The 288,358-nt window shown below is 45.0% G+C and overlaps 1 protein-coding gene across 1 annotated transcript; it reads right to left on the bottom strand.

The window, feature by feature from the left end:
* Positions 1–97,407: 97,407 nt before the first annotated feature.
* PLPP6 (phospholipid phosphatase 6) lies at positions 97,408–234,352 on the bottom strand. Its single transcript, XM_069641080.1, has 3 exons — positions 234,259–234,352; positions 169,154–169,621; positions 97,408–101,512 (listed from the first exon to the last, which is right to left on the bottom strand). Exons 2-3 carry the CDS (start codon positions 169,599–169,601, stop codon positions 101,142–101,144), a joined length of 819 nt encoding a protein of 272 aa, XP_069497181.1. The 5' UTR covers positions 169,602–169,621; positions 234,259–234,352; the 3' UTR covers positions 97,408–101,141.
* Between the last annotated feature and the right edge of the window lie 54,006 nt (positions 234,353–288,358).

Genomic DNA, 288,358 nt, shown 5'->3' with positions numbered 1-288,358 from the left:
ACTTCACATCCTCAACATCCATCTGTTCATCATTGCATTAAACCAACTCACACCATAGGAAACTCATTTATCCTCGTCTTTGCAGCATCAACATTATTTTAATGTAATGCAAAGCAATGTGGTCCTGTACAGCGCTCTTCTGCCATTTTGTGGTGGCCTCCCTGTGCATACTCCGATAAGAAAAAAGGGAGTGGGGATGTTTCTGGGACAGATGGAGAGGCAGATGTGAAACCTGTGGTGTCGATAGGTGAAAGGAAGAAGTACCCAGTTCCTGACTGTGGTCTGGTACTACGTGTTTTGTGGTGACCCTTGGGGATATGTTTATGCGGAGGGGCAAGCCCAAGATATTGATAAATATAACCAAACAGGTGAACTCACTGGCCTCATCCACGGCCTATACATGCAAATTAATACGAGCGGGGAAACAATTCCTATCAGAGGACAGCTGTCTTATCCTAGCTAGAGCCCTCATTTTATCAAAATTAGACTATTGTAACGCCCTTTACAAAGGGACAACCAAACAAATCATCAATAGAATCCAAGTGCTCCAAAATAATGCACTTAGAGCGGCCCTAAGTATCCCTAGAAGAGTACATATCTCAGAAATAAGACGTAAACACAAATGGCTTTCCACCCAAGAAAAAATCAACCTCAAATCTGCCTCCCTTATCCACAAATGCCTAAACAACAAAGCCCCCTGCTACCTTTCAGAACGCTTCAACAGAAAAAATCCCACTAGACTTACAAGGACAGTCAGCCCTAACTGCCTCCTAGTGCCCAGATTTAAACTAGCCACCATTGGAGGATCCAGCTTCCCAGTCAAGGCAGCGCAATTATGGAACGCCCTACCTCATGCACTTAGATCTGACCAAACGTTCAACAACTTCAGAAAGAATACCATAAAATGGCTCACTGAGAATGAGATTTAAATGACTCTCTACCCTCGCACTTCCACTTGTACCTCACCTGACACGCAACAACCTGCTATATTGCTCGTTCGCCACCAACCTGCTATATTGTTTGTTTGCCATAGATTTGCGCTTTGTCTGCACCTGCACTTGTCTTACCTTGCAAAGTCAAGTAATGTCCACTCTGCCTTCTCTGTAACCTGTAACTTGTAACGTATGTAACCAAGCTGTAAACTTCCTTGTTCTCTTGTGCTCTGCTACCTCAGGGTCCGGTGCGCACAATAAATAAATAAACAAACAAACAGCATTCTCTGTCTGGTTTAGGTGCTGATGTGGGGCGGGTTGAGAGTTTAACCTAAAGAGGCAAACTTTGTAATTGCCCAAATGAATGCTGATGAAGTAACTAATAGGCCGGGGGGAGCTATAGGTGTGGGATTTGTGTGCACAGTGTATGGTGCTCTAAGATTTTAGAAGGGAGTAGGTTAGTTGGCAGAAGAGAGGTAAACAAACGATGGGTGCATGAAGTTGAGGGGAACACAGGGCGCCATTTGTGAGCGGGGTAATTGGCACCATCTGAGAAATTGAATGGGGCAATCTGTTGGCTGTTCTGGTAGTCCATTTTCCAAATAGTCTTTGTCAGAGAGTTGTGTGGGTGTTCCTGCTAATTTGCGACATTGTGGCTATAGTTAGAATTACTGTTCCTGGTTCCCATCTGGTTGACACATGTAGATGGCGATTGGCTCCTGAAGCGATCATTCATTGCCACCTTATGATAGCAGTTATTGTTCGCTTACCTCAATAATTTTCCAATTTCCATGTTAAGTGCCAAGAGGTGGGATACAAACAGGCAATGTTGCACAGTCAGCACACCAACCTGATAAAGAATTGGTAGATTGACATCAACAGCCCTCATACTCTGACGGTCATCCCCAGAACCCTGCACCAGGGACATCTCAACAGTCACAGTGCCTGAAAGTTTTTTCATGGAATATAGCGGGTTTATGACACAAGTTGGATGATCTTGACTGCCAGCTTTTCCTAGAGAGAAATACATGTTATCTGGTTTCAGAAGATTTGGGCTATGGAGAGATGTTAAAATCCTGGTTTTGGGAGGTTTGCTATTCCAATGTGTAAAGGAGTCAGACGGTGAACCTATACAGGTTTGACAACATTGATCAACACAGATCTCTATGCTAGTATTTCTTCAATTAATACTGTTTCCCCAGACATTCAAATCTTAAAGATGTTATTGCCTTCTGGAGTTCATATTTCATTGTTGAACATATACTTGAGACCCGCCTCTTGTGCCTCTTTCCTCATGTCACTTGAAAATTCGATCTTGCAGGTGGATGAAGCATATAATGAGGGTGGTCAATATATCAACAAATCTGAACCACAAATACATCTATAGGGGTTTCTGTAGGGAAGGGTGTTGCCTGAGGGATACCAGGGCTTAATTCTCCAATCCCTTGTCCTCAACACCCCAATCCATTTCTTTGACTTTATTTTTCATTAAATCGGGTGTTTAGGCCACACAGTGGTTGTTTACCCAGTGACTCTCCCGCGCAGCCAACTTTTGGAATTGGGAATTCAGCTAGTTATTTGGATTTTATTGATTGAAACTGGTGGAAATGTGGACATGCTTTTTTTGGTCTCCCCCGCGGTGAGAGGGACCATGATCTAATAGTTATTTTGATGGCTCCAAGGACATCTCACGGACATCCTTTTAATAACCAGCATTATGATATATGATATGATAGGTTATTTATAACGCGCTTAATACCCAGAGGTTTTTACGCACGGACCCGGGGATCAACCCTGTGTTGCTCTGTGTCATCTTGCTTCCAAGGCAAGCACATTGCCCCTGAGCTATCCTGCCATTATACAGTGTAACAAACCACAGAAACTGCTCTGGGGGCTCTTGCTACACATACTGCCACCTCTCTACAGCGAATTACGTCCCTCCCCTCGCATATGGGATTGCTTGTGATCTTGTACTGAAGGGATCTGACCAAGCAGTTTGGGCAGTACTGCCCCTTTTGTTGTGGGACCAGGTAGGATTTTCATATGGCATTTCCCCTTTCTGTGATGGGTGGGCAGGCTGAAGAACGATGGCATGCAGGGTTGCACAGAGCAATGCCAGAGGTTAATATCAATTCTAAACCTTCCAACCATCACCGCTTTGGTTTTTCCATTTCTTCCCCTACTCACTAATATTCTTAGTAATGAAAGCCTCTCTTGCAACTCTGCTAGCGCTAGTTCTATCTATGGTTCAGGTAATCAATGCATATGTTACTTGCTCTTTCACCTTTTTGAAGACAAACCTGTCAAAAGACATAGATGGCTCGATAGCCAATGCAGAAGGCTCAAGCAAACCCTTCCGAATGCTTTGGAAATCAATCAAGACAAAAGATTAATGATCAATTCTGGTGAATAGGCTGCTTATGTTTTTGGTGAGATGTAAGAAGGGAGAAGAGGAGATCAGCAATTGGGAAAGTCCCCTTTCTTTACCTATGGATAATTAAACTGACTTCTGGAAAAATGTGCCACAGGGCTCGGATTACAAACAATCACATTCTGAATCAACCTTTCCGGAGTCCGCCTGGTATGAGCATATCTAGTAACATGACTTTATTGCTCTTGTCGAGACACTTCTCCATGCTGTATCCTTATTGTATGGGGTAATTCAAAGGCTAACGCATTTGATTTTACAGAGGCTTCCCAAAAATCGGGGAAAGAGCCTGGTCCAGACTGTTTGCTAACTGACCTATGTAAATCAGAACCTGTAGTTTGGGTTTCTGGTCGAACCAAATGTTTAACTCATTCAATGTTGATTACCAGTTATCTTCCACTTCGCCCGCTGCTGAAAAAGCGCCTGTTTTTAAAAGGGCTCATGTAGAAACCATGCAAATTATGAGCCTAGTTCCTTGTTGGACAGTCTAGGGCAAGTCGGCGCTATGTGCTTTTGGACACTTATGATAAAAAAAGACTTCATTTTTCAGAAGGGTGCACTCTATTTGCCTTTTCGTCGATCTTAAATCAGCCTTTGTGTCCAGCGACCTTTACTATGGGAAACTATAAAGGCTTTCATTATTGAACCCCAACTTTTGAGAGCTATTGGTTGTTAGAATTCTCATACCCAGGCATCAGTTAGATGGGGCCAAAGGGGACCTTTTCCTGTGGATATTACAGTACACCAGGGATGTGTCTTGGCACCTTTGCGGTTTCCTCTTTTTGTTAATGATATTGACCTTTCCTTTTTTGCAATGCCAGAACAGGCTCCCCTTCCTCAATACGGAGGGATCAAGGTTTCTCTTCTTGGCCAACAAGGCTATGGTAATATCTAAATTGCCTATGGAACTGTGAGCATTGGTGAATACGTTTTCTCGCCTGTGTACAATTAATGGTCTTCAGATAAATTCTGCAAAATCCTTAATGCTATTTCATGCAAGGAAATCCACCAAATGGTGTCTTGAAGTTAATGGAGATTTAATTTCCAATGTGGATAGCTTTCATTACCTGGGTGTCTGTTCTAGCTCCAAGGATCGCCAAAACAGTCTAGAGTGAGGCTATTTTGCACAAGAGAATGGGTGTGGCAATGAAAAGCATACGCTGGAAAGGCTTCTTTCGCTACCCTCTTAGTATTTAGAGCACAGGTTAAATCATCTATCGTTTACGGGGTGGTATTGTGGGGGGAATCTGGTGTAAATTGTCTCTTGGTATGTGAAAACAGATTTTTATCCCAGACACTAGATGACCCTACCACAGGCAAACAGAGAGCCACTAAACTCCGCTAGCAAAGCATCAAAAAGGAAGAGGAAATCTAACAAAGCTCTCTGATTCCATGAGAATCCGAGGACACCTAGACTCATGAACAGAGGCCGACAACAGCAAGCAAAGAGAATCAAGTACACCAATCTAAAATAAACCATCAACACTTCAACCAACATAGGAGAGGCTACCAGTCAGAGATAAAAGATCAAAAGCATGCGTCTGCTCTGATAAAATAGTAAAAACCACGAACTCACAATGGGTTTTTCAAAATCATCTCTGAAATCAAATTCCTCTCCCACACCCAGCATTTATTTATCACATTGCCAATGCAATTCTCTCGCTACACGCCTCGATCCGAAACAACTTGCTCTGGATACACTGCCAGGATCTCCTGCCAATCCATCCCCAGCCCTTCAAGAAACTGTTGCACCTCCCGCCAGTAGCGGAACCAGTAAGAATCACCATTAATACCTCTTTCTCCTCCGGGCATTACTGTGAGAATTTAAAAAGCCCATTGCAAACCTCTACTAAATGTATTGGGTCTAGTTACTAATAACCTGAATAATTACGCAGCAAATTCCAAGAACAAATTCCTGGCCAAGCAGATAGATAAAGTCGATTATCGTCAACTCGTGCACTTCACAGAATAAACGTACTACTCCCACCATGCACAATCAGGCTTTAGCCCAAAGCACAGAACAGAATGCGCATTGCTTTCCATTTGGGAGGACCTCAAACTAAATGGGGATCAAGGTAGCATGTCCATTCCAACCCTTTAGGACCATTTGTTCTCTTTTGACTTAGTGGACTACAATATACTTAGATAATGCTTATCTGATATACGTATACATGAATTCATATACCTGGGCACTGGGAGCACTAGAATACTTCAATACTAAAAATCTTTCAATCATAAACTGATTGAATAGCAATACCTATTTAACATTCAATTCTCGTTACAGTCAACATGTTTCCTGTCCTCTAGGCTCTTTTTTGAGGCTTTCTTGACTGTTCAAATGTAAAACCTCCTTGCTGCAATAGCCTAGTCAACGTTTTCAGGAACATAATAAACAAAAAACGTTTTTGTGGTCTGCAAGGGTCCCCTCTTTCCCCTTTACTGTTCAACCTTTATCTTTCCCCTTCCCCATTTCCTGTGACCCATCAACTTATTCTGCCACAATTGAGAAGACGACATGCAACTAATCTTACAATTGCCAAATACTAGCATTACAGAATGTATTTTACGAACAGAGCACAGGTTGGCATCTAATTATCTTCTTCTAAACCAAAAGAACGACCAAAATCTTTATTATTGGCAACCTTAGCCTCCACACTATTCTCCTTGCTGTCCTTTACCGTACTCTCTCCCTCCGTACTTCCTCCCACGTTAAAAATCTAGGTACCATTATGGGTTTACATCTATCTTTTGAGACACAGATCAGATCTGCAGCCAGACAGGCTTTTGTGCATCTCAGAATGCTTAGAAGGATCTTCCCATTCTTTGCATTTCTGCAAAAATAAAGAGCCATAATAGTCAGCATCCTATAGAGACTTGGCTATGCCAGCGGCCTCTACCTGGGTGCCCCTGCTTATCTAAAGGGATCGAGAACTTGGTCACATTAATGGTACAGCAAACTCACAGGAAACCATCAAATGGAAGCAATAGTTAAAAAGTGCTTATGTCATCTCCGCTCTATCTGATGGATTATGCCCCACCTCTCCTTTGGACACAGAGTGCTGGGTATCATCTCCCAGAGTCTATAAAGAATGGACTACGCAAACAGCATTTATCTAGGAAAGCAGACTACATCACAAAAAAACTTCAACAGACCCAAAACACAATAGCTAGAGTACAACTCAGACTCAACAGGAGGGACCACATAACACCAGCACTCCACTGGCTACTAATCAAAAAAGACCCTTTGCATTGCCCACAGAGCACTTGAATATCAAGCAGCAGAATTCCTACGAAACCAAATGACACTCTGCCAGCCAAACAGTGAGGAACATCATCACACTCTTAGAGACCAGAAGGGGAGGCACAGGGATTACACCTTTTTCAATACGGTGGCCAAATACTGGAACATGCTACCAAGGGTAATCTGCACCATAAAGGACCACCTGAAATTCAGGGAAAATCTAAAAACCTGGTTGTTCAATGCTTGACAGAAAGTTTAACCTACACCCATCATCTACAAAAAGCACACCTCAATAGTTCAATTTTCACATGCAAATACAACTATTTCGGCTCCCGCCCGTCCTCCTAGAACTCAGTACACGGCACTCAGAAAACTACAACGACTAGAAGACATCATCAATGCACCTCCAAAACCCAAGGGAACACCTTCCCTTTCTTGCAGAATATCTACGCCTCAAGGAGGACATCTTTATCAATCAACCACCCAGGCCAAATGCCTCTCATCATAACACACCAGATTTCAAGACCAGAAAAATGAAAATACAATGGAAAACCCAAGAATAATCTCCACTTTTGTCTAACATTCCATTTATCTCCACCTTGCTCACCACACAAATGCAATCTAGACCCTCGTACATGGCTTGCATAAAAAGACCATCGCCCCAGACCCCGAAACCACAAACCTACACCTCTAACTCCAACTGGCATAATCATTCCAAGGCAAATGGGATTTTTACTGCGACCCACCAACATGTCGACTTTTTTATTTTTTGACCCCCTTTTCACCCCATATATATGCGGGGTGAGACCCCCGCAGATCCTCCTATATTAATTATATACAACACCCATCCCCCCACATATATTTGGGGCGAAAAGGGGGTCAAAATAAAAAATAAGGTTGACATTTTAGAGGGGGTGGGGGTTGCCATAAAAACAGCACAGCAATTGTACAATACCGGCAAACGGATGCCTACACCATAAGCACAAGGCTGCACTCTGGACACCAAGTCCTCTATGCCTCTTTCACTTCACAGCTAGAAAGCTTATAAACACACACAGAGCTCAAGGTATTTCCGCTCTGCAACCTCCACACAAAGCGCTGCAATCTTGCCTTTCCCTCCCCTTGCAACTAACAAAACCCACCCACTCGCTGCCAGATCTGCCAAAGCACCTGGAGACCATGTAGACGGCAGTGGTGCTTGGTACAAGCCCTAATAACATAAAAGGAAGGTTGCATAAAGTGCAAAATGCGCCAGCACAACTGTTATCGGGTCTGTGCCCATCTCACCAGCACTGGAGTCCTTACGCTGGCTCCCGGTGGGAAGAACGGCGTTCAGTGTGCAATGCATCCCATTCAAGGGTTTGGGCCCAGAATGCCTCATCCTAGAAATAAGACGGCACATTCCCAGATGGAAACTAAGATCATAATCCTCTCATTTGGCCCTGGAAGTGCCTGCTTTTTCTAAAACAAAGTATAGGGCACTCCTCCCTTTTCATGCTAGAACTTCAAGTCTGTAATGCCCTACCGAGCTCTACAAGAAGGATAACAGAAGTGTCTTCCTTCAAAAAAGCCAATAACACCTGGCTTCTTTCCACAGTTAGATCCCCTCCTTGATGGCATGAAGGTCAGAATCCCGCTTCTTAGGGCACTGCGGTATTGATCAAAGCAATTGCACTATGCTTTTATCTTTCAACTAACACATGCATGCGCTTGACATTAAGGACATCCAGCGCAAGAGGCTGCCACTGCGGCCTGTTTATTTCTTATGGTTGCTACTGTGTAATTCTGCTGTGGTGTAGAAGCGAGAAATTAACCACAGTGTGCACTTGACAGAAAGCACCTACTGGGTCTGGCACTCGGAAATTCTCTCTCGGCAACTTCTCATCTCAAGATATCTCATGACCGTAAGGGGGCCAGGCTGGCAACCTACACTGGGAGTCAGCAACTCGCCCATAGCAGCTGCGTGCTCCATCATAGAGTCTACCCTGGAGTGGGCGACACTGGGCCCTAGGTTTCGCACTCCCTGGATTTCTGTTCTGTAGATGGCTCATGGGAAATACCTAAAGGCAATGCTGGGTCACAGATTTACAATGATTTAACTGGGAGGCTCGCACCCTTCTAGAGCCCATCAAGCTGCCAAACACTGATGGTGTCGAGTTTCCCTCTGAAACAACCTCTCCTAAGCAACATTTTTTTTGCAAACAAGTTAGATTTCACCTCCGTTCTGAAATCCTGACCCATGGTCTACAGCAGGGTTGTCCAACTCCAGGCCTAGAGGGCCGAATCCATGCTGGGTTTTCAGGATACCCCTCATTAATATTCATGAGATAAATTAGCATACAATGAGTTTAAATGTATGCACACTTTTCCTCATTAATATTAATGAGGGATATACCGAAAACCCATCAGGGTTCAGGCCCTCAAGGCCCGGAGTTGGACAACCCTGGTCTACAGTAATGGGTCAACGCACCCAAGCTATCAAAAACATTACTTTGCGCTCTACATTCTCCTCCCTATACTGGTGGCATTTACACCCTCTGTCCCACCACCTTATTTTCTACCTGCTCTGTTTCCAGCACCAACTAAAGTCTGGTTACTCCCGGGCAGGGGCACAATATGCCAACTTCCAGACCACTATGGTGGTGATTTGGTGCAGTATACAATAGCATGTGAGGCGTCCGAGGCTATCGGGACATTGGTATCAAGAGGAGAGACGACCAGCAACAGTCTGTCCATAATAGGCAAAGTAGAGGGAGGCGTAGGAAGACATCTGAGGCCCAGGCATTGTTATAAGCAAACGCTGCGCTCTGCTGGGGCAGCTGCTCCTTAATGGGTGATGGGGAAACGAGGTTTCTATTAGCATAGAGTACCCCAGTCACACATGCCCAGTGAACCATGCAAGGTTTGGGACGTTTCGCTTCCCCAGTCTTGCATAGCTCTTTGGACATGCAAGCTGGAGAACTGCAGGCCCAAAAGAGTGTGGTGGATGCTCCCCACATGTTGAGAAGGCCCGGGGCAGCAAATTGGTGGCACTCCAGTTCCACTAGGCACGTCAGGAAGAGAAAGGTTTTTGATTGACACCTCCGCCTGTGTCATGCCTTTGGGGTGCTTGGAAGCCAGTGGGCCATTTCTTAATGGTGACGGAAGATCTGAGTTCGAGCAGGTAAGGTAAATAAACACTTTGCATGTGAACGCATGCATGCATGCGAGAGGTTGTGGCTGTGTGAAAGTGTGCACATGTGAATGGGAGTGCAGTGGGCATGTTGTAGCATATGGGTGCACATGTGAATGGGAGTGCAGTGTGTATGTTATAGCATATAGGTGCATGTGTGAATGACAGAATGTGAATGCAGAGTGTCCGTTGTAGAGTATGGGGGCGTGTGTGAATAAGAGAGCAAAAGTGCCATTTCAATGAATGGGAGGAGAGTTGCTGATTAGGAGGGGGGTTGTGGTGGCCAGTAGGCCCCAAATATCCAAAGCCATCATGATGAGTCTTCTTAAGGGGCATACAGACTTACATTGATGTAGTCAGCATGGATATTCTTTCTCACAGAGACATGCCATTTTTACTGGCATTATGGGCACAGCCAACATGGCTGTTCTTATGCAGGATACTGGCTAACACTGGTGCTGCCAGCATGAACATGTTTGGACACAACCAGCATGAAACCTATGGTGTGGTCTCCACAGTTAATCACACATACAGGAAGATGCAGCCCATCTCTTACTGCGTCCAGCCCCAGACGTCAGGCGCTTTTTGTGGTTACAAATAAACAAATTGCCACTGATGTCCGTTCATGGTTCCCAGTTGAGTTTGGATGCAAAGGAACGATTTTGTCAGATCTGTAAGCACCCTCATATACTGGAAAGTCCAAAACACGTTCTTTCTTACAGAGTGTGTTAAACTTGGTCCAATCTACATGTGTATCTTGGGCGGTTTGATATACCCATATGAGTCTATTTAGACTGAAAGCTTTTGGGACTACTGTCTGAACACTAAGGGCCTCATTACGACAAAGGCGGTAAGGGGTTAATGGGGCCGGTAGAGCTGCTGGCCCCGTTAACCCCCTACCGCCTCATTACGAGGTCCGCTCGCGGGACCCGCTAAGGACGCCTGGTTTTACCAGACGTCCTTAGCGGGTCCCGCGAGCGGTTCAGCATGCTAACAATGGCCCCGTCATTAACTGTCCCATTGTTAGCATGCTCCCCATTCCCATTGAGCCGTATGCGGGCTCAAATGAGGATGGACCGGGTCCTTGAATGGGTAAATACCGGGCCCTCCAAGGTCGGAATGGCCCGGTATTTCCCCATTCAGGGAACCGCGACCCGGTACCCGGAATGGGGGTAGCCAGGCTGCAAAAAGCAGCATGGTTACCTCCTTCCTCGTAATGAGGCTCTAAATCTATTTCTGTCTAGCTGGCGCTGTATCGAGTATGGAAGCATGTTAAAGACCTGCTGGGGGGAGAGTCCTAGACTAAGCTCCATTAAGTTAGAATTAGGTTGTCAGTCTAGAAAAGTAGACACCCCTCGAACAGAAGGCAATGCAGGATAATTGGTTGGCCGAAGACCAACCGCCTGATTTAAAGTATAAAGAATATATGGCCATTACTTATTACGTAGCTATTAGTTCAACTAGAGTGCGGCCATTTTAAGGTAACCAGAATCGCCATTTTGTTTTCTCTATGTTTCTCTTTAACATCGCCACTTTTGCCTCATGTAAAACTGCTTTGCTGTAGATATTATTCCGCTTCAATGGTCCAAGGTTATTAAAGACATGTTGAAACATTGCGCGAGGAGCCAGACAGAAAAGCCCATTTTCCTCCTTCACATATCCCTGGAAGCGGGGAGCAAGGCATTCTTATCAGTACACGGATGCCAGTGAGTCTCCTTAAAAGAATAGCAATGCACAAAACTAATATTAAAGGGTTTGAATTATGTTCTTCTTTACGGCCCCCCTTCTGAGCGCTGTGAGCCCCCAGAGAGCAAGCTGACCTCTAGAGCGTGAATCGAAACCAGGAGATAGTAAGGCCTGGAATGTGCCAGTCCCCCTACGCGCAGCTTGTCCATGAAAACAGAAGCGCTGTGTTCTCACAAATAAAGAATAGTGTCTGTAAATTCGAGATTGCAAACTGTTACTAAATATGGTGATCTAAAGTGTCATATTCGTCACCATGGTCAATCATCACCTCCACTTCAAAGGGAATGAATTAGGGGCGGCATTGAATGTGTCAAATGTGTCATTACTGATTGTGTATATATTTAACTGATGTACGATGCTCTCTTGCGTCCCCCGAGGTCTGTTAAACACACATCGCGGGGCATGGGACCATTTGGCCAACTGAGACTATTTGTTTTTGCAATAAACCCTGGGTTTTGGGAATACAACCTCGTGTCTGGCGTATCAGTTTGTGTGTGGTGATTGTGTGGTGATTGTGCCTTGTTACCACATCCGAGGGTCCCTCAGGGGCCCCTTCAAGATGGCGCCCGAATAGGGACCCTCCCCCACATGTTCCATCGTGTACGTTGCAAATTGACGAAGGTGGCAAGAACGGCGAGGACGGGAGCGATCGAGCCGGGATCAAGAGGTGTCCGGGGCGCCCTGAGAAAGTGATGAGACTCCTTTGCAGATCTGCACACAGCTGATCCCTGATCAACGTGCCTGGCCAGTGAACAAGGGGGCGAGGAGGGTCCCGAAACGAGCCAGTGCCGAGATACGCAGAAACAACGTCATTGGTTGCGGCAGTATATGGACGAATTGTGTCTTGAAAAGACAAATTGACTAATCAGGTGAGTCGTGCCCCGATTCGTAAGTAATCCTGATATTGGTCGAGAGTTGATTTTGCAAAATCAAACACCCAGAGTAAGTTTGATTAGCCAAGGGTAAGGTTAAAATATGCCTGTGGTATTGTCCACCTTAGCAGGTTTTTTACGCTGCGGCGAACAATCTTTAGAAACTGGCCAGGTTGCGTCTCCGGGGGGAACGTCGGCTTATGATATGTATGTGAAGTATTGTGTGGGAGCGATAATGTTTTGTGAAATTTGGCATAAGTAAACCAGAAAGCAGGAAGACCTTCAATGGCCGAGGAATGGTAGTTTTGAGATGGATCGGATAGATAACCTGGAAAAGGTTTTGATAAGTAAGAAAGCGCGTCCTGCGGCACTTGATATCCTTAGGGATTGGAGGAGGGAAGCAATGCTCCGATTTAGAAGTAGAGAGAAACATGCGCGCAGGCATAAGCCAAAAGCAGAGAGAGCGGAGGAAAAAGAGGAGGAGGAGTGGAGAAATAGTTTGAGAAAGGCAAATAGACGTGACCAGTTGAATATTGAAAAAATATATCCACAGAGAGAGTTACATTCATCAGATGAATTAATAAACAAAATACTAACCGAGACAAAACAAGGCCCGAGAAGTGAAACTAAGAAGACCACGTCAGTAGCCGCCATCCAACCCCCTCCTATTGCTCAGCCTGTCCCAACTCCAATACAGTCAAAGGCAGCGTTAGTAATTGTACCGCCCTCCAGTCAGCCAGCCCCGAGTGTTTCGCATCAAGAAACTTCAGATCCTCCAAAATAATGCGCTGAGAGCAGCTCTAAATATTCCCAAGAGGGAGCACATTTCCCACACAAGAATATCTTGCAAATGGTTATCCATTCAGCAGAAAATTGACCTAAAACCCTTTGCCTCACCTACAAAGCCTTAAACCACCTAGCCCCCCAATACTTGACTAACAAACTCACACTTAGACCCAACACAAGAGTCACCAGATCATCTAATACCCTCAGCATCATCGTGCCCAGATTCACCGCCAAAAGAGCAGGAGGCTCGAGCTTCACTGTCCTCGCCCCTCAACTTTGGAACACCTTGCCACTGAATATTAAACTGGTCAAATCCTTCCAATTGTTCAGAAAACTAGTCATTAGCTGGCTACGGGAGAAGAAAACCCTTAGATAGAATAAGCTCAATTCTTGTTGTATATACTGTACTTAATCTGAAATGCTCCTTACTACCTGCCTGTACATACCATATATGGCATATTTCCGTCACAATTGTATAACTGCTTGTATACTGTAACTTTGCAACTTGTCCTCAAGCGCCCATTTACCCTTGGGTCTGGAGCACTATACTAAATAAAATAAACAAACAAACAAACAAACCATCACAGCGCCAGCAGATCTCTCCCGTGCCCACTGCCCCTTCCACACCTTCCGCTCAAGAGGGTATTTCTGTTCCAACTGAGCCCCCCATAAGCAAATTAGAACAAAGCGAGTGTGTGAGAGTGACCCGCAGCGCGATTAGCAAGGAGAGAAAGCGTAAGCTGCAAGAGCAGGCGGTAATGTATATAGACGAGAACGATGGGACGGCCACGTTAGCGTCAATACATGACTTCAGGAAGAGCAACGAAAAACAGGTATTGTTGGAATGCATGGGGGAATATTTGTCAGCGCAATGGAAAAAGTTAGTTGGGAAGTTACCACCTCAGCGATTGTTGGATTTGAATGCATTGGCCCGTTGTAGAGGGAGAGATGAGGAAATAGAAGAGCATGTGAAGCGACTGTTTGAATTAAAGAATTAACTTGATGAAGAATATTCTGAAATACTTGCCACACCGGGGTACAGGAGGAAAGACATTGAGAGGGGTAGACAGCAGCGATTCTTTTCACCATCAGCGCAAATTAGCGCAGAACTAAAAGTATGTATACGAGAGGCACCAAAATGGATTTCAGATCCTAGTACTCCCACAATGGAAATACATGGAATATTTGATGAATACACTCTATCAATGAAAAGGAGAGCGTTACAGACAATGGTTGAATATTTCATAAACAAAGGTATAGCGAGAGAAAGGTCAGCCCTCCTGAGCTGTTGGCGGTATATAAGAGGGCACTGGAATGGGGAACAGGAGAGACAGCTTTATCCCTCGATTTGGGAATATTGTTGCATATGAGAGAGGGGAAGGAACAGTGAGTATGGCATTCCCCATGAGAGAAGTGTCCTCTACCTTTGTACCGAAAGTAGAGACTCCCGGGGTAGGCAATGCGCCACCTCAGGTAATTCCAGCACATTACACAGCTCAATATGTGCATGTTCCCTTCTCTAGACAGGAAGTGAATAATATAAAACAAACGATCCCCGACATACGGAAAAATCCATCGGTTTTTATAAAGAAGTAGAGTCTTTATTGCAATCCTCAGTGTTCACTATGAGTGATATACATCTAATATTCCCCGTGAATCTGCCAGCGGATATATAGAAACGAATAAGGAAGGTAGATGATGAGAAGGCCTATGGCACCACTTGGGCAAATTTAATACTGGAGGATAGAAATAAAGAGGTGGGTGCACAGCCAGGGGCGAATATGTTAGCATTACCGGCACGAATAGTACAAAAGTTAAAAGAATTTGTCCCAGAGAAAAGAATTCAGTGGGATAAAATGACTGCGTGCGTTCAAGGTAAAGACGAGCTGGCCACAGATTATTTTAACAGATTCGAAGAAGTATTTACAGATGGGCAGGATGTGAGCACGGAAGCAGGAAAAAGGTTATTTGTTGATAAATATGTGAGTGGATTAATACTCCTGATTCAAAATTTGATAATGACATCAGAAAGTGCATGGCAAGCAAAAACGTTAGGAGAAGTATTACACATGGCCCAATATTATGAGAACCGGGTAAATACTGAGAAAGAAAGAGAAGCGAAGGATAGAACGAACTTGAAAACAAGAGTGTTAATTCAGCAGGTAGCAGGACATAACAGGGGAAGGGGAAATGTGCAGAGCAGGGGCAATTTGAATATGCATGGAGGGCCTCTGGTGTTAAACCAATGTGCATATTGTAGAGAGGAAGGACACTGGCGGGTACAATGTCCACACTTGCAAAATAGAGGCAGATATGGTCAGAGGAGACAGCACAGAGGGAATCCAGGAACAAATGGCCATAATAGAAACCATATACAGCAGCACCAGAATAGTCAAGGGAATGGTGCACAAAATCAGGCCCAGGCGCCGAATCAAAATGCTTTTACTCAGAGTCAAAATCATCAGGCCAATCAAAGTGGAAACAGAGGAAGAGGCGGAAATATTTTTGATACTCAGACAGGTGCATACTATAGTGGTAGTAGTGATTACACCTCGGATGATGTGTTGTTACCCCAATAGGACCCTACGTAGAAATGAAAGTTGGGAATGAAGAGCATAGATTCCTCGTAGACACAGGGGCACAGAGGTGTTCGATAGATCATCACTTGGTTCCAGATATACCTCTGTCAGGGTGACAAAATATCTCAGTAGGGTTTGCAGGCACCCCAGTAATAAATCCCGAGTCCAAATCAGTAGCAGTGACAATAGGGCTTTTTATTGAACATTGTCCATTTCTTTTGACAGTGAATTGTGGGGAAAACCTCCTAGGATTGAATCTATTGAAAAAGCTAAGCGGGGTTATCCACTGCACACCAGATGGGGTATTTTTGACTATTTCTCCTCAGAGTGGGCTGACTTCTGAATTTGTGACAAAATATTTAACAGGGGAATTGAGTGACGTGCCAACTTGTATTTGGGCCATGAATGACAATGATGTGGGATGCTTGAAAATAGAGCCAGTGAAAATTGTTTTGAAAGAAGGAGTGACGTTACCACGTATTCCGCAGTATAGAATTTCAGCAGAAGGGGAGAAAGGATTGAAAAGTATTGTTTCTGATTTGATGAAATTGGGAGTGATTGAAGAAATTACAGGCAGTGTATGCAACAGCCCCATTCTTCCAGTGTATAAGAAAGGGGGTAATGAGGTACCGTAACGTTTCATAATTGGTCTCCGTGCACTAAACAAAGTAGTAGATCCCCAATTTCCATTAGTGCCAGATGTCACTCCGATATTGACAATGATCCCTGCATCGGCAGAATACTTTAGTGTTATCGATTTGAAGAACCCTTTCTTTAGCATTCCAGTACACAGAGAAAGCAGGTATTTATTTGCTTTCACTTTAGGAGGACGATCATTCACATTCACACGCATTCCACAAGGCTATACTGAAAGTCCAAGCATATACAGTAGAGCATTGAAAGAACAGCTAGACATGTTAGAATTACCGGCAGACTGTGTGTTGTTGCAATACATTGACGATTTGTTAATCGCTGCTGACACAGAAGAAATTTGTAAAAAGGTACTGTCTCATTATTGACCCATCTAGCTGTGCATGGCCATAAAGCAAGCTTAAAGAAATTCCAGTGCTGTCAGAAAGAAGTGGCTTATTTGGGTTACTTACTTTCAAAGGAAGGGAGAAGATTAACGCCAGAGAGGATAGAGAGCATTTCTGGTATGCCTATTCCAAAGACGCAGAAGGAAGTCAGAGCTATAATTGGCATGGCTTCATATTGCCGTCAATGGATTGTGAACTTTGCATTCATTGTAAAACCAATGGTGGAATTGACAAAAAAGGATGCTCTGATGCCTTTGCAGTGGAATGAAGAATGTCAGAAAGCATTTGACTCGCTAAAAACCATTTTGAGTTCTGCTCCAGTTTTGGGCACACCGAATTATGAAAAGAGGTTTTTAGGCTGTTTGTGCATGAGAGCGAAGGATGTGCGTTGTCCGTCCTAACACAGGAACAAGGTGGAAGAAATAGGGCGTGCAGTTATTTTTCTTCCGCGCTGGACCCTGTAGCGCGCGCACTACCTCGATGTTTGCGAGCTGTTGCAGCGGCTGCTGCGTCAGTGAAACAAACAGAAGGGATGGTATTGGGGCACACTTTAATTCTAATGGTGCCACATGCCGTAGATGTTCTACTCAACAGAACGCAGACGCAACACCTCACCTCTGCTAGATTGACTAGATATGAAAATGTATTGTTCGCCCCCACATCCAAATCATGAGGTGTAGCGCTTTGAATCCAGCAGAATTAATGGCAATGCCCGGGGAAGACATTGATGAGACTGAATCACCTCCCCATGATTGCTTAATGGTTACTGAGGAAGAAACAAAAGGGAGAATTGATCTACATGATACGCCACTAAAAGAACCAGATGGAGAACTGTTTTGTGATGGTTCTTGCTTTAAATTACCTGATGGCACTTCAACCGCCGCATACGCTATCACAACGTTAAAAAGCTTTTTGGAGAGTAAAATAATCCCATACAACTCTGCCCAAGCAGCAGAGATAATTGCCTTAACAAGGGCTTGTGAAATTTCAGAGAACTTGAGCTTAAATATCTACACTGATAGCCAGTACGCCTTTGGCGTGGTTCATAACTTCAGCCGACTGTGGGCCGAGAGAGGGTTCCTAACATCACATGGGGCTAGAATTCAACATGGCCCTTTGATTGTACGATTACTGTCTGCACTTACGTGTCCAAAGCACCTGGCGATAGTGAAATGCGAGGCGCATAAAAAGGTGACATACAAAGTGGGAGAAGGAAACGCATTTGCAGACAGAATTGCGAAACAAACTGCCACTGATTTGAATACAAAAATGTTAACAGTACAATCGAAGGAAGTACCCTGTATGATAGAAAATGGAATTGTAACTGTTAGAGAGATGCAGGCGGAAGCTACCGCAGACAAAATACAGGGATGGGCCAAGGGCTCTGCAGAGCTAGATTTGGAGGGTTGTTGGGTGGACAAGAAGAGCGGGATTTGGATGTTGCCGAATGCTTCTGTAAATGCGATGGTAACAATGGCTCACAGTCCCACCCACATCTGTGCGAAGAAAATAGTCCAACATTTAGCCACAGTCTGGGAAAATCCTCTCATAAAAAAGAATGCCGAAAAGCTAGTACAGAACTGCATAACGTGCCTACAGCACAATGTGGGGAAGGGAACGGTGACTCCAACAGGAAGTTTCAGACCTCCCTCTATGTCATTCGAAGTGATCCACTTTGACTTCATAGAAATGGAGAGATGCCAAAACCTGAAGTATGTTCTGGTGATCATATGTGCATTCAGCAAATGGGTGGAAGCGTATCCATTGAAAGACTGCACAGCCATGAGCATGGCGAAAGTAATGCTAAAAGAGTATTTCTCTCGCTTCGGTCTGCCCCGTGTCATATGGTCGGACAATGATCCGCATTTTGTAGGTGCAGTAATATTGCAGATTTGTGCAGGTCTCCAAATCGATAAGCGATTCCATTGCTCCAGGCATCCCATGAGTGCCGGACTTATTGAACGTCATAACGGCATCCTGAAATCCAAAATAAGTAAGATTTGTGCAGGCAGCAAGCTAAGTTGGGTAGATGCATTGCCAATAGCGTTACTGTGTATGCGAACATCAGTGCAAACCAGAACTGGGCTCTCCCCATACGAAATCATAATGGGAAGACCGGCGAATGTGTGGTGTGCACCCCAGCCGAAAAGAATGAGAGAGGTAGAATACCCTGTACTCAGCATTTATTGTAATCTGTTAGTAAAAACACTGCGTTTGATTCATCAGCAGGTGCAGGAGGCATTACCGTTGAGGTACACTGGTCCAGGACATGCATTGGAGCCTGGAACCTGGGTGCTGATTAGAAATTATGAGCGGAAAACATCGCTGGCACCCAGATGGCGTGGGCCCTACCAAATCCTTTTGACCATGCAGACAGCGATACGCGTGGATGGGCGGAAAGCGTGGATTCACGCCACGCACGCCTAGAAAGTCTCACCGCCATTTGACACTTTGACCGATCGGGACAAAGACTAGAAAGAGACAGCAGCGGCTCCAGAAACGAAAAATGCAATTGCCAGTTCTTTGCCACAAAGACTGCCTGATCCTGAAACAAAGCCTGATAAGATTGCCATAAGAGAGGAAGGGCAAAGGGCCCCCCAACGTTGTCCAGCAGATTCTGCATCACTGCTGGCCGATATCAAGCATATATCTCTGCGGCGCCCATCATCTTCTGTTGCGCCGCAGCCTGCATTGTCGCATGGGCACTCATCATCATCTGCCATTGTGCCCCAATCTGACTCCAAGCTTGAGACCGGAAGTGCACCCGCACTATTTGTCGACCACACGATACCGGGAGCAAATCGGTATAACCTGCGGAGCAGAAAAAAGGAGTGATCACATCTTCAGCTTTTTGTGATTTTATTGCCTCTGTTTCCTATTCTCGGATGAAGTAGGAACCGGAGGCCTAGACGAGAGTGGCATGAGAGTTGTGCAAGCTAGACAGATCAACAAACGCAACTCCTCGGTGCTAAATCCATGTATCCGGAACCCGAGCGAACAAGCGGGGCACACATGGTACAAAGGCAACTGCTCTGAAACTCTAGAGCAATGTGCAAATGCACGGGAATCTTACCAAACAGATAAGCAATCCAGGCTGAACGAGAACTGGCATGGAAGGACTGTAGACATTTATCGAACTCTCTGACATCCCAACAAGCACATCGGCAGGAGATATTCACGACGAACACGGCGAGAGCAGAACGACGAGGGAAGATGCCGGAGCCAGCCAATGTCTCCTTCTGCACCAATGCTGATAGCGAGTTAAACGCAGTACATAGAAAGGTGAAAAAGGGACATGGTCGAAAGAATTGTATGTTGGGTTTAACGATAATAATGTGTATAATGAGTATATTAGCCCCAATATTGACCATATCAGTATTATGGTACCTAGAAGAAATGCACCCCCTTGAGGTACTGTTGCCTATTGTGAACATTTCCACGACGGAAAGCCCAGTCCATGTGATTTCCTATACCTTGTCCCCAATGGAAGAGAGACATAGGGAAGGATATGGGAACAACACATTACTATTGATAATGAACATGACAACCTCAATACTAAGAAAGAACAACTGTTCGTCTGTGCCCACCTGCCGCAGCATGGTGGTAATGGAATAAGATGGTATGTACAGCCCCTGCCATTGACTTCTGCATGTTATGCTTCTCTGAGTGCCTTATATTATGGGAAATGGAACGAAAGTGAAACTGGTCAACTAGACAAAACAAACATGAATGATTTCGAGGAAGTGATTATGAAACCGGTGGGTTGCTCCATAGTCCATAAAAGACGATTAATTACACCAGCAATAATGCCACAGGATAGATTGTCTGTACCTTATAAATCTTCTGTGATCACGTTCCACATGAACCCAGAAGGGAATAAGGATGCAGAACCCCCTTCATATACAGTGAATTATAACCCTCATTCTGTCCCATTCTGTTTAAAGAAAAAGGGTTGTTTCCAAGTAGGAACATTTACCAGATGCAGGAACATAGCATTCCTTGATAAAGAAGTGGAACCAATATATGTGGGAGATGCTGTGTACTTTATATGTGGAGAAAAAGCATATCCTTGGTTACCTAGGAACTGGGGAGGCACGTGTTATTTAGGCTTTCTGTTTCCTGGAGTGTTTCTTTTAAAAACATCAGACATAACCAAATTGACCAGGTCACGACCTCGCCGGAATATTGAAGACGGGTTAATTGTAGGGGACATGGCAAAATCATTCATACCATTTTGGGGCCAGGCGATAAAATCCTATAACATAAGACGACTGTCTAGAATATTGGAAGAAACAATAAATGGAACCACCAACATATTATATAATATGTCTCTTGAGGAAAAAGGAATTAGATTGATGTCACTGCAAAACAGAATGGCCCTTGATATAATCTTAGTTGTTCGCGGCAGTGTTTGCAAAATCGTGGGATCAGCGTGTTGCGTATTTGTAAGTGACTCCTCCCCCACGATTTTCGAAGCAATAAGAAAATTGCATGTATTAACCTCTGACCTTCACCCTCCTGAGAGTGGTTGGGAGTTAAATATAAGCTCCTGGTTCTGGGAAGTGTTACGGTCCTGGGGATGGAAGCTATTTGCAATCTTAGTAGCAATTTTAGGAATATTCATGACGTGTTGTTGTTGCATACATTGTCTCCCCATAGTATGCACAGAAATTAGTGAGGAATGTGTGCAAATGGTAGAACAAAAACCGATTACTAGACCAAATACCCACAATGATAATGAACCCAAAACAATTAAAGAATTCATGGCAATTAATATCGATGATGAAAAGGAGGAATCTGAGAGCGTATATGAGTCAGAGTTCGAATCAGATTCCGAGTCTGATCTAAACACTTAGTCGGAGGAAGATGCAATGTATGGATGAGGCGTTTGGCATACGGCCAAGAGGAGGGTTTGTCAGTCTAGAAAAGTAGACACCCCTCAAACAGAAGGCAATGCAGGATAATTGGTTGGCCAAAGACCAACCGCCTCATTTAAAGTATAAAGAATATATGCCCATTACTTATTACGTAGCTATTAGTTCAACTAGAGTGTGGCCATTTTAAGGTAACCAGAATCGCCATTTTATTTTCTCTATGTTTCTCTTTAACATCGCCACTTTTGCCTCGTGTAAAACTGCTTTGCTGTAGATATTATTCCGCTTCAATGGTCCAAGGTTATTAAAGACATGTTGAAACATTGCGCAAGGAGCCAGACAGAAAAGCCCATTTTCCTCCTTCACATATCCTTTGAAGCAGGGAGCAAGGCATTTTTATCAGTACACGGATGCCAGTGAGTCTCCTTAAAAGAATAGCAATGCAAGAAACTAATATTAAAGGGTTTGAATTATGTTCTTCTTTACAGCCCCCCTTCTGAGCGCTGTGAGCCCCCAGAGTGCAAGCTGACCTCTAGAGCGTGAATCGAAACCAGGTGATAGTAAGTCCTGGAATGTGCCAGTCCCCCTACGCGCAGCTTGTCCATGAAAACAGAAGCGCTGTGTTCTCACAAATAACGAATAGTGTCTGTAAATTCGAGATTGCAAACTGTTACTAAATATGGTGATCTAAAGTGTCATATTCGTCACCATGGTCAATCATCGCCTCCACTTCAAAGGGAATGAATTAGGGGCGGCATCGAATGTGTCAAATGTGTCATTACTGATTGTAAGATGCTCATTTTGTATATATGTAACTGATGTATGATTTTTGCTCTCTTGCGTCCCCCGAGGTCTGTTAGACACACGTCACGGGGCGTGGGACCATTTGGCCAACTGAGACTATTTGTTTTTGCAATAAACCCTAGATTTTGATAATACAACCTCGTGTCTGTCGTATAAGTTTGTGTGTGGTGATTGTGCCTTATTTCCACATCCGAGGGTCCCTCAGGGGCCCCTTCAAGGTGTGTGGGTACTTGCTGGGGTACGAAACCTAGTACATATTTCAGCTGGTTTAATTGGTGTGGTGGGTACACGCTGATTTACTGAGTCCTCTCAGTTTCTCTATGTACACCAAGGGGGTACTATGGTTTTTATGCAGTATGCTTTATATTTACAGATGTAAGGACAGAGATTTTTCCTATTTTCTAATGCATTGAGTATTTAAGTGATTATTTATTGCATGATTTAGTATTTGAACTACATTTTAAATTTAAATTCACTTTAGTTGATGACGTCAATGTTATTGTTTTTGATTTATTTAACTCTTGAGCTCTGTTAATTCATTGTAGTGTTTAATGAAATAATATTTGTGTAAAACTGAGTTAAAACAAAGATTATTATTATTTATTCTGGCATATATTGTCGGCAAAGGCATGATGAAATACTTCAGAAAATGCTCTTTTGCAATGTTGGTGATATGGCATCTATTGGATTTGTTCATGTGCTACCCTACAAAACCGATAATAAACTGTTTTTTTTTACCCATTTGTTCATAAGTGTGCTGTAAAATGTAACATTTTAAACCCATTACTTAAAAAAATGTCCTCAGGGGAGAAACCCACCCAAATCCCCCGAGTTGATTATGGCTCCTTCACTATGCTTGGGTGCTGATGCACATTCATCAGAAATGTTTAGAGTCTTCCAATTAAAGATTTCACCAGCCGCCACTCACTGCTGGAAGCAAGAGATTGGGTGCCAGAGGAAACAGCAGAATAGATATTGCTTGAGGGACCTTTTAGCCCTTTCTGTTTGTCTATCAGACTGAGGTTGGTAAACACATATCAGCCAAACTTTCATCTGCAGCAAGGTGATGCCCTGTTCAAGACAAGAATTGATAAAAGAGCAGGGCTGCCTATCGTGGTACACTAGGAACTCCCACTCATGGGAAGAGTTGGGCTATTTTGGTGAAGGAATGCTCTTTGGATAGGTTAACTATAAAGTCCAGGTATGCCAAGGTGTGGGAGGTAAAGGAAGTGGGTACTAAAGGCATTTGACAAGCTTTGACAGAGACTTCTTGGATTGAGTACAAACAGCGTAGGTGTGAGTACAAACAGCGTAGGAGTGTGAACAACCATTCAATTCCTCATTCATAGGGGACCCCAAATTCATCTCTGCAGCAGCTGTAAAGTTTTATCCCCAAATGAACCACTGTCTTGCTTTCATGCCACAAATGCAAGTCTAAGAGCCGGGCCAGGCAATCGAGCAAAAACAAGAAGTTATGATGATATGAGAGTCTACCCTCGACATGAAGTTCCTGACGCAGAAGGTCAGATGCTTGCCGCTGTGCCATAATCTTAGCAGAAAAGACTCAGTCAGATATAAACAGATAACTCTTATTTGTCCACTCTTTTTTTGGTCCACATTTTTCGAACAACAAGAAGGCATCTGAAGTTCCTGCTTTGATGTGTAATGCTCCTGGGCGATATGGGAAAATGACGTCACATGCAGAACATTATGAATGCCATTGTACTTGTCTAGCATTAGTATACTGAGCAGAATGCAGAGTCAGCAGGTTCGTGTGTTCATCATAGAGGATGACCTCCTTGCTGTACTCCTTGCATGTGGTGTCACCATTGCTCAAGACTGGACTCAATGGGCAAGAGTTGCCGATTGATGATTGTGTGAATGCGTTCATCCAGTTGGGTTTACAGTTTTTGCAGCCTTACAGTACTACATCAAAAGAGCCAGTATGGTAAGGGCTGAGGGGTTGCCCAAAACAAGGTCTGCTTGGAGATGGCGTGCCCCAACTTTGCTGCTGAAGTCAAAGCTTCCTTGAAGGCCCTGAATGCCCAGTTAGTGGTTGAATTGCAGACATACAGCACCAGAGCCTTTGTAAGATGGATCAAGAGGTGTGCCATGGATGAGGATCCCAATTACAAAAGCAATATAAATTGGAAAAGGGAAGGAATCTTGCAAAGCTTCGAGGTAACACAGAAGAGGAAAACCAAAGAATTCCTGACCCTTCCCAGGGTCACTAAGCACATCTTCGGAGAGTAACATGAAAACCAGAAGTGGATAAAAGTGTTTGGCAGTGTCTGGACTTTGGGACTTTGGATCTGCACCTTTAATTGAGTTACCCAGCAGTCCCTGCATGTATACATAAGGCCTCTTACTCGCAAAACAGAGCAAAGTTGATCAAAGTGTTTGGCGGTGTTTGGCTGGGGTTTGTGGGGTGTCTTGCGGTTTGCGGCAGAGTTTGCCTCTTGGGACCTGTTGCTCTGCAGTACAGAGGCTAGCCCCGCTGACTCAATGTTGCTGCTTCTTTCTGAACCAACAGAAAAGTTTGATGCGGTAAGACGTAAGACGTTGATGTGACTGTGCCTTATAGGCTCAATTTCCTTTCCTCTTTCGTCTGAGTTTATACTCATCTTAACCTGCTGTTACTGATTTAAGCTCCCAAAATGCCATCCTCTTTATATGATTTGAGGAGCGGTAATGGACATGAAGAGATGGCACAAAGCTCCTATTACCTACGGGCAAGGGGGTGGACACGGCAGTATATTCAGGGGTGGAGAATGACTCCCTATTGCCAGAGTCCAATGTGACAGAACTTCAGCCTTTACACAATCCATCTAAGAAGGGTCTTCCCCCTTTGACCCTAAAGTCTGTGATCCAATGTTTGAGTGGCTGGGGGAGGGGATGACTCCAGGCTGGCGAGTATGTCTGCCCCCCCTATTATGCTTTCAGGAAGGTTGTGTGATTCCACGCTTCTACACCACAACAATAATTTCCATACTCACTTGAAAGAAATCCTCTATTTAATAATAAAACAATAAACAGGAATCGAAAGGGTTCTAACGACCCAGCCAATCTAGACCGTCTTCTTCCTGCTCAGCCTTTTTTTAATCCTGCGGTATTTGTTTTTGTTGATTCTAATAAAGATGGTTTGGTTGCAACTGCTGAACCCTCAACACCAGTGCAGATTCCATTCTCGCAGCCTTGGTTTCTGTCCCCTATGGGCTCGGCCGTCGAGTCGAGTTGTGTCCCATTGGAAGAGAAGACACTTGACGACTCATTCCATATTCTGCTGTCTGCAAGGAAGGGTCTGCTTTGCGATCTTACGGACCTGGAAACGGTATCTATTCACAATGGCTTGTTATCACTAAAAGAGATGGGGAAATTGCCACCACTATGGAATTGAGTGAGGAGGAGGGGCAGAGATCTATGTCTGGCCCATCCGCCCTGGCTGTGTATCCACATGGGCATATTAGGACTGATTCATTGTCTTGTGACATTAGTCATTCTTGGCCCCCATGCGACCTGTATGTACAAATCATTGTTCTGTTTCAGCATGTTCCATTACTCCGGGCAATATGGGCAATGGGGGCACTGAGGGTGCTCAGACTCTTGGTGGGAGGGGAATTGCTACTGATGAGGGTCATCTGTTTGAGTCCCAACCCCATTTCAAAGGTGTTCCTGTAAGTTGTACTACTAATAACGATGAGCATGTTAGTCCAACTGTTCCCATTTATCGAATATTTGAGGGTGAACTGTCTATTCTAGCTATAACAAAGCAGCCCTCTTCTATTGGCACTGCTTTCCCCCCTACCATGGATTATACACTCCCCCTTGCTTTCTAATTTGCAAATTAGTTTAAACCTCGCTATTAAGACCTTTGCGGATGCCCAAGTAAATTGGGGGTTTGGAGGTTGCTAACAGGCCATTCATAATCTGACCAACCGTATTACATATTTTGAAGGTTTCTCAATGGGGGCTGCACCCCATTATGAAGGGCTCAGGAACACCAATGATCTAGTACAGGGGAATGTGCATACATTTTCTAGGTTGGAAGAAATGGTAAGCAAAGTATATAAACTCCTACTCAGAAAGGCAGAAGTCCAATCTGCCGATTTGGGGAGAAAAGAGGTTGTTCTGGTTTATGGTGGTAACGTTGTAAGCAGTGCACAGGAGGAGACCGTTTTATCTGGGGTTCAGGTCCCTTCTGTGGCCACAAATTCAACTGGCCTTTCCGTAACTCCCAATAGCCCGTCCATTTTGTTGGAGGCCGCTGCTAACTTAGAGATCACGTCAATGAATTCCCATGTTCTTCCATTCTCGGGGAGTAATCCTGGGGAAATGGATGGGCCAGCAGCTATTATAGTGCTCAATAGTAACAGTGAACCACCTAAGGGGAGGAAAATCACAAAGAAAGCCAATAAACAAAAACAATCTAAGAATATGCCGGCTGCAATGATAAAGGGGTGTAATTAATCTCTAAAAGGGATATATCAGTTATCTATGGTAATTGATTTGGATCCACAGTCCAGAAGGATTGAGAAGAATGTCCATGATCCTTTGCCCACTCGGCATGCACACGTACAAGGTGCAAGTGGTGGGAGCTTGGATACTATGCCAGCAATAACTAATCCATCTATATCCAGGGCCCGGTTTACCTACACTGCTCCGAATGTTGACACCAGGTGTGATGGGGGCACTGACGAACACCTGATGACAGAGCAGGTGACACGGTCCATTGATCCATTTTTGTCAGTTCCTTCTCGATTGCTCTTGGGGCCAAATATAGGGACCAGTGGACGCCACCACACCAAACACACAAAAATCACTTCTTTTGGACAGATCATATGTACAAATCACCCTCCTTCTATGAATATCAGACAGCAGAGATGATCGACTCTAGTTTGGGGAATAGCAGCTCTTTGGCTGCTGCCCCTACCGGAGTCCCATTGATTGATACTACAAAGGCATGTAGCTTAATTGGCATTGAAGGGGGACCATCCCCACTGAGTCTGAGCAGGTCATAATGTCAAGCACAGTCAAGTGAGATCAGTTTACATGGCCTCCTTGGACATGACTAGGGCATTTGACTGCATTATTCGATCGGTTTTATGGTCTAAATTGTTATTACTGAATATTACCCCTAAATTGGTCCAGCTCCTTGCTTTGATGCATACAAATACTACTTCAGAGTATTCGTTTTACTCAAGAAGGTTCACTTTCCAGTACGATTTATTTATTTATTTTAATTTTTGTAACACGCCACATGCCCATGGGCCTCAGGGCTCACACATCTTAAATCACATGGGGTTTTAAAATAGGGTTGTCCACTTGCACTGATCCACTTTAATTTTTATGTGAGTGACTTGGATTCCTTGTGACATGGGGCGTCTATATCATGAGCTAGGCTAGAAAATTTAAGACTCGACTGGCTTGCTTTTGCTGATGATTTTATCCTTTTCGGTAGAAAGGCTTTGGGTCTACAATGCAAGTTAAATTTGTTTTCCCGGTATTCATCCACTAATTATTTATCATCAAACTGAGCAAAGTCAAAGGTGGTTATTTTTACGAGGAGTCCAGACCCGAAGACCATGTATTGGGCACTGGGCTCAGAGAAACTTAACAAATAGCATCATTAAGATACTTAGGCTACAACTGGACCAGTATGCATTCTTTATGACTGTGGAAGGACATTGTACATGCCAAAACCCAATCACTCACTTCACAAGTTAAATGTCTTTATGTAAAGGTGTGCATATTTTCAATATTACCGATTGTACGTTTTTATCTGGCGAAGATTGAGCCAGTTTTGCTGTACGGCCTAGATATGAATTCGGGAATGTATTGAATGTAATTTAGGGGAAAATGTGGAAACAAGTGTTGGGTCCATCACTCGCTATCCCAAATTATGTTATGCAACATGAGCTTTGCTTGACTTCTCTGAAGATCTGCTTCCTGTGGAGACAGTTGTCGACCTGTTCAAAAATCTTACACCCTTCTGAGAACTCATTGTATGGTGACTTGAATAACCTCATGAAGGAACAATCTATTATTTTGATTAACTGTTTCAGAAGCCAGATGCAGGATGTGTTAAATGTCATCAGGGTATCACAAGAACAGCTATACCAGCAACCTGGGTTGGCTAAGAGAAAACCTTTACCTATGATTGGGTGGTGACCACAGATTCTATTAACACCTTTCCTACATATTCTGAATATGCACAATTTATCCATAGGAGAGATCGTAGACCTTTGTATTGGCCACGTTTTCCGTGTAGTAATGTTTGTGTCCCATCTCCTCACCTTTCATGTCCTGGCTGCGCACTTACATTACTTAGAATGCACCAGGCCTAATACAGAAGGTTTTTTTGTTCCTATGCTCTTCTTCTTCTCCTCCCCCCCTTATCACCTCACGCTTTGTCATGCATTTGCACTATCTGAAACGTCGTTGGCATATTGCGGTAGTTTAAGGATTGTATGTTCTTCTCCCTCTCCTCCCCCCTTTCTCACCTTCCTTCTTGTCATGCACTTGCACTAGTAGTAATGCTGTCGGGTCCAGTTTGCTAGTCATTTTTTGTTAGATCATTGCGAAACTTTAAGGCCTAAGAATGACTCTGTATTCCCTTGTTACCTTCCTGCCTTGAAGTGCTTTGAAGCACTTCACTTGTGTATCAACGCTTTACAAATAAACAATTACAATTACTATTACAATAAATGCGCTTTAGGTTAAATCATTTGCATTCCATGGAAAGGACCAAACATTGGAAAGGATTCCATGCACTTAGCAATTTGATAAGTTTTAGATTTTGTGACACACAGGAAAACTTTAAAGCACTGGGTTACTGTCTGTCCTTTTTCTAATACTAGTAGATCGTGGTTTTTTAAAGAAGAGGTTTTTACTGACAGTGATTTTTCAATAAACTTGTTCTGGTCTAGATTAATGTGGGGGGAAATGTGTCAGTAATCTTAGCATTATTTCATTTGTTTAAATGGATCAATTAATATGAAATATGTGTTTTATGTAGTGTTTGTTAAGGCTTGTTTATTTGTAGTGTGTTTTTATATCTGTATTTTGTCTAAGGTGTGTTGAAAACCATATCAAAATAAAAAGAATACAAAGAAAAGAAAACCAGAAACTGTGTTGCACTGCAGTGGATGGTGCCCTTCTATTACTAGGCACAGAGAAGGCATTGATGCATGAACTGGAGGACAGTCTGCAAGTGCAGGATTTGAACCACCAATGGTGCAGGGGCATGAGGGGACAGGAGTATGCGCTCTAAATAAACATAGATGAATTCGTCCACTATGTTCCAGAATCTGACATTAAAGAATTCCTAATTGGTCACTGGTACAATAGGGATGCTGACAGACATCACACACTACTTCTACAGGCCTCCTGAATCTGCACAACATTAGAACTTTTTAGTTTTTAACATGGGCGTCAGACTTGATGTGTGGTAGTCTGCACCAGGATATAGTTCTCTGCCTCCAATTGCCACACAGAACAGAGTCAGTGCTGCAGGGAAACAGGAATACAGCATGTACATAGGCTGTCTCTCAGATGTTATTGGAGTCATAGTTCCTAATTATTAGTTAGGGCATACATGCTGCACCATGGAATCTTGACCCTTGATGTAAGGTACATAAGGCAGTGTGATGAAGTCCAGTGCCTGGCTTTGAAAAACAGCAGGACTATGACTCGGAGGTCAGGGTGTAACGCCAAGCTAGTGGATGATGGGCCGGATCCCCTGCTCACCTTGCGCTGCTAGCTGACCCACACAACTGTATCTGCAGCAAAGACCACTTTTAGAGTCCAACTGGTCATGAGCTTAACAATCAGCATCATAACTCCACTAAGCCAAATCTCCCAACCAACCCTATAAACCCAAAACAGACAATCTTCTCCCTTTTAGCAGAGTTGACTGCGCTTTACTGAGAGCCTCACAGTTCCAACCATGAAGCCGTGGTCTGGCTATTTAAAAGAAAAAGCATTTCAAAGAGGTACTAACATTAGAATATGTCTCAAAACATCAGGAATCACATGCAAATATTGAAGTGACATATTTTGTAAGGGAACAGTTCACTGCTGTAAACACCATTATATAATGAACTGGAATACATCCACATTACCGAAAATAAATTACCGACCCCACCAAAAGACCTAAAACATATATCACGAAAAATTCAAACTACCAAAAGTTCGAACTTTTTGTGGTATGTGTTTAGGTCTTTTGGTGGGGTCGGTAGCGGGGGCTGTGGGGGTGTCCCCCGCCACACCCTGCCCACCATACTATACAGCATAGTGAGCGGGGGTTGTGGGGGACAACCCTGCAGCTGCCCAAAAAAAAAAAGAGCTGGGGGCTGCAGGGGTATCCCCCAAAACACCACCGCCCACTATACTTTACAGTATAGTTGGCGCGGTGTTGCAGGGGACCCGCCCACAGCCCCCGACTTTTTTTATTTTTTTTATTTTGAGCGGGTCAGCTGCAGGGGTGTCCCCCGCAACCCCCGCTCACTATACTCTATAGTACAGTGAGCGGGGGTTGCGGGAGACACCCCTGCAGCTCTCCTGATCACGGAAGCGAAAGGGAACCTGCGCCACAGGGACACAGCACGTCAGAAGGATAGGTAAGTGGGGGTGTGGTGGGGGGGTGTTGGGCATGTGGGTAGGGGTGTGTTGTGAGTGTGGGCGGGTGTGTGTGTTTGTATGAGTTTGGGGTTGTTTTGTAAAGGATGTCCGCATGGGAAATGTACGAACATTTTGTATTTGTGCATTTCCCATGCAAACATTTCCATCGAGGGTAAATCATCAGTGGGAAAATCACTTAGATCCAATAAACGTGCTACATAAAGTTTGTGAGCACCTGGTCCTTGCAAAAAATATTGCTCTCAATGCAGCTTCGTTGTTCCCTGGTGTGCAAAACTAGTGTTGGGTGTACACGCTTTCCAGTCCACCATCTAGTGTTTCCAGGAAAAAATATCTAATTCACCAAACAAAGAAACTCTTGGAGAACACGCATTCTTACTGACCCAGCTAATAAAACAAGACTCCAAACTATTGCTGTTTGCAGTTCTGAGCCATGCTTAAGCCAGTGATCATTCCTCAGGAACCAGCTCAGCTCACGCAGCCACATGGAGGAATACAGAAAAAGAAAGAAATTCCAAAATAGCACCTGGGGCCCAGAATCATAGCCTGACATAGATGTAGCCAAAACCAAGAGTGAATAAAACCCCTTGCTGTGGCACAGAGTTCAGCAGCAAGTTCAGTTGCACAAGACTCTTTACGAACGAGGACGTGCCTTCCCGCGTTGTACTCGGTGTGCAGAAATTCCTGGTGCTGCTATAACTTTAAGGATTTCAATAAAACCTCCTTTCTGTGGCACAGATCGCTGGAACGCAGTTCGGTGACGAGTTCAGTCACACGTCAATCGGCCAGTGGAAGGCCGAAGAAAGATGAAAGGTAGACGTAATTTGAGAAGTATGAAGTGGCATGGAGGAAAGATAGAGAATAGACAGCTGCCCCTCTTGTCTGTTGAAGTGCTGACAAGGAGAAGTCATCACCTCCATGACACTGTATACTTCTCAAATTACGTCTATCTCATTGGTTCTGGTCTGGGACTTTTACAGATCCATAGTTGCTCCCACCCTAACTTACAGCACAGAGGCGATTCTAAACATTTCTGAAAACATCTGGCCCTTGTTAGAAGGTATCTTTGGAAAAAGGTATTGAGAGTTCCAACGTCCACCCCTATCCAGATCCTTCGGAAAGAACTTGGACAAGTATCCCTAAAGGCAACAGTGGAATGAAACAGACTAGCCCTATTTAGAAAATGTCTCACGAATTCCAAAATACCAATCTTTGAGACTATCTATAAGGAAATCATGGAAGGGACTAACCAAGCATTGAAGGGTTGGGTTGATTCCAACAGAGGAAAGTTAAGGGCGATTGAATGCACCGAAGAAGACTTGAAAGTGAACACTGACAAGGTAAAGACGAAGTTATGGGAGTTTGATTAGATTGGCACCCTGGCCGAAGACTCCACTTACAAATTATTTCAACAGTTGGCGCTGGAGGCAAGGAAACTGAGCGTACCACCTAAGAACGTGTCGAAGTTCCCGAGCAGGCACTACAGAGACCAATTCCTTCAAATCAGATTGAACTTGGTATATACGAAGGAAGTCATAGCATCAAGACGTCCCCTCAACACCCACAAAATCAATCAATGCTGCTTTTGTGTGGAAACCGGCTGTGTAGAAATCTAAAGCATGCTTTTGTTCTTTTGTAAAGGGCTGACCACAGTGAGAACACAACATTTTGGTCATTTGCTGAAGGTCTTTCAATCAGAGGGTTGGTGGGCTCTCCCGAGTGGGGACAGGGTCCCGTTGGTAATAGCTACAGTGGCTTTCCTGTCCAGGATTCTTCCACAGACAAATAGGAAAGGGTAAAGGGGTGTTATAGGCTAACACCCATCAGGTATTAATTCATTAAAGAACTTGTATTTTAACTTGCATGAGTAAGAAACTAGGCCTGGAAATTGATTAACTGATTGCCTGATTAAACAATTAGTCTGGACCAGGTTTCTTCTATTTTTTTTTTAAAGACTATTGCAAAAGTTGTAAGCAATTAATGCAAATACATTTTTTTATCAGGAAGCTGCCCCAGTTGCTAGATTTGGGTTTTAGGAGGTAGTTGGAAGATGAAAGACAGTGGAAGAAGAGGCAGAGAACAAGCGATCTGGAGAGATCGTGGTAGTGGAGAACAAGAAGAGGTGGGGAGAGCTGAGAGTGACATAGAAAAGGTAATGACATATGGAGGTGAGAGTGCGAGATAAGGAGGTGGAGAGACAAGAGCAGGCAGGTAGAACCCCAGGGTCAGAATGAGGTGTAGAAAGCAGGACCCATGTGTGACACAAAACCAGTTGCACCAGAGAGAGAGAAACTGATCTGGAGGAGGGTGAAGAAAGAAAATCGCTAACATCAAGGAGATGAAAGAATAGTGGATAAAACTATAGACTACTGTTTTGTTTCTGTTTGGCCATATGGGGGAAGCACCAACACTTGCGTCTCCCCGGCCCCCTTAGCAAAAGCAAATGATTGGACTCAGATGATCAAAAAACCACACATAAACTATACAATATCATAAAACAAATGGCTCATTATAGGCCCTTCATTCACACGATATATATATATATATATGTATATATATAGATAAACAAACATACACTGCGATATATAGGAATTTGAATATAAAAAACATCACCGTTAAGCAGGAGGCAGAAGAAAACTTCATCTTGGCCACCACAACACTGCTTAGTGCATCAGCAGGTAGGCAAAGAGAACACTGCATCTAACGGGGTCTGAAGTCGAGCGTCCTCCCTTTCAGCGAGACTGCATCGCCCAGGGGTTCAGATTCCAACTAACTTTTGCCACACAATGCACTCTCCTTTATGGGGGCATTTCCCTGCCCTTCTCGATTGTGTTTTGCCCTCGGCCGAAGAGCAGATCACAAGTCGAAGATACAGAGAGTGGAAAAATTCAGTTAGAAGTGGAAAAACCCAGCGCCCCTCTCTCTCGCATTCATTCCCAGAACCCCTTATCATGCACCTCTAGTGTGCTGCGACTCCCTTTCTGTATTCATGCTTCAGTGGACAATACAATAACTATTCTCTGCAGTAAGCCCACTCAGATAATATTTATGTGACCTTGCTCTGTTTTCGCTGCTGCTCATTTATTCTGTGAGGCTCGCTAAGAGGCGGGTTTTATTACTATAACGGGAGACGAGTGTCCAAAATGGCTGCGCATTGGCATTGGCGCCATGTTATCTGGCTCTCATTTTCGCACAAGCATTGCACTCCACCCCTTGGACACATAACCCGATGGGCGGTCAGAAGGCACCCAAAACCTTTGAAACATTCTCCATGAATTAGGAATACATGGAGCACAACAACAAAAGCAAATTACTACACTAACAATGCCAAAAAGCCAAAGCAATGCAGAACGCAGTGCTTCAGCAATCCATGATAACAAGTTTTCCCACCAATCTCCATCTTGATCCTGTGTCACCTGGGCCACTAGTTCTTTTATACCCTTAATATGTTTATCAATAGATAGGTAATGGACACCAAGGTCAAAACAACACATGACTTCAACCGTTTCACAACCCAAATTATGCTTCAAAAACAAGTAATCAATTGCTGCCCAGTTTTGCAAAATAGCCTTTCCAAAATGTCTATTATCTAATAATAACTCGTCAAAGACTTTGAGGTTTTATTCAGCCCTTTAGCTACCAAACAATCAAGTTTAATCATAGTTATATGACTCCCAGCGGCTAAACCCCAAATTCCAATAGTGGAAATAGCTAATGCTAACACTTCAGGTTCAGAAAGTAAATGCACTTCAGAATTGCAGTCTGGAGTCAAAGCAGTATATGAAGCGGCACGTATATAACATATAATATCAGGTTTCATTGGATACATCATTAAACCAAAACATGTCAAAGCGCACGGGCCACCTGAAATATTGGCAGGAATGTATGAATAGGTAGTTAGTGCAATAAACCAACCAACCAGGTGGACATTTTACATGATTCAGGTGGCTAGCCGTAATGATAGTAAAGTTACATATCGTATCATTTGAAACATCAGTACACACATTTATAGATCTAGTGCATAATTGTTTCTCAAAATCAGTCTTTTTAACATCCTTGTCAAGTTTTAGTTGTTGACATTTCTTAATGTAGGTCGGATCACAACACAATGTGATAGCAAATATCTGCAGGAGCAATATCACGTGTCATGATATGAGTCATGTTCCTCCATTTGTGAATAGTATCAGCACAGAATTTTCAATAGTCATAAATAGAAAATGCATTTTGGATATCTGAATGCTCCACTATGGAATCATTGTGCAAAACTCCAAATAAATCTTTCAAAACCGAAGTGGGCGTTGGAATCGCCACAAGACATGTAGAGATCAAATCAGCAGAGCTCTGGACGTCAGTCAAACAGAAATGCAAAATGTTCGAAACTCATTGGCCCAAAAAGACCCAAACATTTTCGGGTTCCCTGACCAATGCCGAATAACCGTGATGGGAAAAAGATGTCGAAATTCCAGAAGGAGGTAAAGGTAAGACTTTATTTTTTTGCTCACGTGAGACTTTATTTCTTTGCTCACACTGTTTCCTGAATGCAATACGATAGGCTGCAACAGACGCATCCTCAGGCGCAAAGCTGATGGGTGGAGCGTCAGTTTTAATCCAGACTCCCTGCTACACTTGGAGAATAGAATAATCTGCTACATCCTCGGACATGAACCCGGACCCTCCCGAATGGACTCCAATGTGCAACACACAGGCACTCAACACACTCAGGATCTAAAGCAAAATTTAGAAAAAAAAGAAGATATCAGTGGGGTACATCACTCACGTAAATAACATTTGTCAGCCGGGATATGCATCCATTTCTTTTTCCCAGGTTTCATTACTAGTACTTATTGATCCTCCCCAGCTGCAATTACATCAGCCGGCACGGGCGGACCAGTAGGCTTTTCAACCCATACCTTTGCACTAGGGACCATTGCATCTGATGACCCAAAACCTCTATCTCCAAGAATTTTTACTATTGTGGGAGGTTCACCCTTCTTTACGATGGATAGTTTAACAGGTACTAATATTAATTGTGCAGTTCTGTCCCCTTTATGTATTGGCAGTACATTTCCACTGCTATTTAGAAGAATAACTTGAATGATGCCTTGATAGTCAGCATCTATAATTCCACCCAACACTTGAATACCTTTTAGGGCCAGGCCAGATTTTGGGGCAATCAATCCCATATGTGCAGATGAGATTTGTACACCAATTCCTGTGTCAATTACATCAATGCCCCTTGGTTGAAGGCGAATTTCCTCCCTTGCATGCAAATCCACCCCAGTACACTCAGCAGTGGCACGATAAGGAGCAAACACACCAGGGGATATTTTCCAATACAATAAGGTCTCACAGCCTCGATTCGGTTTAATTTGCAAGGCTGGCATTAACACGCGCATTAATGGAGTTTCACCGTTCGCAATGGGACGGTTATTCACAATCTGAACAGCTTCAAATATGTGTTCCCGCCAACTTTGCAAAGTACTATCTCCGATCTTGCGCAGCTGTTGTTTCAATAAACCATTCATTCTTTCAATTAAACCAGATGCTTCCGGGTGATAACGGACATGAAAAATCCATTCTATACCCTTAGCTTGAAAGTAATCGATGACCATTTTCCCTTTAAAATGGGATCCATTATCACTTTGAATTTGTAAAGGGACACCATAATAGACAGCTACCTGATCCAACAATGTAATCATGTTCAAATGGGTAGCTCTCTTGCACGGCAAAACCATTAGGTAGCGGAATATGTGTCTACAATAGTAGATGCATATTGACAACCCTTACTCGTGGGCTAAGGACCAATATAATCGATTTGCCAAATCTGTCTGGGCAATTTACCCCATTTCAATGTACCATGTGTGGAATAGATCAATAGTTTCTTGTTCCTTGCTTCTTGTTCTTGAGTCCTTGGATTTCGTATTGTGTCTGCTTATTATAAATTGTTGCTTCCTGGATTGCCATCCAGGTTTCCTCTGTATTTGGGCTTGCACTTTCCAATGCTTTCCTATTCCTGCACAGCTCAGTATAGCTTTGTTCTACAGTTTTGTGCGCCTGCTGTGTTCTGCACTGTAAACCTGATCCCTGAGACTTTCCTCTTTGAGTGAATTCTTATTTGTATCCCCTTTTTTCTTTATTCCCTGGGTAAGGAGGGGAGAGGATGTGGGATTTTGATTGTGTTTCATATATCCTACTCCATTACTCTCTCTTCCAGTCTGTTGCTGGTTTTCCCTTGTGCTCCTTCCTTTGTTCCCTATTTATTATTTGTGTCAATTATTTCACTGTGGTTTGGCCTTGAGACTGCATCTTCTGTCTGGAAAAGTTCTGATATCTCTGCTTGGTCAGGGGCCAAGCGTAGGTGTGAACCCTCGCTTCTTCTTTCTCGGCTGGTCTCGTGTTTCCGACACCGTGAATTTGTCTCTTTCCTCTCAATTTGTGTATTTGATTTTCGTTTCACCCGCCACCTGCCTTCGCCTTCTTATCTCGACCTTTCAGAGGCAGGATATTCTGTTCTTAGTTTCAATTAAATGTATCTACTGTTCGCCTCTTCAATTGGTATGACCTTGGCTTTCCTGGCACGAGTTGCATCTGCTGAGTTTCGTTTCAGCCGTCTCTTCTCGTTTTTGCTAAATATGAAGCTTTCTCGTGTGGCTTTTAGTAACCAGGGTTGATTCTGCTTCTTGTGCAAAGTAGAAATATACTTATAATACTGTGCTTCGTTTAAGGTAGATTATGTATAATGGCACTTGCCGCACTACTCTTCTACTAAGCATAGCAAGCTGCACTGTTTTCTTAGCTTTCTTGCGGTTCCAAGCATATTTACAGGTGTAAACTGTTTGAATATCTTTCTCTTGCTTACAGCTTTAAACTTCATCCATTTTGACATTGTTCTTTTACTTTAAGTTCACGATATCCTTATTCATGGCGTTTCGTCTCCTTGTGTCATTCTCGGGTCATCATTTCTTCTATCTGCGAGTCTGTCCGGGTCCTCGTGACGTCACCATTCGTCTTCCGTTAAGGCCTTTTTGGTTTCTTCAGGGACTGTACTCAGACGATCTTCATTTCCTTTCATTTGTTGGTAAGGTTTTCTCAATGGGTACCTTAGTGTCCAAGGTTTTCTTGGTATTGGTGCGTCAATAGGTTCTGTTATTCTAATAGGTACTGGGCAGAGCCCCACTGCAGCTCTCTGCTGGTTTATTTGCACATCATACGTCACATATCTCGGTGTGAACGTTCCTGGTACTTCAAAATGGGCGACTGGAGTGCAGGCTTTATTTGGGACCTCCTCTACACCGATCACAGGCAATCAAGAACAGGACTCTAGTCTCATAAATAAAATCTACTCTCTCATCCAAAATTGGATGGCAACAGTCTCTGACTCAATGGCGAAAAGACTGAGATCCTCATTGTAGGCTCTCCTGCTCGACTGAAAAGGTTACACCAAGACTATACATCTATTGTTATAGATGGGACTCCTATTCCTATCTCAAACCAAGTCAAAACCTTAGGTGTATATCTATACTTAAGCCTCACCATGAACCAACATGTCAACTCACTCGCCTCATCCACCACCTACACGGCTAAACTCATTGCCCTTAGTCGACAATTTCGCACTGCACAAAATTGCATCACCCTAGCAAGAGCCCTTATTCTGTCTAAATTAGATTATTGCAATATACTCTTGCTAGGTATCACTAAGACAAATTTAGACAAATTGCAATTATTGAAAAATAAAGCACTAAGAGCAGCACTTGGAATCAAAGAAAGGGATCACATCTTACAGACTACGAGAGAGGTATACTGGCTACCTATACAAGCTAGAATACTACAAAAAACACCACCACACACAAATGCATCACTCAAAAAGCCCCTGCATATCTTAATCAATGTATCACTTGTAAAACGTCAACTAGAGCTCTCAGATCTAACTCTAGCACTCACTTACTCATCCCCCGCTTCAAGAATGCAAGAACAAGAAGTTCTAGCTTCCCTGTAGCAGCTCCCAGAATCTGGAACTCATTCCCGTCAAACATAAGCAACAAGCCTTCCCACACTCACTTTAAGAAACTGCTAAAAACCTGGCTATTCAACAAATTCTAACCCGTCAGCCTTCATTAGCCCTGTTTATCCCCACATGTTGCTGAATAACTCTAAATTTACGCTGCTGCTAACCCCGACTTGCTTTGTAATTACCTTGCCATTGTTATTATTGTCATCTGACTTCTTCCTCCCTTGTAACCATAAAGCTCCACTGTAACCTCATAACCTACGCCGTGATACCCCCAAGTTTGGGCGTATAATCAAACGTAATAAATAAATTAAAAAAAAAAAAATAAGTTATCCTCCCTTTGCAGCTACAGGCTTTTCGGGGTCACAGTTTGATCAGCGGGGGTCTGTGGTCATCCGTGCATCCTAGATGGTGTTTCTCGTCCACCTGAGTATTGTATTTCAGTTGCCCTCCATTATTAAGAGCATCAGCTCACCGACCAATTCATTGCTTGTCCTATATGTGGGCTTGGCGCTCACAGTACCTGTAACAGCCATTCTGGGTGATGAGCTTCTTAACTTTCCTTCTACTCATAAGTGCTTACCCCTCATTCCTTTTCATACTTTTGTATCACGATCGACGTGTGATGACCTTTTCTGTGAAGTCTCTTTTGTTGGTATCAAGGCATTGGGAGGGTTGCATGCCTTTTGCCACACAAGGCCTGGATAGACCTCTAATAGTCGAGTTTTCTGCATATTTAATGGTACAATGGTGCTAGTGATTTGTTATTTGTGTGTGCTGTGTATGTGTTCAAAAGCCATCTGCCACTAATGTTACCAAAAATGTTGGTAAATTGGCCACACTACAAGAAAATGGCCACAACATGTCACACAAAGTCACCTGAGAGACAAGTGCAGTGGAGACTTTGTGGCAGCCAAGTGCAGGGTCAGAATGGGCCAAAAAAGTGTCTCGGGGACCAATGAAAAAGTGGCCCACAGTTGCAAATGGCAATTCATTCCTTTAGTGACAGACTGAGTAGTTCCCAAGGGTTTTCTTTGTTGATAAAATGTGATGCAAATTATGCATTTTAAAGCATATGTATTCAGCGACACTAGTGGTCAAAACTATTATGCATGGTGAAGTAACTCATCAAACTGGCCACATTGGCCAAAAAAGTAGCCCACACCAACATTTTGCGTTTTTGGTTCGGCCATGGGCCTATTGCCCTATCGGCCAGTCCGAGCCTGGCTAAGTGACATCCCTTTTGCTTTGCATTTTAAAGACAATGAGAGAGACAGGGTGGTTTCTGTCCATTCTCTGTTAGCACCTCTTTAATGTCAGCAGAGCCACCAATGGCTGCTGATGATTTTAACAGCAAGCTACTTGACTCTCCTGTCTATGTAGGGTGCCAAGATGACCCACCACAGACGCCTTGTCGCATTTAGGTGTCTACGTGTGTTTGCGACAGGTAAGAGGGCAGAGACCTTTTGTTCTCTGGCCCCAGGGATGCGGCTGCCGGGTGAAAATGATACCCGTATTGATGACTGTCTGGTATGTAACCAAAAAGTACCTCTGGGAATACATTGAAATGATAGCACAAGTATGTGAACACTGCCTCTCACACGCACACACTGCACTCTGAACCTCTCGCTTATCCACAAGTAATTGCATGGCTGGAAGTTGTTTTTAAATGCAACTTTATTTAGGTTGGCATAGCGCCCCGATACACATACCCTCTGCCCCCATTTTTAGGCTAAAATCTTCCGGTGAGCTTACACTCTGCAATACAATCTTTCGGGAGATGAATCCTATGTCGACTCCGATGAAAAGCAGTCCCCCGGGTGCAGGGTGCAAGCCACCCGCACGCAGTGAGGAGAGGGATACGGGGGGAGTAAAGCAGCATAACTTCAAACATGTGACAGGGAGAAGCGCCCGAACAGGCACACGTTCAGCGAGGGACAGGAAATCTGCCGAGATTTGGCAAATGGGATCTTTTATTTTTGATCCAACGAAATAAACCTTTCTTTGACAGTCAGAGTTTTACCTTATTGCAGGTTTGATGGATCCAGCAGAAAAGCTGATGGTGGTGTTGGAGCCCTTTTGGAGGAGTTGGACAGGCGGCCCCTAGAGCCTGGCACGTCAGGCAGCCGCCTGCACTGCCTGATGCAAAGACCGGCCCTGGATCAATGTTTCTGATGTTGGCATATAGGACATTGCAAAATCACAGTTTTCACAATTTCTAGTAGGATGCTGATTCCCCTATCTTGAGCCCACCTGATAGTAGCCTTCTCTCCAAGATGTCCACTCTTCTGGTGGGCCCATTTGGCAATCCCCTCCAAATCATCCTCCTCAGCCCTCGAGTCCATGACTTCAATCTTTGCATGTTCATCTGCAACAGAATTGAACCAACATTCTAATGAGTCTGTTGCGCAATATATATCCACGTGATATACCGTCACAGTAGTATGCATCAGCATGTCAGCAATATCTTACCATATTTCCTTTCCCCACACTTCTTTCGCACAAATTTTCCATCCATTCCTTTTCTAAGTCGGTAACCAAACTACCAACCCATTAGCAACAGACCATAAATCAGTATAAATATCACAACTACCAGGAGTTTCTTGTTTCAGTGCCTGATAACGGCATACAGTTCTGCGAATTGGCTACTCTTCCCCTTCCCTGAGGTGGTAAGCACTTTCTTAATTTTGGGATTGTACGCTACTGCTTTCCAAAACCCACATATTTAGCTGCGCCATCAGTAAACCATGCATGTTCAACTTGTTCAATAGACAACTCTCCATATGTGATCCCCCAAGCAACTGGAGATTTCTCAATAATCCACACCCTCAGTTCGAGATCTGTAAGCGGAACACCTGCTACTTGTTCATGCAGTTTTGCCACGCCACTTTTACCGGACTTGGCACGATCTTGAATTTACCATTTCAATTTAATAACACTAGCTTCTTGTGCATGACCATTTCTGTACGTCTTTGGGGAACTAAGTACCCACTGCATGATACGTATTTCAGGTTGGATGATTATATCATGACCAACTGTCATTTGTTCAGTGTCTTATCAGTGCCCAATAACAGGCTAAGAATTGTTTTTCAAAGGGGGTATATCTATCACCTGCATCAGGCAATTTTCTACTCCAGAATCCTAAAGGCACTTGTTTCCTATATTGCTTTTGCCATAAGCTCCAATTTGCATAAGAATCTTGCGTGGACACATTTAACTCCACCTCACCATCCCTTAATGGTCATAAATCAAGTACTTTTTGAATGATATTTTTCGCTAACTGAAATTACATTTCCTGTTCTTCACCCTATACAAACTCAAATTTTTTACGTGTAATTTTGTAAAGGGGTACTAAAATTTGCCCCAAATGTGGAATGTGCTGCCTCCAAAATCCGAACAATCCAATAAACTGTTGTGCTTGCTTTTTGGTTCTCGGAGTTAGAAATTCAAGAATCTTTTGTTTAGCCTTTGGCACCATATCTCGATGTCCATTGTGCCATTGTATTCCTAGAAAAATAACAGTCTCTGCTGGACTTTGCATCTTGGCATCATTTATTTCCCATCCCTCTTTGCCTAAACCTTCTCTAATGAGATCCAAATGTAACCCCACACTCTGTTCATCCTTACCTTGAATCAATATGTCGTCAATATAATGCACAATTTGCACATCTGGTTTAAATGGAATCTTGTCTAAGTGTTCAGCCACCAGCCGGTGACAAATCATTGGAATATGCATATAGCCCATAGGCAAACATTTAAAAGTATATTGCCTCCCGTTCCAAAAGAATGCAAACTGCTCTTGGCATTCAATCGCAATTAGTGCGGTGAAGAGGGCGTTAGCCAAATCTAACACTGCATAGCAAGTGCCCTTGAACTTTTGTATATTCTCAACCAATGTTATAGCACCAGCGGAGGAGTATATTTGTTCATCTCGTCCAATCGTCATTCCGAAGCTAGAGTCTGTTTTTTTGACAGGCCAGATGGTATTGTTCCAAGCCGTGGTAACAGAACGTAATACGCCTGCCTAAACATATCCTTTAATTGTTTCTGAAATTTCTTTTTGCCCTCCTGGAATCCGATATTGTTTCATGGATATCCTTTTAGTTGCTATCGCAACCTGTACAAGGGGCATCTTCAATTGACCAACCACTACAGGTGTGCAAGTAAATGCACTTAGCCCAAATTGGTAAATTGTACCTCCTAATCCTAGGGTTAGTCCTTCTAGAATATCAAATCCAATAATATATTCAGCCAAAGGAACAATGGACACCTGATAAGTGTCTCTTTTTAATCGCCCAATTTTCATGTCAATTTCTGTTTGCACTGCTGAGGTTTCTTTAGCTCCCAATCCTCTAATCATAAAATGCTTTCCTTTAAATCTGGAAAGGTTCCCATGTATTAAAGAGGCCACCGCCCGGTATCAATTAAGGCTCAAACCTTCTGTGCCAAACCTGAATGCCAAAACAATGTCACTTTAACATGAAGTCATCTGTCTACCTTAACATGGGATGTTGTTACCAGAGTTTGACCTCCATCCTATTCATCTTTAGAGTATGAACCTTTTGATTCTCTCTCCACCATGGCACTAAACATTTTCCTCAAATCAGCATAAGTTGGTTGTGAGGGTATCGATTTAGTGGAGGACTCATCACCTACCCCTGCTCAGGGGACAATCCAAATGGAGCTACCTCCTTCTTTGGGTTACGTACATCTTGTCATTTTACTTTTTTGTAGTGCTCTTTCCCGTCCAAACCTTGTTTTTTACACAATAAATACATATCACGTGTTTCAATTCCATCAATCTCTTTTCGTGACACATCATCTTTCGTCAAAGCCAGGAACATATCCTTCCTAGATACAAGGGACATTTGGCTGTCAAATCTCCTGCAAGGAGTGTGTTTTTAATTTTGCCCCTCCCTCTCCCGAGATTGTTCCTGTGGCTTTTTCCATTCACCTAAATCCGCGAGCTGTCTAATTGCATAGACCACTTCATTAGTAACTTTCCCAGTCATACCTACTAATGACGTTTTTATATGCAGGGTGGGGGGGGGGCGTCTGTCCGAACTAACGTGTTTCTAGCAGAAACAGATAAATTCACCAACCCCATATGCTCCGGAGTATCTAGGTAAATAGCCTCCTTCATAGCATGCTCCCCAATTCTCCCGAATAGCTTCCCCCAATGTGTACCATTTCTTGTCATCAGTCATCCAATCCGACATGATAGGAAATTTATGATTACACCCTCGCGCTGCTAGTTGCAAAAGGGATAATTGCCCATCGTCACTGTTACCATCACGAGGAGGACCTGCATGCAGGATATGCTGTATTTTAACATCATTCGACAAGGGAAAGAATCTAGCAGAATCTGTCGTATCGACCAGAAGACCTGCAGCCCCTCCATCAAACATTCTGATCATCCAACCCAGCAAAGATTCACCCGCCATCTGTTTTAGCCTGTTGACTATTTCACCGATTTCTTGTTGTGAATAATCTTCATGAGCAGGCATACACCACCTCCAGGATTCAATGGGTGACGACCCGATTTTCAGCATATTGCAGGATTGTCACTTCTTTACATGCTGGTTTGGGCTTTGTTATAAGATCTGGTTCAGAATCACTACTAGTAGTAGTACTGTCACAAACATCACCATCCCATTGATCGGGTTCCCAATCCACACCTGCAGAGGCAATCAAAGTTGCAACCTTACGAGAATTAACTCTTCGTCTCTTTCGATATTTATAGCGAGCAACTCTTACCACAGCTCGTTCAGCCACCGCTTGATATTTATCTGCTTTGTCATGATATGATTTCATTTGAAGTTGCTGCATTCATGCAATTTGTTTTTCAGCAGCCAATTCCTTTTCCAATCTTTGAACATTATTTTGTAATTCTACATTCATTTGATGCATCTTTTGAAAAGCATGCAGCAAAATCCAGCCTCTTCTCCCAAGATCTGAACACTCCTTACCCTTTCCATTGGGATGAGTTGTAAACATTCAATCAATTCGTCCGGACGTGCCTCTCCTATACTACTATCCCAGGTCTCACTCAATCCCGCACCACATGCCCAAGTTTGTGCAATTGTATCATACAGGCTCTTAGTCCACGCTGGTATAGTTACATCCCGACAATCTCCGCCAGCAGAGCCACCTTTTTTCCTAAATAAGGAAGTCATGACTCATTGTATCAGAATGGATGTTTCACTTCCCTAATGTGAATACCACAACACACAACCTATACAACCAAGTTTTCTATCTTTTCCTTTGCAACGAGAAGAGAAAAAAAATATTTTTTTTTTTCTGCTGTTCCGAGTCCAAAAACTTTAACTTCAATTTATCAGCAAGATGCTTTGGCATCCATATCAGCACAAAGACCATGCTCACAGCGTCAAAATGTTTTGCGTCTGTTTGGCCATATGGGGGAAGCACCAGCACTTGCATCTCCCCTGCCCCCTTAGTAAAAGCGAGTGATTGGACTCACACGAGCAGAAAACCACACATAAACTATACAATATCATAAAACAAATGGCTCATTATAGGCCCTTTAGTCACACAATATATATATATATATGCATACAAATAAACAAACATACACTTAGATATATAGGAATTTGAATATAAAAAGCATCACAGTTTGGCAGGAGGCAGAAGAAAACTTCATCTTGGCCACGACACCACTGCTTAGTCCCTCAGCAGGTAGGCAAAGAGATCACTGCGCCTCACGGGGTCTGAATCGGATCGTCCTCCCTTTCAGCACGACTGCATCACCCGGGGGTCCAGATTCCAACTAACATTTGCCATGCAATGCACTCTCCTTTATGGGGGCATTTTCCCACCCTCCTCCATTGTATTTTGCCCTCAGCCGAAGAGCAGATCACAAGTTGAAGGGACAGAGGGTGGAAAAATCCAGTTAGAAGTGGAGAAACTCAGCGCCCCTCTCTCTCTCGCATTCATTCCAAGCACCCCTTATTATGCACCAGCAGTATGCTCCGACTCCCTTTCTGTATTCGTCCTTCAGTGGACAATACAATAACTATTCTCCACAGTAAGCCACTCAGACAATATTTATGTGACCTTGCTCTGTTTTCGCTGCTGCTCGCTTATTCTGTGAGGCCCGCTAACATGCAGGTTTTATTACTATAATGGGAGACGAGTATCCAAAATGGCTGCGCATACTTGCATTAGTGATCCTTCTTTTAAAAAAGAAAAATACAATAGATCCCACTATCCTGGCAAATTTTTGACCTATTTCATTGCTTTTGTTTCTAATTAAACTTTTAGAATCTCTGGCTACACCTTTGCTCAGCTTTTTGGAGAAAGCTTCTTTTTTCGACCCCTTTCAATCCAGTTCAATCAGTGCGATCTGCCAATCCAGTCACCATAAACCGCAAAGTTCTCCTGTATTTGTCTGTCACCAGGCAGGCTCCAGTGGTACCTTCCTGGTCTTTGGAACCATGGACTACTATAATACTCTATTTCTGGCACAGCCTGGTCATCTCATTCAGTACTTGAAGGTTTTGCAAAATCTGGCTATGAGGGTTGCTACCCAATCCCCATACCGGGCCCATGCTTCTCCCATTTTGTACCTGCTTCACTGGCTCTCGGTCTGCAGTAGGATCTCCTTTAAATCCTTCTGTAGTGTTCACCATGCTTTTTACAGAATGGGTGTTGAATACCTTATTTCCAAATTTTCAGGCTCATCTCCCTTTGCAAACTATCAATTAACAAGATGCTCTTCTTGTACAGGTTCCCTGTTTCAGTCCATCTCAGTCAAGTGGATAAGCTTTTTCGGTTACTGCAGCCACTTTATGGAACCAACTACCACGTTCCCTGTGGGCTATTGAGGACCATTTATTGTTCCGTTGTTCTCTAAAAATGTATTTGTTTTAAGTATAGGAAGCACTCACTCTTTTTTCCGCTGTTGTGTCTTCTGGGTTTATTTTTAGCACCAAGATGCCATCAGGTGTATGTCCGCACTCTACAAGTAAACTTAATACAACATAACATAAGGGATGTCTCTCTGCAGCCACAACAGGCTTTCTGACTGATGTCTTAAAGAATAAAATTCCTGTTTGAGAAGGGAATGAGGTGAAAAACAGCAGAAAAGATTAAAGAAGCATTTGTTCTGGAACAGTTTATGACCTCCATGCAAAGAACCGTGAGGGAGTGCTATAACTCAACATTTGAAATGGCCATGCGAAAGACCCCTGAAGAACTGCCGACACAACAATGGAGATCCAGGTGACCAGATCTGCTGCTCCGCAAGCCAGGTCCGCTAACAACCAGAAGGGATTTCAAATCTGGCAGAGGGCCATGACCAATGCTGGGAAGTGGATCCAGAAAAATGGCTCTGGTAACTATTCCACTGAAACCTGACAATGGTAGCAGCACCCCAAAGCCAACCCTAGTAAACATGTCTATGAAAGCTGGACGAAGCAGAGAACCACCAAAGTTGACTCCCATGGCACCAAACGGTCAGGGTCATAACCACCTGCCACCCAGCACTGCTGCATGCAGCCATTTAGAGACTCTGTTTAAAGAAGAACTACCATGTTACAAACTGTATCTGCATTCAGTTATCTGCTTCATCGCAACCGTTTTGGACCAACATATTCAATGTTCCATTCTGGGTTTTGGGTTAAGCATTAATTCTGGTAAACGTATGTTGTCCAAGAGGCAGAGTGCTGAAGGATTTTAATTACATTCACTTGTGGCAGGCTGCGGAGAGCTAGAGAGATCTTGATTACACCTGGTATTGCAGGTTACCGAATGCTAGAGTGGGATTGATTGTGGATAGCTGCTTCATTCTGCAGTCTGCTCCACCATGTACCTGTGAGCAGCCAGGGCTTTCAGAAGCCCACTTTAAGTAGTAGCAGTTCGATCAAACGCCTTCCCTGGAGTTCCAGCATTTAGCTTCCTTGGCCAGTTTTTCAACATTTTCTTGATATCATGCTTTTGCTACTGGGTCCTGCATGTTGTAGCTGCTTTGTCCAGTGTGTTTTCTAGCCTGCTGATGCAGCATACCAGCTCTTGAACATTTTCTTGTGATCCTGCTTTTGGCTACTGAATCATGTCTGCTATAGCTGCTCTGAAACAGCTCCTGTCCGGCTTTCTGTGAAAACCAAACAATTTCAGGCCGGTTTCTGTGCTGCGTTTCTTCAAACCCCCTATTTTACTGTGATCTTTTACTCCCTCGCTGATTTCCCTCATTTCTGCCAATGCGGTTTTCCTTCTTTCTCCCTGCAATCCCAGTTTCTTACTTTACTGACATTACCTACTATTGCACAAGCTCATGTATTTTCAGAGTTAGCAGCAGTGTGGCGTATTAAGCATTCCTGTGTCTTTCTTGCTTTACTAGTAGACTTCTGTCCATAGTTTAAGTGCCTGCTCTTAAGTTCACTGAGTTTCCAGAGTTCACATATTCGCTGAATTGGCAACAACCTACTGCCTTGTATGTGACTAGTGCTTTGTGTTTCCTAATATTCCTAGAATGTTAGGTTCCAAAGTTTATGTGTGGCAGCTTTCCTTGCCTGCTCCATTGATAGTCCCTGATCGCTGTACCCTGATTTCCGTGTGCCTTAAGTTAATGTATGTAAAAAGAAACGTGTATTTGTATTGTGTCATTTGGTTTGTATCAACAAAACCTAAGATACGCCATAAAACGAATACACAGTTTATTTAGACACTTTTCAATTGCTAACAATAACAATTTTTAAAATGATTCATATGTACACTTATATAGTAATTATAACAATAGCCACTAATACAATACCAATTTCATAATATTAAGATTCCAATAAAGGGTAACTAACAAAGACAGAGTACAATATTCCATGAAAAAATCTTTCCCAAAGAAAATCCCAAGATGACATTTGCAAGCCTTTTATTTACTCATGCAAGTCGCAGTGACTGTGTGGCGGTACAATCTACCAGCAAGTGATACTGGGTTTCTACACCATTCAAACAGTTTCAGCAATTTGAAGTACACATTTCTGGCTTTTTCTACAGAAACACATTTGCGGCTGTCAGTAGCAAATTAAGGCAGAATTGCAATATTGTACCAGCAAATTTCCACAAGGTGAATTTTCTCAGATAATTTGCAGGAGCACTCTGTAATCAAGCACTTCCCATCCCATGTAAGTCGCAGTGACTGTGTGGCGGTACAATCTACCAGCAAGTGATACTGGGTTTCTACACCATTCAAACAGTGTCAGCAATTTAAAGTACACATTTCTGGCTTTTTCCACAGAAACACATTTGCGGCTGTCAGTAGCAAATTAAGGCAGAATTGCAATATTGTACCAGCAAATTTCCACAAGGTGAATTTTCTCAGATAATTTGCAGGAGCACTCTGTAATCAAGCACTTCCCATCCCATGCAAGTCGCAGTGACTGTGTTTCGGTACAATCTACCAGCAAGTGATACTGGGTTTCTACACCATTCAAACAGTGTCAGCAATTTGAAGTACACATTTCTGGCTTTTTCCACAGAAACACATTTGCGGCTGTCAGTAGCAAATTAAGGCAGAATTGCAATATTGTACCAGCAAATTTCCACAAGGTGAATTTTCTCAGATAATTTGCAAGAGCACTCTGTAATCAAGCACCTCCCATCAGGTCTTTATACATCTTAAAATTATTTACTTTCTCCACTATATTTGGCCAATCAGATTTTTATTTGGACACTTAACTGAGTCATTCATTATAGGGCTCATTTTCACTGAAACCCATGTTTTGCCATTGCGAATCACACATGTTATCTATTGGTTGTGTAATTTCTGCATTATTCATTCTTTAGCAATTCATAAACCAATGCCACTGGTGGCTATCTAAACGTATCTTTCTGTTTCATCCTTTTCCAAAGAATTTTCACATTAAGGGCAACCAGTCCAAATGCATATCTTAAACAAACTACAGGGAGTCCAAGAACACCCCATCCACAGTATGCCCTCAAAAGCATCAAAGTCAAAATCCCCCAAATGATGATAAACCTCAAACCGTAGCTCAGAGTGGGGATAATTTCGGGCTCATAAAATTTAACAATAGGCTGCACAGAGAATTTACAAAATCAAGTTCTTCAGTTGGGGTAATAGATTCATTACTTTACTATGGAAGCAATCCCTTATTGATTTCTTAGTCATTCTTGTGTAAACTTGGAAGCCTAGATACTTCAAATTTATAGTGTCTCCTCCAGTACTACTGCATTCAGCTCAATTTGTTTTTTCCAATTTACCTGCTTTAAACACTAACATATTTGATTTTGTTGCATTTATAGTAAGTTCATTCATCTTTGCATATTGCTCAAATTAGCTCAATAGCCGATGTATAACCATTCTAGAAGAGTTGAATATAAGCATATCGTCAGCATAAGTTATCCAATATATTTTTTGCGCATAAACCATTGGTGAGATAAAAGTACACTTTGCAAGAGAAATCGCCTAAATCCAACTAATATAAGTTATATGGTGTCGACACACTCCTGTCTGAGGCCATTTGATGTTTTAATTGCATGAGTAGTTTTCCCCATCTGACTTAGCCTTAACCACAATGAGGTGTTACTGTGTATTAATTCCAGGTGGTGGGGGGGTGGGGTGTGACAGTTTCCCAGCTAATGAGGAGGCTCGGAATGGGGGGGATTACCAGACCACAATCCCATCGCCTTGTGCCTCCTCAAGGCTGGAGGCTGCCATCTTTCCCTGCTGGGGAACAAGGTAAGTGCTGCCTTCCTCCCCCCTCTGACCCCATTCACAGATTTCCCTTCCCCCTGGCCCCTACTTACCTTCTTTTTGGTTACTTGTTGGGAGCGGACATGCTGGGAACACTCCCGAACTGCGACACACCGCCCTGGAAAGGAAGAATGGACTACATGTAGTCCCTTCTCCATTTTCCCTTGGTGGCCATTTTGTTTGTTTACTTTTTTTTTACTATTTACAATGGCCACCATGGAAAGGGAGAAGGGTCTTAGTTTCACCTTCATTGGCAGCCATTTCTGCTCCTTTTTTTTCGGTTGTGAAATGCCAAAGCATTTTGCAAATGAACAAAAAAGCTTTTAGTACCCTGGTCGTATGGGCCGGGGCTCTAATAGCAATAAACCCCTCACAGGGGACGGGGCATTAATGGTGCCTGTAACTATGGGCACTGGGGCATTACCTGAAGCAGTAGTGCCCCCCCTGCTCGGGGCTTATTGCTTAAGTGCGTCAAGGATATTCAATAGATGTTCCGGGATATCCCAATTTTGCAGTTTACTCCCTAATACATTTTGATTGGCCTTATCAAATTCCAGTGATAAGTGAATACTTACAACGTAAACTGCAGAGGATTTTCTTTGCGAGACCAACTGCTGTAGTTGAGTATGAGCCGTGTGGCAATTGTACCAACATTCTCTTGAACTCCTACCTGAAACGGTTTAAGAATTCTACATGAGCTTACCCATTCTTTCAATTCTTTGAGCACAAGCAAAGCAAATATCTTCAAATCAGTGTTCAGCAAGGCTACAGGCCTATCATTTTCCGGCTACCCTTTATTGCCTTTTTTGTAAATTGGGACAACATTCGCTATGGACTATGACTTGGACATCTTCTGCACTGTAACAATTTCTCTAAACAAATCATACAGCACACTGGACCAATATACTGGATCTGCTTTTAGGACTAAATTACTTAACCCATTGGGTCCTGGTGCTTTTGAGCCACTACACTTCTTAATTAACTCCTCAATATCTTCTTGGTTGAATTTTAAGTACCAACTCGTAGTAGAGATTAGTATATGCTCATTTTATTAGGGCATGCATACAACTTCTCATAGGTACTAACCCACACATTTTCCAATATAGGATTTTCCTATACCAGTTGCTGGAATTTAGCACTTGAATTGACCATTTTCCAGTAGCTAGTGTCTGACTTCTGGATAATACTTTGCAACATCACTTCCCCTTCCATTTGATGAATTAAGTGATGCCTTGCTTTGTCCCTGTTTTTATATTGTTGTTTCTCCCCAAGTGTCAATTTCTTCTTATCATTCTCGTCAGCACTTGATTTCTTGATAATCCTAATATTCTTCTTCTTATTTCTTTTAAGTTCTTGGATTTCCTCCACATAGATCCCCGATCTGCATCGCTTCTCTTCCATACTTAATGGGGCATTAATTAAACAATTCCTGATGCAAGAATAAATAGCACCAATTGGATCATGATGATACTCGTTCTCCATTTGGCTATACTTAAGTTTATGTACAAATTTAAAGAAAGACTTGTCTACCACCCTGTTAGACCACACTTGCCTATTTTGACTTTTATTTACAGTGACTAGCAGTTTATTACTTTCTAAAGAAATTACCAAAGAGTCATGAAATTGAGCTAATAACATGTTATGATCACTTGGTGCCCCTTCTTATATTGAGAATCGCACACATAATAGGTAGAGTTTCACTGTTACAAAAATAAAGTAAATCCTAGGCTTCTATGTGCCTTTCTTCCAGGTAAAAGATCTGCTATGTCCCCATTTACATTTCTGTTCAGGGGCAATAGACTCCAATTCAAAAGAAACATTGCCCATGATATAACAAACATATTCCTACCACTATTTCCCTTACCACTCTGCATTGCCTCATGATAGGATAGAAAAGTCTGCATAGAAATCCCTTGCAATGATTACATATGATTATAAATGTTTAATATACCAATCCAATTAAAAATCTTCAATTTCCTTTTGCAATTCATCAACTGGGATTTCATGATAACTGCAATTGATAGCCGCAATCAGAATGTCCATTTTACCAGCCTTTGTTTGAACCTGAATAATTATCAAGCATGGCGGATGACAGTGCAACATTTTCACTTCCCAAGCCATATGTGTACTCACTGCTACAATAAGTCCTCCACAGGGTCTACCCAGTTTTCCGTTAATAGCTTTTTATTTGATATATTTATTAATTTTTGCATTTGTACAGCGCGCGCAAGCCCTGAGGGAACCTCTGCGCTCGAAAACCAATTACATGTGGCCCGTAGGCAAGTCATTGAAACATCATGTGTTACAATCAAAACATACATTATGTTTGTTACAGTTTATTTTACAATGAAAGACATCAGAGGCATGCATTCTGGTGCATTCAAAGCGATACGTGAGATTGGTAGGTACAGGCGATAAGACAAATAGAAGTGTCTTAAGGGATTTGCGCAAGGCCCAGTACGAACGACTCCTCTGCTCTTCGTGTCTGTGGTAGCGTATTCCAGTGTTTGACAGCGACTACTGGGAAGCTGGAGGCTCCGGCTTTAGCGCTTTTGAAGTTTGGAATAGTTAATCTGTGAGTGTGGGGGGTTCTAACAGGTCCGGATAGAATGTGTCGTTGTGACTCTTTGAACCAAGTAAGGCGGGGCAGATTTTGACACACATTTATGGGCGATAGTGAGGGTCTTGAATAGGATTCTTTCTTTGACGGGCAGCCAGTGAACAGCTCTACGGGCAGTGGAGATGTGCTTATGCTTGGGTACGTTGATAGCGGCCCACATGGCGTTATTTTGGATGGTCTGGAGTTTCTTAAGGTTATGAGCAGAAGTGCCCGCAAAAGGTTTATTACAGTAGTCCAGCTTGGCACCCACTACTGCACGGGAAATTGTCAAGCAGTTGTCCCTGGGCAGGAAGGGTCTGGCTGCTTTTATAAGCTTAGTGGAGTGCGCAGTCGAGGATGAGATAGCGTTGACTTGTCTAGCAACTGAGAGGGTAGCATCAAGGCAGACCCTGAGGGTTTTGACAGCTGAGGAGACTGGGATCAGAGAACTGTCAATCTTGAAAGATGCATATGTGGGGTCCACTACACTGCCAGGGGTCAGGGGGGCAATGTTGGTAAGTTCCATTTTGTCATCATTGAGGCAGAGACCGTGGGTTGCCATCCAGGCTTGGATGGTGGCGTAGGTGGCCCTGAGTGTGATAGAGTCATCATTGTAGGAGCCAGAAAGGGGGAGGAGGATTTGTGTGTCGTGCTGCATAGTTGGTCTAGGCAATATTAGGGAGTCCAGGAGGTCAAATAGTTTTTTTTTTAAAGATGTTATAAAGGGTGGGTGATATGCACGATCCTTGAGGTACACCACAGCTGATGGGGGCTGGCTCAGCGAATGCGTTATCCGAGAAGTCTCCAGTTACTCTGCTTTCAAGGAAGGATGCGATCCACGAGGCTGCTTTGTGTGAGAAGGAGGCTGTGGTGGTGAGGTGGCGGCATAGGATCCTATGAGCCACCAAGTTGAAGGCCATGGAAAGGAGCAAAAGGTCAGGTTTCCCTCGGTCCCTGAATTAGTCCATTTGGTTCTTCAGGTCGAGGAGAGCTGACTCAGTGCCATGGCCTGGACGGAAGCCAGATTGGCGGGTACCTAGGATACAGTTGGATTCTAGGTGATGTTGTATTTGAATATAAGATGCTCTATCAAGAATGTTTAGCAGGAAGGAGACTGTTGTAATGGGCCAGTAGTTATTAGGTAGTGCTGGGTCTAATGATGGCTTTTCAGAAGGGGCATGACCCAGGCTTCGTTGAGACTGGAGGGGACTACCCCAGTTGTGAAGGAGTTGACGATGGCCATAATGAAAAGATGCTGCACAGTCTTTGACAAGGGGAGCTGGGAAAGTGTATCCTTTGCATTTTGAGGGTTTAACGCTTTTTAGGATATCCAGTGTTTCATGGGTGCAAATGTTTTGGAAGGTGAACAGAGGGATATCATGTGGGTTGGCCTGTGGCGTAAGGGTAGCTGTATTGGAGGGGGTGAGGCTGGTCTTTTTGGCTGAGATTTTGGTTTTCAACAGATCAATTTTATGCTGCATAGCATTTTGAACACTATCGCACCAGGCTTGGTTTTTGATCAGTGAGGAGGTTTGGGCAATAGGGGTTTCTAGTTCCCTAAGGAGTGCAAATAATTATTTTGTGTTTGAGTCTGCTTTAGCTATTTGTGCATTGTAGGTGGAGGCTTTGCCACGAATGATTGCTTTTTTGTATTCTCGAGAAAAGTTAGAGAAGGATGTTTTGGCAGACTCTGAGGGATTCTTTGTTCAGTGGGTTTCTGCCAGTCTTTTTTAGCTCTGAGGGCCGATAGGTCCTGGATGTACCACGAGTTCAGGTGTACCACAGGCTTGTTTTTTTTGTTTTAGCGGGCGATGGCATTTGTGGCATTGGCCAGTGTTTTCATGAAGAGGTCCACCAAGCTCTTAGTGTTGGAAGTGTCCAGACGCTCAGATCTGAGGGCCTTTAGGTATGGGAGTAGGCTGTCTTTAGTACGTTTCCGGGAGCTTTGGGCCAGAATGGGTGGAAGCATCTTGGTAGGGAGCTTGTTGGGGGGGGGGATGGGGATAGAGAAGGATATATGGTGATCTAACCATGGGCAGGGGTGTTGTTGTTTATAGTGGTGTGGCAGTTAAGGTCCACACACCAGTAAAGGGTGCAGCCTTTAATGTGTGTGGGGTTGTGGATGCACTGGCAGAAACCCAGTGCCGATATGGATTTAGAAAGGGAGATAGCGGGTGGGCCATTGGAGTAATTGTAGCCTAAATTGAAATCACCTAATAGGAGCACTTGTGAGGAGGGATTGATTTTGTGGTCTATTGTGTGGAGTTTGTCCTCTTCAAACACAAGCCTGGGACACGGTGGGTGGCAGACCAGGTGGGCCGCGATTGTGTTTGTTGAGGAAGTGGACAGTTTCAGGGATAGAACGTCGCAGTTATCCTTTAGAGAGGTGTTCAGTTGTCTAAAGTGTAGGTGATGTTTTGCTATGATGGTGACCCCCACGCGCCCTCTGGAGTTCACTTTATCCTTCCTGAAGATGTTATATCCTGTCGGGATGGCAAGGGAAAGGGCTGGTCCAGAAGTGGCATGTATCCAGGTCTTAGTGATAGCGAGAGCATCAAGGCTGTTCAATGTCAGGAGATCATGGGTGTCTAGTGAGTGTGCTGGTAGAGAGCAGGCATTTATCAACGCTAGAATGATGGTGGTGAGCTTGGGAGACTTAAGGGGGCCTACTTGGGGGGGAGATGAGGTTGGTGTTGGATTGTGCAGAGGATGCTTGTGTGGGGGCTGAGATCTGGTCATCACTGGCAGAACAAGTGGCCGGGAGAGCGTGGATACTCCTATCTTGTACTCCAACTACCGGCTGACTGTGCTGGGTAGGCTACGCAGTTTGCTGAATAAGGTTTGACATTACCAATGTGACTAGTAGTAGAATTAGCAGGGTGACATCTCCCATCATGGGGAGGGGAAGTATAGATAAATGCTGCGGATACGATGGCCATAGTGTTGAGAGAAGTGGCATTTGCTCTGCGATATTTGGCACTGTTGACAGATACAGAGCTGCCATTTGCAATGAGGGTATCAGAACAGTAGTTGGCTGGGGAACAGTTCACAGAGTAGGCAGGAGTATTACAAGATGGTACATTATTTATAATGCCATAAGTGATGACACATGAAGGAATGTTCAGCTTGCCGGTATTGCGGTCTGCATGGAGGGGCTTTCAAGCGTAGGCTGATATCCATGGCATTACAGAAAGCGGTATTGGAGTGGTTGGCTGTTGGTGTTCACTCCATTTAAGGGGGTTCCCGGTGGCATGGGCACTAGTGCTTGTTGCTTAGGTTCCTTAAGGACAGTGTGCAAGGAGCGGAACAGAGATAAATGCTGGATAGTCGTGTAGGTGCAGGGAGTCTCGATGGATGGGCGAGTGGGGGCATATTTGAGGCAACGAGTAGAAATGGTTTTGGCTGGATGGAGTTTTGAGGCGGCAAATCGTGGGACATACGTAAAGAGAGTAAGAGATTTGCTTTTGTAATAAGTACATACCGTGTTACGGGCGAGTTGTTGCGGGTCCTCACCGGATCCTGACAGGTCCAGACAGGGGATTTTCCTGGCCTCAAATGAGGGCCTTTAGTGTGGGCCGGCCAAGCCTGCCGGCTTCCTGGGTGATCGGCTCTTTGACTAGCTGGCTGCCTATCGGAAGACATTGGAGGTGGACTTGGAGCTGGGCCTCCAGCTCCACTGTGCTGCGGTGCCACAACGGTGGCCATCTTGGCTTGGTCAGGGTCTGTGTGCAGAATTAGCCCTGCAGGGCTTACCAACTCTTCTTGTTGACTTATAAAGAAGCCATTTAAAGTCACTGTTTCCCTTAAGAATGTTTCCTATAATATAATATTTCTGCAACTCAAACCCTAGAAATAGAACTATTTCACTGGGCGAGGTACAGAAAACCCTTTGTGTTCCACGTTAAAATGCTAAAAACCTGGCCTCTTTATTTCTGTCTTCCTAATATCAGCTGTAAGGGCACTTGGAACACAAGACCAGTCCTCCATTGCTAATGAGGCCGTCTTCCCCCTCTCTGCAACAATGACATTTCTAGTGGCAATTTGTATTTGTATTTATTTATTATTTATATAGCGCCTTATGCCAAGGCACTGTACACATATGCCAATTTACAGTACAAAATGATCACGCATAATGGTACAGTAAATGATTAAAGAATAAAGTGACACAGTTGGTAGAATATACAATTAGGATTGCAGAAGAAAACTTTTCAAAGCCAGACGAAAGGCAGAAATGGAATCAATAGAACGAAGAGAAAGAGGATGAGCGATCTGAAGCGTGGGGCGATCAAAGAGAATGACCAAAAGTGTGACTGCGCACAAGGGGGACGAGGAACTGATAGTAGGAAACCAGATTGTGAACAAAGAACACGGGGAAGAATATAGAAAGAGACAAGTGAAGTGAGATACCTAGGAGTTAGTCCATTAAGAGACTTAAATACAATACAAAGAAAATTCAATTGAAGTAGAGAATGAAAAGATAGCCAACCAAGAGAAGATAATGAAGGAGAAATATAATCACAAGGAGATAGCAAATACGGAAGACGAATAGAAGAATGAAAAATAGACTTAAGGGAAATAAACGAGAGACAGGAAGACCAAAAAGTAGGCAGAACAGTAAAATAACTGTGAGAAAATAAGTGAAGAAATCAAAGGTTTAGTAGCACTGAAAGAAAGGCCCCTGACTTTACGATGTTGAAGTGATGAAACCGACAGGTGCGAGAAATAATAGAGATGTGGTGAACAAAGCACAGATCAGTGCAAAGATAAACACTGGTAAGAGAAATAGGAAGACGAGAAGGTGGAAACAGAACAAAGGGAGGAGGGGAAAGAGGAGGAGTAGTACAGGCTGGCAAGAATAGAACTTTGGCATTAAGAGCCAGAAAGTGATCTGACATCCATGTTTTCATAGCAGAGAGACAGACTGAAAGATTAGTATGAATTACAGGTGTGAAAGAGGAAAAAGACAGAAATGGTTGGGTATCATCAGCATAAAAAGGTATTGGTTAATTATTGCGCATCCAGTTTGGTCGTTGGAGAATTGGTCGCACTTTATTTTGCAAATTATATATATATATATATATGTATACACACATGTGGGGTGGGTATAGGGCTATAATTAATGTAAAGGTGTTAAGGGGGGCACTGCAGGAGGTCTCCCCCCACATATATATGTGGCAAAACGTACCTGTCAAAAAACAAAATTGCGACCAATTCTCCAACGACCAAAAAGATTTGCAGTAATCAACCCAAACACATAAAATTGGTGAGATAACCCAAAAGGAAGAAATAATGGAAGCCAAGGCAGAAGTGTAGTGAGAGAGTAGAAAAGGGCAAAGAACAGAATCTTGAGGGATGCCATTGGAAAGAGGAAAGGCATCAGAGCTAGGTCTGGCCCAAGAGACAGAGTAAGAAGAGTTAGATAAATAAAAGTGAAACCAAGTTAGAACAGATCCAGAAAATCCCAAAGACGAAAGAGAATGCAAAGTATGTTACACCATGTCATAAGTAGAAGATGGGTCCAAAAGTACAAGAATAGAAGAGTGCTTTGAATAGCGAGCAGAGAGCAGTGAATCACAGACAGGGAGAAGAGCAGTTACAGTGGAGTGAAGAGGTCAAACCCCGGACTGAAAACAGGGAAGAATAGAATTAGAAGTAACACAGGAAGAAACATGTGCATAGACAAGATGTTCCAGTAACTTGGAAAGATATGGAAGAGAAATGGGACGAAAATTAGAAGGAAGGGATGGATCTAGCGAAGCTTAATTCAAAGTCGGAAGGATAATAGCATGCTTAAAGAGAAGAGGAAAAGTACAAGTAAGATGGAAATACTGAAAAGACTAGTAAAGTAAGAATTAAGAGAAGGATACATTTTAGGTATAAGAGAAGAGGGAATACGATCATTAGGAGAGGCAGTGGGGTGGGCCAATGAAAGGAGCATTCAGATATCAGAATTAGAAATCAAAGAAAAAGAGGAAATAACCAAATGGATATGAGGAAGAGTGAGACGAAATGGGGGGGGAGTAGGAACAATAGCAGCATAATGAAGATCAACTTTAGTAGTAAAATAGGTAGAAAAGTTAAGAGCAATTAAAAAATGACTGAAGAGAATGATCAGGAGATGGGGAGAATGACGAGAGAGAGATTGAAAGTCGGCGAGGATGAGAAGACGGGGATTGCAAAAGATCAGAATATTAAGAGCGCTTCATCAATGCCTTGCACCGTGCAGGAGACTAACAGTTTTTATGTAAGCTTCTGACTTGATTTTCCTATTAACTGGAAATCATAGCCCTCAAATGTATTGATTTATTGGATATTTATAAGGCGCTTATACAACAAGACAGTGTTTCAAAGAACCACAAGGGAAGGGAGCGAATAAACAATGATAATGACAAAAATTAGAAAGGAACAGCACAAGTGCGGTGAAAAGAAAAGGGAGGGTGGAATTAAGTGCAATTAGGGTGCCGTAGGGGAGGAAGTGGCAGAGTGCCCGAAGGGAGGCAGTGAGAAAGTGCATGGGCGCAGACATCCCAGGCGAAGAGGGAGGTCTACTGCCTAACAGGTAGGTATGGGGCAGAGGCAAAACCACCTGACAGGCGGATGGGGGCTCAGAGGACATTGCAGGGGAGGTGGGTGTTGGGGGCGATCGGATAGAAGGCCAGGGTCCAATCGGACTCATGAGGGACCAGGCCATCAATCTCAGCGACAGAGTGGATGGTTAGCACAGGAGGGGGAGAGGGAAGGAGAAGAAGAGAAAAGTCTTGTTTGCGGTACTTGAGGTGGTCCGGTTCAAGATGGAGAGAGGGAGACTGTTCCAAAGAAGGGAGCCAGCTGAGTAGAGAGATCTGCCCCAGATCTCTGCTTGGAAAAGCGTTTGATCAGCAGAGAGTTGGACCCAGAAGATCGAAGGGATCTGGAAGGAGAGTATTTAGTAAGAGAGAGTTGCAGGTACATGGTCCCAGGCCCCAGACCGCCTTGTGGATGATGCAAAGGGTCTTGAATTTGATCCTTACAGCAACCGGGAGCCAGTCGAGAGATTTTAGAGCTGGAGAGATATAGCCCCAAGGCTTGAGGCCAAGGATAAGTTTTGCAGAACAATTCTGGATTAGCTGAAGACGACAGAGAAGAAAAAGGCAGGTTGAGGAAGAGGAGGTTACAGTCATCTAGCCTGAAGAGGACCTTAGCTCTAGAGACATTGAGCTTCTGGGGGAAGGTGAGGAAAGGGAGAATGCCTCTAAGGAGGTGAAGTTGAAAGTGGGCCTTCTTTGCAAGGTCCAAAATTTGACGAGTAAAAGAGAGAGAAGAGTCGAATATTTCCCTAGGGTTTCTGGCCTCAGTGGAAGGAAAGGGAGGTGATCCCATAGAGGGCGGCCAGAGTGCAGGAGTGAAACAGGGAGCAGGTGTCCCGATGGGAAGGATCTTGGTCTTTGTGGCATTAAGACAGAAATCATTGGAGGTGCACCAATAATGAATAAGCAGACAGGCAGTCAGGGATGATAGAGGAGGAAGTGGGGAGCTTGATGAAGGGTTGTTTGTCATCTGCTTAACACTGGAAATGAGGAGAGTAGGCAGATATCAGGTGAGCAAGAGTTGCAAGGCAGATGTTGAAAAGCCAATGCAAGAGGATAGAGCCCTGGGGAACACCACATGTAGAGAAAGTGGTGGAGGAGGAGGAGAAGAAGGAGCCCAGGAGCACCTGGGAAGGGCAGTTTGTGAGGAAGGAGGTCAACCAATCCAGCGCTCGGTCTGAGATACCAAGAGTATCTTGGATCCGCTTTATGGAGGATAGAATGGTTGACAGTATCAAAGGCGGAAGAGAGGTCAAGGAGAATGAGAATTGCAGGAGAGTTAGAATCAAGATTTGTGAGCAGTTCTTTCTTCACGGGTGCTCAAAAGAGCAGTTTCCCTGCCTCTGGATGCTCAGAATCCAGGTTGATGGTCATGTAAACAACCAGCGAGCTTGTGTTGGGTCGGTACGTTCAGCAACTCTGCACTCTGCTAGATCTGAGTCATACTAGCTGTTACGCTTGGAGGAAGGTTTCAGGCGGCTCCCCATGACAGGGGCAAGAATGTCATGAGTATTAGTGATAGTAGGAGGAAGATTGCCAAGGACATAATCAGTTGGAGAGTCAGGAGGACTGGAAGGAGGAGGGATGAAGGTGGAGGCAAATGCAACAGCTGAAACTTGTTTCATCAGTCAGATGACTGCAAAGGAAGCTGGCAGTGCTGGTGGAGGCTCAGTCAGGGGGCCGAGATGTCCCAGATGAGAAGAGAGGAGAGATTGGTCAGACCAGAAGAGAGTAGTGAGAGGATTGAAGGGCGGGAGATCAGTGGGGAAGAAGATATCAAGAGTGTGTCCGGCAGAGTAGGTAGGGCCGGAGGGGAGAATAGTGAGGGGGATGCAGAGATCACAGAAGACTAAAGAGGCAGGAACAGTGGAGTCAAGGTGGATGTTGAAGTCTCCAAGGAGGAGATTAAAGGTAGCGGTCAGAAGAGAGGAGGTGAAGTCTTCCCATTCCGAGAGGAAGACCGACACTGGGCCAGGGGACCTGTAGATAGTGGTAAGGGCGAGCGAGCGTTGGAGAGATGTTAAGCTTGCAGACAAGGCTTTCAAAGGAGGAGTAGGGCTGGGTGGGTATGAAAGACATAGGGACTCATTCAGGGAAGATCAGGGCTACTACACCACCAGGTTGGTTGGGCCGAGGCTTGGAGACAATCCTTTAGGCATCAGGGAGAAGGGAGTCAAACGTAATGACTGAGCTGACATTGAACCACATCTCGGTGAGAGCGAGGACGTCGAGGTCAAAGTCTTCAAGATCGAGGCAGATGTCAGAAGAATGTTGGACAGCAGAACGAGCGTTCAGAGTGGCAAAGTGTAGCCGGTCACCATCATTGAAGCTTTTCCATGGAGGGGTACAGGGAGGTGGTATACCCGGAGGTGGTGAAGGAGGTGTAGAGAGAGAGAGGCAGGAGGAGTAGCAGGAGAGGGTAGGGAGGCGCCGGTCAAAGAGAAAAAGATTGGGTTGAGGAACCTGGGCCTCGACAGTGCCATTGTGATAGACATCAATGATGCACCTAGAGGATGAGAAGTGCGCCAAGAGTACTTCCCATCTGGGGCCACCATTAACGGGTAAAGAGGAAAAGGGGGAGAGGGTAGAGATCAGATGGGAGCTCAATAGATCTGGAGAGGTCAGATAAAAGGATATCAGTGATAGTCTGTCTGGAAGTAGCACTGATGTAGGTGTCCGCAATAGGTAGGCCAGGATTAGAGGCCAAGAGATCTTTTTAAAACTTTTTTGTTCCAGACTTCGTGAGAGAGGAAGGATAGGTGATAGAGTAACCGTTAGAATAGATCGGGGAGATGGAGAGCACCATAGAGGTGGAAGAAAGAGGGGCAGATGGAGAGGCTGCACAATGCACAAACTCACCAGGTGGCCTAGCAGCCGAGGGAGGCAGGTGAAGGTTCAGCAAGGTCTTAAGCCGGTGGTAGGCTAGCCCTAAAAAACACAGCTTGGTACTTTATGCAAGTCACTCAAAGATGTAAAAGCACACACAAATTCGAGATTTAAGCATGCACTAAAATGCATCAGAAATCGTGAATGCAAAGATTTAAAATCCCATCAAAATTCGAGATTCAAGCAAGCACTAAAATGCGGCAGAAATGGTGAATGCAAAGATTTAAAAGCACACCCAAATTCGAGATTCAAGCAAGCACTAAACAAATATTGATTTCAAGGCAGAGCATACATCAGATCATATAGGCAGCGCATGGTTAGGAACATCTAGATTTCAGAGCAAACACGTATGAGAAGCAGCATTTCAGTGTAGTGGAAATGAAATGCAGGAAAGGATAGGAGGAGACACGGCTCTGTGATCCAATGAGAGATAGCGTGGCCCAGGTGGTCGCTATAGCCAAAGGAAGGGGAAACACCTAAAAAGACAGAGGGAAAAAAACATGTGGCATATTTGACTGAATTTAGGCTGTACGAAAATCTTGTATAACCTACAAATTCGAACAAATATGCCATACAAACCATTAGAGTGAAGAAGGGCAGCGTCGGTGTCCCCCACACCTTTCTTCACTGTAATGTGAGCAGGTGTTACAGGGGTGTCCACTGCTCCCGTCTCAATAAAGTAAAAAAAAAAAAAAAGGAAAAGTGGATCCTGCGGTGCTGGTTCCCATACACGCAACTGGCATCGCAGAGGGATGCTGGAGACGGGGGCACCTAAGGAGGTGTCCTGTCCACAGGTAAGTAAGGGTCTGGGGGCAAGGGGATAGTCTGAAATGTTCGGGGGATAGAAACCGAAAATTATTTTCGGTAAAATAACTTTTGATCTTTCCTCCCTTGAACATTTCAGCTGCGTGAATTTCAGCAGTTAATTGTGCCCAGGGTGCGTGCCACATGGTGAAGGTCCACTAAAGCCCGGACAGGCGCCAGACAGGGCGAGAAGTTGCCCTTAGGTGCTGGCCCTTTGGTGGAGGCCGGCAATCGCTTGCCTGCTCCAGGACCACTTGCGCAGTTGTCTGCAAAAGTGGCCAACCATGCAGCTCCACAGAGGCTGGTAAACTGCCTCAGCTGCACGCTGAAGACCCGGCGGCCATGATGGCAGGCCTGGGCCAGTGATGAAAAACTGACCCTGCAACAGCGGTGGCCCTCCAGCAAGGCGCACTCCTCAAGTGTGGAAGAGGAAATGTACCCTCCGACAGGGTGGAAGTTGCACTTAGGTGTTGTCCCTTTGGTGGGGGCTGGCGATCGCGTGCCAGCTCCCGGACCTATCAGGCTTTTGTCTGCACAGGTGGCTAATCATGCAGCTACACAGAGGCTGGTACGCCGCCTCAGCTGCACACTGAAGACCCAGCACCCACGATGGAAGGCTCTGGCCAGTGATGAAAAATGGACCCGCAACAGCGGCAGCCCTCCAGCGAGGTGCTCTCCTCAAGTGTGGAAGAGGGAATCAAATAAGTTTAAATCAAACCCTCACAATCAGAAACATCTATTGAGGCCCACTTGAGACACTTCTGCACCAAAGACGAGGGGATATCCAAGATCGCACTTGCGTTATATCCCCTGTATCTATAATTCTTAATGACAGAATGTCATGAATAAGTGCTAGAATGCTCTGTCACTTCCTCACAATTTGCTCTTCCTTAGGGAACAGCTACTCTATTAATACACCTTCCCTTCATAATTAGGGGTTTCTCTGCACCTTTCTCAAGATTACCCACTCCACACTCCTCACAGATAGACACCCAACCTATTCACATACCCTTGGTGCCCCCACCAAATTCCACTTAGAGTTCTTTATTACTTCCTCCTTCTCAACCATGTTTCCATCTTTTAGATCGCCATTTCCCCTAACTTGGTTTTTAATTGCCCACCACTTCCCTCTCTTCCCCAAATCAATCGACTCCAGTGCATCTATCGCCAACATACAATCTCCTCATTGAATAGAAACATTTTGTTTACTCTTAAGAGACTGGATTAAAAATCCCTTTTCAACTCTGCTGATGGGATACAGTATGATAGGGTTTGACAATTTGTGAATCTATTTTCACCCAAATCATACTTAATTATATCACTAATATTTTGAGTCTGAGAGCGTACAATCACTGAGTCGATTAGGGTCAATAACCTCTAAATCCTGTTCCGTTATACTGTCACTCATGGTTTCAAGTCTCCTTTTCTTTGATCCTCAGGATTCCTTCTTTGTTTTCTTACATTTAACAGGGTCGACCTCCTGATCCTGATCTACTTGTAGGGCTTGTGGAGATGTAATCTCCCCTGACCAATTTAGCAATTGTGAATGAGTTTGAGCTTCTTCCCGTGCAAGTTTCACTTGTAGTATATGGGCTTTAACTTTTGCCAAAAATTGAGAATAAGTTTGTACTTCTTCTTGCACTAACTCTACATTATTTTTAATATCTGGCAACTGTAGAGTATGTGCTTTAACTTCGCCCGCACGGTTTCATAAACCTTCACTAAGGAATTAAGTACAGAGCTAAGCACATCAAGTACTGCAAGATTAGGCTCATGGACTGAATGATGCAAATCCTCCACAGAACTTGTAAGGATTGAAGTATCCACATAACCAGTCTGTTCCTCTACCACTGGTGAAACAGATAGTGCCAGTGTGTTGTGTAATGAAAAGACTGAGGTGGTCTCTCCGCATCAGCACGTCCTCCCGTTCTAGTCTTTCCCATTTAAGGCAAATTCTCCCTCAGACTCAACTGCCTTACAGTCACTAGCCTCTCATTGGGATAAACCCAGCACTGTGCGACTTAGCTTGATACAAGTTTCCTCCACATCACTAATCTTTCGGCCTGCAGGAAGAAAGTCTGAAATTTTCCTTTTAATAGTGGAAACCGCCAATGTATAATCAAGGAACATTGAAACTCATTATAAGTTTGCCGGTATGTAAAAAAATGTGCTGGTAATAACGTTACGCGACTTACCTCCAGCCAAGATCTGGAGATAACTCTGGACCCCACCGGCATTAAACAGCTATTAGTGGCAATCCCCCCACCCCCATGGAATCCTATGGGATTTCATGGAATAGAGAATTACCTGCATTTCTGCCACTTGTAATATGCCGGTAATACCTGGATATAGGGCAGCAGAAACAGTAATATTGTTTGTTGGTATCCTGCCAGAATTACCGGTGGGATACCAACAAACTTGTAATTACCCCATTATCCTTTATGCAGCCGGGGGTTCCAATCGAGTATTTCTGCCACACATTTGCTCCTCTACATGAACAGAGATTACCTTACCGGAAGCACCTTGACTCCTCAAGTTATACATTGAGTCGAATACCAAAACGGTAGCAGGCAGCAGCAGATATATATATATATATAACCTTGCACACCAAGCAGTACATTAAATTCAGTCGATAAGCCACGCTGAATATATTTAATATAGCACACAAAGCTCAAAGGGACCTTAATTAAGGAACCCCCCAGTCACTTTGTGCAGGTCATACAAAGACTCCCAGTCCTCTAGCTAAAACTACGGACTTTATGAGCACTAAAATTCTTTCACTCGGCCACTGCCTTACAGACCTGGCCATTCAGCAGTTGCCACAAGACTCGCATGACTCGAGCTAGCCACCCCCACCCTCCATTGAGGGGCTCCAGAGGTTGCAGTTACAGTACAATCACTGCTAGGGAACCCCACTCTAGACAAAGTCAGATGGGTGAAACCTTTGTTTGCACTTTCCGCTGTCTATAAGGCGTTCTGCTGCTTCCGTCTTCTGTGTGCAGTTCGCAATCTTCCTGCCGTGCAGCCGATGATTCAAGAGGAAAGAACCTCTCAACGTTCAGTGCACACGATCGTCAAGCTGCACCAAATGCCCCCTAATCTACACAATGTGTACTCTGACATATATATTGTGACCTGTGCTTACCTGGCAGCAACTATCAGGTTGGGACACATGGCTCTTGCCTGCACCACATGCTATTGTGACCCACCCAAAAGACAACTCTGTTTTGAAATGATGGCTGGACCCAGAGAGCCCGAAAACAGCGACCACTGAGGAGGTAGAGATCCTTGTTCAGGGATACTACTTTCATAACTTCCTGGAAGACCAACCTGTCTGAGTCATGCTGAACATCTGGGAGCAAGCAGAACACAGCCCGGGCAGGTGTTGTATTCTGGAGCACATGAATCCCTAATGCCAGTCACATGGAGGCCCAGAGATAGGAATGCACATCCCAGGGCTAACTTGAGGTTTGATGTTGGAAAGGGGTACTGCGAGACAGAGATGGACGTGCCCCCAAGTCCTCAGAAGAGGTTATCTTTGGTATGGACATGCCACAGTTTGAAAATGGCTCCAGGTGGCTTAATTAGAAGACCCACTTATGTTCCACTAAGACGTATCGGATTGGGTAGGAAAAACACTGAAGTTGATGTATGCCCTGTATGAAAAGCATCCTGCAGAGCCCACTCTCTCAAAGCAGTCTTCATAGAAAGGAGCCATTGGGAAAAGGGGAATATGTGACAAGTCCCCAGCATGGCCCTGAAAACCACCAGGCCCATGACTCAGGGGGGCCAGGGACCAACCAGAGATAGTAGATAATGGCCCAGGGATGAAATGGGCAGATCCACATGTTATTTATTCCTGGTGGCTGTGCCTTGGCAGGGGATGATCCAGTGGCATCACTACTACCCCAGCTGTGAGAAAAATCTCTCGTGGAGTCCCACTGGTCCACAGCTTACTGGTCAGGATTATAACTCCACTAAATCAAATCCCACAGCCAACTCTGGCCCCTTGCAGTTCACGAACATAACCAAAAGGTCCAACACCGGTAGCCCCAGCCCCTATAGTCATGAAGCTGCAGCCTTGCCCTTTAAGGGAAAGCTATTAAATAGTACAGTGCACTTCAAGGCACATCAATAGTCACACACAAGTGCCAAGAGACATTTTGTAAGTTCCTGGTCCTTCCAAAACGAATGCACCCACTGAAGCTTCCTTATCCCTGGGTGAGTAAGAAATGTGTTGGGGATAAAAGCTTTGAAGTCCACCATGAAGCATTCCCAGGATCATAAATACCAGTTCTGTGAACCAAGAAACCCATGTTAAAAACTCATTCTGACTAACCCAACCTATAATAAAATAACAGGGGTCCAAAGTATTCCTGGTTGTAGTCCTGAGCCAGGCTTCAGTCAGTGGTCGTTTCTCTCTCGTGAGCCTAACCTAGCCTGCCCTAGTCACAGAAGAAAGAAAGCAATTCTAAAATGGTGGCCAGTCCGAATACAATTGTGGCCTAGTCCCGTAAGACTCAACCTGACATCTGTAACCAAAATCCAAAGCCAATGATCACTCAATTCCCCCTCACATGTGAGGACCCTCAGGAAAAGGCCCACTAATGGCAAGAAAGAGCAGTGTATAGAAGCCAACAGGGCTAGTTGCTGGGTGTGGGTTGTTTGGGGGTGGAGGGTTGGATGACAGTGGAAGACGAGGCAGGTGGCGAGATGGAGAGATAGTTGCAGTGGACATCGGGAGCAGGTGGGAAGCTGAGAACAACAAGGCGATGATATAAAGAGATGAGAGTGGGTGTAAAGGAGCTGGTAACATCTGGAGGAAACAGTTGGGAAAAGGAGGTGGTGGTATTGAAGGACATGCTAATGATATGAAGGAAGTGTGAGATGGAGGAGGTGGCCGTAAAGGAGAGGGTGGAGGTGGGGCAGTGGCTCCAATAGCGATTGCAGGTAAAAAGAAACATCTGCATAGTCCCACGCATTAAAGGCAGCTGCAAATCAGCATAAAAAAGCAGCCTTTTTGTGTGTGGCCTCCGAAGGACAGTTTTTCGATATAGAACCTAAAGGACAAAGGATAACAGAGGAATTAAAAGAAAGTGAGAATATTCCGAGGATGAAACAGAGTGGTGAGGGCAGAGGCTAAAGGTAAAACAGATGTCCTGCCAGGGCAGTCCAGATAAATGGATGTCACAGTCAATGGTCAACAAACCATCGAAGCCCAAACAGGAGGGATCTTTAGTGGCTTCTGCCAGATCATTCTTGGTTACGCTGGTTTGGTCGGGTTGACACTTTGGTCCTCGTAATCCTGTGTGCGCCCAAAACCAGCAGTCCTTTATGCAGCTTAAGCGAGTAACCATGCCCCTGCCTTGCTTGACAGGACTGGGCCATATGGAGAAAAGAAGTTTATAGAATAGTACGGTAGTCCACTATAGGGAGTTAAATTCCCTTACATGTTCACCCCATCCCCTTTCCTCCATACTTAAGGGTGATCACAAAGGAACAGGATACGGGCTGGATGGACATGCAACATTCCAATAATAGAAAAATACAGAAAAACCCCACATAACTGTTGGGCAACGTCTTTAGCCAAAGATGGTGTACAGGATGGCTTGCCTGAACTGAATGTCTGATCTCAAGCATGTATTCAGAGTGTAGTGTTTGCAAAGAAAGTGTCAGGCTGGGCCACGTTGCAGCCTTAAAGATCTCCAGTGAAACATGTCTTTCAAAGGCCACATGGGCTGACAGACTTTACAATTATTAGGTGCTTGTAGAACGCCGTTGTATGTCGTAACTTGCTCAATGTTAAGCATTTCAGAATGCAGCCCATCACCAAACCTGTAATGGTGGCTTTGGCCACTATGGAACCTGGGGATTCCCTCCTCCCCCAAAAGTGACAAAGGTGTATTCTGTGTTCCTCCTCCCTCCAAAGTGACAGAGGTATTCTGAGTTCCTCATCACCCTGGTCTTTCCAGGTAAAAAAGCTTGAGCACCATTGAAACATCCAGGTTGTAAAGTGCCATTTCCAGGTCCGATGAATGATTGGGGAAGAACACTGGGAGATTGATCTCTTGGCCAATACGAAAGTCAGAAACAATATTTGGCACACAACAGAAAATGCATATGAAGAATAACTGTCTTTCTAAAATAGCATAAAGGGAGGATCAGCACAGAGGGAACACTTCCTGTTGGCCTTATTGGTGAGCAGAACTATCAAGGGAAAACCCTATTTCAGAAAATGTAATCAGACTGATCTGACATAAGCTCCCACTCAATGGGTGCTTAAGGAAGCCTGCTGAGGGAGTGCAGTTACATTGAGCTCCATCCGCCGGTTCCAAGCAACAAGATTAATGTCCTATTGTGTGGTCCGAGTGACATTACTCCTGAGTCAGTCTGCTTGAGGAAGGGAGGAATCTTTTTCCATCTAGTTTGTTGATGTAGAACCTAATTACAGAATTGTCTGCTAGAATCAGAATCTCTTCTCCTGTAGGGAAGGAAGAAAGGGCCTGATAGATTCCCTTGAACTCCCAAATCTTGCTGTGCTTATCTCCATCCTCAGGGCCCCCAGAGGTATTGCACTTCTTGGTGCTTCATCATGGCTACTCACCCCAGAAGAGCTGTCTCTGGAGATTGAAAACATAGGTTCCCTCTGCACAAACAGGACCCCATAGAAGAGGTTCTGTGGATGGACTCACAGAGATGTCTTGTTCAACTGGAAATCAACATTGCCTTGAATGACCATCCTGTTTCCAGGTTGACGCCAGTTGCAAATGAGTGCTTCACATGAACACCACTGCAAGTAGAACTAATCGGATGCCAAAAGCTATCAAATCCAGCAGTCCTTGATACAGCATGGCTAGCACCATCAATGACTGCAAGAAAACTATTGCCAAGCAAAGAATGGCTTTTATTCTCTTTTGAGTAGGGAGATTCTGCCCTGTGCCACTGGAATCCTATATAGTTAAGAATCTGAGTCAGTATTATAAATTACTTCCTGAAATTCACTGATAACCCCAACGAATGCACAAGATCTAAGATCTTCTGCAGGAAGAAAGATGTCTCTGGGTGTGGTTCCCCAATTTAGCTAGTTCCAAGTAGGCAAGATAACCCCCCCCTTCCTTGAGGTGGGACATGTCAGCCGTCATGACCTTTGTTAAAACCAGAGGGGCATAGCTGAGACCAAATGTGAGCCCTTTGAATTGGTAACAGCAGGCCATCATTGCAAATTGGAGGTATTTCCCAGGCGGGGGACAAAAGGGCAGGCTCATGTAAGCATCCTGAGGGCCCATCGCAAACAATCAATGGCACAGTTACAGCACAGACATATTCTGAGCATGAGTCATGACCATGAATCTCGCTGTGTCCAGAAAGAAATGAAAATCAAAGATCAAGAGTTGCTCACAGCCCTGCTTTCTCTTTATTTGGAACTGAAAAAACATGTATAAAGATGGTGGTGAACCCTCTCAATGGCCCAGAGGTGAAAATGTTTCTCAATCTCCGGAAAAAGATTCAATGAAAGTTATGATGGGAGAAGAGGTGGACGGGAGACAGCAGGAGCGTGAAGCCTCTCCAACACAAACGATTCAGGCATCTGATGTTATGCTCAAGAATAAAGTCAGACCTCGACTCCTACAGAAGTAAGGTGTTCACTGGGCTGGAAAATCTCAACTCTTGTTTGTTGGTGTGATTTAAGGAGGACGAAGAAGCTCTTTGATGTGTACTGCTGTTTTCTCGTGGGGGGAAAGCAAGAGGATGAGGGACTATCTTCTGTCTCTCTTTTCATACCAATTGGAATGGAAGCTACAGAACTGAGGGAAGGCCTTCAGATGACCTGTTCCTAAATACGAGGAGGAAGATTTAGTGGAGATGGCCAAGAGCGACTATGCAATCGTTGAGAAGCTCTTAGTCCATGAATGCATGGAAAAACTGTAAGCCATCAAAATGGAAACTCTTTGACCTCTTCTTGTGCCTCAGAGAAGAAATTATTAACCTTGTCCAACACTGAGCAATGGCTATCCATTCACAGGCAAATACTCTTGGCCACTGTGTCAAGCGGGCGTGGGGCATTCTCCAGCATATCCATGGTCAGTTGTCTGAAATCCCCATGTCTTATAGGATCTCATTCTCTTTGGTCTGTGGTAAGGATGTGGAGAAATGTGCAATCTCCTTTAACATGAACAAGTTGCAGGCCAGCAGGATCACGTCCATGCTAGCTAGTGTGTGGAGGGTGCTATAGGAATACATTTTCCTCCTCACTGCATTCAATGTTTTCTCCATTTTCCCTGAAGATGTAACGGAAGTCATGGAACACCCTCACACTACCCGATGCTGCTGCAACACTGCAGAAACAATGGATAACTGAGGATGAGAGGCTAGTCACAGCTTTCATCTTTCAGCCAGTGGAATTGAATCGAACTTTCTGCTGAACAGAGAAACAGGCTGCAGACTCCCATAGTGTGCGTGCCTCCTGAAGTAATGGGATGCCGGTCCTGTGTTGTTCAGAAAACAGAACTGCTTGTAGGACCATGGATTCGAACAGAAAAAGTTCCAAGACCTGCATCTCCAGGTACTCGATGCCACTGACCAAGTGTTCATGAAATGCCTTCACAGAAAAAGGTGTCTTATTTTCAGTCAAATCCTTGGCTGCTTTAAGATCTGGACAAGCAAACTGTGGATTTGGCTTGACATGTTCACCATTAGTTTACGCTGGCAGAGTGGCCGACAATGGCGAGAGATATTGAGTCGCAACAGGCAATTGTGGGACTGGTAGGAGTGATTGTGTCATTGGATTAGAAGAGGGTGGTATTCGTGTTTGCTGAGGCACAGATCGAGAGACTTGCGTAACGGAAGAGGTAGCTGTGGCAGCATAGCCTCCCTAATAATATCAAGATAGAACCATCTTATAATTAGAGAAGTCAATCAAGTCTAAATCTTTGGAGGAGAGTACCTTTGTGATGGGAAAGGGTGGCCCCCCCTCACTGAAGAGATGTGCTCTGAGGGTAATGATTGAGTGTTCACACAAAGGACAGGTGACAACACTGTGGGGTCTGGTATTCTATGCCACATACAATTCTGAACTGGAGGTAGTCCCATTACAAGTGGTTGTGGTGCAGAGATAACGAACAGCTGGGTGACCAGTTTAGTGGGATGCCTTGAAGGTGCCAATGGGGCAAATGACAAACACTGAACTGGGTCTAGATGACACCGCTTTAGTCAAAGACACTGTTGCAGTTGTGGTAATGCCTGATGGACCCACAGTGCCTTGTGGGGAGGCATGTCACCTCTTGCCCTTAATCGAGGGCTTGTCCACGGACTTCACCACTTTATCTGCCACGCGCGCAGGAGTTGAAAATGGTAGACTACTCCAGGTTCTAAAGGAACCAAGAGATAAATGAGAAATAGTTAGGAAGCTGGAGAGAGAGGTAAAACCATTGTCATCTTCAGCCTATTCCACCCGACCCTGAAGCACAAGTAAGCCATGCATGCAGTGGGCATTTTATCAAAGTGGAGCACTAAGGCCATTCTAGTGCACTTATGATATAACCAACCTCCCACCCTCTACTCAAACTAAAAAGGTAGTCACAGTGCTGGATGGGCTACGCAGGTCGGAGTAAGCCCAATCTAAGGATGAAGCCCTCGCTGTAAAGTTGCACTGTAGACATCCAAGTTTAAACAAGGCTTGGGCTAGCCCAACCAGGGGAATCACACTCCAAGAAATCTCACATGTCTTATATAAAGGTCTTCAGACTGACGAATCTTCAGATGTTATCCCTTCTCCCCTACGGGGAGACATTTCCCATGGGGCCAGGGCAGTGCGTCAACAGTACAATATTCCCCCTGGGGGTGGTAAAAAGGGGGAGGATCACATGGGAGAGAAAGTCCCTTATGGGATTATGGCGATCCCCTGAGAACGTGATATCCACATACCACTTCATCATGTCACTCATGCCCCTTCCTACTACTACATATTTACCACACTCTTCTATGCGTGTAGAGTTAAGGAAACCAATTGTCCAAGAGAATACTAAGACGAAAAATAGTGCTACCAAACTCTATGATGATCATCAGTTCAGTACTGTGACGAGGAGGAAAGGGGACAATGTGGAATACCTATAGGAACCAGAATAGGCAGTCTAGTTAATGGAGATTGCCTGTTGGTTACCCAAATTACAAATTAGAAGAAGGACCAGACCATTGGTCATGCCTGGCCCAGAGGAACCCAGGGCAGAATTTGAATGCCGCAGTCAGGGAGATACGGGAGGAAGCTGCAGACCGGGACGACGATGGGTGCTGCCAAGAACCGGTAGAACGGTTGTATACAAATTGTTCGTATTACAACTGGTCGAATGACAATTGACTTTTTCACAATTGACCGAATTGTGAAGGTCAATTGTAACATATATGTGGGGGGGAAACCCCCCGCAACCCCCCACCCAACCCAAACCCGCCCAAAACCCCATATATATATATATTACCAAAGCGATATATATATATATATATATGTGCGGTCAATTGTGAAAAGGTCAATTGTCAATTGTGACCCTTTAAATTCGGTCAATTGTTCATTCGAACAATTGTCAACGAACAATTTGGGTAATACCGGCAGAACACGAGAAACCAAGTATGCAGAAGACTTGGAACACCTCCTCATGGCAAGCCGTGCAGCCCGACTCACTGAAGCATGGACGGGGATGGCAGTGGCGTCGCCAGGAATCAAATTTAGGAGGGGCACAGAGGGGGCCAAAGACAAAAGTAGGGGGGCACAGGCAAAAGTAGGGGGAGAACATGGTCACTGCTCATCTTAGATAGGGGGATAAAAGGGGGGCACAGGGTTTCACAGGGGGGGCCCCGGCCCCCCCACACCCCTCCCTAGTTACGCCACTGTCGGACGGCAACAGGAGCTGAGAGAGAAGGATCGGAAGGTCGCCCAGAGTCAGAGGAGCCCTAGCAGGACACCACGCAGCTGGAGCCCGGAAACAAGGTGCCTGGGTCCAGGAGTGGCTGGGAACCAAACAAGGGGAGCCTAAGTATGGTCAGGGACCCAATACGAACTGAAGCTGATAATATAGGGGTCAAGGACCCTGCAAACAATATAAGGACACAGGCATATGCCGCATCAGTAAACACTTGGCAGGGGAGTAAACCATGTGTCCCGGAAGAGAAATATAAAAGGGTCTGAGACCCAAGCAAACTACAGAGGCAAAGCCAATACAAATGGACTGGGACCCAAGGGAACTACAGAGGCAAAGCCAATACAAATGGACTGGGACCCAAGGGAACTACAGAGGCAAAGCCAATACAAAGGGACTGGGACCCAAGGGAACTACAGAGGCAAAGCCAATACAAAGGGACTGGGACCCAAGGGAACTACAGAGGCAAAGCCAATATAAAGGGGTCTGGGCCCCAAGCGAACCACAGAGGCAAAGGCACTATAAATGGGCCAAGGACCAGAATGAAATACAAGGGCAATGGCGACATAAGAGTCTGGGACCCTGAGAATATCAAAAAGAGAGAGAATAAAGGCTATGCTTGGCAGGAGAGTAACCCAAGCTATTGTGGTCCAGTGTTGCGAGTCTGGGGCCCTGAAATAGAGAGGAATAAACAGAAGAAATACAGGTTTGGCAGGAGAGTGAACCAAAATGTCGAAGAACTGTGCTGCAAAACTGGGACTTAAACCCATATTTAGAACAGAGAATACGATGGTCGGGCACCCTGAAAGAAAGAGAAGTAATTACTTAAGAAAACCAAGCAGGTTGCAAACAAATTTGGCGAGTTTGATTCGAAGTGAACTTTATTTATACTACACGTTCTGGGACCCAACAGAAAGACTCTTAGAAACTGTCGTACTCCCCTGGATTATATTTGGTGGAAGCAGACCTACCCATAATAAACAAGGAACCAGGTTTCAATAGGAAGCCGACTACTTATGAAAGAGTGGAAAAGCCAGGAAAAGGGAGGAAGCCTCCCATGCAGAATACATATAGTTTCTCAGGAGCCAACTTCCTAGCTTGTGAAGTGGAACAAGTACGAATACCGGGAAAAGGAGTAATTCCCTGGATATTGGAACAGTGTATCTTTGGAAGAGAACATTTTCATTGTATTAGTAAGACCATTAACATTTGGACCTTTCTTTTGAATAAAGAGTTTCATCATCATCTTTTGAGAAATGAACAACCTTTCACTTTTGATTTATGTTATTATTAGTGTTCGGGTTGGAATGTTTTTTTTTTGGACACAACTGTGACTACCTTTTCATTTGACATCCTGACCGTTTCACCAGTTATCTCTGAGGAAGGGAAACCCCTCTTAGCGTTGTGGACAGGGAGGCATTTTTTCCAACCCCTCAATTTACTTTAATAAAACTGCATGACAATCATCAAATCACCTCTATGCCAGACCTCTTCTTCTGCACCCTTACAAGATGCTCTAAGCAAACCTGGGTATTGAGCATGTGGCAAAGGATAGGTCACAGAAGGCCCCATCCTCTGCGACATGCTCAATAGTCAGGTCAGTGAGTCACTTGGGGGTAACGTCACTTAGGTAGTCTCTGAAGAAAGTGCAAGAAATAGAAAAATGCTTACCCTCCTCTTCAATGCGAAGTCTGTGAATTATGATGGGTGCCTGGTGAAAAAAAAAAGTCTTCTCACTGCGGTAGTCTCGATAAAAGTAGTGGTAGAAGTGTGCCAAATAAAGTAGTGGAACTGTTACTCTGGGTAGGCAGGAGGAGCAAGGTGCAATACATATTTCAAGGGGTTGTGGATGGGCCATGTGGACAGTGATTGGGTGGAAGTGACAAAACAAGGAGGTCCTCTGAATTGTTTTTCATTCATTTCTGAGTTGGTCCGTCAGTTGAACATGTATAAATGTCCTTGTGAAATCAATCACCTCTAGTCGCTGATCTTAATTCTGTTTGAATCCATGCTTAACACCTACCTGAAGATCAGCTGCTTCATCATGGGCATGCCGCTAGGAAAATGTGTGCTGTCATGAATAGAATATGGTTATTTATTAGATAGCCTGGATCTCAAGACGGAAAATCTTTTATCTCCTCTGGTCTGAGGATGAATAGTCAGTGGTTCTGAAGTATCCCACAGGAGTGCATTGCAGGAGTCCAAGTGACTAGTCACTAAGGGTCCTACTATAACTGCACACGGATGCGATTCAGGTTTTGTGAATTTATAGTGAAACAGATTTCATTTTAGTTGTAACTGCTGCAGGGTGGTAAAATGAAGAGATATGTTTTAACTTCAAAATGAACCATTAGAAGAAAATGGTGGAAATGGGAATGGTTGTAAAAAAGTTGTGGAACTGTTAACAGTAAAAAATAAAATAGTAGTACCCTGCTCCCGGTCCTTCAACCACTGGATAAAAATGTCTGACATGAAAGTGTGTCACATAGGGTGCACTCGGGACAGAAATGATTGGTCCGGCGATAATGAAGGCAAAGGTGGAGCAGGTAGAAGTCAAGGACAGGATCACCTTTTGAATGCCAGTACAATAGCTCAGAGGGTTAAGCCCTCATTGCTGAGATGTGTGTGTGATCTGCAGGTCAGAGGTTCGAATCCTGGCCAAGTCCAACTCAGCCTCCCATCCTTTCCAGGTTGATAAATGAGTACCAGTTTCAGTTGGGTGATAATTGTATGTAAATGATCTACATACATGCTTTGGCAAGAAAGTCAAACAATGGGTTGCTAGCAAGGACTTGGCAACCCCCTTCCTACCTTTGTGCTGGCTAAAATGCACACATGCATTCTAATAATCCTCCTTACACTTCTCAGATTTTGGCCCTCCAAGGGAGTTCAGCTCACATCGCTTTGAGGCCCTACCAACAGCATTAGGTGCTATACAAATGTCAAATACCATAACAAAAGCACTATATAAATAATCCATTCCTATTTTTCCTAAAACCCTCTGCCTACTGGCATACGCCACAAAATCCCCAAACGTATGAAAAAACACAAACAAGGCAGCAAAACAAAACAAGAGCAGTTGCCCATGATCAGCGCATTAAGAGGGGTGAGAAATCGGGGGGTGGGGGGCTGCAATGACGGGGTGTGGCCTAAATGATGGGTGTGACCTGAAGTGTCCCCAGCATGGGACAATAAAAAAAAGAAGTTGTTGGGTTACTTATAGACTGCTTGACACAGCTTTGTGTGTCAAGCAGTCTATTGAATGCAACAAAATAAATCTAGCATCTCAGAAATAGCACAGTGCGAAGTGTCACTGGCTTATCACCGGCAGGGCTCAGGTTCGAATCTCCAACATAGAACAGTGTTTTATGGTCCTGTGTTGGGATTAATTTCTTTTGTTTCATTCAATAGACTGCTTGACACAATAAAACAAATGAAATCCAACACCGATGGAATAGCACAGTGCAATATGACACTGGCTAGTCAACGGCACTGTGCAGGGTTCAAATCCAAGGAAATAAAATATAAATGGCTGTCGAGGGTAGTGTGAGCTTCGGCAAAGCCCTGGCTTGATGAAGTTTTTGGGAGACTGCTGGGGCTCAGCCCTGGCTAGCCCCGGTCCACTTAAAGCCCCACTCACAATGCTCCTGTAGCCTCTTCCTCAGAGAAAATAACTGATATTTAGGCGTGAAAATGCAGGGGATAGCCCCGAGCAGAGAGTGGTGCACGCACATTGGAGCTTTCGCTTCGTTTTTGTGAAATGCTGCTTCACACCATGGGACAGAATTACCCATTAGTATGTGGGAAATGGGAAAGAACATAGAAGCGTGATATGCTAAGGACACCTCGTGAGAAATTAAATAGATTTTCTGTCTCGAGCATGCTCTCATTTGAATTGAAGGTGAAGATAATCTCAATATTAGGGATGAAGATGTAATGTGGGTGCATTTTAATATCTTGCGTTTGCCAAGGGAAACTACTATTTCATTATTTAAATTATCTTTATATCGTTGATAAAAGGATTATGGCATTGTCTGGTAAAAAGGATTATGGCATTGTCAGGTATTTCAAAACACAGGCGTTCATATTGTTTAGTTTTAATTAAAATTAATTTGAATGAACTTGAGCTGTGTCACTCCACAGAGCCACTTCTAGCGCTCTTGAGTTTGGTATTCTCTTCTCTTAAAACTCTACATCGACAGTAGGAACATGATCTTGGGACTCATTACGAGTCTGCCGGTCTGGAAATAAGGGTGCCGGTATCAACGTAACTGCACCCTTTCTGGACCGACAGACTACAACTCTGCTTTACTGGGCCTGTGTGTTCCTGGCAGGTCTGATCTGCCAGGCACAACAGCCCCGGAAAGCAGAGTGTCATGGCAGCACCGGAACACATTAGCATCGGTGTCAGTGCTGCAGAGACCTCATTCCCGTGTGACTCTGAGGGAATGGGGACTAACATTTTCTGCAGCCCGATATACCGGGACGCTGGGACTTGTATGTTATGTTATTGGGCATTTATATTGCGCTCTATATATTATTGGTACGAGCTCAAAGCGGTGGTAGGTTGAACGCCCTCGGGGACCGTAGTCCAGGTCAGTCGAGAGAATAGGGTGTCATGGGGTGTGTGGGCTTTAAGGTGGCGGAAACAGTGTTAAAGTCTGGCGGCAACCCATCATTGATTTTACAAACACAATAAAAATAACAATTTTTTCTTCAGACCAGTTACTTTCGTGTATTTGTCAGCATTAACGAATGTCTTGATGAAGCTTGGACAAAGAAGATGAATGGGCATGGTTTATTTTCGGACTTAATATCCTTTTATCACTTCTTATATGTAACTAACGTATTTGCACTGTTTTGTATTTATTAATATAGACTGTTGCTCAAAAATTGGATGTATAATGTGCACCCAGTTCAGTTGGGTCTGGATGGCCTGTTAGCACCAGGGATTAAATAAAGAACAGGGCAGTATAGCAAAAACCCAGTGTGCTGTGGGCGAGTATAATGAGGCAAGTAATGGGACGAAGCAAGAGTACAAACATTGGGCTTGAAATTAAAAAATAAATAAAAACACAGTGCCATTGAAATGGAAGCGAGGGTCTCTGAGCGCAGTCCCTCTTCCATTTCTACGCCATGCGCTGAAAAGTGCTGGCAACGGTCAGGAGGCTGGTTGTTTCAGATGAGGCCTGCGGAGTGAGGTGTGATTTGTTGAGGAACAGGAAAAGGGGAGGCGGGAGAGGGGATGTGTAGTGAGGGAGTGTGGGGTGAAAATAGGGTCCGTGGAAGACAGACAAGTGGAGTGTGATGATGGCTTAGAGAAAAGAAAAATAATAATTCGCACAAATGTCAAACACGCATTGGCAATGTCACAGTTTAAACTTTTGCATAGGCATGGGAAATACATTTGCCAGGCATTGCTGTAGTGGTACTACCTCGCCATTGATGGTAGAAGCTGCAAAATGGAGCGAGTACTCGGGCACAGAACAGCAGTGGCTGGCAAATGCCTGGTATTTATACACAAGCCAAAACAGACTTCACTGAAGGAAACGAACGTATATAGTGCTTATAAATCGAGTGGCTGGAGGCAGACCTCGTTAAGACATTTTTATTACAACAGTAGCGACGTTTGCACCTGCAATTAAGCTAGTAACTTGCAGAGCACTACTCTGAAAAAACACTGGCAGGCACTTCAAGTGCAAAGTTGTATTGTAAGGATTAGTGCATCTACCTCAAATAAATCCCAGCAGGATTCGTTTTGGGAGGGGAGGGGCAGGAATGCCTTTAGGGATTAGCTGTCGGAGGCAGCTGACTTTGCTGGATACGTGACTCTGGTCAGTGCGGCTTGACGGCGTGAGTGTGTTCGAGTTTGCAAGGTTATTTCCCCTAGCTGGGTGAGTCTGCGAAGAGACGCAGAGATGGGACACCGGACGCAGAGAATGGTTGTAGCCGAATAGTGGAATCTAAAGTGGTGTGGACATGACGACTGCGGTGGCGGATCTGCCGAGGTCTCGATTCAATTTGACCCTTCTGGGACCCTTCTTGGATCTGTCTTTGGGATCTGTCTGCACCGCCATACCTTTCATGGGGGGAACGCCACAAGAATGCATATGCATATTGCATTTGAGTATAACGACTCAGAACCTGATACCGACCATTGGTTCGCTCAAATTAAAACCAAAAGTCTGATAGAGACTATCGGGGGCTGCGGGATATATATCCTTTGACCTTGACATTAAGCCGAACAGATATTTAATAGGGCCCTAGTCTTAGTACTGTAAGACTCTGAAGGTAATTTTGCTCCATAGTGCTCTCACACTGTGGTTCCCTAAAGCTGATGCCTTCCAAATGCTCTCGGGATTCTAAAATCCCCCTTTGAACAGTTTAACAATAACAGTGTTGGGTAAAGTCCTGGCTTGAAGAGTATATTAATAATTGTGTTACTGTGCAAGCATGAAGCAGCTGTGTAATCTTAATCAGGTCGAAGGGAGGACTGCAGGAGCTTTCCTTTGACACACTCGCTGCTGTGTGAGCGTGATCCAGCCAAGTGATCTTAGTACAGTGAAGTGAGAACTGTGAGACATTTTCTTTGAACCACTTGCTGCTCTTTGGTTTGATAGAGTTAATTCACACAGCGTGCTAATACTCTTTTGAACTGTGCGAGTACGAATTAACCACGCACCTTTAATTAAGGCCAAGTGAGGACAGCGGGTGCTTCACCTGACTCTCGTGCTGTACCATGCTTGATAAAGCGTATTGACAAGAAACAGTGACCACGACTCAGATTCTCCTTTTGAAGGGGTAAAAATTGTATTCAACCATCCGGATCTCTTGTCAAGGATGACTAAACTCTATAATTTGCGAAGTACTGCTTTGGGCGAAGCCTCCATTGCTGAAAGCCAAAAAGTATTAAAATCGGTTGGTCCTACGTTCAGACCCTATAAAATGGGGGTTGGGAGGAGGTTTTATCCCCCGCAAAGTGTCTTCCCAAGAGACATGCAAAAACCAACCAGCTCCGGCTTGGATGAATTGGCACAACAAGGAGATGAACAAGCAAAGTTCATCCCAGCAGAGACTTTCCCTGAGCAGGCACCCAAAGAAAATGATCAGCTGATTGAAGGGCTTGGGGCGGGGGATATTCCAGTCCATAGGAACTCTTCATATTAACTTAATGTCATCTCCGCTCAATGGGATGACATGGAAGGAGTAAAAGACTCTCTACCCCAATTACCACTCGGTAGCAATGATGTGCCAATAAGAAAGGAAGCTCCAGAGGAGAAGCCAGCTCAAGGGCTAGATGCTCTATCAATAGTGGCCTTGAACTTTGTGCTCAGTTCCCTTGTGAAAGTGTTCGAAAACTTGAAATCAGAAGTCCAGCAGCATTCGGGAATTCTACTTGAAATTACAAAAGACCTAGAAAGGAATGAGATGTCCATGGTTGAGCTAAAATCAGCGATACATGACTTTAAGGAAGAATTTGCAGTAGAATACTGTGCCTTGTCAAAAACCCAAATGGAGAATATGACCTTTAAACAAGCCAATGGGGCGGGTTAAAGGACAAAGTGGCACTCCTCAATGGGAAATTGGAACAAAGTTCAAATGACACTGCTCAGAACAAATGTCTAAAATGCAAGCTGCAAGCTGTGACAAATACTCCAGAGATAGACATGAATGATATGCTACTTTCACTTTCAGTTAAGGAAGACTTATGCGATTGGCACAAATAGCGGAACAGGAAGAGATGCCAATAACTATAGAGGAAAGTCTGGAAGTAGAAGAGGGCTCTGGCATAAAGGATCCTAAAAGAAATCGAAGTAAGACAATACATGGAAAAACAAGGAAACAGAGAAAAAGATTGAACAGAGACTGAAAGGAAATAACAAACATGGGACCTCCTGAACAAACTGGACGACTAAAGAAAAATCGAAGTAATGTTACAAATCGTTTTATAAAAAATCTGAAAGGGGGGAATATTGAGCAAAAAAAAGAAAAAAAGACCAAATGCCTGAAACCAGGGTTGGGGAAAATACAGATGGCAATGGAAGAAAAGGATTTGACCAGCGACTCTCGAAAGCCTATACCGCTTGCATTAAAAAAGCAACTAAAGATAAAACTCCCTGAGCATAAAATCGGCCTGATCTTCTCTAAAGCCTTCCAAGCTGGGAAGAGTCAGAGGGCTGTGCATCTACATTCCATCAAGAGGAGTCAAGAGGAAGATGTCCAACTGAAGCCCAGAGGACACGATGCCGAGTCCAGTGCTAAAGTCAACAAGAGGAAAGATGTTGAGAGATCTAAAAAGAATGAACCTCATTTAAGATTATCTGCATCCAGTAAAAATCAGACCAGCATGCAGTTTAATATGAATTCTCAGGAGTCAGCCTTGGGGCTAAAGGTATTCCTTTTTAATAAGGACATGGATAAGAGAAATCAATAACCTTTAAATCGCTCATGAGTATTAAACGAGATGAGTGTCATCACTGCCCTAAAATTCCTTTCCACCTGAGATATACAGCGACTGAGTTTTCCTCTCTCCACACAAACAAATATTGCAGAGCTCCTTATGAAATCAAGAATGGTCTTCAAAACAATCATGGGGGCCAAAGAAGAATGGACTAAGAGAGGTTTTCTGATATCAATAATCTGTCCACAATTAGAGGAAGCTACTGGAGATCAACCGAACAAAGCTCTCTCCGACTACAGCAGAATCTCGAGAAACTATCTACATCATCTTCCAATAGGCTTTAGTCAAGCATGTAATAAGATGTGTATCCTGGAACACTAAAGGGTATAGTTCTTTCTGTGAGGGCTAAAAAAAAAGTAACATTTGCCAACATTTTGATCTGATAGTGTTCCAGGAAACCTTGAATCTGGACGCATTAGGTCTAGATGGTTTTTCCTTGTATCAGCAGATTGCGATGGTGATAGCAGCTGACCAAGTGGCAGTCTAATAACTGTAAATAGTAATTTGATCTTTCCAGTATCAACTCTGTTGTCAAATGATAACCAGGGTAGACTGAAATCCAGAGGAGATATGATTCGGGCCAATTGGATTGCAGTTAATATATATTGGAAGCCTGGGTTGGGGTCGCTAATAGATTTTGTGCAAAATCTCTCTGAACTTCTGGTGGAATTTGTGGGATATTTTGACCCACTCAGCTATGCTTCACTACATAATTTGCTGCATTGGGGCAAGAGACAACACAAAATGGCTGCGCTGACTCCTGTGCGGGCCAAAATCTGTCATGATGCCTACCCCCGGGGACCCAGACCAAGTCCAGCAGCCCCGGAAGCAGGCATCAAGGTGTTGCAAGCAAGCCCAACAACCCCTGCTACGGGCTATTTGGGTGCAGTCCCGGCGTCTATGGTGCCAGGCTCATATGGGGTGCCAGGCTCATAGATTAAAACATACCTGATGCAGACCATGCTGCAAACTTACCTGATGCAGACCATGCTGCAAGAGCTCCAAGCCAAAAGAGGTTTGGAAGGAACTACTTTACCTAGGGACTATTTTTTACTCGGGTGGGGCTGGGGAGGAATACTTACCTGGGACTACTTTGGATGCTATTTAAACCACACCCGAAGAGCAGCACACACTTTGCGATATTCTGCATCCAGCAGCGTAACGCTCACCGTGCCTGCAAGTCTGCATCCAGTCTTCTGCCACGCCCGCCTCGAGCCTGGGGCTCCTAGAAAAAGGGAGAAAGAAGGAGAAAAGGTTAGAACAAGCAATACCATTGATTCTTACCTGAATTCCCGATCCATCGCGCGTTCGAGCTGGAAGAAAGAAGTTATTTTAAGTGCGTCGCCTCGCCTGCTGCAGCGCCGCGCTGATCTCACCGGCCTTTGCAGCATCTTCACATTCAGCCGCATCCTTCTGCATGTTCCCGCTGCACTCCGGCACCTAAGGGGAAGACAAGAACAGCAAGGTGAGCCAAGGGAATACACACAGGCAATATAGTTACCCCCCATATACTTACCTGATTTTACCACCAGGGGTACTCTTCCTCTTCACGGGTCGGCGCAGCTTCTACTGCATCCTCGCCGAACCCCGGCCCCTAAGGGGAAACAAAAGGACAGCAAGGTGAAAGAAAGGGACAACCAAGGGGAAACCTCCTCACCACAATAGACTTACCTGATTTTACCGCCGGAGGCATTATTCCCCGAGACTTCATACTTTCCCTCAGCGCCTGAATAAGGGAGAAAGCAACAGGTTACATATTGACATTATTTTATCGAACTGTGTTGGATAATACAAATCCTTACCTGAATATTACCGGTTGCCACGAGGAACTCTTCGCTAGGGTCAAGCTGCAACCAGCAAGGAATCGGACAAGAGTGAAAGTCAGACATTTGAACTCTTACGAACTACATACTTGCAGCGTCTTGCGGGGAATCTCAGAGTCAATATTGTTCTGGAACTCACCAATTCCTTCGAGCCAGTGAAGCAACTGGACCTTCTATCCTACATTGCAACCTTTAATAGGTTGATAGTGGAAACTGGATGGCCTGAGGTAAACGAATCACGTTATTTCATCGAGGGCTTCGAGGAGAATTCAAGGATGTCTTGGTTCAAGTCGTGAACCCACCTCAAGACTGTGCTGAATATACAGACTTAGTGGCCCAGTTAGATCACAGACTTCAGAACAGAAAGGCTGATCGAGCCAAGTTTGAGAATCGGGTGTTGGTCAAAACCCATGCTAACCCCAAAGGAGCAGATGCTTCAGAACCCATGCAAATCAGAGGGGTGAAAGGACCCTTAACCCAGAAGGAAAGGGAAAGGAGAAAGCAAATGCAATTGTGTCTATATTGTGGAACTTCTGGGCATTTTCTACGGGATTGCCCTGTAAAACCACCCAAGAAGGTGGTAGGAGCTGCTGATAAAATCCATATGGAGTCAGACTCGGGAAACGACCACGCCCGACAAGCATAGAGGTCCGCCTGCCGAGCTTGAAGAAGGATACTCAGACCTCGCATTTCATCATACCAATGGTCCTCGTAGATCCAAGGCAGCCATCGCGTATGCACGCAGTAAGGCCCTACATTGATAGCGGGGCATAGGAAACTATGTGGACTATGAATTGGCTTCCAGGATGAATCTACCTCTCTGCCGAAAAACCACCTCAGATGTCATCACCACAGTTGATGGAACTGAAATTGCCTCTGGGCCTGTAACTCATTCCACCGCAGAGATGACACTATTGGGTCAGGATGAGAGACTATTGTGTTTGATCTAATCAAAGCCCCACAGTTCCAAATAATACTGGGGATACCTTGGTTGGAAACACATAATCCTTGTATTGATTGGCGAGAGAAGAGAATAACCTTCCCGGATTGTGCACAAACCTGTTACTCGAAGAAAAATCTGAATGCAGGTCTGGCCACAGTAACCACAGCAGTCGTGCAACTACCTCCAGAATACCAAGAATTCCAGGATGTCTTCCAAAAAGAACAGGCAAACACCTTACCACCTCACAGATCATACGATTGTCAAATCGATCTCATACCAGGTGCACAACCCCCTTGTAGCAGGATCTACGCCCTTACGGAACCTGAGAACCTTTACCTACGACAATACTTAGACCAGTACCTTGCTAATGGCTTCATTCACCCATCCAAGTCCCCTGCATCTTCAGCTTTGTTCTTCGTGCCCAAAAAGGAAGGGGACCTCAGAACGTGCATAGACTACCGCCCATTGAACCAGATAACTGTTAAGAACCGATACCGATTGCCTCTGATCCCTGAACTACTAGATCAAGTGAAGGACGCTTGCATATACACTAAGTTAGATCTCCGGGGGGCATACCATCTGGTACGTGTAAAAGAAGGCGACGAATGGAAGACTGCTTTCCGCACTAAGTATGGGTTATTTGAATACCAGGTGTTGCCTTTTGGGTTGTGCAATGCACCAGCAGCCTTCCAATACTTCATGAACAATGTCCTTCGTGAACTCATTGACGTTTGTGTTGTCGTATATATCGATGATATTCTAGTATACTCCTCTTCAGAATCTGACCATGTGAAGCACGTTCGAGCACCCCTTGAGAAATTGCGCCAGCACAAACTATATGCAAAACTGGAAAAATGCGTTTTTCATGCCACAGAAGTTGAATTCCTTGGGTTTATCGTGACCCCAAAAGGAGTCCGAATGGACTCACGAAAGGTGGACGCAATCCTTAAGTGGCCATCACCAAGTTCAGTTAAAGGAGTACACAGCATGTTCGGCTTTGCCAATTTCTACCGCAGATTCATCCCGGATTTTTCACATGTTGTACATCCCATCACAGCACTCTTGCGAAAAAATAAACGCTTTATATGGATTGAAGAAGCTGAAAATGCCTTCCAAGAGCTGGAAGCGAAATTTACGTCTGCACTTGTATTAAAGCACCCGCGCCCTGAACTTTCATACATAGTGGAAACTGATGCATTCAGTCTAGCCATGGGAGCTGTCCTGTCTCAAAAGGACCCTGAAACTGGCCAGCTTCACCCAGTAGCATTTTGGTCCAGAAAGTTCTCGGCACCCGAGTTAAACTATGCGGTTACCAACAAGGAGTTATTAGCCATTAAATCCGCCTTCGAGGCTTGGCGACACTATCTTCTCGGTGCCAGGCATACCATTACTGTGATCACCGGAACTTACAGTATTTAAAGACAGCCAAGGCCCCATCGTCACGCCAACTCCGATGGGCATTGTTCTTTGCCGAGTTCGATTTTAGTGATAACCTATCAACCAGGTTGTAAGAATGGTAAAGCAGACGCCTTACCCCGAATAGGGATGGGAGAGGCAGAAGTGAACCCAGAACCAGTACCTATAATTTCCGAACAAAGGATTCTTGGCATGACTACTCTACAGACACTAGAGGACATTCAGGTAAAGATCCAGCAACTCTTTGATCCTCCAGCCCTGCAGGACTGGGTAAAGAAAGGCCCAGACTACTCTGTCACCAATGACCTGCCTTATTACCAAGGGCGGCTATTTCTGCCACACAAGGAACTACAAGCGCTAGTCATTTCCCCGTTATCATGATACCCTAATGGAGGGGCACCCAGGTATTGCAAAAACTGAAGCTAAAATTAAGAGACAATTCTGGTGGCCCACCTGGCGAAAGGATATTAAATCATTTGTGATGTCTTGTGGCATTTGCGCCCAAAACAAAAGTCAAAAGAAAAAACCAGCTTGACTCTTACAACCTTTAGACATTTCGCCTACACCATGGCACACCTTATTGTTAGATTTTATTACTGATCTACCCCCATGCAATGGATTTAACACCATTCTAGTTATTGTGGATCTTTTTTCCAAGATGGCCCACTTCATTCCTTTAAAGGGATTACCTTCAGCTTCAATCCTGGCCAAGGAGTTCCTCGAAAACATTGTTCGCATACACGGATTTCCATCCGTATTGGTCTCTGACCGGGGCAGTCAATTCATTTCACATTTTTGGAAAAAATGTCAATTGGCGCAAATCGATGTGAGGTTATCGACCAGTCACCACCCCCAAACCGACGGCCAAACGGAGAGGACCAACCAGACTCTCAAACAATACCTGCGTTGTATGTTACATCAGACTGAGAGTAATTGGAAAGACATTCTTTGGATCGCCGAATATGCATACAATAATTCAGTACATTCTGGAATTGGACAAATCCCCTTTTATACCTTATATGGGCACCATCCTCGAACCTCAGACCTTGACTCACCCCAACACTTAGAAATGCCCGCAGTGGGCCATCTGCATGCAACAATTACAAAAGCCTTTAAGTAAGCAACTGCACATTTAAAACAGGCGAAAGAAAAATACAAGAAACATGCTGATCGGCATAGAAGTGATACTCCACAATACCAGATAGGGGACCAAGTATGGTTAGCCACAAAACATATACCTTTAAAGGGAACACGGACCTTTAACCCCAGATATTTGGGACCTTACTCTATTAAGGCCATTATCAACCCGGTGGCTGTCAAGTTGGACTTACCTGCTAATATGCAAATTCACCCCGTCTTTCATGTGTCACTTTTGAAGCCAGTACAACCAGGGACAAGACTAACCAAGCCACCAGACCCCATCCTTGTAGACGGGGAACCCGAATTTGAAGTTAAGAACACCCTGGACTCCAAGCTGATAAAGTCAAAACTTTTTTATTTAAATCGACTGGAAAGGTTACAGACCACAGGAAAGGTCATGGGAACCTAGTGACCACGTTCATGCACCCCAATTGGTGAAAAAATTCCACCGAAATTTCCCAGACAAACCGGAAGAACGACTTTAGGAGGGGCCTGGGGGGGTGGGAGGGGAGTGCTGTCATGATGCCTACCCCGGGCGACCCAGACCTAGTCCAGCAACCCCGGAAGCAGGCATCAAGTTATTCCAAGCAAGCCCAACAACCCCTGCTAGGGGCTATTTGGTAGCAGTCCTGGCGTCTATGGCACCAGGCTCATATGGAGAGTCAGTCCTACCGCCATAGGCGCCAGGCTCATAGATTAAAACTTACCTGATGCAGACCATGCTGCAAGAGCTCCAAGCCAAAAGAGGCTTGGAAGGGACTACTTTACCTAGGGACTATTTTTTACTTGGGTGGGGCTGGGGAGGAATACTTACCTGGGACTACTTTGGAGGCTATTTAAACCACGCCCAAAGAGCAGCACACGCTTTGTGTTATTCTGCATCCAGCAGCGGAACACTCACCGTGCCTGCAAGTCCGTATCCAGTCTTCTGTCACACCCGCCTCGAGCCTGGAGCTCCTAGAAAAAGGGAGAAAGAAGGAGAAAAGGTTAGAACAAGCAATACCTTTGATTCTTACCTGAATTCCCGATACATCGCGCCTTCGAGCTGAAGAAAGAAGTTATTTTATGCGCGTCCCCTCGCCTGCTGCAGCGCCACGCTGATCTCACCGGCCTTCGCAGCATCTTCACATTCCACCGTATCCTTCTGCATGTTCCCGCCGCACTCCGGTACCTAAGGGGAAGACCAGAACAGCAAGGTGAGCCAAGGGAATACACAGAGGCAATATAGTTACCACCCATAGACTTACCTGATTTTACCACCGGGGGTACTATTCCTCTTCACGGGTCGGCGCAGCTTCAACTGCATCCTCGCCGAACCCCGGCCCCTAAGGGGAAACAAAAGGACAGCAAGGTGAAACAAAGGGACAAACAAGGGGAAACTTCCTCACCACAATAGACTTACCTGATTTTATCGCCGGAGGCATTATCCCCCAGACTTCATACTTTCTCTCAGCGCCTGAATAAGGGAGAAAGCAACAGGTTACATATTGACATTATTTTATCGAACTGTGTTGGATAATACAAATCCTTACCTGAATATTACCGGTTGCCACGAGGAACTCTTCGCTACGGTCAAGCTGCAACCTGAAAGGAATCGGACAAGAGTGAAAGTCAGACATTTGAACTCTTACGAACTACATACTTACGGCGTCTTGCCGGGAATCTCAGAGTCAAAATTGTTCTGGAAATCACCAATTCCTTCGAGCCAGTGAAGCAACTGGTTATCTACGCGCCCCTGCGCTCAATGCAGGATGGAGAGCTCATCTTTCCAAACCATCAGGTGAGACTATAAGAGGGGACATCAAAGGTGATCAGTGGAGAGAACAGCGGGAGTGGGGGGGTTAACGCTCAACTCCACGGGTGGTTAATTCCCTTTCTCCATTTGCAGAAGAACATTCCTACGGGCCAAGCAAATGAAGCTAGGTGGGCCAGTCCAGTCCGTCATCTCGGCACTACGCATCACATTGGAGACCGCAGCTGTCCAGTTCAGATCGACGCCCCTGTGGGAGCCAGGTGAGCGTAACAAAATCTTTAAAACTGCGTTTGTGTCACAAACAGAAAAAGGCTGCACACTCTGCCACACACAGTTCAGGTGGGGCGAAAACGGAGTCCTCACTGCCGGAGCATGCCAGTGGGCTCTGCCACAGTCAACATGGAGCAAAGTGAAGGAAACAGCATCATTGTGCTGAAAACCGAAAATGCCTTTCAAAATAACATTTTCCTAATCTTAAAAAGTGCTGTTTTGGTGCCAAATCCATTCATTTCTCATAAACCATGATGATCAAAAAGGCCCTGAAATGCTCAGGATCATCCATTGTAGCTCAGAGGAACCGGGCCTCATTGAATGACAGCTCCTGGCAACAGTATCCTTTGCAACAAGTAGCAAGCATCAGCTGTGCAGAGAGAAACTCTAAACAAAGGTCTGATACATGTATTCATACTGCAAACCATTCCATCACTCAAGGGAAGGACTAGAGCTGACTACAATGGGTATTTGCTGCAGAAGAAAACTGAATTTAAAAGAAATAAGGTTTTTCCTGACATATGGGGGAAAATCGCCTATTTTAAAAATACATTGTTGTGTCAAGGCTTGATTATTCAAGCATGTAAAAAGGATTTGCTACTGTTATAAACACATATAAACTGTTTAATTCTATATGTTTAAAGTTAAGAGTTAAAAGTATACATCAAAGCAAAACCCAAGATGAATGGCAAAAACTATGTCAAAGGAAAAAATTAAACTGCTATCCCAGTGTGCCAGCTTGAGGAAGGGTGACACCTCATAAACATCTGGCGCAGGAAATGCTAATTGCGAGCATGGGGGATTTGAATCCCAAGACAATGGGGGGATTCCCAGTGCATCAGACATTTGTCTTTGCCTAAGGCTGAGACAATAGCAGGCTAAGATTCTCACCTGTCAAGTGTGAAAGGCAGGACACTTCACTCTCAAGGAAGAGGACCCCCACCCTGTTTCAAAGGAATTTGACAGCTGCTGCCAGTTGAAAAAAAGGAAAAAAAAAACTGCTAAGGGCAATTTGGTGTTTAAATGTCTATTTGTAATTGAGCTTTAAAGACATGCAACTTTGCCACAAGAATGAGGAGAAATCTGAATGTTGGTAGTTTTAACTCTAATTTTATGCTCTTTCTTTGAAGACGTGATTAAACCCTGTACTGCATAATGAACAGAAGTTGTGAAGAATAACAGTTTGTGGGGAAAGTATTGAATTTGCGCACATGACATTATGTACACTTATCCCAGGGGTAAACGCGCATCCATGCACAAAATTGGGAAATTTTAGGCCAAATCTTTCATGGTTAAAATTGCCAAAATGTAGCAGAAAAGCAAAGCCAGGTCTCCCAGACTTGGGACTTGGATTGAAATGTGACCCACGAGATATGTAACATGTGCATCTGATTTTCTTAGAGGTCATAACTACATAAATATGTATTTGTGGGAAAGATAGATTTTGGTCCCAATAGCTATGGGAGGTTTCCAGACATTGTAAAGATCATCTCATAAAACATGACAGCCCTTTCTGTCATCCAATCAGCGAAAAGCAAGGCAGGGATTATGCTTTTGCCCAATCCTAGCAGTAGGGGTGTGGACAGTAAGACTGCCCCTGCCAGATAATTTAGTGATGTCATTTTCCATGATAAAGAGGGAACCTCACAGCACACAAGACACTGATTCCTGACTTCATCCTGATTTTCTGCGTGGCACCCTGTTCCTGAATTCTCCATCCTTGTTCCCGAGTCCTGATTTTACTTATCAAGCTAAGGCCTCAGCATTGCTGAACTCCTTTTTCAGCTAGGCCCAAATTCCGAAACAATCCCAAAAATCCAAGGGAACCATCTGACCCAGCTGGCTTGCCACTACTAAAGGCTTGCCTGCAGCAAACTCGCCATACCACTGATCTCCAGTATCCAGCAACCAGTGCAGTCTCCAGTCTCCAGTCCAAGGTGCCAGTCCAGGTGACCAGAACCACCCAGCTGATCCTATCCTGCCAGATGTACGCTGCCGTTTTGGTTAGACTGATCCGTGTGATGACCAGAACCCTTGACGGTCCACAATCTTAATTTAAAGTGGACTTTAAGTATTAATAGGAAGCAAAGCAAATCATATTATACCTTGTTTTGTTCGATCCCAATCTCTAAACCTACCTTAATAACTTGTCACATTGGCAGAATCCTTACTGCTGTCCTGTCCTATTATTGATTTGTCTTGCTAAGTGCCATTTCTTTAGTCATTTTCAACTTGTGTAAATCTTAACCCAGCCACCCTACTTCGAGTGATCCGACTCGTTCCGCCAGGAGAGGGCACTGGGGATCTGGTATTGAAGTCACGAATCAACTCCAGAGCTTACTTTGTCCCTCCTTAGTATTCTAGCCAGAAAGCTCTAGTCATAGAGTAAACTATAGTAAATATTTTCTTGTCCAAACTGAGTTCTTTTCTGTTTTCATTGCCCGATTTTTTGAAAATGGCCTCTCATTCAACCTTGCATATTTCCTCAGTTTAATAGCTAGAAACTTCATTTCAACTCTGACATATACATAAGACTTGTAGCTACATCCCAACACAAAAACCGCACGCCAGAACAGTGTATTTCCCCCGTTTTTCTTAAACCCGTTAAGTGAAATTTAGGCGGGAATCCGTGTTTTTGTAAAGTTTTACAAGTGTTACATCTGCTCATACTATAGCTTATGATTGTTAGCATCGTTCCCATGTTGCTCCCATAGAAATTTGTATTGATTTAAGGATTTTTGCACACATTCATTGTTTTACACAGCCATTTTCGAATGTCATTTTAAAAAGTGTAAGATTGCAAACCCGTTTTCCTCTATTGTTTAGGGGAGGGAAGGTGGCGTTTAAATTCTGTTAATGTTCTTTATCCCTGAATACCCGCTGGTTCCTTATATCTGTTTAAAATTGCTTATTTGTGGGTTGAGGAATATTGAGGAAATCCTAATCTAAGTGCTATCCTTTCAAACAAGCCAAAATTATTCTTTTCTCTGATGCTTTATATTCTGTGTTGCTAAACGTGAATTTAACTGCCTTACATACCTACCTATCTGTCATTGTCACCACATTGGTGATTGCTGCTCCATATTAAAAGTATATGTTTTGTTTTGCATTTTAAATAAATAAATAAATATCACCTTTACCAACCAGCCTGATTCCTGGTCCATTGTGACCTGGGGGTATTTTGTGCATTGCATACTAGGCTGAGACCAGGGTGTATTGCCTAATTGAAATCCTTAACAAATTCTCAGTGCAATTTCCCTCGGATGAATTAGTTATAATGGGAGATTTCAATTCCCAATACATTACAACCACACTGAATGCATCTCTAAACAAACGAAAGAATAAAAATTGATTGACATGTGTAACTTGATGTCCGATTGGGACATGAGGATGCTCAACGGTAATATCCAGGGTGATATCCAGAGTGCCCATACCTGGCAAAGAGGATCGGCATCCTTAACGATTGACTAGATCTTCGTTTCAAAAACTATCTTTGATAGCTGTTCTAAATGTATTGTGACTGATGGAAATGTAGATGATCACTGTATGTAGGAATCTACCTTCAGTCTTGGTTTGAGGGAGCAGACACCCCTGTATACTCAAGAAATCTCTGTAAATCAGGCAGGTAATCGTATTATGAGATTTGAAAGGGGTGGGCTTACTCTCACTAATAGATTGGAAACCACTACCAAAGATTTATCAGAACAATATCTGTTGAAATATTGCAAGCCCAGATTTTATTGGGAGTTTCTATGGGATATAAACTCTCTGGTTACTGGTTCTCTTAAACAAAGTAAGAGCCAAAAGCATTTGTTTGATATATTAATTCAAGAAAGGAAAAGATATAATAGGCATCAGAGGTCCTTATTAAAGAAAACTAGAATGGACCCTAAAAATCTCAGCAAAGAATATAGAGTATTAAATAACAACTATAGAAACTGGATGAGGTCCCACAGATTCATGATAAATCACAGAGAGGGGGAAGAGATGTTAAAGGCCGTCTGCCTGAGAAACTCAAGAGATGTCTGGTCTATTGTTAACTCTATGAAAATCTTTAACATTCACTCGCAAGATATTTTGATCCAGGAGCAGGCTTGGATAGACCAGTTTTCGATCTTAAATGGTTCTCCGGACTCTCAACTAGAAATTGATTCAAATTGGTTATTGAATTACACACATGAAGATATTGAAACACTAATAAAACAATTGTCTGTATCCAGGGCAGTGGGTCAAAATGGACTAAGTAACGCTGTTCTGAAGTTGAACCTGGAATTGTGGGCGAGGGTTTTGAAGTGTTTATTTGATAACATAATTACTAGTAGAAGAATCACAGAGCCTTGTAGAAACTCCATTATAATTACGTTATATAAAAAAAGGGGACCGCTTAGCTGCTTGCAACTATCGCCCCATATCTCTATTAGATGCTGATGGAAAAATCTTCTCAGGTCTAATATTGAGTGAACTAGACAAATGGGCGGCAAATAAAGGAATAGTCCCCAAGCAACAAACAGGATTCAGGAGGAGATTATCTACCTCATTAAATACGCTGATCCTTAGTTGTTTGAGCACAGACTCTTTAGTAAAGGGTGGTACCCCTCTATTCGGAGCCTGGGTCGATCTTTCCCAGGCTTTCAACACCATAAATAGAAATCGTTTATGGTTGAAACAGAAGGAATGGGGTTTACCAGAAAATCTATTTTGACAGAACTTCATGAAAGATCGTCCCTTAAAGTAAGAATGTCAAAAAAAGGAAATCTATCTAAGCGCATTGACATAAGAAGAGGAGTTTGTCAAGGATGTTGGATTGCCCCTTTTCTTTTATTTTGTATTTGTCAGATCTATTACAATGGTTGAAGATCGGCTTGGCTGGACCCAAAATGGGCAACTCGAAAATAAACTGGTTAGCTTACGTGGACGACATTGTAGTCTTAGACTACACCCAAGTCAGACTGCAACGCCCATTATCCACCTTATCTGATTATGCGCGAGATAATGATTTGAAAAAAAATCCAAACAAATTGCAAATTCCCCATAATCCCTGTATTGAAATTCTACATAGGAAAGGTGGTCCCAGTTATTACCTTTGGTATGGATTGTAATTTTGAAGCCTTCGCCATAGACTGGGGAAAGGTTGAGGGCAAAATTTGGAAAAGAACACTTGCGCTCCCCAAATGTGTCCCTATTTCTTTATAAGATATGAAATTGGCCCGATTCCATTGGGTGCGTGGATGGAATGGAAATGGGTCTCCATGTATAAACTTATTTTGGATCCCCCGAAATCATCTTTATATGAGGAAGTGGCGATGGCAATGCAAAATTCCAACAGTTTCTTTCTGAATAAATTAAGAACTAAATGTGATGAGATATTAGCTCGATCAGATGGTGATACCAAAACCCTGATACAAAATCCATTAAAAACCAAGGAAGCGATGAAGCGAATGGATTGGACAAGGACCATTGAGAAAATGAGGTTATCAAAGTTATCACCATCGCTAACATCAACAGATAAACCTAGGTCATTCCTACCAATGTATTTGAAGACATTTTCTGGATCCGCTATGCGGTCGGATTTTCTCAGATTGAGGATACATTTGTTACCAACTCTGGAAATCCTGCATGTTAGAGATAAAGTCATCTTCTCTCAGAGTGTATAGGAATCTGGAATTGGCGAATTCAAAGATTTTGAATATTTGTACATGATCTTGATTCCCTTGATTTTGGGGAAAGACTAGTCTGTGGAAATGAAGTTTTCCTTGCGATGGAGGTGGTCTCCCTTCTTAAAGAATTCAAGCTTATTGGTAAGACGGCAAAGGTATCCGTGTGTCATCAGATACATTCTGTAGAATAGATCTCTGGAGTTCATATGTTAAGAGTTTTCTTGTCTTTCTCTTTTATTCTTTTTCTTTCTGGTTATTCCACCTTAGTAGAATCATTGCTGTATTAAAGTCAATAAGGTTTTTCTTCTCTTTTATCATTTCTTTTCTTCTCTCTTTCTTTATCGTCTTTTTCTTTTTGGATTTTTCTTTTAATATTTTATAAATTGATATTGTATTTTTGTATATGTATGTGTTAGGTTTGTGTAAAAAGTCATGATTACTTGGCTAATTCACAATAAAAAAATAAAAAATAGGGATTAGCATGGCCTTGGGCAGACAACAGGTGGGTTAATAACCAAACAATGGCTACAAGCATTGTGCCCCTCATATGTCATTTCTCCTTAGCTGTACTCTGATGCAATAGTTTTATCTCATAGGTGGTGCGTTAATAGTCAAAACTAAAGTCCTTCTATCATGAAGCAGGTGGTTTGTCCAACAAATAATTTGTGTATGCGTGGTTGCAGATGTCAGGCAGAGAGGGATGTTATGCGGGTTGGGATGGAGGTGGGCGAGGCATGGGGAAGCTCCTTGAAGAATGGCAAAGAAGAGGCAGAGAAGGCCAAGTGAGAAAAGGCATGATCATAGGGTCACACTGCGAGGTAGCAGCAGAAAGCGATAAGGAGGACCAGGGCAGGAGGAGGCTAAACATGCAAGAGGAGGGTAAACACACAGGACGACGGTAAACACACAGGTCTCATAACCCCAGGGGATGAAAATAGAACAGACACAAAGAGGGACATCGGGAGGAGGGGAAACAATCGAGATGCTGGGAAATTAGCATTCTTGAAAACTAGGCACAACAGTGCGAAAATGGTGTCAGGAAGGTCTGAAGGTGAAAAGATGGCAGACAATCCAAATGAAGACCTAGGGGAGAAAGCACCAGCCATCATGGATGTGGGCTTTTTGTTTAGGAAATTAAGCCTGCATTCTGGTGATCCGGATTGGCTGGCGCCTGAACCTCAGGTCCAGGTCAAGCAGGGATGCTGTTTTGTTGATATCCAGATACGAAGCAAAGCACATTTTTTCTTTCATTGCCAAAGTCATCTCAATAACATGTGAGAAAGTTACAAATCGTACATTGCATTGACCAAGAGACCAAGTAAACACATCATTTTGCTCCAGTTCGGATACGGAAATGAGGCTTTTATTTCATTTGCATCGTGGTATGGAATAGCCAGTGCAGCCTGACACATTGAATGCAAATGGCAGAGTGCCTCACGTTCACAGGCTGGCTTGGTCCCTTTTGCGAAGCGTGCAAGTGGTCCTCGAATAAAACAGTATCTGATGCATCAGAACACAGTGGTGCTGGTATCCTCAGTCTTGGCAATTTTCATCAACAGACATACAAATGGCAGTGGGTGGTGGGAAAAACAAAAGAATTTCACAGTACCAAGAAGGTGTCCAGCTCAAAACGTGATCAGTACAGTGTGTAAAAACTGACAGAGGTTGACCACTGCCTACCAAAAGTTGTTGCACCAAAAGATAGCTGACTGTGAGGACCGTAGGCGAAGAATGAGGAACTTTTGGCATCATCCAGAGTCACTGAAAGGTCTGATAATAGTCTCTTTACTCAGACGAACGGGGAGACCACCTCCTGGAATCTTAAATTAAAATCTCTTAAAGGGAATGTGTAAGGACGTACAACACAAAATTAACACAGAGTTATCACAAGGACTCTCAGTCCATTTGGAGACATGTAGGCACTCAATGTAAACCATCAATTCCATTAAAATGTGTACGTAAACCGTCAGCATTGACTGGAAGAGGGGTGTTTTCCTGTGTGTCACAGCTTTACACCACATGCATACAGCAGAAAGCAGCACATCCCAGCGGTGAAAGGAAAACTACCTACCACCAGCGATCATTCTCCAGTTTGGCCAACCTCACCTGATTCATAAACTTGAGAGAATGCTTGATGCAGAATTTTCCCCAACACGGGAAAAGGACGTATTAAAACTATGAATATGTGGAGGCTTTATTGCTGGTAGGAACAATATGTATATATCTTTTCCTCAGGGGGTCAACTGCAGTACGGTACAATCTGAACATACACTGACATAATGCCATTTCCATAAACTGCTGAGATCTGAATCAGAGATGTCAATTTTCATATTATTCAAAATTGAAGAGTTTTCCACGAACAAATCCCATAGTGCTTCATTGAAGGATTATTTGTGTTCTAGACAAATGTGGGGCTTAACCGTTTTGCATTTGTCACCAAGTAAAGTAAATCCACAGCCCAAAATATACACAAACGATGAAAACATTTTGAAATCACCATTGAGTTAGTTATCCCAGATCAAATCCTAAAACTAACATTTCACATGATTTTTCTATAGTGTTATGAGTTTCAGAAAAAAATAACAATATAATACAACTATTATTAAAACATTCACTTTGCAGTAATGGTGAAGGACCACAAAGTAATACAAAAATCACTTTTTTCACTATCCCACCTCCCAACTCCAACCTTAACTCTGTTACCATTTTACAACGATTTGGAACATTTTTTTTTTCCATAAAGTTAAATTGTGTAATGATTATGGCTTCTTACCAAAGTGCAATGCGCCCTCTTTGCCCCTATCAGAAGTGGCAGCTCCGCCCCGTGGTAGGGCAATTACAACAGTCAGGTGAGTCACTTTTCCAACAGATAGGAGTGCTTTTTTGCTTCCCCCGCCAGGAGATTCTTTGCATTTTGTTAATCATTTCAGTTTTATAATTGTCACTCTGGAAACACTGCCATTGGAAAAGACCTGGAAGAGTAGCATAGGTTATCAGAGTGCTGTTATGAGATGTGTGTAGTCCCTCCGAGTGCCATGTTCTCTTCCCTTCATTGACAGCACTGGCAGGAAAGGTGAGACTCCAGCTGTGTAGAAGAGGCGACTGGCTTGGTTTAAAGGGCTCTCCCGATCCACAGATGTCTCAGTGCCACCAACTCGCAATCATTTTTCAGTGGCAACAACAACTCCTTCCTTCATCTCACATGGCTTTCCTCTGAGTCATAAGGATCTTGGTCCCCCTTTCATCTTCAATCGATTTGTGCTACCTTTCATAACAATCCATTACATGTGTGTTTTCAACCTCTGAGGGAGCATTAGAAGAGAAGCAATCTACCTAAGCATCCACATACCTGGAAGCACATCAACACACTGATGGCCACAAACAGGATTCAGTTTTATCAACAAACATTTTCTTTTTAAAGTGCACAGCTATATCTTGAACATGCCACCAACCTCCCATTCCAAAGGACTCATCTATATTGTGTAATTAACTGTTTTGCTTTTAAAATAAAAATATAGAAGCGACATGGTGTGGGGGCGAGAGGTTTCCTCCCCCAAATCGAGGGAGCGTTACTAAGTCTTAGCAGGCAGGAAAATCTCCTATGGCAATAAGTTAACGAAAGGGCCCAATGAAAAGTCAAATTTTGTTTTGTTCACTGAATATACTGTCGATATAACAAGTGTTATTCGTAATGATAGATTGATGAAAAATGTACGATATAAGGGTGCACTACAAAAAAGCATAGGATGAAATTAAGTACAAATGCCACAAACAAGGTAAACTAGTTCCATCAGTGCTGTACATCATTGAGAGTGATTTGGTGGCCTGTCGCTGCCATGAGATCAGATAAAAGAGGTGGATACCGCAGTGAAAATGCGCATAGTAAGAGCTTCTATTTGTGCCTTCCTTGTGGGCTTACATTTCATGAGAAGGGGCCTAAATAGAAGGATCCGACTTATGTTAAGACAACAATTGAACTAAAACGCGATTACGACTTCAGAAATAGAGTTCCCTGGTGAAATCATTGCCAGAAACCACCCTTTCGGCTTCCCCATTCTCTGTCCCCAGGTAATTAAGGTGACTTCTCCCATTGCAGCCTTTTTACTGCAAACAAATGGAACTGAAGGAGGCTGGTGCCAGGATTCTCTTTGCACTTTTAAAAATACATGTTTAGAAATGGTATCTGCATGCTTATTTCATTTACACGTACTGCAGATTTGGGACAGGAACTGGTTCAACCAATGACATCATGGGAAGGGCTCTGATTCGCTAGTGTATTTCAGAATGTAAACACAACCAAACAAAGAAGGATTTTCAAGCTTAGGCCAGGGCATCTTCCCCCTTTTCATGGCTAAATATATCATGCTAATGATCCAATAATGTTAAACCCTTCTACTGCGAGTGGTGACATTGGACACTGTGCTTAGTACTTCACGTAATCATTTGCCTAAGGTTGAGGATGAAATGATCCACAGAGCAAGTGTCAACACCCTCTCATCCAAGTTAGGACATATATACTTCCTGAAGCAAAAATGCCCACGCCTTCAGGATATAAATATAGTGGCAAGTGGTTCTGAAAGCCTTAATTGTAACCTACAGTGGGTGGCTGGAGGAGGCAGGCATGGATTTGGCACAAGCATGCTCGAGGTCTGATCCTTGGAGTTTGGGTGACCCAGAATGGAAAGAGAACAGCTGGTATCAAAATCAGTTTCTCTTAGTTCACACATCCCGCCTAGATATCGCCCCTCTCACTCAATATAGAAAAACTTGGGCAAAAACCATCACGCAATGCACAGGAATGAATAAAGCTGAAGAACCATGCTGGACATACTACATTGCAGTAGATAATGCATGTGGCAGAATACACTTGATGGGGTAAAGGGAGCCTCAATTTATAGATATTGGATTATTTTTTTGGTCAGTCTTCATACCAAAGCATCCGTTCCCGAAGGAGGATGAAAGCAGCTATTTAAGCCGCAACCCCACACCAAAATAGAAAAGCACAACAAAAAACACTGAACAAAAACACAGACACAGACGCAAACATTTCAGAGTCCCCCATCACAGTAATGGAATCAATAGCTCCACAGTCTGAAGAGAGCAGGTGCTGAGCTGGGAGACAGCCAGAGGTACTCCACCAAGCTGTACTGCATGTGCCCCATGAAGTAGCCAAAAGCAACATCGGTCACATTGTGGCGGCCCAGCATGACCCTGGACAGGCTGACGATGGCTGCCCACAGCACGATCAGCACCCGCACAGGGATTGCCAGTACCAGGTGATTCAGAATGAAGCGTGACACCATGGCAGCTCGTGTGGCATGACCAGACGGGAAAGAGTACTTGTCCACGGAGAAAGTGGCAAACATGTCCATTCGGTTATGGGTCGGGCGGCGGCGCCGGACCAGCCCTTTCACTGCTGCTACTAGAATAAGATCTAGAATCAGTGCTGAGGATAGAAGATTAAGAGAGGGAGAAAAAAGTGAGAAAAGCATTACATTGCTGTAAAGTGATATCCACAACTGTACTTTGTGCCGAGTAGAGGCACAGTAGAAGGAACACTGCATTATGATTTGTAGACAATTATTGTATTTACCCATTTCTTCCACCTTTCATAATACCAACTAAACCTCTCCCACATTATATGATGTGGCCTTTATAACGCGCCTGTACACAAGTCTTTCTAGGTGCGACATAAGTCCAAAAAACAAGCAAAATAGTAAGCTCTAGAGAAACTGCTATCATTTGTTGTTAAAATGATTTAAAAATCTGAGTTTACACTGGTACTGAACGTTCACAATGTTACACCACTATAGACTTGTTAATAAAAGGAAGATATTAAATCAGTAAGCCCTGGCTGGTCTTGCACAATATGGAATTAAAAAATACCAATATGTATTGCACTACTATAGTGAGGACTTGCATACATTATTGAATTCAAGAAACATTTCTATAATGAAAGGTGACAGAGCCGGCTGAAGATCAAACTGCTGGTTTGTGTTGCTGTAAATCACTGAGTCCAGAGTAGTGGGCAGCAAGGCCCCCACCCCCAAGAGTACCACAGCCTCTCTGCTCCCAGCATGAACTCACCAGCAGAACCTCAGGTTAGAAGTCAACAAAACAAGAGGCTCCACAGCCAACGCTGGGAACTCCATGTAGAATGTTTCAGCAGTACTGATCTGGAAACAACAGAGCTAATATATAACAATTTCTCTACCAGGAAGAGACAAAATGAAGCCTCATTGACACTTTCAAACTTTGCAAGCACCAAGCAAGTCAATTGCAAAAGGACACCAAGAGTTGTTCACAGAATGAGCAGTGATGCAAATATGTTCTGCTCTGCCACATCGCAACCATGTTCCCAGTCTTCCTTTCCTGACCCAATCCCGTTTCATGTTTACCGCTAATTGTACTTCTATAACCTATGTAATGCATTTCTTGCTGCGATGCTATACACAACTAATTTAACTGAAGAGCCACATGCACACTTCGTGCACCACTGGTGGTTCATTGGCTATGCACATGGTCTTTTGAATTCTGCCTGCTAGTAGTTTAGTGTCAGCTTGAGGTGAATACAATGTTTAATGTTCTTAAAGAATCTTCAAAACAAAAACTGCAGTGTAGCTATCAAAATGAATCGCACCCATGAAGATGTTCCAGAAGTGCATAAAGTTAGGACGTTGCAACGGGTGATGCGGCGGAGAGGCCCACGCTCTAGGCGTACGAGAGAAATGTCCCCAATGTGCTACTGGGAAAGGAGTAATGAGGGAAGAAGTACAAGACCTACACGCAGGATTGGTGAGCGCACCATCACCACTTTCTGCAAAACTTAATATCTTTGCATTTGAATTAAATACACTTTTTTTGCACGGTTCACTTTGCTCGGTATTTGGGCAGACTATATAGAGGAATCCCACACACGCATTTTCTACACTCAGTGAGGTACAGTACTACTTCTATGTAAATAGGTACACAAAGATGCATTTTCGTTCATCGGCGGGCGTCACAGGGCACCAAAAGTGTGATAATGACGCAGGATTTGCAGAATCTGGGGAAATGAAATCAGCATTCTGCACCAGTGCCTGTAAATTGTGTCTGGCCCCTATCTAGGTATTGGACAGCAAACGATGACTCAGCTGCATTGCAAAGTGCTTTTCAGGGACAAAGGCTTACCGGTCCATAGGGTCTTTACCCCAGGAGTGATTTACAGTAGCGACGCAGTACAAGGTATTAATCATTAATCGATGACAAGACCCAGAGATTAATCTTAGGTTTCACTGCCTTTTTTTTTTCTTCATGCAGAAAAGCACAATTCAAATCATAAACTAACTTGCCCAGCACCAACTGGTTCTCGCAGAAGTTCACCCTTTGAATTCCAAATATTGTAAACAGTAAAACTCAGTCTAATCCCTGGCATGGCCCCCTTGACCTCAGATCCTCTTTTCAACTCCTCCTCTTTCTTTACTGCTCTGTCAGCAACCGAGTGCCGTTTACGCTTGTACGTTGGGGTGTTACTACTTATCCGATTCACATGGTTTAAAGTATTAGAGGGAAAATCCCCTTGAGTATTCATTGTGGTTGTGTGGTTCTGTTCACGTGGTGGTGCAGCGAGCCAAAATTGTTTGTTTCGGAAGAAACAAACAGACAATATACAAACAATATACAAAACAGTTACATATATTTGGCCATTTTAAAATGTTAACATATAAATACACTTTCCTTATACATCAATATACAAGAAAAAAATACATAAGATTAGCCATTGATAAATGTCCTGACATTTAAAGCAGACCTCGGGTATGAAAGCAAAAGTCCAGGCAATAGCCGGAGAATTAGCTAACAATACAATATACATTGCAGGTCTGCACCGAGTAATGTGCATTTACGGATGCTAACATAGGCCTTACAAAAAATGTAACAGATCCTTCTGAGCTCCATAACAAAATTCACAAACATCGCTGATAGTCGCAATGTTTGTGAATTTTATAATGGTGGTGGGTGGAGTCCTTAATTTCCACTCGGAGCTGCAGGTCCCAGCAGCCTGCACTGTCTACTCTCTGATGCACTTCGCACAGGACTTCGCTCTGCATTTTCCTCAAATGCACACCCGAGCTAACGTAGGCACACAGTGGCCCCCAACGGAGCACCAAGAAGCTTGCCGCTTCTGGAGGGGCATTGAAGAGAGAAGGCCCATTTGCTTGGATTCTTCTACCTTAAATCAGGGACGATTTGGCACCGTCTTCGGCAGGCATATGTTCCTATGTAGTGGACAAAAAACGGATATCTTGCTGTATAGTAAGAAGTGCTATGGGGTGTAGATCAGGGCGAATTACAGGCTTATCATCTATCAGACTATGATTCTGTCCACTTGGAGGAGCCTTCGCAGGAAACCAATTTAGCACTAGTTTTGAGCAGGTATTTTGTAAATCTGTAAATAAAACAGTTTGCTCCACTGTCCTAAAGAATATCATGCAAATCCAAATGTGCATGGACTCAATGGAAGTATGTTTCAACTCCAGGTTCCTGCTCAGCACTTCGCTCAGCAGAGCCTTCCTCCCCAGGGGTAACACTTGGGTCCTGTTCTGCTTTTATGGATGGAAAAGATGCAATTATTGCATGGGGGCAGTAACTGGCTAAGACGAGACCTGGCACTTTCACTCCCACCCACCCATGGGACCTTTGGCAGTGAAGGATACCCTTCCTGAGGCTACATCAGCCTTTAAGAAGCTCAAAGCAACACTTAGGAGCAAAGAAACATTGCCCATCCTCAGACTCTCAGCTCTTGAGATGCAACTATGGGTATATCAAGGAGAGAGTGTCCCTAGTTCTCATCAATTGTGTGATCAGTGCTCACAACAAATCTTTAATTGCAACAGAAAGAGCAACAATGGCCAGCGTAAAACCAACACATGGAATTCAACAAGTCATGTGATTAAATCTTGTGAAGAACAGCTGTGAAGCTAGTGGAGTGGAGTGTATGCAACTCTTACGGAAGATCCGCCTCAAGCAATTCTTTGCCAATAAAGATTTTGACCAACTTGATGTCACAGGATTACGCCCTCCCTCCCAGGTTTGTGCACCCTCTTGCTCCAACACAGCCAAATCCATCACCTTTGAACAGGCTCTCCTAAAGAGAATAAACAAATTGGAATCGACTAATCCTTTTATTCACAATAACTGCGCCAAAGACCAACTTCAAGCCTTGTAAGACTTGGCCTTTGAATAACCTGATCACCTAAAACCAGCTGATAAAGTTGGGGCCATTTTGATCCAAAATATCACTACAACAACATGGTCAAAGCCCTTCTGTGTGACAAAACCAGCTACCAAGTACTCACCACGGATCCAAGAGCCAAGCTACAGGCTCAGATCTCTCCAATAATTGAAGAAGCTGAGGCAGAAGGCTACATAAGTTCAAGATAAGAACCCTTTCTTATACCTACACACCCCAGAACACCAGCTATGTATACACGCCCAAAGATCCACAAAGGGCACCTCCCCCGTCCCCCACACCGGGCAGGCCAATTGTCTCTGGCACCAATTCCATCTTGGAGCCTCTATCTCAATACGTAGACTATTCCATCAAGAATAAAATTCCTAAAATGCGATGTTTCATTAAAGACTCTACAGCCATGCTGGTCTTACTTACCTCGTTGCCTTTTGACTCTGAATTGGATTGGTTGGTGACCATTGATAGTATCACTATACACAAAAATTCCACAACAAGACACCTTGGCCACGCTCCGCCTTTTGTTAGAATCTGGCCTTGATCTCCATGGAGTACCGCCTTCCTTCATATCCTGCTTGGCTGAAATTGCTATGACCAAAAACTTCTTTGTGTTCAACGATTTCTATCAACAAGTGTCTGGGACGGCTATGGGGCTACATTTGCCCCCAGCCTGGCCAATTTATAGGTTGACTTTTTCAAGCGCAGACATGTATGGGATACATTACTCACCGTAATCGTATTTCTGATGCTTATATCTGCTTAGATTCACATGCTGTGCATAGGCCGACATCTAGTGGAAGCTGCGGAGTATTACAGTTTGTTTTTCGAAACTCGAAAATGGGCATCGACACAGGGCGTGCCAGTAATACTATCCCTAGTGTGACGTCCACTGTACCAAAGATCCCTCACGCGTCTAGGATCCTCAGATTGTATTTTTTCTGACATGAGGTAGCATGAGGAGTAGCGCGAGTACAGATAATCCAAGCAGATAGACAGAAAGGTAAGACTACAAGCAATCATGCGCCTTCTCTCGGAGGGGAGGAAGGGTGGGTCGCATGTGAATCTAAGCAGATACAAGCATCAGAAATACGATTACGGTGAGTAATGTATCCCTTCTGAGGCTTGTGGAATCTGCTTAGATCACATGCTGTGCATAGATTAGCGAGCAGTACCAGAAGAAGGAGGTTGGATGTGAGAAGGGTCATGAGCAAATAAGTGTCTTAGAACCGCTTGTCCCACTTGTGCATCTGTCTTGGAATGGGTGTCAATGCAGAAATGCTGAGTAAAAGTGTGAATAGAGCTCCAAGTAGCTGCTTTGCAAATGGCGTTGAGGGGAACTTTTGCAATGAAAGCCAGAGTGGCCCCAATGCCTCTAGTAGAGTGGGCCCTTGGCGTAAAAGGCAGAGTCTTTTCAGAGAGTGAGTAACACAGCTGGATACAGTTAATAATCCACTTCGAGATGGCACCTTTAGAGACGCGATCCCCCTCTCTGCCTGTAGCTACGGAGACAAACAGCTGTCTCCTTAGACAGTTTCCTTAGCGGTCTTGTTTTATTTACATAGTAGAGGACCGCCCTACGCACATCTAGGGTGTGTAGTTTCACCTCAGCCGAGCTTTGCGGTTTCTGGAAGAAAGCGGGAAGCTCGATGGACTGGTTTACATGGAATTTTGATATAAATTTAGGTGAGAACCTAGGGTGTGTGCGTAAAACCAGTTTGTCTTTATAGATAGTAAAGAAGGGATCCTGCACTGACAGAGCCTGAATTTCACTGACCCTTCTTATAGAAGTAATAGCTACTAAGAAGGCCGTATAAGTCAGGTGTTTGAGACTGCTTTTATGCATGGGTTCGAAAGGGGGGCCCATGAGCTTGGCTAGCACCACATTAAGGTCCCACCCTGGCGGTGGGTTTGAAATAGGAGGGTGAAGTCTCTTTACTCCTTCCATGAAGGCTTTAACTACTGGTACTTTCCACCACGACACCTTGCTATGGGAAGTGGTGTAAGCCGAGGGAGCTGCCAGGTGTAATTTCAGTGAGTTAAAAACCAATCCTGCATCTAGCAGGTGGAGCATGTATGTAACAATAGTGGAAGGAGTGCAATCAACTGGGTTGATTTGTCTACTCTGGCACCAGATAACGAACCTCTTCCACTTGTCAAAGTAACAGTGCCTTGTGTTTGGCTTCCTAGATTCCTTTAGGATGTCCATACACCTCTGTGGCAATTTGAGGTGTCCAAACTCTATGACCTCAGGAGCCATGCTGCCAGGTTCATTGAGTTGGGTTGCTGGTGCACTGTTTGACCTTGGTGCTGGGACAGTAGGTTGTACCAGGCTGTAAGTTTGATGGGCTCGCACACCGCCATCCTGCGTAGGTGTGGGAACCACGGTTGTCTTGCCCACATGGGAGCAACTAGGACGAGCGTCATCGATTCCCTGTTCATCTTGTTCACCACTTTCCTGATGAGAGGAGTTGGTGGAAAAGCGTACGCAAACATCCCTGACCAGTTCATCCACAGGGCGTTCCCCTGGGAGTCTGGTTGGGGGAACCTGGATGCAAATCCTGGGCATTGTTTGTTTTCGCTTGTGGCGAATAAGTCTATCGTGGGGAAACCCCACTAAGAGAAGAGATCTTCTACGACCTCTCTGTGAAGAACCCATTCGTGTTCCTCTGGGAGGGAGTCTCTGCTCAGAGCATCCGCTAGGGAATTGAGCTCCCCTGGAACATGTTGTGATGACAGGAAGATGTTCCGTCTGAGTGCCCATATCCAGATTTTCTGGGCAAGCTTGGACAGATTTGGCGAGCAAGTCCCTCCTTGCTTGTTCAGGTAGAACATGGCTGTAGTGCTGTCCGTCCGGATTTGCACTGACAGGTTTAGTAGATGGGGCTCGAACGCCTGAAGCGCTCTGAATACTGCCAGAAGCTCTAGCAGGTTGATGTGGTTCTTGGCCACTGAGTGAGACCAGAGACCCTGAGCTGTGTGGTGGAGATGGTGAGCTCCCCACCCCGTCAGACATGCATCTGTAGTGACTACTGCCTGTACTTCGGGATCGTAAAAGGGTTTCCCCTTTGCGAGATTCTCTCTTGTCCACCAGTGAAGGCTTTGTACGTGGCGAAACGACCACTAGATCGTCCCACTGACCACTTGCCTGAGACCACTGTTCGCCAACCATTCCTGCATGGGACGCAGGCGCGCGTGGAGGACCAGGTAAATGCAGACGCCATCATGCCCAGTAAACGCATTGCTTTGCGTACCGTTATTTGTTGACCAGACTGATAATGCGGAATTTGCAGAAGTATATTCCGAATTCTTTCTTCTGAAGGAAAGGTCAACCCCTCCTGGGTATCCAGGATTGCTCCTAGGAATTGTTTTGAGGTGCTTGGCACCAGGCTTGACTTCTTCTCGTTGATTGAGAAGCCTAATTCGTGGAGGAGGTCGATAGTCCTTTGAATGTTTGTCCTGCAAATTCCTGGGGTTTCCCCCGTTATGAGCCATTCGTCCAGATAAGGGTACACTGGGATTGCCTCCCTGCGTAGGTGTGCAGCCGCCACCACCAGTACCTTGGTGAATACCCTTGGTGCTGAAGCTATCCCGAAGGGCAGTACCTTGAATTGGTAGTGGCGACTGTCCACCTTGAAGCGCAAGTACTTTCTGTGCGCTGGGAACATGGAAATATGAAAATAAGCATCTTTCATATCCAAGGTTGCCATGTAATCCCCCTTTTTTAGGAGGGGGATTACCTCTTGTAGCGTGGTCATACAAAATTTTCGGGGCTTGACATACTTGTTGGCAGGCCGTAAGTCCAATACTGGGCGCATTGTCAAGTCTTTCTTTGGCACAAGGAAGTAAGTTGAATAAATACCCTTGTTTACCTGGTGTCCCGGGACGAGTTCTATCGCGTCCTTTTGTAGAAGAATGGCGATCTCCTCGAGGAGAATCTTCTGATGTTCTAAGGAGTGTACTCTTTGTCCTGGGGGATGGTTCCGGGGACGCTGCAGTAGCTCTATACAATATCCCGTGGATACTGTTGACAGCACCCATCTGTCTGATGTGATCCCTTCCCAAGCCTGGGTGAAGTTTGAAATGCGTCCCCCTACTGGGGTTGCGTGAGAAGGGACCCTGAACTGAGCGTCACTGCTTTGGTGGAGGCGTGCCGCCTCCCTTGCTGGGGGGCCGCCTCTGCCTTTACCACGACCTCTCCTATTACCTCTGCCGTAACCCTGGGTAGACTGTTGGTTGTTGTTCCACTGTGTACCCTGCCCCTGGGAATAGTTAGATCCTCTCTGGGAATTTTGGCCGCGTGGGCGACGAAAATTACTATTCCCTCTCTGGTTAGGGGGTTTATTGGTTAACTGGCCAAGGGATTTGAGTGTCTCGTATTCGTCTTGGCATTTTTCAGTGCGCCCTCGACCGCCTTACCAAACAACAGATCGGCTTCCACCGGTTTGTCTGACAATGATGCCCGAGTTTCTGCCTTAAAACCAGACATGTCTCTTGATAACAGTACCATAACCACGCATGTCTCTTGATAACAGTACCTTCTGCTATCAATCTGCCTGCGTTATCCGCGGCGTCGAAGGTTGCTTTCAAAATGCAACCAGACACGGCTCTACCCTCTGCGGAAATCCGAGCTAATTGGCCCTTTAACGGTTCAGGAGCAGAGGGTATGAGAGCCGCGACTTCTTCCCACTGATGGCAGTTGTAGCTGGCCAACAGGGTTGTGGAGTTAGCAATCCTTGCTTGATAGGCGGACGTTGAGGCTACCTTCCTGCCGAAACCGTATAGTTTTTTGCTCTCCTTGTCGGGAGGAGCTTCTGACGAAGACAAGGGTGTTCCAGCCCTCTTACGAGTGTTGGTAACAACTAGGGAGTCTGGCTTCAGATGCCCTCTTATATAGAGAGGGTCAGACTGAGCTGCCCTGAAAAGTTTTTCAACCCTGGGATTGACTGCTCTGGTGAGGTTTGGGTTCACCAGGGACGGATCTATTCTCCGCTGAATGGATTTAAGGATAGGGATGGTCTGGGCAACCGGCCTCCTTTCTCCCACTAACTCTTCTGCAAAGTCCCTTTCCTCCTGTACACCGTGGGTGTCAATGTGGAAATGTTCTGCTGCGCGAGCGAGAACCTCATTTAGGAGGGGCTGATTATCGACCGGGGAGTAGGTAACCGGGGCTTCGTTCTCTACCGGGGAATCTACTCTGTATGTTTCCGGGTTATCCTCTTCTTCTTCCTGTTCCTCATCATCCCCATAGTAGCCTGTCCCGGTTTGCTCTTCTATCATACCAAATTCTTGGTCTCCACAAAAGGAAGCCTCTTCTTGATACCGTGAGTATGGTGTTGCGTAAGGTTGTACCTCGAAGGGTTCAGACCTCATCGGGGTTTCAAACCGGGCCTTCTTACTCGGGGGGATAGGATCAGTAGAGCCTGAGGGTGTGGCCCCTTGTGGATCATACGAGAGGAAATGTTCTGGATTTTTATCATAAAAATCAGCCAAAGAAGACATTCATGACATGACCCTATCTATGTCTTCACTGGACCATTTTTTGGAACTGGGAATGACTCTCTCAGCAAGTCCATGGGATTGATCTTGAGTAGCTTTGCTGGTTGTGGACCTATCAGCAGACCTGGGATTGTCTGTCTGTTTAGAGGGGGTGGAGTGTTTCACAGGTGTGGAAGAATGTACAGGTAGTTTCTTCTGCTGTTTTCCCCCCTCCCCGTGCGTATAAAAATGTTTTCCCTGTCCCTTAGTGGCTCCGGAGTTTTTCGACGCCTGGCGTCGAGGATCGGGAGAGGTGTCCCTGTCCTTCGAGCGTGGGGCCTCGCTGGCTTTAATTGCGGGCTCCGCCTCCTGGAGCGCGGCCTGGGGGTGGAAGTCGTCTTCGTCTTCCCACGATCGAACTTCTGTTAGCCTAGGGAGCGAGGCACTCTTGGCAAGAGTGGTGATTGCCTGGAGTCATGCGGCGATCTTGATCGAGAGCGCCCAGAGGACACCGAATCGGACCATTCTGTCTGTGCCTCTTTCCGAGAACTCTACGTCGTCGAGTCTCGGTTGGACTTCGTGTGTTTAGTGTGTGTAGTATGTGAAGCGCTTGCGTCGCCGGTGGTCTTCCCCATAGCCGCCCTGCCGGACGACCTTCCGAGGTCGGGGACCTGCGCTCGGCTGTCTTTGGACGCCGTAATGCCCTCGCCGTCTCAAAGTATGGCGTCGCTGCCATCGCTGAAGGCGCCCTCCGCTGCCATGGCCGCCTGCCTGGCGTGGTGGGCCCAACGCTTTGTCGAACGGTCCTTAAGTGTCTTAGGTTTAAACCTACTACACTCTCTGTAGTTCGCTTCGGGGTGGTCCCTCGGCAAGCAGAGATTGCACGTGGCGTGCCTGTCGACCCAAGGGTATTTGCAGTTGCACTTGGGGCAGAATTGAAAAGGGGTACCCTCCATACGCACCTTGAGGCAGCGGGCTGTTAAGTGTAGGAAATGTATAAGGTGTACCTATATACCAAGAGTGTAGAGTATGTACCACCCCCCACTCTCCCTACTTGCAGGGCCGAGGCCAGCGGCCTACCAGGCCCGGGCCGAGGCCAGCGGCCTTCCGAGGCCCAAATCCGTCGTGCAGCAGCCGACGGTCCATTTCTTCTCCAGCCGGCGTCGAGTGTCGAAGTTCGACGTTAGGGTGGGGAAGGATGTCACTAGATTAATAATTTTAAATTTTAGCAAAAGTATGGCTAAGGCCAGGCGACTCCGCAAGATGCTTCCGACCAGTATGGCGGAAAAAAACAATCTGAGGATCCTAGACGCGTGAGGGATCTTGGGTACAGTGGACGTCACACTAGGGATAGTATTACTGGCACGCCCTGTGTCGACGCCCATTTTCGAGTTTCGAAAAACAAACTGTAATACTCCGCAGCTTCCACTAGATGTCGGCCTATGCACAGCATGTGATCTAAGCAGATTCCACAAGCCTCAGAAACCATGATACAAATCCTTTCCTTGCACATCTCCTCACTTGGCATTGTTACATTGACGATATTTTTGTCATCTTCAGGAGGGACGAAGGATGAATTGCTTGCCTTTCACGTGTGGCTGAACCAGCAGAACCCACACTTAGAATTCACTATGGAAATGGACAAGAACGAAACATATTTTCTCAATTTGGCCATCTCGACAGATAATGGGGGACTCTCTCCAAGTTGTACAGAAAAACGACCAACAGAAATTCCCTCCTATGCTAGTCGAGCTATCATCCGCAGGCACTCAAGGACACAACTTGCCCTTCGGAGAGTTTCTTAGATACCGCAGATTATGCAGCAAGACAACTGATTACACTGTTGACTCAAAAAACAGCTCAAACAGCGTGGCTATCCTACCAGGATTATCAATCGGAAATGTAAAAGGGCCAGGAACATTCCTTGCACATGCACTTTGGAACAACATGAGAAACATTTGCCTCAAAAAGAAGACGCAATGTCAGAGATACACTGGTTAATACTGTATCTGCAAGCAATGCAATTCCATTTTCCAGTCAGTCCACTTTATGGAACACTACTCCAGCCACCGGTCATGCCCCAATGTTCCATGTGCACCCAAACCACACATACTACCACATTGGACATTGGTTGGAAAATCCTGTGGGTCCAGAAACACTTTACCAACTGTAGTACGAAAGGTGTGATCTACACGTGTCCCTGCAACCTCAGATACATAGGGATGACAATGCGGGAAGTTAAAAAGCGCATGATAGAACATTGCTCATGCATCAGAACTGTTAAAGTTACACCACCATTAGTCTCACACTTTTTGGCTGAGGGCAACACTGCAGACCATTTCAGATGGACCATTCTTGAGAAGATCAAACCCCGATACGCGGGGGTAACTTCCATGGCATCCTGTTCAGGTAAGAACAGAGGTGGATCTTCGGACTTAATATGTGACAACAGGGGCTCAACAAGGCCATACAGTGGCAGGAGCTGGCAGTTATCACTGGCTAGGCCAGCAACACACACAGTTCAGGGTTTTTAGGGATTGTCCAGACCAGCCCTGCATAGAGCCCTCTGCATGCACCTTATGATAGCCTCTCCAACACCCCTGCACTTGAAGTTATCACCCTATTGGCATTATCTGTAGAGCACTGTTCCTGCCCAGCCCTGTCATGCAGCCCTACACAGTTGGTCCAACCATGGCCACCCCAGGACCCCTGCTGGACATTCACTCCCTCCCTCTCTGCAGGGTCCTTGCTATAACCTATCTCTGCTTTATTTCCATTTAGTTCCACTTGCATCATTTCACCATCATTCTATCCCTCTTCATTGATCTTGCGCACCAATGCTCAGCCCCGGCCATTACCTCCGTTTTAGGGCGTCTATACCCACACACTTGCATGTATACTTAGACTGCCTCTCCAATGCCTTTGCACATGCGGTTACGATCTGATTGAAATTATGCACAGAGCATTGTTTTTGCTCAGCCCTTTCATGCAGAACACCGACTGACAGCCAGTTTCCCCTCCGTCCATGTTGCTTCTTGGAACAGGCTTAGTTAACCACTCAACAGGTTCGCTTTCGCTTATCCGTACCAACAGGGACCAGCCCCGCCTTCATGTGATGCACAGTCACCATCGTCTACACGATCCAATGGGTGAGCGCCCCCGCCGGGCCACACCCAACGCCCTGCTCTCCGTGACATACGTGGAAGAGTTAGTAGTTTACAGATGCAGACGCATTCCGTTTCTGTTTCAGCTATGGCAGTTGCTGTTTAGGATTCAATCCCTACTATACTTGAGGAAAGCCTTCATATATAGGCACCACCTTAGCTTCAAGACTGTGTCTATTTCCCACATGGCAATTTACGAACGCTTAATGCAACCGCGTTTTTGTGTCCCCCTGCAGCATTGCACTTGTTGTTGCCCCGAGTCAATACACACTCCAGTCCTTCGTACTGAGGCCCCCTTATCTCAGGTCAGCACATTCATAGAAGTTTCTCATCTTAACATCATAGGATGTCCACAGGGTGGCCACTAGGTGCCTAGATTGCATCAGCACACGCATGGTATTCTCTCTGAGCATGCGGTTTATTCTCCTCACCTCCACCTTTCCCTTGTTGGTTTCCCCCGGGATAACATATACACGCATAGCCACATAGTGAGTGGCAGCATATTTACATGCCCATATGTTTTTTCTGGATATTTTACCGACTTTACTGAAGACCGTGTGCATGCACCAGTCAGTGGACTGTCATATGTTTGACTTGGTGTCTCGTTGACTAAGGCCCGGCCCCCCCTTGTTTTTGTGTTCCCTCACAGGGGACGGAGCAGCACGCCCAGGCAGCCTCAATTCGAGACATGCTGGAACATGTAATGTTGTTACTACTAAATTGCCAGTTCTGAAGAAGATGGTCTAAACCGTTTGTACCATCGAAACCGGTCGACCTCTTTGGTTATGGTACTTTATATAACCTTATGAGATATCCCCCTTAGTCAGAGGGGATACACCCTGTGTTTAGTGTATTTCCCTCACGCGGAGTGAGCCTTTTAAGGAAATCCCATGTAGATTGGGATTCGTTTTTATACTGTGTATTTCGTTCCATGCGAAAAGCATCGACATGTGGTCAAGTTGTAGCCTAAGGGTGAATAAATACAGTATTGAAATTCCCATGGCACCACCTACCACATGCTAGCTTAGCAGCTGTTCTTCACAAGATTTAATTGCATAACTTGTTGTTGAATTCCATGTGTTGGTTTTACTCTGGACTTTGTTGCTCTTTCTGTTGCAATTAAAGATTTGTTGTTAATACTGCCCACACAATTGATGAGAACTAGGGACACTCTCTCCTTGATCTATTCCTCCTAGATAGGTGGTGCATCACTCGCTATCTAGGGACAGGCACTCCTGCTAGGGCTATGGTGTTCTTCTCGAGGGTCAGACAGGCCATTGTCTCCCTTATGTGGTATGCAAACTTGTCTTGAATGTCATTTGTTTGACCTCTGCACTTTGTACTCCCAAAGAACCGTTTAGGTTGCGTTATGGTAACTGTTACGTAACGGTTAGGGAAGGCAGTTGTTTTCTCATTTTTGCTTTGTCTAAAAAAGCCCTGTTATTTAGTTAAAGGAAGGAAAAACATACCCAGTGACCAATCAATAATTCAACAACTGGGTAATGTACCACCATTTCAAAATAGAGAGTTATCATTTGTTCAGGGATATTCTACAGAAAGGACTGCACCTCAAAAACTCCTTTCGGAAATGATATTTCACTATTGCAGGAAATGTCAAAAGTTGTCTTTTGCACGCAAACTTTGGGAATTCACTTTCCACCGATTGTGGCTATTCACTGCCACATGGTCATTCATGATGAAAATGTATTTAAACCACATGATTATCATGTCTCAAGGGTTCCATGACATTTGTACGACATTAATTACTACAAAGTAATTTACTTTGAAAAATCACTTTGAAGTTTTTTTTTTTTTTTTTAATGTAGGGGGTTCCCTAGATCCCCAAGCCCCCACATTTCCTGCACTAGTACTGCTACCCCCAAGCCCCTCCTCATCCCTTAACCCACAACCCCCTATATAATTTGAAATGTTTTTGAAGTAATTACTGTCAGGAAAATCACGGGATACCAGCTCAAGATGCAAATCTGATAATTATTTGGAAGAGAGTTCTGGGCTTACCGAAAAAGCACTCCCATCCAAGCAATAAGGATGGAACTTGGCCTTACTTCCTTATACACAACAGTGTATACTGCCAAAAGTCCAGGGAGGCTTTTCAGCATTGAACAAAGTTCTACTAGAGAACACGGAAAGAACATTAAATCAATGGAGGAACATCTGCCAGCAGATCTTAACCGGCCTGGTGGAAACAGACAAAAGTTTGATCGGTAACCCCGATGGGACAAAAAGAAGGTTACTCAATCAGGACTGTATAGACACCCAACAAGAGAGACGACGATATAACCTCTACGGGAAACTGGTGTGGGAATCTAGGAAACTTACCATGTTCACAAAATATCTTCAACGGTTCCCAAATCACCATCTTGGAGCACAATTCATGCGCTTTCAATTGAACCTATTCCCGATAGGGGAAAGCCTTAATTCAGGAGGGCATAACAGTGGCCCGGATGTATCATGCAGACTGTGTAGGAACCAAGATGTAAAGGAAACCCTGAAATACTTGGTATTGTTCTGCCCAACTGTAAGAGACACAAGGACTACCATTCTGGGCAGGATAATAAAGGCATATGAATCCAGAACGGCTGCCGACTGGTGGACCGTATTCACACAAGAAGAACTACTAAGTGCGACTCTCATCCTTCTCAGTCTGTTGAAAGATATTTTCAGAAAAATCGACGTGTGCACAACCAAATGTGGCGTGTCAACATAAGGACTGTCTACTGCAATAGTCTAAATAAAAAGTGGCTGCCCGCTACTCTGACGAAGGCTGAGGCAGGAGACATATACTGGACTCTGCAAGCGCCTTCTCTCTTTCTTTCTCTTCTTTCATTTTCTTTTCTTTCTTTCTCTTTCTCCATGTCACTTAATGCTATTTAAATTTGTCCATCAGACAGGTATGAGGTTTTCTCTTGCTGTAAAACCAACACCTTAATAAATAAAAATTAAAGAAATAATTGCAAACACAGAAGTGATAATCAACCTATTGCAAACGAGTCTCTTCCCTTTTGCAATCTCACATTTCTGGAATTTCAAGTGTACACTATACCAGTGACACTCGAAGTGACACTCAAACCTTCCCCCTTGCAAAGTTCGAGACAAAGAGGGAGACCCGTTCTGTTAAAAAAAAGAAAAAAAGAGCCCCCAGCCCCCAGGAAACTAGCCAGGTTAGTGGGCCCCTGCAGCTTTTCCATACCGGACATATTGCCAGGCCTTTCCCACCTCAGGGGACGACAAAAGCTGAAGAGTTGACATGGTCGCTCAGACATCTCCTAAACTCGAGCTGTGCCCATAGAGGAGTCCAGAGTGGAACTTAACTGATGGCTCGATCACAGACACAGAACAGCTGAGAGGTCCTTGGGGTCTATCTCCTGGATCTCTTGATAGAGTCAGATGACAGCAGATGGAGTTGGGGAATCAGAGGTGGGAATATCTCCACTGAAGGAATGGTCCCCAGAAGAATTAAACTAATATATCCACTGCCTAGAGCATCTACCAGGCCCTTTTGCAATCAGAGCCACGAGCGTAGACAGCGAAGAAGCCTAGATCATCCTTAAAAAGGACAACATTTCCCTCCATCAGGTTTATCAATCACTTTGAATGCACAATATCAAGACTGCTCACAGAAATGGCAAAGGACTTTTGGTCATTTTGCCCACAGAGATAGTTGTCAGTAGTTGCAGGGTCCCTTCCGGTCCCATCCGATGTGGTAGCCGACTGGAACTTCAGACACCTCCAAGATCTCAGCAACTGGACGTTCGACTCCACTGTTTCTCGAGGATTGTGTTTTTGAGGGGTCCTTTTTTGGACAATTTTGTTTGCCTGCAGGCTCAAAAGAATGCTTCCACATTTATTTAGCTCCACAGCTGTGACGGATGCTCTGCTTTAGCTGTGGGTCCCAGAGAGGAAATATGCATTTCCCTGGTTTGTGATGTTCACGCAAGTACTAGCGAAAGTGAGGAGAGAGGGGTGTCCAATTTTCTAATAACCCTGAAATGGACAGCCCAGGTGTGGTATCCGATTCTTCCAGAATTTTGTTCAGACATTCTAATCCTATTAAGCCCAGACATTCTGAAGACTCCAATGGGAACCGTACTGGCCTGGATATGCTGGAATGACCAAGGGTTTCAGCGTCAGCTGCTCCCCTCAAAGATTTCTGGACATTTTTTCAGTGAGGAGATACAACCCGGGCCGAGTGGAGATATTGAACATCTTACCATCCCTGGAGGATCAGAGAAAGGCCTTCCACACCGAGTGTCTGCTGGTTGGTGATTTTGCCCGGACACGGCTTCAGGGAAAGCAAACCGGTCAGAGAGCACTTAATCAGATGCCTTTACAAAGGTGTTAAGTTTCTCAGGCCTCCAGAACCTCACTATGCTGCTCTTTCGGACGTCAAAGTAGTGCTTGAATTTCTCTAAAAATGGGCTTGAAGAGTTTCCCTGTAAACATGTTATGCTCTTGTGACCGAGAGCCTGCAAGGAAGTTTTGGACACGAAGGCTCTGGACTTTTCCCAGAGATTTCTTTTTACTGTGAAAAGAATTTTGCCATTTGCTTATGTTCCAAAACTGGTCTCAAGACAAGTGTTTTATCCAACATTCCCAGGACATATGTATCTTTGTGCTGTTCGCTGCCTTAGACGAATGACGAAGTGACTGCAGCCCACAGGTCCAGTTTCAGACAGCTTCTTTTAGCTATCAGGCACCCCCATAGACCAATTTCATCCCCCACTTTGGCAAGATGGATGGGTCGGCTTATGGGATTCTTACAGAGAAGCCATTGCCTCAAAGGCATTTCTTCCATCGGTTGGTGTGGAAGATATAAACACTGCAGATTGGGCTGGAGATTATATCTTTAAATAATTCTACTTTAAATTAGTGGATCATGTGGATTCGTTGGTGGCGAGTAAGGATTAAACAAGCAGAATACTTGCCTGTGGGATTTTGTATAGAATATAGATTCTCCCTACTTGTTAGTGTTAAAGAACGGATGTACTCTACATTTTTTTATAGGTGTAAAAACAGTGTCTACACTTAAAAAAATGCAACTTCTTAGACACATTTTTAAAGGTAAAATGAGCAACGTAATGTGCTTCAAAGCCTTGTTCTTCAAATCTTGCAGGTATCCATTCTGGAATATGTTTATGTGTTTGATTATTGTTGTCAGGGCACTGAATCAAACCAACACCGGTCCCCCCGACCCACTCCATAGTGTGCTTGAAGTCACTCTTTAGCTATAGAGAGCTTGCGCTTATTGCCGCCTGAGCAGTGAATTCCATTTTAAAACTTCCAAAAAACTGCCACATGCCAATCTCATTAAAGTTATAAACATGGCAAGCAAGGCTACCCAGCAACCTAGCTAGCAAACAAAAGCGATCATAGGACTGACACAAATGTCATAACCAAAAGACGAGCACGAGAAGTTTCCCTTTCGCATAAAGGGAAGTATTGGCAGAGTGGCCATTTTCCAGTACAACAGGCGTAGAACAGATTTCCTGTAGCACCCGGTCTATAAACAACATGACCTCCATTCCTTCTACAAGCAGCTGAAATTATGGATTCTCACAATATTCTTTGCAGAACAAACCACACAATACCTAAAACCATGACAATTTCCCAACCGCTTAACTCCAGCCATCACACTCCTAACCAAACAACTCTGCGAAGCCTAGATTCCACATTGATCAATGTGCAGTACCTGCTCATGCATTTTAACTCCAATTGTATTTCAATCCGAAGGTGAAGCACGCAGGTGCACATCAGCACTGTGTGGCCAACAGTCTAAAAAGAAATCTGAAACAAGTAAATACAATAGATTTCAGTTTTGTAAAGGTCTCGTTCTCAGCCTGGCGTTTATGATACGATACGATAGTTTATTTATATAGCGCCTATACACAATGTGTTTCAAAGCGCGTCAAGGCAAGGGAGGGAACAAGGGAAAATACGACATTCTTACAGGCCATGAACAGTAAGGATGTGAAATTAACTATCATACTCGGCGTGACAACATTTCAGATAGTGCAAGAGCCAAGGCATAGATAAGGAGGGAGGGGGAGAGTAGGAAGGAAATGGAAACAGACAGGCGACTACCATACTAGGCCTGATGACATTTCTGGTAGAGCCGGAGAAAAACAAGAGGTGAGGGGGAGGGGTGCAGAAAGGTAGGGAAGGAACAAAACAAGCGACTATCATACTAGGCCTGACAACATTTCAGATAGTGCTGGGGGGAGTGGGGGTGAGTGGGGAGTAAAAAAACAGTAAGGGGAGCGGGGACGTGACAGACGAGGTTGCTATCATACTAGGTCCAGGGACAATTCTGATAGAGTAAATGCATAGAAGAAAGTAAGGGGAGGAGATAGGAAAAGGGAGAAGGGAAAGGAGGAGAGAACAGACGGACAGCAGTCAAAAGAGTGGAGAAGCAAGAGGGGAGAGTGAATATAATTGCAGAAGTCGGTAGTAACACATAATGTTGCAAGCCAGGATACAAAATGAAGATGGGAACAGCATGATTCAGGGCCACCATGAGTACAAGATGCAAAGGAAGTCCAGCATGAGAGTTGAGAAAGGGTGACGCACCGTGAATGAAGTCCATAAAAGTAAAATCCAGCACTGGCCACAAGACGGTGATGGTGAAACCAGAATTTATCAGGACAGACTCCTGCAGAAGTCTGAGCTTTTTTATGAACTTTTTTAATGACCTTTTGGGATGAAGACTGGAAAACTGGCAGGGTTCTGGGCATATCAGGTCGCAAGAAATATTACAGACGTGAGCTTGCCTGGTCGACGGACATGTGTCTTCTCCCAATGAGCGTCATTGGTAGCTTAAAATGGTTTACTTGCCATGCCTCAAAATGTGCACTTGCCACTATTAATGGCTACTGATAATTGACCCTTGGCGAGTAAGAAATGGTGTGCTGTGTGTATGAGGAGAACTGAGGGGCAAGTTATGTTTACGTACGGCTATTAGCTTGCAACTTCACATTTGTGAACACCGCCAACCTTATTTGAACCGGGGCTCACCGAATCAGAACATGCTGATCTGGAGCCACCAGAAACACTGACCAGAGAAATCTCCAAAGTTCGGATTCTGGCAGTCTGCATGAGTTGCTTTTCCATGCTAGATGTGGAGCTGACATTGGGGCAGGCATCCCATCATGGAAGAAGGAGGATAGACCAGAGTGAGGTTTTTAGAGTGCAATGGAGTTGGGGGCCCAGGGATAGTGCAGATGAGGGCGATGGTCAAATGGGGGGTATGGTGGGCTGCCAAATTGGCAGGGTAGGCCCGTTACGCATGAGTGAGTGGGGGAGAGTAAGTGACAGGGAAGTAGGATGGCTATGGGAGAAAGGTATAGAGGGAAGGGGTTGAGAGATGAAGTACCCAGGGTGTGGGGGCAGTGGGAAGAGCCGATTCGGTGGCGATAATCACCAAGCAGATGTCCCAAGAGGATGGTCAGTAGGAAAGATTCAACAGGAAAGGGACGACGGGCCAGGAAATCAATGTGCACAAATTTTACTAAGGCACAAAGATACATTATAAAAAACTAGAGATCTTCCACCTAACTTCAATAGACTGAAGGAACCGATGGCATATTGTACGAAATTTCCAAATAAACATCTGAGGAAACTGTATATGAGAGCGCGCTTCAACCTCCTTCTGACACGTGAAATCATGGCGATTAGGATGCAATCTAACGATAAAACCTGTCGTCTTTGTAGGGAACCAACCAAATCAGAAACAATAAAGCATCTTCTGCTACAATGTCCAGAGCTGAGAAACGTAAGAGCCACATATCTGACCAACCTGCGCACAGACCACTTAGGATTGCTTGAAGAAGAAGACTCAACATGGTGGAACAGGTTGATGTCAGGGGAGAAAACTAAGTGGACTATAGCGACTGTAAAAATTCTGGAAAGCGCTTTCGAAATGATCGCCCTATGATCCTCTTTGGTGATCAACTGTCAAGATCATGGCGTGAGTGGGTCATCTTAATAGAGACTGGCAGTGGCACACTTCTTGAGACCATTCCCTTCGTGCCTGTTTTTGATTACTTTATGACAGCTTTGTCTGTTTCTTTGTTTCTTTGTTTTCTACTATGTGGCTCTTTTGAGACGAGCAACAACAGTTTTGTAAAAATTGCTAAATGCAATTAAACACAAAGTAAATAAATAAAAATAAATAAAAAAAAGACCAACAGCAGCATGAACTGAACTTCCAGATTACCCTTAGACTCCAGGAGGGAGGTAAAGCCGTGGCAAAATTATTCCTTCAAAGATCATTATGGGCCTCAGCAGTTTTCATAGCCCAAACACAACTGAGGGTAAATACCACAATCAATGGTGGTAATCGGAGTAGCCCGACAGTAAAAGATTACTGCCATGATCATGTCAAGAGTAATCCAATCATGGCTTCAAACGGTCAAAATACAGTTACTGCCAGAAATAAATGTAATAGAAAAACCACCACCACCAGCAGCAGACTTTGGACAAAAATACTGTTACCGCCGCCACATGCACAGATTCTGCCAAGCAGCCATTTTAGAAATGAGGTCTACCATCAATTACTGCTGTGTTATTGAGACCCTGCAGATACGTTCCAGAAATGTGGTGCCGAGTTGCAGGTGGGGGAAGAGTTTTAGCATAAGAGGATGGGTGCCTCCAGAAAATAAAGTTCAATGGGTAGGGGCTCCCCATTATCACGGATGAGGCGAGTCCTCAGCATCAAGGCAAGTGCTTCAATGAAATGCAATATATGACAGAGGATTGCAAACAAGGTGGAGGCCTTCTCACCGCACCCCTGGAATGCCGATGACATCCACAATTGGTGGAAAAAACAAAGAGGATGACTGAGGTTCCCTGTGTCAACACCAATTACCCTCACCTGGAGAAGAACTGGGGAAGGGTCTACTCACAAGGGGAGGAAGTGGGTGCACCGAATGCCTGCATTTTTATAATGACTGTAATAAGATGATTGGGGCAGTCACACTATCTTTCAGGAAGAGAGAACAGTGTTCCAATGGGAGGATGGTGTGAGGAGCAGACAAACAGGAAGAAAAGCAAGAGAAGGAGGAGTACAAGAACTGGAGGGTTCAGACCAGACAGGTCAACCGAATGCAGGGATTGCTTACCTAGAGGACCCAGATTGTGAACCCAGGCTAAAACAGAGGGCCCTGTGGAATAACTGGGGAAAGAGGCTTGTATAGGCCAGACAAACAGTGGTAGATAGGTTCTTGAAGAGAGAGTCAGAAATGCTATAGCCCCTAATGTTGGCACAGTGAGCAGGGTGCAGTATCCCAGCAAGACCAGAAATTCAGCTTGGGGTTCAGAATAAAATGTCAAGGAGCAATCTGCAGTAACCCAAGACCCTAAAGCGATCAGGGTGGAGCAATTCCTATTCACAATTACCTCAGCATGGGGGTGGTGGGATTGCTCATGAATGCCCCAGGCGGGCAGGCAAGTATAGAAGACTCCCAAGTGCAGGATGGGGAATGTGGCACCAATGGGCCCCCACCAAAGGAAGACGTGCACAGGTGCCCCTTGGCTCCCTGAGAGAGTGACCTTATTGGAAACTATGTTGGGATTCAAACCCCAGGAACCTTGCTTTCTAAAACAGGGCCTTTGTCTTTCTTTACCATGATTTACACTGTACTGTTGGGTCCATAATGTCAGACACTGTTTATGATCTTTGAACGTCCCTTTATTTGTTCTACCTACCCTGAAAGGCAGGCCATCACTTCTCCTGTATTTAATAAAATTGTGACCGTTACATCAGTTCTGTGTTCTGTGGACTCTCTCCTGACAAAGGGTCATGGGGGGTGTTAGCCTTATGTAAGGAAATACATTTTTGGTTCAGTGTGATGAATTAACTTCTGTCCTGCAGGAGTACAAGAATGAGTAGAGGCTAAAGCGCCCTCAGCCCACAGACTTCTACAAACCGGTAGCCCACACAATCACAAAGGTAAAACGGGCACAGTTAAGAGATACACTTCCTTCGCCTTTTGTGATAACATAGGCTGAGGGAAGGGTATATTCTCAAGTTGGGTATAAACGTGGTTCAGTAGCAACCCAAACAGCGAAGTATAACAGTCCAAAATAAAAGGAATGTCCCATCAAGGATCTATAAACATCAAACAAATTATGAACACTAATAACTAACTTGAAAACACTGTAAAATCCCACCCCTGCAGAAGTAATACAGAATATGCAAAGCACTCTGGGTAATGACACAGGGAGAGAAAGGGCAATAAAAGACGACAATGTTCAAAGGATATGTTCTTAGGGTTGAAAAAAGGGGTTCAAATGACCTATCCAGTGTCTCTAGGGTCCAAAGGTGGACCGGGGTTAGGGGTGGTAGATATTAGTCATTAGTACATTTGCAAAGGTCTTGGTGATTCAACAGCATCGAACCAGGCTTCTCTGAGTCGACTGCGGGTTCTTCTCAGGTCGGGGATGTGGAAGTCACACTGGTCCAGCAGCAAGCTGGTTTTGAGCCTGGGTCGACGTTAGCTGCAGTATCGAAGCGTTTATACTGTGCGGATCGTGGAGTCACCAGGTTCAATCAGTGGTCGTGGTTCGACGGTGGTTGAGCTGGTACCAATAAGCACAGGTGGGTCTGTCCCCTGTAGGACTCTGAAGGGACCAGGCCCCAGTGCAGCGGCAGATGGAGAGTTAGCAAGGCAGGGGAGAGGGAAGGAAGAGGAGAAAAGGAAAGTCTTGAGAGGTTTCGGAACTTAAGATCCGGCTCCGGTCTGAGAGGGGGAGGGAACCCGTGTAGTCGGGAGGAGTCAGCTGAGGAAAGGTATCTACCTCCCACTGTTTGCTTGGAGATGCTTTTGACCTGCAGACAGTTGGAGCCAGAAGATCGAAGGGAGGTATTTAGGGAGAGAAAGCTGGATGTAAAGAGGCCCCAGGCAGCCTTATGGATGACGCAAAGGGTCTTGAATTTGATCCTTGCGGTCACCGGGAGGCAGTGGAGAGATTTTAGGGCTGGAGAGATGCGGTCCCTGGGCTTGAGGCCAAGAATAATTCTTGCAGTCCTATTCTGGATTAGCTGAAGGGGGCAAAGGGAGGAAAGAGGCAGGCTGAGGAAGAGGCTGTTGCAGTAGTCTAGCCTAGAGAGAACCAGGGCTCTGGAGAAGTTGAGCTTCTGGGGGAAGGAGAGGAAATGTAGAATGCCCCTGAGGAGATTCAGCTGAAAATTGGACTTCTTGGCAATCATTTCCTTGATAGCCTCTTCCACTTCTCCGAGTTGACACAGATCAAGTGCCCTCTAAAAAGCTTGCATTTCCTCTAGGCTGGCCGTTCCCTCTTCATTGTATAGCCTCTTATAATACAGCATGAAACACTCCAGGATCTCCTTAGTAGAATCCACTTGGATACCTTTTCCATTTTGTAGTTTTACCCACGCTCTACTGAACTCTCAAATCTTCTACCCGGCATGCTGCCCACCTTATCCCCCTGTTCTTAATACTTCGGTTTCAAAAACTGGAGTTTGCGGAAAACCTCCCACAGGGCCAAATCCCTGAACTTCTTCCATTCTGTGACCCCTCCAGCTAATCCAGAATAGAGCAGCAAGACTTTTATACTTGGCCTTAAGCCCAGGGATCGCATCTCTCCTGCCCTAAAAAGTCTTCATTGGCTCCTGGTTGCTGCACAGATTAAATTCAAATCCCTCTGCATCATCCACAAGGCTGTCTGGGCCCAGGGATGACACTATCTTCCCTCTAGACCACTCAGTTCCTCTGGCACCAACTCTTTTTGTGTAAAACATTTCACTAAACAGAGGGTAGGTGGTCCATGGCTTTCATCAGCTGGCTCCCTCAACAACAGCCTCCCCCCTGCCTCTGCGCCTTGAGCAGGACTTTCTTAAATTCCAGAAGTTCCTCAAGACCTTCCCTTTCACCGCCTCCTAACAAGGTATAGTAGATTCTTTCTTCCTCCTTTTCCCTCCACGGCTCTTACTAATTAAAGTGTTATGTAATGTATTTCGCTCCTTTGTCCCCCCCTCACCCTGCGGGCACTTTGAAACAGTATTTTACTTGCTGTATAAGCGCCTAACAAACAAATAAATAAATAAAACTCCCTCTTGTTTTCTTTTATCATAGTTAAGATGGCTTCTTACCCTCTCCCACTACCACCTCTCTGCTCCTAAAGTACTGAAAAGATCCCTCCTCAGTGTCCGCTCTACCAGGCCCCTCTGCCTCTTCCTCCAAGTCCCCGCTTTATCAGCAATCCCCTTATGGTAGCTGCCCTGGTGAACAGATTTTAGGAGACCACTGTAGTTATAGTGACCTGGGGAACTCTGAGAGGTAAGCCAAAACCCAATTGAGGTAGCAATGGAGAGCGGTCAAGGCTATTCTCAGGAGAATGTGAGTGGGAGTGGGGTCAGGGGTATAGGCCCAAAACACACACTAGTAAATGAAACAAGCAAATGATATCACACAGCACTCAATTATAAACATATATACAGACACCATAGGTTTTTATAAATACATTAAATAACTTAATCAACAAAAGAAGGTAAATGATACAGTCAGATGGAACCAAGTCAAAGGAAAAATGACCTAGCTTCAGAGGACCAATCCATATGAAGAGAGGGGCCTTGTGCCCAAGAGTCACAATGCTTCTCCCCAGAAAGTGTCCGATGTAGTTAAAATTCTTGTGTTCGTGAATATTCCAGAGAAGCTATGCAACAAAGTTACTGGTAGGCAAAAATGCGTTTCCATCTTTCAGGTACAACTGCTTCAGGCACGACAATCACAGTGGAATGGAACAATACATCTGGTTTATTCAAAGGTGAACGTGGGTGGGGGGGACAAATGCTTTGCATTTACTTGCCCCATTGACTCCGATTTTCCCCAGAGGACTAGATGGGTCGACTCAGGGTTGCTGGAGGTAGGTTTTCTCACCATTGGTTCCAGTGAGAGGTGTCAAGGAGCTCTGTGAAAGGATTCTTCTGTTCAGGTCCAGTAGCTGAGTTCAACCCTTGGCAATGAAGAAATGCAGACAGCCCTGATGCAGACTCTTCAGGACATTTCACAACATGGGGGAAGGTGATGGCCACCGCAACCTTACAGTGCGGTTGAAGACCTGCCAGAGGAAGATTCCTTGAAGCTGGAAGGCTGATATTTGTCAGGAAGGCGATTTACACAAGCTGGCGACTACCGAAGTTATGGCGGCAAAGGCGGAACGGTGATGGTTCTACCGAGGTCGTCCACTCGAGAGCTGGTCAGTCAACTGGGTGGTCCAGGGACACTTCCTAAAGTTCATGACGGCTGGATCTCGGGAACATGTCGACTGGTTGGTCCCACCAGTCCAGGGGTTGAAGCACTGCTCAGGGTCTCCACAAATTAGGTAGTCCAGCAGGGCTTCATCAGGCAAAACGCAGGAAGGGATGCTGGGCTTCTTCTGGAGTCGCCCAATGATCTTCAGTCGGCTGATCTTCTACACAGGAAACTTGGCTCCAGCGCGGATGTCCCGAAAGGTCAGCAGGAGTCCCACACCGCCCCCTCTCCCCCTTTCCCTCCTCCCTAGAAATAACACAATGGTACAACAATTATTGCTGCTACCAGCTTCTCTTTAGGCATATATAAAAGAGTAACCAAAAATCTCATGCGTAAAAGACTGGGGTGATACAAAAGTATACCCACTGCACTGCCTTCGAAGGTGCTATGTGCACTGGTAAAATGCTACCAAAAAGTTAAAAGGTAAAAAGAAAAAATGGAAACAGCTTCACAGTACTGATAGTCTGAAGGACTGATCAGTTTCACCATAACATAAAAGGAGCAAAAGGCTAGGGGGTGAAGCTGAAGACTTCACTTCCCTGTTAAAAAAAAATAAAATAAATAAAAAAAAAAAATCAGGTCAGGTTCAAAAACAAAAGCAAAATGTTTGGGGGTCCACAGAACTATGGAGGGAAAGTTATCAAAAGAGAAATCTTTTGTAACAGTAGCCTTTGCTGCCTCCCACACCATGCTGCTTCTGATGGACCCTGTATCTTTTTCCTTGAAGTAGAATTAATTCTCCTCGTGTAGCTCTTTGGAGAAGACCGGCTTTGGGTATGAAGCAAGGAGGCAAAGACCACTTGCCACAAGTATAAGGATTGGACCCCTTAAAGCAGGCTTGCTCCCTCCAATCCCCTGGGGCCTCTTGCCTATAAAAGAGGGGGTCCTCCACCCCTTTAATTCACATTTGGATCATTCAGGATTTAAGGAAAAAATCATTTGGACCCCTTTTGGGAGAGTTGATCTTTGCAAAGCCCTCAGCCATTGGCCTCCAATCTGGCTTTAGAGCTGCCAGAAGCACGGAAACTGCTCTCCTGAACATCCATAAAGACCTACTCTCCAACCTTGACTCCAACATCTCTTCTGCCCTCATTCTACTCAATCTCTCCTCTGCCTTCGACACTGTCAACCATACCATCCTGCTCAATCGTCTGTGACAACCTGAGTATCACTGATCAGACTCTGCCTGGCTGACTTCTTTCCTTTCTGATCAACCCTCCCAGGTCCAACTTGGGTCCTTCCTTTCCTCCATCTCCCGCTTTACCTGCGGTGTTCCCCAAGGGTCTAACCCCTCTCCCTGGTTTTTCAACCAATATCTGGCAACTCTCATCCATCGCATTGCCTCTCTCGGCTCCGATTTTCAGTGCTATGCTGATGACACAACTCCTTTTCAGGCTCCCCTCGGTCACCTCTTCTCTCATCTTGGACTGCCTTTCTGCTATTCAGGAGTGGTGTGCCGGCAATGATCTCTGACGTAATGCCAGTAAGACTGAGATCCTCCTCATCGGCACACCTTCACCCTCCTTTCACGTCACTCTCTGGCCTGCCCCCCTTGGCCCTCGTCCTACATCCACCTGTGAGGCTAATTACCTCGGGGTCATCTTTCGACTCCACACTTTCCGTTTTTGCCCACATCTCTGATGTCTCTAAAAAGTCAAATTTCCAACTGCACCTCCTCTGAGGTATTCTGCCCTTCCTCTCCTTCCCCCAGACGCTCACTGTATCTCAAACCCTGGTTCTTTCTAGGCTTGATTACTGCAACAGCTTCTTTCTAAAATCTACCTGCTTCTACTCCCCGCCCTTTGCAACTCATCCTGAACAGGACATCAGGGTCAGTCGTTTTTCAAAGAAACCGGCTGCGGGTAGATCTATTTCTTCGACTGGGGCCTCCCTCTGGAACAGTCTCCCCGCCACCCTGAAGCCTGAGGGGAACAATCTCTGGTTCCGGAAGCACCTCAAGATCTTCCTCTTTGCATCTGCCTTCTCTCCTCCTCTCCCCTGTTCATCTGTTCTGCTTAGGCATCATGAATCTAGCTACCCTCTGATTTCAGGCCCAGGTATTTCCCACCCTACCACGCACCTGCACTGCCCCCTGACAACCTTTGCACTTCGGGTCTGTATCTGGAACCCTACCACCCCCCATTTTCCTGCACCTATCAGACACCCCCTGTCTGTTACTCATACAAAGCACTTGCCACCTGCACTACTTTTTTGTTTCATTCCTATGCAATGCACTTTCCACTTCCCCGCCGTTCCCTCTCCCCTGCACTTGCGCGTTCTCAATGTCACTGGGCCTAGTAAGATTGTTTTTTTTTTGTTCTCCCTTGTTCTCCTCCCTTGCCCCGTCACGCTCTGAAACATATGTGTATGAGCATGATACAAATAAAATATCAATAGAGGTGAAGGAGTGCTCCAAGGCAGAGGCAAGCTCTGCTCCCTGCCCACTCCCAGGGAACATTGGGGGGGTGGCTCTTGCTGAGGACCAAGACCTGCCAATCTCCTTGCAAACCTGGCCAATCTCCTTGCACAGTTTTCAGGTCCTGCTCTCCCAGCTTAAGGAGGACTCATCTTGTCCTAGAGTTCTGCAGCGAGTTTCAAAACATCCTGAGAACCAGAACATTAAAACCACTTTGAGCAAGCTTCAAAGCACATTCAAGACCCTTCGAAACAACAGGACTCACTAGTGCTGCCTTTGGCACTCTCTCGACCTTTGAACTGGCTCACCACCACATCGTACCAGGTAGAACACGTAACCTCAAACAACTCACTGCGGCAGACTACTTCGAAACGCTATCGCTCGAACATCGCATCGCACCATCGGGGTCACAGCTTCGCACCACCAGACCTCAGCTCGAATCGCTGGAGCATTGCATCCCTCATCGACCCAAACCAGCAGTTACCAGTGTCTCGAACTGAGTAGACCTTTGAACAGATCCTGGTGAGACATCCGAACTGCATTGTTTGACCAGCACGCTCAAACTGCACTGGACACCTGTTTTTAATCGACTTGGCACTTTGACCAATATGACTTTGCATACCCAACCTGGTTCGACCCCTATCTGCATCATCTGAAAGCCTGGGTTGACACCAAAGTACCCAATTCCAATATTTGGCGGTTTGAAGAAGTGACTGTCTCCCTGGTCCACTTTATGGGGGCTTAGAGACTGGTTACGTCCCTTTTGCACCTTTTTCCATCAATAACCTTTTTTATTTCCTTTTTTGGCCGTTTTTCATCCTTGCTAAGCATCTGTAGCGTTGCACGATTACATTCTACATTTCCACGTCTTCCTTTATGGGGTGGGTTTGTATAGTGTTTCTGATAGTTGTACAATTGATCTGTGTCATAAAGTGCATATATTTGTATAGAATATTGGCAGACATTCTTTTATTTCAGAACTGTTGTACTATTGCTGTTGGGTTGCTACTGGAAAACATTTACACTCCTTATTAGCTAGGCCTGTTTTATCTTCATGATTGGGTTCACTGTTGGTTTGTAGTTTAGCTACTACTCATCCTTGCACTCCTGAAGAGCAGAAGTAATTTTGTCACAAGCATGTGGAAAAAAGTGCTGCTACTAAACATCTCCAACGCCACAATCTTAAAAGTACAGCGGAGTGAAGCTGAGTGTTACCAGTGTTCCTTGGACTGCGGATTGTGCAGGCTATCTACCTCTTTGTGCCCGGAAGGTTCATTTTCCTGCTAAATACTCAGCCCCGGTCGCTGAGCGACGCGGAGTGAAGCTGAGTGTTACCAGTGTTTCCAGTGTAGCCAGTGTGGCTGTGGGGGCACACGACTCCTGCTGACCAAGATCCACGTCCGTAATGGATTGGCTGGAGCCTGGACCCTCAGGGCTCCACATGACTGAAGCCGTTGTGCACTCCCAGTCCAGCGGTGAAGACGGAGGAGTACACCCGCTCACTCGACGGCAGCGACGCTTCCTGGCTGCCGGAGGGATCGAGCCCATCGAACTTTTGACAACATCTCTGGTAAGTGGCTGCAAGACTCGCAAAAGAACTTGTACTTCAATTTCTTCCTCTAGTTCTGATAACTTTTATGACTGCCAGGCCATAAATTCACCTACATTTAATGTCACCTTGACATCAGCCACAGGATCAGTTTCCTGTCCTTCTTACGATACGATTCGAGAAGAAGTGAATGCAAAGAACAGAAGTCATGCTGAGATGCTCTCGGAAACCCAACCGGCGGCATTCTCGGAAAAAGATTTATCTATCATTAAGCATGACACAAATTTAAACCCAAACAGCCTAAATACTCAGCAAATGATCGACTTCTATCAATACGGAGTGGCAGAGCCGCTGTTGAATAAACCCTCATCAGCCTCAGCGGGCTGCAAGCTGGGGCATGATAATGTACACATGAAATCAAAAGAGAGTAATCAATCGGACACAGTGGGCACCCCGGCTCGGTTATCCAGCAGCTACGATCTATATTTGTCCAATAACAGCTTCCTGGCCCAAGTCGAGAAAAATGTTCTGGCAGAAGATAAAAGAAATACGTTAGTAGAGGGTGAGCCCGATAGCGGAACCAACAACGGGTATAACGGAGATGAAACGCTAACACAGGAATCGCAAACTGTCTCTGCAAACAATCCGAGAAGTCCTAATCGGCGGAGCTCGCTTGCTATAGCGGACCAAGTACTTAAAGACTTAACTAAAATAAATACGATACTAGCAAGCCAGCAAACCTCTTACAACGAGGCAGACGCACTGTCCATGGATTTGCCACCGGCTCAGATGCCGGTTGTTGATGTAAATATGTCTTTAACGTCGAAAACACCAAAGCAGGTACCAGAAACATGGGAGGTTGTGGACATACGAAAAACATGGCTAAATCCTATGGTAAAAAGGAAAAGAACCAACTCTATAAATGACGATTCTATTGATCTAATGTTTGTATCGCAAAAAAGACACACAAAAGAAGGATATGTAATTGGGCGCGATGAAAACCAGGATGAGTCAGCACTATTGAAAGCTGGCTTAAACAGAGATGAAAGACGTTCTAAAGAAAACAACCCCAGGAAGCCTAAGTTAACAACACAGAGTATGAGATCAAAGATTGCCAAGAAAAGTAAAATTAGAACTCAAAGGATGGCAGAATGTTTATCAAAGGAAATCACTAATGAATTAAACACACTAATAATGGCTGCTCACACGATTTCGTTGTCACCTTATATGAAATTATATGAACAGCTGAATGATAACAAAGGATCAAACAACACTTTTGGCGATGTTGAACACCAAATTGAGAACAGTGGAGCAAGAGCTGATGAAAACTCAACAAACTCTGTTAAATGAAAATTCAAAATCCGAGACAAATGTGAAGATCATTCTAGAACATACTATGAACAGTGCAAGTGACAAACGTCTGTTTGCAGAAGTAGCGCGCGAAGCGATAGCTCTGCTAAAACACCAAAAGTTGAACTTTAATTCCATGGAACAGCCAGTAAAATTGATTGGTGAGTGTCCTGACAGTTGTGTTGAGGGAACAACTGAAATTAACACACCACAGAACACTGAACAAACTGTGGAACCTCTGACCGACAAGGAACTAAACTCAAACACTCAAAAACCACACCATGGGAACGGAGGTATGTTTGATCTCCCGTCTAAATGTAAACAAAAACTGAAAAGAACAAACGAAGCTCAAGGATGTAGTATTACTGGCGGTGACAGCGAACTACATCCAGTTCACAGTCCCGCAGCCTTGCTGGAAAATGAGATGAAAGCCACGCTGGATCAACCAGTGTGTGTTAGCCCCAATGTGAAAACTGACCAGATTCACCCCAAAAAAGACCCATTATCTGCAAAATTGCCGATTCTTAAAGATACCTCGACAGACTGTGATCACCGAAAAACAGGTATTGGTGGTGACCTAAACAACTCCGAAGTAGTGTCGGAAAAACAGCCCACATCCACCTCAAAGGAGATGTTCTCAATTTTTGAACCTAAAAATTCGGCGATTCAAAAAAAAAAAATAATAACCAAGAAGGGCTGATAACCTTGAAAAAAACCTTGAAAAAAACCAAGAACAGTAGAAAGAGTAAAAACCAAAAAAGATCTAGTGTGCGCTCCTTCCTTAGAAATATAAAAGGCTTTAGCATCACAAGCAACTCTCCGGAGTTATCACTAATGACCATTCCAGTACACAAATGCCAAACCAACCAACTGGACAACAGATCAGCCAAGAAGTTGAAAAAGGCACAATTATTGGAAAGGAGAGCTCTATAGAAGACCTATTAGATCTCTCGACATACGAGCAGAGCAAAAGCGACAAAAGTGGCTGGACCGAGACTCCAGGTCTAACAAGGAATAAAGACGGTCTACTGGCAGAAGCTGTAATTAATATTGACCTTAGTTCCCCCTTGCAGGAAGTGAAATCATCGGAGATCAAGAAAACTTGCAAGGTGCAACCTATCTTTCATGATACTCCATTAGGTAAAACCAGCGAGTTGGCAACCAAAGAATCTGAGCATCAGCAACGATGCATTACCATGGATCATTTAAGGCAAGACATTCTCCTCCCAAAACCGGCAATTAAAACCTCAACGACCTGTATAACGCTAGAGGAGAAAAGAGCGCTAACAATAGCAAGTAGAAATTGTGAGCACTTCAACGATAAATTTATATCACGAAACTTGGATCTGTGGAAATACGAACAAGAATTTGAGGCTCTGGAAGCCAAAATGGCCCTGATGGATTTGGGCTTAATCCCAGCTAAGATCTCCGACGAAACAAAGCCCAAAAAGGAAGATGATAATCTAAATGAGTTAATTTCTTTGCAACAAGCCCATGAACAGATGAGGCATTCAAAGATACCGCCTAATTTACATCAAGGAATGTTTGAAAAATCCAAATCTAACATAAAAATGTCCACAACCGACAGTAAAAAGCCTGGTCTCCAAATCCGGAATCTTGCGAAACCAGGGAAGTATCTCGTACGTGTGGAGCGAATAGTGAGAGAAAAAGATGGTCTCTTACTAAATAGGAAAAACGTAATGAGACTAATACACCACATCCCGCAACTTAGAACAGTGGTCTCCGAAGACATACAAGTAGTCGAATTTGAGGATGAAAAAAACAATGACTGCGTGATACTTCATATAGCCTCCAAACTCATTCGGGACTCTCTCCTACAGGCTGGCTCAACCTTTAACTCCCTAGGGTTTGATATAAATGAGATCCGACACACAAAGGAGAAACAATCATCAAAGGAAATAAGATGTTCTCATGATTCAAAATTTACGTATAACAAAGGAGCCGCAAAAGAGACAGAAGCAAAGACACCGAAGAACAAACACGCCTCGCCTGAGAGAGAAATCCCTGGGAACAAGGAAACGAAGACAGTCTCAACTGGAACTAAGACAGGAAATACTGACACCAAAGGCCAGAAGAATGCCCCAACGAGTAATGAAGACCATGACTGGACGTGGGTCGCGAAAACCATTAACAACATTAATAATAGCTAATGCCAAAAGGCTGACGAGTCCGGCAAGATATGCATAGCCTCATGGAACACAAGAGGCTACATGCATCTGCTTGGAGAAATCCCAAATGAACTAAAAGATATTGACTTACTATGCCTACAAGAGACTTGGCTAACAGACACTCCAATTGTAAATGGGTTTGAGATTGCATTTAACGAGGCACTAAAAGGGAAAAAGGGACGGCCCATGTCAGGAATGATGACCCTTGCTAAAATCAAAAGTGGCATACGTATCTTATCTTCAACTAATATTTCATCATACATACAAGTCTCTAAAATCAAAACATCGATGAGTACAAGAAAAAATGAGAACCTATTAATGCTGATAAATATTTATTGGCAACATGCTGCAACTAAAGCAGAACTGTTTATTGAAACCATCGCAGAAATCATTTGCAACATTAAGAGGACGGAAGAAAACGCAAACATCCTAATATGCGGCGATTTTAACATAAATTGTCTACCAAGTAGAAAGGATGGAAAGGAAGAAGAGAGAGATCAAGTGGCCAAGCTATGGTTGAACGAAATGAAATCTTGGAATCTACAGATGATGAATGGGGAAATCATGGGGGACATCCCGCCTCAACCAACATGGCGGAGAAACGCGCTAAGATCAACCATAGATTACATGTTCTCAAATGAAAAACGGAAAAGTGAAGCTACACAGCTAAAAATTATTGAAATGAAACATAGTGACCACAGTCTAGTAAAATTGTACTGGAAGCCAGAATATATGGGAACCCGAGTTGAAATTGCCAAAAATGATTTAATGATAGAACCTGGTCGCAATCGATTACGCTTAAATGCGATCAAAGTGAACTCATTGCTAAAATCCCTGGTAGAAACATCAGAGGCAGATAAAATTGAATATATATCCCTTCTAGAGATATATCGAGAGAAGAAATCCTGTAAAGCTAGATCGGATTTCAGAAACCAACATGTATGGGATGAAGAACTAAATGAAAAGAAAAAAAAACTGAACAAAGAACTAAGAACGCTCAAAAAAAAGAAAACAGACTTAAGCAACAAAAGTACAGTGAAACATCTTAAACAAATCTATAAGAACTGGCTCCTTAGCCACAAACACATAATGCTGCAACGGGATGCGGAAAGCATGATGGTAACATTAGCTAAAAGAAACACAAGTGAGTTTTGGTCCTACCTGAACAACATCTCAACTCCTCAAGGTGCCATAATGAAAAACATAATACCTGAAGAATTATGGGTGAAACATTATGCGGGAACATTCTATAACAACGACATCAAAACAGAAGTGTCCACTACACCGGAGAGTGAGTGGTCAATCGTTATAAAAAAAGAAGATATCTCTCAAAATATCATGAGACTAAGTACATCAAGAGCCCCAGGACCTGATGGGTTAACTAATCACTTGTTAAAACAACAGCCTGAATTATGGACAGAATTCTGTTATCTGTTATTTTCAACTATCCTAGAGAACCGAAAAATTCCTACATTTTGGAAGAGCGCTATTGTTATACCGATTTTTTAAAAAGGGAAGCGTGATGACCCAAGCAATTATCGGCCTATAGCGCTCCTTGACGTGGTGGGAAAAATCTTTGCTTCCCAGCTGCAAAGCCAATTAACAAACTGGATTATGGACACCAAACGATATGATCCGCGGCAATCAGGATTTGTAAAAGGGGTCGGATGTGGCCTAAACCTAACGATCCTCAATTTCCTAAAAATGGAAGCTATCCGCCAAAATAGGAAAATTTATGTAGCGCTTGTGGATCTATCCAGTGCTTTCGACACAATTGATCGAGAGCTACTTTGGAGTAAGATGAAAAAATGGAAATGTCCCGAAAATCTACTTCAACCAATAAAAGAACTGCATACAGATACAGAAATTAAGGTCAGACTGGACTCCAACGGAACTTTAAGTAAGGCAATACGAACAAACCAAGGTGTGAAACAAGGCTGTCCCCTAGCAGCCACGCTGTTCGCCCTGTTCTTGTCTGATATTGGAGAAAGTCTAGAATCCATAACTTCCTTCCCACCCAAAATTAATGGTTCACAGGTAAACTGGATGCTATACGCTGATGACATCGCTTTGCTAGATTTAACCCCAATTGGTCTGACAAGAAAACTAAGAGCCTTAGAAAGCTATGTGGAGAAAAACAAATTAAAAATCAACTCCGCAAAATCAGAAATAATAATTTTTCAAGACCTCACAAGAAATAACAAGCAAAATAAAAATTGTGCACCTAAATGGAGCTTATATAAAGACAACTTAAGATGTGTGAAAAAAGCAAAATACTTAGGAATGTGGATCAACAGTAACATAAATGACTCACCGTGGGCAGAGAACGCAAAACAAAAATGCAGACAACTAGCATGTCAAGGAGTTATTATAAACAAAAAGTTTGGGAAATTTTCGCTCCTACCTGTTCTAGCCCACTATAATCAAAAAGTTACACCAACACTGATATACAGTGCAGAAAGTGCACTAGGAGTATCTGCATCCCAATGGCCAGAAATGGAAAACCAATACTGGAGGCGAGTTCTTCACTTACAAAAGGGAATCTCGAGTGCCTGCATTCGATATGAACTCAATCTAATATCTATGCAGGCCCGAGTCCTATGGAACATGTTATCCATATATAGGAAGAGAACTATGACTGACTGCTTACCCCAGTATAAAATACTACAGGATGCTTTGAAGGGAAATCCGGAATCAGTGATATCGAAATGGGCAACTGGTTGTAAAAACAAGCTAGCGGAGATGGGCACTGATCAAAACACCTTGGAAACCAATCCAAATTCTGTTAAGCAAAAGTTATGGGAGTTGGATTGGTGCTTAACAGTTGATGAGCGAAATCGGCATAAATGAATGAAAGATGCCGCAATAGAGGCTAAAGATCGGAACGTAATGTTACAATACTTGATGAAATCACTGAGTACTAGACATCGAGTGACGTACATGAAATTCCGAATGAATCTATTTACCACAAGAGTAAGTTATGCCATAAGAACTCGAAATGCGTCAGCATCACTAAGTTGTCGATTTTGTACGAAACAGCAAGAGACGCTCAAACATTTTGTACTGTACTGCGAAAACCTGAAAGACATAAGATCTGTGCATTTAGGAAACTTAGCAAAACAATACTCCACCCTGTGTGGTGATGAGTTGTGGCGCAAATTTTACAACCCGCGAGAAAAAGACATTTTTGGATTGACTAACTTCCTACAAAATCTGGAGCTTGCGCTAAAAAATCTAAATTAACTTGGTTAATTCAACAAGGTGAGAAATGCTACATGTGCTACGGAAGCAGAGTCCAAATAGGTGGGAATAAGGAAAACTGGATGACCCACTCTCGGAAAGAAGCAGAATCTGCAAATCAAAATATGGACCGGAAATCAGGAAGTAGAAGGCTAGCAACAAAGGACATTAAAATTGTTGCAAAAAAATAATGCGATTGAGATGTATTCTGCCTAAATTCTGCTTCTCGGACACATTGTAGTTTAGAAACTTTTCTTTTTTTCTCTTCTTTTCCTTTTTTCTTCTTTTCCTTTTCACCTTTCATGTTTCAAAAAGTTTGTATAAACTAAATGAAATAAAAAAAAAAAAAAAAAAAAAGTACATCGGGCAATATTGATTCCCACAACATTTCAATGGTGGTTACTTATAATCTTTTTATTTTTACATTCCTAGCAGTGTGCAAAACCGTGAGGTCATAAGTTACATGGTTGCAAAACAGTTACAAGGTAAGCTTATGAGTTATGCATTAGCACGACAGTACCAATGTGGTACAAACAATAAGAGGTGGGTCTGTGGACAAAATGATTTGGGACACAACCCAAATCTGGTTCCTTATAAAGCACAGAGGGCATGCGGGATCGGAGCAAGTATAATATATATATATATTACACGGTCCGCTGTAGCGGCCGTGTAGTTATGGTTAAGTTGCTAAACCCATAGGAAGACCACTTTTTTTCCTGCGGCTTATAACTTTGCTCCCTCTGGAAGAATCCTCACCAAACTTTGCAAAAAAAGTATATGGCCCGCTCTGAATTATTGGCAAGTTTGGTGAGGTTTAATGCAGGGGGGGAACTTATAAGGGTGGGGTCCCACATTTTGTTTATCTCCATAGACTGAATGGGCAAAAACTTTGCGCATGGCTACAGCCCGAAAGGCTGGACGAATTTGCACCAAATTGGTGGCAGGAGCGGGGGCTTGGTTCAGAAAGCGTGCTTTTGTGTGCTTGGTGGAAATCCGTCCAGTACTTTCATTGCAAAGAACTGAAATGTATGTCTCAAAAGATTAGTGATATCTTGCTCCGCTGACCCATTTCCCTGTTCGCTCCGCGGACAGAAGTCTCATTGGCTTGCAGTACGGCGTGCTGTCGGCGAACTTTGGACGTAGTCGGTGGTTGGCTGGAGGGAAGCGTGTGGTGCGTCTATGTTTTTGGGAAACGTTGCCATGGTGTATCGAGGACAGTGCAGCGCTGAAAGGGACTGACAAACAATATACGGCATGTGGTGGTGGGAAGAGGGGATGGAAAGGGTGGGGGAGAGAGAAATGGTCCATCTGAGATGTGCGATTATTAGGTGGACGAAGATGGTGGTGTGCCTGCAGTATCCGTATGTACTTAGCCAATTCGCCGGTCCCTGCACAGGCGACTACCATGTGTGGTGAATGCAGGCAGCCTTCGTGACGGCACGATAGCTCATGTTGCAACCCCTTAACGTGCTGACTGGTGGTAGCTGAATAACAGACAGGGAGTGCATTGCAAAACATATATTACACATGTGGCGGTGGGAAGAAGGGATGGAAAGGGTGGGAGAGTGAGCAGTGATTCATCTGAGATATGTCAATAGGTGGATGAAGACGATGATGTGGCTGCAGTATCCGTGCATACAGCGCCAATTTGTGGGTCTCTGCACAGCCGACTACCATGTGTGCTGCATGCAGGCAGGCTTCGTTACGGCACGATAGCTGGTGCAGAGACCTCTTTCCGTGGTGACTGGTGGGAGCTCATTTGCAGAAGGGGAGTGCATTGCACAAATACACATTATAAGATAGCGTGTACTCCGTTGTGTTGCATGTGGTAAGCCCATAGCCCATTCCATGCATGGATGGAGGCCTTGCAGCAACAACTATGTGCTGTGGTTGCAATTAGGTTTCACATTGTTGCCTTCTGTGTGTGGTTCGCCAGCATTGCATACATTGTTCATTCCATGGGTGTGGTGCTTCTTAGCACATCCTACAGTATTTAATCCATGGCTGCAGCTACTGGAGTGAACAGTTCTGCAGCAAGTGCACTGAGTGCAGTGTTGTAATATTGTCAGCATAGAAGAGGGTAGAGTTGAATTGCATCTTCTATGCGCATGGATACTGCAGTGTGTGAAGTGGATATGGCATAGGATTGTGTAGTGTCCATTGCGAGGAGTGCTGACTACTGTACTGCAGTATGAGGTATTGCTTTTGTGCACTGAATCGAGTGCTGGTAGCCATACTATGCGCATGAAATCGGGTATGGGTGCCGGAGGCTGTGTTGAGTTTGTAGATTCTGCTAAACGGTGCATTTTTCTATGCCTACCTGTATACAGTGCAGAGGTTGCGTAGGAGTGCCGGTGGCTGTGGTACGTGTGTGGATTGTGGTATTTGGTGACATGTTGCCATGCATGGCTGGATTACGGCCTAGACTATTGGGTGCATGGCCAAAGGCCTTAGGCCATAGGCCATGCACCCAAAAGCCAAGGCCTTCACCACGGCCACCGCAGCAATGCAGTGTTGACTGCATGTCTCAGAGGGTGGTCACCTTTACAGAATGTTTGTGGAGCACATTTTACTCTGCATCAAGCACCAGAAGTGTGCCGACATGCATATATTGTTGGTTCCATGGGTGCGGTCATTGTTAGAACATCCTACGGTTTTCGGTGTACGGCTGGAGATTGTGCAGTGAAAAGTCTTGCAGTGTGCCCACTGGGAGCCGTGTTGGAGCACTTTCAGTATAGAAGAGGGTTGGGTTAAAGTGAATCTTCTATGTGCTTGGATATTCTGGTTTCAGTAGCTTCCTGGGAATAGGCCAAATGTTGTGAGATTGTGTGGTTTGGTTGCCCGTTACATAATACTTTGTGAATGGAAGTGGGTAGGGGTGGCGGAGGCAGTGGTATGTTTGTGGAATCTGCTAACTGTTACATGTTTGCATGCATCGCTGCGTTATGGTGCTGGGGTTGGGAACAAGTGCTGCTGCCTACGTTAGTGGATTGTGGTTTATGGCCACATGTTCGCATGCATGGCTCTGATATTGTGATGGGTGTAGGCAAGCAGTAGACTCTTGTGTGCATGGTCAAAGGCGTAATGGGTGCCGCTCTGGATGATTTTGGATGCTGAAATACAGTCACAACTGCATTGCTGCAGTGGGTGTGGCCAAGGCCTAGACTATTGGGTGCATGGCCAAAGGCCGTAGGCTATGCACCCAAAAGCCAAGGCCTGCACCACACCGAGAAAAAGCAGACACAAAGAGAAAGGCTTTGAACCGGCACCGGCGATGGTTCTCTCAAGTTTCAGGGAAGCAAGGAGGCTGTTGTAGAGGGAGGCCCCGGACGAAAAAAGACATCTACCACCAACTGGTTGCTAGCAGAGGCGACTGACCCTGAGGGAAGTTGTAGGCGGATGAGGGAAGAGTTTGAGCAGGGAGATATATAGGAATTGCGAATTGAAGGTATTGAGGTCCCAGGGCCCAAAAGGCCTTGTGCATAATGCAGAGGGTTTTCACCTTATTCTTCGCAGCTACTGGGAAATATTGCAGAAATTTCAGTGCAGGAGAGATACCATCCCTGGGCTTGAGGCCAAAGCCAGTAGCGCAGTCCTCTTCTGGATGAGTTGCAGAGGGCGGAGAGTAGAAGCGGGCAGATTTAAAAAGTGCCTGTTTCAATAGTCCAGCCTAGACAGAAGCACAGCTGTGCTGACAGTGACCTATTGGAAACTTGCTTTAGGTTGGTAAGATACATTCAGTGCTGCTTTTGGTGGCATATTTTTACGATTTATGTAGGAGATGGGTTAGTGGGGAAAACAATTTGTAGCATTCCTGTGTCGATTTTACAATGTATGATATGGGTAAATGAAAACATTGCAAGCACATACCATTGAAGTGCCACTTGATGGTAGGGGATTGGAGGGAAAAAAGTATGCTTTTAAAGAACATAATGGACGCTCAGTGGCAGATACCATGCACAGAGGCACTTATAAACACAGTTGTACACATACTGCAGAAAATGTTTTCATACCTCCATTTTGTGGTGATGGATGCTTATGTGGATGAATGTGGATGCACAAATCTTGCAATCTTTTACTAAACTTTCTACTGGACGTGCTTTCGAATGACAGGACACTTGCAGGCCGAATTTGTAATGGTACATATGAAATGTTGTGCAGAACTGTCAGCGTTAGATGCTAACGTCTTGGAGGGCATTGGTGGATGCATGTGTGACTACTTACCCATACCCAATGAGGTAGTGGTGGACAATAAATAGTGGAAATGGAAGACCTGCTCTTGCTTTAGTGGGGCATGGCCCTCGCGGTACTTTGGGAAGCGCACGTGCCAAATTCTGCGCATCTCAAAATGCTGGCCAATGGAAATGGGACTGTGGGGGTTATCCAATCAGGTACTTTGGGTGTGGTTCACAGGAAGGGGCGGTCATACTGTTGTACATTACTCTGCGTAGTGAGGCTGGCTGACATGGCCAAACGCACTGTGTTGACTTTGGGGGATGCCTTTGTGATAGATCTGCACAAGTATGACCTGGAAAGACACGGATAGCAATCTCGGTTTGGAATGAGTGGACACATTGTGGTGCACCGTCTACGAGCGCAGTTTCGCCGTAACACCAAGAAGAGTATGGGACAATGCTCATGGAAGTTGTTCCGAGCCAGAGGTTGAAGGCGTCTCATCAACAAAAGCATGTATACTTTGTCCACTGGTGGGATGTTCTTCTGCAACAATGTTGTGGAAATGCTGAGTTTTCCAAGCAAATGGCATTTTATTGTCGCCCATTGGTAATGCTGTTTTGTTTGCCCGTCTACAGGATGCGGTGAAGAGTTTACTGGAACAATGTGAGCACAAGAAAACTAAATCAAGTAAAAACAGAAAAAAGGTGTTTCACTCGATGCATAAAAATAAAAAAATATAATGGCTCTTTTCAGAGCCACCCTAAAAATGAACTCCCCTACCCTGGTTGCAATTTATTACCCCACGCCAGCACATAGCACGAAATGCACATCGAGGAATTTTGAGGATGGCCATAGAAATGGGACTGTGCAGGCTGAGCTATTGCGCAATACCGTTTCTGGGTGTGGTGTGTTCGCAGAGGACTGATCCTGTTACATGGAGAGCTCTTCAATGTGATTGGTTGATGCGTGTGGAACATTGTAACAGTACCCAATGACGGTGAGCTGGAAAGAACGAAGTGAAAAATGAAAGAAGGAATGTTTCTACTTTATTGGGGCACAGCCCTAGCCGTACTTGGGAAATCGCACATGCCACATACTACCATTTTCAGTATGCTACCCATGGGAATGGGACAGTGGGGACTATCGCTGAGGGTGTGGTTCACAGGAAGGGCTGTTTATACTGGCACATTCTTTTGTGTTTGTAGGCGTGTACTCTCCGAAAAACACTCAGTACATTGTACAACACTGTACGTTTCCGCTGTCTGAGGGTCCAGATCGTGTCCCCGAAATAAGGGCCCACGTGCAGCATGAGTGCGGTCGCCTGGTAACGTTGCCACTGTTCTCCCTTGGGACGCTGTCTGCATGACACGTTTTGGGCGGAATACATCGTGCGCATGTGCATAGGTGTTCGATGAACACTGTTGCCACTTCTGTATTGATTAATAGTGCGACACAAGTGCGCTGACCATTTTGGGAGATGCTGGGTGTTTATAGGGTATAGAAGGTTTGTGTATAGCTAGCTACCTGTAGGACGTGGGTGGGCGGCATGCACTAATTAAAGTTTGTTCGCATATGCTGGACAGTAGCGGTGTTACCAGGACATAGAGGCACAGATACACATGCAATCACATATCCACTAAACAACAATTTAAATATCAACGTTACTTGCACAAATTTATACACACCATTAGGAAAGGGAAGGGGTAGTAGAAGTGGATACTTATTGTGGGGAATTGGGGATTTGCACAAATTAGTTGTGAGGGGAGGAAGCGATTGAGGTATCACTGTAATGCCTCCCACCACACAGATTTTGAGGGGATGGCGGGCTGTGACATGGAGAAGGGATACACGTGCACGTCTGTCAATGCTGTGTTATTTTGTCCATAATATACCCTTGTACGCAGGCTGTCCATTTTGCCATTTACAGAGTTTCTTTCCTTTCTTATGCCTGTATGCTGTTGTGGAAGGGGTGCTGCTTGCGCTGCCCTTCTTTCCTTTCCAATATGTTCTCTTACAGAAATGAAAATGTGTTCGGTGTACATGAAGCAATAAATATTACATAATTAACGTTTCACACTACTGTGCGTACTATCGTAAGTCACTGCGTCATGAGGGACATTTTTTTCCAGCCACTGTAAGGTGCTTGCCATTGCTATGTAAATAAATAAATAAATACACTTTCTGCTTCTGTACCATTGTATACTGCATCACCTGCACAATTATCAGACAAAATGTACTATGCTTGCTATTTTGCAGAGATGTTCTGGTCTTAGTACTTTCCTGTCCTTACTTTGGCCGCTCGTTCTTTGTTCCCATGCACAGTAGCAGTGAGGTAAGATTGTTGAAGGGAGACGTCACTTCTGTTGTTGGTGCATTCCATTATGGTGTGGTCCCTATGCCTTTGTGCTGTTTGCTTCATAAGTACATAGTTTGCAATCCGACTCTATTTTACCTTGCAATTCATATACATGCTGCTGCTTGCACATGTTCCTTGCGTTTGCTGAATGGTACCACTATGTAAGACCCCCTGCCTTTCTCAGCAGGTTGGATGCCACCCGATGTCTGCGACCAGATGCATACTTTGAGAATGCTGTTCACATTAACATGGTGCCGACAGGTTCATTATGTTGTACAGTACAGCGTCAAGCGCCTGACCTATGCACGTATTGCATCCGACTTGAGCTGCTCTAGGGGATCACCCACTGCCATAATTAACTGCCTTCTTAATGTTCCCATTGAGACACATGATATAGGCCTAATATGTGTAGAGCCGTTAGCGCTTGCCTAGACCAACCGCTTGCTGACCTGTAATTTATATCACAGACGCTAAGGCGGCAATCGATCCTCCACCATTATTGCATATCCTACACTCACCTCACCAGTTCGCGCACTGACAACTTTGCGCCTCAGTGGCCTCTCTCCCTTAGTATATGGTGGCTATCTACCACTGCCATACCAACAACCACGTTTAGTTGGTAGCCAGCCGCTCTGAAATGTACTTACCAACCCAGCTCTAAACTATCAATAAAGCCCATCTTACCTATGGCGACCTGGTGGAAAACATCCTACACATGCTGGAGCATCCACACATCCTGGCCTCTAGTCCTACTGTACCTCATCTCCACTATTGACACAGTTTACCCTTACATGCACTGGCCTACAACACTCCAGTAGGATCTGGACATCTTGCACCACAAACTGAACTGCCATCTTCCCATGCTCCTCAAACCCATGCAGAAACAAAAGACTTGGCTCCCGTACTTCTGCTAAGCTCTACGTGCAACACAAGAGCTCTACACACACAACGACAACTGCTATACATTCTTGCACCCCACTACCCTCCACACCACAAACTCAGATGTCTAATACCAATCCACTACATCCAGAAACCGTCTATCAAAGGAGCCCTCATCAATGCCGATCTCCAATTGCCCATGCCCTAGACATCTCAGACCCAATTACCACTAATAAATTAGATTTCTTGGCAATTACAGAAAATTGGCTTCACCCAGCTGCAGGCCCTGCTATCCTACTAGCTGTCCCAGACAAGTATAATATCACCAGATCCGACAGAACCTCCAAAAGAGGAGGTGGGGTAGATATTATTGCCAAAAACTTGCTCACCATTAGAGAAAGTGATAGCTTTGCTTTCCCCTCAGGAGAATTCCTGTCAGTGAAACTGCCTCTTTCAGATGAGTGGACACTCCTTATCCATATCATATATAGACCACCGGGCCATCTTTCCTCCTTTGAGGAAGACCTAAACGGCCTCCTTACACAAAACACAAAACCGTGCTCACATATCTTGCTTCTAGGTGACTTGAATCTCGGGCTACACAACAACCTAGACTCTCATGCCTCAGCAATTGAAAACACCATCTCAGAACTAGGCTTTACACTAAGGATATTTGACCCCACTCACTGCAAGGGCAGAATCCTAGCAACTGTAGCACAAAAATCCTCTCCAATACTCCATGCGCATGGTCAGATCATAATGTCATCTCCTTTGAAATCTTGGACACTATTGCACAAGGACTTCCAAAACCCTCAGCCTTAACTAGGAAAAACCACCTATCTCTCTAGAAGGTATACTCCCACTGATTCATCCCATCGCCCACTACCAGCCATCCTCCGACCAAGACCCTACCACTATGGTAGATCTATATAACAGAACTTATTAAAGGCATTAGACCAACTAGCTCCTCTTAAACTAAGGAAGGCTAAACCCATAGCACACAAACAAATGGTTCACCTCCAAGCTAAAAACTCTCTGCAAAGCTAAAAGAGATGCAGAGGCGTCCTGCAGAAAAAAAAACTCAATGCTGAACAAGGATAATTTCACAACTGCCTCAGCCACCTACAAAACTGCTATCCTAGAAACAAAAAGGGAAAACTATAACAGAATATCTAATGCCAAATGCAGCATCAAGGAGCTTTTCGCCATCCTCAAAGAACTGGAATCTCCCATCACCCCTCCAGACTCATGTAAGAAAGATGTCCAATGGTGCACCAGCAACCAAAAAACCCTACTTAAAAAAATCTCTCTACTTCAATCAAAAATAGAAGCGAAAAGTAACAGCTTATTAACCACTGCCAAAATTAGCAAACTAGACAATACACCACCCAATTTAAGCCCCCAAACCTCTGTACCTACCAATCAAAACAAGGTCTTTGAATTCACCAGTCACTAACACAGTGGTAGAAACCATCATCAAAAGTCTCAAGTAGTTTAGTTTCCAAGCAGACATAGGCCCAGCCTCCATCATAAAAAAAGGAGCCAACGAATGTGCACCTTTTATCACCTCCTTCATAAACGCCTTTTTCGCATCCTGCTCTGCTCCTAAAATCTTAAAGACGCTTGGGTCATGCCTCTTATCAAAAAACCTAATCTTGATCCAAATATTCCTACCAACTTCAGACCCATCACCACAGTGCCCTTCCTCCTAAAAATCTTATACAAGGCTGTTTATGTCCAGATCCAAAGCCATCTTGAGAACAATAATCTTTTGGGCCTCAGACAATCTGGCTTCAGACCAAGACACGGACAGAAACTGCCCTCTTGGATCATGAGGCAAGGGACAACGGGAAGCCTGCTTTCTCCTCCTACTGGATCTTTCGGCAGCCTTCGACTTAGTAGACCTAACATCCTAACTAACCATCTCACCACAGCTGCCGCCTTCTCCACTAAAGCTGCAGCGTGGTTCAACTCCTTCCTGGGGGACAGATCCATGAGGGTCTTCTCCCGAATTGCTTAGCCGCCCCCTCCCCCATAACATGTCGAGTCCCACAAGGCTCTGTGTCTCCTCCACCCTCTACAACATTTTCAGGAAGCTCCTGTTATCACAGACGACCTTGGCATATCATATTTGAACTAAGCAGATGATATGGAAATACTCATCACTATCTCAGGTAACTACCAATCAGACTCTTATACTCCCAAACGAAATCTACAACAAAATTCAGGCTTGGCTGTCCAATCATGGCCTTTGTCTAAACGACGACAAAACCGAGCTCCTCCTCATTGGCTCCAAGTTAAGACTTAACAAAGTAGGTCCTACATACTCCTCGTTTAACATCGACGGCAACCTCATCAAAGTTGACAAGGAAGCGAAAACGTTAGGCTTTTACCTAGATTCCGCCCTAACACTGCAAAGACAAATCAACGCCACTTCTTCTACCGCCTACATATCAAAACTGATAAATGCCTGCAGACCATTTTTGGCCATTAATAGCCGTATTACCCTACTAGAGCCCTTATACTATCCAAATTGGACTAGTGTAACATGATCTACTTGGGTACTAGCCAGAAGAACCTCCATTAGCTTCAAGTTCTACAAAATAATGCACTCAGAACTGCCTTAGGTATTCCCTGATCCAACTACATCTCACAAATCCATTTCAACACCAACTGGCTCCCTATCCAAGATAGGATCACCTTTAGAAAGCTTATGATTACTCGTAAATGCCTAAACAACTCAGCTCCCAAATATCTGATAGACACATTCTCCAGAAAAGCGTCCACCAGACCCACTAGAACTAACTAGGACTACTGTCTCAACATTCCAAAATGTAAACTCAACTAAGCGGGAGGAACTAGCTTTCCAGTGCTCGCAGCTAAGACATGAAATACGGTACATCTAGCACTCAGGAATGACCCATGTTCCTCTCCTTCCAGAAGAAAGTAAAAACCTGCCTGTTCTCACAAGCTAACTAAGGCACCTCAGCTACTTTGTGCTATCGTGACTACCTGACTCAGCTTTCCTTTTGACTTGCCATAGCTCAGCTTGGAAATGCCTAGAACAGGCACTGCCTTCATGTAACCTATGGCACAAGTTCTGTTATGTACTTATATATGATGTATATATCTTACGCTTTGTACAGATTTGTGTATTATCACATTTTATACTGTATATTCTACTGCATTTATTATTGTATCGTGTATATATAGTGTAACCATGTACCCAAGAAAAGCGCCCAGATACCCTTGGGATCGGTGCGCTATATAAGCAAATAAAACAAACAAAACTAATAATTGTACTACTGCACACCAAACATAATGAGACCACAACACATACAAATATGAGCATATACAGGGAAAGTAAAGTAAGAAAAAAGCAGCCGTATTACCAGAAAGTGTTCATAACCTAACTGATTACCTTCATGCACAGAAATGATTGCTGTGTTTCAGGCCTGCTTCTTCCCATGTATATGTATCATATGCTGTGACTAAACCCTAAGGAAAGTAGTGTGAGAACATATGAGAAGGGTAAGGTCTACAAATATAGTACCTTTTGAATGTTTAGTTCCTGTCAGGGAAGAAAAACATGTGGCCTAGATATGTCAGTGAACAAAAAAAGAGGGAGTTAGACATGTGATGTCATCCGTGATGCCATCAATGACATTTGTGGTGTCAGATTTGATGTTATGGGTGTTAGTCTTAGCAGTGCACAGTGGTGGCACGAGTTATGGTTGCTTGGGTTACCATAACTGGCGAATTTCTGTTTTTTTTGGTTTTACTTGTAACCATAATATGGATAGGTTGTTATTAGTGCAAAGTAAGTGTAAAGTTCCTTCCAAGTACTTGTTGCACTGAATTTAGTAGGTTTTTCCTAGGGCATCTGAAACATAGCGTCCCTTTAAGACCGTATTTTCTCAGTGAATTGCATAGGTTTTTCATAGTAGAACTTACCCATAACGTCCCTTTAACTATGTTTTTTGTGAGTGAATTGCATAGGTGTGTACTGGTGCAACTAAACCATAACGTCCCTTTAACAACGTTTTTTGTCAGTATATATATATATATATATATATATATATATATATATCACTCACTGTAATAGTATTTCTGATGCTTGTATCTGCCTAGATTCATATTCTCTGCATAGGCCGGCATCTAGTGGAAGCTGCAGAGTATTACAGTTGTTGTTTTTGAAACTTGAAAAGGGATGTCGACAGGACGTGCCAGTAATATGCATAGATTAGCAAGCAGTGTTTGGAGAAGATGGTGGGTTGTGAGAAGGTACAGCGGCAAATAGACGTTTTAGCACTGCTTGTCCCACCTGGGAGTCTGCTTTGGAATGAGTGTCAATGCAATAGTGCAGAGTAAAAGTGTGAATGGAGCTCCATGTAGCTGCTTTGCAAATGGCGTCCAGCGGGACGTTTGCGATAAAAGCTAAGGTAGCTCCTGTACCCCTGGTGGAGTGGGCTCTTGGTGTGAAAGGCAGTGTTTTATTTGATGGAGTAGCAGAGCTGTATGCATTTGACTATCCATCTGGAGATGGCGTTTTTGGACATTCGGTCACCTTCCCTGCCTGGAGCTATGGAGACAAACAGTTGGTCTGTTTTCCTTTGCGGTCTGGTCTTGTTTACATAGTAAAGTACCGCCCTCCTTACATCTAGTGTATGGAATTGTTTCTCAGCCGAGCTTGATGGATTTTGGAAGAAAGCTGGTAGTTCGATTGCTGATTGACATGGAACTTTGAAATTAACTTGGGTGAAAACCTAGGGTGTGTTCTTAATTCCAATTTGTCTTTGTGGATAACAAAGAAAAGGTTTTGCACTGACAAAGCTTCTAGTTCACCAACTCTTCTTATGGAGGAGATAGCCACCAGAAAACCATTTTATATGTGAGGTGTTTAAGGCTGGACTTGTGCATAGGCTCATAGGGGGATCCTATCAGCTTTGCAAGTACTACATTTAGGTCCCACCCTGAAGGCAGGTTTGAAATGGGAGGGTGAATGAATGCCTTAATGACAAGGATTTTTCCACCAGGACCCCTTATTTTGAGAAGTGGTGTACGCGTCTAGGGCCGGCAACTGAACTTTGAGTTGAATACTAGCCCTGAGTCTAGTAAGTGAAGCATGTAATGAACAATGTGTGATGGAGTACATTCTATTGGGTTTATTTGTTTTGACTAGCACCAAATTAAAATCTTTTCCACTTGTTAAAGTAACAGTGTCTAGTGTTTGGTTTACGTGCCTCCTTGAGGATTTCCATACACCTTTGAGGTAGATTTAAGTGGCCAAACTCTAGGACTTCAGGAGCCAAGCTGCCAAGTTCATAGACTGAGGTTGAGGGTGCAACATTGTCTCCAATGCTGTGTGAGCATGTTGAAGAGACATAGGTGTTTGATTGGGTCGCACATCGCCAGTTTGCGCAGATGTGGATACCAAGGTTGTCTCCTACTGGAGGTTGTCTCACCCACATAGGAGCAACTAGGATTAAATGTCACTTGTTCTTTGTGCATCTTGTTCACCACTTTGTTCATTAGAGGAGTGTGGGGGAGGGGGAGTGTAGACACATTTCCCTGACCAGTTCATCCACAGGGCGTTCCCCTTCGAGTTGTGTCGGGGGAACCTGGATGCAAAGTATGGGCATTGTTTGTTTTGTTCTGTGGCGAAAGAAGTTTAGAGGGAGGTAGCTCCATTGTGTGAAGATGCAGTCTACAATAACTTTGTCGAGTTGCCACTCGTGCTCTTCTGGTAGAGAATCTCTGCTTAGTGAGTCTGCTAGAGAATTGAGTTCCCCTGGAACATATTGCGATGTTAGGAACATGCCCCACTTGAGTGCCCACTTCCAGATTTTTTGTGCTAGCCTGGACAGACTGGAGAGTGTGTGCCCCCCTGCTTGTTTATGTAAAACAGAGCAGTGGTGCAGTCTGAGTATTTGTACTGTCTGATCTGTCAGGTGTACCTGGAAGGCTTGTAGTGCCTTGAGCACTGCTAGAAGTTCCAGAAGTTTGATGTGATTTTGGGTTGTGATCCGAGTCCACAGACCATGCGCTGTGAGATGAAGGTAATGGGCCACCCACCCGGTGAGTGATGCGTCTGTTGTGACAACCATTTGCACTGCCGGGTCGTGAAAGGGTTTTCCCTTTAAAAGGTTTTCATTTGTCCAGCAGCGTAGAGCTTGTACTAGAGTTGGCGAAACGACCACTAGATCGTCCCACTGACCGCTGTTTCACCAACCATTCTGACATTGGGCACATGTGCAATCATGCGTGTGGGACCAGATAAATGCAGGATACCATCATCCCGAGCAAACACATTGCTTTGCGTACGGTTATCTGACGACCGGCTAGATCCTGAGGTATTTGCAGCAGAAAGTTGTGTACCCTTTCACTCGACGGAAAGACTAGACACTATTCTGTTTTTATGACAGCTCCTATGACTGTTTGGTACAAGGCTTGATTTTTTTTCTCGTTGATTGAGAAACTGAATTGGAAAAGTAGACTTATTGTACTTTGGGTATTTTGCTTGCAAATTTGGGGGTTCTCCCCTGTGATCAGCTAGTCGTCCAGGCAAGGGTACACTGGGATTGACTCCCTGCCTAGATGCGCTGCCACTACCGCCAGTACCTTGTTGAATACCCTTGGAGCAGAGGCTATGGGTAGCACCTTGAATTGGTAGTGCTGGTTCTCTATTTTGAAACGCAAGAATCTTCTGTGCGCTAGGAACTTTGAAATATGAAAGTATGCCTCTTTCATATCCAAGGTTGCCATGTAGTGCCCTCGGTTTAGTAGTGGGATTACTTCCTCTAGCGTTGTCATGCAGATTTTTTGTGGCTTGACATAGGTATTTACAGGGCAAAGGTCTAAGACAGGGCGCATTGTAAGGTCTTTTTTTGGCACAAGGAAGTATATTGAATAAATACCCTTGTTTACCTGGTTCGGCGGGACGATTTCTACTGTGTCCTTTAAGAGCAGTGCTTTCATCTCATCTAGCAGGATACGTTCTTCCTGGGAGGTGGTCCTTTTTCCTCGGTGGATGGTTGGTTTGTTGGTTGGTTGCTGTATACGTTCTATACAATAACCAGCCGCTACGGGTTGAAAGTACCCACTTGTCCATGGGGATTCCCTCCCATACATGGGTAAAGTATGAAATGCGGACTCCTACTGGAGTGGCATGGGAGGAAACCTATAGGCGGTGGTCCTTGCTTGGGGGTGTAGAGCTGCCTCTGGAGGAGGATCTGCCCCTACTTGGGACCTTCTTTGGCCTCTTTGAAACCCCTGTTGAGGACTGTCCCGGTGATGAACCCCAGGACGAGCCAAAGCTGATGCTCGTTGAGAGTTTTGCCCTCTACAGTGGCAAACATTATAGCCCGCTCTCTGTTGGGAGGGTTTATTGGCGAGTTGCCCCAATGACTTAAGGGTGTCATATTCTTCCTTTGCGCTCTTCAGAGCCTCTTCCACCGCTTTGCCAAACACGTTGGGCTCTATGGGCATATTAAGGAGGGCAGCCTGAGTCTCAAGCTAGAAGCCTGACTGGCGTACCCACACGTGGCTTTTGTTCAACTACTACTATTCTTCCTGCATTGTCCGCTGCATCCAAGTTGTTCTTGAGGATGCAGTTTGTTATTTGCTTACCCTCAGCAATTGAGAGCGACAGCTGTGTCTTAATGGGCTCTGGAACTGATGCTATTTTTTCTGCCATTTTATCCCACTTGTGGCAGTTGTAACTAGCTAATAACGTTGTCTGATTAGTGAGTCTGGTAAACTGCAGAAAAACCTATCTTTCTTCTGAAAGTGTACAACTTTTTACTCTTCTTATCAGGAGGGGCTTTGGAAGAGGCCAGAGGGGTTCCTGCTCTCTTTATGAGGCAGGTTTTAACTATCCCCTGATGTAAAGGGGGCGTGAGGGGGCTGGCCAGAATACTTTTTCAATGCGTGGGTTGACTGCCCGTGTTAAATTAGGAGTTTGCAGAGAGGGTTGGATGAGTCTCTGTACCGATTGTAGTAGGGGGATAAATTGGGTTGCTGACTTCTTATCCCCTAGTAGGTCTTCAACAAAGTCCTTATCAACTTGTGTCTCTTGTGTGTCGATTTTGAAATGCTATGCCGCCTTTAGGAGCAGGTCATTATACTGTATTTGGTTATCAACTGGTGAGTCTGCCACTGGTGGGTCTAAGTGATCTGGTGACTGGATGATGTAGACATCCTCGTCGTCGTCCTCATAATATTGGTCAACGTCACCCATGTCATCTGGGTCTGTTTAAGTTCCAGGATCTTGGGAGTCTTGCATGGTGTAACAATAAGAATGCTGTTCTACATCCTGCTGCATGGTGGAAGCTTGTGCGAGGTCTGTGTGGGCTCTCTTGGTGGAAGGCTGGGTAACTGTTGCCCCAATTTGAGTAGTTATTGGCCTACTGTGTGGGGCACCCTGAAGGTTTTGCAAGACCTTGGGCTGGTCATCAAAGAAATTAGCTAGAGAGGACATACACCTCATGACCTTGTCAATCTGTTCTGCTGTCCATTGTGATGAACTTGGGATTACTGGGGGAACAGAGGTGGGGGGGAGGGGTTTGTTGGTTCTGGTGCAGGGGCTTTTTTATGGTGCATAGCCCCCGAAAGAGCACCCTCTCCCTGGGTCATAGTCCCCGAAATAGTGTCCTCTCTCTGTGTCTTTGAAGACTTGTGTTTTTTTCGACATCTAGCTCTTTAACAGTATATATGGGATGTGTTTAATGAGCTAGCTAATTTTCATGCTTGGTTTAGTCTTCTAAGAGGCCTTCGACGCGTCTTTCGAAATAGTTATTCGAAGTGGGCAACGACACGTCTTTCAACACCCGGTCGTCGGCGTGTGAGGACTTCGGGGCCTTAGATACAGTGTCAGAAGAACAAGTTACTTTCTTACCTGGTAACGTTCTTTCGATGGGATGGTCCGACGACGTATTCCATATCTATGACATGTAATCACCACAGCTGTGCTGCTTCGGAAACTTTTTTCGGCGTCTGCGTCCTGCGTCGATGACGTCGATGCGCCGTCGTGGAAGGCCTCCTCCGACGTCCGACGTCATCCGATGTGATAAGTAGGACGCCCGTAGCCTCAGTTGTAGTTTTTTCCCCCAGAACGTGTGACACTAGTCAACTGCCAGTCAGACACAAAGCCTTGCGGAACGTAAGCTGCAATCGCAAAAGAAATTCTGCAGCGGGGAAGGCAGGGCGGGAGCGATATGGAATACGTCATCGGACCATCCCATCGAAAGAACGTTACCAGGTAAGAAAGTAACTTGTTCTTCGAGGGGATTGGGTCCTCCGACGTATTCCATATCTATGACAGACTCCCAAAGCAGTACCAGAGCAAGGAGGAGGGAAAGAATTTAGAATCAAGATTTAGAATAGCCAATCAAATAGCAGAGCAAAGGACCGCCTTGCCAAAGGCCAGATCCTGTGCTCGGATGGAATCGAGGGAATAGTGACGTACAAATGTATGTACTGAAGCCCAGGTGGCTGCATCACAGATGTTGCGAATAGGAACACCCCTCTGCAGGGCAGTAGACGCAGCCATACCCCTGGTAGAATGGGCCCGCAAGCCAGCCGGTGGGTCCTTACCCGCCAAGCGGTAGCACTCCGAGATGGCCAAAATAATCCAGCGAGACAAAGTCTGTTTCGTCACAGCTTGCCCCAAACACTTTCCAGCGTAACCAATAAAGAGTTGATCGTCCACTCTGACCCGGGACATGCGTGAAACATAAAAGCTTAAAGCTCTCCTAGGATCAAGCCTATGGAGCCTCTCCACTTCCTTACCAGGATGCGGAGGAGGAAAGAATGCCGGAAGAACAACCTTCTGGGCCAAATGAAATTCCGTCACTACCTTCGGAAGAAAAGAAGGACGAACTCTAAGGACAACCCTGTCCTTGTGAAATACAGTGAAGGGAGGCTTAACTGAAAGTGCCTGTAACTCACTCACTCTGCGAGCGGAAGTAACCGCAACTAAAAACACAGTTTTCAGAGTTAACAGCCTCAAAGGGCAAGAATGTAAAGGCTCAAACGGAGCACCCATAATAAACTTAAGAACAAGGTTTAAATCCCAACCGGGCACCAGGAAAGGTGACGGAGGGAACACCTTAGTGAGCCCTTTCAGAAACTGTGAAATCAAAGGGATTTTAAAGTAAGAACACTCTTCAGACGAGCGCTTAAAGATGGACAGCGCCGCCAGATAACCTTTAACGGTACCCACTTGCAAGCCCCTGTGGGCCAAAGAAAGTAAAAAGGACAGAACCATGGGGATGTCACATGCAAAAGGATCCACATTCTGAACTCTGCACCAGTCGCAGAACTTACGCCAACGGCAACGGTACAGAGACTTTGTTGCTGGCCTTCGGGCCGAAAGCAACACCTCCATCACGTCCTCAGGGAGGTCCCAATCCTTATACCTCAACCTTTCAGAAGCCAAGCGTGAAGGTTGAGGGATCTGACCTCTGGATGGAGAACCTGACCCCTCTCCCGTGAGAGCAGATCGTCTCGGTAGGGAAGACGACGTTGAGGGCAGATGGATAAGTCGAGAAGGTCCGGGTACCACGTCCTCCGAGCCCAGGCCGGGGCAATGAGGATCATCCGGGAACCGAACTTCCGTAACCTCCGCAGCACTTGCGGGATGACGGGGACTGGAGGAAATGCGTACAGCAGCGGGAATGACCACTCCACCACGAACGCGTCTCCTAAGGCTCCTTTTGGAGGAAATTCCCGCAAGCAAAACCTTTCGCACTTCCGGTTGACACTGGAGGCGAAGAGATCCACTTGAGGGGTCCCCCAAAGGGCGAAGATCTCCAGGAGAATCTCCTGAGCCACCTCCCACTCGTGAGAGATTGCGCTCTGCCTGCTCAGAGCGTCCGCCGTCACGTTCTCGACTCCGGCCAGATGAACTGCCGAGATCGAAACTTCCTGCTGGATGGCCCAGAACTCGAGCTGCATCGCCTCCCTGCACAGAGGAAGTGACCCTGCCCCCCCTTTTTTGTTGAGGTAGTGCATGGCCACTGTATTGTCCGTCAGTATCAGGACACTCTTTCCTCGCACAGTCGGCAGAAAAGCCTTCAGGGCTAGCCTGATGGCCCTCAGCTCCAAAAGATTGATATGGAGTCTGGACTCCAACGGAGACCAACGACCGCTGACTGTCAGCCCGTTGGCATGAGCTCCCCATCCCGTGAGGGATGCATCCGTCACGATCGTCACCTCCGGCCAGGGAAGCCAAAATGGAGCCCCCCTCATCAAGTTGCCTTCGACGGCCCACCACAGAAGATCCCGGGCGACCGAGGGCGGCACCTGAACCGGGTCCGACATCCTGCCGGAGGACTGTGACCTTTGCGTCTTGAGTGCCCACTGCAAAGATCTCATCCGCAGGCGAGCCTCTGGCACCAGAAGAATGCAGGATGCCATGAGGCCGAGCAACCTCAAGAACTCGAACGCAGGGAGCGTCTGGGCATGCTGAAACTTGTGCACCATCTGCTGAATGTGAAGAGCCCTCACCTCGGGAGGAAAACACTGCCCCAGGGAAGTGTCGAGCACTGCTCCGATGTACTGGAGCCGCTGTGTTGGCGTCAAATGGGACTTCTTTAAATTGAGGGAGAAGCCCAGCCTGTGAAGGGAGCGGCAGGTGACGGACAGATGATCCAGGACTTGCTCGGGAGAGCTCCCCCTGATCAACCAATCGTCCAGGTAGGGGTAGACGTGAATCCCCCCTTGCCTGAGATGCGCTGCCACCACCACCATGAGCTTGGTGAAAACCCTCGGGGCGGAGGTCAATCCGAACGGCAGGACCCGAAACTGAAAGTGCGAGTCGCCAACCGCGAACCTCAGGTACTTCTTGTGCTTGGGATGGATCGGCACATGGAAGTAAGCATCCTTGAGGTCGAGTGACACCAACCAGTCCTGAAGCTGAAGGGCCTGGAGGACTTGAGAGAGAGTAACCATCTTGAACTTGTCCTTCCTGAGGAGTTTGTTCAAACCGCGCAAGTCCATAATGGGTCTCAATCCCCCGTCTTTCTTCGAAATCAAAAAAAAAAGGGGAATACCATCCCTTGTTCCTCTCCGCTACAGGCACCAGTTCTATGGCGCCTTTCTCCGACAGAACCCTTACTGTTTAGCTGAGGCAGGGAAACCCCTCTTAGACATAGGGACAGGTAGATTTTCTTTTTCATTTGATAACAAAAGTGTGCAGACCCCATCATGTCACCTGTGTGTCAGTCTGGTACTTCTGCACCCTTACATCACAAAATGCCAAAATGAGTAGTCCTTTCATGCAAGCAAATTATTCTATCGAAATCTGAGCTTTTGATTCCAGCACATCATCTCGAAGACTGATAAAACAGGTTAGCCTGACGTATTGTTCAAATGTCCACCTTAATCATTCCTATACAACGTGCTTAATACCGGAGACCAGTCCAAGTCTTAAGACACCAAAAGGAATAGCCTTATCTAGTCTATTCCCAAAGGATTACAGCAGTAGTACAATTGGTATTACTGCCTCCACTTAGGCCTCTTGCTTATGTTCTTGCTCCACCTTTGGCAGATCTCAGACACCCTACTGTCACGAAATATTAGATGCAGTGATCATGTAATTCTGGGGCTTCGATTTCTGCATCAATTGCAGTTCAAATGCAAAGCTGTTGCAGCTTTCAGCATTGCACTGAAATTACGAGATGCCCTCCTTATCACGGTTCTCAAGCATGGAAGGAATCGTTTGGATGGTCATTTCTTTCAAAAACCGGATCACAAGCGTACCAATGTCAGAGCCCAACCCACTACATGAAATTAAAAGGTAAGATGAGGTTGGAAAAAGTCTGAATTTATGGTGGTTCATCGGGCCTTAACCTTTGTTTGCCAACCACAATCAGTACTTTATGTTGTCTAAATGCCCAAAAGCATCAGTAGGGCCAAGAGGCCCCTCTGTGGTGAAATCCCAATCCGGAAATCCAATACATACTTACATAGCTATGCTGCAAACGTGAGAAATATTCCAAGTATACCTGGGACCCTCTATGTAATGGAGCAAACATAGAATACAAATACATTGTTCCCCTTGTCTCCCGATTACCTAATTCAGTATATACATTTTAATTTGAGCTGTTGTGCAAGTGTAAGATTGTACAAGATGTTTATGGTGGTTAGCTAAGTATTAGGGTGTTGTGGAGGAACACTTAGAAAAGTGAAAAATCACACTTGAGCATGCAACATGAGTGTTTAGTCTATTGAGATCAGGCTACAAAGGCATTAGGGAGATTCGTGCAAATCCAGGGCGACTGAGGCCACATGTGCAAACGAGTAATGAACTGATGAGGTGGCTTCATGTGGATCATCTAGCCTCATCTGCCCTGCCATCAAGCATGTTCATTTAAAGATGAAATTCCTTGAGTTGCTGTCCAAGGGACGTTGCGCCACGCTAGACCCTTTTACTGTCTAATGTTTGGCGACTTAAATATCCTAACATGACATAAATCACAACACAAGACTCTTCAGAAAGAGTGCAGAACACAACTAAATGCCTATAAAACAACATAGCACAAGCAAAACATAGCACAACTTAAATAAAAATCTTAACTAATAACTGAACACCCAACATATTCAATGACTGCCTATTCATCAAAGTACAGATCCGAGAAATATTCTTTTTTTCCTTTTTTTTTTTTAAGTGGATTTCAGTTTACAAGAAACTGTTCACACTATTATCAAACTATTATCAAAAGGTTTAAAACATTTTCGTACACACAAATATAAAAAATCAATTTCAATAGAATACATTTAAAGATATAAGAGATGTTCAGTCACAGGCATACAATTAGCATCAGAATCATGAAACCTAACACAGTTTCACTTAAAATAATAAAAAAGGTTAATTCCCAAGAAACCAGGGCTTCTTCTAAAATATCACTCAATAAGTTACGAGTCCATACAGCGCATTAGCCATCTAATCGTCCTAAACCAAACTCCACTCATATTCTCCCCGCTTTGCTAGCTTATTAAGTTCAGAGAAAATGTTTTCACCCATTTTCCCAAAGCTAATATGAGAGGTTAATTAGAAGTTAACATAAGTCTCCCCCATAAACAATTGATCAGGACCTGAGTAGTTGATTTAATAAAAGTACCCATATGTACAATCCTCTCGTTCAGAAAGGCAGGACACTCCATTACCAGATGGAGAAGGGACTCTAATGGTGCATGCCCACACGAACAACATCCACAGAGTTCCTTTGGGATGCCTAACTTCGGACCAATCACCTCTAAGGTAGGTAGACAATTAAGGTGAAATCTAAGGTGCTGTTCCCTACAAGTCCTCAAAATCCATGCGCTTATTCCAGCGTATTATTTTCTTTTTCCATATACAAGTCTGAAACACCAAGATCAATCATTTTGTTGAAGGTCACACATCTCCTGTGAAATGTAGTTACAAAAGAACTAGAACTCGACTTTGTTGTCAGTAACTCAGAGGAAAGAGCCCAATGCTGGTTTTTCAACAACACCAATTCCCGCAAGTCCTCAAAATCCATGTGCTTATCCCAGTGTATTATTTTCTTTTTCCATATATGATCTGAGTCTGAAACATCAAGATCGATCATTTTGTGGAAGGTCACACATCTCCAGTGAAATGTAGTTACAAAAGAACTAGAACTCGACTTTGTCATCAGTAACTCATAGAGGTAAGAGCCCAATGTTGGTTTTTCGAACGTCATAGGTTTGTTTAAATAGAAGAAACTCCACGTGCCATATTCTGCCCACCTTTGGGAAAGCCATAGTGGATCTCCAAATTAATTAAGAGAAGTAAGGAATAAGCACAGAGTTTACACTTCACCACCTTCATCAGAGAAATGCAGCAACAAGTCTTTTCCTCAATTCTCACTTTGTGATTTCTCTAATGTATTTTTGCAGATATAATACAACCCAAGTAACACAATGAGTGTACCCTCATAATAGGAATGCTGTTCAGTTTCCATACATAGGATTTATTTTTTAATTTGGTGGTACAGATCATCACATAGAATTTCGCCAGATTAATCATCACCTGATTATCATTCAAATACCTTTCCACACCGTCTAAGAGAGACGTTGTAGATCTGCAAGAGTAAACTCCAGAAGCATCAGATAATCGGCATATGCTATAATATTCACTATGAAATCTGACCATCTAGGGGCAACCTCCTCGCCCCCAAGTGTTACTCACCTACCACAAATCTGCTAGGTACAGATTAAAGAGTGGGGGCTAAAATGCATCCCTGACGCACTTCCTTAATTAGGGGAATACTTTTAAATAAATCTCTCTAGAGAGTGTACAATCTGACCATCTGACCATTGTTGAATTATCTGTGTATAGCAACTGAATCAAACGTGAATCAAACGTAAACCTAGGTCAATACCCCAGTTTATCAGTTTTTGCCAAAACTTTGTAATATTGACATTGGCAAATGCTGCCGACAAGGAAATTGCAGCCACATACAGAGTTTAACAACATTCCCACTGATGTCAGAAATAAATGCATAAAGTGCCGAACCGCTCATTACAGTCCCTACGCCTTTCCTAAAAACCATTTATAGTGGGTTGAAAATGTGAATAGACAAACCGGTCATTTCTGTCAAAATCAGAGTGGGAAGGATTTTTGATGAGGTGTCAGAGAAAAAGGACGATGGCTTGATGGATTCTCTCGCTTTCCTTTTTTAAAGCTGGTTACCAGCAACGCTTATTGCCAAGAACTGGGGCATTGCTTGCCCTCAGCGATATTTGAAAAGAGACTGAATAAAATATCCACCCATAGTGGGGGATCAGCCTTAAAAATTATATTTGGAACCCTGTCTGGACCACTAGCCCTAGAATTGGTTAGCCTCCCAATCGCCATTTCACCATCAGATTTGTCAAACAAAAAATACCAAATAGGTGCACACTGAGCGTTAAACTCCGATCTCAAGGGTTGATCATAATTTGCTGTAAATCTATTAGTTTAATGCTCAACCCAAGCTTCTTCGGAAACGCGACAGGATTGCACCTTAAATTGTAACTCACTGCTAGAATTTAAAATATGCCAGATTGACTGAGTATTTTTCTTTACCAACTTTTTAAACAAATATATTATGCGAGTCAAGAAAAAACTAAGCAAACTCGACTGGATAGAAACGCAAGACAAGGCCGCCTCAAACAAACTCCTGGCCCACCTCCCAATGCAACACAAAAAATTCAACGAAGTTGCCCAAGTGTTTAAATGTTTTCCTGATAAACGCAGGAGACACACTTTTTTAAGGGCGAAGTTAAACCTTCTGCACACCAACGAAATCAGAGCTCTTGGAGGCCTATCCGCATCTAACAGCTGCCGACTATGCAAGAATGTCTCTGAAATTGAATCAGTAAGACGTAAGACACCTCCTGATGACGTGCCCGGAAACAGCCACACTAAGAAAGGCATACCTCACGCCTCTCCTAGAACCATTTGCACTGAGAGAGGAAGACTCTTGGTGGCCTTGTCTGCTAAGTGGAAGGAAAACCCGCTGGACGATAGCAGCTGTAAAAATCCTGGAAGCGGCGCTGGTAGACTGTGCAAAAGTAGAAAACTCCACACCATAATGAAACAAACAACGAGAAAAAAGAACAACAAAGTAAAGAACATTTTGTAAAATCAATACATTTTGATAACATTTTTTTTTATTGTATTCTGTAAGATTTAAACCACTTATGATAAACTTGTCTCAGGCTTTTTATGCATTTTCAAATTCATCACCGTCAATTCCAAAACCTTAATTGAAAGGTTTTGATCAATCTTCGTAGTTCATTTTAATTTCTTTATCGAAATGTTTTCTAATCCTAATCCTAGAGAGAAAGGGAGCAATAGTAGAAATGGAAATTCTAAGGGTAGAGAATAAGTGATTCTTTCCTCATGGGAAAGCTTATTCCACCATAACCGTAATCTACCATTCATGTTCTTACAGTTGCCAAACTGCATATCGTCCATTTATCTACAAGATACTGGGGCCTCAGGGAATCTAAACCACTTTTACCCTTCACCTTTACAGTTAGGTGCAGTTAGGTGCAACATTGAATGGTCGCTCACCAAAGCTTTAACTACATCAAAAGACACCAGCTCCCCAACATCTATGTTTTTTGTAAACAGAAAGACAATGATTGATGATGCTACAGAGTTAGAGCAAGTCGGTACATACTATCATCAAATAAATTCATTTGTAGGAAACCCCACCTCGAGAGGAAAAAGGACCATACCCTACCGCAGGTACCCCTTTTCCTACCAGCATAGGTCCCTTGAACAACCCTAGCTTTACCCTCTTCAAATAAATCAAAATCAGCCTCACCAATATTACAATCACAATTAAAATCACCCCCAATAATAATAGGACAATCTGGGTAACAAATCTCCCAGATAAACAATATATTTTCAATTTCATGTAATAGCGCATCTATGTCTGAACTAATTGAATTAAAATAGATATTTAACAATAAAGTGTTAAAGTCAATATCATGAGAATCAATTATCTCAGTGATCAATAAAACATCTGAAGGACATTTCCAGTTTAGTAGTGAGCCAGGTTTACTAATCTTAATGGCAGTTAGCAGTCATCCCATTGGTCTTCCATGTGGACCTTTTTTGCTAACTTATGGTTTAATATAAAACCATTGATCACTGGGATGTCAGTTAGCCAAGTCTCTTCAAGCAGGATATAATCATAACAGTTGAAAGGCTTAAGTAAATTGTCATGTAGAAACAAATTATATCCTCTCGAGTTCCAGCACAAGATGGCCGTTTGGATATTAATTAAATCCTGGTCTAGTGACTGTGGTTGATGGAAGAGCAGTGGTAAGCCAGCCTCAACTTGGGGAGAACTGATCTCGCTTGACATGCCTTGGTTGATCATTATCAAAATGGCATGTTACAATCAAGTTCCTTAGAGGAAATTCTGACACTACATCAGTATGTTTTAGATAGTAGCTTTCAAAACATTTTAAAAGAATGTCTTCTTGGTGGACATTTACAAGATTCTTGGTGGACATTTACGAGATTCTGATCAGTTTTGCAAAGAAATATACAGCGCATTTCCCTTTCTGAGATTTGTCAAATAAGAGGACACATTTTAAGTCAGAGGATGCAATGAGCTTAATTCTGGAATTGATGAAAGAATAGCCAGAATGCTTACTCACCATAGTGACCATCTTACTCCTAGCCCATACTCCCCTTTCCTCCATACCTTTGGGACATTCCTTCTTGCGGGATGGGACCAAAGCACTTTTTGAAGCGCTTCCCGAGCCCCACCCAGCACATCCCCCTTCAATCCTTTTCTATCGCCAAAGTAGTAGGACAATTTAGCAAATAGAGGAAACCTTTTAGAGGAGAAGGCGGGCGGGCGTTTGGAGGAAACGGGACTAGGAGTAAGGTAGTCACTACGGTGAGTAATTTTGTTATACTGCTACATCCCGACCTGTTTGTTCACAAAGAACATAGCCACCAAATTGTCTGTGCGTATTCCCACTACCTTGCTGACAATGGAAGGCCGAAAAGTTTTCAATGCCAGAAACACTGCCAAGAGCTCAAGGTAATTGATATGGGACATCCTGTCCTGAGGTGTCCATAGATCGAAAACCTACAGATGATTTAACATAGCACCCAGCCCAGAAGGGAGGAGTTCGTCGTTATTGTGACTTGCGGTGAAGGCTCCTGAAAAGAGGCTTCCACCGAGAAGTTGGCAGGAGTTGACCACCATTGGAGATCCGCCAGCGTAGATGATGGGATTGCTATCAATTGGGAGTCTGGGTCTGAAGCTTGAGACCAATTGCTCCATAGAGCTACTTGTGTGCACCTCATCTTTAGCCTCGCCAAAGGAAGAGCCAGAACACATGAGGCCCAGGAGCTTTTGAAACCAACGGGCTGACCTGTGGGATGAGCTAAGATGCAGTTGGCAAGTCTGCAATCCTGTCCTCTGTTAGAAAGATTTTGGCTTGGATGGTATTCCAGCAAACACCTAAGAAAATCAGGTCTTGTGAAAGCGCCATCGACGACTTTCGCTAGTTTACTGATAGTCCAAGTCGGAACAGTAGTTGGAGAAGGGACTGAAGATTGTTCGCTGCAGTCTGTGGACTGTGACTCCCAAGCAGTCAGTTGTCCAAATATGGATGGAGGTGGATTCCCTGGAGCCTGAGGAACGCTGCAATGACTGCCATCATTTTTGTAAAGACCTGTGGTGCTGAACTAAGGCCAAAAGGGAGACCTCAATATTGAAAATGTTCCATTTCTACCGAGGAGTGTGTTGAGGCCATATCAGGATATGCATGTAAGCATCCTGGCGATGTACCACCCTTCGCCAATCATTCTTCCGAAGAGAGGACCTCATCTGGTTGGGGTTGATCATCTTGAAATTCTCTTGGGGAAGGGAAAGGCTGAAGTTTAAACAGGTCTAGGATAGTACACAGGAAAGCCTGGTTGGGTTTGGGCACTGAACAGACAGGAATACAATCCCTCCTCTCATTCCGATGGAGGGACACGCTCCACCACCCAGATGTCCAAGAGAATCTCCACCTCGCCCCTGAGAGAAATGGACCCGGTCTGATGTAAAGGGGGGGGTAAGAAGGTAAGGTATCTGAAAGGGGTAGCCGAAAGCCCACCCGGCGATGGAAAAAAAAAGTCGTCTGTGTTGATCCTCCACGCCTCCAGATGTGACAAAATCCTTCCTCCCACTGGAGATTCATGGGACCGATGAGAAGCATTTTGCAGATTTATTGGAGGCAAGGGCACCTGTAGCTGGTGATTGGGAGAAAATCCATCCGCCTGGTCTCTGTTTGCGCCGAGGCCCGCTGGAGGAACGATCGGCCTGGCATGCTATTAGGTCCTGAAACCCTCTGAAACCCGAAAAGGACCTTGATCGGGATTCCGATTTTCGAGTATAGGACATTTTAGACAGAGCAGATTTTGCTAAAACAAATACTTGGCTGTTAGCGTGCTCACTTTGCTTAGGTTAAGTTCCTAGTCAGTGGAGGAATGGAAAAGCTCTTTTCCCTCAAAAGGGAAAATAAAGCACCTTTTCTTGGACAGCCTTTGAAAACTTTGTAGCGTGGAGCCACGCCTGGTGGGAAACATCAACCCCAAAGGCCCCGAGCTAAGTGTCCACGTGATGGGCTGCAGCCTCGAGCAGATCCTGAGTCAACACCCTGGCATTAGACAGGCCTTCTTGAAGTACTCCAGCTTGTCCTGAGGAATACAGTCTTGAACATCCGACAATTCCTTCCATAACTTGAGGTTGGCTGCAGCAAGTAGGACCTCTCCATTTGCCAAATGTAGCTGAAGCCATGCATTGGCAAAAACATTTGCAAGGTAGACACTAGAGGAGGAGGCCCTGCTGGAAGTGGAGGAGGCAATTCTGGTACTTGCTGAGGCAGTGGAGGAGCAGACTGAGGCTCGAGAGGCTTCGGGCACATATCCCTGAAGAGATGCCTATAATACACCTTCATCACGTCCGACCCCCTCGCGAAGTGACGCTCGCAGGAAGAACTGGACACGAAACCATGATGTTCCGGCATAGACGGAGATGAACATGACCACGAAACCGGTGCAGGAAGAGTTGAAGGGCACAATGGTAAAAAAAGCAAAAACAAAAATCCCCACAATGCAGGTTCGTCCGACCCAGGCTGCGTGGAGAAACGGAATGAAGTGTGATGCGCTGGGAGGCCTCAGGAAAGCGGGGCTACAGCCAAGCACGGTGGCCCCACATAAAAATAAAAGGACATTTTTTTTGTTGCTCCAAAAAGCGCCCGGGCCCGTGTCGCAGGACGGAATGTCCCAAAAATATGGAGGAAAGGGGACGGGATATAGGAATGGAAAATGACAATCCGTCGCAAATATGGATTCACAAATGATTGGTTGTAAGGGCTTAGAGTTATTTACAGTGGGTCGATAGCCATTCCCGTTTACAATATCAGGACCAACCACAGAAGTAACATTGTGCATGCTATTATGTATTTTCATCATAAAAGAAGACATACTTGTTGATCATATCAATATCAAATGGGACATTGACATGAACGTGACCAGCTCTTAACTCCAACAGAGTCGGATCACAGTCATGAATCCTATTGACCCGAGTGGAGAGTATCTAAGCAGAAATGACAGACTCTTTAAAGTCATTCTCTTTCTTAGCTTTCCTCCTTTTCATTTTCTTAGATACGCAAGCATTTTGTACACCAATGACAGCGTTCTTAAGGGGGTGCCGTAAGATTTTCAGGGAGCAAGATTCAATATCAGTAGTTTCTCTAGATGGCACCGCTCTGCCTGAATGATCAAAAGTAGTAATGGTAGTTGGTGCCAAAACCTCAGTTTCACTTTCCTTTAACACTCTATGGTTAGCAGTTTGTAAGAAGGTTCTTAAAAACTTTTGCGAGCCTCTAGTGTTCAGCCTAGTATCTTGATTTCTGGTATCCAGAAATCCATTTACATCTAGAAAATAAATAAGCCAGTGACATGCTGAGCCTGTCATTAGCTCCTTCGAGTGCTTTGATTTCAGTTTCCATACAGTCCGTAAAAAAGAGTCAAGCTAATTCCTTGTTCTACTTCAGCAAGAACTGGACCTGAGATTTCGAACACAGTCTCACAATCGGCCACAGCCCCAACAATCAGAAAGTGAACAAGCCGATAGTACCACCTGGTTATACAATTTGTTGTCTTTATGTTGGAAAAAGGTTGTCATTTTTCCTCGTTTCTGAGACAGTAGGCCTTTTAAATGATCCTTCCGATTTTTCTCAATCTCCTCATAAAGGGGAGTTATGGCCTTGCTTCGCAAATTATAGTGTTTGGCCCTGCCGCTCATGTCTTACAACCAGTAAGTGTTAGACACGGTGGGCACAGCCCAAGAGAAACACAGCGGGGCCTGGCAATATTGACAAGACTAGTCTCTAATCCACAAGGCTTCCAAGTAAGTTAGCAGTTATAGGCAGTCAGGGAAACAGGAACACAGACACGCCCAGACCCCGAATACAGCTGTACCCCCAGCCACTAGCCACAGGACCGCAAATCTGCCAGACTGCCTCTGCAGACTGCAGCAGGCCTTCATATAACGGGCCACAGGTATATTGTAATCCTACAATACGCCTCCCAGAGGGATCTCCCCACATCGTACCACCGGCTGCTTTCACGGGCTCACCTTCAGAACTCATACCTCCAAGACGAGAACAGGGCACTCAACTTCCTTGTGGCAACGGCTACGGCTTAAAGAGCACACCATAGCACCCTCTCAAACGCTGCTGAGAAACTGCTGAAAAAACAGTCAAGCAAAGGACCTAGCAACAGGTCTTGCGCGAATCAAACACCAGGAATTGTAACAGAATCGTCACCTCACATCAGCAGAGTAGAGCATAGCAGAGCTAGCCGCTTCTGACAATGTGATCCTATAAATATTAAGGATTTCAAACTGTACCTAAAGTGTCAAGTAACTGCTATTGCGAACAAAAAAAGCCACTGGACACTGTATAATATGGTCTTCATACAGTGAAGGTCCCCCTCCTTTGGATCTCAAAGTAGTACCTAGTGTCTGTTCAGTATTACAACTGGTTTCTTCACAGTTCCTTCACTTTGCTATCATACCTTCCAGAACATGGCCAAAAGAAAGCAGAACAAATTTGAGTTGCAATTGTAACAGGTGCGTTAATATTGGAAACAGCAGACGCATCCATGATTTTACAACAAACTTGAACATCCTGTATTACCCCAAAAAATACAATGCCCAAAAGGCTTCAGGTGGATCAGAAAATAAAGCTTGGACAAGAAGTGACTGGTGATGAATGTATAACAGTGTTCAAAACAAGCAGAAGTTACGTGTGAAAAATGCAGGTGATGGAAAAATTGAGTTTCAACTCACATTCTGAGAGATTGACAGATTATTTTGAGAAGTAGTGTAAAATTTAGACAGACAACAAGTGACGTTCAGTTGAAGCCTAAGGTTTGGGGGAGGAAACTTGTGATAGTGAACAGAAGCACAATGATTAAAGGGGAACCAAAAGGCAACGTTCACTGTAAGCTTTACAGCAAGTTCGGACAAGGACTAAATGATGCTGTGTGTGAGGTTTGGTAGAGGAAAAACAGGGATAGCAAGCAATGTTCCATGGAAAACACGTCGTTTGGAAGAAAAAAAGTGCGGTGCAATGGAACCACCACTTTTGGAAGCTGATGTCCTGCTGGAGAAGACAGTCCAGAGTGTAAGGACAGGCGAAGTTCCATGAATTTGTGAAGAATGGGCAAGAAAAGACAAATGATATGCAATGGAGCCAAGAAGTTGGGAAGAGGTAGCACTTTGTGTCCCATAGAAGACTGAAATCTGGGAAAGCAAACACTAGGCATGTTTAGTAGACCATTTTGCATTAATAAAGCTTCCAATCAGAGTGAAGTACACTAAGCTGTTCCCTAGCATTACTTTTTTAATGGGGTAAAGAAATAAGGATTGGGCTCTGCCCCGAAGGGTTTCACATGGTAAATGCAGTAAGGTCTGAGTCACTGCATTACAAGCTAACAATGATAATTATGAATGCTGACTTTCATGTTTTGATGGTACAAGTTAGACTGCTAAGCAGAAAATAATAACTGCCAGGACTTTACAATTCATTTTGTTCTCATGCATGGTGGAAATTATTTAAAAAGGAAAACGATGGAGAAACTCTGGATTGAAGCCCTGGCAGAGCAATATATGTAACTTTTTATTCATGAATCCTGAAAAAGTAAAGCGAGCGTTAAGACATGCCAAAACAAGCCGTATTAGAAATTGTACTCACCAAAAAACAGGTTAAGGGTGACCTCCTGTCCAGCTGAGCTGCTGCTCTTGTACAGGCAGTAGAGGGTTCCAGCTATCCAAGGAACGCCATGCCCAGAGATCTCAATTAGTTTCATGAGGGGCCTGGCACTACCCCAGGATGAGTTGTCATTGGCGCAGACCCCAATACGTTTAGACAACCATAGGTCAATGGCCAGCAGCGAGCGGAGGGCGATACCCAAAAAAGATGGGTGGAGTTTCATGCAGTCCTCCTCTGGCAGCATCTCCTTTTGGGAGGAGAATGAATCCCTGCGCCGTACTGGGCTCTCAGAGGAGCGCAGTCGGGCAGTAGTGGGCTCCACCATTTGAGTCCGGTTGTTCACCAGGGAAATAAATTCCAACCTCCCATTGGTAGGCCCGGCACTACTGTTTGCTGTTCTACTTTCACGTGTAATCCTTGGGCTCGGCATCTCTGGTTTTTCTGATGAACCTTAATGGATCCAAAAAAGCAATGCAGTGCATGGTGTTAGAAGTTCCCAATCCACCACAGGATTAATTCAGCAAACAGTGCAATAGTCAATGTATCATCAATAATGGATTAAGTAACTCTGATAATATGGATAATTTACAGAACACGCTCCACAACCTAGATTACATCCTGCCGCTACATAATGAGTACTATTGTTACCCAACTAACTGGTTCTCACTTTGTTGGCCAAAAACAGGTGAAAGGTGGATTTAGCTCTTGCAAACCAAGTCTATACCGAAGCAAGTACCGTACAAGTACCACTTGGCCGTGTTACTTTTGTCTCATGCTTCGTAAAGAACCTACCATTTGGAATTTAAGGAATATATAAGGACTGCATTTCCCAGCAGGTGAATATTGTGCAGCACAACATTAAGAACTTTGAAATGTTGGACTGATACTATCTTACATCTATTTCTACTTGTTTGTTTAGGCTTAAAACATCAAACATCAGAGTCTTGCTTGCTGTAATGCCCCTTGAAGGCGTGTATAAAAACTGGAACACGCTCGCGCGGCCACCAAAGCGAGTACCGTACAAGTACTGCTTGGCCGCTTAGCAGCAGAGCTGCAGAACTACGGTGCAAGGTACTAAGTTTAGTAAGCTAGCTCATATGCCATTTATTCATTTAGTTTATGTGAACAAACACACGTGTCAAATTTTGTTGATTTTGTTTAACCAACTGGCTTAGCGTGATTCGTAAAAAGGTGACCTACGATCAATTGTGACGGCATTAGTTAATTACATGCAATTATACACACTTAAATCTGATATGCCGGACTTACCTGAGTTGCCTCTCACTCCGCTGTCAACCGCATCCACATCAGCAGAGAAATCAAAGCGATCGTCATCGCGCAAGTCTATAACGCTAACTCGGGTTTCACGGACGCCAAGCCTTTATAAAAAGACATTTGTTCATTCTGTGCCCTGCGCAAGACGACGGATACGGTTCCTTGCGTGAGCATAGAAAGTGTTGAAACAAGCGAGAACATCATAGCAGCACCTGAAAACTGACATTCAAGCAATCTCCGATAATACCATTCTGCAAGTAATCAAGTCACCCATTAAAAAAATGAGGCGAGACCCCATTTAACAATGGTGGAGGAAACCTCAGAGTGAGGAGGTTTTCTCAGATATTTCAATTCATGCAAGCATTAGAGGTGAATCGACCTCTACCCATACAGTGCCACCAGGTTACCACACCCGTTGCTCAATGGACTCTGCTATCTCTCTAGCTGCCTCATATATACAACCGACCCCGAGGCGGCGTTTGTCCAGCAACGAGCAACTTAAATCCCCTCTCAATGATTGATTGATTGAAATTACTCTTACTGCATTCAACACTACGATAAAAAGCCTATTCAAATTATTTGAATCTCTTGAGCGAAAGATTAAACAACAATCAAATAAAAACCAACAAATTGTTGACTGTATTGAAAAAAAATCCCCACATGTCCATCTTGACTAAGCAGCCGCATCGGACAACGGAAATGAGTGAAGTGTCAAATGAAAGTGTACAAATGATTACAGAAATTACTGTAGTTTCGGTTTTACCGACTTTCACACGAATAATACATCCCGTTGAATGTGGCGAAATGGAATCCAGCGATCTTAATTGCTCATGGATTAGTGTCGAAAATCACCCCACCGATCGCCAACAGAACCTCAGACGAAAAACCTATCATGTCTTTCATAAACAAACCCGTGCGAAAGGGCGAGCAAGACATTCAGTGCCAAAATCTAATCAAACAAATAACAAGGCAAATAGAACATCTAATGCCCAGCCACAAGCACAGTTGCTAGATCTCACTCCATCTATCACAGACTGCCAAAAATGTACAGTAGTACCAAAAGCTGTGCCAGTGACACATGAATACAGAGATGCCTCAAAATGAGCCAATAGTAAATCAAAAACACATGCCAAAGGCTCAACCACTTGATCACTCCCCTTTTGAATCAGCTGGTGGCAATTGTTGAGGGAGATGTGGCGGATCGATTGAGCGAAGCGAGAGCGTTCGCGGTCTAGGAAGACAGTTCATGCATATTAATGACAAACCTAAGCGTACAAACTTTAAAAGAAAGGGAAGATAAGCAGAGCATAAATGATTGTGCTGCGATTATCAAAGCAGCAGTGGATGCCTATCTCCTTCAACGCACAACAGATAATACTCTAGTTGCGACCACGAAGAGTGCACCATTGAAAGTGCCGCAGTTAAACGCTGTAGATGTACCACATTCATGTACGATTAACCAGAACATACCGTTTCGAGATGGTAGAAGAAATTAATGCCTATTTACATCCACTAAGACACAACAGAGAATAAATTCATCAGAAACAAGTACTAATAAGCAACCAAATATGGAACTTAGCCAAAAAACCCAAAGGAGGGATCATAAAAAAAAAATTTAAAAAAGTGGTTCGAACTATCACACATTGATCTTAAAATGTTGCGATGCTCCATATGAAAAATATGACTTATGTAGGACAAGTATTCTCAACATATTCAATGATATACACGAACTGGAGGATATCATGTCGGCTACATAGATCAGGTTGAATTCCTATGTGACCAAAATGTATCCATTGTGCGGTTTTGGATCAGGTCGGGACTCGTGCTGAATACATTATGGAGAGCAAAAATTGACCTATTTAAGATGGGCTTCCTATTAGCTCAAGACCCTGAACGGGTAGCTCGAGCGACTAATGCAGAAAAATCTATAGCAGAACAATCACAAACAAAAAAGGCAAAACAAATAAGAGTGCCAATATAGATATTGTGATATGATGCCAAAAGCATGTAGTGAAGGAGGTGTTTATATACCAGCATAACCATTACCTGACACAAATAGGAACATAGTGTCTCTAGCTAGCTGGAATTCCAGAGGGAATAGTCATTTGCGTTGGGGCAAAACACAGGCATAAATGAATTTGACATTGTGACCCTCGAGGAGACGTGGATGACTTCACCTCCTGTGTGGGACGACCATGAACTGACCCTCTTGCCAGCGATTTCTGCCCTTAAAGGTCGATCGATGGCCGGTTTGTTGGTTGCTGTTAAAATCAGGGCGGGCTTAAGATTGCAAGCATGGGCAACACCCAATAACTGTATCCAGCTAGTTAGAATTTCAAATGGTAAAGAAGATCTAGCTCTCATCAATCTATATAGAAATCCCGCAGCTATCTCTTACCAGGTGAAAAAAATAAATCTTACAAATCCAGCAAAGCTGCTGAGGGACTCAGTAGGTAAGAGAAATTAGCCATTCTGGAGAATTCTCCCTAACAGCATAGATCTGCCTGCTTTCTCGACTTCCGGAACTCTCCTTCTGCACTTAGAGTGCGGATGCCATTTTTAAATGTCCCGCGCACTTGAAATTTAACCAAATAACTAGTCTGCACATACAACTTTGGGTTTCTTTCCATCTGCGTCAACTCCTTCCTCCTCTTTCTAGTCTCATTACTTGAGGGTTTATGGGAGTTGAAGTCCCTACAGTTTAGGGAATGTCTGAAATAATGTTGTTTAGGAGTTGTACTTAGAAAAACATGAGATGTTATACGGGTGTGGTGTATGCTGGAGATATTCAAGGGATTTTGTCTAAAAGGATTTAAAGGAAGGGGTTTCTGTGTTCCATTAAAAAGGAGGATTTGTGGGGTGACAACAAGCCATCAAATACTCTGGCATTAGAAGACCTTCAGTAGGAAGGGAAGAATAATGCAAATCATGTGATGGACTCATTATCTTTCCCCAACAGCCACACCCTGCCTTGTGGTTCTCCCTCATATTACCACACTCAGGATCAGGTAGCGGCTGCCGTCCCCTGGCCGCATGGGAGCATACCACTGCCGGGGAATCAGTGATGACTCCACAGAATTCATCACACTGACCAGTCAAGGACACCCATCACCGACCGGAGGGTAAGCCTGACTAGCAAAAGGTGTTGGTGAAATATATTTATCAAGTTATTAATATGCAAGTCATTTGTCTGAATATTGATTGGCTTGTCATAAGCTTAGGATTACCAGTAGTTTTCATGTCACCGGGAAGATAGTCCTCGAGTTCTGCACTTTCCATAAGCAATCCATTGCAATCCGGTCCTTTAGTCAAATCAATTAAATTGAAATGAACCAAGAAAAACTGCCAAAATTCATTAGGACAATACCAGAGCTTTGAGTTCACGACATGCAGTAATCCTAGTCATGTAGTAAACCTGCAGAAGACTGCATTGCTTATAATGTTAGCAGTTTGGGTGTGTGTATATGTATGTGTGTTTAGAATATGTTTGTAAGAATACACAAACCTACATCGTACAGGCACCATAAGTCATTATGGCCACCAAGCAGTTTTCTAGATACTTATTTTCTCAACATTGTGTTGCAACTAAAACCATGGGTATGAAGTAATAAAATGCAGAAGGAAATAGACCATAGTTTTTTGTATTGCTTTAGCTGATTTATCAACTTATCAATTTCAAATAATTTATACAAATATACTTATCACATTGCTATCTCAGCATAGCACTCTCATTACAATAAAACATATAATTTTCAAAATGTACAATCTTAACATGATACTCTCATTGCAACAAACATATGATTTTTAAAATTGGTCTCATTAATCTACAATATTATTGCCATCCTTTAAATTCAAGGCGTTAAGAAAATTGATCGTGGCTATTCGTATGCTCATATTTGGAGAAGCCACTATCATAGCCCATCTATAATCAGGTCATACATTTCCAATTTCAGGCATATGTTTTACAAAATATTTGCGTCTTAAATCCACCAATGCTATGCAATCTATAATAAGATGTTCAAGAGTTTCTTTGATTAGCAAGTTAGTACAAAATCGACAGTAATTTTCTTCAGAACTGATTTGCTTCCGTTGTGCCATGACATCACGAGTGGTCCACAAATTCAAACGTAGTCTCAGAATGGCTGATCGAATTTGCGGAGTTGGAGCTTTGCACAAATATGACTTAATGTCACCAATTTTCTTTTCGCCAGAACAATGTTGAATAAAATGTTTATATGTGTGACAAATTGTTTGTGTATTTATCCAGTCTTGTAAGAATATTTTCCTTTTGGCTGTATGAGGGTTCGTAGTTAGTGTCTCTAATGTGACATCTGCTATAACCATGATTTCAAGAACATATTTGATCCACCTTTGCACAAAACCAAAGGCATTTACGAAACAAAGCACATAGATGCCAATGATATTTGGCTTGAAGAGACGCAAGTCCCAGCTCATACCTAAGCCAAGGTCCAGGGATACATTGCAGGACATTTAAAATTTGTCTCCAGAATTTGGCTTCTAGTTTGTTAAGATAATTGGACTCGATAGTTTTTCTTGTTTCGAGCCCATATAGCAGCGTAGGGATAATTTTCTGTCGCCAAAACAAAATGGCTGCACTGATGGAAAATGTACCAAATTTATATAATATTAACCTAGTCTGGGATATGGCTGGGATCAATTTATTTTCTATGGCGATCAATTGTGAATCATTTGTTGGCATATCATCAAAGATGAGACCTATATACATGTAATTAGGCACAATTTCCAGCTTCACATTCTTGATTTTCCATTCCTTCCTTGCGGTACCTTTAGGAGTATACTGAACAATTTGGGACTTCTTTCAATTTATGGTAAGTTCATTGTCATCAAAATATGTGGTGAGAGCTGAGAGTAATTTTTTGAGTCCAGTGGGGCTCTTTGATATTAATACAACATCGTCTGCATACCAGAGCACTTGGATCGCCACTTTGTTCATCTTGGGCGAGTCAGAGTCAACAACTACAAATATGTGAGCCTTTTTTCCCATTCTTACATGTGTTTTGCTGTGTGTGTTTAACATTTTTTGTGTTCATAGACTGTGGAGCCTCACCTACTCCACAAGCATCATCTTTTTACTGTGTGTTACACAGCACCTTCAGTGCAGTGACACAGGGTTGTCTTTTAGACTTCCCAACTAAGAATCCATTTTCTGGGACTGACTACTGTCTCCCAGAAACATATAAAGTTGCCATTAACTTTATTAGCCTCTGTAAAACCACAGACCCAGTACATCCTATCTTACATAGAGTACTGGAAAGGGTTACTAGTTATCCCTTTTTGTCCATTTCTCTTGGAGCATTGTTTCGCTCCCTTTTCATCAAGACTTGGCTGGTGGCAGTAGTAACTACCCTATTTTTCCTACCGCGGTTATTTTAAATAACCTTGCTATTGTTTTAGGCCATCTTGGTAGCTTCGAACTTAAACCAGCCCGACCATATATGTTTTATTTCAGTTCCTGCTGGGTTTAGTCACCATTTTCTTGTTGTAAAATTCTTTCTCGTGTTTTACTCTGCGTGCCAAACCAGGTTTGATTCCTTTGTTCACCGTCTTTTCGCGGGCTTCTTCGCAGAAGCCCTCCATAGGCAGCTGTATGTCTGGGGGGGACAGGATGTGAAGGAGGGGTTTAGGACTCAGTGCACAGGGTCTCCTTGGAGACCCATGTCGCACATTGAAATGATTGGCTGTGGTGACCATCCCTGCGGGACAGCCACCCACCCTGCTGTGTGATTGACAGCCAGGCTGAGTGAATGGGGGAAAAACTGCATAAAAAGCAGGTCTCTTGGTCTGGAAAGTTGCCACTGGAACGAAAGAACCGACGAGGAGCTGACAGAAGAGGACCCCTACAACAACTGAACCACTCGGTAAAGTCCTGCTGCAGGTCCGAATCTTCAGACTCCAACGACAGATCTACCCGGAATCTTCTTCCCTTGAGCTGGTGGGACCAACCAGTACGCCCAAACTGCAAGCCAGGACTCCCTCCTCTGGTCGAATTTGCTTTACAGAGCTACAGTGGACGGATAGCCAGGAAGGTCGGACCCTGCTTGGGTTTAAGGAGCGCACCGTTTATCTGCTGCTTTGCTCTACTGCTGGTTTATTCCCTGGGCAGTGCAGGATCCTCCAGACTTCCTACTTTGTGTCAGTCCGACAGTCGCTTCGGGTGCCGTGAGCCTGCAGGACCTGCCAGGAACGTCTGCCTCAGCTACAGCTTCTTCTCCATTTAAAAGTACTGTGCAAATCCGGTTGTTTGTTTCGTCCAGCCGCTGTGAAAGTGTGAAATCTTTCTCCAATCCAAGGGCTTGTCCTTCTCTACACTCTTTGAACTAACTTCTGCCGACCAACTTCATCCGGAACTCTTGGCAAAGACTTAACCGCGAACTACCCGGAACTGTGTGATCTTGAGCAAAAGACTTTTGTCCTATTAACTTTGGCCCTAAGCCTTTTTTGATTTGATTCCAACACTGTAGTTCCTCTTTCTAGATTGCCCTGCTTACTTACCTGTTGGTGCTGCTCAAATTTCTGCCTAACTTGGTTGTTTCCTCTGTTTTTAATTGCTGGAGTGCCATTTTGCTCACACTTCATTTATGAGCTTAACTTGTCTGGAATCTATTTGGAGTGGTGTATTAAGAGTGTTATTTTTAAACTGCTTTAGTGAAATGTTATACAACTGATGTGTAAATAAATGTAGATTTTTTTTACTCAGAAACCTTGGGTCAGTGTGTGTTTGAAACATAGTAATTGCTGTCCTTTGTGTAACTATTGAGACTACTCACTTGCTCTTGAGATAAGCCTGGATGCTCAGCCATCGCTACCACTTTTGCTGTGTAGTACAGGCATGTACCAACGGTGAATTTGTACTGTCACTTGTAGTCTTAATTGTGTGTGGTGTTCCCAAAGGGTACTGCACATAATTCTGCCTAACACATGCAGCAGCTCGCAAACACGAGAATCATTTACCGGCGTGGCGGGCAGGAAGGAGAGACACAGCGGGCACTTTGAGGACCGGAGTGTCGGGAGCAGCAGAGGAACTCTCGCAGATACAGCCGTGCCAAAAAGCAGCATTCTCCAGTCCAGGTCATGGTGAGAAGCCGGCGGGAGATCGCAGAGCTGAAAAAAAAGCTGGAAAAAGGACTGCAGTGCATAAGCTTCATCACAGAGACACACCACGGGTCGGGAACGCTGCTAAGTACCAGTGAGTCTGCCCAGAGGCATTGGGGGCCCGGGGCGTACAGACAGACTTGCACACAAGTGAATGCATTAAAAACATTTGAATACCGAGCAGATAAAGTGCAACAACTAAACTTGACAAGTCCTCATGTATGAGATATCAATGGACGGAAACCTGGAACAAGTACTACCCGAAGCAAGCAAAGAGAAACAAAACACAAGTGGGGCATGCTTAAAGGACAGCGAAATTGAAAAGAATCCAGGTGAAAGAAGTACATCAGGCAGTTGACATTGGGGGCGGGGGGATACCTGGCAGAGAAATATACCAGGGGATCTGCAGGATGCCAAAGAAGGATTCCTGGCAGAGGACGATGTCAGGCAATCCACCTAAAGCATAGAAAGTTGTAAGACATTGTGGTAATATACCTGGCAGGAGAGTACACCAGGGGATCTGAAGAACCCATAAAAGGATTGGCAGGGGAGTACACTAGGAAATCTGCCAGATGTAAAGAGGAAGCCCTGGCCGCCAAATAGACCAGGCACTTGGAAACTAAATAAGTACTTTAAAACTGTTGGAAGAAACCTGGTTGAATAAAGACTTTTTGTGTGACAAGTCACCTGGCAAGAGAGTACACAAGGAACTCTGAAGAGCCCACAATAGGATTCCTGATCAAGAAGCACATCAGGTAATCTGCCAAAGTACACAAGAAGTTAAATAAACACTTCTGTGATATTTCTCATCTGGGTAATAGCTCTTGTAACTTCAATGTAAAAAAACTGAGGAGGAACTGAATGTCGTAAGACCCTTTTGTGAATCCAGTGCAAAGAAACCAAGAAGGAGTTGAAAGTTATGGAATGCATTGTTTTCACAAGAACTTTCTGACCCGAATTCAAATGCAGCAGACACTTTTGCTATTCTGCCTGAAAATCCGGGGTAAGGGAACAATCCTCTGGATCCAAGGGATTCTTCTTGGAAAATACATTCATGTTGGATTTACTCCTTTACTTTGACTTGGAGTTGGCAAAAAGTGTTCACAATCAGAGGCATTGCCTTAAACTCTTAATTGTTCATTTCTAGTGTAAGGGACGGATAAGAATAATTTGGACACAAGGACAGTTTCTAAGTTTGATGACTTTACGCAGACTCCTAGGCAGGGAAACACTCCTTCGGATAGGTATAGAGAGGCACCCATCCAACCTATTTCTGTTTAATAAACATGTCTGAACTTTGTGTCTGCCTCTCATTTCGGACCTCTCATCGGCCTTGCAGCCCCTCTGGGTGCCGTCTGAGGTCTCACCAACAATCAACAAGACAATCAACAATATGACTGATAAGGGGTTTGCTCCCAATACCTTCTTTTCCCACCTTACTCCTCTCTGGGTCTTTTCAGGTCTCTCCTTGCCACCCTTCTATCGTCCGTTTCTTTCCTCATATCTTTGTTTCTATATATCTCTAACTTTCCCTAACTTCCTCTTGATTTTGTTTTCACTCTTCTGCTTTCCTCTTTCTCCCTCTCTCTTTCTTCCTCTCTCGTCTCTCCACCATGCTCTTTCTCTTCTGCACCTCCTCTTACTCCGGCTCTCCTCTCCAGCTCTTCCTGTCTCCCCATACATCACTCTCCTGTCCACCTCTTCAGCTTTCTTCCTCTTCCTCCTGTTCACTCCGCATCCACTGCTGCACAATCATGCTCTTATCTGCTCTTGCACTGCATTCGGACACCCATCTCTTACATTTCCCCTTTGCTACGCATAATTGCTACGCATATGTTTAGCTCTGCGCAGGACTGTTCCTGGGGTATTCAAATGCCTGGTTGAGATAATTTGTGCTTGCCTAGGATTGGTTATGGTTTGCATGAACTACTGATTCACCGGGTGACAGCAATTCGGTAGCAGGAAACCATGCGTCTCAGTTAACCAAGTGTAAAATACATGAATCCACCATCATGGAATTATTGCCTGAGCAGCTTTCATTTCAACAACGGAATGTGATGGACAATGGACCTCATTTTGAGTCTGGCGGTAAGCCTGCCGGTCATACCGGCGGCTTGCCGCCAGACTCTAAAATAATTACTGGCGTCTGACTTCCCAGTAACACTAGGGTATTACAACCCCGGCGGCCGGGAAGTCAGGCGCCGCTAATTTTTTAAGTCCCCATTCCTGTGGAGTCCCATATGACTCCACGGGAATGGGGACCACGGAAGCACCGGCAAAGTTAATAACGGTGCCGGTGCTTACGAGAAACTCTGCGTGCGGGTGCCGTTCCGCCCGCCATGTCTAACCCTGGCAGGCGGGATGGCCACCGTCCGCAGTGTCGTACTGTGCTGATCCAGAAACACCGGTGCTGGTAGGTTTACCGGCACCGATGTTTCCGGACCGGCACAGTTATAATGAGGCCCAATGTCTCAGTTTCTCTGCATCCCTGTAAGACTAATGTTCTGACACATGCAGGATCACACGGTTTAGCCTACGACGAGCACTTAGTGATTTCATGTGCCATGGTTTCAAAAGTCTCTGCCGCCATCTTTGATTTGGGAAGAAGCCCAGTCTGCCTCTCTAGACTCTACTCAAGTGGTCTGCAACGATTCTGTGACATCTGCCTCCACTTCCATGCTGTGCTTCTGGCGTTTGGGATCCCAATGAGCTTTTGCACACTTTGCTCTCAATCCGCTTTTCTCCACATGTTCAGACCCGAGATACAGGACAATGGAGCACCTTAGCAGTTTTCACAAGGTTTATATGCTTCATTTCTTGTTTGGGTTAATCCTTCTACAAGGGTATCCTCCCTCAGCTTGCATTATAGAGAACCTCAGTGACCCCGCTGGGATTCAAACTCTTTCTCTTACCTCATATGTATGATAGGCTTTTGGAATCAGAGTAAATATACTCATCATGGTTCAAATCTACAAAAACAATGCCACCAGGATTGGAAAGGTGGCATGGACTTGAGAATGACCCTGCAACCTCCCCGCAGAGCCACATGCAGCTAGTCTATGACTCTGGCAACAAGGCTCTGGTAGTCCGGCTCTCCTGAGTTGCAGAGTGCTCTCCATCCCTTGGGACAGGTTAGGCTTCCGACTTCGGTCAAATTTTACAGATGAAACAACACACGCAAAGAACCCAACCAGCACACCCAACAGCACAACAGAAATGCAGCAAACTACGCTCTCCTCAACCCAAGATGTTGGTAAACATGATTATCAATTGTTTTACAACATAAGACAAAGCAAAAAAACAAAAAAACGTTTGAATTGAAAACACACACAACTAAAGAGAAAATAAACAGAAAGTGCAACAGGAAAACGCTGGCTGAAACGAAGGCAAAGACAGAAATCACAAAAACCATCAATGTCACCAACCGAAAAAAGTATCTCAACTCTTATATGTACGCCAATGAAGTTAAAAAAATAAAACCCGAAAAACAGAGTAACGGTAACAAGATGCTAGTAATATCACCACACCAAACTTTTGCTAGTAAATGAGAACTGTAGAGGAGATGAGAATTATATTAGGAACACAATGTATTAATTACTTCAAATGAAAGAACACGCAAAGTTATTCAAATAATAGCACATTTATTTACAGTACTGGATTCAATAGAGCCTCTGTGCATTGCAACATACCAACATACACAAGGCAATGAGACCCCATTACCACCCAGCATTGAAGCTGGTAAGTCACGTCAAATACACGAACACAATGTGACCAGTGGCGTGACACAAAATTTGGGGACCACCTTGCAAGCCATGCTGAGAGCCCCACCCCTCCCCCAACTCGGCAACGAATCACGGGTCATGCCACTCTCTGGGCCGGCCTAGATTACCACGCTTGCACAATAATAAGCATGAACGTGCTGCTGCAGGGGTACGCCACACACTGCAGGAGAAAGACATAAATATATGTTTTAATTCATTATACATTACACTTTAAGAAAAATTGTTGAAAAGGCCAGAGCCTTTGTAATTGTTTTGTAGGGTAGCACCAATAAAAAAATCCAATACATGCAAGTCACCAACAGTGCACAGGAACATTAATACTTTAATTAATATAATGCTTTGCTATTGAAAATGCCACGCCACAATGAAAACATGTCCACCCGGCTGCAAAATGTAGATCAGTCTAGACACGTAATAACATATGCATGCCAGGGCAAATTTAGACATAACGAGACTGGTTTCACCAAAATGCCAGTCGAAGCAATAACACTTAGCATGGTTATTTTATTACATATGCACAGAAAAATATACAATGCTGGAGTATGAAACGACTAGACTGGCAGCACCCAAATGCCAGTCTAGCCAGGTAATTACACTTAGCAGGACTGCTTTATCAGAGATGCCCAGTTAAAAAAAAGTCAAGCCAAACTCAGAAATGACTAGACTGGCTGCACCAAAATGCTTTTCTAGCCACTAATGCCACATATCATGCCTGCTTAGCCTGGACATGGATGACCATTACGACATATCGCACAATCCCTGTCCCACCCCACACCCCACACGTTCCCTATCCCTCCCACACCCCTAACCCCCAAAATAAACTTTTCTGCCCCGAATTACCTCCATGTCCCTTTTCCTTGTTCCAGTGCTTACATATGAGGATCCTTGCCTCATAGCTAAGTACTGGGATGAGGAAGAGGGGGACTAGGAGGAATGGAGATTGCAGGTAACTAAGCCATGCATTACCTCCATGTCTCTCTACCTCATCCCAGTACGTGCGTATGAGTCAAAGCGCCTCATAGATAAGTACTGGGACGAGGACGGATAGGGCTATGAGTAATCAAGTTTACCAATAAGTAACTAAGGGATTAAACACAAGTAGTGGCGCAACACCATTGAGTGGATTGGGCTTCAGCCCTCCCCTCCTCACCCCCATTGAAATTTTGGGCTATGTTGACTCGACCTGGCAGACCTACAGAGTGGTTGCCGCAAAGAACAGGACACATATTTTAAGTGGCACCTGGGCTTTGCTGTTAACAAAGGCACAGCAATTACTAAAGTAAAGCATTTCACTATTAGTACCTGCATTCAAATGCATAATTCTTCAGGCAATTGAAATCTTGATGTGGGTTTAGTACTTGCATGCCATAAGTGATTGGAAGGGTACAGAGGGGGACAGGAGACCGCTTATTCTCACAGCAGTCCATAACAAGGTGCCTCCAGACTTAAAGGAGAGAGTTAACTGCTTGTAACATTGAAGCTGTGCTAGAATAGTCTCATTAGAATGTATAAAGATGTTAGATGGCCCACACAAATAAGTTTGCCCCTGCCCCACCGCCCATGAAGTTTGCAACTCTCCCAACATTTGAAGGGTTGGCACCCCCCCCCCCCAGAATTTAGGTTTTGTTTGCCACACACACACACACACACTTAAGTGTGCACCCTTTCACCATACACTCACACAAGCACATGTCATCTGATTGATGGGAGCCCTATTAGTTCAAAAAGAAATGGTTTCATTTTGAAGTCACTCCAACATCAAAAAGAAATTATTTCTGTTAATGACCAAACCATAATGGAAATAATTTGTTTATAAAGGCAGAGTGACCTAAAAAAAAAAATATTTCTTTTTGAAGTCATAGAGCTCCCCTACCCCATAACATGGAGGCCGTTAGCCTAGAGGCTTCCATGTCATAGGATGGGGAGAGCCCTTGCGGTTCAAAATGAAACAGTTTCTTTTTGTAGTCACTCTGCCTTCATAAAGAAAGTATGTCTGTTACAGAAATAATCTCTTTATGAAGACAGAGTGACTAAAAGAATATCCCACATGTGGTGGCGGGGGCCTCCGTTAGGCCAGTGAATGTGACCAAATTACAGAGCAATGTTAAATAATCTGCTAAACATTTGCGTTGGGCAGTTACTGAAACAAACACTTAAAACTAGGAAACGATTATGGCCGTTGATCCTCTTCAATTTAAACACTGATGGTAAAAACACAACTAATCCCCCCCATTCAGACATCACCATACACCACCCCAACAACTGTTATGTTATGTTAATTTATTTCTATAGCGCTCAGGACCCAGGAGTATGTGGGCGCTTGGTACAGGTTATAGGTACAGGTTACTGGTACAGTACAATGGAAACAATAATCGTAAGGTAGCAAGTATATACAGAAATGGGAGTAATAGCAAGCAGAAATAACAAAAGAGACATGTGCAGTTTGTATGCAGTTTGAACTGATTCAGACTTAAGGTTTACTTTTTGACAGGAGCCACCCAATGGCTTGTTTCCTGAACGACTGGAAGGATTTGGATTCCTTGATATTCAGTGGCAAGGAGTTCCAGAGTTGGGAGGCGAGGACAGTGAAGTTTGAGCCACCGGCTCTTTTGGAAGTAAATCTGGGTACTGTGAGACATAGGGTATTGGACGATCTTGTGGTTCTGATGGAGGTTCTCATGGTGAGTTTGTTAGTAAGGTAAGGGGGGGCTAAGTGGTTAAGAGCTTTGTAGGTGAGGCAGAGGGATTTTAGATCGATTTTATGTTGGATAGTAAGCCATTTGCATGTGGTTCTGGTAGCTGAGATGTGCTCACGCCTAGGAATGTTTAGCGCTGCTCGTAGCGCATTATTTTGAAGGACTTGGAGTTTGCTGATTATCGCTTGGTTGGCACCTAAGTAGAGGCTGTTGCAGTAGTCTAACTTGGATTGTATAAGAGATCTAGCTAGCGTGAGGCAGCTGTTAGGGGAAAGAAATGGTCTGCAGGCTCTGATTAGTTTTCCTGTGTAGGCAGTGGCTGAGGCGATCAAATTGACTTGTTTAGTAAGGTTTGTGTTAGCGTCAAGGTAGAAACCGAGTGTTTTCACACTTTTGGCGATCGGGACAGTATTGCCATCAATTATGATATTGGAATAGTTGGGACTGAGTTTTTGTAGGTTATTTGGTGCACCAACAATGAGCAGTTCAGTCTTCTCGTCATTCAGGCAGAGGCCATGTGTGGCCATCCATGCCTGAATGACAGAGAAGATTTCGTTGATCCTAGCTACATCGGTGATGTAGTTGCCCGAGATAGTGAGGAGTATCTGGGTGTCATCCGCGTAGTTTGTGTAGGTGACACCCAGACGGTCCAGTTTGTCAAAGAGAGGCTTTGTAAAGATGTTGTATAGGGTTGGTGAAACACATGAGCCTTGTGGGACACCGCAGGTGATAGGGATGGGGTCTGCTGCTGCCACTGAAGAGAAGACTCTCATGGTTCTGTTGGCCAGGAAGGACTGGATCCACGAGACAGCCGATGAAGAGAAGTGGGCAGCAGACGAGAGGTGGTTGCAGAGTATCTTGTGGTCAACCAGGTCGAAGGCTGCTGAGTGATCTAGAAGGAGTAAGATAGCAGCCTTGCCCTTATCTTTGATTTCGTCAATCTGACTTTTAAGATCAACAAGGGCCGTTTCTGTTCCATGCTGTGGCCGGAAGCCAGACTGGCGTAATCCAAGTAGTTGGTTGGCCTGTAGGTAATGCTGAATTTGCAAATAGGCCACTCTGTCAAGGATTTTTAACAAGAAGGGGACGGTTGTGATGGGCCTGTAATTTGTAGGCATGGCTGGGTCCAGGTTTTGCTTTTTTAGAAGCGGGAGGACCCATGACTTTTTCAGATTGTCGGGTACCGAGTTAGTAGAGAATGACACGTTTATGAGCTTGGAAATGAAGGGGGCGAGGTCTCTGGCTGCATCCTTTATAATCTGTGCAGGGCAACTATCCCCTTTATGGTTTGATGGTTTGAGGGAGGTTATGATTTTTTGCACTTCTAATACGGTTACTTTTTTGAAGGTGAAGCCATGGTTAGCATTAGGTGTAGTGGGTAGGCTAAGGTTAGGGGGGCTAGGTGTGGGGCTACTGTTGGACAATTGTAGTCTTTTATTTTCAATTTTAGTTGGAAGTCCAGTGATTTTATTCGCCAGGGCATCTTGGATGCTAGTGCACCAGCGTTGGTCCTTCACGGATGTGTCCGTGGGTGGATTAGGATTTTCTAACTCTTTCAGGATAGAGAATAATTCTTTGGTACTGGAACTAGCATTACTTATTCTTGTGTTGTAGGTTTCCTTTTTTGTGCGAATTATTTCCTTTTTGTAATGGGAGGATGCATTGGTAAGATTGGTTTTGTGTTCCTCTGTAGGGTTCATTTTCCAGAGGGCTTCCAATTTGGACTTTTTATTTCTTAATATTTTAAGTTCAGGTGTGTACCAGGCGTTGAGGTGAGCTTTGGGTTTACCTTTGCGCAGTTTGAGAGGGGCAACAAGGTCGATAGCTTTGGTCATGGCGTTATTGTAGATGTCTACTAACAAGTTAGGGTCCGATGAATTCGGTATCATGTTTAGGGTGGGTAGAACCAGTGGGATAAGGGCTTCAGCGGTGATATTCCGCTTATTTCTCGTCAGACATGCTGGTGCAGGTGGGCACTGTATGTGGAGTGGGTTGTTGGTGCTGATGTCGAATGACAGTAGGAGGTGATCGGTCCAAATGAGTGGTTGGGGGGGGGGGGTTGCAGATAATGTTGCAGTTGTGGGCAGCAAGCCAGTCCAGGGTTCTGCCTTTCTGATGTGTGGGTAGGGAGTTGAATTGAATGTAGTTCTGCTCGCAAAGGGCATTGGCAATGGAGGATGCTGGCGAGTCATGAGGATCGTTGCAACCTAAGTTAAAGTCACCTAGGATGATGTTTTGAGATAAAGGTTTAGATTTTTCCGCTATGAGGGAGGTTATATCTTATGGGACCAGGAGGTCTGTATATTAGTTCCAGGGAGATGGTGTTTTTAGGAGTGGTTTGAATTTTAATGGATAGGTGCTCACAGGAGTTGAGAGGAAGGGAAGTTACAGATCTGATGTCAAGCGAGGATTTGAATAGAAGTGCTACACCTCCTCCACGGGCATTAGGTCTGTCAGCCCTAAGGATGGAATAGTTATCTGGAACCGCGAGGGTTAGAGCGGGACCTGCTGCGGCATGAAGCCAGGTTTCAGTAGTGGCGAGGAAATCCAGGTTAGCTGAGCAGATAATGTCGGCAATTTCTGTGGGGTGGGCAACAAGGGATCTAACATTGAGTAGGGCTCCTTTGAGATGTGTAGTATTTGCAGAGATATTTTTGTTAGTGACTTTGGTTATGGTGTTGTTGGTCAATTTGTTGTGTAGCGTGGGGAGTCTGGAGCCTAGTCGATGTTACGGGTCATGAGGTTAGGGTGGGCTGTCAGGCGCGCATCTAGCGTATTCAGTAGGTTCTGGATATTGTCAAAATGGTCAATGAGGTTAGGTGTAGTATTACTTGGCGTAATGCTGATTTTATTACTGTGGATAGTGGGTGCCCTATGTGGGAAAGGAGGTTGGGAGGGCAGGAAGGGTGTAGGGCAGGGAATGGGGTAGTGCCTGGGACAGCCAATCTTGGCGAGTCCATTGCTGAGAGAGATATAGCTATTTCTGCTATAAGGCGTGCACTCGGACATGATACAGAAGGGTAGCAAGATGAGTACTAGCCAGGCTGACATAGTTCGGATAAGGATGTGTGCAGGCTACTATGGGTAAGGTAAAGTCTGTTGGCTGCGCTAATGCTTGTAGGCTCTGGGGTTTATTAGCGGTGATACTAGATTCGGGATGAGAACACTTGCAGAAAGTTTGGGGTTTGTTCGTGGCACAATCAAGGTGGTGTGTTAGCGACCATAGGGCACAACACAATCCAGTGGTCTGTTAGCGACCATAGGGCACAACACAATCAGGTGGTCTGTTAGCGACCATAAGGCACAACACAGTCAAGTGGTCTGTTAGCGACCATAGGGCACAACACAATCAAGTGGTCTGTTAGCGACCATAGGGCACAACACAATCAAGTGGTCTGTTAGCGACCATAGGGCACAACACAATCAAGTGGTCTGTTAGTGAACATAGGCACAGCACATAGGCAGGTGTGCATTAATGTACTGTTCTCTGTAATAGCAACGGCAGTAGTGACCAACTAAGTTTAAAATCACGATATGGACTAGAATACAGTATACCAACAGGCACGAGTGATTAAAGCAACTAAGTACTTCTAGGTTCAGAGTTCCCAGACTAGGCTTAAATGCACTGTCCAAGAGGCATGAACGCAGGTAAAGGCAGGAGCAGTGTCGAATTAAGTTTAGAATCACAATATGGACTGGAATGCAGTATACTGGCAGACATGTGCGGTTAAGCCAGTATCTATGGTCAGTGATACTAGTCTAGACTGGGGTGCGCTGTGTAGGCAGGTATGAACATTTTCAATACTGTTGGATAAAAGGTTCGGGTATAACACATGCAGGCATGGCATGACAAGACGTACCAATGATGCAGAAGAACACACGTGGGGTAATGCAATGCCGGAATCGTAATGTTTTGTTTCCCTCCTTAAGAATGGGATACCCAAGCGTACATAAGCGGGCAGCGTGTAGGTAAGACGATGCGATACCACGGGTGTATGTTAGCATGCTTACTGTTCCAAAGTTATGCAAAGTGGGCATTAGTGTTACGCCAAGAAACTGTACGAGGCGGTACTTACACGAGGTGGATGTTAGGCTCCTCTGCTGCCCGACGCGGACAGATGCAGACAGGCCCTTTGGCTTGCCCTTCGGCTACCGCCCATCAGTGAGCTGGAGGGCGGGTAATTGGAGATGCAGCCAATAGCAGGCTGCGAACACTGCTAGGCTTCTTGCTGGTGCTGAATGTTGACCGGAGCGGCGGCCATGAAGCACGTTGTGGGCAATGGCGGCCGGTGGAACTGCAAGATTATACACAGATTCACACACCAAAAAACACAAAAGCTGACATAATTTACACGCATACTCTCCAAATCTCCCATCACCAGAATTCATCCTCTTAAATCACCCATTGCAAATACACTCCCTGAGGAAAATCTGATGCCAACTTTGGGAACAAGTGAAGTACAACTCCTTTGTCAATATCTCAAAGAATGAAAGAGATGCTGTTGAAGATCTAAAAAATAATCAAGACTTAATCATACGTAGAGCTGGCAAAGGAGGGGCAACGGTTTTGTTAAATTGAGAAGACTACATAAGCAAATGCTTAAGACAATTGCAGGACACCATGTGTTACGTAAGATTGGAGGAAGATCCAACTAATAGATTAAAGGGTCTCATAAAAGAGAAAGTTGAAAAAGCCCGACACAGGGAATGGATCAGCAAGCAGGAGTCAGAATTTCTAGTGAAGGAGCATTCAAGAATCACCATATTCTACACTGTGACCAATGTACATAAGATCTTAAATAATCCCCCGGTAAGACCTATTGTCTCAGGAGTGGACTCAATACTGGAACCACTGCCACAATTTGCGGACGTCTATTTATGTCGGTTTGTATGGGAGATAATATCATATCTACAAGATACAACAGCGGTAATTATTCTGATAGAAGGTTCTCATTTTGATCCCCATGAAGAGTTGACTTCTTTATATAAAATGATCCCACAAGAAGCAAACCTAGCAATGAAAGTGGAGCTGTTATAAGCATCGAGAGGGGATACTCCAAATTAATTTATCATGTGGTGCCTAAATATGGCATTAAAAGAGAATAATTCAAGTTCTAGGATGACTTCTTCAAACCAATACATGATACAGCCACAGGTGCCACAGTAGCACCTATTGTAGCAAATCTTATGTAGAGAAATTAGAGGAAACCAAACTGTACGTTCATTTAAAGAAAACCTATGTATTTGGAAACAATACATGGACAACATGCTTTTAATTTGTAATCGTAATGTTACCACTGCTGAGGCCTTCGTTTCGTGGCTAAGCGAACAAGATCGTTATTTGAAAATTACAGCGACATACAGCAATGTAAACATTTTTTAGACGGACCAATCTTTAGGGAGAATATCACTAAGACACACTGGTTGAAACCATGCCACAAGGCAACAGATAAGAATGCATTACTGAGGTATGACAGTTTTCATCCAAAAGATGTGTGCAACAATTTACTATTTGGCCAATTCCTAAGGCTTAGAATTAACAGTTTGACTATAGAACTGTTTAAGGATGAAGCAACGAACCTGAATGCGAAATTAATCCAACATGGATATCCAAAGAAATTGGTAAAGAAGGCCTATATTAGAATATAGGCCACAGGAGAAGAGCAAAGTTAAAGACTTTCGACTGTACAGAGGATTTTGCTAGACCCCTGCATGACCACTTTGACCCCTTTTTCATGCCTTTCCCAAGACCTTTTGGTAACACTAGTTTCAACAATAGGGTAATCACCCAGAGCTTCACGAGTTAGCACCCACGTGGTGCCGGACCCCTCTACCACTGGTTTTCCCCTCTCATATTAACAGTTCTTTGGATTTTCCTCAATTAGCCATTGGTTACTTTTGTACTTATCAGTTCTCTCCTTGACTCACCGGCACATCACAATGAAACGCTTGGCTTTTCTTGCTTCTGGAGTTAAGGACGGTACCACAGTAGCAGACATCTCTCCCTGGCTTGGTTATTAGCGGAGGAGGGACCCCCCACCCCCAGAATACAGTTGACATCTGCTGCAACACACGCTGGCTATTGTTCGCGGTGGATTCTTTCCACTGATGTTTCACAGGTCTTTGTCAGAAAAGGCGAGGTCACATCTCTACTTGTCACCCTTTCGGTTCTCGCTGCTTTTCTCCTCCTCTTGAACTTTCGTGCTTGGATAGCTCTCTCGTCGTGGGGTTTGCCTTGCTCGTATTGTGCTCTCGTGAGAAGCTGAACTCTATGTGCGGGCTGTAGTTAGCTTTTCAAAACCATCCCGTCGAGTGAACAGTTCTGTGGACGGAAATCTGCTAGAATGGGAGTTTGGCATAACCATACATGATAAATGAACGTTTGGCATTAACAACGCCAGAGTGTATTTCCAAATACTGGGTGGTTTTGAAAAAGGCCCAGCACATCTCTTGCAAGGGGAACAAGGTTTTATTTCTTTTATTTCCACAAAAATAGAAATGCGCCAGCAAAGCACTCTGCTGCCACAGAACGTTGACAAAATCAGCATGAGCAACACTTTATAAAGGCATACAACGTCAACAGTGATGCAAATTACATCATGTAAAAAACTGGCTGGTTGGTGCGACCCTATAGATAGGCTACCTGCTCCATAAGGGATGCCAGGCCATTGGTCAGAGCCTCTTCTGTCCATCTTTGTCCACGTGGTTTCCTCCCTGCACGCCATCAGACATGAAGCTACAATCAATTGGTTATTTGTAAAGAAGAACAATACATGCTCTAGCTCTACCCTAATGTGCACCTGTTACTGCGACATGGGCTAAGAGGATACTTTGAGATCATTGCATCTACCAGACTATAGCTTGATTCCAGAAACATTGTTGCCCGTCCACATCTCCCAAGCAAGACAAAAAGCCCATTGGCTCCCAGTCAACGAGTGCATCTTGTTTAAGACCCTCACCATCACCAACAGATGCCTAACCCAATCTGCTCTAATCTACCTAGCTGAACGTATACATCCAGTGCAGACACTCAGATCAAAACGAGACATGTACACACGCGCACACACACACACTCAATTCCTACCTTGAACAGTACCAAAACCGGTGGGTCGAGTTTTGAAGTCCTAGCACCAAAATCATGGAACTCACTACCACCTAAATTGAGATCGGAAACTTCGCTCTTGGCCTTCAGAAAGGCACTGAAGGCCATCTTATTCAAATAAGCTCACTTTCCTGTGCCACTGTGCCCATGTAACCTTGGAACATGTGTAAGGTCTTTAACTAAGCTTGTTTACTGCTTCTTCAATATTGCACCTATGTCAATGTTAAACTGGGCTATGACAAGTGAGCTCTCTGTAACAGCGCCACGATGCCTCAGGGCAGTTGTGCGCTTTAAAAATGCAAATAAATAAATACAAGCTCGCAGCCTCGTTTTAGATCTGTTTTTTTTACCCTCCTGGCACCGCGCAGTACAATTTGCGTGACCTATAGTGAAGGCAAATGGAGCCTTCCTTTCCGAACTTTTCTGATTGATTGGAGGTCTAACAGGTTTTTTGGTTGGTGGCCTGGGACTGACTGGTACTTTGGAATGCTAAGGGTTTCAGAAAGGGGGAATCTGGGTGCTAATTCTTAGAGCGGGGACGGGAAAAGGTCGGAGGCTCATGCCCTCCTTTTCGTGGGATCGTTTCTCACAGAAAGATGGCCTTGCAGGGTGTATTCCTTCTGGGATACGAATATTGGCAGCATGAGACAATGCAGGGCCTATGAATCTCTGTAGCTCTGACCTTCCTCACCAATGTCCAAACTACAACCTATTCCAGCATACATACTCTTATTTCCATGTGTGTGTGTGTGGCCCTGGCCTGTGACCCTGACTGCAACACGATCTAGGCCTCAATTTCAATATGGCTGTTACTATGTAAAAAGGCATCACATTCCTGATGTACTCTGAGGCTAATCCCAGGCCTGGAGCCCCTGCTAACATCACTGCTCCCCCCCTGTACCCTCTCCGAGCCTCTACTGCACACATTCAGGCCTTTGCCTCATCCTAAAGCGCTGAGGTGGTCTGGGGCAATCGTCCCTCCTCCCAAACAGTTGACAAAAGCATTTTTGGTGGACTTTACCAGAATGACCCTCTACATTTACAAAACCAGGCCTATTTTAGCTTTGCTAACGTTTGTTATAATGGATGGCATGATGGATTGGGAGGTGTGTAAGCATATACCAGCACCCAATCCATCATGGATGCATTCTTTAACCACACAGACAGTGGCAGCTAAAGATATCAGTAATAATAACATAAATGACAACAAAACAAACACAAAGTATGTGTAAAACACGCCAATGTAACATGCAGCATGGAAACAAGCCAACTCAAAAGCAAAAGTCGACAGTATTCTAACCAAGTTAAAAAAGTCCACTGGCTTCGATAAAATGTGCCACTATAATGCAACGGTCCTGCATAATGAAGAAGCGCATTGACTCCAGAGCCCATAGAAAAAGCTCTTTAAGAATTCTGGAACAGTTCTCACTAGTTCGACCTAAAAAGGTCATGTAATTCAGCCATTTGTTATACCCTACCACTCCCTCCAAAATCTCACCATCTCACCACAACAGAAGAGTATGGCATTTTCAGAGGCGCTTGGGATGATTATGTAATGGAGTTTGTTTCCTCAGATAAAAACATTTAGGTCATTACTAAACTCCACTGCATTCCAGATTAATCAATCCTCAAACAGTACAAACGCTCCTTTGTGCAATGTAACCACTGAAGTGCTACACTGCGCTTTTAAGGAAGTATTTTTGAATATGCACATTCTTGCCTCATTGACCACCTTTAGTTTGTTTCCTCAGATAAAAACATTTAGGTCATTACTAAACTCCACTGCATTCCAGATTAATCAATCCTCAAACAGTACAAACGCTCCTTTGTGCAATGTAACCACTGAAGTGCTACACTGCGCTTTTAAGGAAGTATTTTTGAATATGCACATTCTTGCCTCATTGACCACCTTTTGTGTAAAATAACTGAAATGTGCAGTATTTTTTCATAACCTATCGGTGCCCTTCATCGCACCCTAGTTTCACGTATTTTCTGTCCATTAGTGCACAGAAAAGATGTTCTTAATTTATTTTAGTGACAAACAGCAAACTTGTTGTCAACCTAGGTGGTTAAGAATTATTTGTCCTGGGTGGGAAAGCCAGTGAGATGGGTCCAAAGTCTCGCCAAACTGCTTACTATTAAGTTCTTTGGGGCGTTTAAATGCGTGTCGTGTCTTTTCAGTTTGGAGGGCAAACCAGGTTTTCTCACGGGAGAGCCTACTCTTCATTCATGATGTTTGGGGAAGGGGGCTGGGATTTACCACCGCTACTGTGGGAAGACAGATGAGATTTGCCACCTCAAGATGAACTGTCCTCTCAGAGGTTTACATTATACTGCACAACCTTTGCAAGGACGGCATCGAAAAGTACTGCATCAAAAGGCTTGAAATCGCTTGATAAGAGGGCTCGCCGCCTGCTGGAAATACATATTACATTGGGGCAGAACTCCAAGTTCCCTTGGTGCTGCGAGGTGGATGAAAGCATCGCGGAGACATTTAATCAATACTTGCATTTATTTATTTTTTGCAATCCTAACATATTTTTCCCTTATCGGATAGATTCTGATTGCAGCCTGCTTGCTCCCTCTCCCTGCAGCATAGCCTCGGAGCCGATAATGCGTTTATGCTTAATGACTTTGCAGTTTTTGGTTCTTTACCCCCGAACGAAGGATGCAGGCTTCCCTGCGTTTCTCGAAAAAAAGGGTCTTCTGAAAAGATCAACACGTTCACCCCTTAAACGCTGCCTCCAAATACTAACGCGAAACTTTGTGTAAGGTGCTCATGTAAAATCATATCACTATTTAAAAAAAATCGCAATGCACAGAACGCTTTCACTGGCTCCATGTGTTGGCTCTGGGCAAGGCACAGCTGCTGTATGAGCGACTGGCTACACAGCAGACATTCCCAAGCCGTAACTGGGATTAAAGTTTGAAAGATTTCGCTCCATCAAAGAAGCATGCAACATTAATATTTCGAGTGCTAAAACTCATAAAAATAATCATTTAAAAAAAGAAGATTGTATGTCATAATATTTTCGTTTTCCTTTAGCAAGCAACCCTATACGTGTATATTGCTTAAATAGCCTGTATGTATGAGGAGGGTCCACAATCCTGTTTTAGCGTACCGTGTGCCTTACCAGAGGAGAAATGTTAATACTGAGTGGGGACCGTCCGACAGAACAGGTTTTACGCCACCATGTTCGTCCTCAGTAGAGGGGCTCAAGTTTTTGTGCGACTATTATTATTTAAAAAAAAAAAAAAAAAAAAAATTATATATATATAAAAAAAATTCTTTGCCAGCACAGATTTTAAGACACAGAAAAAATTGGTTTCTGAAGGAAAAACTGACATCACCATTGCTGAAATTGGGGTTCTTGCCGATCTAGTAGAGCTCCAAAAAGGTGGAGGAGCAAATGAGGACAAAGAGATCGAATCTATCAATTTCGAAGAATTAGATATAAGAACTGATTGGACAGTAAAGAGTCGATTGAGACAAAAATCGAAATTCAATCCTATGGTAAATACTGCCAATAACATAGAAGCATTCCAAACACTCGTAATTGAGGATTTAAAAAAATTGAGACGAAAGAAAAGCCATAAAGAAAAAAGCAATTTGACTATGAAGGACAGAATGGCTCTCAAAGAACTGAGCAACTTACCCAACTGTGTGATTAAGCCTTCAGATAAGGGACGCAATATAGTCCTTATGACACGAGAAAACTATGTGAAGGAGGCTTATAAACAGTTAAATGACAAAGAATGCTATGAAAGATGTGGAAAAGATTCTATAAAAGCATTAGAAGAAAAAATAAAGAATTTCACAGAGATTTGGGAACTTAAAGGCATTCTGACCGAAGAAAATTGCAAATTTCTACAAACGACTAACTCCATTACACCAACGATATATTTTCTACCGAAAATACATAAAAACAGCAAAAAACCACCAGGAAGACCAATTGTTTCCCTGGTAGGGTCAGCGTTGGAGAATATGTCTAAATTTGTAGATGAAATTCTCTTGCCTTTCGTCTCATCACTACCTTCTTACCTCAAAGACACAAAGGACTTTCTATCAAGAGTTAACAACATACCCTGGGAATCCAATTTCATGATGGCAACAATGGACGTGGTGTCTCTATACACGTCAATCGGCCACGATTTTGGTAAAAAAGCATGCGAGAAATATTTAAATACTAGATCTCTCAATTATCTAGAACACACACAAATGATCATAGCCATGATTGACCTCTGTCTTACCAACAATATCTTTGTCTTCAATGAAGAATATTTCAGACAAATACAGGGCACGGCTATGGGCACAACTTTTGCCCCGTCTTATGCCAATTTGACTATGGGTGCCTGGGAAGCTGAAGAAATATGGACAGAACAAAATCGAGAACTAACCGAAAATGTGGTTATCTGGCTCCGATATATTGATGACCTATTTGTAATCTGGAAAGGGACTGAGAATGCCTGGTGTGATTTTGTGAAACTATTGAACCAAAATAACAACAATCTAAGATTTACAGAAACCCACAGTTATTCATTTATAACCTTCTTGGATGTGAATTTAAGAATAGTGGAACAAAATCTAACGTGTGAATTACACAGGAAACCCATGGGATCCAACACGCCACTACATGCCAAGAGTGGGCATCCAAAGAGTCTAATCTGGAGTATACCGTACGGGAAGTTTGTAAGAATAAGGAGAAATAGTACAACTCTCAAAACATATGATGAAGAAAGCAAAATCACGGCGAGAGGTTTTCAACAACAATGTTACCCTAAAAGAATCATCGAAAGAGCATATTTAAAAGCCAGAAGTCATGATAGACTTAAACTTTTGGTTGACATAGAACAAAAAACCATGAATAAATCAAATGAGGAAGTACGTCTCATACTAACGTATGACAGTCAAACAACAGAGGTCAAACGTGTGTTACAGAAACATTGGAAAGTTCTAACCATCGATAAAGATATCGGGGGTTTACTTAAGAAATACCCAGAGATCAGTTATAGAAGAAACATTTCAATTAAAGATAAATTGGTCCACAGTTTTATGGGTAAAGAAGAAACCAAAGATGCAAGTGCCTGGTTAAGTAATCGGAAGAAAGGTTTTCATAAATGCACAAGATGCAATGTATGTAAATTTGCTATGAATTGTACTACTTTCAAGCATCCAGTAACAAATTCAACTGAACATATTAATGAAAAAATTACCTGTGACACTGAATATGTAGTTTACGTTTTAATGTGCAAATGTAAAAAGTGGTATGTTGGAAGTACGAAGTGTAAACTGAAAATAAGGGTCCAACAACATGTTAGAGCCATACAAAACAAAGATGCGAACTATCCTATGGCAAAACATTTCACTGAATGCCACGAAAGCAATATGAATAGTTTTGCTTTCTTTGGTATTTGTGCAATTGAGAATGACCCTAGAGGAGGGGATCGTGAAAGAAGGCTCAGACAACAAGAAACCCGCTGTATTTTAGACTTCGAAACCAAACAGCCAAAAGGGCACAACATAGATGAAGAACTGTATACTTTTTTAGGGCACTAATCTAAACATCGTTAAGAAAACTTGGCACCTCTTACCTTTAAGGATTGACTTATGCAAATTAGTGATTTCATAAATTGGGTTTAAATAAGTGCTAACAACTGAATTGTTGCTTATTTTAAATTACACTTTTATTGTATGCTGTTATTGGGTTTATAGGCACTTTTCTATTTTTAAATTTCACCACGCAGGTGTAGTTTTATCTATCAAGTTTTGTATTTTTAAAATAAACATAGCCACAGACTTTTGATAATGATGAAATGAATTAGAGTTGCAAATTAGTCCATACAGTTGAAATAGATCTTCACACTGAATATAATACAAGTCTTAGCACTAAGCACTTTATAAAAAATTAGAGGCTGAAAAACACTAAAGCACTAGGCACTTTAGTGAGCTGCTAGCACTAGTCACTTTATTATGCATTATGCACTTTAAGTGTGAAGAAAAGACACATTCTCATTTCAAAGAATGGCAAAGGTTGTCGTCAGATTTATGTTAACTCTGATAAGCGCAGTATTTTTAAAGAAGGACCTTGGTTAAAATCAATGCAATGCTCTAATTATGAGGACAATTCGTTTGGAGGTTAGCATTTGTGTCGATATGGTCACTTGATCATGATGTATGCAACTCAAAAGGACAGGGACTTAAAACCCTTTAAAGATGTCCGACAGCATTGTTAACAACATTAAGTCCCTTCTTCTATGTTTACTGTAGTAGAACTCTCTTGTCCCATTTCTATGTCTGTAGGCACATGTTTGTATTTAAACAATATGGTGGTGGCAAAACGGTGTTGTGAACAAGCGGCAAGTAATGCTGCGAAACGCGTCGATTTTCTTGGGAAGCATGGAAGATGTATTTTAAACGAATAAAGAAGCCATTAATGACACGAAGATAACTGCCTATTTTTTGAAGCCTGGTATGAAGGAGAAGGAGAGTGCTCCTTAAATGACTGACGCTAAGTCGGTTCTTTTGAAAATATATATATATATATATATTTTGATTTATAAAGCACCAGGGGCATTGTGGCGCTGCTACAGGATACTTGTCTTGGACGAACAGACAGTTTACATAGTGAGGTTAACAATTTACATGGTGACATATCTAGGATGACACAAACAGTTTACTTAGTGAAACAGCAATTTTCATAGTGAGATGATACACATACTTGTTTCGGCTAACAAGCAGACGCATGTCGAGCTACTGTGAGGTGCACTGTGTATTGATATAGTGGTAGCGGTAAAAATGAGTCCTCCTCAGGCGGGAGTTGTGTTTTGAGTGCCTTGCGGAAAAGATTGATTGATGGCTCTTTCCTGAGGGCAGGTGGGAGTGCATTCCAATTCTTGGGGGCTAGGACAGCAAAGCTGGTACCACCTGCTTTGAGTCTTTTGAATGTTGCAATCGCTAGCTGGTTGCAGTGTTGGGTCCGTTTCGGCCGGTTTGAGGTGGCTCTGAATGGCTTCTGATACGTATGATGGAGCCGTTTGGGATAGGCAAGAGTGGGTGATGCAAAGAGTCTTGAAGAGAATGCGCTCTCTCACTGGGAGCCAATGGGCATTCGTCTCGCCTGGGAGATGTGCTCTCTCTTGGGCATGCTAAGGGCTGCTCTTAGAGCATTGATTTGTGTGATTTATAGTTTAGTCATGTTTTTGGATGATGTGCCTAGGAGTAGGACGTTGCAGTAGTCTAGTCTTGCTCCCACGGTGGCTCTTGCTATGGTTTTTGGGCGAGAGGTAGGGTTTGACAGTGTTTATGATCTTGGTGGTTAGTGCCGCAGAAGATGCGATCGCATTCACTTGACGCGGCATGGCGAGTGTGGCCTCTAGGTATACCCTTAGTGTTTTGGCAGCTTCTGTGACGGTGATGATGATGGTCGTATTGTTAATGTTGAAGGATGCGTACTTGCTATCTAGTTTGCCGAGGACTCGTTTGGGACCTACCAGTAGTATTTTTGTCTTGTCTCCATTGAGACAGAGCTAATTTGCCGCCATCCAGGCCTGGATGATGGCATAGATCTTGTTCAGTGTGGCTTCATCTTGTCCATAAGAACTAGTGAGTGGGATAAGAACCTGGGTATCATCGGCATAGTAAGTGTAATCTATGCCGTGATCATCAAGGTCGAAGAGAGGTAGGGTGAAAAGGTTGTAGAGGGTGGTCGAGGTGCAGGATCCCTGGGGGACTCGGCAGTATTGGGTGTTGCGCAGTTCTGGTCCTAGAATACTCTCATGAGTCTACCTTTGAGGAAGGAGGTGATCCAGGAAGTGGGTTGTTGGGAGAAATGTGCTGCGTCTTTGAAGTGTTTGCAGAGAGTCTTGTGGTCCACAAGATCGAAAGCAGCAGACAAGTCTAGGAACAGGAGCAGGACCCGTTTCCCTTCATCCATAATTTGCTGTAGCTGCATTTTTAAGTCAAGCAGTGCGGTTTCAGTCCCATGGTGTGGCCGGAAGCCCGATTGCCTCTTGCCCAGGATGTTGTTGCCTTCCAGGTGGTGTTGAATCTGTTGGTGGGCTGCTTTATCTAGTATCTTTAGCAGAAAGGGGGCAGTGATTATAGGTCTATAGTTGTTCAGTTGGTCTGGATCGAGCAATGTTTTTTTCAGAAGCAGCCGAACCCATGATTCTTTGAGGGGGGGGGGTGATACCCGAGGAGAGCGAGGCATTGATACAGTTCTGTGAGGAATGGGGCTAAAGGTTCTTTGCAATGAGAGCCGCAGGGCAGGTGTCCCCTTTGCAGGAAGAGGGTTTGATTCCTTTCATGGGGGCTATGACTTCTGTTTCTCTGAATGAGAATGGTTGGCCATCTTGTTTTGACAGGGTTACCGTTTGTAGCAGGGTGTGTGGTAGTTTTCGGTAGGGCATTGAGGTGGGCTTTTATTTTTCCTTGGAGGGTGTTTATTGCATTTATCATGGCTTTTTGAATGTTGTTGCACCATGCTTCATCCAACAGTTCCTTTGATTCAGACTTAGCATTGGCTATTCCGGAATTGAAGGATGAGGATTTAGCTATGGTGATTTCTTTTTTGTATTGTGAGGCGAGAGTTTTGTAGGCCTCTGAAGAGGTGGAAGATGTGTGGAATTTCCAGGGGGTAAGCGCCAAGCGCTTCTTAACTCCAAGGTCTAGTAACTCTTGTGTGAACCATGTGTTAGAATGTTTCCTGTTTTTTGCTTTTTTCATTGTTTGGGGTATGATGTAATTCAGCGCTGTTTGTAAGGTTGTGTTGTACAGGTCTGCTAGTGCTATGGGGTCTGTGGTGAATGAGGGATTTAGTGCAAGGGATGCCTTGAGGAGAGGGATTAGCCTTTCCTTAGTGAGGAGCCTGGAGGATCTGGCCAAGGCTGGGGGTACTGGTTTGGTAGGTTTGGGCTTGGTTTCTGTGGGAATGTGGAAATGTATAAGGTGGTGGTCGGTCAAGGGACAGGGGGTGTTAGAGCTGATGTCCACGGCACAGTTGTGGTCAGCTATCCAATCCAGGGTGCGCCCTTTGACATAGGTAGGGTTAGTAACTCTTTGGATGAAGCCCATGTTGTGGAGTGCTTTTGAGGGCTTTGCTCCATTTGTCTTTAGAGTCTTTGAGGCCTAGGTTAAAGTCGCCTAGAGGATTGTTTTGGAATTAATTTTTAGGTTCTCGCCAACCTGGTGAAGGAGATTGTCTTGGAAGTCTAGTATTGGGCCAGGAGGGAAGATGACGTGAATGGCGACGGTTTAATTGGGAGATCGGGCAAGTTTAATGGTTAGCAAGCCTGTGACTTCATCTATAGATGAGCTAATTTGTCTGATGGTGAATGAGTCTTCAGCAATAAGCGCCACAGCGCCTCCTTTGTTGGAGGTTCTGTCCTTGTGGAACAGGGTGTAGCCTGGTGGGAGTGCAAGGATGATGGAGGGGCCTGAGGCTGCGTGTAGCCAAGTTTCTTTTAAGGGGAGGATGTCGAGGTCTAGATCAATGAGCAGGTTTTAGATATCAGTGGCGTGGGCTGGGAGAGAATGAGTGTTGATCATTGTGCAGTTGAGTTGTGTGTGGGGGGGTTTGGAGTGGGAGAGATTTCTTAGTGACGTCATGAGTGGTGGTGGGTGGATCGGTTGGGTTGTACATGGTTGTAGGTGGAGGAGTATCTGGGTTTGCTTTGGTTGTGCTCGGGCTGTGTCTAAAGCAGATACCCAGGAGTTGGTTTCTCAGCAGTGTTGGCCTAGGGTGTGTGTTAGGCGAGCGGAGGTGCTTGGGGCAGGTGTAACTGCTGCCTGGTGAGACGTTGGGAGGTGCGGTCGGCTCTTCTGGGTGTGTGGCGGTGAAATTGTGTGGGGGGCACAGAAGAAGGATGGGAGAAAGAGCATAGGGGTATTCTTACAATGTGTGGAGGCAATTCATTCACAATGGGCTGCTATAGAAAGTATATATTTTCCCTTTGGGTATTATTTCCATCGATGTTTTCAACAGGCTGTTTTTTTCCCTTCTGGTCATCACTCTCTTTCCCTACTGGAACTCCTTCACATTTATTGTTCCGGTCTTCATTTTTGTGCGTGTTCTGTTCCCCCTGTTTAGGACTCTGCATGCACCCTTAAGGATCTCCGAATAATGTAAAATCTTCTTTTTGCATGGGACTCTTCGCCGTAATTAAGGGTCTCCAAAAATGTCACAATATTGCCTCCCCTCGAAGGCAGTTCTTCCGTGATCTCTGTCCCATATAACGCAATTCCCATCCAATAATTCGGTGTTAAGACCTGACAAACGGGCATGCGGAGCTACTGAAAACCAGAGAGAAGTCTTGCGCGACTCTTTATGGGGCCTGTGGCACTCCAACATTTCAAATCTGGAATGTGGGTCTGAAGTTTGATACATCCAAGTCATTTTGTTGGAGAATGAACACCTCTATTCTTCAGGACGAGGAGATTGTGGAAAAAAAAAATCGGATCCGAGGCTGAACATTTTGTGGCTGAGAACAGAGGGGCTTAGTGTTGGGACAATCTGGGAGGCTTTTAAATGTACAATGCGGGGTCTGATCCTGGGTTTGTCCAGTAGCAGGAGAAAAAATTTGGAGAAGAAAAGTTTAGATTTGGAACAACGTATTGAACAATTCTCAAATGCTTTGATGAATGATCCTGCAAATCTGGAAAATAAGAGGTCACTAAGGAATATGCAGAGAGAGTTGAATGAGATTTTGAGAGTACGATCTGAGAAAGATCTGTTCAGGTTGAAATGTTCCTATTATGAATATGGTGAGAACTGTGACTGCTGGCTTGCTTGCGTACAGATTAAGGCAACGGCAGTCGGAAGGTGCAATCAGTTCCATTGTAACGGCGGGTGGTATGGTGACTTCTGATCCAAAACAGATTAATGAGACATTTAAGGATTATTATGAGAAATTGTATCAGAATGAATTGGGTGTCAGTGGTGTGGATGAGTCCTTTTTGGATGGTTTGGATATGCCTAGAGTGAATGATTTGGAGAAGGGCATGTTGGGTGAGAGTGTGACTGTGGATGAGATGAGGTTGGCTATCGGAAAACTGAACTCAGGCAAGTCTCCTGGTCCCGACGGTCTGCCTGCTGAGTTTCATAAAATCTTGCCAGATTCATCGGTGGAACTTTTACGGGATATGTATGTGGCATCTAGGGTGGGGGGTCTGCTTCCCGCTTCTACCAACCACGCCACCATTTCGGTTTTTCTTAAGAAGGATAAAGATGGCAGTTTGCCTTCAAATTATCGTCCGATCAGTTTGATTAATACGGATAACAAGATATTGGCAAAGTTGTTGGCTGTGCACTTGCAGACTTTGCTTGTGAAACTGGTGCACACTGACCAATCAGGTTTCGTTCTTGGTCGAAGGACATCTAGTAATATTAGAAACTTGTTACTGCTGATGACGCATGCACAGGATTTGGATGATGATGTGGCCATTTTTTCTTTAGATGCGGAGAAGGCGTTTGATCGTGTGGATTGGAAGTATCTTTTTTCGGTATTGCGTGCTATGAACCTGGGGTTGCCATGCTTTATGGTTGTCCAACGGCCACTGTCAGGACTAATGGACAATCATCAGATTCTTTTGTGCTACAGAGGGGTACGAGACAGGGATGCCCTTTGTCCCCTCTGATCTTTGTTTTGGCAATGGAACCATTGGAACCATTGGCGATAACCTTGAGGTGCGATGTGCAAATACAGGGATTGAACTTTCATGGTGCCGATCAGAAATTGTGGTTTTATGCAGATGATCTGCTACTATTATTGCAGAATTTGACAGTGTCCCTTCCGGCCTTATTAGGTGTTTTGGATAGATTTTATGCGGTGGCAGGATTTAAGATCAATTGGTCTAAATCCGAGGTGTTGCCGATTTCGGGATACTGTGATAAGAATTTGATTACTGGACTTGGGTTTCAGTGGTGTGAAAGGAAACTAAAATATCTGGGTATATGGCTGACACCGCTGGTAGATGAGATGGTTGTGGTGAACATGAGTGAGGTGTGTAGCGACTTGAAAATGAGCCTTTTGCGATGGTCGTTACTTCGTTTGTTTCTTTGGGGCAAGGTGAACGCTCTTAAGATGAATGCGGCTCCGAAAATTAATTACATTCTGGGTATGCTCCCGGTGAAAATTGGTCAACACTATTGGAGGAAAATTGATGGTTTGTTGCAGTCCTTTTTGTGGGATAACAAGCCGCCACGGCTCAAGTTGTGGAAACTTCAATTACCTGTGGAAAAAGGAGGACTGGGAGTTCCGAACTTTAAGGCATATCACTTAGCGTTTTCCAGTCACTTCATTGTACCCTTTTTGGTTGACGCACCTGATAAATGGGCAATTGCTGAGGCGAGTTTGCTGGGCCCGCTTCCTCCTAGGGCAATTCTCACGGCTACGAACATATTGTGTAAGAAATCGCCTTTGACAGTTTTTCTGAGAGAAACATGGACATATACATGAATTGCTTGGATCGGTTGCTATGAAGACCACTCATGCATCCATCTGGTTGAATCCGTTGATTTCTGTTGGAGGTAGGTCTTTATTCTGGCCGCATTGGTTTTTGAGTGGGATTTACTGGATTGACGATGTCTTTGTGGATGGTGAGTGGATAGGTGAAAGGGAATTACAGACGAGATTTAACATTGACAATTTTCGAACTACTGATTTCAGAAAATTGAAGAGATGTATAGGTGATGTCGTAGAGCAAGGGGGTGCAATGGTGAATCTCTTTCTTAAGGAGAGGGAGCCAGGTGGTTGTTCAATTGCTAGCAGGATTTACAATAATATTGTGTCTTCTTATGAGGTGAACTCTGGATTGAGGGATGAGTGGGGGAGGAGATTGTAATGTGAGATTTCGCCTGAGATGTGGTCTGAAATGTGTGCGAACGTTAGGCTTTGTGCTATTAATTTGGGGGAACGGTCGAGACAAGTAAAGATACTCAATAGAGTGTTTTGGTCTCCAGAACGAATGTTCAAGAGAGGGATGATTGATTCGGATGATTGCTGGTGTTGTGGAAATGGATTGGGAAGTTTGGAACATCTGCTTTGGGAGTGTGTGCGGGGATTTTGGCATGATGTTTGTTGTATTTGTTTGCGTGTTTTGAATTTGGATGTTGAGTTGGATTTCATGACGATGATTTTGGGGGGAGGTGAGTTGCTAGAAGATCTCTCTGTTTCACAGAAAAAGTTTCTGCTCCGTGGTGCTAGTTTGGGCAAGAAACTAGTTCTGAGGGGCTGGAAAACACGGATTGCACCTATTGTGGAAGACTGGATTGAGGGAATGTGTGGGCTTGCAACCATGGAGAGGGTGATTTATAAGCGACAAGGGAGGTTGAGATTACATGAAAAGATCTGGGATGATTTTATGAGTTTGTATTAGTTCTTTGATGGTTATTTGTATATTATATTCTGCGTGTACTTAATTGCTTTGTTTTAATTATATTAATTGATTTGCTTGTTTTTCTTTGTGTAAATCTTATAAATAAATAATAATAAAAAAAATTATAAAATAAAAAATAAATAAATAACATTTCAAATCTGGTACTCACTACCATTATTACATTGGCCCCGGCCCTGAGGAAGGACTGTACACATCCAGGCCCCGGTTCCTCCCATGCCCATATTTACCCTTCATCCAATCAACTCAATAGCAGGAGTGCAGCCAGTCTAGTCTCTGCCCACTAGGCCTATTCTAGAGGTAGGGAGCACAAGAATGGATGGGCCGGGCCAAGACACAGTCATGGCAGGGGGAACTAAAACGAGACAAGACAACAAAGAAAAGGCTGGTTATCTTCACACTGGCACGGTACATCCACAATATGAGAAAGAGAGGCACCGCCTACGAGACACTCTGTGCCTTTCACTGCCATTTTAGGGAACCCAGACACAATGAAGTGCAAGCCTGCAATAGGCCAATGGTTGGTGGTCTAGTGCTTTCCTTACCCGATTCTAATTCTGCAGCCTCACCCTTGGTGTCCATGGCATCTCTTTACACATGCACCTTTAAAGCAGCTGAACCGAAATGTGCCAAACTGGAGAAGTCTTACTGTCTGCGACTGATGGATCCTGGCTCTCTAGTCTATACAATGGCACTATCTTTCTAAAAGGAAACACATACGCACTTTAGGAGATCTGCAACATACAATATGTGGAATGGAAAAGACATTTGCAATTTATAAGTGCTAACTCAGCCAACAGCAAGAGTGCTAGCTCAAGCTTCCCTTGTCCAGTTGCTCATATTCGATGCCAGTGCCCAGATATTGCCAGACAATGCCAATTAATGCTACCTATGCAGGGCAAAGTGACCATGTGGAAGACACAGCTTCATGTGCTGCCCAATCTGCAAACCATCTATGCCTCAAATGCCCCAATTTAGCTTCCAAGGCCAGTTAATATTTAATGTACATGGTTTAGTGGCCCATATGCAAGGTACAGGTGAGGAAGTGCGTTGCAGCAGCAATGTTCAGAGGCCCTGAAGGGGAAACTAACAGAACCAATCAGGCGATTTGTGTTGGTGGGCGGGGCAGGCCGACTGAAGAATCTGCTGGCTGAAGTGCTGGAGGTAAACACAGGGATGGATGGGGCATTCTGCACAGCAGCAATCCACCTCTATAAGGCATATGCAGGGATGGGGGATTTGTCATGGCAGCACTGTTCAGGGGTGGAGAGGGCTCAGGGCGAAAGGTTCTTTGGGAGTGGCAGCTCTGAATAATGGAGTGGTGTGTAGGGGTGTTCTCTTTTCCATAACTCGCCATCATCCTCGAGGTCAATGTGTGTGTGTGTGAGGTAGAGACATTTGACATACAAGCAGGTGGAAGTTGACAACATCCAGTCATACTTGTGGCAGATTCAGGCACAGATTATACCTTTATCCCCAAGACCATTTTACACTACGGTCAACGTCCCTGAGGAAACTGTGCCATCCATAGATGGCACAGCAATCACAACATAAAACAATGACTTAACTAAGCATGCTTTGAGCGATTTTATTTATAACAGCAACATGTGTGTCCTCACATCGGTTCCCTGCACTAAAAACACACATTGGCAATGACAACAGTTTTAGTGTGTGTATTCGATAGGCATTTGCAGGGCACGGATACCACATGCTCGGGTACTTGCACCATTTTTCCAGCTATTACCATCTTTTGACCAGGTAATACCATTATGGCAGTGTCTGGCAAATGCCTACCCACACCTACATAGAAGACCAAACCGTTTGCTTTCTCAGTGCTTATTCTTCAGATGCTCCCGCTATAATAAACGGTCTCTGTAAGGCGCTGATCTGCTCAATGGAATTAACCCAAACTAGTTCTCACAAAAAATTCACAAAACATTACATTGTAAAAGTGGACCCGACCTCAATGACATATTATACTGTTGCAGGTTATGTCATATGTAACATTTAAAATAATTTGGCTGGTTAAAAAGAAGTACAGATGGGTGGCTCTCAACTATGCGGACATATCCCACCAAGTGGTTCCGAAGGGTTATTTTGTGCAAGTGGTGTATGGCCACCATGCGTTGCTCCCATGGACCTGCAATGCAGGGTACACATACAGGGAGGCCTGAGTGAGCTGAACAGAAAGTACCAGGATCTGGCAGGGCACACCCCATCCCTCCTTCTGGGGTGCCGTGGCAGTTACATGTGAATTTTACAATCTTCCATCTTGATGCCACAGCATTCAGAAGGCAAATAGTTCCTAAAACGTACACAGGAGCCGCGTGTCCATCCTGTAGGAATGACGAAAACAGACTTAGATCGAACTAGTAAGATGTTGTGAGCCCTGCTCGGAGATAAGTCAAAAGGGACACACAGGGCTAAACACATCGAACAAGCTGCGGTTTTGTGGACAGGGTTATTATGGTAAACACACACCATCTACTGTGTGTGTCCTTCACTTGTCTGATGTGCCCCAGTGATTTCAGACAAAACACTCATATGATGAAGAATGTTCCCTTCCCATCCACTGCAATTCTTTATAAATCAATGTAAAAGGTGCATCATACAACACTTTCCCCAAACAAAAATGCTAATAAAACAAATATTATATATGTGATTTATAAGTAGAGCTCAACCAGTCCAAGACTTCAAGATATGCCATAATACCTACCAAAAGTCCTCCTGAGCAGAGAAAAAAGCGTGTATGCACAAACAAGCTTTGTATTCTAAGAATAAACAATAGGTTTATTTGAGGCCATTCATTTGTTGACACTGCTCAGAAACCATGCAGAAAGTGATTAATGCCATTGGAAAAAAAACAAATATTGCTCATCACTGATGTGACCGTCAGAAAATTCAGACAGGATACAAGTTTTCCAAATGGAATAATGGCAACTAAAATGAAAGTGCCGGAAAACATGCCACTAGGAGTTCATGTGCCACTTTAAGTAATTCAAGGGCCAGGAGAGCATGCCTCTCAATTTGTGCAAGGACGATCATTGCATCAGAATAACTGCACCACAGAATTGGATGATGATGATAATGAGAATTTCTGGGCCTCTGCTTACTATTCATGTTATATTGTCCTGTGACTTGTGCCAACAGTTACTCAAAACAAGTCTTACAGTTTAGAGGCATATACGCTATACCTTTTTACTACCTAAAAACAGGAAAATGTGTCCAACAAAAAACCTAAGCCATGACCATCATGAGCCTACACCCTGCTTCTATCCACAAGGTTCCACTGATAGTTTTTTGAATCAGTGACCAGCAGAGCAGTGGCATATGTAGGAACTCTCATAGTATTACTGCCTGATCTCAAGAGGAATTTTAAGGGAAAATAACAGGTTTCTTCTTGAGCCCCATTGAAGAAAATCACATATATTTGCTTTTTAAGTCGATAGCAGCAAGGTTCACAGGTACAACAGATTAATGTTGTCGTCTTTAACTAGGGACCCTCTCCTGAAATTCTCTGTTATCAGTTGAACAAGATGCATGGGGATGCTAGAGGCAATAAACACAAGCACATGATTATATTGAAAAGCCCTCAGCAGCTGAGCATAGAAAGAAACAGAAGATGCAGTTTCCTAGACTGTTACTAGTGTTTCCTATCCTTTAGCAACAAAAAAAAAAAATGCAGTACTGTATTGCCAAAATGTCTGATTTAGTTCTGATTTAGTTTTTGAAAGTTGCTGATTTGTACTTCAACCCGTAGGACTCTTCTCCTGTGCCCTTTGACCCGTACCTCTCCCCGACTCTGTGTTAGCCTCCAATACTAGTTGACAAAAAGTGAGGAATTGTAGCAATAAAACACTCACTGGGATGTTTGCAGGCCCACAATACTTGGCAAGCAAAAAATATTTAAAGCCTCACCATATTATGAGCAGTTTAAGAAAATGTCATGAAGAAAATGTCATGAATCTGCATGTGCACACTTACTATGAAGTGCACACTTACTATGAAGTGCATACAAGATTGTTTGCAAAATACCCCACCCCTTTAAAATTGATGGCTAGGATTATGTCAGTGCTCAGTGAACCCTTTTTTACTATAGCAGCGAATTACCATATCATTTTCTAAAGGTCTATGCTTCATGGAACTCTGAAAACTTGGAACAGTTGCAGATTGTGTGTAAAGCATTGTAGTTATCTGAATATCCTTTGCTCTAAAGCTATATACGAATAATGCCAGGCATAGCCCATACCCATTGTCCCTTGCAGGCCAAGTACATGATAGTGCAACGCTGCTCTCCAGTTATAGGGTAATGTTAGCAATGCTAAAGTAGGAGGCGCTAAGTCTGACATTTGCCTACTCAAAAGCCTAAGAGAGCAAATAAATATTTTTGTTTTATAATGCATTAACTTGCAAGGTGGCGGCTACAAAGTGCATGTGTGACATATGTACAAAGAATAGGAAGCATGGGATGAGATTCCACATCAAAGTAGCTTGCTTACTTACAGTCGGTCTCCAATATTTGAGCCGACAGTTGGGTTGCATATTCTGGGTGACGCTTTTGCTAAGGCCCCATGAGTAACAGAAATTCTTGTGTTTGAACGCCATTCATATTATAACAAACATAAAAGATGTGGCTGTAGGTACTAGCCTGGCAATCCTTCGCCAAGCCAAGCAAGGCAGAGTCAATGTTGTCTGACAATATCTGAATGTGGTCTAGTGTGGAGGTTCGAGTCATTAGGTATAAGTGCGGTAAGAGTCCAGTATAGGAGTCCTGGGTGGGGAGGGAAGATAATGTGGTTAATTTGTGCAACCATATCTTAGTTGTATTTTCTGTTCATGGAACCACATTTTCATATTAGTTTTTAACCTCTTGTGGGTGTATTACATGTTTAGGTTTTTAAGGTCAAGCTTGCACAGTTGGGCAACGTTAATAGGCTAGACCAAAATATCAAGACTGGTAAGTATAATTTAGATTTATTTTGAGTGAAAGCAAATGATGGGTACCTGCTATGGCTTGTGCCTTGTTACATCTTTTAGAATAGGTGGGAATTGGCTGTATGCTGCTAAAATTCTTCTGAGCAGCACCCAGAAGGAAGCTGGGCAAGCATAGATGCACACAGATTCGAGGGAACATTGCCCTCGAGTGCTATGCAGACGTGCGAATCCTTAAGAAAAGTAGTGACAGACATCATCCCGAAGGGGCCCGCATGAATATTGACAACTAATACATGCCAGGCCTCATAATAAAGCACTTCTATTTAAATGAGGGACTCTCCACAGCGCTTCAACTAAGGGAATCCTGCATAACTTGCGCCTTGTTCAAGGTATTCCTGGTTTTATGTATGAAAACACGTTAGATAGCGTAGCTCAGCTCTTTGACAAGTGTCGACATCTCAAGAATACCACTAGGGTTTCTAGAGAAATATAACCTCAATTCACGGTCCAGAGCAGCTCCAACAACAAGGCTTCATCTTTTTAGGCGGCAAGAAAGGCCATTCGCAAAATGCATCGGCAAGGGTCTCTGCACACAATTTATGAAAATTAAAGAGAAGACTGCAACCTAAAGAACTTTGTATTTATTCCACCTAATTTACTGTAAAACAATTGAATATATGTGTTAATAAGTGCCAGGCTATTATGCTAGGCAACGCAAAAAGGACAAGCATACTCGTCCTTGGCACTTAAGGGGGTAATATGCAGTAGTATTTACTATATCCCGGGTGTCCCCAGGTCTAGTGATCGTTTCACTAGGCAGTATTTGTTCTGTGTATTTTTCCTGATTTAGTGTACATCAGGTTTACTGGAGGAAGCCTTTAAGTTTAAACTGAACCTTGACTATTATTAATCAGAATTACTTTAGTGGTGCCCATCCCATCCCTTTGTTTTTGTTGACCCTTGAGTGCTACCCTGAAGCAGGAAGGGTTTAAGGGTAACACTTACCCAGCATTCCCCACTCTCCAGCAATTACCCCATGTGAGGGGCAGGGAGAGGAGGCAAGGACTAGGATGAGGAAGAGAAGGACTCAGAGTAATGATATTACTAGTAAGTAATGTCGACATAACCTCCCTGTCCTTCCTCGGTACAGTTCTCACAATAACATATGCTCATAGCAGAACCTTCTGCATGAGAGGAAAGGGAGGGAAGGCAAAGAGAAGGAATATGGGCCATGGTGAAGAGAGTGTCCATGCTCGCTGCCAGGGAAACCCAGGATCTCAATAGGTACACTGCAAGCAGAACGTTCAGGCTTGAGGCTAACCGGTCCACCTCTGGCACCCCGAACCTGTCACAGATCCTCCTGAAGGTGGAAATTCTTAACAAATAAGGAAAATAGCAGGGTGCCTGGTCTGGAATTGTCCACCACTGAGATGTAGGAGAACTGAAGAGAGAGCAAAGGATGGTCTCTGTCCATTACATCATATTGTGCATCACTAGCTACAGGGAGTGAGGCCTTATCCCCCCGTTGGTTGACAGAGGGCTTGGCCGCCTGATTGTCTATGCAAACCAAGACCACCCTTCCCGTGAGCTGGGGCTATGGTGAGCAGACCCCCCCCTCCTAAATTGGTAGCAAGCTGTATCCGGTTCAAGGATCTCCTTCCTGACTTCCTAGTCCATCTCCCTTGGACAGACGAGGATACTAGTTCTCTGGCATTCAGTGTGAGCGTCGGGTGGGATCCAAAGAGAAGCCCAAAACAGGTGAGAATCCAAAGTCATCAAGCCATGCTCTCGCTGATGCAGGTGATACTCCATTATCTTTGGAGTCATCTATAGAGGGAGATTCCCAGTGAGAAAGCTGGTGGAGCACTATGGGTATCATCTATTGCTCGTCCCAGGGAACCACACAACTAATGATGCCATGTCCCACTGAGCTGCAAGACACTGGCGAGCTGATGCGTTGTCCTTACTCAACAGACCCGAAGGCCTGCGCTGCAGTTTGGCAGCCCTGAACTGAGGCAAGGAAACCTTTCACCTCTCTGGAGCTCAAGAGGTCCCCAATAAACTCCATCACCTGGGTGATAACCAGGAGGGACTTCCACGAATTCAGTATCTGGCTGAACCTATACAAGAGGGAGTGAACAATAGTTGTATTCTTGTTAGCAAGGGATGCCCTAGTAGCATGGATGTACCATTCGCCCAGGTACACATGGCGACAGACGTCCTGGGCATGTACCATAGCTACCATGGGGGCAAGAACCTTTCTGAAAACCCTGGGGAACGATTGCTCCCCAGACAGTGTTTCATCCCCACAGGTAACCAGAAAACCTTCCTGTGACCCTGACGGATTAGGATATGGAAATAAGCATCCACACAGCCATCACAGTGATGAAGACCCATCTGGAAATCATTGGAATAATCCCCTATGGGGACTCCATCATGAAGGGGAGGCCTCAACATGTGCATTCACCACTAGCCACTGATGAGTAATAATGAATTCTTAGCAAGTGAGAGATGGTTTGCTGCGTGAATGTGGAGAAATGATGGGGCGAGAGATTGCATGGCAAATAACTTGCAACTTGAAATGTGTACCCCTGTTGAAGGAGGATCTCCTTATTGAAACAATTGGCCCCTTCAGGCCTAACATCAGTCGCCACACTCCCAAGATATTTGACGCCAGGAATAATAAACAGGGTACACTCACTCTGATATGGGAACTTGAAAGACTACCCCTTCCCTCAGGAGATGAATAATTAACTCTCATAGGGCTCGGTTCTTGGACCAAGGAGCTATCGCCACCTGAACACAAAGGGGTACCCCCCTCACCCCCTGAGCACAATGCCCCGGACTAGAGCATCTCCGACCTAATGTTTCCAAACTGTGTTGAAGAGCTGAAGGCAGCTCCCCACTAGAGATGAACCATGGGGTTAACAGAGCTGTTAGGGAGTGGTCAGCTTAAAGATCGATATGCTTAAAGATTTGCCTCCCAGGGAACCTGCCTGACATGGAGTCCCCTGTGCCTGGAAGGACTGCCTGGACATGTACCAATAGGGGGCCTTAGGCTGGACAGGTTTAGGCTTGGGTGCAACAATCAAAGCATTGTCCTTTTTAGCTGTTTACCCAAATTGTTAATTTAGGGACCAAACAGCTTCTGACCCAGGAAGGGTTGATGCATCAGGATGGGGTTCTAAGACACCTTGGCAGCTACTCCAAGGTCTGAGCCAGCACTGCCTTCTGTCCAAAACCACCAATATATCTCACAGGGAAATGGACCTCATTACATCAAAGTAACCATATTCAACAAGATATAATTCTCGATACGAACAGATATCTCACAATTCAGTCTTTCCTTCAGAGAAAGCATGAGGGCCTGGAAGTCCTTGAGGAGAGGCAACCTGAAGGACCCAGCCCTTAGTGCAACGACTGAAGCCCCATTTGCCACCCCAAGCATAGAGTCCACCCTCCTGTCCACAGGATCTAATGGGGCAGCATCCTCCATAGCCACAGCCAACTGCCCTGCCATGGAGTGAAGAACTTCAGCGTCTCTCAAAGATCCTGACCAAAGTCCTTCAGTAGATAGAGCTTAGACCAACTGTGACGGATTGCATCTTGCGAGGGTGTAGAAGCTCTGGCTTTTTTTAATTTGTATTAATTAATAAAATGATTAAGGTAATTCCAATCTGCTAATCATGTTGCCCTTTCATAAACTCCATGCCAAAAGCATAGTGTACCACTGTGCCCTGCCGCGTAAGTATAGGACGTGCAGCGCCTGCTTTATAGTGGCACAAAGCAGGTTCAGAGGATACAGGTGCTCATTTGTCAGCTGCAGTTACGGCCAAGTCTCTGCAGAGCAGGGGCGTCATTTAACCCCTGTTCCAAAATCTACATAGCTATGATAATGCTATACACCCTGTTATGCTAAAGGAGGCCCTATGGATAGAAGATGGGCGTCTGCTGTGCCGTCCGTGCCTTCTGGTGCCAAGTAGGTCACTGTGGCACTGCACACAGACTGCTAGAGATACAAAATCAGTACTCCTCGAAAATCCCATGGACGACTAACCTTTGCAGAGATGCTTTAGTGATGGAACGTTGGAGTTTCTAGAGGCAGCCAAGGAATACGGTTTACATGCAGAACAATTCCTCACATATGAGACTAATAAAGTCAGCGGGAGATCATGGCCCAGGTTATCTGATGAACCGAAGCTAGACGAGACATGAGCTGGAAGATGGAAGAAGACAAGTGTGAAGGATATATTGGAGGTTCATAGCTGGTTTGAATAGGGGAAAGCTCAAGATAAAAAGTATATGGGAGGAGAAGTTGGGGTCAGAAATAGTCGAAGGGTATTGGCATAAGGTCCCGATATTACAGGGCCTGCGGTAGCGGCCCTGTAGTTCTGGTTAAGTTGCTCAACTCATAGGAAGAGCACTTTTTGGGCAGCTTATAACTTTGCTCCCCCAGGACGAATCCTTACCAAACTTTGCAAAAAAAGTATATGGCCCTGTCGGAATATTTTTGGCAAAGTTCATCAAGGGGTGGGGCAAAGTTATAGGGGGGTACCACATCTTATTTTTTTCCATAGACGCAATGGAAAACATTTTTTGCTCACGTCTACATCCTAAACCGCTGGATGGATGTTCATCAAATTTGCAGCACTAGAAGCGGCTTGGTCTTGAAAGCGGGCTTTTGTAAATTTGGTGTAAATCCGTCCAGTAGTTTTTTTTAAACTGGCCAAAAGTAGGTAAAAAAAAAAAAAGTGTGCTATCTGGGTTTGGTCCGTGGACCCACTTCCCTCTTCGGTCCACGGACGGGCATCCGATTGGCCTAGAGGGCGACGTGATGTCTGCGGACATCGGACGTGCCCACTGATTGGATGGTGAAAAGCGTGAAGTGCGTCTGATTTTTGGAAACGCCCGCCAAGTTGGATTCGCGTACAGCGGCCGGTGTCCACAGACATCGCGGTAAAAACATTAAAAAAACATTGCACTTGTCAAAGTTATCAAACAATCTCTGGGGAGGTGAGGGGTGATGATGATGGGATGGCATATGGCCGTAAGAAGCTAAAAAACGGGTGTTTCTAATACCCAAAGTCCTCGAACAGTCCGGATGTTCGGTTACAGTCCTGTGATTTTTTTTTATATTTATTTTTTTATTTTGCATTTTTAAAACGCTCACACAGCCCGTGGGCATCGAGGCGCCTTTACAGGAATTGTTCATTTTTTTCATCTTTTAATTGTTTTTTTTTGTCTTAGTTGCTTATTTATAACGCGCTTAAACACCTAGAGGTTTCTAAGCACGGACCCAGGGATCGAATCTGTGTTTCGTGTCGTCTTGCTTCCAAGGCACGCACTTTGCCGCTAAGCTATCCTCCCGGGACAAATGTTCGCAAACACTTCAGATGTTCGGGGACATCTATGCCTATTTCTGCATTTCAGGGTTGGTGAAAAGCAGTTTTAGGATGGCTTAAAACTTTGGCGCCACTCAATGAAACTGCATGAAAGTTTGGAATTCTATTCCAGACCTGATTCCGAAAGGTTTTGGAAAGTTTGGTTGGATATTGTCAAGAAGGGGCCAAATTAGAGGGTGGCTCCCAAAATATTGTAAAGGCTTATGTATCATTTGACGAATCTACACAAACGTTTGCAAAAACATTTTAGATCTAGATATAAATGTTTTTGTAAAGTTTGGTGGGGTTTTGTCAAGAGGGGGTCTCAACATTTTTAAATGAATTATAACTTTAACATTTGACGAATGTGGACAGATATTTCCAATAAGATTATAGACCCAACCTTCAATGTTTGTGTAAAGTCTGAATGGATTTTGTCAAGTGGGGGCTAAGTTATATGACTATTGTATGTACATATATTTTGACACTCTTGAAAATATAAAACATGGACGGATTTCCAGCAAACTCATTAAGGAGCATTGGTTTTGCAAGTGTGCCCGTGTTTTATTTTTTGACAAGTGTCATAATGTAGGTACAAAAAATAGTGATATACTTTTGGTGACTGAGGTATAGCCTGTGGCCATAGGCAGTGGGCAGATTCTCCGGGTCATGGCATAAGGTCATGACCTGGACAATCCGGCTACTGGCCATGACCACGAGGGACGACAAATGGGGTTAAAGTGGCCATGTCCACCTGGGACCGGCTATGTGGTAAAGTTATTCGAAAGTGGGATAGGTTTGAAAGGGAAAATAAAATGTGTGCTTGTGGTAATATGGTTATAGGGTTCTCTCTTCACCTTCTACAGGCTGCCTTGGAAAGGGAAGAGGGGGTCTGTACGGAGCCCCGCCTTCCCTTTCCATGGTGGTCATCTTGGAAGAAGATTTTCCTTACTACAGTTGATCGCCTGTAGGAAGAAAAATCCTTTTGTTTTTTTGCATCCCGGGTTACCGTTTTTGGAACCCGGGGTGCTAATGGCCTTCATCCCCCATTACAGGGGCTGGAACGGGTAACGGTCCAGAGCCCTCATTATCCGCCTTTGCTTTGCTTGGGTCGATAACCTGGGCTGCTGGGATGTTATCCCCTGTTCTAGTCCCTGGAACGGGGATAAACGCCATATTATTCCCATTAGTATAGCACAAAATGCTAATGGAAATTTTGGAAAATCTTATTGAGTCTATGTACTTTACTGAGAAATGTAAAGCAAATGGAGTCTATAAGATTTTCTTTTTAGTTCTATTTTTTTACTGTGAAAGATGTTCCTAAAGGAACCTTCCTTTTGCTGTTGTTTGATGTATTTTATTTTTTGCAGGAGAAAAATTAAGGTGGTGAGGGAAATGAGGAAGAGGCACCAAGCATTAATATGGAGGAGCAGATGGACAGGGGAACATGTTTCACGTGTGTTACTTCTATGGTATGGGGCAGTGTTTCTCATGGCCCTTGATTACAGCTTCAAAAGCACTTTGAAATTGCTTCCCCCTGCAGAGTGGTGTGTTGCAGAGGACCATTGTCTTCGAAAGATATGGATCAACAGCCTCTTTTATTGCTTGCAAGGTAGCTGGTGGGATTTTGTGTCCCACAGAAGTAGGCTGTGTGGTTGAGGAAGATGAGGTGGAGGAAGACAGCCTACTACTTGCTAAGAAAGGAACAACCTTTCTGAGAGCATTGCAGTGGTTGGATTTGGTGTGGCGGTATATGGAGTTGGTTCCATAGGAGTACTGTTCAGGTAGTCCGCAACAGAGTACAAAGTGGTAAGAACTGCCACACCATGATTCTCTCTGGGTGCTAGAGGTAGGCACTTCCTCTACCTCATGTTCTTGGTGGTCTTCATTGTCTTTGGACGTACTGCACTTTTTTTTGTTGTGTAGGTCCTCCAGCTGGTGGTGGCTCTTGAGGAGGGAAGGCAATAGCTGATGCTATTTTTAAGATAAATAGCAGTTTTGCTAATATTCTTCCAAGTATGTGCTTTGTACTCGATTGTTAATGGATAATGAGTAGGCGTAGTAGCTGTGCAAGGGTATATTTTGAGCTTGAAAGTTCCTAGATCAGTAGAAAATGCAGTTCCAAATGGTCCTCGAAGCACGGACCCGATCACGAAGTGCGGATACTTTTGCGGACACGTCATCATGGCACGTGCAAGTGCATGGTGACATGGCACTGTCCGGAAGGTCCGCGATGACGTCACACGTTCGCGGACATCGAAAGATGCAAAAACTGTGGAAAAAGTTGCAAAAAGTGTATAGAGGTGTTAAAAATCATGCTAGAAGGTGGGAAATGGCAGTGATTTAAGGTGTAAATTGGACAAAAATGTTGCTATATTGGGGTAAGTATAATATTAGTAAGTTGTAGGAAAATAGCATGCACTGGTAAAAACCCATGAAATTCACTGAAAAAAAAGCCACCCGAGATGCCTCGACCAGCGTTATCTGGCAACCACCAACCAACACAGAGACAATGATTCTTGACCCTGAGCCGCCGTGTAGGCCAGCCTGCAGCCGTCCGTCCAGCCTCGCTTGCTGAACTGCCTGTGCCCGATACCCGCAGCAGTCTCCCATCTTGAACTCTGTTGCACAAGCTTCATTCAAAGCATCCTGGAACCGACTCGACGCTGTCGAGCATCAATAACATCTCAAGCACCAGGTACATTGTGGTTCTGTCCCTCTGGTCCTTCTCCGAAGGCCCCTAGTGACATTAACGACCCCTTGCTCCCTTGGTGCTGAAACCAAATAACCTTGAACAGTTAAGACTGATTGCTTTACCGACTACCCTGCTGTCAGTATCCAGAGTGCATCCCTTTCCTTCGTGAAACTGTCTGTCCTCTGTGTTTCTTTACAGGGTAAAGTTGTATTTTGTGTTGTGCTAGAACTGTCTGTTGTAATAATAATAAAGTAGATATTTTTTATACAACCTTGACTGGACAGTCCCTTTTATCATTGGGTAATAATTGTATTTTCGCTCTGTTGCAACTAACCAACGATCCACAACCTTGCAGAGATAAGCCTGCCGTTCCGTCCACATTAACAAAACTGGACATGGAGGTTTATAATTTACTTGCATTTTTCAATCTGTTCAGATCCCTCTGGTGTACTAGAGATGTGGGGCTGATTGATGGTTTAGAAACCGATATTCATCCCTGAACCACTGGGGCCCCAGAAGTTGATTCGTCATGCACTGCTCAACCAAAACTCAGGACATCCTGTCCTCACTCTCCTCCCATTCCTCCTCCCTCCCCAGCTCCCAGTCCTCCCTTGGGCCCCCTCTCCCATTCCCTCCTACTCTCCTCTTTCTCGCCTATAGCACCGGATGAGGTCTCTAGACAAGTCCTCTCTATGAAAGTCTCCACAAAAAAGGTGCTCCCCTGCTCCTCAAGAACCATCAAGGACAACATTGCCTCCCTTGTGCCAGCCGTGGCCGATTACTACAATCACTCATGTGCCACTGGCTCCTTCCCGTTACCCCTCAAGCACTCCCTTGCGCATCCTCTACTCAAAAAGTTCTCTGCCGACCCCTCCTGCCTGGCTAACTACCGTCCCATCGCCATTACCGCCTTCCTGGGCAAACTTCTGGAGAAGCTGGTAATCTCCCAACTGATCCAACACACTGAATCTGTTGGTTGTCTCCAGGACCACCAGTCTGGCTTTAGAGCAGCCGGAGGCACAGAAACTGCTCTACTGAACGCCCATGAAGACTTGCTCTCAAATCTGGATTCCAACTCTCCTTCTGTTCTGCATCTTTCCTCTGCCTTCGGCATGGTCAATCATGCCACCCTAACAAAATTGGCTCTGTGACACCCCTGGAATCACAGGCCTAGCACTTGACTGGTTGACCTCTTTCCTCTTCGACCCCCCTTCCCAGGTTCATCTAGGCCCTTTTCTCTCCCCTATCAGACGCTCCACCTGCGGCGTCCCCCAAGGCTCTATCCTCTCATCGTGGCTCTTCGAAATCTATTTTGCCCCTCAGCCCACCTGATCTCATCCTCCTCTACTCACTTTCATTATTATGCAGATGACACATAGCTCTCCTTCAAGCATCCTGGACTGTCTGACTGCTATTCAGGCTTGGTATGCTGCCATTGATCTCTGCCTGAATGCCAGCAAGACCGAGATATTTCTCATTGAGACGCCTGCTCTCTCCTAACATCTGGCCGCCCTCGATGGGTCCCCTCCCCCTCTTTTGAGGAAAAAAAAAACCTTGGCGTCATCTTTGACTCATCTCGCTCCTTCACTCCTCACATTGTGGACCTTGCCAAGAAGGCTCACTACCTGCTGCACCTCCTCAAAGGCTTTCTTCCTTTCCTCACCTTCCCCCAGAAACTCAATGTCCCCAGAGCTCTGGTCCTCTCTAGTCTGGACTACTGCAACAGCCTCTTCCTCAATCTTCCTTTATCCTCCCTTCGCCCCTTCAACTAATCCAGAATAGGAATGCAAGACTTATCCTTGGGCTCAAGCCCAGGGCCTGTATCTCTCCAGGCCTTAAATCTCTCTGCTGGCTCCCAGTTGCCGCTAGGTTCAAATTCAAGACCTTCTGAATCATCCACAAGGCTGTCTGGGGCCTGGGAGCCTGCTACATCCAACTCTCTCTAGCTAAATACCTCCCTGATCAAGCCCTTCAGTCTTCTAGCTCCAGCTCTCTGCAGATCAGATGCTTCTCTAAGCAGAGAGTGGGGTTAGATCTCTCTACTCCGCACGAGCCTCACTCTGGAATGGTCTCCTTGCCCCTCTCAGGCTTGAGCCAGATCACCTTAAGTTTCGGAAGCTCCTCAAGACCCTCCTTTTCTCTTCTTCCTTCCCTCTCCCCTCCCCTGCCAACACCCCCGTGTGCCGCAGTGACTGGCGTCCTGGTTCCCTCTGCGTTCTATAGGGCAACCAACTCCATCCATTTAATAATTATTGTCTGAAAGGAAGGGGCAAGGTCTTGCCATCCATCTGCAACCTTCCTTCTCTTCAATGGCCTTCATGGAAATTACATTTTGAGCAGCAGCTTCAACTGATTTTGTCTAAAGGACGTTTCAGCATGTGGACTTTTAGAAATTGTTCTTATTAAGCATGCCTGAAAAAACAAGGGAACATTCTGATGGTTAAATAAAAAAACAGCAAAATGCAATAAAAGACCCCAGCATTTTTTGGTGTTGTATATTTCTGACATACCATGCGTTCCCACTTGGAAACAGATGCAAAATACATTAACAAAAGGCAGCCTATCTTTTCTAAATATGACCAACTTCAAAAATCGAAAAATAGAAATTATGATTTTAATTAACTGGTATATTAAAGTGCACATAGCTAAAAAGATTGTACAAAGTAGCACCACAAATGAACAACAAATGTACATATATGTGCAAAAATACTTTGACAAAAATGTACATATCGACACCAAAGGTATATAACTAAACCATTCTACAAAAATTGGCATATTTGCCATAGGTTAGAACATACAATCCAGCCAATATGCTACATAGGAACATGCAACATATTTCTTTCCTCATGCCTACTGCAGGAAATTATTCAATGGGAGGTGCTGTATAGTTGTATACAGGGCTTAGACTCTGGTGCCTCGTTTTGTGGGTCTAGAAAAACAAAAATCGAAACTCCTCACATTTACCCAGTCCAATCTCACATTTACCCAGTCCAATCTCTGTTCTTACGCCAACTTTCTGATTATATTGCTTTTTATATACAGCGCTCATATTCAACCTTTCAGAGACATTAGCTGTGGTGGCCAGGCACAATCAAATGGTTAAAGGGACCATTACAAAATCACTAGGTGGACTGTGTTTTTCTGATGGACAAGATCCCATTGGCCACACTGAAAATATTAACCCAATAGCCCAGAATCTGGCAGGAGGGGGAGAGTTGTTGGATGATCATTTTAACCCACCAGCTCAGAATTTAGTAAGAGGGGGCGTGCCATTAGATGAGGTTACATGTAAAATGCTGGTGTGGAAGGTTACTGGGCTAGAAGTACATTATTGATGTAGAATGGTGCAATTGTGAACACAGATTTGGTCTGGTCTGTCTCCAAGAGACTTGGTCCTTGGAGTTATCTGAATTTCAGGGTTATAGTGCTTTTGATGTACCGGCTCAGAACGGCCCAAACAGTAGGCCAAAATGAGTTTTGCTCATATGGATAAACTGCAGCCTTCATTGGGTCATTGAAGTATACAAGACAGGTTCTCCTGATCTTCAGCATCTAATAGTGAGAATTCTCCCTAAGCAATATCTCCTGAGCTATAATGTTTATAATAGACCATAAGGGAACCACCCTTGTGGGACATTACTCTTAATGCAGGAGCTGATCCAACATTGAGAATGTCAAATTGGAGGTGGAGCTTTATATCCTTGTTGTGGGGGATTTAAATTTACAATTTAAAGCCCTTAGAATTTTAGATGAGATATGGATTGACCAAGATTATGCTTGCCTCCCCCTTTGTTCCCCCACATCCCCATAGGTCCATACAAATGCTGCTGACACAGCCCGAATTTTGTATGAGCTAAACTTAAGGGCTTGTAATGGGCGTATAGCCCCAGACCTGCCAGCGAAGAAAACATATGGTGGCCCCCACAGTTCATCTCTTATTGACCGTGTGCTAATCCTTGCTAAGGAATGGTGTTTAGTTAAATCTTTCAAAGTACTTCACCACCAGGAAAGTGACCATAGACCACTTGCTCTTCAAAAATGTCCAGGGGTTCTTGAAGTGCAAAGCATGTGTATTGTAGTCTTTGGATGTGGCGATTACAGGCCATGCCCGATGCGCTGTTAAATGGGAAAAGATTGATTTCCCAGAAATAAAACATCAAAATTATCGTACGGTCCTCCATGACATTGAGGGTATATGTGATGTCTCAAACTATGATGAGCTTATATAAAGTAAATTCACCAAGTTAGTTGATTCCCTTTTTCCTTTCTTGACCTGCAATGCTGGTAAAGTTAGAAAAGTTTCCAATTCTAAAAAACGGAGTCGAATGATGAGGATTGCTTGGATTTAAAAAGAGAAATAAGGGCTTGCCTTGCGGACAGAGCAACTGTAGATATGTAGCGGCTACAGTAGTTACATTCTAATTACAAACTGATCAAGAATAAGAAAAAGTCTTTTGAGCCTACTGATTGGGACAAATTATTGGATTCAGCAAAAGTTGGCAATTCTGCAACATTTTTGCTACTGGTGTCGGGAAAGGAAGTGAATTGGACTGAGGCACTGGAACATAGTATGGTACAACAGGTATGGAATAAACATTTTAGGGGGTTGTATAAGGCCCTGAAGTAGCTTCTTTTGAACCTCTTTCCTGCCATCAAGTTTGGGAAATTCTGTTCTTACCATAGATGAAATTAGAGAGGCTCTGGATTCCTCAAGGGCCAACAAAGCTTCTGGTCCAGAACATGTACCTGTGGATCTTTAGAAGGAAGAGCCCTTAGTGGGGGTACCAGTCCTGTGTAGGCTCTTTAACGCTCTGATATTTCCAGTACTATCCCCCAGGCATGGCGTCCAGTGGTTTTTGTTTCAATTTACAAAAAGGGGGGCAGAGATTTACCAAGTAATTATTGCCCAATATCCGTACTGGACACAGCAGGTAAACCTTTCGCCAAAGTTATCTTTAAACACCTTCAACAATGGGTTGACTAATGGGACAATTAGCCATTTTCAAGCAGGGTTCCATCTGGGAAGGAGCACAGTTGACCAACGTTTTTGCTTTTTCCTGATTCTCCAATGTTACAATATCTTGAAAAAGGTAGATCTTTACGTGGTCTTTGTAGACCTTAAGACCACGTTTGACAGATTGAGAAACCCAAGGGTATTCTCCCGAGCAGACCTTCGAGAATCCCTTATTCAGGTGGCCAGGGAAGGGCTGGTGCTCTCAGATCCCAACCCTGGGGGCGGACGAGTGAGGGAGGATCACCTGGGTAGGGGAGCCCAGGGAAATACCCCGGGGGAGACGCAGTATTGTACCGGGGAAGAAGGAGACGACGAGATCCCAGAGACCTTTGTAGGCTGTTTATATTTCCTTATGTGCAACTTGTATTGATGATTAATAAAATGCTTCATGAATTTCATAATTAATTTGATGAATACAATTGATACATATTCTTATAATTATTTTGACAATCACAATTATACATACTACGAAAGATCAAATACCCATTCATTTTCCTAACTTTTGACTGATCCTTACCACTATTAAGGGTGCGCAGGGGACAGGAGTGTCAGTCAATTGAGGACACAATCTTTTCACCAACGAATCCAGCACAGCCGGTGAGTCGGGGAGAGCTGACAGCAAACCGGACTGTGTTGAGCCCAAGGTTGCAAGAGGCAACATTTGAACAAAGACTTGTGTGAGCTGAACTATGAGAAAAGCACTGTTGAGGTCCAGTTGCAGAGTGGTCCGACGCCACGTGCACATTCATTCGAAAGACTGATTGGGACCGGTTTGTTGAAACTGCACATACCAAGAGGCCTTGGGAAAGGCCGGTGTGAGTTGTCAAAAGGGTCATACGAGGGTCAAGCAAAACCACTTGTAGAATTGAAAGTCTTTGACACGTTGAAGCAAAGTGAATTGTGTAAACAAGAACTGTGTATAGCCCGACTAGGGCTGAGACCCGGACTTAGGTAAAAGGAAGAACCTAAGGGGTCTAACGAGACTGTCTTGTGAACTGTGGCAAGTGTGAACCTGATAGAGGGATCCCGAGAGAAAGCTAAGGGAAGGGAACCCGCGCTTTCTGATAAGATTGTGAAATAAGGCAATTATGAACCCGACCGAGGGATACTGAAAGAAAGCTAGGAAAAGGGAAACCCTGCTTTCTGGTGAGATGAGAAAATCATGAACTGTGCTAGAAATGGCTATGTGAACCCGACGCAGGGATGCCAAGGGGAAAGCTAAGAAGAGTGAATCCCTCATTTAGGTAAAACAAAGCTGTATAGCTGGCAAAGGTGAAGCCGGCTGAGGAATGCCTGCAAATTTGGGTGAACAGTAATACACCCGTGAACATTGTATCGACAAAAATTGAACCCGGTTGAGGGATGCCCACAGTGAATGGTTCTTTAAAAAGAAATGTTGCGTTATGATTGAAAGGCCATAGCGAACCCGACGGAGCGAGGCCCATATTGCACGAGGGATCGGAACCTGGCAGAGGGGGATCCTAGGGCACCCTGTGAAGATTTATTGAAGGAACTTTTATTTTGTTGGTTTAGACACATCAGGTCCTCTGAGGCAAGAGACTTTTGTTTGAAAGGGACTTGGCCCCAGAAGGCCCTGATAATTTGGAACCAAACTGTAACGTCATGCTGGTGAGGCCCAGGAATGGGCTGTGCTCAGAAGCCCCGCCTTGTCCCATGCTTAAAACGTGGGGCAGGGAGACCCCAGCCATATCATCCTGACTTCATCAGAAAAGAAAGAATTGTCACAAAATGATAAACATTACCCCACACTATTTTGTAACTTAGCGGTAAGGATTGGCAATAGTTTATTTTTTTTTAGTATAGGCCCTTTTTATTTGACAAGATGCCACTAGTACTGCCTTATTTTTTGATGGTCGTAACTTGGTCCCATCTTAGATTTAGGTTTAGATTAGGCGTTTTTTTCACCCATTTATACAGTTTAATGAACACTCTTGAACTGTGATCACTTTTGTCTGTCTGCTTTTGCCACCATGAATTCCTTACAACAGTGTCCACCACCATTTAGTATGGCAAATCCTTAGGAGGAAGGGTATCCCGGACCATCTGTTGTTTATTGTTAGTCAGTTGTACACTGATATAAAGGCACTGTGCACTGTGGTTTTTGTGGAGAGATGACTTATGTGTTCAAAGTTGTAAGATGAGTGAGGCAGGGATGTGTTCTTGTCTTGCTCCTCTTCAACATATATATTAATAAAATTGAGTAGCTCACATCAACCATATTTGATGGCAATTCAAAATTAATGAATTAAATACATGTAAAGAAATGACGTTGTGCAATAATAAAACATTTACTCAGTGCTCCAGATAAGATTTGGAAGTGGGAGTATTTTACTCCTTATTTTTTAAAGTTGTGAGAAAAATAATTTTTTAGGGAGTAAAAATGTAAGTCCAATTCCCAATGGGAGTATTTTTTCATAAGCGTGCAAAAATGTTTTAACTTGAAAACGAAAATGTTTTAGTAATAATTATTTTGTTGCACCTAGTTAGTCATGTACATTCAAAAGATACAGGTTTACTACTTTCAATCAGGCAATAATAATAGTATTAGTAGTTTCCTCCTGTGCGACTATGTGCACTAATGGTCCAAACGCATCCAAGGAGCTGTGCGAGTGAAAGCAGGGGCACATGGTCCTGCGTGTCCGTTTCCTATTTTTTCTTGGGAGTATTTTAATTTCCAGTTTGTATTTTTGGGGACTATGACTATTTTTAAAGGAGTAAAATTGGTCCATACACCCATTATCTGTACGGTTGCATTTACTATAAAAAAGTATCAAGTTCCCAAATCATATAAAAATACGGATAAAAAAGTGAGACAATTAAAATAAATAATTGTATTACTGCTTCAAGGGGTGCTTTATGATGCTAATGTATGATACAGGGATTGTTACATCTAATAATCCAGGTACTTTGTATGTTTTTACAAAAGAAAACACAGTGTGTCTATTTTGTGTAGACTTAAGCAGTGTAGGTCGACCAAAGAATTTTCACACCTAAAGCTCTTGCAATCAGTCTTCAACCACGGTAATACTGATGCTCCAGGGGGAACTTCCAACATCTATCAGAGAAATCCAGACCATGATCAAACAGAGATTAGGCCTTAAGGGAGCTTTGGATAAAGATTCATACACCCAAGGGCCATGAGTAAAGACATTTTAGGAGTAGTTGAGGGGGAACGCTAAAGGGAGAAACACTTTCTGCTGCATAGGCGCCATACAAATGTTCAATAAATAGTTAAAATAAAGTACTCTTTTCTTTTAATCAATTAATGCTCCTTTACGGGCAGAGGGGCCATACTGAACTGCCCACAATTTTTAGTCCATCATGGGCTGTCTATTCAGTCTGAGCCCAATATACCTCTAGGCTAAGAGAAATGGCATGGCCACCAAAGTGTTTGGAAAATGCCATTGAGGCCTTGCCGCTCATGGAGAGAGCCACACATTTTTTTTTTTCAACCAGGCGGCACCACAAGCCACCCTGGCTGAAAAGCACTACCAGTTCGAAGAATCCAACCTGATTCCGGATGCCCTGTAAAAGTAAATTCGATCCCCTAGGCTCAGAGTGATCCGGGATTGGTTCTGGGGCGATCACGGGAAGGTCTGGTGTTGAATGGACAAAGCAGTGGTGGGCTGGCTGCTGGATGAGGTGTTATGGCGACCCAAGGAGGATAGACCTGCAAACATGTACGTAGAAAGCTCTGGGCCCTAGTGGGGGATTCATGGGATGAGCTGGTGCGGAGGGTGAACTTGAACACCTTCCCCTCCCCGCCAACGTCGCCGTTTAGGAATCCCCAGTTCACACCTGACATGGAAAGGGGTGCCTTCAATGGGTGGGAGGCCGTAGGGTGCCACAAACTATGCAGCATGTTCTCGGGCCAGGACATAAAATGCTTTGCACGGTGCAAGCAGGACTCAGGCTAGATGAGGGCAAGAGGTATCACTACTCTCAACTGAGGCACTGGCTTACAAACCGAATGATCAGGTTAGCGGCCACCAGGAATCTCATGCCCATTGAACGGTTCGTAACGATAGACAGGAGGACAGGCACTTGGTAGCAGCGTTATAAGGGATTATAGCAGAAGGGGCAAGGAGCCAGGTGTAATGATGAGGCGGCGGCGATAAGAGGTGAGATTTCTTAAAGTTTAATTAATGCGACCCCGCCGGCACAACCACCTCTTTTCCCTCTCCCTCCAACTGTCCCAACGGTCACGCGAACTCCAGTCACAAAATGTTGACATAAGCAGGGGTGCGCGTGACAGCGCGCGCAACACAGCTCAACAGATAAATGCTAAATCTCTACATATCTTCCCCCTTAGAAAGGGAAAAGAACATATCCCATACCATTATGGTATTTAATACAGAAAAGTTTCTGCATAAGATAAATATTAAAAGTTTACAGAAAACATTTTTTTTTCATAACAATGAATAAACAGAAACAAAATAAGTTCACGATATATAGTCAACCAGGTAGGTTGGGTCCTTAACCTACCAGGATTGCCTAACTTATTCTCACTCCTCACTCCTTCCTTTTCACTCCCATTTTTCGCATCGTTCTCTGCATTCCCTGCTTTCACATTCACCCCCATGCACTTTCGCAATCCTTCCTTTTGACCACACTTCCCCTCCATCCAATATTACTACAGACCTCTTGACAGCAGATATCTTCTTAGGCCCTAAATACTTGCTCTCTAAACATTTGTTCACTAGCCTGGTGTTCTTCACATACACTTCCTCTCCCACTTTCCATTTGCGTTCCTTCACTTTCTCACAAACATTGAAATTTGCTACATTCTTTTCTTGGCTAGCTTTTAAGAGTTTCATTATTTGTGCTCTATCCACTTGAACTATCTTAGCTACACCTAACCAACCTGGACACAATCTGGTTCCCTCCCTTTGAGGGACACAAACGGAGAAACCTTTGTCAACGAATGTGGTGTGGTAACATAACTCCACGTCATTACCTCTCCAAGGTTGCTTCCCTCTCATTGCCAATTGTAAACCTTCTTTTAACCATCGATTTACCCTCTCAACAAGACCATTCGCTCTGAGATGATACAACGCTGTCTTGATGTGTTTTATGCTGTAACTACTCAAAAATGTCTTCATAGCCTCAGATACAAATTGAACACCATTGTCCGATACCAATTCAGTCGGCACTCCTTCTTTAAGAAATACTTTTTCCAAAAATGTTATCACCTCTCCTGCAGTGACTTCTTTGACCGCTTCCCACTCAACCCATTTTGAATGGTAATCAACAAGCACGAACAAAAATTTTAGACCTCCTCCTAACCCCTTTATGGGCCCCACGATATCCACTGCTACTTTGGACCAAGGTTGCATTGGAACAGAATTTTGAACTAATGGGGTCTCCCGCACCACCTTGGTCTTGTCACTCGCTTGGCATATTACACAATCCTTAACCCATCTCTCAGCCATCCTGTCCATTGTTGGCCACCAATAACTTTTCCGCAGTTTCCTTTTCATGGCATATTCACCCGGGTGGCCCTAATGAGCCAGTTCCAGAAGATTGAACCTAACCGACTCAGGGGGAACGAAACATATGCCTCTCCCAAGTGTATTCTCAAAAATGTTCAATTCCTCTTTGAGCTCCCACCAAACATCAAATTTGCTCTGTAAAGTTTTCTTTTGAGGCCATCCCTTCATAGTCCACTCCTTGACAAATTTAAGTTCCAAATCAGAATCTTCTCCCTCTGACCACTTTTCCTCATTAATTGCTCCCAAAACCTCAGCTACAACTGATTCCTCCATTTCACTTTCACTCACATTAACTGTTTTGTTCTCCATGGGTAACCTGGACAAGCAGTCCGCCACCACATTTTTCTTTCCTGGAAGAAAACTCATCTCAAAATTGTATGCATGTAATCCCAGTTCCCACTTGCTTATCCTGGGAGAACCTAAAGCCCACCTTCCACTCTCAAATAATTGCACCAGTGGCTTATGGTCAGATCTAACAACAAAGTGTCTGCCCCGCAAAAAGTATTTAAAATGCTTGATGGCCCAGAACATGGCCAACGCCTCCCTTTCAATATCAGAGTATTTACTCTCCGCTCCTCTCAGTGCCCTAGATGCAAAAGCAATCACCCTTTCCTCATTTTCCACATCATATTGCACCAAAGTCGCTCCTAACCGCAACACACTAGCATCCACCACCAACACTGTTTTATCTGATGAATCGAACTTTCCAATTGAGGGAGCTTTGCTAATGGCATCTTTGATGCTTTCAAATGCTGCACTACACTCTGAGAACCATACAAACTTGGTACCTTGGTTTAGCAACAATCTTAATGGGCTGGAGACCATCGCGAAATCCTTAACAAATTTATGATAATATTCGGCAAGGCCCAAAAAGGACCTCACTTGATCCTTATTAGAAGGTACAGTCGCACTTTTAACTGCCTCCACCAAGCATTTCTTAGGTTTCACCTCACTCTTATCAATTTCATACCCAAGATATTCCACTCTATCAACCCCTATTTTGCACTTATCTCTCCTTACTGTCAAACCAACATCAGACAGTCTGCTCAACACTTTTGACAAAACTTCATCATGTTCAGTTACACTGTTTGCATATATAAGTACATCATCCTGAAATTTCATAATGTTCTCTATTCCTTCCAGTATGGTGTCCATCACTCTCTGAAACACTGAAGCTGCCGAAGCAAGCCCAAATGGCATTCTGCAATATTTGAACGTTCCAAAGGGTGTTATAAACACCATTAAATGCTGGCAGTCTTCTTTCAATGGAATTTGGTGATATGCTTGAGAGAGATCAATCACCGAAAAGACCTTAGCTCCTTTAAGTGTTGATAACGTATGCCCAATTAATGGTAGAGGATGCCTGTCAATGTTCCCATTTATATCTCTCATGTCCACACAAAGCCTTATTTGTCCATTTGGTTTCATTGCCACTACTATAGGAGATAACCACTCCGAACTCTCGCTTTGTTTTATGATTCCTTTCTGCATCAAGGTCTCTATCTCAACCTTCCATTTTTCTCTCAAGTCATGAGGTACAGGTCTCACTTTGTGTACCCTAGGTACTGCACCAGCCTTCACTCGAATTTCATGCTCAAACCCTTTGAGCATCCCCAACCCTGGTTGGAACACATCCGGAAATTTATTTTCCCATTTGTCATTAACTTCTGCAATGGTAATTGGTTCCTCCGCATTCACTTGTATTTGTATGCCCAGTTTATGTTGTTCACTCCACCCTAACAGGGAGGATCCTTCCTGTGTCACATATACATCCGATTCACATCTTCTTCCTTTGTCCTCCACTGCTGCTTGAAATTTTACCAAAATCTCAATCCTCACGTTGCCATAGGCATATGGTTCTATGGTGTGCTGTTCAAGATCATTGATTGAGCCTTGTAGACAGTTCTCATAAGTCTTTTTGGATATCAAAGTCCAAGGCGAGCAACTATCCACCTTAAGGGTTACAATTCTACCATTTATCATGAAAACATCTGATGGAGAGTTCCCTTTGTTTGACACTTCCGCTATCTCCAAGACATGTTTCGTTTGTAAATTCTGGAATATACTCTCACGTTCTTCTTGTTCTGGCATTCTTGTACCAGGTTCAATATTGTGTACCTGATTTGATCCTCTACAGACTCTTGCAAAATTACCTTTCTTTTTGCATTTTAAACAAGATATATTCCTCGCAGGATAAAATTCACTAGTGGAGATATGCCTACTGCTACCACACTTATAGCACTTAGTTTCTCTATTCACATTCAGTCTTCTGACTCCTCCTACAGCTGCCACTTCACCTTCTTGCTTTTCACCTTTCATGGTCATGTACTTATGGGTCTGTTCCAAACTTCTAGCAGTCTCCACCGCCACTTCCAGAGATGCATCTTTTGTCAACAACCTTTCTTGTATCTTTAAGTTGCTTGTGCACCTTACTAATTGATCTCTTATTAGCGAATCTGTTAATTGACCAAATTCACATGTGTGACTCAAAGATCTCAACGCTGCAATGAAATTCTCCACTGGTTCACTGGGATCTTGTGTTCTCTGGGAAAACGTATGTCTCTCGAAGGTTATGTTTTTCTTCGCCTCAAAATGAATTTCCAGTTTTTTCTCAGCTATGGTGTACTGATCCACTTCTCCTTGTCCTTCATGAGGAGGTTGTGGAAGACCATCATATATGCTACGACCTTCCGTGCCTAGATTGTGCAGAAGTATTGCTTCTTTTCTCGCTGCAGCAAATTTATCCCCTCCAATTGCCACTAAATAAGTGTCAAACAGTTTCTTCCACGATACCAGGTTCCATTAGAAAAGGTGGAGCCATGCTAGCTGCTGCCATTTTATTTATTTTTTGTTTTTTTTATTTTTTTATTTAGAAGACTGTGTAATCCTATCTTCTTTTGCAGTTTAATATTGTTCTGGATTTGCACTTGTACACTTAGGAGTAGTAAATGGTGTAATCTATTGGCCTTTCCTCACAGTGTCCCCAGTAAACTCCACAACTTTGACATTATAAAATGTTCATGAGTTCACCCCGATTTGTAAACTCCCTATCTCCCGTGTTAACGTGGAGCGGGAGGAATGTTTATTTACTTTTTCATTCCTTCCTGGCAATAGGGCTTGTTTTTTCAACTCGACAGGGGCGAGGCTTATGGAGTGCGTAGAAATTAGCAGCGTCGCTATAGAGGCTTACGATCGCGGCTCCTGCCCGCTCTCCTGCCTGCTCCCCCAGCGCCCCTTCTCACCTGGCAGCCGTCGGAAGACGGGGAGAGGGGACGGAGTTCTCGAAGCTGGTACCACTGGTGAGGGAGCCGTCCGCAGGCTCCGTCGGCACCTCGCACTGCGCTCTCTGCCCACTATGGATACGCAGGAGGCACCGGAGCTCACCAGCGTGTCTCTTGTTGGAGTTCGTGCTCTGTCGCGGGCTCGCCCTGGGGTCTGTTTTCCTCGTCGCCAATTGTAATGATGAGGCGGAGGCGATAAGAGGTGAGATTTCTTAAAGTTTAATTAATGCGAGCACGCCGGCACAACCACCTCTTCTCCCTCTCACTCCAACTGTCCCAACTGTCACGCGAACTCCAGTCACAGAATGTTGACATAAGCAGGGGTGCGCGTGACAGCACAAGCAACACAGCTCAACAGATAAATGCTAAATCTCTACACCAGGCATGGCATTATATGGAGCATTGGGCAACTGCAGTGGGCAGCCGCTGGAGGGGGGAACTTTGGACTCAGTTATGGGCAGATATCCCCATGCTCACGCAGGTCATCTAGATTCAGAAGATGTGGGTTAAGGTCCAATGGCATCTCACCCCAGAAAAACTACATACATTCTAACCAACTGCATCAGCACTGTGCTGGAGGAGATGTGGGGAACTGGGATTGTGGAAGCGTATCTGGTGGGAATGCACAGTCAAACAGCCTTATCGGGATATAACCTGTGCAGCAATGAATAGTATTTTTGGGAGTCAGATGCCGGACAACACAGGAATGGCCATCCTGGGAATTTGCAGGGTTCTGGAAAATCTACCCTCGAAAGCTCAAAGACAGACATACATCATCCTGATAGTGGTGGCACACAAATGGAAACAAACAGCTACCCCCACAGAACGCGAATGGGTTAGTAGAATTTGGAACTTTGTGGCACTGGAGTGGGTGACCTATTCGATTCAAGGGGGATCACCAAAGGTTTCTCTCAGACTGAGACATTGGGCCTCATTGCGACCTTGCCAGTCCGGAAACAAGGGTGCAGGTAAGCTTGTTTCCGGACCGGCAAAGTACAAGTTTGCCTACTGTGGCTGCTGCGCCCGACAGGTCTGACCCTGCCGGGCACAGCGGCCACAGTAAGCAGACTCTTCACAGAAGCACCGGCACCATTGGCAATGGTGCCGGCGCTTCCGTCTCCCCATGCCTATATAGTCCTGTGAAACTCAATGGGAATGGTGACTTAAGAAATCCAGCGCCTGACTTCCGACGACATCAGGACTTGTAATGTCCCGGTGGCACCGGGAAGTCAGGCGCTGGTAAAATGTTATGAGCTAGTAATGAGGCCCATTGTCCTGCATCACCTGCAGTGGGACTCGGGGGCTGCACGGTGCCAGAGGAAAATGAGATTGCTGGGCTGGTGTGAGTACTCACTACACTTGGGGAGGGTGCCTTCACAGGAAGCTCAGAGAAGATATGGCTGAAGTTTCTAGGGAAGACGAGGACTATGGGGGGTGGAGTTCTCAAACGGTGCAAGGGCCTGTACAACGACTGGCGAGAGAGCTGGCCACTCATAGAAACTTGGGACCGGGAGCCATCTACATAGTTTATGGACGCGGGGCGGGGAACAGGACTGGGTGCGTTGTTGGTTAAATGTGTTGGGATCGAGGGGGCGGAGGGTGAGAAGGGACCGGTAGGGGGGTTACATCTGTTCTTACTGTTGAAAATGCCAATAAAATACATTGCAAGTGTATTGGTACTATGCTGCCCTCACAAGTCAAAATCAGGTCCCTGCCCCAGCACAAACACACTCACATACATTATTTAACTCAACATTCACTCGCTTATTCACACACAGCATTCACTCACTCATTGCGTGAGCGGATCATAAGTGACCTATCCATACATTTTATATCCCCCTGTGCCTGTTCCAAATAGGCAGAGGGAAAGAATTTTGTTTTCTTTTGTTTTGAAAGGTGCACCTCTTTTGAAAATCAGGATTTACTTGAAAATGCCCCAGAAACCCCTTCCACCAACTGGCTTTGCGCAGTTGAGCATTTGGTGGGAAAAGAGCACCTCAATATGCCCAACTATGATGCACACATTAAAACGTCCTTTGTGCGCAGTGCACCACCTTTTTGGCACAAGTGAAGTGATTGAGCATCCCATCAGTTGCACCAAACACGTTTTGAAAAACGAAGCATGATGGTTTATCCCTACTAATCACTTCTTTATGATGTACATTCATTTCAGAGAGGGTGGTACGAGGTGTCAGATGTGAATGAGGAAAGGGAAAGGACACAAGAGAAGGAAAGGGTGCATGGTGTTTTTACTGTTTCTGCAGTCATTAACCCCAGATTTGCTCATGAGCAGGTATTATGTTTAATATCATTAGCTGCAGAGCAGATACTGTGACTGGAATCATTAGCCCCAGAGTACGTACTGTGCAGAGCAGGTATTGTGTCTGTAGTTATAAGCCCCATGGCAGGTACATATATAAGTCACGTTACACCAGCTCAAGGTCTGTGTATCAGCTGCACTATGGCCGGTAAGATAGCTCGGCGGGTTGAGCGCTCGCTGCTGTGATCTGCAGGTCGCAGGTTCGAATCCCAGCAAGGCCAACTCAGTCTTTCATCCTTCCGAGGTCTATAAATGAGTACCAATTTTGGTTGGGTGATATTGTATGTAAATAGGGATAAAGGCGCTATATAAATAACACATCATTATTGCGCCTGCGAGCATCCACCGTGAATGAGGTTCACCAACAACATTTACAAAGTCACGTACATACAAAGTTTAATTTCAAAATGAAGGAATTCCAGCTGCAGCCTCTTCAACGCATTTCCAGAGGTTGGAAAATACCTCCTCTTACCAACATAGCTAAGGGTCGAGAATGAAACGAGTTAATGGATGCTAAAAGAAATACAGATAAAATTCACTCCAAGCGCTGAATCGCATTCACTCACCTGATGCTGCCTGGAATCAGGAAATGAGCGTTTCGTACAGGTAGCGTCTAGTTCCCACCAGAGAAACGGACCATAGCAACGCCCTGCCCCGCCCACTCTTCTTCATGTGACTTTGGGCACGTACGCTACCCTTCACGTAGCGTCTGACGTCATCACCATGATTTGCGTGAGCAAACTTAGTGAGCGGGAAGGCTTTGGTTTCGGCTGCCAGCCAGTGCACGTGGAATCTGCGTAGTTTTGGATGGCAGAGGTTAAGGTGGGTATTTTATTCGGGTCCGGGATACCGGTAAAGTTTCTGAAAGACACCGGATGCAGCGTCCGACCTCGTCGTTTCCATTATCGTGATTTTCTGAGCGGGGACCTGGAAGGCTCTGGCTGCCAGGCTGCAAGAGCAGCAGGAACCTGTGTGCTCTTCTCTGGCTGAGATTACAATTGGCACGGCTGAGATTACAATTGGCACATGGGTGGAGGGAGAGATGGGGGCACAGTAGGTCTGAGGGCAGCATTGGGTCATCTTGGTGAGGGTTGGGAGGGGATGGGGGCACCTTGGTGTGGGTTTGATGGGAGGGATGGGGCACACTGGGGGTCTGGGGCGGGATGGTTCATCTAGGTGTGGATCTGGGGGATGGATGGTTTGTCTAGATGTGGGTCTGGAGGGCTGGACAGCAGCATCTTGCTGTGGGGAGGGATCTTGGTGGGGTCTGCAACGGATGGATGGTGCAACATTGGTGTGGGTTGGGAGGGCGGAATGGGTCATCTAGGTGTGAGTTGGGAGGGCAGGATCGGGGCATCTTGGTGGGCTCTGCAGTGGGTGGATGGGGCACATTGGTTTCAGTCTGGAACAGGTATGGGGCATCTGTTGGTCTGGAGGGAGTCATGGGTCATATAGGTATGGGTTGGGAGGATTGGATGCCGCATCTTAGTTTGGATGGGATTGAGACATCTGTTTGCATATGGAGGGTGGGATGGGGCATCTTTGTGTGGGTCGGGAGGGTGTGGGGCACATTGGTGTGTCTCTGGGGGAAGGGCGGGGGCACATTGTGGGTCTGTGGTGGAGGGATGGTTCATCTAGGCATGGGTCTGGGGGATGATTAGTTTGTCTAGGTGTGGGTCTGGAGGGCAGGATGGGGGCATCTTGCTGTGTGGAGGGAGGGATGGTGGCATCTTGGTCTACAACGGAGGGATGCAGGCACATTGGTGTGAGTATGGAGGGGGGATGGGTTATCTGGGTGTAAGTCGGGAGGGCAGGATGGGGGCATCTTGGTGGGGTCTGCAACGGGTGGATGGGGGCATGTTGGTGTCGGTCCGGAACAGGTATGGGGCATCTTGGTCTGGCGGTTGGCATTGGTCATCTAGGTGTGGGTTGAGAGGGTGGGATGGGGCATCTTGGTGTGAGTAGGATGGGGACCTCTGGATCTGGATAGTGGGATGGGGGCATCTTGAAGTGGATGGAGGCACATTGGTGTGGGTTTGATGGCAGGGATGGGGCCCATTTGTGTGGGTCTGGGGGGAGGGGAGGGGCATCCTGGTTTGGGTGGGATGGGGACACATTGGTGTGGGTTTGATGGGAGGGACCAGACACATTGGTGTGGGTTTGATGGCAGGGAAGGGACACATGTGTGGGTCTGGGGGGAGGGGAGGGGCATCCTGGTTTGGGTGGGATGGGGACACATTGGTGTGGGTTTAATGTGGTTTTGATGGGAGGGACGGGCACATTGGTCTGGGGGATAGTTGGGGGTCCATAGGTCTGGGTCTGGAGGGATGGGTCATCTAGGTGAATGGTCTGGAGGGCAGGATGGGGGAACATTGGTGTCAGTCTGGAAGAGGAATGGGGTATCTGTTGGTCTGGAAGGTGTCATGGGCCCTGTAGGTGTGGATTGGGAGGGTGGGATTGGGCATCCTGGTGTGGATGGGATGGGGGCATCTGGAGGGAGGGATGGTGGCATCTTGGTCTACAACAGAGGGATGCAGGCACATTGGTGTGAGTATGGAGGGGGATGGGTCATCTGGGTGTAAGTTGGGAGGGCAGGATGGGGGCATCTTGGTGGGGTCTGCAACGGGTGGATGGGGGCACGTTGGTGTCGGTCAGGAACAGGTATGAGACATCTTGGTCTGGCGGCTGGCATTGGTCATCTAGGTGTGGGTTGAGAGGGTGGCATGGGGCATCTTGGTGTGGGTGGGATGGGGACCTCTGGATCTGGATAGTGGGATGGGGGCATCTTGGAGTGGATGGAGGCACATTGGTGTGGGTTTGATGGGAGGGACCAGGCACATTGGTGTGGGTTTGATGGCAGGGATGGGGCCCATTTGTGTGGGTCTGGGGAGAGGGGAGGGGCATCCTGGTTTGGGTGGGATGGGGACACATTGGTGTGGGTTTGATGGGAGGGACCAGACACATTGGTGTGGGTTTGATGGTAGGGAAGGGGCACATGTGTGGGTCTGGGGGGAGGGGAGGGGCATCCTGGTTTGAGTGGGATGGGGACACATAGGTGTGGGTTTAATGTGGGTTTGATGGGAGGGACGGGCACATTGGTCTGGGGATAGTTGGGGGCCCATAGGTCTGGGTCTGGAGGGATGGGTCATCTAGGTGAATGGTCTGGAGGGCAAGATGGGGGCACATTGGTGTCAGTCTGGAAGAGGAATGGGGTATCTGTTGGTCTGGAAGGTGGCATGGGCCCTCTAGGTGTGGATTGGGAGGGTGGGATTGGGCATCCTGGTGTGGATGGGATGGGGGCATCTGGAGGGTGGGATGGGGCATCTTTCTGTGGGTCTGGAAGGAGGGGAGGAGGGCATGTGGTTGTGGGTCTGGAGGGTGGGATGGATCTTCTAGGTGTGGGTCTGGAGGGAGGGATGGGGGCATATTGGTGTAGGTTTGATGGGAGGGATGGGGCATATTGGTGTGGGTTTGGGGGAGCGATGGGCGCACATTGGATGTGGGTCTGGGGGGAGGGTTGTGGGCATATTGGTGTGGGTCTAGACTCATATGGGGCACGTTGTGTGGCTCGGAGGGAGGGGATGGGGCCACATTGGTGTGGGTCTGGGGCAATGGATGGGGGCATATTGTCACGACTACTGGGTTTCCCCTCACAAGGTCTTCTAAAGTGTCTTGGCTAACTGCATATAGATCCTGGGCTCAGGGAAAGTAGGACCTTGGCCATGTAGTTCTAACACTTCCTCATCCTTCAAACATGGCCCCCAGTGAAATTCATGGTATTTGGTTGTGCTGTCTAGTTGTTGTCACGCCTGCAATATTTAAGCCCCTCCCGCTTTAAGTTCCGCGCTTCGCATCTGTTTGCTTTGCTTGGACGCTTACCGCGGATCGAAGTCTCCTGTCAAGATTCACCTCAGAACCCTTTTGCTTCATGGTTTAGTTCCTGGTCCAGTGCTCCCGTCATTCTTATCCTTCCTTAACCTTGCCCCTTGCTGTAACTCACCTTCGGTACTCGGCTATACTTTTGTGGTGAATTCTTCTAATTGAAGTAAGTTAGCGGCAACGTTTTTCTGTGCTCGCGCTTTCTGCCAGTGTTGTTTCGTGCATTCGTGCATGTTCATTTGTGGTGGATTGTGCGCGTAGCGCGTTGAACTTGTTACATTTCCCGTCAGGTGTTGTGTGTCGGGGCTCCGGCACTCGAACGCGTGTGAGGAGTTTTGCGACTCTCACTTACAGCAAGTTTGCGTGTGTATTCTAGGCATAGAATATTCCTTACCAGAACACAAAGAGGAGTCTGTCTATTGTGATACGTAGGCTCATGCTTTTGTTGCCCAGTTGCTATGTCTTCTTAGTGAAATATCTGCTGACCTGTGACACATCTTTGAATCCGCAAATCGTTAAAGAACTCTCCATTTCATTTAGTCATTGTTATTTCGGTAACACAGAGTCATTAGGAAATTCCGTGGCATTCTAAATGTGTGCCCCTTTTTAGTTTCTCCTCAGGTTGTGTTCAGTCATGCGTACACCTCACCTAGGGGTTCAGTTTCTACCCAGTTCATGGGGTTTAGGAGTCATTCCATTGTGATAATAGTTGGTAGGTGGTTTTATACAGTGGCTTATTTGGTTCCATCTCCTATGCCTTAGTGCGTTCACACCATTCACCCTTCTTCAGTAAGGCCCTAGTTTCCCCCCTCCCATCTTCAGGACTAGCGCCCCTGCGCTGAAGCAGGATGGATAGCCCACCATATACCAATCAAAGGTAAGAGTAGTGAGATTCCGAGGGAGAGTAGTTAGGGCCAAGTTTCCTTGGGAAAGTTACATTTATCTGTGTTCCTGTGTTTACTCATAGATTCCTAGTCTCCAGAATATTGGGATACTGAAAAAACTAAAGGTGAGAACAACGCACTCTGAGAAGAAAGTTATACTATAAGGAGTGGTGTCCCCGCAGAGTCAGGTAAGCGTTACACATATTGGTGTGGGTTGGGAGGGAAGGATGGATCTTCTAGGTGTGGGTCTGGAGGGCAGGATGGGGCACATAGGTGTGGGTCTGCGGGAGGGATGGGGCATCCTGGTTTGGGTGGGATGGGGACACATTGGTCGGGGGGGAGGGATGGGGCATCCTGGTGTGGATGGGATGGGGGCATCTAGAAGGTGCGATGGGGGCATCTTCCTGTGGATCTGGAGGGAGTGGTGGGGGCACATTGCTGTGGGCCTGGGGGCATATTGGTGTGGGTCTGGAGGGAGGGATGGATAATAGAGGTGTGGGTCTGGAGGGCAGAATAGGGGCATCTTGCTGTGTGGAGGGAGCGATGGTGGCATCTTGGGGGGGTTGCAATGGATGGGGGCACATTGGTGTTGGTCTTGAACGTGCATGGGGCATCTGTAGGTTTGGAGGGTGACATCAGTGTTCTAGGTGTGGGATGGGGCATCTTGGTGTGGGTGGAGTGGGGACATCTGTGTGCATCTGGAGTGTAGGATGGGGCATCTGAGAATCTGCGTGCTCTGGGCTGGCTGAGATTAAGGTGGGCATTTTCTTTGGGATTCTGGCAACGTTTATGCAAGACACCAGATGGAGCGTCCAACTTCGTCTTGTCCCTCATCGTGATTTTCGTCAGCGGGAACCAGGAAGGCGCTGGCTGCCAGGCTAGCTGGAATCTGTGTGTTCTTGGCTGGCTGAGATTACAATTGGCATTTTCTTCGGGGTACCGTGGAAGTTCCTGCAAGACACCAGATTGAGACAGGGATCGGAAAATTACATTTACTTTAAAAATCATTATCATCTATTCAAAGTATGGAGGGCTAAGAAAAGGAGCAGTGCCGGGACAGTGGATGGTGGTGTTTTACTAATCAAAGCGGGCTAATATGGGAATTTCATGTTTGATGAGGGTGTGTTTGGGATGGGTAGTTTTAGAGAGGGTTGGCTGGGGCTATCTGTGTGTGGTTCGGGAGAGGCAAATGGGCATCTTAGTGTGGGTCTGCAAAGGGGGTGGCGCATCATGCTATGTGGAGGGAGGATGGGGAGTTATGGTATTGGTCTAGAGGGAGCGATGGGGCATCTTGGTGGGGTCTGAATGGTTAGACAGGGGCACGCTGGTGTGGGTCTGGTGGGATGGGGCACATTGGTGGTTCTGGAGGGGCGGTGGGGCATATTGGTGTGGGTTTGATGGAAGGGATGGGGACTATTGGTGAGGGTTTGGGACGAGGGATGGGGCATATTCGATGTGGGTCTGGGGAGGGATGGGGGCATGTTGGTGGGTCTGGGGGAGGAATGGGGACATATTGGTCTGGGTGAAGGGATGGGGGCATATTGGTGTGGGTCTGGAGGGAGGTATGGGGCACGTTGTGTGGGTCTGGAGGGCAGCATCAGGGAATCTTGCTATGAACAGAGTGATAGTTGCATCTTGGTGGGGTTTGCAATGGATGGAGGCACATTGGAGTCTGGAACAGGTATGGGGCATCTGTTGGTCTGGAGAGTGGCATGGATGATCTAGGTGTGGGTTGGGAGGGGATAGGGGCACAATGCTGTGTGTTTGATGGGAGGGATGGGGCACATTGGTCTGGGGGGCGGTATGGGTCATCTAGGTGTTAGTCTGGAGGGTAGGATGGGGGCATCTTGGGGTCTGCAATGGAAGGATGGGGGCACATTTCCGTCTGTCTGAAACGAGTAGGGGGAATCTGGGTCGGGAGGGTGGCATGGGTGATCTAAGTGTGGCTTGGGGGGTGGGTAGGGACCTCTTTGTGCATTTGGCATGTGGGATGGGGCATCAGAATATGCATGCTCTGGGCTGGCTGAGGTTAAGGTGGGCATTTTCTTTGGGATGCCAGGAACGTTTCTGCAAGACCAAATGGAGACGGGGCAACGGAAAGTAACCAGAATCTGCATGCTCATGGCTGGCTAAGGTGGGCATTTTATCTGGGCTAACGGGAAAGTTTCTGCAAGACACCAGCTGGAGCGTCTGATTTCGTCTTGTCCCTCATTGTGATTTTCGCGAGCAGGAACCAGGAAGGCTCTGGCTGTCAGGCTGCAAGAGCAGCAGGAATCTGTGTGTTCTTGGCTGGCTGAGATTACAATTAGCATTTTCTTTGGGATACTATGAAAGTTCTGCAAGACACCATATTGGGTTGGGGGAGCAGCAAATTACATTTACTTTAAAAATCTTGTTAATCTATTCAATGTGAAAGGTATGGAGGGCTAAGAAAAGGAACAGTGCAGGGATATTGGATGGTGGTGTTTAACTGATCAAAGAGGGCTATTACGGGAATTTCATGTTTGATAAGAGGGTGTTTGGGATGGGTGGTTTTAGAGGGGGTCGGCTGGGGCTATCTGCGTGTGGTTCAGAACAGGCACATGGGGATCTGCAAGGGGGATGGTGCATCTTGCTATGTGTAGGGAGGATCGGACATTATGGTATTGGTCTAGAGGGAGGGATGGGGCATCTTGTGGGGTTTGAATATTGGATAGGGGCATGTTGGTGTGAGTCTGGACGGATGGAGCACATTGTTGTGGGTCTGGGGGGAGGAATGGGGGCATATTGTGGGTCTGGGGGACGGATGTGGACATATTGGTGTGTGTCTGGCAGGAGGTATAGGGGCATGCGTGGGTCTGGAGGGAGGGGTGGATCATCTAGGTGTGGGTCTAGAGGGCAGGTTGGGGTCATCTTGCTGTGTGGAGGGAGTGATGGTGGCATCTTGGGGTCTGCAATAGATGGAAGCCCGTGGTAGAGTCAAGGGCGCGGCTGTTTATTGCTGTGCGGCTGGCCGGATATCTCTCTTTGAACTTGCCCAAACTCACCTGATTGAACCAGGAAAAGTGCCTCTGATACTCAGAAGCCCCACTCCAACTCGCATCAGTCTGCCGGCAGGAGCCGACAGCAGTTGAAGCGAGCGGCTTGCTTCCTCATCACGTGACAAGCGTCACCTGACTTTCTTGTGCCACGCCCACAGGAAGTGCCCTTTATACGCAGTACTCCGCGACCCCTTGGGCCGTGAAGCGGATGGTGGAGTCAAGGGCGCGGCTGTTTATTGCTGTGCGGCTGGGCGGATATCTCTCCTTGAACTCGTCTGATTGAAACAGGAAAAGTGCCTCTGATACTCGGAAGCCCTGCTCCAACTCGCATCAGCCTGCCGGCAGGAGCCGACGGCAGTTGAAGCGAGCGGCTTGCTTCCTCATCACGTGACAAGCGTCACCTGACTTTCTTGTGCCACGCCCACAGGCAGTGCCCTTCATAAACAGTACTCCGTGACCGTTGTGGCGTGAAGCCCGCGGTGGAGTCAAGGGCGCGGCTGTTTATTGCTGGGCGGATATCTCTCCTTGAACTTGCCCGAACTCGCCTGATTGAACCAGGAAAAGTGCCTCTGATACTCGGAAGCCCTGCTCCAACTCGCATCAGTCTGCCGGCAGGAGCCGACAGCAGTTGAAGCGAGCGGCTTGCTTCCTCATCACGTGACAAGCGTCACCTGACTTTCTTGTGCCACGCCCACAGGAAGTGCCCTTCATAAGCAGTACTCTTCGACCCTTGTGGCGTGAAGCCCGCGGTGGAGTCAAGGGCGCGGCTGTTTATTGCTGTTTGCGGCTGGGTTCGGTGGTAAGTACTGGCTACTTCATCATAACAGTACATTCTAACTATACATTCTTTAGTGCCTGTATTCCTCTTTGCCTAAACAAATACTCAATGGAACCTACAAAACCACGAACCCGACTTCAAGGGAAATGAGAAGAAACAGTAGCGTTGGTCGACAAAGGCTTGATTCCAACAGAGATAAAAAGAAAGCAAACGCCCAATTCTAATCCCCAGGTGATTATGACAGAGGAATTACATCAATCAGAAGACCAGGTAGTGCAACCATTTGAAATCTTGCCACAACCTGTACACATATTACCAACAGTGTCTATATCGCAAAATATTGAGCTTGAGCCTGAGGTCCATCCACCGTCAGCTCAATCAAATCATGTCCTTCCCTTCCACATCGGCCCTACCCCCACTTTTAAATTGTCTAAAATTGCAACCCCCATGGATCTTTCTCAGACAGAAATGAAATTGAATATCCAAGGCAATGTGTATAGACCAACATCTGATGTCCTCCCTGAATCTATATCATCAGACTCCTCCAAACAATCCTGTACCGCTACAATGCATCCTCGCCAACCTATTGAAACAATCTGTAAATCTAATCTTGAGGGCGCTTGTTATACACCATCTCTTCGAGAACGAGCCAAAGCAACCAAACAACAATGGCAATCAACATATCAACATACCAACCGACAGACTCGACTAACTGTGAAAATTCTAAGCCATTGTCAGTTCGCATCGCACGTCTCTCGCTTGACATAACCGAGATTGATGCGATTATGGATTCTCGGGACAAAAGGGGGGAAGTATTTGGGGAGATCCTCAATCATATTCCAATTCAAAAGATCAACGCATCAACACCTATTGCACCTAAAGGATCTCGGGTGCCCTTAAAAAGCTCCCCAAAGTCCACTCAAGATCTAGTGGAGGGTGAATCATCTTCTTCATATAAGATCTCTGAAGCATCGAATAATTCCCCAGAGGTACCAGAAAGATTACCAACTACGATGCTCGACCGCCAAAACTCGCTAGTAGCTGTACTATCAGTAGCTATGATACCTTTTCTTAAAATACAGGAAGCGATGGTCGACTCGACTAAGGATCAAGCTACTCTCCTAGCCATGATCATGACTAAGCAAACCCATTTGGAAAGCTTCATTGGAACCATCAAGGAGCATTTGAAATATGAAGCAGAAGCTTCAAGATCATGGCAAAGTGGACTGGCGGAAGTTGCGAGAGTTGACCGCGCGGACAAACAAAATTTGATGGAGACAGTATCTACAATCACTAAGAAAATGATGGATGAAAAAGTCAAAAACATTCTCAGGTGTCGCCACAGCCGTCTTGGACAACAAAACAAACTCAAACTGGAATCACTACACAAACGGATGTCCTCAAAATAGATCAGTGGACTCAATATGAAATTCAACCATACAACAGTGGAATATTCAAACCTGTTCAAATAATGAGCAAGACTAATGCTGAACCGGCAATATGTACCCAGTTTGATATTTTTGATCTTACCAAACGAGGTCTTGAGGGAAAGGAACTTCAGACCAAAACAAATAAAAGAAAAAAAACCCAAAAAACCTCAAACAGGCTCACAGGCATTTCTGAGAAAAATGCAATCTGTGCAAAAATCTTTGACAGAGAACATAACTAAAAATGCAACAAAAACGTCTGTTAAGAGCTTAAGTCTGGTAGCTGTTGTTGCAACTATTCCAACTGTGAAAGTATCGAGCACGACAACTAAATACGATGAGCAGACACAGCATGAACCATTAGATGCTTTGCTGGCGGTAATTAATCAAGACATCCCCCCTAAAGCGACTAAAGCCTCGGTAGTGATTGATAGTGGCACTGAGGACGATTCAATCAATGATGACTCCATCTCTACAGACCCCCAGGACGGTGTTTTAATAGTCCTTGATGAATGTAACGAATCATTCTCTGAATCTTCATATATGAGTTCTTCTACTCAGGATTCAATAAACAACTTTTCTCTGGCATATTCATAGGTGTCAAATGATGAATTATGGTCATCTCAAGAAGTGGAAAAGAGTTCTAATACTAATGAGATCCAACCTGCGCAAATAGATCCACCCTTGGTAAGACCAACTTTTCTCAATCCAACAAAAACATCCTTTGCTTTCAGAGTATCTCTAACTCAAATTGCGACAAATCCTGATGAGCCTGTAATATTGAATAGAGCCAATGTTCTGCGCCTACTAAATGCAATTCCACAATTGGCTCAGATTGGTTCCTGAGACATTGAGGTGATCCATTTCCCCAACAAACAACAAATGGAAATAGCACAGATTGACTTCTATACTGAAGATTTAATGCATCGTGTACTCTCTACCAAGCAGCAATTAGCGACGTTGGGTTTTGTAGCTGAAGAAATCCTTGTATCAAGTTTAATGGCTCGGGAAAAATGCAGCACTAAACTTGTGATGTTTGATTCTCAACATAATAATGAAACGAATAAACAACAATTGATACAAAATATACAGAAGAATTCCAACGATTCGGCTTCAAAGTGGCGATACACTGACGGAGAAAATTATTCGGCACACACAAATGATGCCTTGAAGAGCCAAGATATATGGCGTGATCAATATTGGATTCCTGAAACTAAAATAAGATCCAACATGAGAAATGAACAATGGAGTCAGAATAGGAAAACCTATCTATAACAATCAATAGGAACAACTACCAAATTGAGTATAGTGTCTCTATGCTCTGGAACACTAGAGGTCACAAACACCTCTTTAATGAAGGTTCTCTAGCTCTTGCAGAAATCGACATAATTTGCTTGCAGGAAACCTGGTTAAATGAAGACGTGGCTTGTGAAGGATTTATAACCTTGATGAACCCTGCAATCACTGCACAACAAGGCAGACCAGCATCAGGAATGTTGATCCTCATGAAAATCACTCCTTTGTGGTCAATAATATCAAGGAAGAACATTCACTCTTGGGCACAATATATGACTATTCTCATACCTACCCCCAACAAAGATCCGGACCAATGTTCAAAATACACCTACGTAACCATCTTCAATATCTACTGGAATCCGACTGCAATGAGTGACAACAAATTCTTAGATTCCATATGTGATGAAATCGATAATATAGCTTCCTCCAACAACCGAGCTGAATTCATCATTGCAGGAGATTTTAATATGCACTTATTCAGTAGAGAAGGACAAAAACTAGATTCCCAAGCATTGTCAGATAGAGCTAGAAAATGGGCTAAAGAGCTATCCATGAGTAACATATCACTGATTGCGCCTGCAGTGAATAATAAAGGTGTGCCTCTTTCGACATGGTCTCGAGAAAAAACGACATCAAACATCGATTACATTTTCACATCGGAAGGTATACGGAACCTAATTATCTCCACTGCTAATGTGCCACAGCCTACTATTGACCATCACCAAATATCAATCACATGGGACACAGTAAGATCAAAGTATCCACAATTAACTTTACCAGCCGTGGAGATCAATAATGTTCTCAATAAACTCTGTATCAAAAGTCATCAAATACCTGGTTTAATATCAGCATTTGAGGAGTCTTTGCTTCAGGATAAATTAAAATTGAATTACGGATGGATACTGGAGAAATACCATCAACCATGGCCCAAGACCCAAGAACATTAAAACAAAAAACAAACATAGACATCAGTTTAATTCAGAAATTATGCTGAAGAAAAAATCTCTCCAAAAACGAATACGGCAGTTAAAAAAAAAGAAAGAACCTGAATTTGAAATTGAAATAAAAAAAGAAAAACAAAAATATTCAAATGCAATCAAAGCAATTAAAGCCCTAATATAACAATACGATGCAGAAGCAATTCTAGCTGCGCTCAAACAGAAAAATACGAGGCCACTATGGTCATTGCTAAATGATTCACCAAAAGCATCTCTTATGATCCAAGAAGTTGAAGCTCAGGAATGGATTAACCATATTACAACTCTTTATAATCCAAATCCCAATATCCCTGCAATTGATTTAGTACAAGAAGAAGGTGCTTGGAATTTCAACTGGGACATATTAGACCTAAGAAACACCATCATGGCCCTAAATCCATCTCGGGCCCCCGGACCCGATGGATTATCAAATGCTGACCTCAAAGCAGCTTCAAATGAATGTGCAGCCTTCTTCATCCTTCTTCTTTAGCTTATTGAAAACACAAAGAAAATACCTCACAGTTGGACATTGGCTGTGCTGATTCCACTTTACAAAGCTGGTGATCGTAAAAATCCGGTAAATTACAGACCTATAGCATTACTGGATCCTTGTAAAAAAGCTTAACACCTGGGCAGAGGAGAATGCAAGACAAGAAAAAAGACAAACTGGTTTTGTCAAGAAAATGGGAACGAATGTCAACCTCCTGTTATTGAACTTGATAAAATGTGAAGCACTAAGTAAGAAACACCAAGTATACGCCGTCTTTATAGATTTAAAATGGCATTTGACTCGGTTAACAGGCAAAAGCTTTGGTCTAAACTCGCAGCCTGGGGATGTCCACCTTCTATTCTGAACCCGATCAAACAACTTTATTCAAATACCTCCGTCAGAGTCCGGTTAACCAATGACGGGATGGTGACAAACCCCATTGCTACCTGTAACGGCTTCAAGCAAGGATGCCCCTTGGCAGCCTGCCTATACATTCTGTATACTTATGACTTTGGTGAAAAAATCCAAAACATAGCAGCTAATCCTCCAAAGATCAACAACGAGCCTATTCAAACGCTAATGTATGCCGATGTCATACTTATTTTAGACAAAACTGTATCAGGCCTACAAAAATCTCTAGGCAAAGCTCAAAATTACATGCTGGAAAATGACCTGCTGATAAACAGCAATAAAACTAAGGTAATGAAACTTGCCTCTCAAAAAAATACCTTTAAGATTTTTCTAGAAAGAGAAGAGATCGTGATAACCAAGGCAATTAAATATCTGGGTGTAATGATTAATCCCTCCTTAAATGAACAAGAATGGAAGAACCATATTGAGGGAAAAGTTAGATCTCTGGCCAGACAAGGCTGTTTCTTCCATAGAAAATACGGAACGTACTCAACAAAAGCTACAATTGCTCTGTATAAGCAAAAAGAAATCCCGATTTTGATGTATGCCACCGAATCACTGATCAATCAACAGACAATGGGCCTCATTACACGGAAGGCGGTAATGGTTAACGGCCACCGTTAATGGTAACGGTGACCGTTAACCATTACCGCCTTACTACGAGGTCCCTTAGCGGGTTGGTGCTTTAACGCCTGCTTTTTGCAGGCGTTAAAAACCAACCTGCTAAGGGACCTCGGAGCTAATTACGGCACCGCAAAATTGCGGTGCCGTAATTAGCGCCTTCCCCATTCCCATAGAGCCCTATGGACCAGAAATGGGAATGGGGAAGGGCAATGGCGGAAGGGGGATTTACCGCCCCTCCAACCTTGGAATGGGGCGGTAAATCCCCTTTCCGCCAAGGCGGTGCCGGTATTTTACCGGCATAAGCCATGGCGCTAATAGCGCCATGGCTCACCGCCTTCCGTGTAATGAGGCCCAATGAAATGGCCCAGGTACGAAGCGTTATTTTGGAGGAAAACACTATCTCTTCCAAGGTCATTTCCAATGCCAAGAATCCGCTATGAATTAGCCATCCAATCCATCAAATACATAGTTCTTTGGAAGCAAATGGATCTCTTCAGGAAAATAATCTCTGAAGACAAAATACCATCGTTGGAAATCCTGAGAGAAAAGAATTCAGCATTTAATATCACAGCCCTGACCAAATGGACTTCTGAAATCAAGCTGAAAATGCAAGCTGAAGATATCTCTGAGGAAATGCTGATTAACAGGCCACAGTATGCAAAGCGTAAAATACAGACCAATGACTGGATCAAAACCATCGCTGAACAAAGTAAATACAAATGATATTTAAAATGTAAAACTGAAATAAGAGCTCTTAACGAGTTGCCAGGTTACTTAAACTATTTCCCAGACCGTGACATACGTGATCTGATTCTACGTTTCCGGCTTAACATCTTACCGACCCGGGAATATCAAGCAATGACGGACAAATCAAACAAAGTAACTTCTGATTGCCGCTTTTGTAAAGCTATAAACATTACGGAAACTCTATTTCATTTGATCATGATCTGCCCGGCACTGATGGATCAAAGATCCTTGTATAGAGACTACTTTGGGATATCGCATAAACAATTGACAACTCAAGAAAGATGGGACAATTTATTAAGAGGACAAGACAAACGTCTAATTTTGACAATAATCTAATTCTGGCTGGAAATCAACAAAGAAAACAAGCTGAACGAGTGAAACACAAGCGAATAATGCTTTCTGAATAATGTTCTCCTTTTTTTTTAATAATAATGTAATATATCTGCAAAACAAAAGAAAAATAAAAAAAAATGAAAAGTTAGTAAAATCAAACAAAACATTTTAATAAAAAAATAAATAAAAAAAATAGATGGGGGCACCTTAGTGTCAGTCTGGAATATGTATGGGGCATCTGTTGGTCTGGAGGGTGGCATGGGTGTGGGTTTATTATATGGCATTTATAACACGCCTATACACAAGTGTTTCAAGGTGCGACAAGGTAAGGGAGGTGGAACAAAGGGAAGACAGACATCGATCTTACTATGCCAGGTGACATTGCGATCACACAAGTGCTGGGGAGAGGGGTGGGGAAAAACGTGTGAGGGGGAAGAGGAGGGGGCAGTGCAGTAGATGGGATCAAACAATAAAAGAAGTGTGGCAGCTGGTGGCATGGGTAAGTGCAGACAGCAGGTGCCCAAAGTGCAGGTAGGGGGGACTCTAGGGTTACAGATACAGACCCAAGTGCAAGGGTTCCTAGGGGGGCAGTGCAGGTGTGCAACTGGCAGAGAGGGGACCTGGGAGCGAGATCAGAGGGTAGCCAGGTAACCAGTGCAGTTTTAGTTTCAGCCAGGAATTCAGCAGGGGAGAGGAAGAGAGAAGGCAGAAGCCAAGAGGAAAGTCTTGAGGTGCTTCCAGAACCGGAGATGGTTCTCCCCAAGTTTCAGAGAGGCAGGGAGGCTGTTCCAGAGGGAAGCCCCAGCCAAAGAAAGAGATCTGCCACCAACTTGTTGCTTGGAGAAGCGACTGACCCTGAGGGAGTTGGAATCGGAGGAGGAAAGAGCTTGTGTAGGAAGATATTTACGAAGAGAGAGTTGGAGGTATTGTGGCCTTAGGAGGCATTGTGGACAATGCAGAGGGTCTTGAATTTAATACTTGCAACCACTGGGAGCCAGGGCAGAGATTTCAGTGCTGGAGACATACGATTCCTGGGCTTGAGGCCAAGGACAAGTCTTGCACTCCTGTTCTGGATGAGTTGCATAGGGCGGAGAGTAGAAGCGGGCAGATTTAGAACAAAGCTGTTGCAGTAGTCCAGCCTAGAGAGAACCAGATCTCTGGGGGAAGGAGAAGAAAGGAAGAATACCTCTGAGGAGGTGCAGTTGGTTGTGTGACTTTTTAGAGATTTCAGAGATGTGAGGAGAAAAGGAGAGTGTGGAGTCGAAGATGACCCTGAGGTTTTAGCCTCAAAGGTGGGAGCAGGAAGAGGGACAAGGGAGGCCGCCCAGAGAGAGACCAGAAAGGAGGGAGGAGGTGTGCTGTTGAGGAGATGAGGGAGGGTTTGATGGGAGGGACGGGGCACATTGGTGTGGGGTGGGGGGAGGTATAGGGGCATATTGGGGTGGGTCTGGAGGGAGGTATGGGGGCACATGGGTGTGGGTCTTGAGATGGGGCGCAGTGGGTCTGGACGGCGGGATGTGTCATCTAGGTGTGGGGTGGGAGGGTGGGATCGGGCATCTTGGTGTGGGTGGGATGGGGACATCTGTGTGCATCTGGAGTGTGTAATGGGGGCATCTTTATGTGAGTCTGGAGGGAGTGGATGGGGTACATTGGTGTGGGTTTAATGTGGGTTTGATGGGAGGGACGGGCACACTTGTCGGGGAGGGATGTGGGCATATTGGTGTGGGTCTCGATGGAGGTATGGGGGCACCGTGTGGGTCTGGAGGGAGGTATGGGGGAACAGTGTTGGTATGCATGGATCATCTAGGTGGGGGCATCTTGCTGTGTGGAGGCAGTAATGGTGGCATCCTGGGAGAGGGGGCTGCAATGGATCGGGGCACATTGGTGTCGGTCTGGAACAGGTATGGGGCTGGAGGGTGGCATGGGCCATCTAGGTGTTGGTTATGAGGGATGGGGCATCTTGGTGTGGACGGTACCCAGTGCTTATTTGTCTCTTACAGGGTTACTCTGGATTCTCTTTCTCACATTGTTACTGTTCAATTTTATTGCCTTTCTATTCCCCATCTCGTCAGTTTCACTGGGATGAGTTTTTCCTGATGTATAACGATTCCACGGTGGCCTCCCGGTTCTCTCGTGCTCCCTGTTACCTCTGGATCGGTAGTGGAACGTCTTCGGGACGAGCGCTTACCCGGGTTCTTCTCCTTGTCTGCGGTTTGCTGCCTCTTTAACCCTGCCGGCTCTCAATCTTTTCCTCCTCCCCCCTCAACCTGGTTTAGCTGCGGGCCACCGGATACTTCGCTGTTTCTCCAATGTGGTGGTCGGTGTCATTGGATGGGCACACTGCCCACCACAAACTGGTGGTCCCACCACCACCAAGGTTTGGCTGCCCGTCTCCTCGGTTCTCTCTTGTATGTAAACACTGGGCCTCCAGGGTTTCAATCTCACTTTCAGAATACTTCTGAATGCCACGGGCTCCTTGGCTCCACCTCTCCCAGCTGTGACTCTGTCCGGAGGCTTCCCTGCTTACTCTGTTTTGCCCCTCATCGGCATCTTCCCCTTAGAGAGACAGATTGTCTTTCTTGCTTGTAGTGCCATATTATGGGTTTGTCTTTAACCAAGTCTTTGGATTCCATAATGTTCTTTATATCTGACCGTCCCATATATGCCATTATGGGGAATGGACTAGGGAGTTCCTCACAGGAACGGGAGTCCTTGTCCCTAAAGGGGAGTCTCTCCTTGTGGGGTCCCAATGACTCTGAGGGAGGGTCTTGCGGAGTGGGCTCACCTCACTAGCCTCACATGGGAGGGGGAGTCTCCCTTGGGGATAAGGGAGGAATTCCCTGGATTCGTCACATCTCACACAAACCCTTCACAGACCCCCAACAGCCGCCATACTCTTTTCGCCTTCTCTGGTTTCTGATGTTCTCGTCCGCCCCCCCTTTTCTCACCCAACTTACCCACCCTAAACCATTCACACACCACCGTAAATGCCCCTCACTCAATTGTCTGTCAGCTGTGGCCCTTTTAAACTTCCAACTTCCAATTTCTATAGACTAGACCGCAGCGTTGGCTTACTGCTTCTGGTCATCTTCATTGCTCTCTTCCTTGTTTCAGTACTAAGGGGTGGTGGGTGGGGAATAGGGTGATTAACTGGGAATACCTGGATGTTCTTCAGCTACATTACAATAAGCTAAATAGGTATGTTGTAAAGGTACCTGGATGTCATTAGAAATGGCTGCAAGATTGTTTCGGTCCAGTATTTTGTTGTCCCTCTGGAGTTTGTCCTCCCGACCCCCCCAACGTGCTCCTCCCGCACATAGCCACCCCCAGGGTCAGTCACTTAGCTTCTGCCTTTCTCTGGTCAAGTAAGAGAAGGTTCCTCTCCAGAGAAACAGTGATAATGTTGCTAGATTCGTCACACTCCCCTGTGACCTGTTTTGACCAGGTACTTAGTAATATGACTTTTAAAAAAATGCTTCCTTGTTTCTGTGGCTTTTGGTACCATAGTCGTGTAATGGCTTTCAAATCTGACTTTGAGGACAGCAATTGCTTTGGTTATGCTATTGGTGTCTGAACTTATGTTTTTGTGATTGGAAGTCAAAGATTAGAGTGTACCTGGAGCTCTTCCAAAGTCTGCCACAGTATTGGGACACTGTCAAAAGCCGTCTGTAAATCTATAGAAGTGAGATATATATCTCTTGGGACTTCAATTGCACAAACCTCTACAGAATTAGATATCATCGGAAAGGCCTGTTCTTTTGTAGAGGCCCTTTGTGAAATCCTGCATAGGCAATTGAAAGTATATTAAGTCTGTCCATTCTTCAAGTCAAGGCCACAGAATTATCTATTTTAGCCAGAGTCAATTGGAAAAATCTGTCTTTAGTTCAAAGGCAGTTCGCGGTCACCCTTTTTGTATATCAGTATTGTAGTTGTGCCCCCTCCAACTAAGCGGGGTGGCGGCAGGAGGGTGTGGGGAGTTACTATTAACCTCATCGAAAAACATTGTTAAAAGGGGGACCCACATTTCCACATTGCCCCTAAAAGGTCTGAGGGGATCACATTGGGTCAGGGGCTTTGCCAGAATGTTGTGAGCAGATTGCCCTCTCAACTTCAGAAGTAGAGAAAACCAGGCTATTGTTTGTGCCAGATAAATACCTATGGTTCTTGAGGGCTTCCCATTGAGATGTGGAGGGGAATTTCTCTGTATAATACAAACACTGGAAGTAGTCATGCCAGAAGTGGGGAATATTGGTGGTTATACATTCACTCTCTGGTCTCACTCTGGACCATACAATATGCCAACATTCTTTGCTGTTGTGTATTGGCTGCACCTGAAGGGGAAACCCAGAGAGCCTAGTTAAACCTACCTTTTTTCCTAGCTGTTCTTGTGATCCTTATATTTGTGACTCTTTTGGGGTTTCTTCCTTCGGTTGGGTTCAGTGCTTGCAACAGGGCCAATTCTGCTTGTTTTTACTGCATTTTGTGTATTTCAATTTTACTCCTCCTTATTCAGAAGAACCTAACCCCCATAGGTTAACAAACCCTTTCTAAGTCCCCTTTCTTGTATATAAATATTGTTTCTGTTTGTTTGGTGTTGTCCCTGGTATATGTCCCCTCCTAAACTGGCTCACCACTCGTTTGTTCTCCTCTTTATTCTATTGTACAGGCACCCTTCTCGCGAATGCCTCGCCATCTGTTAGTGTGTTATTGTAACTCATTTCTGATCGAAGTTGACATCCCTGTTCTTCAAATAAATACAAATTAAAGGGACATGGTGAGTGGTATTTTTGAAGTTTGGTGTTTTGCTGTTTCTGTTCTCCATTTGCTGGCATCCTTACAAGTTTTTGGCTTTTGGCTCATGCATTGACATATATACTTCTCAGATCATTTTTTATTTCTTTAGGTGTTGACTAAAGTGATTTGCCTAGGGCAGGGGTTTACAACCTACAGCTCTTCTGTTTTTGGCTTTGACTCCCATACTCTTAGTCCTTTCCCCTTTCCTTCACTCTCTTCGGACATCGCACGGAACAGGGGTAGGGTTTGCGCAGCTCATATCGATAATTTTCTGATAGCCCCAGCACGGTGCAACCTCATTATGCACCTGCGCACGGCACCCATCCATCAGTCCCTTTCTCTGTGTCGGACGGGACGGAACCAACCGATACAGCAGCGCCAGGTTGCGCATACATCCTCTTTTTATTCTTCCCTGTGTCACATGCCCATCAGGGGATGTGGATTGTCCATGGAACTTTTCTTCTGTTGACCAACACATTTAGGGTGGTCACACGCCTGGCACTCAAGTGACGTGTGTGTGTGTGTGTGTGTGTGTGTGTGTGTGTGTATGTGTGTGTGTGTGTGTGTGTGGTGCAGTCTCGGGACACACTCTCATTAAGAGGCTTTCACGGTGGGAGCAGTTGGTGAGCCACCGCTGTGAGACTTGGAAGACTGTCATGTCAAAATCCAACGAAGGGTAACAACACTTATTCTCAAGGGTATCTCATGTCGGGGACACCCTGCTGGGGTTTCATCCGGGGAGGGGGAGAGGGGGTTATATATTGCCTTTGCCAGCGGCTCCACTATACCGAACTATGGTCCTGGAAGAGGCTTGCAGCATATCTTTGCTCAATGCACCTGTGAGTCACCAAGATGGGAGGAAGACTGCGCAGGCAGACGCCCACACCAGGCCCATGCTGAGGAGTACACACATGGGAGGGAGAGCACTCCTCTCAATGTGGACCCAACGTTCGGACCCGGAACTTAGCAGCACAGGTACAGGAGGGAAGACACTACTAGCTGTCACTGGCATACCAGCCATCGCGGCTAGGGCCACTAGCTGATCCCAGGAGGGGAGGGCAGGAGGGCACGCCCTTAGTAGTCTTAAGATTGGACATAGTGCTGATTCACAGGGAACTAAAGAAAAGACATTCATCTGCCCTGTGCACACCTGGGAGTGCTCGCTGGGAGATTTTGGGTGGATCCAGTGTGTGGAGAACCAAACGGGTAAAACTGACACCTGTCTCCTGTTGGTGGAGTGGAGCCAGAGGAATCCCCTAGTTCTGCTAAGACGGCTTTGCGCAAGCATGTAAAGAATATGGGGAAACTGTGCAGGAGGCATGTTTCAGCCATGGAAGGACTCTCAACGGCCAAGGGGCCAGATGCTCCACAATGCTCAGTGCTGAGAATATTACCATTGCACCAACAGTACTGGCCACATCAGCACCTCCCAGCATGACTCATAAATGGGCGCCACACGGCTTTGAATCATGGGTGCACTGGTCAGCGCTCATCAGGAAGCTGTATATGGCAACAAGTGGGGGACTACTGCAAATGCCCACAAATCCACCTATAGCGGGCCCTTCCGGACAGCCAGAACCAACAAAGCCATTGGATCCAGAAGAATAACCGCCCAATGAACTGCCAGACTCTGCTAATCTTGAGGAAGAGGGACATGATGGCATGCCTCAGTCAATCTGTGTATTTCACAAGAAAGTAGGGGACATCACAGAGTTTCTGGAACTGCCCATCTCTGAGGCCCTACCTTAGACCAGGGTTTTGGCTGAGGTCTTCACAAAGAGACCAGAAAAAACTGGGATCCCCAACAGCTGGACATTCTTGCAGAGGCACATAAAAACTGGATGAAGCCTTGCAATGTACGTCCCATAAGTAAGGCGTTGGATGCCCTTTACAGCCTGACTCCTTCCAAAACACTGTGTATCTGCACCAACCCACTGCCTTACTTGGCTGTGTTTCGGCTGCTCTGTTGCAGATCAGTGTGCCTACCACCAGTGGTACATGGTCCGGCACACCCCCTCTCTCCTCCTTTCAGGCTAGGAGGAGAATGCTTTTGGCACGGATTGAAAAAAGATCTACCTGCACAGTGCACTACATCCAAGACAGGCAAACTCTTGACACCATACTAGCGGCGTGCAATAATCTATGTAGAGAGATGGAAGAGTTTGCATCTGATCAAAATGGAGATGGGTAGCACCAGTTATTTTCAGGCATTTGGGAGGCCAATATTTTTACCCCTGACATTCTAGAGTCAGCCGCTGGGCACGCAGACACCCAAGCGAGAGGAATGTGAATGGGCCTGGATTTTTGCAGAGTTGCCTGGCTTAAGAGCAATAAGCTCTTACCAGAAGTGCAGGAAAAGGTCAAAGTCTTGCCCTTAGCTGGCCTGACGCTTTTTCACAGTAGGTCTACTAAATAAAACCACTCTCAAGGCAAGAATTCTTTTAGCCTATTCTAAGCCTGCAGCACTAGAACAGTTGAGAGGCCCTAGGACCTCATTGGGTTTTGGTGCGTTTCTGGCTGAAAAGCCAAAGATTGACAGCCCTTCCTCCCCCACCAGTCCCAGCAGCATACAACACCAGTGGGCGGACAGGTATCCTTCTAATTTCAGCATGGGGGACGGAACCATTGGACAGGCTGATGCCACCTTATCCAGCCTACCCCCTTCAAGAATTTTCATCAAATCTGGAATTAAGACTTCAAAAAGTGTTGAAGTTGGATGCAATACAGATGGTAAGTCTGATTTCACCAAACTGCTATTTCTCATTTAATTTTTTTGCCTAGCATAGAAAGGACAAGTAGGGTTGGAGGACCATCCTCGATCTCTGAAGCTTCATCCAAAGCTTTCCAACCGAAAAGGTTCAAGATGATTACCCTGGGCGACATCTTGACATGCCTCATCTAGTGAGTTTGGTTTTACTCTTTGGGCTTGCAGGATGCGTACACGCACATACCTATTTGGAGGGCCACAGAAAATGTCTAAACTTCCAATATTCACATTACAAAGCTTCCAATATTCACAATACAAACTATCAGCACATGGGCCTGTAATTTAGCCTAAATTCTACACGGAGGGTGGTTTCATAGGTGACGGATGCTGTGATCTACCAACTGCTGGCAGCCAAAAATTGGCTAATTTGTGTATCCACTACTTCTCAGGTAGTGAAAACTGTCAATCTTGTTGTCAAGCTCCCTTTTGCTCTGTTTCTGATGATCAACTTAGAATGGTCTACCCTCATGCCCACTCAGAGGTTCCAGTATACTGGCCACGTTGTGGGATTGCGTGCACGGGAGGGTTTACCTCTCGACCGAAGGGATATTGACACTACAGCTGCTGTGCAAAGAGTTTTTGAGCTATACACACTTTGCAACAGTGAAATTTCAACGCTTCTTGGACCTGATGGCCTCGCACACCTTAGTGATGATGCACAGACATTATGAAGAAAATCGAAGGCGTGCTAAAGCCTGTCTGTGCCTGGATCACCTGTTATTTCCCCATGGGAAACCTCTGCCAGTGTTCTACTTTATTTATTATAGTATTTATTCATATCGCGCCGAAGCCCACAGGCATCAGGGCGCGCACATTTAGACACAGACAAACAAAATCTTAATGGGACATAGGTTTGCTACCTCAATTCCTACGTGTCAGATTATTTGAAGATACTTGTTTTCAGTGCTTTCCTGAATGTCATGTAATTGTTCTCTTGTCTTAAGTCCATTGGTAATCCGTTCCATATCTGAGCCGCTTTTACAGGAAAAGATCGCCCTAACCCATTCGATCGTTTGACACGAAGACATGCAATCTGCTCCAATGCCTCTGATCTAAGAGAGAAACCCGGAGGGTAGTGGAAGATCTTTTCCTTCAAGTATCCAGGTGCTTGCCCGAATAGGCAACAATGTACCATGGTCATGGTTTTGAAGGTGAACCTATCCTCGCGTGTTAGCTAGTGAAGGGCTTTCCTATCTGCTGTAATATGTTCCCTTCTGGCTTTCCTCCTACAGCGTTATTTTGGAAGGTTTAGCCCAGTGGAGTGCACCCCTTGATTGCTCCTATCAGTACAGCATTTCCATAGTCTAGCCTAGAAAGTATTGTGGCCCTTGCAATGGTTGCGCTGTTATTTTCGTTCAGGTAAGGTCTGATATGTTTTAGAAGTAACAGGTAATACTGGCAGTTTCTGTTCAAGTTGGTAACATGCGATTCTGCACTCAATGATGCTTCAAGGTATATCCCAAGTGTTTTTACTTTTCCTAAGACTTGGATGGGGGAGTCTTTGATCTGTAAAGTCTTGTATTCATGGCTTAACTTGACCTGTGCTTGATGTGATCTGAAGATCCTCAGCTCGGTTTTGCTCCCATTCAAGCACATCCAATTGGCTTTCATCCAGGCCTTGATGTTGTGGTATATATTTGCCACCCTGCTGTTATCAGTGTCATAACAGCCACTCAGCTCCACCACCAGCTGAGTGTCCTCTGCATAGTTCGTAAAGTAGGCTCCCTTGTTGTCGAGCACTGTGCAGAGACACCTAAGATAAAGATTAAACAGCAGAGGAGACAAGCTGGCCGCCTGTGGTACACCACAGTTGATGGGTGTTGAGCAGGAACGTTTTTCCCCCCAATTAATTTTTGAGCTCCGGTCCGACAGGAATGAGACCACCCACCTGATGGCCTCTGCTGAGCAGCTACCCATGTGTTCCAATGCCCATTGGAGCTGTTGATTGCCCAACAAATCGAACGCAGCAGACAAGTCCAATAACCCTGCATGCCCGCTTACTCAGGTTTGGTCCCGTTACAAGCTTTCGCAGCTCGCCCCATCTGTCACAAATTGTCCTATGGGGTTCTCCTGCTAGTGAGGATGTCTCTCTTCCTCCTCCCTCTGATTCTTTCAAATGTTTTCTTCTCAATGGGCACTCACTCGATGCACATGCTGACCATTGCCACAATCTACTACGTGACCATCTTCCTGATTTTATGTGTGTCACTAAAACTTGGTTCTGTGCATCTTCTGGTCCTGCCATTGGTCCAGCTCTTGCCCACCAACATTAGCATTCTCCATGTGGACCATAGTTTGCGCCACCCTGGTGGCGTAGTAGCTATTCTTTTTTTTTATTCTCCTTTTACTGGGACTTTGTTGACTGTTAATCATAATATTCAAATGGAGGATCTGTGTGCCCGCTTTATCATTTCCTCTACTCTGACCATTCATTTTTTGTATTGTTTTATAGTCCTCCAGAGCCAGACTCTACTTTGTAACTCTTTTCTAGAATAAGCGGCTGATTTACTACTTCGGCATGCCCATCTCTTGTTTACTGGTGATTTTAATCTTAAAGTTAATGATCCTGCTGATAATAAGTCTGTCTGAATTATTTCTGCCATGAATGAACTGGCCTTTTCAGAACTGGTTAGCGGCCCTACTCATCGATCGGGTAACACACTGGATCTTTTATTTGCTTCTAAATCTGATGTTAATGTTTACTCTGCAGACCCTATCCCCTGGCCAGACCACTCCATTGTCCCATTCTCTTGGGAACTCGACACATTTAGGTCTGTAACTAAGCCTCGCCTTACTCCTTGACGGAATTGGCTCCTTCTATCCTGTGATGAGATATCTCCTCAGCTGGAAGCTTGTTGCTCTATGACTCCTGATTTGAATACCATTGCTCTAGCATGGACTGTGACCTTTTATCTTCATGCCCCTCTGAAAAGCTTGGGTTTCAGAGACCTGGTTTACCGATTACCTTTGTGCACTTTACCTCCAACGCAGGTAAGTCGAATGCAAATGGTGCTCAAATTATGATCTGGTTATTGTGGTCTGTGTTTACTTCTGAGGAAATCAGTGGCTATGCATACATTGAAATCGGCATCCACTTTAGATATGCCTCTATCTTGGAGGACTGTGTCCCCTGATTGGTCCTCTGGTCAAACAAGCTGTTAATATTTTCTCAGAGATCAGATCCAATCTTCTCTCAAACACGCATTGGCTGTTCCACTTTTGAAAAAGCCTTCTTTAGACCCTCTTATCCTGGCTAATGTCTGTCCCATTTTGCTTCTTCATTTTCTTATGAAGCTTTTTGAAGCCTTAGTCTGCCCTCTCCAGAGTTCCTTTCTTGAGTAATCTTTTGTTCTTCCACGCTTTGCAATCCGGTTTTCATCCAGAACGTGGCACAGAGGGGGCACTGGTCTCCAACATTGACGATGTGGCTCGGCTGCACGACTTGGGCGGCGTTAGTGCTTTATTGTTACTTGACTTATCTGCTGCATTTGATACTATTGGCCATGCCGTCTTGCTTGACCGGGCCGGCCTTTCTGGTGCTGTTCTTTCCTGGTTTTCTTCGTTTCTCTCTGACCTAACAGTCTTTTTCACACCCTCCTTTTCACTCTGTGCCCACTGACTTGACATGTGCAGTCCCTCAGGGTTCCTCCATCTTCCCGGGTTTGTTTAACATCTACAGGCAACCTCTTGCCAAGCTTATCTGCTCTCACAGCTTCCAATGTTACCCTTAACAAATGACATATATTCTAGTATTTGTATTTGTTTATTTATTTATATAGCGTGCCAGGCCCTCGTCCATCAGGGTGCTGAACAAGTATTTGGTTACAATGCAGACATAAAAAAACAAGTTACCAACGCAAAGCAAGTATGTACAATGATTTGGTTACAATACAGATAAAGAAAACAAGATCCCAGAGTTACCAGCGCAAAGCAAGTGTGTACAACACTACAGAATGCTTATGCATTATATACATTATATACATATCTATGTCAGTCAGTGTAAGGCCGCTCGTCTTTGTGAGTTTGAAGTTGGGGATTTTCAGGCTGTTGGAGTGAGCCGCTCTAATGAGGCAATGGGTCTTTTAGTGGTATGTCTGGTGAATCTGTCTGTCAAGTATGTAGGGGCCTTGTTGGAGAGACATTTGTGTGTGATGTTGAGTACTTTGAGTTTGATTCTGTCATTTATAGAAAGCCAGTTGATGGAGCGCCTTTCATGTGAAATGTGATGGGAATTAGGTATGCCTAATGCTGATCTTAAGGCGTTATTTTGGAGTGTTTGGAGTTTGTTAGTATTATTTTTGTTAGTGCCCAGGTATAATGCGTTGCAGTAGTCCAACCGGGATAGAATGAGCGCACAAGCTATAGTTGTGCAATTCTCCACTGACAGGTACTGTTTGCAGGCGTAAATCAGTTTGCAGGTGTAACTAGTGGCAGATGCAGTGACGTTTACTTGTTTATTGAGGTTAAGTGCTGTGTCCAAGTAAAATAGGGGTAGGGGAGACACATGAGCCTTGGGGTACGCCACATGTGATAGGAGCCGGGTCAGCAGCTGCTAGTGGTGAGAACACCCTTATAGATCTATTAGCTAGGAAGGAGTTTATCCACATGGTGGCTTCCTTGGAGAAATGTGAGGCAGATTCGAGGTGATTGCACAAGACTTTGTGGTCAACCAAGTCGAATGCTGCCGACAGGTCCAGGAGGAGGAGGATGGAAGCTTCTCCTCTGTCTTTTCTGTCGTCTAGTTGGTTCTTCAAATCAAGGAGGGCAGTTTCGGTCCCATGCCTTGGCCTGAAACCGGATTGTCTAGAGCCTAATAAATTATTGATCCCCAGGTAGGATTGGATCTGGAGGTAGGCAGCATGGTCAAATATCTTAAGGAGATATTGAACAGTTGTGATGGGTCTGTAGTTGTGGGGATGTTAGGGTCCAAGTTAGGTTTTTTCAATAATGGTAGTACCCAGGCATCCTTAAGATTAGTGGGGACTAACATGATTTGAAGGATGCATTGATGAAGGTGTTGATGACTGAAGTTAGGTCTTTAGCTCCCTCTTTCATGATCGGTGCTGGACAAGTATCTCTGAGGCACCTGGGAGGGCTTGAGAGATGAGATAATGTTTACTGTCTCGAGTTTGGAGATGGCTCTAAATTTGAACTGGCTGTTGGGTTTAGTTTGATTGTTTGTGATTTCTTTCAAGATGGCTTCCTGGGTATCTAATGCGATCCTATGTAAGGTGGATTTTTATGCAGTGATTTTGTCTTGCAGCATCGACATTTTATTGCAGAGGGTGGTTTGGATGTCTGAACACCATGTTTTGTTTTTGATGCAGGGGTCATTTGGAGCAATAGGAGATTGAAGTTCTCTTAGTATGGAGAGTATTTCTCTAGTATTAGAGTTGGCTTTTTTGATTCTTTCATTGAAGAATTCTTTTTTAGTTTGGATAATTTCTCTTTTGTATCTAGCAGAGAGTGAAGTGAGAAGTTGTTTGTTCTTATCAGATTGGTTATTTTTCCAGCAGGTTTCAGCCCGTCTTTTTTCTAATCTTAAGGCTTTCAGGCTAGGGGCGAACCATGAGTCCAGGTGGGCTTGTGGTTTTTCTTTGCTCATTTTTAAGGGAGCATTGACGTTAATGGCTGAGTTAATGGCGTCCAAGTAAAATCCTAAGGTTTTTACCTCGTTAGCGACCTTGATTTTAATACCATCAATCGTGATGTGGCTATAATGGGAGGAAAGTTTGTTTAGCTTGTTAGCTGATCCAATAATTAAGAGCTCTGTTTTTTCATCATTGAGGCATAGGCCATGTGTCGCCATCCAGGTCTGTAAAATAAGGTATATTTTGTTGATTAGTTCCACATCTTTGACATAATCCCCTTGAATGGGAATGAGGATCTGGGTGTCGTCAGCATAGTTAGTATATGAGATACCCAGTTTATCAAGTATGTCAAAGAGGGGCTTTGTAAATATATTGTACAAAGTAGGGGAGACACATGAGCCTTGGGGTACGCCACATGTGATAGGAGCCGGGTCAGCAGCTGCTAGTGGTGAGAACACGCTTATAGATCTATTAGCTAGGAAGGAGTTTATCCACATGGTGGCTTCCTTGGAGAAATGTGAGGCAGATTCGAGGTGATTGCACAAGACTTTGTGGTCAACCAAGTCGAATGCTGCCGACAGGTCCAGGAGGAGGAGGATGGAAGCTTCTCCTCTGTCTTTTCTGTCGTCTAGTTGGTTCTTCAAATCAAGGAGGGCAGTTTCGGTCCCATGCCTTGGCCTGAAACCGGATTGTCTAGAGCCTAATAAATTATTGATCCCCAGGTAGGATTGGATCTGGAGGTAGGCAGCATGGTCAAATATCTTAAGGAGATATTGAACCGTTGTGATGGGTCTGTAGTTGTGGGGATGTTAGGGTCCAAGTTAGGTTTTTTCAATAATGGTAGTACCCAGGCATCCTTAAGATTAGTGGGGACTGAACATGATTTGAAGGATGCATTGATGAAGGTGTTGATGACTGAAGTTAGGTCTTTAGCTCCCTCTTTCATGATCGGTGCTGGACAAGTATCTCTGAGGCACCTGGGAGGGCTTGAGAGATGAGATAATGTTTACTGTCTCGAGTTTGGAGATGGCTCTAAATTTGAACTGGCTGTTGGGTTTAGTTTGATTGTTTGTGATTTCTTTCAAGATGGCTTCCTGGGTATCTAATGCGATCCTATGTAAGGTGGATTTTTATGCAGTGATTTTGTCTTGCAGCATCGACATTTTATTGCAGAGGGTGGTTTGGATGTCTGAACACCATGTTTTGTTTTTGATGCAGGGGTCATTTGGAGCAATAGGAGATTCAAGTTCTCTTAGTATGGAGAGTATTTCTCTAGTATTAGAGTTGGCTTTTTTGATTCTTTCATTGAAGGATTCTTTTTTAGTTTGGATAATTTCTCTTTTGTATCTAGCAGAGAGTGAAGTGAGAAGTTGTTTGTTCTTATCAGATTGGTTATTTTTCCAGCAGGTTTCAGCCCGTCTTTTTTCTAATCTTAAGGCTTTCAGGCTAGGGGCGAACCATGAGTCCAGGTGGGCTTGTGGTTTTTCTTTGCTCATTTTTAAGGGAGCATTGACGTTAATGGCTGAGTTAATGGTGTTGTTGTATAAGTCTACCAGGTCGGTAGGGTCTGATGATAGGTGGTTAGGGTTGGTAATAGGATGGAGTAGGGGTAAGAGGTTTGTCATTGTTATATTCTTTTTGCATCTAATCAGGGACTCTGCGGTCATAGGTTTGGTTAGACTAGGTGGTAGGCTGTCTTAGATTGTGAATGAGATCAAGTAGTGATCTGTCCATACACAAGGTTCAATAGAGGATATGCATGTTGAGCAGTTGATGTCTGCAAGCCAATCTAGCGTGCAGCCTTTAATGTGGGTAGGCTCGTTAACCCTAATTGTAAGTTCTGCTTCAATGATAGTATTGGCAAGAATGGTGGCGTTAGGGTTGCATGGATCGTTTAGTCCTAGGTTGAAGTCTCCCATTAGGATTATTTGGGAGCCAGGTTTAGTGTTGGTAGATAAAAGGGACATAATGTCTTCTTCAAAAGATCCTAGTGGACCAGGTGGTTGGTAGATCAAGTGCAGGGAGACGGTACGAGCGGGCGATAAGGTCAACTTAACTGAGAGTAGCTCAGCGAAGTGCATGGTTTGTCTTCTATCTCTCTAATGGATAGATTGGTCTTGCATATAAATGCTAGTCCACCTCCTTTGGTCGTTTCTCTGTCGTGTCTGATAATGGTGAAGTTAGAAGGGACGGCTAGCGAGAGGGCTGGTGCTGCTGCTTTGTGGAGCCAGGTTTCGGTGACTGCTAGGAAGTCTAGCTGGTTGGATAAAATGATTTTGGCGATCTCTGTGGCGTCGGCCACGAGAGATCTGGCGTTAATGAGGGCGCCTTTGATTGGTTGGTACTCTTTTTTTTTGTTTTTGATCCTGGGAGCTGTGTTAGGCTGGTCTAGGCTAGGTTCTTTGGTAGGTGTGAGTTTAGGGTTTTGGGTGTTAGGTTTGGGTGATCTGTTTGAGAGCTGAGAATATTCATGTGTAGTGGTAGAGGCTGGTGCAGTGAGTCTGGATCTAAATCTATGGTTTCTCCACTATGTGGGAAAGGGCTGGTTAGGTTTAGGTTTGCTGGCGTATCGAAGGATCCATTGGGTGGGTGTAAGTTCCGGCGTGTATGGGAAGTCAGCCTTAGTAGTGCATGCTTCCTTCTGTGTCCAGGCTAAGGACGGTAAGAAGTATGTGGGCTTGATAAGACTGGAGTGGGGTACAGTTTTAACAGATGGTGAGGAGTGAGTGGTGGTGCATATCAGTGGTGTTAACTTTTTGTTCTTGAGGAAGTGTTGTGTGGGTGAGGACCTTCATATATTGGATAGGAAGTGAGGCGCGGCAAGCGGTGAGCGATGTGACTATGATGATTTGTAGCAAAGCAAGGATCATGATTACTTGAGAAAAGGCTGAGCTAGGATGCAATCGTGGTTAGCGTTGGAATCACAGCAGATACAGTGTGTTTTGTAAAATTAAATTGCTATAACACTGAGATAACACTAGTCAATGGTTATTTAGTATGTGAGGAGAGTTATAGTACAAATGACCTTTGTGATGGCAGTTAGGTCGAATACAATTGGGGGTATTTAGGTACAGAAATACTATCTGATGTACAATCTATATGCAAATTCATAGTATTCACTATAGTTGAAGTTCATGGTATTCACAGTAATAATACATCAGTAATTGCAGTTTTCATAATAATGATACATTGGTCGGTACACCATGATCTTAGTAATGGTAGCTAGGCAGTTATTACACAGGTAACATATTGGAAGCAAACAGACATTCCTCTCTAATATTTATGGGGTAGGCTCAGACTCTGGAGATCAGCGACTGTATGAAGGTTGCGTGACCGTGGGGGAAACAAGGCAGTGCCAGGTGGCAAGTTTATAATGCTAGCTGATAATGGGTCGCCATGTTGAAAGGGTTACGGCATATAGGCAACAGTTCTGCGGACCCAGCTGATAAGACCCTGAGTAAGGGTTGGTTAGGGGGCCTTGACTGTTTTGGCATTCTTTATAGTTAACAAACGTTAGCAATGTTAATAGTCAATAGTGAAGGGTAATGCCCAACAGGAGATCATAAAACATGGAGGATATACTTGGTGCTAAGGATACGTGCTGAAGTAGAGGTGGATAAGGTGAAACAGTGCTTACCGCTGAGGAGGTCGAGCGGAGTAGCGTTTATGGCCCCTCGGCCCCAGGTGCCCATGACGGGCCAAGACAGGTGCTCAGCCTTATTATACCTGGCCTTATGGATATCTGGCCGGCTCAGGCCTTCCGGCGCTCTCTGTGAGCCTATAAGGGTGACGCAGACCAATCGCTGGTCGCAGCGACTCGTTACTCGGCAACGGTATCAAAACAAATTGGCGGCAGCCATCTTGAGGACGTCACACAAGGTCTCTCTCGGGAGATTCAGCAATGTGAGTCGCTAAAGATGAAGGTCGCAGTGGCTCTACATAAGGGGCAAAGATAGGCGGATTAGCATGGTCAGTTCCACTGTCCTTGCTTGCAGCTATCCCTTTGTGTTGGCTGTGTTGATTCAGCTGCAGCCCAGAAGGATGGGTGGGTGGTGGGGACAGCGAAGGGCTCCTGCCCTCCTACTTGGCCCAGACGATCGTGGAGACAGGCCACGACAGGCATTCAGCCTTATAATACCTGGCCTTAGGGATATCTGGCCGGCTCACGCCTTCCGGCGCTCTCTGTGGGCGTATGAAGGTGGCGCGGACCAATCTGTGGTTGCGGCAACTCGTTGCTCAGCAACGGTATCAAAACAAATTGGCGGCGGCCATCTTGAGGACGTCGCACAAGGTTTCCTCGGGAGATTTGTCAATGTGAGTCACTGAAGATGAAGATCGCAGCGGCTCTGGATAAGGGGGAAAGGTAGGCGGATTAGCAGGGTCATATCCGCTGTCCTTGCCTGCAGCTATGCCTATATGTTGGCTTCATTGATTCAGCTGCAACCCAGAAGGATAGGTGGGTGGTGGGAGCAGCGAAGGGCTCCTGCCCTCCTAATCGGCCCAGACGATCGTTTAGTCAGTTTAGATCTCTCTGTCGAGACAGCGACCAGATTTAGGGCCTGCCTCGAAGTTGTGGGTGCATGGATGTGTAATAACGGGCTCAAGTTAAATCGGGAAAAAACTGAGGTGTTGGTGGTGGGCCTTTCTTCCTCTACTGCCTTTTGGACCCTCCCTTTTTGGCCAACTTCCTTGGCCCTTTTTCTTCTCCTGTTCCACTAGTGAAGGATTTAGGGGTTAGGATATCAGCCGCTCTGTCTGCAGAATCCCAGATAAGTGCAGTATGTCAGCAGTATGTCAAGGCTATCTTTAACTGAAAACCCTTAATAAGGTTCTTTATTGTCTCCTTTCTCAGTTACGTGCCCCTGTGGTGTCCTCACTTGTTGTGTCCTCCATGGACTACTGCAACGCCCTATTTCTTGCACAACCTGTCTACCTCTTATGGATCCTTCAAGTCCTGCAGAACTCTGCAGCCAGAGTAGCCACTTCCACACCTAGATGTGCTCACATTACTCCGGTTCTGCACCATCTTAATTGGCGACCTATGGCCAAGCGTATTCAGGTCAAATCCTTATGTCTAGTTCATCATGTCTTTTATCAAACTGGAAGTAATTAACTCAAGTGGAAGCCCTAGAAATTGGGAAGACCCAAGGTGCATCTAAAGATAGGAAACTGAGAGGGTATGGTCTTCCCATACAAAAGTTGAAACACACTTGTGATTTTCATATGTATTGTTTACACAAGGGATGGCTACAACCAAGTTAGCCTAAACAAATGAGGAACACCGCCACAGTCCTGAAGGTTCAAGTCAAACGGCAAGGCAGTGCCACATCAATCAAGTCGCACTCCACTATCACATATATATGAAACTTTCCACATGTGTTAGTATGAATCAGCGGTTGTCTTAGTAGCTTGTATTTATTTGCTGTATTATCAAAAAGGCTTCTGATGAACAAATCTTCAACAAGCAATAATAAAGCATATTGGGATGAGAATACACATTTTACAGCAACTCTCTGCATGTTTGCACTCAAGTTGTGGGGCTGGTGCCTGCTTTGTTTTCCCACATGACGAAAGAGGAGAATGTATCGGCAGATGTTCTGAGTTGAAAGTCCTACGTTCCCAGCAATGGGAACATCATGTGAAAACATTACAGTCAATCTTCTGAGCTTGTGGTATGCTGACTCAGAAGAAAAAAGTGTACTCTGTATGCATTTTGGAAGGGGAGAACTCTCATGGAGATGCCTTTCTCCTCACTTGAGATGGCCGAACTCTTTCCACCAGTACATCTAGTCCCCTGCACAAATTGAAGCACACCAGCAACTAATCCTGATTTCACCAAACTGGCTCAAGAGGTTGTGGTGTTCCAACTAGAAGATGCTGAGTTCGGAAGCCCTGTGGAGCTTACAATTGAGGTTGGATCTTCTCAAACAGTAAAGGGGGGATGGTCTTGTACCCAAGCTCAAATTTTTCCTTGAGGGCCAGGTCCCGGAGGACTGTGGTAACCTGGAATGAGCAGTATGACCAAAAGCAGGCATGGTTTTGGTTATACACAATTTTAATAGATAAAAGTATGTAGAACCGATCTTGCTCCTCACTAGAGGTGGTTCCCTACCTCCACAAAACTAAACCTTGGGCCTAAAAATCTATTTTGTCAAAAAGAACGTATTCCATCCTAGTCATACTCCTATACTATCCCTGTCACTACAACACAAACAACAAAGCTAACCAAAGAGTTCTTATCACAACCCAGGAGAGTAAAAGTCTCCTAATGTTCTGATTTCACAAAGTTCCACACTTGTTGCAAAACTAGGAGTGTAACAAAACTAGGAGAATGGCTCCCTTCTATCTAATGTCCATCTTATGCAGATTCCTCTTATACAAATAGTTTGGCGTTCTCTTTACTTGAACAGTCTTTCAACTTGGTCCCACTGGGACTTGGGAGAGGCTCCTTAAGTCTTTCTCAACTACTCAATACCACAGTCTTATGGAACTGACCAGGGAATGGCTTCACAAAATCTTTTGTCTCTGTTTTCAGTTCATAAGTTTCCCGTGTCCCCTCCTGGACTTATCACTGTTCTTTTTACCTTCTCTGAGGGAATTCTTCACCGGTTTCACCAGGGGTCGCAGGTTCGACTGTCTATTTTATTCTTCCACTCTACTTCGACTGGCCAAACTTGGTGACCTGTCCCTCCTCTGTCTGCTCGACTTTGCGGTCTGTCACTCTCTCTTCTTTGGCCCGCTGAACTTTGCGGTCCATCGCTCTCTTGTATTACTCTTCTTTGGCCTGCTTGACTTTGTGGTCCGTAATGACTGGTGATCAGGGCGCAGGTTTCGGACAAACAGTCCTCCCATTACAGGTCTTGCAACCACCACAGTTTCTCGTACTTCCCACGTGGCTCTGGCGTATGCTAGTTCTAATGGTCAGGGTGTTGTTCTTAGATCATATGATCCACCTGCTACAGGTGACGCCACAACCGCACTGACTTTCGACTTTAGGTTAGCTGGTTCTCCACTGATGGATGAGACAGTTCCCTTGCGTCTCTTGGTTCAGCTCCAGCACTTCAGACGGCTGTCTCTCTACAGCCTCAGAACGTGGGCTTTTTGTCAGCGTCCTCACTGGTCGGACTCTCCTCCTGGGGGTAGCTCTCTCACTCCAGAGGTGGTTTTCCTAGTCCTTCTTTACTGTTTGTCTTAAGTAGCTGGGACCGCACTAGCAACATCAGTCCGATAGAGAGCAGCTAGTTGAATACTTCATGCTTGACTGTAGAGTTCTTGGTTTCTTCTTCGTCCCAGTCCTTATCACAGGGAAACTGTCTGACACATTACAGTAATACATTCTCTGATTTTATCATGTGTAAGGAAGTGTTGGGTGTTATTACCCCTTGTGATTGGAGTTAAAGGTGCTGTATCCCAAACTCTCATCCTTATCCCCAGGCAGGGAGTTCCATCCTGTGATGTCCTCCCTAATATTACCACCTCTAGGTGGACTATCGGTAGCAGCCCTATCTCCCTAAACTCCAAGAAAGAGTTCCAGAATCCCCCCTATCCACTGGGGAGAAGTGACACCATCTGAAGGATTGTTACTAGACCGAGGTTAGTCACCTGGGACCCTTTCTAAAGAACATGGGGTGCATGAAGGTTTTTTCCAGGTCACAGTATGCAAGTAAATGGAGTTGTTGTTGCCACTTGTGTTTAGGGAGTGACAAAAACCTAGAGCAGAGCCCTAGAAAGTCTGTTTGCCACTCGCTCAGGGGGTCTGCAGATCACAGGACTGACCTGTTATTTCGGGACATTGTCCTACCAGCGGGACGCATTTCACGTTCGGCACCCTCATTGTCACAGAGGGTGCTGAACGGGAGAGGTACCTCGCTGCCAAATGTCCCGGTTTCAAAAAGAGCCACGGGGGCGGTGGACGGGGGGTGGGTGGGGGAGGGAACGTCCTCCCGCTTGGTATGCCACTGCCTCTAGTTCTTTATTAGAACTTTGTGAGTGACATATATACACAAGCATATAATTCCACAAACATCAGCTTATATGCAGCCAGTTCCTTACACAAGGTCGAAGTGTAAATAAAAGAAAAAGTAGCAGAACTATGTTCCCCCTTCTACTCCTCTTCATCCCTCCGAATACCGCCCTTGTGCTCCTCATTGATCCCATCCTCAACTCCAGAATTCAAATACCATGCCTTCCTTTTCTCCACGCCACTCCACTCCACCCCACACTACTGCTGGAAAGAAAATGCATTTAAATGACCACCATTAGTTGGTCATTGTCCCCCACAGTATGCAGCTTTAAGCAGCCTCCCCCTTCCAATCACCCACCATTCCCACCTCTCAAGAGACACTACTATGACTATAGATCACTGCAGAGTGTGGCCTTGTGACTGCTCAGCAATAAGCATTATGTCCCAGGCAGTCTATACAAATGAACAAGAACAATCAAGCATGTGCAAGATAGCACAACGTGGTGTGACATGGTGGTGTGTTGCCAGCATTGACAAGGTTCAAATCCCCAGTAGGGGAGAAGTTAAATAAATAAAGGTGTCCTTCACTGCCGTCCTGAAACTGTGCTCTGGGTTGAATGAAGTAAGGGAACATTGACTGATTTCCCCAAAATATAAGGGAACGTCGTACCCTTTAGTTACTGCCCACATCATCCTCTGTCCATATAGTCTTCTCACGTGCAAAACCCAGAGCTCCCAATTTTCCTTTGGCTATAGGCGAGAAGGCCACCAGTCCTGTTTTGCTCAGAATTCTGGTACTTGTGATTTTCCAAAGGGAAAAATATGACTGCATGGTCTTAAGCATGGCCAGGGGAAACCAGAGATCTCTGTAAACCAGGTTATATATTGGGGCTTGTATTGTATATAGCTGCAAAGTTGTCCTGTGTTGTGTGATACCTCAATCCAGTTATGTTTTATCCCATTGCATGCTGGGGTTTGTTTCATTTTTCCCATTGAAAGTATGGACCTACACGTCACAGCATGAAATGGGAAAGAACAGTGTTGACTCCAGGTTATTGGCAGCTCTTATTGTGTGGTCCTCAAGACAGTGCATAGATCACAGAGGTCTAACAAACAGCTTTTGGAGGTGTTGTGGATGGACTATTAGCACAGCATCTTCAAGGGGCCTTTTAAATATCGGAGGTTTGAAAAGGGAGTTTGGTTTCTCGATTGGGACAGTTGAGAAATGTTCATGGTGCGAAGTATTGTGCAGGCTGAAAGGAGAAAGTCCAGTGGGTCTAGATTCTCTAGATTGGTGTAAATATGTGGGTATGTAGGCATCAAGGCCTTCACATCAATGATCAAACATCTTCCCTCAAGTAAGTATAATAAATGGAAACTTCAATATTCACATACCTTTCAACTCTCATGCTTTAGGCGGGTGTTTCCCGCCTTGGAACTAATTCATTCACCCACCAAACCTCCTACCCACCCAAAACAACGTTTTCACCTGTCCTGGGGATTTAAAAGGTTGAGAGGTATGTATTCATCTCTTCTGTTGCATTTAATCAGGGGCACGCTAAACCCAAACTTTGGGGTGGAGAGGGCAGTGCGGTGGGCGGCTACCTTCAGAGACTCTTCCGGGCCAGGTCAAATGTACTTGTGTGGGGAACCCTTCTCTCTCCGTCAAGGGACGTTGGTGGCATCTGGTATCACATTAGCAGTAAATTATGCTTTTAAAGCATATAGGGCGAGTGGCATTGTCCACAGTATTACCGGATTTAAAGACAACATGCATATTTCTATTCGTATCCGTTGGCATAATATCACATCTGTGTACCCCTGGTCCAATCATGGCCTGGCTAGCAAGGCAGAATTGCGTGTCCCCTGAGGGTAAATGAAGACATAGAAACACGCACCAGAGTGGGGGTAACAATATTTTATTTAATGTTTGGATGTACGTTTTTGGTGCTTTACTTCAAAACTTACCTTTTGTGTTAATGGACTAAACCATCCAGCCACAGAATCTCCAGGAGAAACAAAGGAGATCTCCCCTGAGGAATGAACTGGGAAGGGGTGAAAACCTCAAGCGAAAATAATAATTGAGAGTAACAGTCTTTTGGAGTGGAGAGAGACAAAGAGCAAGCGAGAGAGCAGAGGGCTGATAAGGGAGCTCACTTGGGGTCTGTGGCCTTGAGAAGCCCTCCAGTGCTAACCCGAGCTGCATTAGCAGAGCAACGCGGCATCAACCACAAGTCCTGGGCTGCTTGCTGTAAGGAACTCATGGTGGCAACAGTAAAGGCAGACACAAGTGATCAAAGTTCAAGTGGTTGATTAATAATGGGTGAGATAAACGCATGATCTAAACCTAAATCTAAGATGGGAGCAAGCTATGACCATCAAATAATAATAACACTGTCCAAGTGGAGTCTAGTCAAATTAAAGGGGCCTATCCTAAAAAAGATACTATTGCCAATCCTTACTGCTATTCTACAAAAAAAGTGTGGGATAATGTTCACAAGAAAAGAAAGGAGTGTTTACAAAATGATAAGTCAGGATTGTATAGATGGGGTCTCCCTTTCCCCACATTTTTAGCACCGGACAAGGCAAGACTCCTGAGCACAGCACACTCCTGGGCTTCTTCAGCACAAGGTTACAGTTCCTTTCAACGATACCAGGACCTTCTGGGGCCAAGTCTCTTTTCTACAAAGTCTCTTGCATTAGAATGCCTGATTGACCATAAACAACAAACAAACAAAAGTTCCGTTGGGTACTCTTCAAATTGGGTGACACCTCTTAATCCCTTGGTTCCCCCTTGGCCGGGCTCTGATCCTTCTTGCAACGTGGGCCTCCCTCAGTCGGGTTCATTACGGCCTTTCATTCAAAATATCAGCACTTGTAATATTCAAGAGTCTCAATGTCTTTTCAAACAATCTTTCACTGTGGACAACCCTCGGTCGGGTTCACTCTTGTCGACACAATGTTCACGGGTGTATTAGGATTCTCCCTGATTTGCAGGCATTCCTCAGCCAGGTTCACATTTGCCAAATACACAGTTCACTTTGTTTTATCACAATGCAGGATTCACTCACCCTTGCTTTTCGCTTGTCAACGGGTCAGAGACTTTTGATTGTATAAGGGGTTTGACTCAATCCTTGTATGACCACTCTGACACCTTACGCCGGCCTCTCCTAGGGCCTCCTTGTATTGGTAGTTTTAATCAAGGGGACCATCCAGAGTCCTTCGAATGAGTGCCCACGTGGCGCCTGACCACTCGGCAGCTGGTCCTTCACTGAGCTTGTTTCAAAGTTCAAACACACACACATGTTCTTTTTACAGAAGTTCTTTGCTCAGACAATGTTGCCGTTTGCAACCTTGGGCTTAACACAGTCCGGTTTACTATCATATTCTTGTCTCTGGAGTCAAGGATGGTACCACGGTAGCAAGCACATCTCCCCGCCTTGGCTATCAGTGTGGGAGGGCCCCGGCACTGGTTACATTGAACACACCACACGCCAGCTGGAGTTCCCGGTGTTATGATTCCTTACACGGATGCTTTGTGGGACTGGGTTGAAAGGGGTAAGGGCCCTTCCCTCCTTGTCATCCTTTCAGGTCTCACCGCCTTTCTCCTCCATTTGAACTGCCGGTCTGGAATAGCTGCTTCCTCGTGCGTTTGGCCTTGCTCAAAGTGTGCTCTCGTTCTCTGCCTTTTATCCCTGTGGGGAAGGGAAAGGGCCGTCAGGTGTGTGTAGTTATTGTGAATTGCCTGACTCTGAGTGACCCTTGTGTTGGGACATGTCAGGTAAACAGCTCTGGTTTTAGTCGGTTGTCTTTCACGGTGTAAGAAAGTGTTTGTGTCGGAAAGGGGGGTGGTATAGAGTCAAAATATCCTACGGGTTAGGATGGGGAAAAGGTGTTAAAGGGATGGGGCTACCGCGTCTCACCCTTCGGAGTCCCACTTTCACTCCCGAAGATCCCTCATCCAGGTGATTCTCCCCCACTGCTCCACCCCCACGAACTGGATCCAATAGCGATGGGCGTGTCCTGGCCACTTGGATGACAGTTCTCTGGGGACCAGCGGGTGAGACACCTTCAGGTTTCTCACAGTGCCCAGTGCAGTATGGGCTTTGCTTTGCCAGCATGACGACAGAAGAAAAGCCCTGGGCCACATGAGTGGTGCAGCCTTGGCGAAGAACAGGCCCACCTGGGTTGGACTGCATGAGCGGGGTGGCCCGGACCATGCAGGTCCTGAAGATCGTTGCTCCAGTGCTGCGTATGTCAAGAGTGGCCCAGCAGCAAGTTGGAGCACCGTGGGGAACTCTGCCCCACCCAGTGACAGGAGGGCAGGGCAATTAAGAGCCAGAAGTCCCGGGCTGCAAGGACACAGCAGCCATGGGGAAGACACTGGTGCCGTGTTGGAGCTCAGAGTAGACAGGTGCAATGACAGAGCGGGCGGGTCTTGCATACCTCACTTCACGAGGGGAGCGGGAAGACGCACCAGGATGTGATAGTGATTGTGGCGGCCCCCAGGGTCATAGGACCACCACAAAGAAGAACAGGCCAGCTGGGCATAGCAATGGTGAGTGCGTCCCCCCTCTGGGCACATGCCTCGGCTAAAGGGTCACCAGGAACACAGGCTATGTGACGGTGATTGCAGTGGGCCAAGTTGTGCATGGGGAAATGTATACTTAAGAGACCCTGGCACAGTGTATGGGGGACTGCCTGGCAGTTGACAGTATCCCACAAAACTATCACAGCACCTAGTAGAGGCCAGCCCCTTGTACGCAGCAGTGCCTGACTTCAGCAGGCACACCCATGTAACTTATACATATAATTATGACAATGGGGGTCATTGCAAGGTTGGAGGTAGCCATGCCGCTATTTTCGGCATGGCTACGCCCTTACCGCATACCGGGTTCCCTGAATGGGGAAATACTGGGCCATTCCAACCTTGGAGGACCCGGTATTTCCCCATTCAGGGAACCCATCCCCATTCCCATTCGAGCCCCCATAGGGTTCAATGGGAATGGGGACCATGCTAACAACGGGCCCGTCAATAACGGGCCCGTTGTTAGCATGCTGGTCCTTTAGCGTGTCCTGCTAAAGGTCCTCGTAATGCGGTGGTAAGGGATTAACGGCACCCTTACCGGCGCAGTTAACCCCTTACCGCCAACCTTGTAATGACTCCCAATGTATATTATATTTCATGTAGTTATGTATTTTTTTATGCTCATGTGTCTAGTTATTAATGTACTTATTATGAAGATTTATTTATATGGGGGTTAAATGGTAGTTTAGGCATGGGGTGTCTTTGTCATGAGATAAGGTAAAAGTACGTTGACATGATAGGGTTGGTAGAAGTGTCAGGCTGCCAGAGGCCGCCTAGGGGAAGGAAACGCGTAACTGGGGCCATCTTCTGGCCTGTTCTGGGTGTCCGGTAACAGATTGGTAGAAGGAGTCTGTCCCATCAGTTCACCCTAAGGGTACCTCCTTGACCCTGTCCAACGAGGGTGGGCCGGCAGAGCAGCTCGCTAATAGGGAAATCACACCAGGGTATAAAAGGAAGTGAAAGTTAATAGGGTTTATTTCATTTTATTTATGTTTTCCATTTTAAAAAGTGGTCCCCGTTGCGGCTCTAAAAATCTACTCTGGTGTCTTTTGTCTATCTGAGAGGTCTTTAACAAAAAGTTAAGAATTTCGGGTGATAGCCCTTCTCCTACTGCAGGAAGGGTTGACAACAGTTTTGTTTTGCAGGTTGCCTAGCTGCCCTCAGCTTGCAGCTCGTCTGTGAGGTGGTGGGGGGCTGGTGTGGGGATGGGGAGGGGGTGAAAGTGTTCGGTCCCTGACCTAGGGCTAAAGGAGTGTGCACAGGCCAGGGCATAAAAAACAGGGATGCATCCACAGTGTGGTGTGCAGTTGGCGCTGCCATTCTGTCATTTGCTAGTTCATAGTGTGCGTCCTACAGCGCTACAATTGGAAGGTCTTTGAGGTGTCAGTGGTTGTGTGGTCTCATTACATGTGGTAAAGAAGACATCAACGTTGAGGGCCTCATCACGACTTGGGCGGTAAATGTGGCGCATTATCCGCCGGACCTAAATAGCTCTAACGCCAAGGCACCCGGCGGATAATTCACCAGATCGCGACTAATCGTGCACGCGCCTCGGTCCAAGGCGTAAGCGCGATTAGCGCGAACCCTTAAATCCGGCGCACCGTGCGCTACCACCAGGTCGCGCTCATAGCGCGTGCTATGAATGCGTGCTTCTAGCGCGCGGGAAACGCGTCACCGCCGGAACGGGAAATAAAGCGGCGGCCATTTTGGAAATCACAATCCGTCGGATATCTCAGGCACTGGAAGCCATCCACTCCATCCGAAGGCAGTAATGAGTCAGGAGCGCACCAGGGGCAATTCTGCCATGGATAGGGTCAGGAAACCTAAGTTCAGCGACCAAGAACTTGAGGTCCTTGTGGATGAGGCACTGACTCACCACCACAAGCTGCAGCAGCGCAAAACAAGCGCAATGCGCAGAGGGCAAATATGGAAAAGTGTGGCACAAAGGGTCAGTGCAGTTGGCCGCATGCCCCGGGATGGTGAAGACTGCCGCAAGCGGCTCAATGACCTGCGGGTTCGGGTGAGAGGCATCCTGTCCCAGCACAGGAGTGCAAGCAGGGCCACAGGAGGAGGCCCACCACCCCCCACCCCCGACCTCACATCATGGGAGGAGAAACTGACGGGCCTCATTGATGTTGGGACCATTGAGGGCATCGGTGGAGCGGAGGCAGGGACTGGCATTGATCCAACGGCAGGTGAGTCCCATCCCCGAATACATGCATCTGAATGAGAGTGAAGACATGTGTCTGAGGCACTGCATACACTCGTAAGTGAGGGCCACATCCCTAGAACGTCAGTGCTTCCTAGACGACCCTGTACGTGCAGTGCATGAATGACAGGGGCAGGGGATAGACTCCCATAGCCATAGGACAGCTACGTAGAGTGGTACTGTGCATCAACACAACCACAAAAGCCTGAGCGCAGTCCACCCCAACCACGCTTACCCATGCTGTGTCCCTCCATGCACATCCACAACAAGCCCCACATGTTGACTGAAGAGAATGCAAGTTGAATGCGTCATTGTCACTGTCTTCATTCACACTTGTTGGCATGACCTGCATCACACAAATGTATGTCGCATTGTACTCAAACCACCTCCTATTTACCCCACAGGCACACGTCGATCCCAAGAGGCCGATGGTGATGATGATGAGGCCACACCAGCAATGCGCCCACGACACCGTGCCTCCACCAGCACCCCACCCCCCCCCCCGAGGCGGCACCCATGTGAGAGAACACCGTGGAACACCCTCCTCACCCCAACTCAGCCCCGCCAGACAGCAGCGGCAGCCACATGGCCGCAGGGAGGCTACCGGCAGCTCACCAGAACCCTACATCCATAGCCCCGACGCCGAGGGAGAGAGGCCGGATTCGCAGCCGGATGTGGGAGTGACACCTTCACGTGGGCATCATGCCACCGCAGCACACACCCACAGCAGCAGTGATGGGGAAGGGGCATCCAAAGCCCATGGAAGGCCAAGCACTGGCAGACAGCAGGCAGGGAGTCGGCATGTGGCTGTGCCCCGCTGCAGCACACCCCAGCCCGATGTCGACACCCCGTCATATGGGGCCATCGTTGCGAGCCAAGCAGCCCAGTCCGGTCTGGTGACATGTCACCATGCATCCCCCCCGCAACAGCGCACAATTCCCGGTCCACCACCTGATGCGCCAGGAGAGGGCCTTGTCACTGGGGCAGCAGTAATAGGCCGCCTGGACATAATTGAAGCCAAACAGGCCCGTGTTGAAGCAATGGCCAAAGTCCAGAGCCGCCATATCAAGGCTGTGAGCAACTCAATGGTTGCAAGTACATTGCCCGGGACAATGCACGCACGCGCCATGTCGTGCAACAATGCACTGCTGCCCTCACAGGCTTTGGCCAGAGGGTCCGTGAATTAACGGAGGCTGTGTCTGCCCTAGCAGAGCAACAACGTGAGGCCAATGCCCTCATGCGCCAACACATGATGGGCAGTGCTTCTGTGCCCTCGACCTCAACAACACCAACAGAGGGTTCACTGGACCCATCTCCAAGGCGCCGGTCCTTGCGCCACCTGAGGGCACACACACCGGAGGGTCCTGGGAGAGGGAAGTGCCCGCGCCCATCATAGGGGTGCATGGTATCATTGGTGTTGGCCTGATTAGGCAACAGCACATTTTTGGGTGTTCACTGGGGGGAGGGGGGATTGTTGTGTGTTCACTGGGGGGAGGGGGAATTGTTGTGTGTTCACTGGGGGGAGGGGGGATTGTTGTGTGTTCACTGGGGGCAGGGTGGATTGTTGTGTGTTCACTGGGGGGAGGACAGATTGTTGGGTGTTCACTGGCGGAGGGGGGATTGTTGTGTGTTCACTGGAGGAGGGCGGATTGTTGGGTGTTCACTGGGGGGAGGGGGATTGTTGGGTGTTCACTGGGGGGAGAGGGGATTGTTTGAGGGAAAAATAAATCACGTTAAAAAAATCACAATGCATGGACAGTGGTGATTGTTACAAATGCAATTCAATGTAGAAGTGACATTCTGTATTTACCTATTACCCATTTTGAAAAGAATCCATCAATCAATCCCTGTCTGGCCAACCTCCCTTCCCTCAGGACCACCCTTTGTGCATGTGCTACACCTTCTGGACCTTCATCGTCCTCACTGCCATCCTCAGGTGGCTGCACATGAGCATCAGGGGGCAGTGGCACATATCTGCAACAGCAGATGTTGTGCAGCATGGCACATGTCAGTAAAACTTCACGACTTCTTCTAGAGCATACATCATAGCACCTCCTGTGCAGTCGAAGCACCGGGAGCGTGCCTTCAAAAGTCCAAATGCCCTCTCCACGCAGATCCGTGTACGGGCATGGCCAAGGTTGTATGCCCGCTACGCAGCCATGTGTGGGTGACGCACAGGGGTAATGAGCCACACGTACTGGGGATATCCAGATTCATCTGTAGGGGAGAGAAAGCCGGTATGGGGACAAGGTAAGTCCAGTGGGTGTACAGAGCCCTGTCATCAGTGTGATTTTGCCATATTTCTCATTTGGCCTATGACATTGTGGAGTGCGCTGTCCTATGGGCACGATTGAATCAATGGGGTAGTCTCCACTTGGTACGGCTATGTTTCGATATGTAACAGTACTCCTTCACATGTCGCAGGATGAGGGGGCCCTTCCATCTACTTCTGCTTGACAGAAGTGGCTGCCTCATGTGTCATTGCTAATCCATTGCCCTACAGTTGCATTTGCTGCTCTTCACTATTCTGTACTGTTCCCAATGCATTCCCATGGCCATTTTGGGGACAGTGTTTGTGGGATGTGCATTGTCATCACTCGGCCTACTTATGTGTGCAGCATTTGTGGATGTGCCAGGTGATGGTTTGGTATTTCTTTGCTGTCGGGTGGCCAGGGTGGGATGTATGGAGTGTGTCAGTGTTGGGAAACATGGTGCTACTCACACTGGAGGCTTTGTTGTGGTGGGTATTCCATATGTCACGGTGCCGCTACATGACTTACATCCTGCAAGGGTGTGTTCTGCTGTGTTGGACATGTCCAAGGTTCATCGTGCTTTCTGCTTGTATGCTGCTGTGATGCTACTGACTTTTGGAAATGATGGATTCGGTGTCAGGCAACATCAGTTGTGGATTGACATGCTTTGTGGTATACATTTGTACTCACCCAGTAGACATGTGTTTTGCCCTTGGTGCCTTTCCATGTACGCTGGCAGGGTACTGTTGCGTAGGAGCATGGAGTCGTGGGTGGATCCTGGGTAGCGGGCACAGCAGTGGCTGAAGGTGAGGTCAGGGCCACATGTCACCTGCAAATTGAGGGAATGGTACTGTTTCCGATTTCTGTAGGCAGCCTCATGTGCCTGGGGTGGTACAAGTGCCACATGTGTGCAGTCCAGGGCTTTTATTACATTTGTTACTTGGGCAATGGCATGGGATTGACCCTTCAGCTGGTGCACCTGTGCGGCTGGCAATGCAATGTGTTTGTTCACATGATTCAACAGTGCATCAAGCACCGGTTCCAGCATGGCACTGAATGTGGACTAGACCATTCCATGCATCATGGCAACGGTATGGTGGTCGCTGCCAGTCCCAAGTGATAGTAGCACAGACACGATATTCACTAGGGGAGGTACGGCCATGCTGCTGGATATGCGGCTGCATATGTCCCCCGGATTGTGTCCAGCAACTGGGTGATGGTTGCCCTGTCCAGCGGATATTCTGTCACCAACTGACTATCAGTTAGGGCCCAGGGTGTTGGCCTGACCCTGGGGATGGCTGGGCGCCTTGCTGCTGCTGCTCCCATCCTCCTTCTCCTCATCCCCACTGCCCCCTGCACTCCCAGGGCCCTGGCCTGGTTGACTGGCCTCCGTAACTCCAGGCGCAGCAGGTAGTAGTCGACATTAAGGCTCCCGGTTCCATATGGCAGCAGGGTGTTGGGGAGGGGGTGTTGTGCATGGGTGGGTCCTTTGTAGGCCTCTGGATTGCATTGCTTACACCTAGGTCCTCATTGCTGTGGCCTGTATACTGTTACCTCCAGCTTTTTGCTGGAGGTATTTTCAGCGGATTATCCGCCGCTTTCATGGCGCTAATAGCGCTTACGCCGGACTCCTGATCGATGATGTTTTAGCGCTAAGGGTTCCTGGCGGTATTATGGCCGGCGCTTGTACAGCCGACTGTCCTTGCGCCGGCTGTTAATCCGCCGGCGGTATTAGGAGTCGTGATCTGACGGACCCTTGAAATTGGCACTATGAGCGCTACCGCCAATTTTAAGGGTTACCGCCCAAGTCGTGATGAGAGGTGCATTAATAATGTATTTATTCAGCATCCCTCAACCTGCTGAATCCACAATGACCTTGCAGCTTAGCTCTGTCTGTCCGCTCTGTTTCTCTTTTGGTGTCACATGCTCCTTTTTCCTGTTTTCTCCCTTTATCCCCCCTGGCTGATGGCATCTCTTTGACTCGTCCCAGAGGGAACACCACAAAATAACATACATCATACATCTTCCCCGAATCAGAAGAACAGAAATGAAACAAGAGAAGAAGCCTCTTACCACCCCACCCTGCCCCCATAAAAAACGCTTCAGTAAAACATTGTGTTTCCAAATATAGTGAAGTAGCTGCAGGGAAATGGGGGGATATTGTTGTGAACAGGCACAGGATGTGGTAGAATGTACAGAAAGGGTCATTAACAATGCACACCATACAAGTTGTTAGAACAAACAATATTATGCACACAAATGTAGTCATTTATCATACTTAACCACAACCTACTTTGAGAGATAAAGCATTCCAACAAGGAACTTTGATGTTGCTTTTCAAATTGTGTATATTTCTGTTTCTCATTGCTTTAAGGGGACACAGTAGAATAGGCCGTTTCAGGTAACAGCCCCACTTAGTGCTACAGCGGCACACCAGCCAGTAGTAATCCCTTGAAGTTCCCCTCATGTCTGAACTGCTGAGCACTGCCACAGTGTCATCCAGTAGCTATCCCTGAACGTTCACCCCAGTTATGAAAAAATGAGCGAATGCATTGTGGGTATGCAAATTATCTCAAAAGAATACATATTTGCCCTAAAATAATTTCTTTGACTTATAAGGCAGTGCTTATTTTTATACAAAGCTTTATCAACCTAATGCAGACAGCTGTCAAAGATGCAGACAACCGTGTACATGTTTTACCTCAATGGGCGATCAGCAGTGCACTGCAGTCTTGTGACATTCATGAATAATTTATTTTAAAACATGGATGTAATCCGCAGCGGCACCCCCTGAGTCATCAATATGCTAAACATATGTTAGGGGCGTGGCCTGAGCCCACGGAGTGAGGCTGTGCTGAGACCGAGCTCCTGTCGAGATCCTCACACACATCCTGTTACGTAGTGGTTTGGCGTAGATTGTGTTGACCTAAGAGCATCTGCAGGCTTGGAAAGTGTTCCTTCCATCTAATGTGTGTGCTGCCGGGTGAAATCAGAGCACTTATCAAGGAAAACGATTGGTTATAAGTGCGGGCCCCTAAAACAAAGATGGCGGATGGAGCGCGGCCCGGAGATGAAGAGGAGGAGGGGCCTGGCACGGCACTACTACACCAGGAGCAGTGCACTTCCTGACCACCCATGCAACAACCGAACTCCTGGATGGTAGGGGACAACCAAACTTTGCAGAGGCAGACGAGCGCAGGTGGAACCGAGAACCGAGGTGCGGCTCCGAGGACGAGAAGTGCAGTGTGGAGCTGACGGCGGACCTGCGAGGGTCACGAAAGGCAGGTCTGGAGCAGCAGCGGGGCTGGAGGTACCCGCGACGAAGAGGAAACATCCCGACGGTGTGCAGGAGCGCTCGCTGGTAAGCAGGCGGGCTGGGAAATGGACGCCTAGCAAGCTGCCCTTCGGAGCCGGGTGGGACCATACGGGGTAAGGTGAAGTGGCAGGCGGACCGCCCGGAACCCCAGTGCAAACCCGATGGAATTGTAGTGGGGAGCGGGACGAACGCTCCAAAAGTACCTGGTAGCTACTCCACAATAATATACACACGAGAAAGCGGCATATGGACCCCAGAACTGTGCTCACTGCAAAGCTTGCCGGTGTGAAAGCGATTGCACATACCCATCGAACAGAGTGCACAGAATCTGCATAGGCTGCAAGGAGGACGCTGAGAGTAGCGGCAGACAATCCAGGCCAACAAGGTAGGCTAATGAGTTGGCAACCTCCCACCGGCTGCATTACAAAAAAACTGCGGGGACATAGCGCTACTGCTTCTTGGACACAGTGCAACACACACATGGAACAAAAAGTGAAGACCTGGGGATAGGGGCCACAACGAAGAGGCACGGAGCAAGCAGTCATACAGTGGGGACAACCCTAACATAGTGCAGTATCCAGCGTGGCCACCATCTGTGCCAGCACCCACGCGTGCTACGACAACAAACCAACACGCTGTGCTGCCTGAAAGGAGTGAGACAGGGACCTGGAGTCACAGCGGTCTCCATACCACGATAACAAGATACTACAACCAAGCACCAAGTGCAGCGGTCGCTGATGGCGGCACCTGCACTAGACGCACAGTGCAAATGAGTAACAGCTCTGCGCAGGTTGCCTAAATAATCAGCGAACTAAGCAAGGCACGAATCAGTGGAAGGCCGAACCCACAAGAATATAAAACATTACTGCGCAGACGTACGCCACAAGAACCCGTGCGCCCCCAGCAGGGCAACCAGTGACTGACAGCGAGTTCAGTCCCACAACCACCACTGGGGCAGAGGCACGGGCGGCTGCAGCACCATTCTAAGGTTGGTGGGATCCACTGTTCCAGCTCTGTAGCGCAGCTCACCCACGGAACAACAATTGGACTGCATTCTAAAACCCACCTGCTCACAAGTCGCTGAGGCACGAGGGCAGGTGAAACTGCTAGGTGTACTGATGTGCCACCCAAAGTGAAATAGACTGGGGTCGAGGGAGAAGGCATTGGCGCGACAGGACACGCAGACCCTGCCAACATTGGTAGCCATTTGTTAAAGGGTGACCACAACACACACTGAAACCTCCTCCCTCCCCATGTAACCGGGCCTAACACACAGGGACTACAAAGAGTGAAGCAAAAAGACCTTGGGCTAAGGGACGGACAATAGTTAGCAGTTCTTAGACGGACCGACGTTCTCCTGGTGGGTACACCGGACAAATAGCAGCATTGCCTGAAGAGAATTGGTGGAACAAACTAGCGAGTGCGAATCCTGAGAGTTCTACTGGTGAGACGCTGACTTGAATCAAGGAACTCTGCCCACGCACAGGTCCACCAAGGACCTCGGAAAGAAACTATCAGAATTTAAGAAGAAAAACACGGCACTAGAAGCCCAGGCAGAGGATGCAAAGGGTGCACCCATCGAAATAATGTGCGCTTGCTAGGAATTCCCAAGGGAATGGAAGGCCCGAATCCCACAGATTTTGTGGAAAAGCTAATATTACAGGAAGTTGGGGCAAGTAATCTCTCACAGGGCTTTGTGGCGGAGTGGCCCATAGATCCTTGCAAAAATGACCACCACCGGCCTCGCACCCCCACCCCATGATAGCAAAAACTCTGAACATCCTTGACAGAGAGGCCATCCTTAAATACTCGAGAGAAGGTGGGGAGATACCATGCAACAACTATACCCGGAATACACGCCTCAGTCCAAAGAGAAAGAAACTCCTTTGTACCTGTCAAAGCAAGACTCAGACAACTAAACCTCAAATACATGTTGATGTACCCATCCAGGCTAAAAGTGAACTACAAAGGACGGCACGTCTTCCTTGAAACACCAGCCGCGGCCTCAATGTGGATGGAACACAACAACTTGGATAAGGGAGAATAAGCAGTCACATGAAGGGCGCTTGGCCCAACGGGGGAGCGGGAAGTGGGGTGAATATAGCAATTGAAGGGCCTGCGGGAGACCTGCTATAAAGCATTCGACGCTCACTGCTGTTCAAATTGCAGAAGGGCTGTGAGTGTATGGGTTGTGGAACTGGGGACACAATAGGGAGATTCAGAGAGGTGACATAACATTGTCATGGCTGCCGACATTAAGGTACTGACGTGGAATGTTCGAGGACTGGGCACGTATTTGCACAGGAACCGGGTAAAGTCCTTCCTCAATAGGAAAAACGTGTCTATTGCATTGCTGCAAGAGACCCACCTAACACAAAACACCATGGCCATGGTTGAGGAACATTGGGGAGGACAGTGCTACGGAGCTGCCTACTCCAAATATGCCTCTGGGGTTCTCACATGGATAAGTGCTGCGGCCCCCTTAAATCTATTGGGAAGGGAAGCTGATATTAAGGGGCTGCATAGAGCAGGTTGAAATATGTATAGTCAACTCCTACTTCCCCAACCACGGGATCCCTACGCACTTCAATACACTGTGTGCTAAGATAGCCCCACACCAGGAATCTGGGGTGGTGACTTTAACTGTGTGCGAGATTGGGAGCTGGATCGATCTAGTCCACCGGCTGCACGCTACTGATAGAAGTTACTCCTACCTTTCCTCGCCACACCACCTGCACACCAGGATTGATTACCTGTTTGTGGCCAGGGCTCACCTGGCACAGATGGAATTGGCACAGTACCTGGGCAGGTCAATCTCAGACCACTCGCCATTACTGTTGACCTGGAGGATTTGGGGCCGTATGCCCTCTATACCAATGTGGCACATGCCCACTGATGTTTTAACAGATCAGGCCTTCAAAGAGGAACTAAGGAGCAAGTTGGAAGAATACATTGAGAGGAATGTGGGCAGCATTGAGCAGTGGAGCATGGTCTGGTTGCCAGTGTTGGAGGCATCAGGAAAACACTGAGACGGGAGTTAGAAAGGTGGGAGGATGAAATAAAACAGAGGGAATCACACGTACAAGGGACTTGTGAGGAGGAGCTCGAATTAGCAAAAATAAGGAGGTAGCTGCCAGGATGCTTGGTGGAGGCTATCAAAGTTCGACTACTCAGTCAAAACCACTAGAGCGCATGCAGAGGCTGATAGACTGGGCAGGCTGCTGGTGTGGCAGTGCAGCAGGGAACATCCAAAATACCCGACCCCGGAACTCAGAGATGAAACGGGCACTGTACACAAATCGCAACAAGCGATCAACGACACCTTCCCAGAATTGTATTCCCACCTGTACAGCCACGAACACCAGATACCCAAGGAGGACTTACTAGGCACAGTGGAAGAGATTTCTCTGCCTAAGCTGGGGACAACACAACATGAGGCTTTAGAGAAGGACATAACAGCTGAAGACATAACTGAGGCGATAAGATCACTTGCCTCGAGTAAAACACGTGGGAGCAACGGACTCCCCACAGAGTTCTACAAGACATATGAGCTGGTCTTGACCCCAGTGCTACTGGAAGTGTTTAGGGAGGCATACGAGAAAGGGGTGCTGCCAGAAACTATGAGGGAGACCCTAGTGATCCCGATACCTAAACCAGGGAAGCCAACTGACGAGTGTGACTCATATCGCCAAATGAAATTTTTTAAATTATGACGTTAAGATCCTAACCACGGTACTAGCCAAACGGCTGAGCAGGGTCATAGGGGATCTGATCCACAGTGACCAGAATGGTTTTGTTCTAGGACGTAGCACTGCGTTAAACCTGTGCAGACTACAGCATGTCCTAGCACAGACGGCAGACTCCCAGGCACAATACGCCATTCTCTCCCTAGACACCGTAAAATTGTTTGATTCAATATACTGGAATGACTGGAGGCAACATTGAGGGAGTTTGGGGAACAGTTCATTAAATGGGTGCAGATACTATATACGGCGCCTGTGGCAAGGGTTAAATCTGGGAGGATGGAATCACCGGTTTGGGACATACAGCTGGGAACCAGACAGGGCTGCCCGTTGTCCCCAATGTTGTATGTGCTGGGGCTAGAGCCGATAGCAATCTATCTCCGAAAGCAGTTCCTGGATGCAGGCATTTGAGTGGGGGGAGTAGGACATCTGATCTCGGTCTATACAGACGATATGCTGTTGTATTTGAGGGATCCACACCTAAATGTCCCAGTGGTTCTGGATATATTAGACAACTATGCAAAGGTGACTGGGATCAGCTTCAGCAGAACAAAATCTTGCATATTCCCGATAGCAGGCTTGAAGGGGAAAGACACGAAAGAACTACCAGAAGTTGGCATCCGGTGTGAGCTGGAATCCTTCAAGTACCTAGGGGTAAATATATGGCACACACCCTAACAGATGCACAAGAATAACATGGTAGCAGTGGTGAAAGGCTAGAGGAAATCCATTAAATTTTGGTATAGGTTTCCGTTATCCCTAATGGGCAGGGTGGCTATCACCAAGATGATCATTCTGCCGAGATTCCTATATTACTTTAACAATGTACACTGCTACGTTAAGGTGTCCTTTTTCTGGCTTCTGAAAATGCTGTTACGAGAATTCCTGTGGGGGGCGGCCTGCCATAAAATGTCACTTGCCACACTATGTCTGTCTTACAGAGAAGGAGGGGTGAAATTACCAGACCTAGAAAAGTACTACTTGGCAGCCCAACTCAGCCATGTAGTCAAATGATTGGCAGATGAGGCCACGTCTGAAACCGAGTTATTACAATGACTAGTGACCCCTGCACGACTAAAAGAAATATTGTGGGTGCCAATGGGTTGCTTGGGAAGCACCCCTATGGTGGTGACATTGGCGAGGAAGATATGGGCAGAGCTGTGGCACTACCAAGACTCGGGCACGCCTACTCACCTCAGGCACCGATTGCAGTTGATGCCTGCAAGGATGGTAAAGACCTGGCAATAGTGAGACGATGGGAGAGGTTGGGCATATACAACTGGTGTGATCTGTACGAAGAGGGGGTCTTCAGGGAGTTTTAATCGCTACAAGAGAAGGAAGAGGTCCCTGGTGGGCAATTCCTCTGGTATCAAAGGACTCAGAGGTTGGCTAAAGAAAAGTGGGATGGATGGCCGGAAGAGCCGTCACCGAACCCCCTGCTGACCCTACTGTATAGTCTGAACGATGGATGGAGGCCGGTGTCCAGATTGTATAGCTTACTGATAGATAAACCCAACCCCAAACGTGCGGCACTGAAAAAGCTATGGGAAAAAGATTTGGGTACAGACATAATGGAGAAGGAATGGGAAAGGACATTGGCGTACCCCAGGGAAGTATCGAGAAACTCTTGTTTCAGATTGATACAGCTAAATGCACTATACCGCACATATATGACACCACATAGGATAGCCAAGTTCAACAAAAATGCATGACCTCTATGCCCATGGTGTGGGATGGGGACGCTGATCTGATGCATATGTTTTGGGTGTGTGGGCGGGTGCGAGGATTCCGGGCACGAATTGAACAGGCTTGCAGAGAGACTGGAATAGTAAGATATGTATGGATGGTCACCGAAAGAATGCTTGCTAGGGGCATTTCCCAAAGTCAGCAAATATAAACATGTGGTCAAGTTCATGGACATGGCATGTATACTGGCCAAAAGGTTGATTGCCATGGCCTGGAAATCTGCTGGGGGCCCGCAATATACACAATGTCACAGGGAATTTGAACGCTGGGCAGAGGCAGAAACTAGTGTATGGATGGAAGGGGCAAGCAGATCGGGATCTGATGGGAGTGATAGATGTGCGGCCTGGAAGGCGCTGGTTTGGGACATGTTCCACCCATCAGATGACAAACCCCCTTGAGGGCTATTGGTTTTTCTGCACCATACTTTACCCTGATTTAATAACAGTTGGGATAAAAACCTGACTAGCCCGACCACTGCTATTGGGTGGAAGAAAGTGAACGCCCATGATGGGTCCCTGATCACAGAATATGCACACTAAGAGACTGGAAATGACATAACGCTTGACAAGTGAAGAAAGTTGCTGGTTTTGATTTTTTGTTGTGCTTTTTTTTTCATTACTACCACAACGCTGCAAGTATAAGAACTTTCTATCTGATGTGAAACATTTGATAAATGCATGGTTGTACTTATATAAATGCCAATAAAAACATTTTAAAAAGAAATGAAATACATATGTTAAATATCCCCAAAATAATAGTCATTGAAATGACTTGGAGACGGGAGTCATTGTACATGGAATATGTCCCACTGAAAGTCTTTTAAAAAAAAAA

This window comes from Ambystoma mexicanum, chromosome 1q (assembly GCF_040938575.1).
Source record: "Ambystoma mexicanum isolate Mex_15411 chromosome 1q, UKY_AmexF1_1, whole genome shotgun sequence".
Taxonomy (NCBI): domain Eukaryota; kingdom Metazoa; phylum Chordata; class Amphibia; order Caudata; family Ambystomatidae; genus Ambystoma; species Ambystoma mexicanum.
The sequence above is the reverse complement of the archived record's forward strand: the minus strand, read 5'-3'. Positions and strand labels throughout refer to the sequence as shown.

Coding starts and splice junctions, on each gene's coding strand:
- PLPP6 (XM_069641080.1), bottom strand. CDS start 169,601: ATGCCGAGCCCAAGGATTACACGTGAAAGTAGAACAGCAAACAGTAGT. Junction 101,513..169,153: donor CACCCTTAACCTGTTTTTTG/GTGAGTACAATT, acceptor TTCTATCCTCAG/CACTGATTCTAGATCTTATT.